This window comes from Hemiscyllium ocellatum, chromosome 33, assembly GCF_020745735.1.
Source record: "Hemiscyllium ocellatum isolate sHemOce1 chromosome 33, sHemOce1.pat.X.cur, whole genome shotgun sequence".
In the NCBI taxonomy this organism is placed as follows: Eukaryota; Metazoa; Chordata; class Chondrichthyes; order Orectolobiformes; family Hemiscylliidae; genus Hemiscyllium; species Hemiscyllium ocellatum.
Genome location: NC_083433.1, coordinates 5,327,412 through 5,570,006, shown reverse-complemented (window position 1 = coordinate 5,570,006; position 242,595 = coordinate 5,327,412). Strand labels below are relative to the sequence as shown.

Genomic DNA, 242,595 nt, shown 5'->3' with positions numbered 1-242,595 from the left:
GTTACAGTCTGACAAATTTATTCGAAATTACAAGCTTTTGAAACTCTGCTCCTTCATCAGGACTTCTGACTTTGTCCATCTCAGTCCAACACTGGTATCTTCACTTTGAGTCATAGAGTCATGGAGATGTACAGCATGGGAACAGACCCTTAGGTCCAACCTGTCCATGTCAACCAGATACCCCAACCCAATCTAGTCCCACCTGCCAGCACCCGGTCCATATCCCTCTAAACCCTTCCTATTCATATACCCATCCAAATGCCTCTTAAATGTTGCAATTGTACCAGCCTCCACCACTTCCTCTGGCAGCTCATTCCATACATGTACCACCCTCTGTGTGAAAAAGTTGCCATGTAGGTCTCTTTTATACCTTTCCCCTCTCACCCTAAACCTATGCCCTCTAGTTCTGGACTCCCTGACCCCAGGGATAAGACTTGGCCTATTTACCCTATCCATGCCCCTGATAGTTTTGTAAACCTCTATAAGATGCTGCCAGACCTGCTGGGGTTTCCCAGCAACTTCTGTTTTTGTTTCTTTATCGTCTGCTGCCCATGTCATTCATAATTAATCATCCTCTAAAAATAATCACATATTTAATCCAAATTATTCCACTTAGTTGTGTCAACATCCCACACAATGTAAACAAGTAGAATTTACAGTAAACTGCAACTAGCAGCCATATTTCCGTTTAAATGTTCTATTTTTTTGTTTGTTCTCTTTTGTGTGTTTCACTCACTCTTTCAATTTAGCAGGGTGTCCCAGTCCTCATGTCTGATTGGTTACCCCAAGCTCAGACTTCCTGCTTTGTTGGGACATAAGAACTGGGAGCGGGAGTAGACCATTTAGCCTGCCAAGCCTGCCCCCCCAGTCAATAAGATCATCATGGCTGATCTTTTTTTGTGGATTCAGCTCCACTTACCCGCTTGCTCACTCTATCTCTTACTTCCTTAACTGTTCAATAATCTATCTTTCTTAGAAACGTTCAACAAGGCTGCCTCAACTGCTTGAGTGGGCAGGGAATTCCACAGATTTACAACCCACAGGGAGATGAAGTTCCTCCTCAACTCAGTCCCAAATCTGCTTCCACTTACTTTGAAGTTATGCCCCTAGTTCTAGTTTCAACATAAAATCGTCATACTTTGATTTGCTACTTCCTGTTTCTATGCCACCTCCATTCCCACATCTCCACCCCCTTTTCCTTTTCTCTCTCCTCTTTTCGGTTTTCCCCACCTACTCCATTCCTTCTCCCTTATTCTTTAGATTAGATTCCCTACAGTGTGGAAACAGGCCCTTTGGCCCAACCAGTCCATGCCAACCCTCTGAAGAGCAACTCACTCAGACCCATCTCCCTCTGACTAATACACCTAACACTACGGGCAATTTATCATGGACAATTCACCCAACTTGCACATCTTTGGACTGTGGGAGGAAACCGGAGCACCCGGAGGAAACCCACGCAGACACGGGGAGAATGTACAAACTCCACACAAACAGTCGCCCGAGGCTGAAATTGGGACCCTGGTGCTGTGAGGCAGCAGTGCTAACCACTGTGCTGTTGATTTGTTGCTATTTCCCTCCTATCTCCTCTTTCATTCACTTTTGTATTCTTCCATCACTCCATTCTTGTCCGATTCCTATATTCCCTGTTGCATCAGTGTTGTTCCCCTCTTCCATTCCTTACTTTGTAATTCTGCCTCTGATTCCCCATTCTACCTCTGTCATCCCCATCAACACAATGGAGGGGGCTAACCATTGACACAAAACTGGACTCAGTATAAAAATACAAGAGCAGGTACTGTAGTGATTGTAACGAGGTCAGGCAAGTAGACCTCATAGAATTCACTGTTTGGGGCTGTTGATCTGGACCAATCAGGGAGCCCTGGCTGACAGATATTAGCATGCGAGTACCCTGGAGTTGTTCAGGGAGAGGTGGGCGCCGCAGGGAGTGGAGTGCATCATTTCCCCCTCCAACTCTATTTTGATTTAGTCCCTGCCCTCCCCATCATTGTTTGTTCACACAGCATTGCCCTTTTTGATGTGAAGGGCACTGCTCGTCACAGGCCACTCGGGTGTTTTCCTACTTTTTCTGGTGGTGGAAATTGAATAAAGATTTGTACACCTTGTCTCTCACTGTGTCTCACAGCTGCACACACACACCATGGGTGCTGGGGATAAAAATAATAAGCACTACCGCAGTTAGGCGGTAGTGTGGGAAAAAAAAATTAGCATGCGTATACCCTGGAGTTGTTCAGGGAGAGGTGGGCGCCGCAGGGAGTGGAGTGCATCATTTCCCCCTCCAACTCTATTTTGATTTAGTCCCTGCCCTCCCCTTCACTGCTTTGATCACACAGCGTTGCTCTTTGATGTGAAGGGCACTGCTTGTCACTGGCCACTCGGGTGTTTTCCTATTTTACTGGTGGTGGAAATTGAATAAAGATTTGTGCGCTTTGCGTCTCTCACTGTGTCTCACACCTGCACACACACAACATGGGGGCTGGGGAAAAAATAAGCACTACCGCAGTTAGGGGGTAGTGTGGGGGTTAATAAAAAAAAGAAAAAAGAGAGAAAAAAAGAAAATAAACAGGAGAAAAAAATTAGCATGAATGTACCCTGGAGTTGTTCAGGGAGAGGTGGGTGCCACAGGGAGTGAAGAGCATTATTTCCCCTCCAACTCTATTTTGATTTAATCCCTGCCCTCCCCTTTACTGTTTGATCACACAGCATTGCCCTTTGATCTGAAGGGCACTGCTTATCACTGGGCACTCGGATGTTTCCTTTCTTCCTGGTGGTGGAAACTGAATAAAGATTCGTGCACCTTGTGCCTTTCACTGTGTCTCACACCTGCACACACACACCATGGGAGCTGGGGAAAAATAAGCACTACTGCAGTTAAGCAGTAGTGTGGAGGTTAAAAAAATAAACAGCAGAATCAGTTCACTCTGAGAGCTGGCTCTGAGGAAGCTGGTTCAGTATCAAGTACCCTCCAAATGTAAATAAAGGGTGACTTGGTGACTGGGTACTGGCCTCTTTTTAAAAGAGTTTATAATCACTTAGGCAGTGAATTCCAGGCACCCACCAACCATCACTCTCTGTGTACAAACAATTTCCTCACACGGTGGCACAGTGGTTAGCACTGCTGCCTCACCGCTCCAGAGACCCGGGTTCAATTCCCGCCTCAGGCGACTGACTGTGTGGAGTTTGCACGTTCTCCCCGTGTCTGCATGGGTTTCCTCCGGGTGCTCCGGTTTCCTCCCACAGTCCAAAGATGTGCGGGTTAGGTGAATTGGCCATGGGAAATTGTGTTAGGTGAAGGGTAAATGTAGAGGAATGGGTCTGGGTGGGTTGCTCTTCGGAAGGTCGGTGTGGATTTGTTGGGCCGAAGGGCCTGTTTCCGCGCTGTAAGTAATCTAATCCTCTCAGCTTGAATCTTACACAACAAGATTGCAACAATACACCCTGACCCCCTTCCGCACCCAAAAAGAAGTATGTCCACCATCTACAAGGCACAAGTCAGGAGTGTGAGGGAATACTCCCCACTTGCCTGGATGGGGGCAGCTCTAACAACACTCAAGAAGCTTGACACCATCCAGGACAAAGCAGTGATTGGCACCACACCCACAAACATCCACTCCCTCCCCCAGAAATAATCATGATGTGGAGGTGCCGATGTGGACTGGGGTGGACAAAGTTAAAAAGCACACAACACCAGGTTATAATCCAACAAATTTATTTGGAAGCACTAGCTTTCGGACCGCTGCTCCTTCATCAGGTAGCTGTGGAGCAGGATCATAAGACACAGAATTTACAGCAAAAGATCATGGTGTCATGCAACTGAAATGATATATTGAATAAGCCTAGAATGCTGTTAACTCTTTCATCTTTTAGAATGAGTTGCAGGTTTTGGTTCATAAATATATAAATCACAGGTAATCAGAGATAATCAATAACAGCAGTGTGTACTATCTATAAGAGACACTGCAAGGCTCCATCGACAGCACCTTGCAAACTCATAGATTCATAGAGATGTAAAGCACGGAAACAGATTCTTTGGTCCAACCTGTCCATGCAAACCAGCTATCCCAACCCAACCTAGTCCCACCTGTCTGAAGGAGAATGGTGACACATACAAGTTTCCCTCCAAACCATTTACATGGAAGCCATTCTGACTTAGGCCTACATGGCTGTTCCTTCAGTGTTGCTGGATCACAATTCTGGAACTCCCTCTCTTGGGGTGTCCCTGAATCCTCCAGAGGTTAGTCAGCTCGGTGGGCTGGATGGCTGGTTTGTGTCATAGAGTGATGTCAACATCGTGGATACAATTCCCATACTGGCCGAGGTTACTGCGAAGGTCTCATCTTTTCATCCTCACCCCTAGCTTGAGCCAAACTGATCACCACCCGTGGTCTTTCTCTCTCCTCTGGGTCTACGGTGACTTGACCTTTACCCTGCAGTGGTTCAAGAAGACTCTGATATAGAGTTTACAGAAGCAGGGAGGTAAAGATGAAATTGTATAAGACAGCAGACACTCCACAAGTGGAGTATTCTGTGCAGTTCTGGTCACCGCATTACAGAGAGGATGCAATTACTCTGCAAAAAAATGCAGAGGAGTTTGACTGGAATGTTGCCAGGGTTGGAGAATTGTAGCGATGAGGGGAGATTGGAGAAGTTGCAGTTATATTTCTTGAAACAGAGAAGGCTGAGAGGTGATATGATTGAGGTGTACAAAATTACGTGGGGTGGAGATACAGTGAACAGGAGGAACTAGTTTTCCTTGGCAGAACATTCAAAAACTAGGCATCATAGATTTTGAGGTAAGTGGCAGAAGGATTGGAAGGGATTTGAGGAAAAGCTGTTTTGTGCAGATGGTGGAAGGTGTCTGAAATTCACTGCCTGAACTGGTGGTGGAGGCAGTGACTCTAAACTCTTTTTAAAAGTACACGGATCCGCACCCTTAAGTGCTGCATGCTGCAAGGCTACGGACTGTGTACAGGATGATGAGAGTAGAAAGGGCATTTGGGGGTCTTTGGGTTGACATGGACAAGATGCACTGAATGGACCCTCTTCTGTGCAGTTCTGTCATAGAAACATGGAAGATAAGAGCAGGAGGAGGCCATTTGGCCTTTTGGGCTACTTTGCCATTAATTATGATCATGGGTGATCGTCCAATAGCCTAATCCTGCTTTCTCCCCATAATCTTTGATCCTATTCACCCCGAGTGCTATGTCTGGCTGCCTCTTGAACACATTCAATGTTTTCACATAAACTCCTTGCTGTGGCAATGAATCCCAAAGGCTCACCACGCATTGGGTGAAGAAATGTCTCCTCATCTCTGTCCCAAATGGCCCATCCCGAATCCTCAGACTGTGACTCCTGGTTATGACCATAGGAGCAGAAACTAGGCCACTTGGCCCATTTAATCATGGCTGATAGGCTTTTCAACCCCACTTTCCCAATTTTTCCTTTGATTCTGGATGCACCTAACATGGGGAACATCTTCCCTGGATCTACCCCTGTCCTGATTCCTGATGAAGGGCTCTGGCCCGAAACGTCGAATTTCCTGTTCCTTGGATGCTGCCTGACCTGCTGTGCTTTAACCAGCAACACATTTTCAGCTCTGATCTCCAGCATCTGCAGACCTCACTTTTTACTCTACCCCTGTCCAGTCCAGTTAGAATTTTTAAGTGTCTATGAGATAATGGCTGGCAGGGTGGCTTTGTGGTTAGCACTGCTGCCTCAGAGCACCAGGGCTCGGTTCCAGTCTCGGGCGACTGTCTGTGTGGAGTTTGCACATTCTCCCTGTCTGTGTGGGTTTCCTCTGGGTGCTCCCACAATTCAAAGATGTGCACGTCAGGTGAATTAGCCATGCTAAATTGCCTACAGTGTTCAGGGATGCGTGGGTTAGGTGCATTAGTCAGGGGTAAATATAGGGGAGTGGGTCTAGGTGGGTTACTCTTTGCAGGGTCAGTGTGGACCTTTTGGGCTGAGGGACCTGTTTCCACACTGTTGGGATTCTATGATTTTATGAGATCCCAAACGCTCTGCATCCCCCTCCCTCATCTGAACTCCAGCCAAAACAATCCAAACCTAGTCAGTCAATCCATCCTTGTTGGTCAGTGCTGCTATTCCCAGAACCAGGAGAAAGTGAGGACTGCAGATGCTGAAGGTCAGAGTTGAAAAGTGTGGTGCTGGAAAAGCACAGCAGGTCAGGCAGCATCCGAGGAGCAGGAGAGTTGATATTTCAGGCATAAGCCCTTTGTCAGGAGTGTTCCGAGAACCATAGAATCCCCACAGTGTGGATACAGGCCCAACAAGTCCACACCATCCCTCTGATGAGTAACCCACCCAGACCCATTCCACTACCCTCTTACTCTACATTTCCCCTGATGAATGCACCTAACCTACACATCCCTGAACACTATGGGCAATTTAGCATGCCCAACCCACCTAATCTGCACACCTTTGGATTGTGAGAGGAAACCCACACAGACACGGGGAGAATGTGCAAACTTCACACAGACAATCCCATGGCCCTGGTGTTGTGAGGCAGCAGTGCTAACCACTGAGCTAACATGCTGCCAACCAGCCTGTTGCTGCACTCCCTCATCATATGTCCTGAAGAAGGTTTACACCTGATACAGTGACTTCTCCTGATGCTGCCTGGCTTGCTGTGTTCTTCCAGCCTCCTGCCTGTCTACCTCCCTCATTCCTCTGGCTCTATGGCAGCTCAGCAGCACCTCCTCAAGGTGAAGCCCACATTCCCATTCCCCACCCACGTGTCCCCCATTCCCCACCCACGTGTCCCCCTTTCCCATGGTGGAGGTGAAATTGAGAGGAACGGCACCACCTGCCGCTCGCAACCCCTCACTGCAGCTTTCCTTTGAAGATGACGGACACATGCGCAGTCCGCCCTGGGAAGCCCCGCCCCTCCGCTGCTTTCGGCACATGCGCAGTCCACCGGGGAAATCCCGCCCCTCCTCGGCGTCCAGCACATGCGCAGTACGCCCGTGGAAACCCCGCCCCTCCACTGCGCGCAGCACATGCACAGTCCGCCCGAAGAAACCCCGCCCTTCCCCGGCGTCCAGCACATGCGCAGTCCGCCCGGGGAAGCCCCGCCCCTCCTCGGCGTGCAGCACATGCACAGTCCGCCCGAAGAAACCCCGCCCTTCCCCGGCGTCCAGCACATGCGCAGTCCGCCCGGGGAAACCGCGCCCCTCCTCGGCGTCCAGCACATGCGCAGTCCGCCCGGGGAAACCGCGCCCCTCCTCGGCGTCCAGCACATGCGCATCCGCCACTCCTCGGTGTGCAGCACATGCGCGGTCTGCCCGGGGAAACCCCGCCCCTCCTCGGTGTGCAGCACATGCGCGGTCTGCCCGGGGAAACCCCGCCCCTCCTCGGTGTGCAGCACATGCGCGGTCTGCCCGGGGAAACCCCGCCCCTCCTCGGTGTGCAGCACATGCGCAGTGAGGCGGAGGCTGGGAGAAGGTTCGAGAAGCGGAGATTGTTCCCTCGCGGCCCCTGGAGACGGCGCCATGATCATCCCGGTCCGCTGCTTCACCTGCGGCAAGGTGGTCGGGAACAAGTGGGAGGCCTACCTGGGCCTGCTGCAGGCGGAGTACACCGAGGGGTAAGTGACGCCGGGAGGCCTGAGGCAACAACAACACTGAGCGGCGCCCGCACCGTCCACACGGTGACTGGGGCCTAGTATACAACAACAACACTGAGCAGCGCCTGCACCGTCCACACGGTGACTGGGGCCTAGTATACAACAACAACACTGAGCGGCGCCTGCACCGTCCACACGGTGACTGGGGCCTAGTATACAACAACAACACTGAGCGGCGCCTGCACCGTCCACACGGTGACTGGGGCCTAGTGTACAACAACAACACTGAGCGGCGCCTGCACCGTCCACACGGTGACTGGGGCCTAGTGTACAACAACAACACTGAGCAGCGCCCGCACCGTCCACACGGTGACTGGGGCCTAGTATACAACAACAACACTGAGCGGCGCCCGCACCGTCCACACGGTGACTGGGGCCTAGTGTACAACAACAACACTGAGCAGCGCCCGCACCGTCCACACGGTGACAGGGGCCTAGTGTACAACAACAACACTGAGCAGCGCCCGCACCGTCCACACGGTGACAGGGGCCTAGTATACAACAACAACACTGAGCAGCGCCCGCACCGTCCACACGGTGACAGGGGCCTAGTGTACAACAACAACACTGAGCAGCGCCCGCACCGTCCACACGGTGACAGGGGCCTAGTGTACAACAACAACACTGAGCAGCGCCCGCACCGTCCACACGGTGACTGGTGCCTAGTGTACAACAACAACACTGAGCGGCGCCCGCACCGTCCACACGGTGACTGGGGCCTAGTATACAACAACAACACCGAGCGGCGCCTGCACCGTCCACACGGTGACTGGTGCCTAGTGTACAACAACAACACTGAGCAGCGCCTGCACCGTCCACACGGTGACTGGGGCCTAGTGTACAACAACAACACTGAGCAGCGCCCGCACCGTCCACACGGTGACTGGGGCCTAGTATACAACAACAACACTGAGCAGCGCCCGCACCGTCCACACGGTGACAGGGGCCTAGTGTACAACAACAACACCGAGCGGCGCCTGCACCGTCCACACGGTGACTGGGTCCTAGTGTACAACAACAACACTGAGCAGCGCCCGCACCGTCCACACGGTGACAGGGGCCTAGTGTACAACAACAACACCGAGCGGCGCCTGCACCGTCCACACGGTGACTGGTGCCTAGTGTACAACAACAACACTGAGCAGCGCCTGCACCGTCCACACGGTGACTGGGGCCTAGTGTACAACAACAACACTGAGCAGCGCCCGCACCGTCCACACGGTGACTGGGGCCTAGTATACAACAACAACACTGAGCAGCGCCCGCACCGTCCACACGGTGACAGGGGCCTAGTGTACAACAACAACACCGAGCGGCGCCTGCACCGTCCACACGGTGACTGGGTCCTAGTGTACAACAACAACACTGAGCGGCGCCTGCACCGTCCACACGGTGACTGGTGCCTAGTGTACAACAACAACACTGAGCGGCGCCTGCACCGTCCACACGGTGACTGGGGCCTAGTATACAACAACAACACTGAGCAGCGCCCGCACCGTCCACACGGTGACTGGGTCCTAGTATACAACAACAACACTGAGCGGCGCCTGCACCGTCCACACGGTGACAGGGGCCTAGTGTACAACAACAACACTGAGCAGCGCCTGCACCGTCCACACGGTGACTGGGGCCTAGTGTACAACAACAACACCGAGCAGCGCCCGCACCGTCCACACGGTGACAGGGGCCTAGTGTACAACAACAACACTGAGCGGCGCCTGCACCGTCCACACGGTGACAGGGGCCTAGTGTACAACAACAACACTGAGCGGCGCCTGCACCGTCCACACGGTGACTGGGGCCTAGTGTACAACAACAACACTGAGCGGCGCCTGCACCGTCCACACGGTGACAGGGGCCTAGCGTACATCAACAACACCGAGCGGCGCCTGCACCGTCCACACGGTGACTGGTGCCTAGTGTACAACAACAACACTGAGCAGCGCCTGCACCGTCCACACGGTGACTGGGGCCTAGTATACAACAACAACACTGAGCAGCGCCCGCACCGTCCACACGGTGACTGGGTCCTAGTATACAACAACAACACTGAGCGGCGCCTGCACCGTCCACACGGTGACAGGGGCCTAGTGTACAACAACAACACTGAGCAGCGCCTGCACCGTCCACACGGTGACTGGGGCCTAGTGTACAACAACAACACCGAGCAGCGCCCGCACCGTCCACACGGTGACAGGGGCCTAGTGTACAACAACAACACTGAGCGGCGCCTGCACCGTCCACACGGTGACAGGGGCCTAGTGTACAACAACAACACTGAGCGGCGCCTGCACCGTCCACACGGTGACTGGGGCCTAGTGTACAACAACAACACTGAGCGGCGCCTGCACCGTCCACACGGTGACAGGGGCCTAGTGTACAACAACAACACTGAGCGGCGCCTGCACCGTCCACACGGTGACTGGGGCCTAGTGTACAACAACAACACTGAGCAGCGCCCGCACCGTCCACACGGTGACTGGGGCCTAGTATACAACAACAACACTGAGCAGCGCCTGCACCGTCCACACGGTGACTGGGGCCTAGTGTACAACAACAACAACACCGAGCGGCGCCCGCACCGTCCACACGGTGACTGGGTCCTAGTATACAACAACAACACTGAGCGGCGCCTGCACCGTCCACACGGTGACTGGGTCCTAGTGTACAACAACAACACTGAGCGGCGCCTGCACCGTCCACACGGTGACTGGTGCCTAGTGTACAACAACAACAACAACACTGAGCAGCGCCCGCACCATCCACATGGTGACTGGGGCCTAGTATACAACAACAACACTGAGCGGCGCCCGCACCGTCCACACGGTGACTGGGGCCTAGTATACAACAACAACACTGAGCAGCGCCCGCACCGTCCACACGGTGACAGGGGCCTAGTGTACAACAACAACACCGAGCGGCGCCCGCACCGTCCACACGGTGACTGGGTCCTAGTGTACAACAACAACACTGAGCGGCGCCCGCACCGTCCACACGGTGACTGGGGCCTAGTGTACAACAACAACAACACCGAGCGGCGCCCGCACCGTCCACACGGTGACAGGGTCCTAGTGTACAACAACAACACTGAGCGGCGCCTGCACCGTCCACACGGTGACTGGTGCCTAGTGTACAACAACAACAACACTGAGCGGCGCCCGCACCGTCCACACGGTGACTGGGTCCTAGTGTACAACAACAACACTGAGCGGCGCCTGCACCGTCCACACGGTGACTGGTGCCTAGTGTACAACAACAACAACACTGAGCAGCGCCCGCACCGTCCACACGGTGACTGGGGCCTAGTGTACAACAACAACAACACTGAGCAGCGCCCGCACCGTCCACACGGTGACTGGGGCCTAGTATACAACAACAACACTGAGCAGCGCCCGCACCGTCCACACGGTGACTGGGGCCTAGTATACAACAACAACACTGAGCAGCGCCCGCACCGTCCACACGGTGACAGGGGCCTAGTGTACAACAACAACACCGAGCGGCGCCTGCACCGTCCACACGGTGACTGGTGCCTAGTGTACAACAACAACACTGAGCAGCGCCTGCACCGTCCACACGGTGACTGGGGCCTAGTGTACAACAACAACACTGAGCAGCGCCCGCACCGTCCACACGGTGACTGGGGCCTAGTGTACAACAACAACACTGAGCAGCGCCCGCACCGTCCACACGGTGACTGGGGCCTAGTATACAACAACAACACTGAGCAGCACCCGCACCGTCCACACGGTGACAGGGGCCTAGTGTACAACAACAACACCGAGCGGCGCCTGCACCGTCCACACGGTGACTGGTGCCTAGTGTACAACAACAACACTGAGCGGCGCCTGCACCGTCCACACGGTGACTGGTGCCTAGTGTACAACAACAACACTGAGCAGCGCCTGCACCGTCCACACGGTGACTGGGGCCTAGTATACAACAACAACACTGAGCAGCGCCCGCACCGTCCACACGGTGACTGGGTCCTAGTATACAACAACAACACTGAGCGGCGCCTGCACCGTCCACACGGTGACAGGGGCCTAGTGTACAACAACAACACTGAGCAGCGCCTGCACCGTCCACACGGTGACTGGGGCCTAGTGTACAACAACAACACCGAGCAGCGCCCGCACCGTCCACACGGTGACAGGGGCCTAGTGTACAACAACAACACTGAGCGGCGCCTGCACCGTCCACACGGTGACAGGGGCCTAGTGTACAACAACAACACTGAGCGGCGCCTGCACCGTCCACACGGTGACTGGGGCCTAGTGTACAACAACAACACTGAGCGGCGCCTGCACCGTCCACACGGTGACAGGGGCCTAGTGTACAACAACAACACTGAGCGGCGCCTGCACCGTCCACACGGTGACTGGGGCCTAGTGTACAACAACAACACTGAGCAGCGCCCGCACCGTCCACACGGTGACTGGGGCCTAGTATACAACAACAACACTGAGCAGCGCCTGCACCGTCCACACGGTGACTGGGGCCTAGTGTACAACAACAACACTGAGCGGCGCCTGCACCGTCCACACGGTGACTGGTGCCTAGTGTACAACAACAACACTGAGCAGCGCCCGCACCATCCACATGGTGACTGGGGCCTAGTATACAACAACAACACTGAGCGGCGCCCGCACCGTCCACACGGTGACTGGGGCCTAGTATACAACAACAACACTGAGCAGCGCCCGCACCGTCCACACGGTGACAGGGGCCTAGTGTACAACAACAACACTGAGCAGCGCCCGCACCGTCCACACGGTGACTGGGGCCTAGTGTACAACAACAACACCGAGCGGCGCCCGCACCGTCCACACGGTGACAGGGGCCTAGTGTACAACAACAACACTGAGCAGCGCCCGCACCGTCCACACGGTGACTGGTGCCTAGTGTACAACAACAACACTGAGCGGCGCCCGCACCGTCCACACGGTGACTGGGTCCTAGTGTACAACAACAACACTGAGCGGCGCCCGCACCGTCCACACGGTGACTGGGGCCTAGTGTACAACAACAACAACACCGAGCGGCGCCCGCACCGTCCACACGGTGACAGGGTCCTAGTGTACAACAACAACACTGAGCGGCGCCCGCACCGTCCACACGGTGACTGGGTCCTAGTGTACAACAACAACACTGAGCGGCGCCTGCACTGTCCACACGGTGACTGGTGCCTAGTGTACAACAACAACAACACTGAGCAGCGCCCGCACCGTCCACACGGTGACTGGGGCCTAGTGTACAACAACAACAACACTGAGCAGCGCCCGCACCGTCCACACGGTGACTGGGGCCTAGTATACAACAACAACACTGAGCGGCGCCCGCACCGTCCACACGGTGACTGGGGCCTAGTATACAACAACAACAACACTGAGCGGCGCCCGCACCGTCCACACGGTGACTGGTGCCTAGTGTACAACAACAACAACACTGAGCAGCGCCCGCACCGTCCACACGGTGACTGGGGCCTAGTGTACAACAACAACACCGAGCAGCGCCCGCACCGTCCACACGGTGACTGGTGCCTAGTATACAACAACAACACTGAGCGGCGCCTGCACCGTCCACACGGTGACTGGGGCCTAGTGTACAACAACAACACCCCTCCCCCAAGTCCCTACCTTTTATCTCAGCCTGCCTGGCACACCCTCCTCATTCCTGATGAAGGGCTCATGCCCGAAGTGTCGACTCCCCTGCTCCCTGGACCCTGCCTGACCTGCTGCGCTTTTCCAGCCACACATTTCCAGCTCTGAGCTCCAGCATCTGCAGTCCTCACTTCTTTCGCGTTGATTTTCTTGAGAAGAGGTTGAGTGTGCTCAGTGAGTGCAGGGAGGTGTGCCAGGCGCAGCACCAGCTGTACCTAAACTGACCTGCCAACCTAGTGAAGCTACAAAACAGGACCACTTGAAAGGCCAAAAGATGTGAGCAGCAAATGATAGAGCTGATAAACTAATGGCTCTGATCTAAGCTCTATAGTCCTGCCATATCTAGTCATGAATGCTGGCGGATAATTGAAGTAGTCCCCAGCAAAGGAAACTCCACCATTATCTTCAACATCAGTGCAGAAGGCGAGGCTGAAGCATTCGCAAGAATCTTCAGTCAGAAGTGCTGAGTGGATGATACTGGTCCTCAGCATCACAGATACCAGTCTTCAGCCAATTTGATTCACTGCAAATGATATCACGAAAGAACGTTACAGCACAGAACATGACCTATCATGTGCACACCAGCGATCGATCACCAATCCACACCCATCCTACCTTCCTGACCTCAGTACAGTATCTCACACACCATGGCGTCTCAAGTGATCATCTAACCACCACCTAAAACATTCTAACAGTTGCTGCTCTCATACACATACATCCTCCAGGCAGTGTCATGAATCAGTCACGATCGAGGAGCTAAATGACAGTGTCCTGTAACTTTGGGGTTGTTGTACTTGTGAACTTGCTCCATCTAAGCTTTATCGAACACCTTTTCATTGAATCTGAAATGACTGCGTTAGATCATTCCTTAATCCCTCTATTGAAAGTAGAAACCTAGCCTCTAACCTTTTGTCCTAATTTTAGTTCTTTAGAGCAATGTATAAAGCTAGCCTTGTGACACTAATCTGTGACTAAAGTGGGTTATTTGTTTCCAGTGATGCGCTAGATGCATTGGGCCTGAAGCGTTACTGCTGCAGACGGATGTTGCTGTCCCATGTAGACCTGATTGAAAAGCTCTTGAACTACGCACCTCTGGAGAAATGATGTGCCCTTGGGTGTTTGGATTGTGGCGAGCAAACGTATTACTCAAACCCTGTCTGTTTTAATGGCAGGATTCTATACACCTGTGGATCTGGATAGTTTACTACTTCAACCTACGTTTTTGGGCCTGGGAGAAGAGAAGAATTTTCATTTTGTCTATCTTGTAAATAAAATGAGGATTTAACTCGAGCCTTTTTTTTATACAGTGGACTGGAAATTTCTATCCTTCGTGAAGGGTTACTCTGATTTGGATTGTTGAGAGAGTGAATGCTCTTTAAATTTAGAAGAATTCTGCTGGGAACATTTTTTTAAAACTGTTACTGTTGTTTATCTTGAGCTGTGTTCTCTAATCTATGTTTATTTGTAATAAATAATTTGACTACTTTCATGAGCTGTTCATGAGCAATGCATGGGATCTCTTAAATCAGGGCTTCACAAAATGGGATTTAGAACCCGGAGCAGAATTACAAGCTCAGAGGCAACAATGGCCACTGTGGAGTTCTGAGCTATGCTGTTGCTTGCTCTCTGAGCTCTCCACTCTTGCAACTCTGAGGGGTCATAAGTTTTCAGGTCTCATATACAGGATCCTTGTGGGAGGAAACAGAGCAGTATTTCCCAAACTAAGTTGAATTGTTAATGGAGTCCTCAATCCACTGTCTCTTGGAAAGTGATTGTGTGGAAGGAACTTTAGACACCTGTTTGTTATGAATTGTTTGGAGGTGTTTCCAGTTGTCCAATCTTCCTTCCCAGGCACTACCAAAGTAATGCAGTTATCTTGAAGATCCTCCATACAGAACAATTGCTGTTTGGCATTAAACTTGTTTAGCTGTTAATGACTTTTACAATTAAAAGCATATGGGCCAACTGTTCCCTGGTGAATTTCCCACAAGCAATTCCTTGACAAATCATTGATTCCTGAGGTTTGCTATTGTTTGTCCTGGTGAGTACAAGACAAAAAGCTTTGATAATCTAGCTCTTTCCTCTCAGCAGTATTATACCCTCCAGAATATTGGTGGGTTAGATTTGTGGATAAGGTTGGGGGAGGGGGGAGGAAGAGGAGATGAGGGAAGTGATGAAACCAACATTGTGTTGTTGGAGGGTACCTAAGTAGAAGTAGTATTCTTCCTTCAGTCAAAAAGGGTGGCTAGGACTGTTTCACAATGATTTTTCTACACATTTACCTGATTTAGTAATGAATATATTTTTTGTCTCCTACAAACAAGGAACTACAGTAGGCTACTTAATTCTTCAGGTCATCTGCACTTCAAGATCTTGGCTGATCTGATTTTGACCTCAACTCTACATTCCTGCATTGAGAATACTTTATTGCTTTGATCAGTAGCATCCTCTGGAATTCCCTTCCTCAAAAGGGAGTGAATACAAAGACTCAACCATAAGAATATTGTCCCCACTCTCCATCTGACTTCAGGTTGACTCATTTTTAAAACTACAATCCCTTGTTCTAGATTCTTCCACAAAGGGAAATAAATTTCCACATCCATCTTTAATTAAGTCACCTCAGACTAAATGCAAGAGGATCCTCTGAACTACTTCCAAAGCATCCAAAGTATATGATTAGTATAATAGAGTACTCTAGATGCTCACCAATGCCCTTTATCACTGAAAAATAACCCCCCTACTCTTGCATTTGATTCTCCTTGCTGTGTCTACATATTAAATCATGCATTAGAATATATTCCTCATCTAGAATACCTTTCTATCCTGGCTTCCTGAATTAAGGTCATCCTTCTCTAAATGTGTTTAATCTTTGACAGGAGCACTTCCACACTTTATCCAGCATTGGTGGTATTGACCCACAAACCAGAGCTCATGTATCCCTCAAACACATCCACTTCTCTAACCTTATTTACTCTATGCCAATTTAGATGTAGATCAGCTTATTTTGAAGTTAAGGTATTACAACAAATTAAGAAAAAAGTGTAAGGTTAGGATCTAAACCAACTCCTGAATAGTTGAGGGGGTATTGGTTTGGTCCATAGCACTAGCTCCTCATATGAGCTACACTTAACCTCTTTGCCCATTCTATACTCTCCCCATGTTGATCCAAGTTTCTGAAGACTAAATTGCATAGCGAGCAGTCTTTATTCAGCATTGGCTGAGTAGGAAGGGTAATTAGCACTTCGCTGCATGCAAAGGTTAAATTGAACCAGATTGTTTGGAGCAGTGAGAACCACACACTAGGGTTGGCCAAACTGTGGGGTCAGGATCCTTTCAGCAGAGACTCTGGAGGCAGATAAAACAGCATTGGATTCCATCCTCAAGGACCTGTGTACAGACTGAACTACCACAGTCAGACCAGGTGTGTTGGTTGTGTATTCTACTGCCAGCATAGATTTAGCAATGGGAGAGCTCGTCTCCTTGCCCATCACAGTCCTTCACTGTTTCCTGAACAATAACTGCTGGAACACTCTGCATAGATGTTACCCGACCAAAAAATGTTTCCTCTAAGATAGGCATGGCAAGTCTGATAAAAAGCTACTCCGTTCACAGCTTCTCAGAGAAAAAAAAACAATTGTCCATTTTATAGTTGTGTATCTTTTGTCAAAATATTTTGATAAAAGGGTCAGTCCTAAAATATTCACTGTTCAACTCATTTCCAGGTCCTGTGTTTATATCACTTATGTAGCTTTATGCATTACGATCTCAGAATGGGGGAACCCTGAGCTGTTCACCTCAAAAGTAGCAACTAAAGTGACCAAGAGCAATTAAAGTGACTTGCACACAACAACATAAAGACAAACTTTTATTCTCAATGAATGTCACCATATATAAAAAAACAAAGCATAATTTACTACACAGTCACAAATGTTCGCCAGTCAGTACTAGGGGTTTAGAAGACCAACATGGCAGTTTCAATGTACACTAATACTCTTCTTAAAAAGATCAATTTTAGGTATAAGTCAGGGCTGTAACAAAGCTTCTGAAATATAACTGTCCCTTTAAAAATAAGGGGGCACAAAAAAAAATCAAGCTTTCTCCTCTAAAGCACATCAGCAAAACATTGCACATGCAGTCTGTGAACAACATGCTCATGGACATCACTGGTGCAATGGCTCTGCTGCTGAACAGCATTCAGGAGAGGGGATGATCCTCATCTCAGAAGGAACTGCAGGTGGGACAGCGATTACAGCAACCAACCAGGCCTCGGTCTTGGCTCAGTAAGAGAAAAAATGCCAGTCAGCAAATGTCAGCAGCTGCAGGCCAACACATCCCCGATTCAGGATTCAGTTAGGGTGAGATGTGGACATGTTAAAACTCGAGGAAAAAGCACACGCACAAGAAAAGTTAAAACAATTCTGTCAGAGCAGAAATGCTGTTCAGTCAAATCAAAGCTTAGCCACAGCCCTTGAATATTCTATTGTTCTCAACTGAAACACCATCTCCACATGTCAAAAAAAGCTGGTATGGCAAGGCAGCACTCAGATTCCAAGGAGAGTCTTGTCTTTAGTTTTTTGACTTGATAAGCAACTCTAACCAAACAGGCTGGACAGACAATGAAGAATGTAGCCGGTCAGGTCCAAATAACTACTATCCCTCCCACAGCTGTACACAACTTCATGAACACTTTCACAATGCAGATATACACCATGCTGCCACCAATATCTATCCCCAACATATTAGGTGGCATTTTGTAATTGGCAGTCTTTCAGTGGGTACTTGTTCTAAGCACCAACTGACTGAACACTGAGCAACATTGGTGTGGAACTCAATGAGGAGCTTCCATGTCAATTAGCTACACAACTTGCTGAGGTTAGATGGGGGTACACAGAGAGAGAAAGACTGGACAGCAAAACAAATTGGGCATCAGCAATGTTTGTTACCCTGTCAAACACTCCCTACACCCTGAGGAAGGTAACATATGTCTGGGTGTGCGCTTTAGGTGCATGGACAGGCAATGGATAATCTAGCATCACAACAGCGCAAGCCGATCAAAGGACTGAAATAAAAAGATTAGTGTTTTCAGCCATAAGATGGTCACATGCAGTAAAAGACGTACAAATTAGTACTCCTTTTTGAACCTGAATGTTGCCCCACTGAAAAGGTCAGAGTTTGCTCAAACAACAACCGTTTAAGATAGTGTTTTTGAAGCAATGATTCTCATCACACCAGCCTGCAGCCGTGCTAATGTCTATTCAAATTCCCATCTGGTGCAAAACCATTACCTGCCAAACAGAAGGTGCTGTTGAGATTGGCTGGGGGAGAAAGTGAGAGAAGGTTACCACCCTCAGCTACTTTTCTTCTTCAGTCAGGAGAACACAAACACTTCTGCTTAAGTTTTAAAGAAACAAATTCAGATAGTGGCAATGGCAAACCAGGCACAATGGGTATCACTAGTCAGTGATGTTTACATGCAGCCTCTCAGAGCAAAATTCCACAAGTTTCAGAACAACCTCCTCAAATTTCTTACCGCACAGCACATTCACAATTACAGAGTGTCTTGAGCAAGGTAGTTGTTCAACAGGATCGGCAAGGTTACAGAACTTAAGGACTTGGCTCTGCCAAGTTTCACAGTAACATGGATTCTTGCAGTGTGCAAGACAACCAGGCCGTCACAAACCTTTGACACAGGTGTTCAGACCTGAAGACTCTACATGCACAATGGAAGCATTTACATAGAGCCTCGTGCAGAGGATAAATGAGCAGCAGTTACATAGAGATGAAGCAGCAAACTCAAGCCACTGAGTACTTCCCACTAAAGCTATGGCAACTGCTGAAGGAACAAAAATTAACATAGTAGAGTTGTTTGCAACTCAAGGTGGGAAGGACTGAAACTCCAAAACCGTGTCAATTTAATGGATGGATATATAAATCACAGTAGAAAAATGATTTAACTTTTAGGACAAAAAAGATAAACAGCAGGACACAGAAAATCGATCATGCTGAGATTAAGGACTCAGCAGTGAGCATCCAGGTTCAAACGTCAGACACGATAATCCCAAAGAGTGACCCTCTTTTCAGGGCGTTCAATGTTTACCAAAAAGAAAAAAAAACCCAAAAATGTTTAACTGGAGTCCCAATTCAGTAACCCAGACCATCTGTGTCCAGCAGACTGACCACCACCAGGTGGGGTTTCATCCTGAACAAGGAAGCATGACAGAGACACACTCTTGGTGCTGGGATTTGTCAATGGGATCAAGAAACCTGTAGCCATAGGTTTTGGACAAGTTATAAAATGGGAACAAGACAGATGGTCACTTCACCTTGAACTTCCCACATCATGAACAAGATTTAAAAATAATCTCCAGTCCATCAACCCAAACGTATTCATTTGGTGTACAGTCTGCAATCTATATGCTTACTCTTGAACCCGTTTTTTTCCTGAAGGGTTATACTGTAACAGCAGGTTTTAAGTATCTTCACCACAGAAATGCATCCCACTTACAACAAAAGAATTCTCCAGTCAAGAACAAGGTCCCCAAAAAAAATTTAAAAACGCAGAAGATGCACTTAAAGTCAGGTGAGAATTACATTGCTGACTGTAGGATGATCTGCCAAATTAGGGAACGAGCATAAATGTAAAGTACCATTCTTTAAAAAAAATACACAAAACAAATTTGCTCAGATCTTAAATCTTCCCTGCCAAGATAGATATAGATAAACAGGGATTTACATTAGAATATCTCTGCTTTTGTCCGAACAAAACAAATCAATACAGCAGCTTAAGAATGGTTCCATAATAGCACATGTGGCAACTGTTATAAGTAGAATTATTCTAGATGCCTTCCTCCCTCCTCCCAGCTCATATGCCATGCTAATGGACTTCAACTGATCAAGGAGAGGAGCAGTCAGTCGCACAACCAATGAACTTTTTTTAAATTCTGAAAACAAAGTTAACTATATATAGCACACTACAGAGGTCACGCTGGTGACTGAATGGAGGGGTGAGGACGGTGCGCACAGTGGGAGGAGGGGGTGAAAGCTGATCCTAGCGCATCTTGTAGTCAATGGAGCCAGACATCTCACACAGTTGCCCCTTGAATTCAATGTCAACGGTGAAATCGAGGTCCCGCTAAGAGAGAGAGAGAGAGACAAAAGTTACATTTAATTCATCCATTTCCTTTCATTACAGATTTCTAAGGTGCTTGACAAGAAAGGTATTCCAAATCAACAATATTCCAGTTTTAGATTCCTCAAGAGCAAGTGGTCGCTTTTGCTACCAGCCTCGCTGACATTGTTTTTTCTCCACTACTCCTCCTCCTCCCTTTAGTTCATCCATTTCCCTCTTATAGGAGGCTAGAATCATGCAGGGTTCAAAAACTAGTACAACTGCAACCTCAGCCACATGTTTCTAAGGGTAAGTGCAGACAGTCTCCAAACTTACAGTGTTCTTGGTGTTGGGTTTCATGCTGACTGTTCCAAAGATCTCCTCGCCTCGCTTGACTGTCAAGTAGTCCTCCATGTAGAAAACAGTTTGCTTCCAGTGTGTGTAAGGAGCATCGGGTGCTGGAAATTGAAGAATGGAGGTGAGTCATGCTATTGGCACCAGTATAATGTGGGTGGGGATGGAAGGAAAGAAAGAAAAGCGAGGGTGAGAGCATGACATGCCACGCTGAAAACATGGTCGCCAATGCTAAAGACTAGAGACGTACAACACACCAGAATGGGAGAACAGTGTAGGAGGATGTCAAGGAGCTAGGAAGGGGGATGCCATAAAGAGATTGGTACAAAGGCAGATTAATTTGAAAACTAAGGTCAACAGTGTGGGATGCAAGACTAGGTTTTCAGCATCAGATCAAGTTCTCAACCTTCATGGTTGATGAGCCACATCAATGACAAGACTAGCAGCTTGCAATCCCTGTCCAGACTCTACCTGTGGAGAATCCTGTTCTCTTGTGGCATCGGGTGAACTCAATGTTGAAGTATGCTACCAATGCGTGGATATAGTCGTTGCGAATAACTTGGAGGCAGAAAGGGGATGTGAATGACAGATCGTCAACTTTCACTGTGTAAATGTCCACCTCCTGAAAAGGTACAGTAATTGAATTATGTTACACATAGTCTGACCATCATTTTTTAGATCAAACAAATCTTACAGATAAAACGCCTGCTAGGCTAGTGTCATCGTTCACTCTGGTAGGATTTTACAAAGTAGGTCCTGCCCTGCCCCTCAAACGGCTTGCCCTTGCACTGTAGCATAGCAGAGGGATAGTTTCAAGTTTAATTGTATCCAATCTCTCCACACTGCCCCAACTGAAAGGGGGAAGTGCTGACAGTAATGGAAATCACATACTAACCTTGATGAGGCAGGCATTGGTCACCAGCTGTTTGGGATCCACCACATCCACCAGTGGCTCTTTGATGGCCACATCCTTTATACAGGACATATCAAAACCATAGACGTTCTCCCACCCTGTGGATGAAAGAAAGACAGAGAGAGACCGGCTTATTAAGTTGCAAAGTAGTTACAGCAGCAGCAAGCTCCCAACCATCTTTGTCCCTCCCACCTAATGGCAGAATCATTTCCACACAATGTCATTCGCTTAGTGCGCATACTCCAGCAGGTGCTCAATAAGATACTCTCTTGACACACTGATTGTGAGCACAAGAACCAGCTCTGGGCGAGCTACAGACAAGGCAAACCAGCCTGAAGACACAGGCAGGTAACTGAGATGGTGCTGTGCGTGGATGCACAAGCAAAGCCAGGCTGGTGCAAAAACAACTACTACCCAAAACTTCAATCCATGCCATCACTCCTCTGAAGCCACACAGGCTTTCCATACTGGAATTAAATCATGCCCCCCACTCCCCCCAACCTCAACTTAATTTTCATGTCTTTGCTTCAAATCCCTTTGTAAGCAAAAAACATACCAATATCACACTGGATGTTTCTAGTGACTAGTTGCGAGTTCCACATTAGCATGGCTGGGTAAACTAAAGTACAACCCCGTTTCACTCTTAAATAACATACTTCTAATGGTAAACCCATGCTTCATTATTCCCATTTTCCCTTCAGCAGTAACAAATTTTCTGCAGCTAACCAAAAGGCATCCATTAATCATCGTTGCCATTAGATCAACCCACCTTTTAAATAACAATTTAATTCATGTAACACCTTCACATGTAATAAAATGTCTCAAGGTGTTTAACAGAAGCATTCTGAAACAAAAGGAGTCTGAACCACTTAGAGATCATAGAATGGATGACTGAATTATACATTACAATAGAGTCATAGAACTGTGGAGCACAGAAACAGATCCTTCAGTTCAACTCGCCCATGCTGACCACACATCCTAAGTTAATCTAGTCCCATTTGCCAGCATTTGGCCCATATCCCTCTAAACATTTCCTATACATGTACCCGTCCAGATGCCTTTTAAATATTGCAATTGTACTAGCTCCACCACTTCCTTTGGCAGTATGTTCCATACACCAACTGTGTGGAAAAAGTTGCCCCTGAGGTCCCTTTTAACCCCTTCCCCTCTTACCTTTAACCTATGCCCTCTAGGTTTGGGCTCCCCTATCCTGGGGAAAAGGCCTTGTCCATTTACCCTATCCACACCTCTCATGATTTTCTAAACCTAAGATTACCTCTCAGCCTTAGACACTCCAGAGAAAATAATCTCAGCCTACTTAGCCTCTCCCTAGATCACAAATCCTCCAACCCTGGCAACAACCTTGTAAACCTTATCTGAACCAAGAGAAAACATGTAAACTCACAGTGTATCTTGTAGTCCTTGTATTGCCGGTCTTCAATGGCTGTGACATAGAGAGCAGCTCGATCTGGGAAAATGAGGCCATCTGGTTGCTGTAAAAAAGGTATCAATACATCAGTAAAAGAATAAATGCAACAATATTGACTAAATACAACTTTAACCAAACTGGTACAGGAGGACACATACTACCGTACTCATTCTTTAAACGTGGGAGAATATCCAAGTTCAGGACAAAGCCAGAGCCACACCCTATGTAACGTGTATAACTGAATCAACTTTAACACAGGACACATGGCATATCAAACAAAGGATAAATTTACACGCACACAGAATGTTTTATTGTTCCCAAAGGTGGACCACAAATAATGAAGATGTGCCTCTAACCAAAGGAAATTTAAAATTAATTAATAAATGGGAAATATAATAATATAGTTTTACAATCACCAATCAGGCTTCTGTGAAAATCCTACCTGGTTCACTCATTTATCCTTCTAGGAAGACAATCTGCCAACCTTACTCCCTTCAAGCCTACACTTAACTCTAAAGGCTGATTCTCAAGTAGCTTCTGAAATAGCTGAGCAAATTGTTCAGTTCAAGGACAACTTGGGGTAGGCAAAAGGTGTGGCTTTGCCAGTAAAGCCCATACCCAGAAAACTAAAAGAAAGAATTAATGAAATCGGATCCCTAAACCATTAAATCAAACAGAAGCACAATCATGACTTCAAAAGCTACAGACATCCACTTGTTATTTATACTGAGGCTACACTGGAACATTGACTAGACAGATCAGAGTTGAGAGCATGGTGCTGGAAAAGCACAGCAGGTCAGGCAGCATCCGAGGAGCAGGACAGTTGATCATTCCCAATCCAGGGCTCATGTTGGAGACATCGATTCTCATGCAGATTGACCCGACAGAATAGACTGCAGTAAACAAGCAAGCAACTTAACCCAATTACACTCATCACATACCAGCCATTTGTCCCTTGCGTAGATAACCGTGTTCAGCATCGATTCGTAAAACAGGCAGTAGCCCATCCATTCACTGATGATTATGTCCACCTTCTCCATGGGAAGTTCCACCTCCTCTACCTTGCCCTTGATGATGGTGATAACTGCGATAGAAATGATACTTTCTTAACTTAAGCCTTTTTTTGGTGTAAATTTCTGTAATTACAAGGCACTGGTTTTGTGGTGGCTTGTGCACATTTATTATATTTTCACAAATTCAAGTAACAACAATTTTCTATAATTTTGGATTGAAAGAGTTATTCATAGGGGTGTAGTGGAAAGCTGCCTACACTTTATCCAATATTTTAGGTTCTGGATGAGCACCATTTGGCAGTTCCACAGTTTAGATGGTACAAGTGCAGAGAGGGGCTCCACAGGCAGGATGCTAACCCTAGTTAGTGTAAAGTGGTAAATAGCTGATGGGAAGGCCTTACTATTAACATTTTGATTATTCATAATCGTCCAGCAAGTCTTAGACTAGTGCCCTTCTTCTATTTAGGGCTGGCTACAAAAAAAAAAAGCACAATCGCAATGCTATTTGGAAACAGATCAAGTAGAAATCAAAATCCATCAAAAGCAAGCTCAGAAAAGTCAGAGTTGCCCTGGTTTCAGTTTCACTATCACTAAACAGACCAGGAACATGCCAGTCAGGGGATCATTCAACTGCATGTTTCAGTGTCAACTAGAACATTATTTCAGACACTCATGACCCAGGGTCACAAAGTAAAGCCTATTTACACATTTGCATTAATTGGCACATCTCATTCCAACATTTGGCACCTCCATGATTTAGCCGAGCCCCATCCAAATCAGGACGACGTAAGGGGCAGCAGTTTCACTTGTAAGATATTATAACACTTGGATGATATTGGAGCTCAGCACAGGCTGCAGCCTGCACTGTTGCAGAGCGACACAACCCCTTTGAGCCACCTAACCCCAGACTCTTAATGCTTGACCCTCCCCCCACCCAGCATCAATACAATCAGCTTTCCGTTTCTTCACGGATGGCAACCTTGCCACCCCTTTATTCCAACTTCTCCCAAACTCACCCAAGTTTTAAAAACACCCCTTCTTTCACAGGCATCCTAAAAACAAAAACAAAATGGTGCCTCTTCAACTCTTTCCAATCCACCCCCCACTCAGTCCACTTGGGATTCAATCTTATTCTTCGAAGGCGGTCAAGATACGAGATAGCATATCAGAAGTCACTTAATGCAACAACTGTTTAAACTCAAAGCAGAAAGGGATAATTGTCTTTGCCCCCAATAGTTTATACCAATACTCTGCCAACAGACAGCTTGTATTGGTAGCATTTAAGAATGATACACTTAAGTCATGATGCAACAGTTTGATCAATCCTCATACGCTCTACTACCAGCTACTCATTCACAACTATATACTAAGCTGCTTGCCTGCAAAACCAGACATTACAAATCAGCACTTCCAAACAAACAGAGAGAAGAAAACTATTTCTATTGTAACATGACCGCACAGGTTGCCCAACACAAAGCACAACATTCAGGATCCTTACCATGGTCTAGATTATTGGCTTTAATGATCTTTTCAGCATATTCGGAGATGTTGGAACACTCAATCTAGTTTACAAAAGAGAAAAAAAAATTAGTTCAACATTTTATACCATAAAAACCGAACTCTTCTTTCACATTTTAAGCTTTCACCAAAACTGGGAAATGGTTAAGAGAAATAATTGTGCATTATATCTTCACTTGCTTTTCACTTAAGCAAGGTGGCAAAAAAGGAATTCCTATTTCTGACCAATAAAGTATAGATTCATGCTGGGATGGGTAGACCTGTGCAATCAAGTAAAACAAGGCTCAGAATTTGATCAATAATTCATCACAACGAGACACGAAGACGACAACTCGAACACATTGGGCTGAATCTAGACCGGGTGGAGGAGGGTTGTTTTTCAGACTAGAGGCCTGTGACTATTGGAGTGCCACAAGGATTGGCGATAGGTCCACTACCTTTCATAATTTACATAAGTGATTTGGATATGAACATTGGAAGGTATAGTTAGTAAGTTTGCTGCTGACACCAAAATTGGAGGTGTAGTGGACAGCGAAGAAGGTTACCTCCGATTACAACTGGATCTTGATCAGATGGGCCAATGGGCTGAAAAGTGGCAGATGGAGTTTAATTTAGATAAATGTGAGATGTTGCATTTTGGGAAAGCAAATCTTACCATTAGTGTACAAATTCTGCTAAGGTCCTAGGAAGTGCTGCTGAACAAAGAGACCCTGGAGTGCAGGTTCATAACTCCTTGAAAGCGGAGTCACAAGTTGAGGATAGTGAAGGCAGCGTTTAGTATGCTTTCCTTCATTGGTCAGAATATTGAGTACAGGAGTTGGGAGGCCATATTGTGGCAGTGCAGGGCATTGGTACGGCCACTATTGGAATATTGCGTGCAATTCTGGTCTCCTTCCTATCGGAAAGGTGTTGTGAAACTTGAAAGGGTTCAGAAGACATTTACAAGGATGTTGCCAGGGTTGGAGGATTTGAGCTACAGGGAAAGGTTGAATAGGCTAGGGCTGTTTTCCCTGGAGCGGAGGTGGAGGGGTGACCTGATAGAGGTTTATAAAATCAGGAGGAGCATCGATAGGATAAATAGACAGTCTTTTCCCTGGGGTCGGGGAGTCCAGAACTAGATCTAGGGTGAGAAGGGAAAGATACAAGGAGACCTAAGGGGCAACTTTTTACTTAGAGGATGGTACATGTATGGAATGAGCCGACAGAGGAAGTGGTGGTGGAGGCTCGTACAATAGCAACATTTAAAAGGCATCGAGATGGGTATATGAATAGGAAGGGTTTAGAGGGATATGGAACTGGGTGCTGGCAGGTGGGACTACATTGGGTTGGGATATCTGGTCGGCATGGATGAGTTGGACCAAAGGCCTGTGTCCGTGCTGTACATCTCTATGACGCTATGGTGGCATTGCAATCCAGCCCAATTCTATTCCTGCCTGGTGCCCAGTGCCAGTTAGATACAAACTGACATTTCCCTTCCATAATTCAAACTGTTTTAGTCAAGAACCAGCCAATTATTAGATACCACCTATTACTGGGCATTACTGGCAATCCATTGGCATGGCATCTGGTATACTGTAAATCTAACCTTTTCAGCTAACCAGGTTCAACTTCATAATGATAAAATTATATCAACATAGTATCTGGTGTCTCAATCAATCCCAAGCATCAAATTGCACTAGGCAGCAAAACTACTGGGAAAGGAAGGTGAACAAAGTAACAGAAGTAGCAATGAGATAAGTCGTCAATTATATCACACGTGGAAAAAACAGACCACTTCAGAACCACAGTCCAAAGGCGAGGAACACCATCAACTGAGCCTCGCTGACAATACACGCAGTGCCTTGATGCTCACCCCAATAACTTTCTTGGCACCTGCTTTGGCTGCAAACATACAAAGGATTCCAGTTCCACTTCCCACGTCTAGGACGATCTTGTCCTTGAAGAGATGCTTGTTGTGGTACATGGAGTTTCTATAGGTCAAAGTGCGAACTTCATCCTTCAACATTTCCTGTGGGAATAGAGGAAAGGGAAGTCAATGTAGTCTCCAATGCCAAACCCAGCTGGCACAGATGTGTACTGTTGCAGACCAAGTGCTGTACCCTGCTGCTCAGCACCAGGTTGAGGACTACAACCAAGAACCCAAGTCCCTTGGTGGGCACTGAATACATTGCTGCAAAATGAGTTTCTGCCTTAACAAGCAAGACAGTGCGTGAAATCTTAATACACCTCAGTGAAACCGAGCAAGTGCAATGAAATTTCATTACCAAGACCTGAACTGCTTTGCATTGCCTCTTACTCACCTCGTGAATTCCGAAGTGTGCGTAGGAGTCAAAGTAATAGTCCTTGGAGGTCATGTCCTCTGCACCAGCCTTGATTGGCGCACTGCCATCCGGACCACCAGGGAGTGAAGACACCTGGAGGTCAAATTAGACAACGTTACAGGTCAGAAAACAGGCAGACTTACCACAGTCGTACTTAGAGGCAAGTTTCGTGACACTGGATGGGAAAATTTCAATAACTCCCAATCCCAACGATAAACCTGAATGACATATGGGACCAAAGAGAAACATAAACTGATTTCACCTAAACCAGGAGAGGAGAAATCTCAAGGTAGTTGCGGGGAGGAGGGCGGTTCTGTTGGGCCACTCAAATAAAAGTAATAAATCAAAAAGCCAGCAATCAATCAGAACGTTTGCCATTCACAGCTCCCGGCTTTACCTTGCACTTATTTAGCATGTTCCCAAAAACACAATGGAAGCCAAAGGAGAACGCAAGACCATGTACTTGAAAGAGGTAGGGATGGAGAAGAGAGCGTGGAAGGTGATGATCTCAGAACACAGGGCACAGCTATCGGACATTGTTCTGTCAGCTATCTGGTCAAAGGTCAATGAAGCACGAGAGTGAAAAAACATGATTCTAAACAATAGCGTGCAATAATGGAGGTTACCGACATAAGCGATGGGGAAGCTTTTTCCACATAGAAAAACACGGTGCACGCACGGAACATGTTGCCAGAGGAAGTGGTGGAGGTTGGTACAATTACAACATTTAAAAGGCATCTGATTGGGTATATAAACAGGAAGGGATGAAGAACCCCTCCTACGGGCCAAATGCTGGCAAATGGGACGAGGTCAGGTTGGAACGTCTGCTCAGCATGGACGATTTAGACCAAAGGGCCTGTTTCTGTGCTGTATGACTCTGAGGAGAATGGGGACATGGAAGAGCCCCAAAAATCAGAATGAGAATACTTGAAGAGTTGAGAGACAAGGAGCTGATTTAGATCAAAGACATGGGATGGCACCAAACTGATTAGATTAGATTAAACAGTGTGGAAACAGGCCCTTCGGCCCAACAAGTCAACACCGACCATCCGAAGAGCAACCCACCCAGACCCACTCCCCTACATTTACCCTTCACCTAACCTGCACATTTTTTGGAATGTGGGAATTGAATCACCTCTTCAAAATGTTCAGTGAACTATTAATCAAGTAGCAGATGACGGATGTAAAATATCTACTCCACTACCCTCAGATACTCCCCTTATAATTCAGACATATTTTAATAATTTAACAAACAATTTAACAAACTAACAGCTCCTAAAGATCTAAATTGAGCTATGGTCAGAAACAATTCTGAAAATTAAAAAAGTGACCAGTTCATTGCTGGCGAGATTAACATAAATTCAGGACACTGTATTAATCCTCTGTAAACTTTACTGATAAAGTTATGAACGTAATACCTAGATATTAAAAATCGGTGAGATTAATATAAATTCAGGACACATTATTAAGAGCCTTTGCAAATTTTACCAAGAAAAATTGCAATTAGCAAGTTTTGAGAAGATTTGTAGTTCAAGTTGAGGTTCTGGATTAATAATAATAAACTTGAGGTTTCTGTGTCAACCAAACCTCAAACAATTCTGACATGGAGGATGAAACTAAACAGTTTCTGATGTAAGGTCCTATAAGTCAACTTAAAAACACAGATGCAGTCAGAAGGTAAATTTAAAAGTCCCCAGCGCTACAAACCACCAAAGTGGAGACAAGATGACAGAACTTCGAGGAGATAAAGCTGACACATCACCCAAGGCCAGAGCTTTCAAAGCCAACCTGGGCCAATGCTGCCTTACATGTGACGGGTTGATGGAGGGCCAGGGTGGGGGGTAAAGAGAAGAGAGAAAACAGAACTTTCAGGGTTGGCTCCAAGTTATAGGTGGGAGCTTCAGTCTGAGAATTCTTCTGATGGGAAACAAAGGGATTCTCTCCACCCCCTCAGCCAACTACAGTACCTCACTTGCCCTGAAACTGAAAGGCAAGCCGGACTGGTTTCAATTAGAAACATGGGGGGGGGGGGGGGGGGGGGAAAGAGGCAAATGGAAGGACTGAAATTTGTGAAACATTGAAGAAATAATGGAGATGGTGAATGTGTTGCTGCTGTGTCGGGGGGGGGGGGGTTCTATATGTACAATGAATAGCAGAGCTTGTGGGGGGGGGGGGTGTGTGGAAATGAAGCATTGTGGGGGATGGGGTGAGGGGGTAATAAACTCTACCACCCCCTCATCCCCTGGGTTCAATCCCCACCCCCTCCACAGAAGGGGGGGGGGGATAACGAATTCCACCCCATACCCCCCCCACCCCCATATCCTCTGGCTAACAAACACCCCCCTCAGGTTGGTGAGGGGGGGGGGTCAATAAGTCGAGGCCTAGTTGCCCCCCTCCCTCACAAGATCCCACCCCCATCCCACACCCCCCCTCCTCCCACACACGGAGAATTAATGGAAACCCTAAGCTCCCTCACATAAATATTGATTAACTGATGGAAACCGCCGATTCGGGCTTTTATGGCCAGGCCCCTCCACATACTCACACACATTCCCGCCCTCCGAGCACCTACCTCCATGCACTCGGCCATCTTGTGAAAGAAGGGCCGTCATGTTCGTCGCCGCTTTTATACCTGGAGCGCCCCTCCTCGTCCCCGCCCACCGCCTGCCTCCCATTGGCCCTGAACCCCACCCCCCCACGCCCCGCCTCTGCCCCTTCCACTGGCTACTCTGCCCGCCCATCAGGACCGCGCCGCTCGGTTCCAAGCGTCGATTGGTCTCTTTACACGTCCGTCAAGATGACGCGCCCTTACGCCCCTCCATTGGACGGCGCGGTCAATGGGCGGGACAAGATGCCAAAGGCGGCCTCTAGTTGGAGACGTTGCACGCCTGTCAGTGCGTGGAGGCGGGCCATCACTTGGCCCGCCCCTATACTAACTCCCGATTGGTCAAGGATTTCCATCAGGAACTACTGAAGGTTACAGCTGCACGCACGTGGACTCAGTCATTGCCTTTAGAGCATCCTCTCTCATGGAGCTTAGTTTAAGTACATACAGCATAGTTTACTAGGAGCGATTTGCTCTGAATCCCACAACCATGGAAAAGTAAACATCTATGTATTATATATATCTTTCCTTTAGTCCATACTACTCATTTAAAAGGTATCTAGATGGGTATATGAATAGGGGTTTAGATTAGATTCCCTACAGTGTAGAAACAGGCCCTTTGGCCCAACCAGTCCACACTGACCCTCTGAAGAGTAACCCAGCCAGATCCACTTCCATCTGCCGAATGCACCTAACACTATGGGCAATCTAAATTACCCGTAGTGTTAGGTGCAGAGGTAAATGTAGGGGAATGGGTCTGGATGGGTGCGCTTCGGCGGGTCGGTGTGGACTTGTTGGGCCGAAGGGCCTGTTTCAACACTGTAAGTAATCTAATCTAGCACGACCAATTCACCTGACCTGCACATCTTTGGACTGTGGGAGGAAATCCACGCAGAGACGGGGAGAATGTGCAAACTCCACACAGACAGTCATCTGAGGTGGGAATTGAACCTGGGACCCTGGTGCTGAGGCAACAGTGCTAACTGTTGAGCCTCCGTACCAAAGGATATGGGCCACGCTGGCAAATAGGACTAGATTAGGTTAGGATATCGGGCCAGCTTGGACGAGTTGGAACGAAGGGTCTGTTCATGTGTTGTACATCTCCATGACATAGTGAACATTGTCGTTTACACATCTGACGTTTGATTTTTTTCTTCCCTCCCCCTCCACTTTTAAACTTAATGAGAACATAAAAATTAGGAGTCGAAGGCAGTCGCTCAACACCTTTAGCTGGCTCCACCAACGATTGGATTTGATAATAGAAACAGTTCTCCACTGTGCTATTACTAAACTAGGAGGCCAGGATTCAAGTCCCACCTGCTTCAGAGTGCGTAGAGTCATTGAGGGCTACATAACAGAAAAAGGACTTTCTGCCCATTGAGTGTGTTGGTAATAAACAACCACCTCACTATGCTAAATCCATTTTAATAAAGGGTCTTGTGGCACAGTGCTTTTGCTCCTACCTCTGAATAAGAAAACTTGGGTTCAAGTGCCACGTGCTCTAGAGATGTGTAATAATATCTCCGAACAGGTTGATTGGAAAATATAAACCCAAAAGAAATCAAAAACAAGCAGAAACTGCTGGAAAAACTCAGCAGGTCTGGGATGGCAGAAACAGAGTTAACATTTCAAGTCCAGTATCTCTCCTCTTCAAAATATGCAAACTATGATCCTCACCAATGGATGTACTGCAGACCCAATACTTGTGCAAGCTGAGGCCAAGCAAAGCCATGTAATCGTAGCAATACTCTTCTCCATCTTCCCTGCTGAAATACTCCTTAAGACCACAAGGTACATGAACAGAATTAGACCATTTGGCCCATCAAAATCTGTTCTGCCATTCATCCATAGCTGATAGGTTTCTCAACACCATTCTCCCTCTGTAACTCTTGATCCTCGAAGTAATCAAGAACCTATGTATCTCTGCCCTAGATACACTCAACGACTTGGCCTCCACAGCCCTCTGCGACAATGAATTCCATGGATTCACTCGACTCTGACTGCAGAAACTCCATTCAGCTCAAAAGGGTCATCCCTCCACCCTATATCCATAAAGCTTCCAGCCAGAGTGCAGCTTCTTTACACGATCAGGAAACTGTTTGCCCTGCACTGTCCCCAGCCCAGGAACAAGACTACCCCCAACCTCTGCCATCAAGATATTGCCTGCAGATAATGCTTGCAGGTATGCACATTCAGAGGCTGAGCTGCTGACCATACATTCATGGAAGTGTGAAAGTCAGGATTTGGCTAAACATCAAAACAAGAAGGTATCTACTAACCTGATAAAATGCAAAAGAACTGTAGATACTTTAAAATCAGAAACAAAAATAAAGATTGCTGGAAAAGCTCAGCGGGTCTGGTAGCAACTGTGGAGAGAAATCAGAGTTAGCATTTCAGGTCGAGTGACCCTTCCATAAAACAGGTTCTGAGGAAGGTCACTCGATCTGAAACGTTAACTCCGATTTCTCTCCACAGATGCTGCCAGACCCGCTGAGCTTTTCCAGAAATCTCTATTTTTGTACCTACTAACCTGATCCTGTGGCACAACACTTCCCTGACTATCATAGATCAATGGCAAATCACTATACAGCATGGATTGGAGCTCGTAACTTGGCAGCCTCTTTTCAACAAGTGAACAATGAAATTCTCCTGGGTGCCAACTACGTTTTCTACATTACAAAAATGGCTACACTTGAAAACTACACTATTGGCTATAAGACATTATAGGATGCCCTGAAGTCAAGATCAAGGTGAAATGGAGATAGAAGCTCATTGTTTCTTAACCGCTGAAGTTTCATTTCAATGAGCAGGAACACTGGCTAACTTTTACAAAACAGAGAGGGTGGTGCAGGCAGCAATCTAACCAGGAAAACATCACTCACCTTCTCCACATCCAACCATCAGTCTCCAGAATTCGATGCCTGTTCTTGGTCGCAAATATCCTTGGTGATCCATTTACTTACTCTGATTTTAAGATATGCAATAAGCCAAATACTAACCTAAATTCTAAATGAACTAAGTGACTTAAGAAATTTCACAAGCACATTATTAGAAATTTACAGTGGTTAGCACTGCTACCTCACAGCATCAAGGACCTGGGTTCGATTTCAGCCTTGGGTGACTGTCTGTGTGGAGTTTGTACATTCTTCCTGTATCAGCGAGGGTTTCCTCCGGGTGCTCCAGTTTCCTCCCAGAGTTCAAAGATGTGCAGGTTAGATGGAGTGGCTGTGCTAAGTTTCCCATAGTGTCTAAGGATGTGCTGGTTAGGTAGAATAGGGTTACAGGGATAGAGTTGGGGGGAATTGGGGAGGGGGGGGGCGGGTTAGGTCTGGGTGGGATGCCCTTCAGAAGATCAGTGTGGGTTCGATGGGTTGAATGGCCTGCTTCCATATTGTAGAGATTCTATTTGAACCAAAAAGCAGATGAAGCTATGAGGACAGGCCACCAAATCCTTGCAGTGTCTTGAAGAAGGATCAAGAGAAAGGATAATTAGTGAAGGAATTTGAGAGCTTAGGCTCCAGGCAACTGAACGTATGGCTGCAACAATGGAATGCGTAATGGGAGACAAAAGTTGGAACCATACATGTTATACAATGTTATTAAACTGGAAAGGGTGCTCAATAGATTTACAAGAATATTACTGAGACTGGAAGGTTTGAATTATAAGGGAGGAGTACATTTAAGGAGGAAATCAGGAGGGCAAAAATGGAACATGAGGTAGCTTTGGCAAATAGAGTGAAGGAGAATCCAAAGGGCTTTTACAAATACATTAAGGACAAAAGAGTAACTAGGGAGAGAATAGGACCCCTCAAAGATCAGCAACTTAGAGGTTTATAAAATTATGAGGGACATGGATAGGATAAATAGACAAAGTCTCTTCCCTGGGTGTGGGAGTCCAGAACTAGAGGACATAGGTTTAGGGTGAGAGGGGAAAGATATAAGAGAGACCTAAGGGGCAACCTTTTTCATGCAGAGGGTGGTACATGTATGGAATGAGCTGGCAGAGGAAGAGGTGGAGGCGAGTAAAATTGCAACATTTAAAAAGGAATCTGGATGGGTATTTGAATAGGAAGGGTTTGGAGGGATATGGGCCGGGTGCTGGCAGGTGGGACTAGATTGGGTTGGGATATCTGGTCGGCATGGATGGGTTGGACAGAAGGGCCTGTTTCCGTGCCGTACCTCTCTAAGACTTTAGATAAGGACATAGATAAGGTGAATAGACAAGTTATTTTCCTCAGAGTAGGGAGTCCAAAACTAGAAGGGCATAGGTTTAAGATGCGAGGAGAAAGATTTAAAAGAGACTGGAAGGAGAACTTTTTCACACAGAGGGTGTTGCGTATATTGAACAAGCTCTCAGAAGAAATGGTAGAGGTGGCTACAATTACAACAGTTTAAGATATTTAAACAGGTACCTGAATACGAAAGGTTTAAAGGACATAGGTCAAATATAGGCAAATGGGACTAGTTTGGTTTAGGAAACATGGTCAGCATGGATGAGTTGGGCCGAAGGGCCTGTGTACCTTTATGACATAACATGGATGTCTGATTCTGGTTAAGACAAAAGCAATAGTCTTATCACACCTCATTTGAAAGACATTTATTTGTAAAACAGACGATATTAAAAATTTCTTACAAATTAAAGTTGAGCTTCAAACATTTGAATTCGTACAAACCACACCCAGCAAAAATATTACACATGTCTTATATATCAATAAACTGACCAAATGCTTTTCTTCAATGTTGTAACCATTCTAAACACATTTATTAGTTCCTGGATGGTGATAAGGAAGCACAGGCAGATAATTCACCTCCCCCTAGTTACACAAAGACATTCTGCTGTCCCTTGTCAATATTGTCTTTGTATTTCAGTCAGATTAATGCTGGGGTTGGCTTCTGTCTGTGCAGATAGACCTTTGCAAGTGTCAGGAATCAATGGCCTAATCTTATTGTCACTAGACTATTAATCCAGAAACCTAGGTGATGTTCTGGGGATCCAGGTTCAAAACTTGACCATGTAGGTGATCTGAATAAAAATCTGGAATTAAGAGTCCAGTGACAATGAAACTGTTACCAATTGTTGGGGAAAAAAAACTGATCGGGTTTCCTTATGCCCTTTAGGGAAGGAAAGTGCCAACCTTACCCAGTCTGGCCTACACGTGACTCCAGAGCCAGAGTGATGTGATTGACTCTTAACTGCTCGATGGGCAATTGGAGATGCTGGTCTAGCCAGTGACAGACTCAGCTTGTGTGAATAAATAAAAATAAAATGATCATTCTACAGAAGCACAGGAATCAACCCCTCAAGCATTTTCCACTATTCCATGAGATTGTGATTGATCTGAAAATTCATTTCTTTTACCTGCAAAACACAGGTAAATGGGACTGATTCAGTTCAAGAAATCTGGTCAGTTTGGGCTGAGAGGTATGTTTCTGTGATTCTGTAATTGATCCATAAACCCTTGATATCCTTATTCAGACAGATAGATTACTTAGTTTTGGATGGCCATGTGTTGGCTGACCATTCAACAACAGGAAACTTCACACCCTCTCACTGATGAGCATATCAGTTTAGCTTTCCAGTTCTGATGAAGGCATAGGAAATCCAGCTAGATTCTCCTTCACCTCCTCTCTTGCTCTAACCCTAGGAGGAGATGTTATTTGCAGTGTTACAAGACAATCTCACCCAGGCGCAGCTAACCCAGTACACCCCGGGAGACTGAACATGAGATCTTCTGAATCATGCTTTAGCTGGACTCTATGTCAGCAAGATGCTTGACAGAGGTTAAAAAGAGTAATGTTATGGACGAATACTTTATTAGAGAACTAATGGTTATGCACCATTCACAAATATTGCGAGGCTGTGTGAAGGTGCAATTAAGCAGGATGATTTGGCCACTGGATCTTGTAAACATTTTGAATAAGACTGGCTCACAACACTACAAAACAGATCACAGGATGTTCAGGATGAGAGTCATCAACACTCTCTAGCCTCACAGCTTAAAAGTCCAAGACCTCAACAAATAATATGAATCATTTAAAAACCATTAACAATTTCACATTTTACAAAACAAATATTAAATGCACAAAAACATCTTATATACCAATCTGTTTACATTAAAAGCAAATATACAGAACATACCCCGGTGCATAAGTCACTGCTCTACAAATTAAAACTTGCATTTACTAATAAGGCAGCTTTATAAGAGAGAGCAACTTGCACACTAGGTTTTATAGTAGTGGTCAAAATTATTTAGGAGTCTGGTTCTTAGGCCCTTTTTAAAAACATGTGCCAATTCATATTGTAGTATGGATCCATCAGCAGATCCAGACTATCTGCACCCCACCCCCCAACCTGTCCAAACTCATACCACATCAAGAGCAAACTGCAGCAAGCTGGTCAACTGCAGCGGGCATTGTTGCCTAGTCTGATTGTCCAATGTTTGGCACATACGCAGAAAGGTGACGGGAGCACTTAATACTGACCAAAAAAGGGCAGATTCCCCAACTCAGTAGAGTGAGGCGCCAGTTATACCACCCCTCCTATCGCCACCAAGCCATTTTTAGTTGACAGTACAGACCACAGAGAGGTCAATCTAAGAGGAGACGTCGTTCCTAGAGGTCCTCTGAAAACACTTGGGAGGGGTACTTCTGAAAAGACTTTTTGTCGTGACTTCCCTCAAGTCCTGGACAAAGGATGTAGCAAAAAAACAGGCAAGAGCCATTTCCACACAACCATTCCACATGTCATGGGGATGGATGATGGTTGGATCACAGTTTGCTTTAAAGTGTCTTATAAGTCAAACCGTGATCCCCGACTCCGCCCCAATAGTGTAAATATCTAATGACTTATCATAGATGTGGAGGTGTTCGCTATGGTTAAGACAACAAGCAGCAGCAACTATACCATGGGCTGGCAAGTGGGGGAGTGGGCTTTGTAGTCAAAGCAGGAATTTGGAGTTCGTTATGGAGACAGGGCAGGGCAGGGGCCTTGCTAGTTGACGGCCATCCATATGGCTGGCAGGAATTGGAGTGCAAAGGTTATGAGGAATGTGGCTGCATCGCAACATTTGGAACACCCTTTTAATTGGTGCGTAATATCGGATACTCCAGCCATTGCCCATAAAATATTTGTTCACGGGGCATGGGTATAGCTGGCTCATGCCAGCATTTGTTACCCATTCCCTAATGGCCCTGAGAAAGCTCACATTGAGTTGTCGTATTGATCCTTGGGTGTCCACAAAGACTGCAAGTGCTGGGCTTACATCAAAATGTTCTTTTAAAATCTGAACTTTTGTGTTCATTTAACTTTGGTTGATTGATGTTAACTGTCCAACTGACACCTACTGAAACTTGCGATGTGTTTGCTCACTGGCTCTTTGACTTCTGCAATTAAGTAAAAGATAGGTCTAAAAACAATTTTAAAAGATTTTTAAAATGAAGGTAAACTTTTAAAGTTGCCAAGGGACTATATTGTTCTCAGTGAAAGTTGATGCTTGGCTCTTAAAAATAAAATTGGTGAACCGTAACATGATAGGGTGACGAGTGAGGCGTGTTTGGCATGGTGGCTCCCTAAAGCCTCCTCTCACTGGGAGTTTCTCCCCCACCTCATACCTGGCTCTGTTATAGACTCAAAGATCAAAATCAATCACTGGGATTGATTAACATTGATCGTTCATATCATGATGTGGAGTTGCTGGTGTTGGACTGGGGCGGACAATGTTAAAAATCACACAACACCAGGTTATAGTCCAACAGGTTTAATTGGAAGTATTAGCTTTCGGAGTGCTGCTCCTTCATCATAGCAAGTGGAGTAGCAATCTACACCCAACACTATTCTGCAGTAGATGGAGTAGAACAGAATTTATTATATCAGTTGTATAAATTTTTGCTATAAATTCTGTGTCTCAAGATCCTCCTCCACTAGCTACCTGCCAAAGGAGCAGTATTACAAAAGCTTGTACTTCCAAATAAACCTGTTGGATTATAGCCCAGCGTTATGTCATTGATATCATGTAATTAACCAGGAAAGTAGAAAGTGCATTGTTAGATGAGATTTGATCTTTAGCAACTAACCCAAACCCATTTACTTCCAGGTTTGAGCTGAGCTCAGAACAAGTTAAAAATTTCAAGGTAGAAGTTTGTAGAGGTGCTTCCTAAACTTTACTTAATACAGCAAACTTTGTTTTAACCAGCACCCTCAATAAACTGGCACAATATGTACCTCCAATGCTGCAATACCTGCATATTATACTGTAAGTAAAGCATAATAGATGTATAAACTGCCTGAATTACATTTCTATTAGTTACTGTGTGTTTTTACATTGATCTTAGAAGGGGTGTAGATGTTTCTGAGTTTTGTTTGGTCAGGGTTTATGCGTACCTCCTGGAATACTTGGTCAACTGGCACACACCTAGTCCCCATTGGAGCCGGTTAATAAAAAGTTTGCTGTAATTCGAAAGTCAAAGAGGCTGTACCACAGCACTCTGAAAGAATAGGAGGGCACCAAACCTTCAACACCCTCGCTCTTGTCACCATTAAGCGGATAACAGATTATAGTCAGTTCAATAAAAGTTGGAGTATCACAGATGTTATAAAACTACAAGTGTGCAATTCATTATCCCAATATTGACATTCAGGACTCCCTCTCAATACTGCTAAATATCATTGAGGGGCAATGACTCCACCAATCACTTTGGCAAAAAATTCATTTGGCATTTGATAGGCTTGCCCACCTTTAGCTGGTACCATCTCATCAATAACAGTCCAATACATCAGGGCACTCCTTCACGGACATTCTTAGTGGTGCACAGCAGCTTACAATTCTCTGCATCGTGGTAGATGCACGGAATTCAGCACACAATACAAATGTAGAACACACCATGGGGAAATTACAGGTAACAACTGTTGAAAACTCTAGAGACAGTTGCTGTTCTAGTAACATCTAGAATATTGCCGAATGAAAGGAGGTATTCGCTGGTCAGTCATTGTCCAGTCTTCAAGGAAGATTAGTAATCTGCACCCAACATTATTCTGCAGTAAGTATAGATAATCGGCCTTGGAGAATTGTTAGTATCATAATTAGTTCATTGCTCCCCTGATCGAGGGAAATCTCAAAGTTCCTGCTGAGGGATGGGACTGAACAAGAAAATGCCCAACCCTGCAGTTTGGGTTGCAATGTGGAAAAAGAAACGAGAAGTTAGCTTCCTTGACGACTTCCCCATGGGGAATGCAACATACACTTGTCAGTCCCACTCCAAATCTATCACAATTATACACAGTAGGGGAAAGATCATGGGAAATATGTATCATTTTAAGTAAATGGGTCTAGTTACTTTGGAAAAGATTGGAGATGTTCACCTGCAATGTCAGTTCCCACTTTGTACTGAATCAGTACTCAACTTGATAACGTCTCCCCACTTCTCTTTTCCTCTCTTCCATATTAGTCCTGAACAGTATCACATTGATAAATAGTGCCCAAATGATGATGCAGCCTATGTATCCAGTTTTCAGAACTTTAGAGGTTTGACTGACACAAGTTATGGATTGTCTTCACTTATTGGTCAGATCGGTTAGATATTGCTACATGCAATTCCAAATCAAAAACCTTTAAACAAGATACTGATGAGAGAATGAGGTAGATCTCTGAGCACTGCATTTTGACAAGTAAATTTCTCGCCAGCTCTAATCCTCTCAAGATGTTCCAACCCCGATCTTGGCTCCTCTGTATGGAATGCACTGCCTGGAAATATGACAGAGACAGGGGGCATTGAAATGGACATTGGAGGGTTATTGGGATAAAAATATGGGCGGGAAAGCAGGAGACAGGCATTAGGTAATGATGCTCATTTAATGAGCCTGTGGAGCCATGAGGGGCCAAATGGCCTCCTGCTATGCCACAACACTTCTGTAACTGATATATCATCCACTGCATATGGTCTCAAGGGCTGTCTCCCTTTGTAAAGAAACACAAAGTGCTGGAAAACCACAGGACTACAAGACCAAGGGCTGGAACATGGGATTAGGCTGGATAGTCTTTATCAGCCATTGCAGACACTAGGGGCTGAACGGCCTCTTTCCCCGCTGAAAATGTTTCTGTCTTCCTGTAATCAACCGACGTTATAACTTGGGGAAACTGGTAACAGCGGAGAAGTAATTCAGCAACCTCCAAGACAGACTTGGGATGTGCTAGACAGTGTAAGGTGACTTACATCAAATCAGAAATTAGAAAGTTATATGTAATTAGGATAATAGCTTGCTGCAAGAGACTTTTTGAAAAATATCAAGTTGTTTCTTCCAATGAGAAATGTTGACTCGTGCACACACAGTGGTATAGAGTGCATCACCAACTCACTGGCTTAAAGTTCAACCGTTGCATAGCAACTCAGCAAACATAAAAAAACAGCAGAATTTACCAAGTCTTTCATATCTGGAGACAGAAACATTTTTGGCTGGTCATCAGGTTCTCTTCGGCATTCACCTGCCAGTGCAACACCTGTTGAATACTTTGAATGGATTTCCAAGTTAAGAAGTTGTTCAGATTTCTTCCTTTGAGAGCAAATTGAAAAGCCAGTTCTCCCCCATCCTCAGAGGGCTCGAGTCCCATTTCTCTGGCAGATGTCAGTCAATTTGATATTCAGATTCGTTGTCCATAGGCAACACCTTTGTCTGTTGGAGGACAGGAAATAGGTATTAATAAATAAATTCAAGTCAAACCCAGATCACCGGTAGTCACACATTCTTGCGAGTGCACAGAACTTTCCATACTCAAATGATCAAGAGCCCAATTAGAGTCATAGAGATGTACAGCATGCAAAAACAAAACCCTCTGGTCCAACTCGTCCATACCAACCAGATATCCTAAACTAATCTAGTCCACTTGTCAGTATTTGGCCCATATCCCTCTAAACCCTTCCTATTCATGTACCCATCCAAATCCTTTTTAATGTTGTAATTGTACCAGCCTCCACCACTTCCTCTGGCAGCTCATTCCATACACGCACCACCCTCTGCATGAAAAAAATTGTCCCTTAGGTCCCCTTTAAATCTTTTCCCTCACCTTAAACCTGTAGCCTCTGGTTCTGGCCTCCCCCACATCAGGGAAAAGACCTTGCGTACTTACCCTATCCATGCCCCTCATGATTCTACAAGGTCACCCCCTCAACCTCCAACACTCCAGGGAAAACAGCCCCAGTCTATTCAGCCTCTTCCTGTAGCTCAAACTCTCCAGCCATGGCAACATCCTTGTAAAAGTTATTTTTGAACCATTTCAAGTTTCACATTGTACACTTAGCATGGCTGCTAATGGCTGCGATCACATGGTAAACGGTTTCACAACAGTGAAGGAATGCTGCTTTGTCAGCTGGTCTCAACTGGATACGGAGATAGGTCTAAAAGGTCCACTGACGCGATTGTTTGGAGTTCTCCTGGCCTCCTTGCCAACATTTCTCCCTCCCTCATCAGCTGTTTCATCAATGACTTTCCCTCCATCAGAAGGGAGGATGTTCACTGACGATCGCACAACGTTCGGCACCATTTGCAATTCTTCAGATGGGGGAGTGGTCCATGCCCAAATATAACAAGATCTGGACAATATCCAGACTTGGGCTGATAAGTGGCACATGGGCAGGCAGTGGCCTAGTGACATTATCGCTAGACTATTAACCCAGAAACTCAGCTAATGTTCTGGGGACCCAGGTTCGAATCCCACTATGGGGAGACTTTATTCAATTTAAAGAGTCTAATGATGACCATGAATGTGTTGTTGATTGTCGGAAGAAAACCTCTATTTCGCTAATGTCCTTTAGGGAAGCAAACTTTGTGGCTACATGTGACTCCAGACCCACAGCAATATGGTCAACTCTTAATTGCTGGCTGGGTAATTAGGCATGGGCAGCAATAAATGTTGGCCTGGCGAGAGATGCCCACAAGTAAATAAAAACTAAAATCATCTGCATCAGGCAATGACAATCTACAACAACAGGAATCTAACCTTTGCCCTTTGATATTCAGTGGCGTTACCATCGCTGAATCCCCATCATCAACATCCAGGGGTTCACCTCAAGTGGAAACTAAACTGGTCTACCATTATAAACATTGTGAATACAAGAGTAGGTCAAAGGCCTTTAGCGAGTAACTCCTGTCTCACCCAAAGCCTGACTACCATCTCCAACGTGCAAGTCAGGAATGTGAAAGAGCACTCCCCACTTGCCTGGATGGGTACAGCTCTGAAAACACAAAAACAAAACTCAACACCATCCAAGACAAAGCAACGTTTGAGATGATAGAATTTGGAAGCAACTGGAGATTGAGGGAAGACATCTCAATCCAGAGACCCAGGAAATGCTCTGGGGACCTGGGTTCAAATCCTGCCACAGCAGATAGTGGAATGTGAATTCAATACAAAAATCTGGATTTAAGGACCTAATGAGGACCACGAATCCATTGTCAATTGTGAGAAAAACCCATCTGGTTTACTAATGTCCCTGAGGGAAGGGAATCTGTCATCCTTACTTGATCTGACCTACATGTGACTCCAGACCCACAGTAACGGGTCTCTTAACTGTCCTCTGGGCAATTAGGGATGGACAATAAATGCCAAAGAGCCAGGGATGCCCTGATCCTGTGAATGAATACAGATTGAAAGAAAAAGGTTTGATAACAGTCGGCACATGGTGTTGCCCGATGTACTGGGAGATATCACAGGGGTTTACCACCTTTAGAAAAGGACGGAGGTGCTTGCTTGTACTCCCCCGTCGGGTGTGAGGATCCGAATGAAGCTGATGTTACGGGGAGGGGGCAGAGGCCAGTGCACTCACCCATCCGCCATTCTCCTGCAGCCACGGCACGAACATGTCCATGTACTGCATGCTGTAGCCCATCAGCTGCTGCACGGGATGGCTGCTGATGCCAGCGACCCTGCGGGTGAGCTCCATGGTCAGCGCGATCTTGGTCAGCTCGGGACTGGCAGCGGGACCCCCGTGCTGCTCTTCGACGTTGGCCGTGAAGACGTCCACCAAATGGGAGAAGCTCCGGAAGGACATGCGGCTCATGGTCCGTTGGAGAACCGGGTCTTCCTTTATCTACGGGGACAGAGAGTTTAATGTGAAACAGGTTTCAGCTTCAACACACACTGTGGGCGGCACGGTGGCACAGTGGTTAGCACTGCTGTCTCACAGCACCTGAGACTCGGGTTCAATTCCCGACTCAGGCGACTGACTGTGTGGAGTTTGCACATTCTAACCGTGTCTGCGTGGGTTTCCTCCGGGTGCTCCGGTTTCCTCCCACAGTCCAAAGATGTGCGGGTCAGGTGAATTGGCCATGCTAAATTGCCCGTAGTGTTAGGTTAGGGGTAAATGTAGGGGTATGGGTGGGTTGCGCTTCGGCGGGTCGGTGTGGACTTGTTGGGCCGAAAGGCCTGTTTCCACACTAAGTAAATCTAATTTAATAACACAGGTTTCCAGAAATAGTCTTGCGTCTACGTTTACTTTTCATACCGTACCTCCGACTATTTTACCACGAGGTTTTGGGAAGGGGTTTTATTTTGTTTGCTGTGTTTACAAGGCTGAACCCAGACAAGGGATGTGACAGCTCACCACCCCCTCTAAACCCAGTGGGAAAGTCAGCAGGGAGAGGAGAACAGCAGCATGTGCTGGATCAGCCCCTAAATTTGAAACCTGAGATGGGTAAATTTTGTTCAGCAAAGGAATATGGACCAAAGACCAGGTGTATGGAGTTAGATCAACAATGATCTTGTTAAAATGGCAGAACAGGCTTGAGGGGTTGAAAGGCCTACTCTTGTTCCCATCAATAACAGGAATTGCAAGACTGGGTAATTAAATTCCATGAAGGCTTAATCCATTTCGCCAAGGTGTATTCCCCACCCCCTGTCCCAACACACACTTGTTTGTTAAGACTGTAACTCGATGTTTAGCAGAATTCCCTCCCTCAGGGTCAACCCACAGCACATGGACTGCAGCAGTTCAAGAAGGCAGCTTCCCACCCCACCTACTCAAGGGGCAGCTGGGGCCGGGCAATAAATGCTGGCTCAGCCAGTGATGCCCACGAGTGAATGTGTCTCATACTCGCTGGGGGCGAGCTCAGTAATGAACCCACCAGCAGCACTCCCCTCTTCCTCCAGCTCAACCTGTACCCATTACCCATTCCACCTGCTTCACCCGCTAGTCCCAGAGAGAAATTACAGTTTCAAGATAAGCCAATACAAACTGCACTTTTGTGATCCAGAACGCTCGACCTGAAAAAGGGAGTGGACACTGATTCAATATTAAATTCTTAATAAAAAGGGACATTTGGTCATTAGCAACTTCCAGAAATGGGGACTAAGCACAACAGTTTTCTCACAGGGACAGAACAGGTATGATGGGCAGAATATCCTCCCATGTGCCCCTCTTATACTCGAATATTGGAAGCAGTTCTAAAGGCAGTGAGAACTGGGATAGGGTCACTGTGGGTTCTGTCAGATCAGATCTCCATGGCAACTGCACCCCCGCCTTAGGGCCGCCCTCACCTTCTCATTGATTCCATCTCCTTGTTGCTGTAACAACAGCACGATCGTCTCGATCATCTTCTCCTTCCCCGTCACCGTATTCTGCGGATCATTATTGTTCACTGGACAAATCGAACGAGAGCAGACGTCAGTTGGTGGCACCATAATGACACGGAGTGAATTTGGAGTCACACTAATTCACTCAGCCTCTGTGCAAAACTGCAGTGAGAGATATGGGCCACATGCAGGCAAAACAGGGTTAGTTTAGTCTGGGATACCAACTCAGCATGGACAAGTTGGACCAAAGGATCTGTTTCCATGCTGAATGACTATAGCTCGTTATCCTTACTAGGACTGCTATCCAACTCTCATCTCTCCACAGACTCTAGGAAGGAGGGAAGGTTTGGATGAAAGGCAGAGATGGGAAGGGACATTTATCCTTTAGGAACCTTGCCTATCAGAAAAATTGTAAGTTCAAAGTTCTCCTGCAACTTTTCAGAGTATGTTAAAAAGGAGCGTTTCCTTGTGTTGCCCCCCCCACCACCCAAACATTCATATCACCTAGTGAGCCACATTTCACCCTCTCTTGTTCCTCAAGTGTCAGAGCGCTGTCCCTAGCCATCTCCACCACCCATGAACCCTTCAAAGCTGCCTTTTCCCTCAGCAGCCATCTCTCTGGCTCCCATAGCCCCTTCCTCCAGCCCCGGGGTGGGCTCAGAAACCTCCTCCCCTCTTAGCTGTGTACTCTCAGGGACTCAAAGCTTCTGCCTCTCTCTTCCCTCCCACCGCGCCTTGGCCTGGAGGTCTCCAATCCTTCAACCCTTCCCCTCTCACACACCTCAAACCCCGTTTGGACCTTCAGACAGCACTTACCTGTTTCTGGCACGTGAATCTCGATGCTTGGGCTCAGTCGGTCAACATCTGACTGCGCGCAGTATTGCTGAGCTAATTTATCTAGCTTCTTGGCCACTTTCGAATAGAATTCCACCTTCTCACTTTGGACGAACCCTGGAAACAGTCGAACAAAATTCGAGGTGAACAGGCAGGATGGCTACAAAACGGAAAAAAAATTCCCTCACGAGAGGTTCAGATGTGAGTCAGTGTTGGTCATGGCCCAGCCCTGAAATCCCACACCGCACAGTCGGACACAAAATGCCAAGTGCAGACCTGAGGGAGTGCTACACCACCGGAGGCATCACCTTTGGGGTGAAATTTAAATTGAGGCCTTGCCCACCTGTCACTATTTAAATGATCAAAAGGCAAGACCAGCGCCAATAAGTATCTCTGAAATTCACATTGACATCGACAAGAAACAGATCATCTGCATGGATGTAGATAAGATGCTTCCTGTGGTGGTGGTGATGGTGGGGGGGTGGGGGGGGGGGGGGAAGGGTCTAGAACCAGGGTCCAGAGTCTCAGAATAAGGGGTAGGCCATTTGATGCAGGTGCTGGTGTTGGACTGGGTTGGATGCAGTCAGAAGTCACACAACGTCAGGATAGAATCCAACCGGTTTTGTTTGCAATCACAAGCTTTCACAGCGCTGCCTCTTCGACGGGTGAAGTGATTACCTCACCTGACGAAGGAGCAGCGCTCCGAAAGCTTGCGGTTTCAAATAAACCCATTGGACTATAACCTGGTGTCATGAGACTTCTGACTTAGGCCATTTGGGACCGGGAAGAGTAGCATTTTCTTCACTCATAGGATGGTGAGACTCCCCCTTTGAGGAAACTCAAACATTGGACATGTTCAAGACAGCATCTGACAGACTTCCACAGATTAATGGCAAACAGGGAAACGGGAACAGTGCGGGGAAATGGTGCTGACTGGCCACAGTCTGGTTGAATGGTGAAGCAGACTCGATGGGCCAAATGGCTTGCTCCTGCTCTTATTTCTTCCATTTTACATGTGGTTGATGTTGCTGGGTATGGAAGGGTTGAGTTATAAAGAGAGGATAGGCTGGGACAATTTTTACTGAAATGTAGGAGGTTGAGAGGCGACCTGATAGAAGTTTATAACATAATGAGGGGTACAGATAAGGTGAATGGGAGGTGTTGTTTCCCTGGGATGGGGGATTTTAAGATTATGGGGGAAGATTTAAGGTGAGAGGAGAGAGATTTAAAAAAAAGACATGAGGGACAATTTTATTTAAAACACAAAGGTGGTTCCTATGTGGAATGAAGTTCCTGAGGAAGTGATGGATGCAGGCACAATTATCTCAGTGTCCTTTGAACATTGTAAGTGCATGAATAGGAAAGGTTTGATGGGATATGGGCCAGGAGCAGGCAGATGGGACTAGTTTAGTTTGGGAACATGGTCAGCGTGGACTGGTTGGACCGAAGGGTCTGTTTCCATTCTGCATGACGAAGGTCAGTGTGACACTGGGCCACATCAGAACACGTGTCATTAAGGGTGGTACGGTGGCTCACAACATCAGGGACCCGGGTTTGATTCCTTGGGCGACTGTCTGTGTGGAGTTTGCACATTCTCCCTGTGTCTGTATGGGGTTTTCTCTGGGTGCTCCAGTTTCCTCCCACAATCTAAAGACGTGGGCGTTAGGTGAATTGGCCATGCTAAATTGGCCATAGTGTTCAGGGATGTATAGGTTAGGTGCATGCGTCAAGGGTAAATGTAGGAGAATAGGTCTGGGCAGGATACTCTTCGAAGGGTTGGTATGGGCTTGTTGGGCTGAAGGGCCTGTTTCCACATAGTAAGGATTCTAATAACTAGCTTTCTAATCTTCCTGTGCCACTCAATAGCTTGACGCAAAAGATGTGATGACCATTTGGCGTGACGCAAGTTCCCACAAACATCTTGCTGCTGCCATGGTTGGATTTGAACCCACGACCCCAGAATTAGCAGTTACTGGTCCAATAATATTACCACTACATCACTGCCTTCCCTGCACATAAGCCTCTGCTCTTCCATCCTCAGCAACTCAATCAACATATCCTTCTCTCCCTCCCTGTCTCACAGGCTGGTCTTGGCTAGCTGACTCAATTCCTCCGTGCGATAGCAAGTTCCACATACTCAGCACTCTCTGGGTATCAACAAGGAGCAAGTGGAGGCCACTCAGACCCTCAAGACTACTCTAGCTTTCATAAGATCATGGTTGATCAGATTTTAACCTCAACTCTGCATCCGCCCCCTATAATCCTTCATCTGCTTGGCCATCCCCATGGGGCGGCACGGTGGCTCAGTGGTTAGCACTGCTGCCTGTGCTGCCACGGGTTCAATTCCACACTTGGACTGTCTGCATGGAGTTTGCCTTTTCTCTGTGTGGGTTTCCTCCGGGTGCTCCGGTTTCCCCCCCACAGTCCAAAGATGTGCAGGTTGGGTGGATTGGCCATGGGAAGTTGTCCAGGGATGTGCTGGCTCGGTGAATTAGCCATAGGAAATGCAGGGTTACAGGGATAGGATAGATCTGGGTGCGACGCCCCTCGAAGGATCAGAGTGGACTCAATGAGCTGAATGGCCTGCTTCCACACAGCAAAGATTCTAAAGCTTCATCAAAAATCTCTCTCTGCCTTAATTTAAAAAAAGATTTGACATTGATGCCTTTTGAGGAAGGGAATTCCAAAGACTCTCAATCCTCACAAAAAAACTGTTTCCTCATCTGTCTTAAATGGGTGACCTCTTATCGATAAACAATGACTCCCGAGTTCTACCCCAAGAGGAAACATTCTTTCCACATCCACCTGTTCTAATCTCCTCAGGATCTTATATGCTTCAATTAAATCACCTCTGATTCTTCTAAACTCCAGGGGAAACAAATCCCAGCCTTCCTAGGCTTTCCTCATCAGGCAGTCCACTCAGTCCAGGGATTAATCTGGTAAACCTTCTCTGAACTGCTTCCAATGCATTAACATCTTCCTCTAAGTACAGTGACCAATATAGTACACAATACTAACAACGAAGTCTCACCAATGCCCTGTGTAACTAAAACTGAAAGAAGATTAAAGAAATTTGCCCTGAACTCCTGATTGGATTTAATGGTGAGTATTGTTATGATCCCAGATCTTCCAACAATTGGATAAGTCAGATCCCAGAATTTAAAATAACATGGTGTTTAAATCCAAAGATGTGCAGGTGAAGTGATTTGGCCATGCTAAAATGCCCATACCGTTTCAGGGACATGTAGGTTAGGTGCATTGGTCAAGGTAAATTTTGGAAAATAGGATAAGGGAACGGGTCTGGGTGGGTGACTCTTCGAAACATTGGTGTGGACTTGTTGGGCCGAAGGACCTGTTGAAAATGTGTTGCTGGAAAAGCGCAGGTCAGGCAGCATCCAAGGAACAGGAAATTCGACGTTTCGGGCATAAGCCCTTCTTCAGGAATCCATACTCCAGTACAGGAATCCTGAAGAAGGGCTTATGCCCGAAACGTTGAATCTCCTGTTCCTTGGATGCTGCCTGACCTGCTGCGCATTTCCAGCAACACATTTTCAGCTCTGATCTCCAGCATCTGCAGACCTCATTTTCTCCCCGAAGGACCTGTTCCCAATCTTCTGATTCCAAAAAAACTCTCTCCAACTTATTTTTTCTATGTACAGACCTCCAAGGTCCACACACAATGTCTATTTCCATACCAGAAATTAAACTGATGGGCATGCTCAGAATAGTATTTACTTAAACTTTATCACGAGGCTACAGAGTTTCCTTAACAACAGAACAGAAGTCTCAATACGGAACACAGTTTCAAAAGAGATTTTAAAACACACAGCAATATCAAGTTTCATCTATTCCTCAACACCATCACTTTACTCTCCATCAAATCTTTAAATTCAGTGTTGTTCATTTCTGTTCTGTGATTTCCAAGTCATCTGATATGAACACTCAAAAATCTCAGAGCTTAGACTTTCTTGATGGAGCTGCCCTGCCTTCCAATTCCATCCCTGTGAAAAGGAGTCTCTTCAAAAAGGGAGCCAATAAACATTGCGGGAGGAAATGCTCACCTCTGTCCATGTAATTCACGTGGTCGGTCATTAGGTGCAATGTATTGGGCCGTGGCGAGGAAGGCCTGGGCTCCTGATGGTTCTCCAGCACAGCGGGAGCTTCTCCAACTTTCCCCTGCGAATGTTTTCGAAACAGATTGAAAAGTTTCTTGGTGCCACTCTTCTTGGAGCTATGTTTACTGGTCTCCTCTGCAGACTCTTCCCTCACATTGCAGGTGTCTACCTCTACTGGACTGTGTGTGCCAGAGATCAAATGGTTCACATTCTTTTGCCTTTTCATCGAATTACTCTTTGAATCACCTCTACTGCCATGCTTCCCAGATCCATCATCGTCGAGTAAATCCAAAGAATCCTTGGACTTTTTGACAGATTTATCACTGCTGGTTTTCTTCCTCTGCCGCCTGATCAGCTTCTTGATCGTCGTCCTGAAGCCGTGTTTTTTCTCTTCGGCCTTGGCAATTTCCTCATCCTCGGTATCCCAACCGTCATTGCCCTCGGCTCCTTCCACTCGCTTCAGGCTCCTCTTCTTCTCCTCCTCAGTTTCCCACTCCAAACTCCCTTTGCGATTCGACTTTCGCCGGAAGTGAGATTTCATGGCCGAGTTAGAATCTGAACTCTTTGGACTCCTTTTAAAAAAAAAGGAAATTTTAAATATGCACATTAACAAATATATATAGGATTCATTTAGGAGGTGTGGACATTTGTGGATCATCCCTAATTGCCCAGAGGGCAGTTAAGAGTCAACCACATTGCTGTGGGTCTGGAGTCACGTGTAGGCCAGAGATGACCTTCCCTGAAGGGCATTAGTGAACCAGAGCAGGAGCCAATGAGGGTCAGGAATTACAGGGGAAAACAGGATTTGCTGCCAGGTCATGCTGAGTTTTGGGCGGCACGGTGGCACAGTGGTTAGCACTGCTGCCTGAGACCCGGGTTCAATTCCCGACTCAGGCGACTGACTGTGTGGAGTTTGCACGTTCTCCCCGTGTCTGCGTGGGTTTCCTCCGGGTGCTCCGGTTTCCTCCCACAGTCCAAAGATGTGCGGGTCAGGTGAATTGGTCAGCTAAATTGGCCATGTTAGGTAAGGGGTAAATGCAGGGGTATGGGTGGGTTGCGCTTCGGTGGGTCGGTGTGGACTTGTTGGGCCGAAGGGTCTGTTTCCACACTGTAAGTAATCTAATCTAATCAGGTTTTAGAGTCATTGAGGCATATAGCATAGAAAGATACCCTTTGGTCCAACTCATCCACACCGACCTGATATCCTAAATTAATCTAGTCCCATTTGCCAGAATTTGATCCATATCCTTCTTAACACTTCCTATTCATATACCCATCTAGATGCCTTTTTGACTGGTTTAAAATCAGGTGCACTGTTTTGTGAAACTTAACAGCTTTGCTAAAAATTATTGTTCTTACATTTATAGTTGAACCAGATGGTCATCATTGAACTTTTAACTCGAGATTTTATTGAATTCAAGTTCCATCACCTTCCATGGTAGGATTCAAACTGGAGTCCCCAGGGTCTTAGGGAACTAGTCTAGAGATAATACCACTAAGTCACAGCCTTCCCCATTACCAGAAAGGGGGCTGTCACAGACTGTGATCATTGGTGGATCTGGGTAGGAACAGGTGATATTTTTTATTCATTCACAGGATGGATGCATCACTGGCTAGGCCAGAATTGATTGGCCATCCCTAATTGCCTAGAGGGCAGTTAAGAGTCACCCAGATAGCTGTGGGTCTGGAGTCACATGTAGGCCAGACCAGGTACGGACGGCAGTTTACATTTTCTAAAGAACATTGGTTAAAGAACAGATGCGGTTATTCCCTGACAAGCGACAATAGATTCATCATTAGACTCTTAATTCAGATTTTTATTGAATTCTGCTGTGGCGGGATTCGAACCTGGGACCCCAGAACCTTACCCGGGTCAATGGACGAATGGTCCAGTGATAATATCACAAGATCATCACCTCATCAGTAGCAGATTGGCACAATGCAGTATCAGTGTGGAGTGGAGGGGTGCGGAGGCTTTGGAGGAAATTTCTGGGAAGTGGTCAGGAAAGGAGGGATTGAAGAAACGCCAAGACTCCTGCCTTCTTTCATCCCAAGCTCGGAGATCTGTTATGCTTGCGTTTGGCAGTTGATGCATTAGTTACGTAATTGACCCACCCCCAAAAGGCCTCAATCCAAACAATCTTTACCCCATCCCTCAACCTCCTCGCTGTCCTTGTGGGAAAAACTTCAGAGACTTGTATGGAATTTCCAAGCTGGAATTGTTTTTTTTCAATCATCGAGAGGATGAGGGGATTGCTGCTGAGGTCAGAATTTATTGCCCATCCCTAATTGCCCACAGGACAGTTAAGAGTCAACCACATTTTAGGTCAGAAGTCACATGTAGTCCAGATGGCAGTTTCCTTCCCTAAAGGACTTCATGAACCAGGTGGGTTTTTCTGACAATCAACAATGGATTCATCATTAGACTCTTAATTCCAGATTTTTCTTGAATTTAACTTCTACCATCTGCCGTGGTGGGATTTGAACCTGGGTCCCCAGAACATTCACTGGGGCTGTGGCTTAAGAGTCCAGTGGTAGGCTACCTCCCCTAATATTGTACAATCTGAATATTACACACCCTCCCCCCCCCCATTCCCTGTAGCCCAAGAAATGTTGCCCCCTCAGCGACCTCGAAAAGGACAATAATCTCTGACAAGAAATCACGAGACTTACATTGAAATGAATTTCCTGCTGTCATGGTAATATCGACCGACATGGCCGACATTTGCGCCCTCCTCTAACATCACCGTTCTCTGGAGGAAGGCCTCCATCACCAGTTTGGTTTCATTCTTTAGGATGATGAGGCTGTGCCTCTCCTCGCTGTACTGCTTATTCACCACCATCCCGCGATCCTGAGAGTCTGTTCCCATCACGGAGCTAAAGGAGGCAACAGAAACAGAAACCATCATGTACTGTTCATGGAATCCTGAGTGTGGAAACAGGCCCTTTGGCCCAACAAGGCCACACCGACCCACAAAAGAGGAGCCCACCCAGACCCATTCCCCTACAGTATTATCCCATATTACCCCTGACTAATGCACCTAACCTATACATCCCTGGACACCATGGGCAATTTATCATGGCCACTTCACCTAACCAGCGCATCTTTGGACTGTGGGAGGAAATCCATGCAGACACAGGGAGAATGTACAAATTCCACACAGGCAGTCGCCCGAGGCTGGAATTGAACCGGGGTCCCTGGTGCTGTGAGGCAGCTGTACTAACCACCGAGCCACCTTTCGAGATCATCAAAGTTCCAAGTGCAACAGCAAGGAATCACAATTCAGAAAAGACCCAATGAAGTATTTTGCGACTGGAATACATTATGGGAAGGAACAGCTTGTTGATTGTCAAAGAATTGGGCACAATCACAACAACTTCATTGACTGCACACCTGAGCTGTCTCCTCTCACTTGCCGTCATTGCTCAGACCCTTTGAGTATAGGAGTTGGGACTTTACATTGAGGTTATACAGGACATGGGGGAGGCCTCTTCTGGAGTACTGTGTCTAGTTTTGGTCGCTCTGAAATAGGAAGGATATCAGTAAGCTAGAGGGGGGGGTGCAGAGAGTATTTACCGGGATGTGGTAGGATATGGAAAGTTTGAGCTTTAAAGAAAGGTTGGATAGGCTGGGACGTTTTCACTGGAGCATAGGACCTTGAGGGTTGACCTTATTAAGGTTTATGAAATCATGAGGGGTACAGATAAGGTTAATGGTGGGTGTCCTTTCTCTAGGATAGGGGATTTCAAGAGTAGGGGGCATATTTTTAAGCTGAGAGGAGAGAGATTCATAAAAGACAAGGGGGCAAATATTTTTACACAGTGGTTCACGTGTGGAATGAATTTTCTGAGGAAGTGGAGGATGCAGGCACAAGTTACAACATTTAAAAGACATTTGGATAAGTACATGAATTGGAAAGATTTGGAGGGATATGGGCCAGGAGCAGGCAGGTGGGACCAGTTTAGTTTGGAATTATGGACTGGTTGGACCGATGGGTCTGTTTCTGCGCTGTATGACTCGATATATAGGTCGTTCTGTAATAATGCAGGTTTCATCAATGAGAATTCACTGTAACGCGATTTTACAAATTGGGGACACTGTTTCTAAAGCACAAACTTTTAAAACATGTGTTGGCTGTAACACAATTACAGCACCAACGCTAAGTGCTGTTTATAAAGTGTGATTTTTCTATAACGAAGGGTTTCACAAGAACGCAACCATCACGTTATAGAAAATTTAATACAATTTGGCATGATCATCCCACAGTGCTTCACAAAATTACCTAGAAACAAAGTACATCGATATGGAGTCACGCTGGGGGATGTCAGGTGGGCAGACTGCAGGTTTGGGCAGAGGTTGGTGTCAAGCAGTGTCTTGAAAAGGAGAAACATGAGGTCAAGGGTCAGGGAGAAAGTTTCAGAGACTGGAGGCCCATCCACCAATGGTGGAGTAATATAATCAGGGCCCCACAGAGAAGAATATTTCAAGGGGTCACAGGGTTAGAGGAGATTTCAAGGTTTAGGCAGTGGACACAAAGATTTGAAAATAAGGGCGAGACTTTTAAAGTCAAGATGTTACTTGTTACAGCACAGTGGCTCAGTGTGAGGATGTGTATAGGGTATAAGCAGATAGGGAAAAAGTTAAGTTCCGAGTATTGTAAAACAAGAGGTTCAGCTGAGCATGACTCAGATCAGTTAACAATGGGGTGCTGGAGGCAAAGTTAATGGTTTAACATGAAAAAGCAGTCATTATGTAGAGCCATTTAACAATATGAAGTAGCATTCACTGAGGTCAGTTTAACAAGGTGAAAATTATTCATAATGTGAAGCCAATTATTCTTTGTGTAACAGCAGATGGCTTAATTTTTACTATTGACAATCATTGATTATAATGGTCACCCACTCAATATGTATGTTGCCTTATCTGGATGCTCCTCCCTGTAAAATGACTATATAGTTCATTGAGAAACTGCTGTTCCAGAGAAAACAGTGAACTCATGTCTCCGTGCACATGGGCGATCGTTCTCTCTCCCTCCAGGGCCCGGAATAAAGATGGAGGAAATAAAACTACGGTGTCTCTGAACAATTTGTCCCAACTGAGGGGGGTGGGAGGGGAAAACAGGACAACAAGTGGTCAGCACTGCTGTCTCACATCACCAGAGTCCTGGGTTCAATTCCAACCTCAGGTGACTGTCTGTGTGGAGTTTGCACATTCTCCCTGTGTCCGTGTGGATATTCCAGTTTCCTTACACAGTTCAAAACTGCGCAGGTTAGGCGGATTGACCATGCTAATTTATCACCGTAGTATCCAGGGATGTGTAGTCTAGGTGGATTAGCCATGGGAAATGTAGCGTTACAGGATTAGGGCACTGGGGAGGGTCTGGGCGGGATGTTCTTTGGAGGGTCAGTGTGGACTTGATGGGCCGAATGGCTTGCTTCCACACTGTAGGGATTCTATGATTCAACTTGACCAAGAGCCAATCTGGGTCAGTGAATACAGAGGTGCGAAAGAAAAAATAATTTGCCAGAAGAATTTTAGGTGACAACAGGTTCTGAACAAATTAAAACTGTGAGCAGTGTCTTGTGAAACGTACACCTTGATTAACTGTCAAAATCTGTTTTTCTAATACACTTATAATTTAATCGTCACCTGCAAATAAACTAAACAAAGAGGATGTACATATGATTTATGGGATTTAATAGATGTGTTGCCCCTGGAGGCCCACTGAAGATGTTACCAAGTAGGGTGACGAAACGTCTGGAAATGAACCTTTCAGCTCAGCGAGCTAACCTACATCCACAATAGACGTGTTTCTAGTCTCACTTCTGACCTTAAAAATAATTCATAAAAACTATATAAAAACCACTGATTTCTTTTTTAACCCCCCCTTCATAGAGTGTTCTCCACTGGGGACCTCCATTGCCAGAGGCCAAACCGTCTCGCCAGGGAATGTCCGCGTGGTGGCTGAAGGTGGGGACGTGGACAGTGTGCAGCATTGGCCCATACAGGGAGGATTACCCCAGAGACGGTGGAGATTTGGAGGGTGGGTTGGATCCACGGTGCGGGGCTGGTGCAGAGTTCCGGACGGGCAGGGTTTCGGTTTGTTTGGAAGCTTGCCATGCACCGAAACAGTCGCAATCCTGTGGGGAGTGCCGGGGCCAAGCTCAGGCTGTGGATGGCTTGGGTCACGAACTGGACGTTGGCTGACGCCCTCTTGGCCAGCGTCATCTAGCCCGCTCCTACGCCAACCAGCATGTGCCCGACCTGGTCAGCCCTGGGTTGTTCCCTTCCTTCAGCCAGCAGAGACCGTGCTGATGAAGGACCCTTTGCTCCTGAGCAGCAGCTACCTGATGACAGCCATCGTTCCTGCAGGGGTGGGGCAGGGAGCTGTGGCGTGAACCAATTGTGTCCCAGATGTGACCAGGCCTAGGTAAAAAAGGCAAGGCCCAAGTATTGGGCGACTCCATGAACGGGAGCCATGTGTCGTGACACACCTGATGGGAGAGACACGTCGCCAGGGCGCACCACCTTGGAGGAGGCTCAATATAAAAGGTATCTCTGCAGGGTCTGAAGGCGGAAAGCTGCTACCTGGGTGTGAAGGGATGCCAACACCTGACTGCCCTCCTCCAGCTGGAGACTCCCAATCCCAGCAGCCACCCAGGATCGCCTCTTGTCCCACATACATCCGATGGGACTAGAAACACATCTATTGTGGATGTAGGTTAGCTCGCTGAGCTGAAAGGTTTGTTTCCAGACGTTTCGTCACCCTACTTGGTAACATCTTCAGTGGGCCTCCAGGGGCAACACATCTATTAAATCCCATAAATCATATGTACATCCTCTTTGTTTAGTTTATTTGCAGGTGACGATTAAATTATAAGTGTATTAGAAAAACAGATTTTGACAGATAATCAAGGTGTACGTTTCACAAGACACTGCTCACAGTTTTAATTTGTTCAGAACCTGTTGTCACCTAAAATTCTTCTGGCAAATTATTTTTTCTTTCGCACCTCTGTATTCACTGACCCAGACTGGCTCTTGGTCAAGTTGAATCATAGAATCCCTACAGTGTGGAAGCAAGCCATTCGGTGACAAAGCTTTGGGGGGAGGGGGGAGGGGAGGGAAGATAGGAACCGAAGTGACCGGCCGGTACCACAACATGGCGGCCACCAGCTGCTTTATGAGGAGAGACATTGAGAAGGAGGCGCCTTAGGAAGCAATTGCCTCATGGAGTTATCGCTGGGCCATTAATCTAGTAATTCATTTAAATTCCTGGGGACCAGGGTTCAAATCCTGCTCATTGCAATTTGAGGGAGCAGTCCTCTTGGTTTCCAACTTGTGCCAATGTGCCGGCCAGGATTCCTTGGCAGGGCAAAGATGGACTCCCAGGTAGAGGGTGTGAGTGGTACAGGTATTCCCCGCTATCCAGAAAGAAGAGCATTCCTATGAAATCTTTTGTAAGCCAAAATGGCGTAAAGTGAAGAAGCATTAATTTACATGGGAAAAATTTCACTTTTTCTTGTAAAAATGAAGATCCTCTTGGAATTTCTTTCAGTTAGCAAAAAACAGGTGCTAATGTAGGTCTTTCATGAAAGCAAAATAGTGTAAAGTGAACTTTTGAAAACTGGGGTCACTTGTACTCCACATGGAGCACCGAGGTTCCTCCGGGAGGGGGTGGTCTATCAGCCATGGACATCCTGGATGCCATGTTGCGGTTAATCATTGCAGTGGACACCGTGGAGCAGACGTCCCAGTGCTCAGGCATCCTCCGCAAGACAGCTGGGTCTGTGAACACTAGGAGCACAGCATTGGTGTACACCGAACTGATCACCTCCAACTACGGCCCAAGCAGACCAGACCCGACAGCCCCTCATGCAAGAGGCACAGGGATTATTCCTTGCACAGGGAATAGCCAGACTTCTCTCCCAAAGTGTAGGTGCACTGTCAGGTACACATTAACCTTCACTAAGCACTCCGCAGGGGCGTACAGAACTCAGATTAGATTAGATTACTTACAGTGTGGAAACAGGCTCTTCGGCCCAACAAGTCCACACCGACCCGCCGAAGCGCAATCCACCCATACCCCTACATTTACCCCTTTACCTAACACTACGGGCAATTTAGCATGGCCAATTCACCTGACCCGCACATCTTTGGACTGTGGGAGGAAACCGAAGCACCCGGAGGAAACCCACACAGACACGGGGAGAATGTGCAAACTCCACACAGTCAGTCGCCCGAGTCTCTGGCTGACAAAGCATGTATTCCGTGCCCCTATTAACCAAGCTGAGAACTTTAACAGGTTGAATTTCCCCAGGGCAGAGGAATCCAAAGCTACAGGGCTTAGGTTTAAAATGAGATGGGAAATATTTAAAATGGACGTAAGTGGCATCCTTTTCACACAGAGGGTGGTGTGTGTATGGAACGAGCTGCCAGAGGAAGCGGTGGAGGCTGGTACAATGACAACATTTAAAAGGCATCTGGATGAGACATGAATAGGAAGGGTTTGGAGGGATATGGATCAAGTGCTGGCAAATGGGATTTGATTAATTTAGGATATCTGGTTGGCATGGAGGGATTTGACCGAAGGACCTGTTTCTGTGCTGTACAGCTCTACGACTCTATAACTGGACAATATGGACCCATGCTCCCAGGGCAGTATTGAGGGAGTCCTTTCAAATTTGACATTAAACGAGGGCTTGCATTGTCCGTCAGGTACATGTCAAAGGAGGACAGGTTATCAGATTTCCTCATTCCTGCTCAAAACCCCAATGCGCGTTACATACAATATAAAACTTCAGAATGCTGTTACACTTGTTCTTGTACATACCATTGAAGGGAATGATCAAATAGCGCAACAAATTCCTCACTAAGCAAGCAGTAGAACTGAGTTAAGTTATAAAAGTTTAGTGAAAAGTTAAACAGTGACAACAGTTGTATTAAGTTTAGATAGTTCTACACTGGGAACATGGTTCATGGGTCTGGTCTGTATGTTAGAAAAAGGATTTGAGGCACTGGAACACGTGAAAAAAAGATTTATAAATAACTAAACCAGAGCTGAAAAGTTATATCAAAGAAGATGGAGTAGTCAATACTGGTTCTTTTTTTGAGGAAACATTCAGCTTGTAGTTGACCTTATTGAGTTCTTTAAAACAACAAAGGGTTTGGTAGGGTCGATGTCATAATGATTCAACTTGGAGCAGGATACAGATAGCCCAGAACTTAGGGTCAAAATAGGACAGTCGCGAAGAAATGTAAATAGAAGAATTTGGAGAAGTGCCTTTACTGGTGAAATAGGGTATCTGACGATCACAGGGAATGGCTGATATGAATAGTAGCGATACATTGAAGGAAAAGCTAGATAAACATGTGAAAGGGAAAGGAATAGGGAGATGAGTTTATTGTGTTAGATGAAGAGGGATGAGCAGAGACTCGCAATGCAAAGGGGAGGTGGTGGTGTGGTGTGGTGCTAATGTCATTAAAGTGACCCCTGTTTTACCAGACCATCGGGGCTGCTCTTTCATTAGTGTTATAAAGATGTGGATGTACTGCCCCTTTAAGAGTGTTAAAAGCTAGCAAAACTACCTGATAGCGCCAAGTATTCTGAAAAAAATATATAATGTAACATTTGGCTGAACAACTCGATTAGCTGGTTGCCCGGAGACAAAAACAAATTTGAACTTGGCCAATCAATTTAAATTATACCCTAAAATACCCACCTCCAATCAAGTTTGAATTGAGTATACTGAATCTTAAAAACCAATAACACAATCTGATGCTCTGGGGGTATAAATCCTGGGGAAATTGAACAGTTGGGGGGAGAACCGCCAAGCCACCAGCATGTAAAGACTGCCTAAAAAATAGCTCTCATAAAAAGGTACCTTTATCGATCAGTAACCTGTGAAGCAGAATCCCCAAGAAGAAAAGAAGACAGGAATACAGAGGGGAACTGAAATCTGCCTGGTTTTGAGATAAGATGTTTTGTTTTGTAAATCTTACTTGGGAGTTTTATCAGACTAATATTGCGTAAGGGGAAGGTAAAAGATAGGGTAGAGGAAGGAGTTGTAAATAGTTGTTAGTTAATTATTCTCGGTTGTACTTTAAGAAATAAAATTGTTAAATTTTTACTTCAACTAGTTCTTGGCTTATCGAATTTTCACAGATTACTGCACAGGATAAATCTTTTCTGTGTTGCTGGTTTTAAATGAGCAGAGAGGTTCACCCTGCATCAAAACAGTTCATTTGTTTTGGGGTCCAGCTAATCGAGTTGTTCGATCAAATGTTACATTTTATTTTTCAGAACACTTGGTGCTGACAGTTGGTTTTTGCTAGCTTTTAACTCTCATAAAAAGGTCCAGTACACCCACATTTTCATAACATTAGACAAAGACACAATTGGTGGTGGTTTAACCATCCCTCAGGTGAGGAGAGAGATTGAGAAGGAGAGTCCTTGAGAAGCAGTGGCCTAGTGGTGTTACTGCTGAGCCGTTAATCTGGTGAGTTTTTAAATTCCTGGGGACCAGGTTCGAATTCTGCTCTTTGCAATTTGAGAAGGAGTAGAGATACTTGAAGGAAAGCTAGATAAACATGTGAAGGAGAAAGGAATAGGGAGAGGGGTTTATTGTGTTAGATGAAGGGGGATGATCAGAGAGTTCCAATGCAAAGGGGAGGTGGTGGTGTGGTGCTAATGTCATTGGATTGGTCAAGATAAGGTGACCACTGTTTTACCATTAGTCTTATGAAGATGTGCATGTATTGTACCTTTTAAGAGAGTTGAAAGCTAGCAAAAACAACTTGACAGCACCAAGTGCTCAACCAAATTTTTTTTTCAGAGCACTTCGATTGACTGGTTGCCTGGAAACAAAAACAAATTTGAATTCGGCCAATCGTTTCAATTATACCCCAAAATACCCACCTCCAATCAAGTTTGAGTTGAGTATATTGACGATCTTAAAAGCCGATGACACAGTCTGACATTTGAGGGCATAAGATCAGGGAGAATTAAACAGTTGAGATGAGAACTGCCAAGCTACCAGCATGTAAAGACTGCCTGAAAAATAGCTCTCTTCATGGTAACCTAGCACAGTGCAGCACAGGATGTTGTGCCGAACATGATGCCAAATTAAACTAACCCCTTCTGCCAGCCCTTGATCCATATCCCTCCATTCCTTGCATATTCACATGCTTATCTGAAAGGTACTTTAATGCCCCTATTGTATCTGCCTCCACCACGACCCTGGCAGGGTGTTTCAAACTGCAACCACACTGTAAAAAAAAAACTTACCCCTCACATCTCCTTTGAACTTACCCCCTCTCACCTTAAATGCATGCCCCACTGTTGAGTGGAACTTGAGCCCATGCTGGTGGTGTCACACTGCATTGCAAACCAGCTATCCAGCCAACTGAGCAGCTGGTCTCTACTGGACTAGTAATCCAGGACCTCAGGCTCCTACTCTGGAGTCATGAGGTTTTTCTTTTGTTTACTTTTTCACTGGATGTAATAGTACGTGACTGGGTCGACATTTATCGTCCAGCACCAATTGCCTTCAAACTGAGTGGAATGCTTGGTGATTTCAGAGGGCATTTAAGAATCAACCACACAGCTGTGTGGGGTGGAGTCACGTGTAGGCCAGATGGGGGAAGGACAGCAGATCTCCCCCCTCCAACTGGCACTGGTTTTCACAACAATTGACAATGGTTACATGGTCATCATCGAACAACTTCAAATCCAACCATGGGGATGTATAGCAGTGATGCAGTGAAGAGAGGAAACAGGAAGCAGAAAGCAATAGAGGAATACAATGAGATAAAGTTGGAGGTGGGGCAAAGGTCACATGAAGCACAAACAGCAGGAACTGAGCCAAATGGCCTGAACCTCAGAGGGGGCCAGGAATCTTTGCAACTTGTTTGATCCAAAGGCAGTGGAAACAGAATCCCTGAATGTTTTTGTGGGATGGGTTGGGAGAATCTGGATAAGGAAAGTGTTGAGGGTAGGTTGGAGTCAGAGTCATGGAGGTCCACAGCACTGAAAAAGGCCCTTTGGCCTATCAGGCCTGCACCAGTCAAAAACAAGAACCCAACTATACAACGCAAAAAGGAACAGGAATAGGCCATTCGGCCCTTAGAGTCTGGTCCACCATTCATGGCTGATCATCCAACTCAGTCCCCAGTTCGGACTTACGTCCTTTATCCTTTAATGCCTTTGGATCGAAGGACCATTACAACTAATTCCTATCCCATTTTGCAGTCTTTGGCCAGTTAGCTTTGTGTGCCTCAGTATATCTCAACACTTCCTCAATATTGTGAGAGTTTATGTCTCTACTACTGCGGAGGCAGTGTGTTCCAGATGCCCATCACCCTCTGGGTGAGAAAATGTTTCCTCTAAACCTCCTGACCCTTAACTGAAACCGATCAGCCATGACAGTATTAAAGGGCTGAGCGGTCTCTGTATGTGTTACAAAACCTGTGAGTGTAGTGTTCAATCCCTAGCTCTCGATTGGCGGTGACAGAAACTTAAAGACAAAGACAGCTACAATGTTAACTAACAGCTGTCCTTGGGTAAAACAGCGCAGAGTGTGAAGGGTTAATCCCCGTGACTTGTCCAGTGCACATGTGGCCTCGCTGTGGGCTTGCCGGGAAGGAGCAGACCAGAACCACAGACAGGAAGCCAGAGAAATGGGTGACTGCAACATGAAGAGCGAGTGTCTGCAAGGGAGGCTGGAATTCGGTAGGTGGGGAGAGAAATGTCAGGGAGCACGTGGGAATGGAAAGGAATGAGGCAGCAGAACAGCCCAGAAGAGAGGAACGTAAAAGCACATTGACAGGTCTGCACAGGAACAGCTGCATTATATTTTTGTCCAAACCAAAAATAAACAAGCTGGAAAAAACAAAACCATTGCCTGCAAGGGAGTTATAATAGAGAGAATCTCTCTCTCTCTCTCTCTCTAGAATTCACATCCCAGCAGGGCTGTGGAGAATTACTCTACTGAACTCTCTTTAAAAGATGTTCTGCTACAAATCCCTCCACTTTCTCAGGAGGCTAGTGAAATTCGGGATGTTCACAATGACTCTTACCGATTTTCATAGGTGCACGATAGAAAGCAGCCTATCCAGATGAATCACAGCTTTGGGACAGCAACTGCTCTGCCCAAGGCCATGAGAAATTACTGAGTTGTGAACACAGCCCAGTCCATCACATAAACCAATCTTCCATCCATTGACTCAGTCTATACCTCTCACAGCCTCGGGGAAAAAAGCCAACAAAGACCCCTTCCACCCCGGATATACTCTCTTCTATCAGGCAGGAGATACAGAAATTTGAAAGCAAGGACCAACAGATTTAAGAACTGCTTCCTCCCCGCTGTTAACAGACGTATGAATAGACCTCACGTATATTTGAGCTGATCTCTCTCTGCAACTGCAACACTATATTCTGCATTCTGTTGTATTACCCTGATGTCCTTATGTTCGTCCGGTTAGAATGCAAAACAATACTTTTCACTGTATCTCAGCACTCGTGACAATCATAAATCACATCTAACCCATTCCACGTCAGACAGGATTCAAAATGGTGCCAGATCCCTCGATTCTAGACGCTAGAACTGGCATCTTTCCTGGCGATTGAGGAATGTCTCATCAGCCAGGGCAAACTAAACACGTGGAAACAAAGGGTTTAAAGATATGCGCTGATCATTAGATTAGATTACTTAGTGTGGAAACAGGCCCTTCGGCCCAACAAGTCCACACCGACCCGCCGAAGTGCAACCATACCCCTACATTTACCCCTTACCTAACACTACGGGCAATTTAGCATGGCCAATTCACTTAATCCGCACATCTTTGGACTGTGGGAGGAAACCGGAGCACCCGGAGGAAACCCATGCAGACACGGGGAGAATGTGCAAACTCCACACAGTCAGTCGACTGAGGCAGGAATTGAACCCGGGGCTCAATAGTCACCGTGCCGCCCAATAGGGAATGAAGGAGATTGAGGTGATTTCATTCAAAATTAAAGTTCTGACAGGGCCCAACAAATTAGACATGGGAGAGGTTTGTACACCCCCCTCCTGGGTTTGGAAGCAAGGTGCAGAACAAGGAGGGGGTGACACATTCTCAGATTCAGAGCAGGTCAACTTGGACTGAGATAAGGAGGAATGTCTTACTTCAGAAGATAATGGATGTTTAAAGACAACATCCATGTTTTCAGGAGATGTGGAAATCAGGAACAGGAACAAGATTGTCACTGCATTTATTCTGGTGGTTGTCTTAGAAGGGGTCAGGTCTGCTCCAGTACATGAGAAACTGCTGCTGCCTTAAAGGTGCTTATAACTGTGTACAAAAAGTGAGGTTTAATCTTAATCGTAGTATCCTTACAGCATGGAAGCAGGCCATTCAACCCATTGAGTCCACACTGACCCTCTGAACAGCATCCAACCCTGCCCCACTCTATCCCTGCATTTCCCATGACAAACTCACCTAGCCTGCACATTCCTGAACACTACGGGCAATTTAGCTTGGTCAATTCACCTAACCTGCACAACTTTGGATTGTGGGAGGGAACCGGAGCAGCCAGAGGAAACCCAAGCAGACACGGGGAGAATTTGCAAACTCCACACAGTCACCTGAATGGAATTGAACCCAGGTTAATTAGCAGTGCTAACCACTGAGCCACCATGCTGACCCAGGATATTCCAGGTAATAAAAATAAAGCGAATGCCTTGGACCCAGCAGGTGAAGCAGCATGAGTGTGTGAGAGAGAGCAAAATAGAGAGAAAGAGGGAGAGGGGGAAGAGACTCTCAGGTCGATGACCTATCAGATGTAGTAACAGTGAGACAACAGGTTCAGGCCAGTAATGAAGGGAGGGGTACAACCGTGATAAGATGGAGGACATGATTGGTTAAATTACTAAAGGGATGACAGTGCAGGGACAAAGGGAGCAGTTAAAGAAACAAGAGAAACACAAGGTTCAACATTTTGGCGTTCTACCAGGAACCAAACCTGAAAATCCATCTTCCCCCCCCCCACCTTTGAGATACAGATTTCCAGTATTTTCTTTCTAATTTCCTGCTTTAAAAAGTTGCCAATTGAGCAATTGGGTTCATCCAAAAATGATTTGCTTATCTAAATGACGGGCATTTGCACAATTCATCTGATAAATGACATCCAACCCAACAGCCCTAGGCAATTAAATCCTTAGCTGTGTTAATATTGCATGTGAGGATACGTCATTTTCAAAAGAATATTGATAAATCTTTCCATAACGTGTTTCAGTCATACGTGTGGCCTCGTGATCACTGACAGGTAAGCAGTATGCTATGTGGAAGCAAACTGAGTTCACTATTTAGTGGGGAAATGATGGGTTTGCAATAATTCCACTGAATTAATAATTCAAATTCCCAGGTTAATGTTCTGTGGGTTCAAATGCTCCCTTGACATTTGGTGAAATTTTATATTTAACATATCGGAGGTTGTACAGGACACTGGTGACTCCAGGTCACTTCTAGAGTACTGTGTCCAGTTCTGGTCATCCTGTTATAGGAAGGATATTATTAAGCTGGACAGGGTTCAGAAGAGCTTTACCGGGATGTTGCTGGGTATGGAGGACTTGCGTTTTCAGGATAGGCTGGAACGGTTTTCGCCAGAGCGTAGGAGGTTGAGGGGGTGACCTTATAGAGGTTTCTAAAATAATGAAGGGCATACATAAGGATAGGGACAGGTGTCTTGTCCCAAGGGTGCGCAATTTCAAATCTAGGGGGCGTTTTTAAAATGAGAGGAGAAAGCTTAAAAAAAAACATGAGGGGCAATTTTTCTTTTAAAACAGAGTAGTTCATATGTGCAATGAACTTCTGGAGGGAGTGGTCGATGTGGCTACAGTTACAATATTTAAGACATTTTGATAAGTACAGGAATAAGAAATGTTTGGAGGGATATGGGCCAAGCGCATGCAGGTGAGCCTAGTTTAGTTCAGGATCATGGTTGGTGTGGACTGGTTGGACCAAAGGGTCTGTTTCTGTGCTGTATGTCTCTGTGACTCTGGAACAAATCTAGAATACGAAGTTAATCTCAGTAATGGGATTCATAATTATGAAAATTGAAAGAACTGTGGATGTTGGAAATCAAAAACAAAAACAGAAATTGCTGGAAAAGCTCAGCTGGTCTGGCATAACCTGGGGAGAGAAATCAAGAATTAACGTTGTGGGTCCAGAAAGGTTAACTCTTGATTTCTCTCTCCAGGTGCTGCCAGACCTGCTGTGCTTTTCCAGCAATTTCTCTTTTTGCTCATGGTAACTATCACTAATACCAAGCAGAAATCTGCCTTCCTTACCCATTCTGGCCTCCCTGTGACTCCAGACACACAGCAACGTGATTGATTCTCAACTAGCCCTTGGAATGGCCCTAGCTAACCACTCAGTTCAAGAACAATCCAGACAGACAACTATTGCTGGTTCTGTCAGTCACACCCACATCCCAGGAAAGAAGAAATAAAAGACACCAGCCACACCAGAAATAACGGAGCATTTGCAGCACTTTACTCACTGCACGGTTTCAATGCTGCAGCAAAAAGGGAAACAGGCTAGTGTTGTAACATCAGAAATGGGAGCAGGAGTAGGCCATTTGGCCCATCAAGCCTGCTTTGCCTCTCAATAAGATCACAGCTTTTCAGCTCCACTCACCATAACCCTCAATTCCTTTATTGTCCAAAAAAACCATCTTTGCCTTAACAACATTCAACGAGGAAGCCTCAACTGTGTCATTGGGCAATGAATTCCACAGATTCACAACCCTTTGGGTGAAGAATTTTCTCCTTAACTCAGTCCTGAACCTGCTCCCCCTCATTTTGAGGCCGCGCCCCCAGTTCTAGTTTCACCCACCCACCAGTAGAAACAATCTTCCTACTTCTATCTAATCTAATCCCCTCATATTTTTATATGGTTCTATAAGATCCCCCTCCCCGTTCTTCTAAATTCCAATGAATATAGTCCTGGGCTACTCAATCTCTCCTCAGGGGCCACAATAACCACAGCTGCCAAAACTTGACAGAGACAGGCAGAGACAGGCAGAGAGAATTGGGGAAGGGGTTTGTCACTAGGATAAAGTCATTGCAACATTGGAGGCCATTCAGCCCATCACATCCAAGCCCCCACATTGCAGACAAATCAAGTCAGTGCTTAATGCCGCTCTTCAGGCTCCTTTTGAAATCTTGAATGGTCTCCATTTCCACCACCCTCAGGCAGAGGGTTCAACGTCATTAATGCTCATGGAGTACAAAAATGTTTCTCTTCACGTTCCACCACTGGCCTCCTCTTAAGGCTGTGTAAGAGGTTCTTCGTAAAGGTCAGCTTATGGGAGCAGCATCTCTGTCCATTGGACCCAATCCTCTCAATCTTGTGTACTCCAAGGAAAACTTAACACCCTCAGCTCTGCGATCATTTTGGTTAATCTCAGCTGCACTGTCTCAGGAAGCCTCAGGCCCCTCCTTATGTGTGGTCACTGGAGCAGAACACAATACTGTAGCTGTGGCCTAACCAGAGCTTTATACAGGTTCAGTATAACCTCTCTGACCAATCCAACTATGAAGACTAAGATCCCTGAAGCATTCCTAAACATTGTTTCAGTATGTCCTGTCACCTTCAAAAGATTTATCCCTCGCATACTTTAAGACTCTATTACCTCTCTGTATTCCACTTGTTGAAATGCAATCTACATTTCCGTGGTTACCACTGACCAGAAACTGAACGGGACCTGCCATTTACAGACTGTGACGACAAAAGCAGCTCAGAGGTTAGGAATCCTCACCTCCTGACTCCCAAAGCCTGTCCACCATCTACAAGGCACAAGTCAGGAGTGTGATGGGATACTCCCCACTTGCCTGGATGGGGGCAGTTCCAACAACACTCAGGAAGGTCACCATCCAGGACACTTGATTGGCACCACATCCAGAAACATCCACTCCCTCCACCACCAACACTCAGTAGCAGCAGCGTGCACCACCTACAAGATGCACTGCAGAAATTCAAAGATTCTCGAACACCTTCCAAACCCAGGACCACTTCCATCTAGAAGGACAAGGGCAGCAAATGCATGGGAACACCACCCCCCTGCAAGTTCCCCTCCGAGCCACTCACCATCCTGACTGGGAAATAAATCGCCGTTCCTTCAGTGTCACTGGGTCAAAATCCTGGAATTCCCTCCCTAAGGGCATTGTGGGTCTACCCACAGCACATGGACTGCAGCGGTTCAAGAAGGCAGCTCACCCCACCTTCTCAAGGGGCAACTAGGGACAGGGCAATAAATACTGGACCCAGCCAGGGATGTCCACGTCCCCAAAGAGAAGAATTCTCTGCATTAAATTTCCAACCACTGCTTTGCTGCCTGCTCTCCACTTTCCATTGCAATGAAGTCGTAACATCCTTACAGATTTTTGTGACATTGGTACATGGCGGAATTTTACTGATTAAACATCCAAGTTATTTATACAAAATGAATGAAACCGTGGTTATCGCGTACATCCTGTGAGATCAGCCCCATTTCCCACACTCCCAGTCACTGTCAATAACACACTGCTGTGCCTTCAAGGCAATGTTTTTAAATCCAGAGTGACACTGCGTTTCGGGCAAGAGATGGTGAGAGACAGAGGGGGGGGGCGAATAGGGAGAGAGATAGATAGGAGTTGGGGGGGATGGGGTGAAGAATAGGGGGAGGGGGAATGGGGGAGGAAGAACAGGGAGAGGGGGGTGATGATGGGAATAGGGAGGGAGGGAGGAACAGGGAAAAATAGGGGTGGAAGGAAGGAAGGGGGTGAGTAGGAACAGGGAGAGGGGGATAGGGAAAGAGAGAGAGCGCGCGCGCAAGAGGGAAAACGGAGAGGGGGGGAGAGGGGGGAGAGGGGGGGGAGAGGGGGGGGGGAGAGGGGGGGGGGGAGGAGGAGGGGGGGAGGAGGAGGGGGGGAGGAGGAGGAGGGGGGGAGGAGGAGGGGGGGAGGAGGAGGGGGGGGAGAGGAGGGGGGGGGGAGAGGAGGGGGGGGAGAGGAGGGGGGGGGGAGAGGAGGGGGGGGGAGAGGAGGGGGGGAGAGGAGGGGGGAGAGGAGGGGGGGGGGAGGGGGGGGGGGGGGGGGGGGGGAGGGGGAGGGGGGGGGAGGGGGAGGGGGGGGGGAGGGGGAGGGGGGGGGAGGGGGGGGGGGGGGGAGGGGGAGGGGGGGGGGGAGGGGGAGGGGGGGGGGGGGGGGGGGGGGAGGGGGAGAGGGGGGGGGAGGGGGAGAGGGGGGGGGAGGGGGAGAGGGGGGGAGGGGGGGGGAGGGGGAGGGGGGGGAGGGGGGGGGGGAGGGGGAGAGGGGGGGAGGGGGGGAGGGGGGGAGGAGGAGGGGAGGGGGAGAGGGGGGGAGAGGGGGGAGGGGGGGAGAGGGGGGGAGGGGGGGAGAGGGGGGGAGGGGGGGAGAGGGGGGGAGGGGGGGAGAGGGGGGGAGGGGGGGGAGAGGGGGGAAGAGGGGGAGGGGGGGAAGGGGGGAAGAGGGGGGGGAGGGGAGGGGGGGGAGGGGGGAAGAGGGGGGAGGGGGGGAGGGGGGAGGGGGGGGGGGGGGGGGGGGAGGGGGGAGGGGGGAGGGGGGAGGAGGGGGAGGGGGGGAGGGGGTGAAACAAGGAGGGAGAGGGTGAAACAAGGAGGGAGGGAGGGGGGAAACAGGGGGGGGGGGGAAGAGAGAGAGAAAGAATTGGCATAGGCAGCGTTAGAAAATTGGGCAGAGAAAAACAAAAAAAAGACATAAAAATGGGAGACAAAAGGGGGACAGGAAGAGATCAGAGTAAAAAAGGAGCCGACAGGAAAGTGAGAAGCCGAGATTGCCCTGGTTCCTGAGGGAGAGAAGCTGAGCTCAGATTGCGGGTTATTTTTTCCCCCCTTTTACAAACACAAAAGGAATAACCTCCAGGGAACACACCCAGGGAGCAGGACACTCACCAGGGAACACACTGCTCCAAACTTCTGAGAACTGTTTTCTTTCTTCGGAAATAGTTGACAAAGTTTCCCTGAGTTGCTGGAAAGGTCAGGAAAGAGAAGTTTCAAACTTCCGAAGCTCCGTTCCAAACTTCTGAAACTATCAGCAAATTCTCACAATGAAACTGACAGAGAGTGAGGGGAAAAGCAGCCGGCCGGCTTCCGGGTTCTGCTCTTAAAGGGATCTGGAACTGTTTAATGTCGACAGACAATAAACAAATCACATACCCAGGGGCGACAGTACCAAAGTATTTATGCTTCTGGTTGGAGACTGAAGTCCAAATCCCATTGTGGAATTAATAAAGCAAAAATACTGTGGATATTGAAGATCTGAAACAAAATCTGAAATTGCTGGAGAACCTCAGCACCTACCAGTCCAGTGACCCTTCTCCAATCATCGTGGAATTAAAATTGTTCCTTGGAGTATAGGAACAGGAGTAGGCCATTCAGCCCCTCGAGCCTATTCTATTCATTGAGATCCTGGGCTGATCTGTGACCTCACTCCAATTACCGGCCTGAACACGTTTGCTGATTAAAAAAAAGAAATCAATCTCTGATGTAAAATTAACAACTGATCCAACATCCACTGCTGTTTGCGGGAGAGAGTTCCAAACCTCTCCCATCCTTTGTGTGTCGAAATGCTTTCTAACATCTCTCCTGAGCAGTCTGGCCCTAATTCTCAGACTATACCCCTAGTTCCAGAATCTCCAACCCGTAGAAATGGTTTATCTTCATCTAAACCGTCTTTTCCTGTTAATGTCTTGTAGGGTTTGATCAGGTAACCCCCTAACTTTCTAAATTTCCAGAAGAATCAAGCCTAATTTGCAAAATCTCTCCACACAACCTACCCCCTGAAGTCCGTGGATCATTCTTGCAAACTTTCTTTGGATACTCCCTCCAATCTATCCTCCCTGAGCTGGCCAGGTCTGCTCTCAGTGCTCCAGGGGGGGTTGAACCAGCATTCTGTAGCACAGCAGCATCACCTCTGCATCCTTGCAGTCAAGTCCCTTAGAAATAAAGGCCAACATTCCATTAGCGTTCTGCATCTGGTCCTAGTGTTTGAAAGATCAGTGCACCTCAACATTCAACTCTCTTTCAATATCCACTGTATTTAACTTCATACCTCCCCCAGTCCCTACACCCCTCCCTATCTCTGTAACCTCCTTCAGCCCCTAAGCCCCTCCCTACCTCTGTAACCTCCTCCAGCCCCTATGCCCCTCCCTATCTCTGTAACCTCCTCCAGCCCCTATGCCCCTCCCTACCTCTGTAACCTCCTCCAGCCCCTATGCCCCTCCCTACCTCTGTAACCTCCTCCAGCCACTATGACCCTCCCTATCCCTGTAACCTCATCCAGCCCCTACACCCCTCCCTATCTCTGTAACCTCCTCCAGCCCCTATGCCCCTCCCTATCTCTGTAACCTCCTCCAGCCCCTATGCCCCTCCCTACCTCTATAACCTCCTCTAGCCCCAATGCCCCTCCCTACCTCTATAACCTCCTCTAGCCCCTATGCCCCTCCCTATCTTTGTAACTTCCTCCAGCCCCCGACACCCCTTCATTCCTCCATCCTCCATTCCTTCATCGCCTAAAACACTCTTTATCACTGTAACCTCCTCCATCCCTTATAACCCTCTATATTCTGTACTTTCTTCAGTGCCGAAACCCTCTTAATCTCTCTAAGCTCCTCCACCCCCTGTAACCCTCCATAACTTTGTAACCTCCTCATCCCCATAACTCTCTATATTTCTGTAACCTCTTCCAGCCCCTATACCCCAGATATCTCTGTAAGTTCCTTCTGTCCCTACAATTCTTGAGATCTTTGCACTTCACTAACTCTGGCCTCTTCTACATCTCAGGCATATCACTTCCCCATTAGTGATGGTGCCTGTAGTTACCATAAGGTGTGATGGTAGTGTCAGACTGAATTGGGGAAATCCAGAGGCACAGACTGATTTATTTTTATATTTCAAAAATATACTTTATTCATAAAACATTGTCACAAGTGTAGTTTTGTTCTGTATAGATGCAAACACGCAAACATTGGAATTTGACTCTATCCGAATAAACTAAAGACATCTCTTACTTGACCAAGACTATGTTTCCATGTACTTGAGACACCAGGAGGGTCCTGATAAGTCAATTGACCCCAATTCTCCACAGTTAGAAGGATGAGGGGGGGATCTAATTGAAACTTACAGAATACTGAACAGAGTGGATGTTCATTGTAGATCATAATTGAATCCCTACAGTGTGGAAACAGGCCATTTGGCCCAACAAGTCCACACCAACAATCTGATGAGTAACACACCCATCCCCATTCCCCTCCCCTATATTTCCCTGACTAATGCACTTAACCTACACATCCCTGGACACTATGGGCGATTTAGCATGGCTAAGCACCTAACTTGCACATCTTTGGACTGTGGGAGGAAACTGGAGCACCGGAGGAAACCCACGCAGACGCGGGGAGAATGTGCAAACTCCACACAGTCAGTCACCTGTGGCTGGAATCGAACCTGAGTCCCTTGTGAAGATATTTCCATTGGTAGGAGAGATTAGGACCCAAGGGCACAGCCTTAGAGTAAAAAGAAGACCTCTTAGAATGGAGATAAGGAGAAACCTCTTCAGCCAGAGAGTTGTGACCTTGTCCATTGCCACAGAAGGCTGTGGAAGCCAGGTCATTGAGTATATTTAAGATGGAGATAGATAGGTTCTTGATTGTCAATGGGCTCAAGGGTTACAGGGAGAAAGCAGAAGGGGTTGAGAAACTTCTCAGCAGTGACTGAATGGTGGAGCAGACTCGATGGACCGAATGGCCTAATTTCTGCTCCTATGTCTTACGGTCTTATTTAACTTTGGCAGAAAGACTCAGAAGGTGGTCTTTCCCCAATGTGCCTTGACAGCAGCTGCTCCAGGCTTTAGTGCTTCCCTCACCACGTGGTCCTGGATCTTGGAATGTGCCAGTCTGCATCACTCGGTCAGGGTCAACTCCTTGCTCTGAAAGATCAACAAGTTTCAGGCAGACCAAAGAGCATCGTTCATTGAGTCGATGGTCCTCCAAGCGCAGTCAATAGTTGTCTCTGTGCCACAGCCTGAGGACACAGGTTCATAATCCTACCCAGGTAGTTGGTGCAATTTGAGGAGAGTTAATGGATCTCCTTGTAAAAACTAGTCTCAGTAACCGGGAAGCGTTTGTTGCAAAGACCCATGTAACATCCTTCAGGAAAGGAAATCTGCTGTCCTCCCATGGTCTGGCCTCATTTTGACTCTATTCCCCTCGAGTCCCTCATCGTAACTGCCCTCTGAAATGGCCCAGTGGGCCAAGAGGCAGGTGCAACAAATGCTGACCTTGTCAGCACCGCCCACATCCAATGAAACCGTTTCTAAAATCTGAGGCTTTCAAATTCCCTCCCTACCCCTTTCTCTCTCCTCATTTAAAACTCACTGCTTTGAGCAGCGTGCACAGCGCCAGAGACCTGGGTTCGATTCCAGCTTTGGTCTACTGTCTGTGTGGAGTTTGCACATTCTGCGTGGGTTTGCCCTGGTTTCCTCCATCAATCCAAGCGTATGCAGGCCAGATGGAGTGGCCATGCTAAGTTGCCCGTAGTATTAGGTGAAGGAAAGTGGGTCTGGGTGGGTTACTTTTCAGAGGGTCAGTGTGGACTTGTTGGGCTGAAGGGCTTGTTTCCACACTGTAGGGAATCTAATCTCTAATCAACAGTCACCTAACATAACCTAATGCGACTCAATGTTAAATTCTGTTTGGTTATCATCTTGGGACATCTTACTCTGTCAAAGATGCTATGTAAATGCAAGTTGGTGGTTGATGTCGGTCAAAAAAAAAGTCATCAGAGTTGACTTCTCATGAAGTAGCTCCATGTGGTTTTTCCTTTTTTCAATCTTCAATATTTTACATTAAACACAGGAAGCCATTATTGGTTGTTGTGAGCGGTGCAGAGGTACTCCTGGCTTCTCCAATAATGTTGGCAATTCACCGAGGCTCCTCAGACAGCACCTTCCAAAGCCATGGCCACTGCCATCTAGAAGATCAAGGGCAGCAGGTGCACAGGAATGCCAACTCCTGAAAGTTCCAATCCAAGCTGGATTAGCACAATGGCTCAGTGGTTAGCACTGCTGCCTCACAGTGCTAGGGACCTGGGTTCAATTCCAGCCTTGGGGTGACTGCCTGTGTGGAGTATGTACATTCTCCCCGTGTCTGCGTGGGTTTCCTCCCACAGTCCAAAGATGTGCAGATTCTGTGGGCCATGGGTTATGGGATAGGGAGGAATGGCCTCCAGAGGGTTTGTGTGGACTTGATGGGCTGAATGGCCTGCCCCCACATTCCTAATGAAGGGCTTTTGCCCGAAACATCGATTTTCCTGCTCCTCGGATGCTGCCTGACCTGCTGTGCTTTTCCCGCACCACCCTATGAGGACTCTATGAGGAATCACACACCACCCTGACTTGGAAATATATCACCTTTCCTTCAGTGTTGCTGGGTCAGAATCCTGGAATGCTATGGGTCTACCTCCACTCCAAAGGACTGACTCTCAAATCCATCTTCTCAAGGGCCAATTCGGGATGGATGGTAGATGCTGGCCAGTGATACTGATGCTCCAAGAATGAACAAACCTTATGCCATACACGTTTCTGCCACAAGTGGGTGCCCTTGTGCTGGATTCCTGCTTCTGAATCACTACTCAAAGCATTGACATTGACAAGATGGCAACACATATATTCACACTGGGAATTCAGTATTTGTTTATGGTTGTGAATAATCCCATGGGCTATTCTGTCCTTCCCCCAACTGGCAAAAAACAAGCAGCTGGAATGTGATATCCATAATTTTGTCCTTGTCATGAAATCAAAAAGGGCCTCCAGTCATTTGGGTCTGTACTGTCAAAATATACTCCTACTGTTAATAATCCCACCTTCCAGCACTAGGCCCTGGATCTTGAATGTTATGACACTTTAAGTTCTCATCTGATTTTTTTTAAAGGTTGTGAGGTTTCTCACCTCAACACTCTCCCCCCAACCCAGGCAGTGCATTCCAGACCTCCAAACCCCCACACCCACTGAGTGAAAATAATTTTCCTCAAATAGATTACTTACAGTGTGGAAACAGGCCCTTTGGCCCAACAAGTCCACACCGACCCACCGAAGCGCAACCCACCCATACCCCTTATCTAACACTACGGGCAATTTAGCTGACCAATTCACCTGACCTGCACATCTTTGGACTGTGGGAGGAAACCGGAGCACCCGGAGGAAGCCCACGCAGACACAGGGAGAACATGCAAACTCCACACAGTCAGTTGCCTGAGGCGGGAATTGAACCCGGGTCTCTGGCGCTGTGACGCACAGAGGAATACCCTCTATTCCTCCTACCTTTCAGTTTAAAATGATGCCCCCTTATTATTGACCCTTTGACTCAGGGGAGCAGTTGCTTCCTGTCTACCCTACTATCACTAGGGATTGTTTTTAGGGCTTGTTTGTATCTCTGATGGGCAAAAGGGAGGACTGCAGATGCTGAAAATCAGAGTCTAGACTAGGGTGGTGCGGGAAAAGCACAGTAGGTCAGTCAGCATCCGAGGAGCAGGAAAATCAACGTTTCGGGCAAAAGCCCTTCATCAGGAATGAAGGCTGTGAGCCTCTGGGGTGGAGAGATAAGTGCGAGGGGGGTGGTGCTGGGGAGAAGGTAGCAAAGAGAGTGGGCATTATTGTCTGCGCCCTGTCTATACGCTGGTTAATATTTTGCACCCCTAAGAACTGTCTTCATACCTATGGAGTTATTGGATGGTTTGAAGTCTGGAGCATGATGCCAGCTCCAACACTGCCCGTAAATCATCTGCCACACCTATCCTGCACCGGCTGAGGCTATTGTGAGGGACTCTCTTTCTCAACCTCTATGCTAGCCTGAGGCATGACGACCCTTGGGTTAAACCCCCACCAATCACTCACTTCTCTCTCTGTAATAAGAGAGCAACTGCTTGATTTGGTAAGACAATGGCAACTTGACCTTTTGTTAAAGGGAATGGGACAAGATTTTGGAACCAGAAGAGGTTGGACCAGACGTGGGCCATTCAGCCCATCGAGTCTGCTCCTCCACTCAATGAGATCATGTCTGACCTGATAATCCTCAGCTCCACTTTCCTGCCTTTTCCACACAACCCTTGATTCCCATCCTGATTGAAGATCCCTCTATTTCAGCCTTGGGTATACTTAATGGCCCAGTCTAGACAGACCGCTGCAGGAGAGAATTCCACAGATTCACTCCCCTCTGAGAGGGGACATTCCTCCTCATCTCTGCCTCAAATGGGCGACCCTTTGCTCTGAGATGACGCTGTCTGGTGATCGACTCTCCCACAAGGGGAAACAACCTCCCTGCATCTACCCTGTCAAGCCCCAGTGAGAACCTTGTATTTCAATAAAGACATTATGAGTACAGGGCTGAAAATGTGTTGCTGGAAAAGCGCAGCAGGTCAGGCAGCATCCAAGGAACAGGAGATTCGACGTTTCGGGCATAAGCCCTTCTTCAGGAATTTCTGAAGAAGAGTTTATGCCCGAAACGTCGAATCTCCTGTTCCTTGGATGCTGCCTGACCTGCTGCACTTTTCCAGCAACACATTTTCAGCTCTGATCTCCAGCATCTGCAGACCTCACTTTCTCCTCCATTATGAGTACAGGCCAAATCTAACCAATCTCTCTTCGGAAGGTAGTTCCTCCATACCTGGGATTGACTAAGGCTTGGGCAGCTGGAACTCAACTGGTCGCTGCTCATCTGAGACCATGACGAGTCTGAGGTAACCCATGATCTGCTGAAACCTCATTGGTTTTGACAAAGGGAGGGATTTCCTCAAGTGTTTTCTGAAGAGAGGTGAGGGTACAATTTCGGGGGAAGACTCAAAGAGAGAGAGAATTGAGGGACCTTCTGATGGAGGACTTTATACGTACAAGGGATTCGTCAGCACGGTCAGGAAGGGACTCTCTCCCGCTGTGGGCCAAACTGAAATCAAACTAGATACTGTGGCGAAGGAAAGGGATATTACACAAGGTGGTCATAAACCTGGTCAAAAATCATTTGAGGAGTGAAAGGGAGGCATGAAAGACAGCGGTGAATGGGTTTAGGGAGAGATTCTCAATTCCATAATACACTGTCGGGGCTGTCGGTGCTGGACTGAACTTCACTGCAATAACACACTGACCTAACAGTATATTGCAGGGACCACCACAAACAGGCTACAAGTGTTTGAGAAGCCATCCATGCAGTGGGGAGGCAGGAGATGAGGATGCATGGAGGTGGAGGGGTTTGACGCTGAAAGACGCACCACCCCAGAGACCTTATCTGTCTAAATGCAGTGGTATTGAAACCCCCTAACTCCCTCTCAAGGGGACAGTGTGAGTTTGCAGAGTATTTGGATCTTCAGAATCTGCTGCAGTCACTGACAGCAAATCTTCCCCGGGCCCCAGCTCTCTGAGAGGGTGGGGCAAGGTGCTGCAGAATTCCTTGCACATTTTTTTGTCCTATTTTTACCCCTGATCTGAGACACTCCTGTTACCTCCCACACATTGTAATGTCTCAGTGTGGTCAACACACCCATTCATGCTCAAGGGCGTCCCCATTCACACTCTCATGCACACAGTCTCACTGTCTCACACACACTCTCACTCTCTCACACACATTCACTCTCTCACTCACACACACACACTCACTCTCTCACTCACACACACACTCACTCTCACTCTCTCACACACACTCAATCTCTCACTCACACACACTCTCACTCTCTCACACACATTCAATCTCAATCTCTCTCACACACACACTCACTCACACTCTCCCACACACATTCACTCTCACTATCTTTCACACACACATTCACTCTCACTCTCTCACACACACTCACTCACACACTCTCTCTTTCACACACACACTCACTCACTCTCTTTCACACATACTCACTCTCACTCTCTCGCACACATACTCACTCTCACTCACATTTTTTCTCTCACACACTCACTCACACCGTCACTCACATACATAGTCTCACTCATACACACACAAAGTCATTCTCACACACTCACTCTCACACAAATACTCACTCTCACTCACTCACACCCACTCTCACTCACTCACCCTCATTCTCTCACTCACACATTCACGCTCACTCACACACACACTCACTCTCAGTCTCATACACACTTACTCTCATTCTCACACACACTCTCACACACATACTCTCACTCACACAAACACACTCTCTCACACATTCACTCTCACTCATGCACACTCTCTGTCTCTCACTCTCACACACACTCTCTCTCACATACATTCTTACACACACATTCACTCTCACGCTCACACACTCTCACACATGCACACACTCTCACAGATGCATGCTCATAGTGATTCACATTTACACTCACACTCTTGCACACTCACTCACTCACATTCTCACGCTCATGAACTTGCATAGACTCAAACATAAATGCATTCACACCATTTCTCTCTCACACACACACACACACACACACACACACACCGTGTCCCTATTTGAAGAGAGTTAAACATCAACATTTGCTGTGTGTACATTATTAACCAGCTTTGCCAGATTAATGGCAACATGTTAGTGCTGGGAATGGGCTGTGGTTTCACACTGTCAAACAGACACAGCCCTGAAAATACACAGAAAACTAGAGTTCCTTCACCATGTCACCAGTTACCTTCACTGCAAATGCGATACTGCAAATTTCAACTCTTCCTGTTCCTAATCCAACTCACAAAAAGTCCTGTTTATCTATTACCCACTGTACTCACTTACCTATATATCTCTGTATACCCACAATTCCTCTAGCCCCTCTAGCTTCTACATCCCTCCCTATTCTCTGTAATCTTTTCCAGCCCCTACACCTCTCCCTATCTCTGTAACTTCCTCCAGCCCCTACACCTCTCCCTATCTCTGTAACCTCCTCCAGCCCCACACCTCTCCCTATCTCTGTAACCTCCTCCAGCCCCTACACTTCTCCTAATCTCTGTAATCTCCTCCAGTCCCAACACCTCTCCCTATCTCTGTAATCTCCTCCAGTCCCAACACCTCTCCCTATCTCTATAACCTCCTTCAGTCCCTACACCTCTCCCTATCTCTGTAACCTCCTCCAGCCCCTACACCTCTCCCTATCTCTGTAACCTCCTCCAGCCCCTACATCTCTCCCTATCTCTGTAACCTCCTCCAGCCCCTACACCTCTCCCTATCTCTGGAGCCTCCTCCAACTCCTACACCTCTCCCTATCTCTGTAACCTCCTCCAGCCCCTACACCTCTCCCTATCTCTGGAACCTCCTCCAGTCCCTACAGCTCTCCCTATCTCTGGAACCACCTGTAGCCCCTACACCTCTCCCTATCTCTGGAACCACCTGTAGCCCCTCCAATACTCTTTGATCGCTGGCTGTGTTCTTTTCCAAACTAGAGAGTGATACAGATGGTGACCATTCAGCCATTGTGTCTGTACTAGCTGTATTACTGAAGGTACATTTGTCTTCAGGCTTACTCCCCATCACCCTGCAAGGCCTTCCATGTCAAGTACTCACCCAAAGCCCTTTACTAGCTCTCCATGTGTTTCCAGGAAGATGCATTCTCGTTGACCACCCCCCCCCCCCCCCCCCCATAAACAACCTTGTTATATTCTGAAGACAGGTTTGTGATGATAACTTGATGTAAAGTTGTGGGACTCAGTCGTAGATTTGAGGGTCTCTCCTGAAACGGAATTGTGAGTTAGCGTGTCTGTAGACGGGGAGCATGCTCAGCTCAACTGCAGTACTATCCAAATGCAAGCTGTTGTTGTTATCCCTGACTATCACCAGCCTGTGAACCCTGAATGCTCCTGTGTGGTACAGAGAGTCTGAGGGTTGTTGGTGAGCTGTGAAGGGGAGGGATGGGCTGGGTGAAAGTGGTGAGGAGCCCCTCCAGAGGAAGAAAAATGGAGCTGTGCATTTCCATAGTGCATTTCATGACCCAGAACATCCTATCATACATCCCAGCCACTGAAGAACTTTCTGAGGCGTTATCTCTGGAGCCATATCCTTTAGGGAAGGAAGCTGCCATTCCCTTACCTGGTCTGGCCTACATGTGACTCCAGACCCACAGCAACGTGGTTAGCTTTTAGTTGCCCTCTGGGTAATTAGGGATATGCAATAAATGCTGGCCTGACCAGCGGTGCCCTCATCCTGTGGATGAATGTAAACAAATTGTCTGAAACATGGCAACCAATTTGTGCACAGCGAGATCCCAGCTTGATGATCTAACCCTGTGATGGTGATTGAGGGACTAGGACAGTGGAGAGAACGCCCCTCCTCGTCTTTGATTCTTTCGCTTGGAGGATAGAGAAGACTTCAATTCTCCTCTGAAAGACAGCTCCTCTGACATTGCAGCCTTCCTACTGTACGGCACCGGGAATGTGAGATTTATGGTCAGGTTCTGCAGCGTGGAATCTCTTCGCTGTATGATAATGTTTCTGAAATGTTTAATATTTGAGACTACATTAAGCTCTGTTGTCTATCGTGGCTGGAATAGAGTCCTGAAACTAATTCTCCTTTCCAGGCTGACTCTAAAGGTTAATCTAATTAGTAATGATACATGAGTTACCACTTGGGAGTCTTAACAAGGCTTATAGAGGTTTACAAAATTATGAGGGGCATGGATAGGATAAATAGACAAAGTCTTTTCCCTGGGGTCGAGGAGTCCAGAACTAGATTTAGGGTGAGAGGGGAAAGATATAAAAGAGACCTAAGGGACAACTTTTTCACACAGAGGGTGGTGCGTGTATGGAATGAGCTGCCAGAGGAAGTGGTGGAGGCTGGTACAATTGCAACATTTAAGAGGCATTTGGATGGGTATATGAATAGTAAGGGTTTGGGGGGATATGGGCCGGGTGCTGGCAGGTGGGTTTAGATTGGGTTGGGATATCTGGTCGGCATGGACGGGTTGGACCTAAGGGTCTGTTTCCATGCTGTACATCTCTATGACTCTATGTCATTTATGAAATGATTACAGTCGCTACAAGTTACAGTGGCTGCTAGGTCTAATTATGCATAAAGCCTATCAGGAGCCAGACATGACATGTCTGGCTCAATGTAACCAGTAACATTAACCCTTTCCGGACCATTATCTTATACAACAGATTGTATTCAATCTGATAATGTTATGTGAACTTAGGTGACAAAAGTCAGAAAGCTTAATATCTGTAGAGTGTATTTACTATGTTGTTTCATAATGTTAGTGAGAATGTTTATCTCACTCATGAAGTTTGTTCCTAATTGCTAGCTTTGCTTTGAGAGTTCCTACAACCAAGGTGACTTGGTGGATGTCTATAAAAGTATGAGATGCATAGATAGGATTGACTGTTAGGATCTTGTCCCAGCATTAGAATGACTAATACTAGGGGATGCATTTAAGGTGAGCCGGGGGAAAGTTCAAATGCAATGTGAGAGGCGAGGTTATTACACTGAGAGTCTGGGATGTACTGCCAGGGGTGTCAGTGGAGGCAGATACAGTTATTTCTTCTATAGCGCAATAGTTGCGTTTCTGTGTGACCCTGCACTCTACAAGAATCATGCAATACAAATAACACTCAGTGTTGGTGATGCAATTGCACTAGAGCCAGTACATGTTTTAAAAGTTTGTGCTTTAGAAACAGTGTCCCCATTTGTCAGTTGCATTATGCTTTGATGAAATATGTGTTATAGCAGAATGACCTGTACAATGGGAGCATTTAAGGAACCTTTAGATTAGACATAAATATACAAGGAATGGAGGGATATAGAGCAAGGGCAGGCAGAAGGGATGCAGTTAATTTGGTGTCATGTTTGGCACATCATAGTGTGCCAGAGGGCCTGTTACTGTGCTGTACTGTCCTGTGTTCTGTGTCCAATGTTGTGTGTCCTGTGTTGTGTGTTCTGTATTCTGTGTCCTGTGTTGTGTGTCCTGTGTTGTGCGTCCTGTGTTCTGTGTCCTGTGTTCTGTGTCCTGTGTTGTGTGTCCTGTGTTCTGTGTTCTGTGTCCTGTGTTGTGTGTCCTGTGTTGTGTGTCCTGTGTTGTGTGTCCTGTGTTGTGTCCTGTGTTCTGTGTCCTGTGTTGTGTATCCTGTGTCCTGTGTTGTGTCCTGTGTTGTGCGTCCTGTGTTCTTTGTCTTATGTTGTATGTTCTGTGTCCTGTGTCCTGTGTTCTGTGTCCTGTGCTGTGTGTTCTGTGTTCTGCATCCTGTGTTGTGTGTTGTGTGTCCTGTGTTCTGTGTTGTGTGTCCTGTCTCCTGTGTTGTGTGTTCTGTGTTGTGTGTTCTGTGTCCTGTGTTGTGTGTCCTGTGTCTTGTGTTGTGTGTCCTGTGTTGTGTGTCCTGTGTTGTGTGTCTTGTGTTGTGTGTGCTATGTTTTATGTTCTAACAGGCAGGGCCTCTAGACCTAGTTGTGGAAAGAGGATGGTGGCAGCAAAATACCTGATAGCGGTTGGCATGGCAGCACATACGAGGGCTTGAACTCTTAACCTTCTGTTTGTAGGCTTTAAGAAATAAATTGTGCACGAAATGCAGCTCTAACTTTAAAGACAGTTTGCAGATGGAAGGATCACGGCCGTATATTAAAGTTTTAAGGAAGGGTTTGTGCTGTGATTTCTGTTTTCAAGGTCTGTGCTAACTCAGGACGCAAGCCTGAGTTAGGTTTTGCCTTCACGGATTCCAGCAACCATGGGGTCTGGGTGCCTGTCCTTCACTCCTGAGGCTGCCGCAGTTAGTCTGCCCTTACTCTGCTGTGTCTCTGCCTTGACTCTCAGGGATTTCTGTAATTCTGGATTACATACAACTCTGTGGTTTAACTCTTCCATTCCTCTCTTCTTAGTGAACGTTGATGGATAACATCAACTTGTTCCCATTAAGCCACGGATAGCTGGGAGGTAGAAGATGTAATAAAGACCAGCACACACTGACAGTTAAGGGGCATTGGTGTCTGAGAAATATGGAAAAGATTTAGTAAGGAATTCCACAGAACAGATCTACAACAGCTAGCCAGTTGGAGTAGGAAGGAAGCCAATTGAGTAAGAGGGAATTCATGCTTCAATTAAACAGAATATTGAATTAACTGAATTTGGGACAGCACGGTGGCTCAGTGGTTAGCGCTGCTGCCGCACAGTACCAGGGACCCAGGTTCGATTCCTGCCTCGGGCAACTAACAGTGTGGAGTTTGCACATTCTCCCTATGTCTGCTTGCGTTTCCCCCCACAATCCAAAGATATGCAGGTCAGCTGAGTTGGCCACGCTAAATTGCCCATAGTGATAGGTGCATTAGTCAGGGGTAAATATAGGGTAGGGGGAATGGGTCTGGGTGGGTTACTCTTCGAAGGGTCAGTGTGGACCTGTTGGGGCGAAGAGCCTGTTTCCACACTGTAGAGAATCTAATCTAATGAATACCTGGAATCCTGCACCTAATATCCATCTCTTTACATAAGGAAGGATATAGTCGAGTTCATTGGAAGCAGCTCAGCAAAGGTTTATTGGGCTAAAACCTGGAATGAGTGGGTTGTGTTCTGGGAAATGGTTAGACAGACTGGGCATGCTTCCATTTGAATTTAGAGGTTTTTGGGGGTGAATTGAAGGTAAGATAGAAGATCCTGAGGACTCTGGACAGGGTTGATGTGGGGAGGCTCTTTCCTCTTATGGGGGAGTCTAAAAGTGTTTAAAAATTAGGGTTCACCCTTCTGAAACAGAGATAGTTGAACGTATTTTCTTTCAGAGAGTCAGGAGTTTTTGGAATTCTGTTCTTGAGAAAGTGGTGGAAGTAGAGTTAATGAATATTTTGAAGGCAGAGCCGGAGAGATTTCTGCTCAGCAAGGGGTAGGGAGATGAAAAGTAACCAGGGCTTGGTTGGAATGCAGATTGGAGGTTACAATCAGATCAACCATTAACTAACTGAATAGTGGGAGCAGGCTCTAGGGGCTGAATGGCCCTCTCTGCTCCTTTGGTCATCTGTAAGACAGTGATGGTTGAGTTACAATGCTATAAGTTGTGTTAAAGTGGTGTTAAGGTGGGGTTATGATGATCTTAAAGTTGGACTAAGGTGGTGTTAACGTGTGGTTAATTTGGTGTAAATGTAGAGTTATGATGACGTTGAAGTGGTGTTAAGGTGTGGTTATGATGATCTTAAAGTGGGATTAAGATGGTGTTAAGGTGAGGTTAATTTGGCGTTAAGGTGGTGTTACGATGATGTTAAGGTGGTTTATCCTTGGGAGTCATGATTTGGAGATGCCGGTGTTGGACTGGGGTGTACAAAGTTAAAAATCACACAACACCAGGTTATAGTCCAACGGGTTTATATGGAAGCACTCAATGGTGTTGTGTGATTTTTAACTTTGTATACCCTTGGAGGGATTTACAAAACATGGGCAAGATTTTTAAATTCATGTTTTCGACACATTGCTGTCAGAGGAAAGAACTGTAATTTCCAAATCATTTGTTCTACAACTTTTATCTAATATCAACAAAAAGGTGGAGTTTGTTCCTCTGTGTTTATTTGATGTAAAAACCACTATTCCTGAGGCGAGCCAAGAGGTAAATGAAGGCCAAATGTTAAACCTTCTCAATCAATTGGCTTTTCACTCTCCTTTTTGTTGACAAATGCATCTCAGAAGCTCCTGCCCCAGGCTTATTCAGAGTCTTCACCCAGTCAACTCTGAGCTTCAACCTCCAGCCCCATGAGGGGTGACCTTTGACATCAGGACCTGATTATTTCGGTGATTGCCCAATCTTGGATGGGTTAGGGTTATGGGGTTTCCTTTGGGTGCTCTGGTTTCCTCCCACAGTCCAAAAATGTGCATGTTAGGTGAATTGGCCACGCTAAATTACCTGTAGTGTTAGGCGAAGGGGTAAATGTAAGGGAATGGGTGTGGGTGGGTTGTGCTTCGGCGGGTCAGTGTGGACTTGTTGGGCTGAGGACCTGTTTCCACACTGTAAGTAATCTAATGTAATCTAATCTAATGGTGCTGAAAGGGTTAATGTTGAATGCTTTAAGCTCTGCCCACCTGATGATACCACACAGTCCATGGGTTGGGAATGAGGAGTAGAGCACAAGATCCTAGTGGAGACAGAGACATAGTAACTCTCTGTAACTATGACAAACTGGTCAATGTAACTTTTACCAATTGCTGTCATGCCATTAACTACATCTTGATGTTAAGACCAGTGATTCTTCATATTCAGACTTGATTATGGTTTAATTCTCTACTGGGTGGCACGGTGGTTAGCACTGCTGCCTCATGGCACCAGGGACCTGGGTTCGATTCCACCCTCCGGTGACTGTCTGTGTCAAGTTTGCACATTCTCCCTGTGTCTGCGTGGGTTTCCTCCCACACTCCATAGATGTGCAGGCTGGGTGGATTAGCCATGCTAAATTACCTGTAGTGTGCAGCCTACAGGTGAGGACATGTAGGATTACACTGATTGGTTAACGGAGTGGATCTGGATGGGATGCCCTTTGGAGGGTCGGGGTGCAGACTCAGTAGGCTGAATGGCCTCCTTCCACACCATTAATTAGTTAGACACAGCATTGCAAAGGAGGCAGTGTCCCTGGTTCAGATCCTGGTGCCCTCTTTCTAGCTCTTAACCGGAGATGTTCTTAAACCTGTTTACATCAGGCAGCAAGTGCTTCAGACAGAGGGTTTAAGTAGGGCTACTTGTGGTGCAGTGGTAGTGTCCCTACCTCCGAGCCAGGAGAAAGTGAGGGCTGGAGATCAGAGTCAAGAGTGTGGTGCTGGAAAAGCACAGGAGATCAGGCAGCATCTGAAGAGCAGGAGAATCAACATTTCAGGCAAAAGCCCTTCATCAGGAATGAGGCTTGTGGATTGGGGCTGAGAGATAAATGGGGGCGATATCTCTGATCCAGGAGACCCAGGTTCAAATTTGCAGAGAAGGGTTTTCAAAAGCACTGCAGATTCTAATGAAGGGGCACTACTCTTCCCTGGTGTCTTGTCCCTTAGCCTAGAAGCCCATGTCATGCTTGTAGCATCCAAGCATCTCACTGTCTCTGTGGAGGGACGACACTAAAAGACTGGGCTGTCTGGACCGAGACTCAAAACCATCTCCTTCCAACTTAGGTGGGATGCTTCAATGAGTCAAAGCTCACTCTCACCAGGAGAACCCCACATGCCTCCAATTAACCACAGACCCAACATAAATGCAAGGATAAAAAGCGAATAAGGCAACTCTTTATCCAAGCCTTTAGTTATTCATTTGGCAATATATGTCTTGCAGAAGATCAAATGAGCCCCATTTCCAAGGAAAGAAATACAAAACAACACAACAACCTTGGTACTTTTCTTTTAGAACTTTATTAAACATAGAAAGCATTTCTTAGTTTTAAAAAATCTTTACAAAATAGGAGTAAGAAATTTACAATCGTTTAATCCCCTCGCATGATGAAAATAGCAACAGGAACTACTATTACCAGGTCGGGAGATTATCGGTATATGTCCGAAAACTTTGTAGAGGGTTTCCAGTGATCAGGGATAGTATCAATAGATGATCACGATGCTGTTTGAGAAGGCAACTAACACACTCAGGGGAATCATAAATTCAGAGGATTGCTCTCTTGACCAGACCACTCACTGAATTTTGCACATTCTAAGGTCAGCAGAGTTTTATACCATGTCGAATACAGTTCCTGATTTCCTGAGAATTCAAGGAATCCCTATAGTGTGGAAGCAGGCCATTCGACCCATCAAGTCCACACCATCCCGCTAATGAACATCTCGCCTAGACCAACCCCATTCCTGCATTTCCCATGGCTAATCCACCTAACCTGCACACTCTGGGCAATTTAGCATGGCCAGTCCACCTAACCTGCACGTCTTTGGACCATGGGAGTAAATCCACACAGACACGGGGTGAATTTGCAAACTTCACACAGACAGTTGCCTGAGGATAGAATTGAACCTGGGTCCCTGGCACTGTGAGGCAGCAGTGCTAACCACTGAGCCACCATACCGTCCACCTAGGCAATTCCCTCTTTCGAGAACCTTTAGTTGAGGTGACCCCTGCCCCAACCCCCCGAATAGAACTGGGTGCAATACTCTAGTTGGGGACGAATCAGAATTTCAATAGATTAATTTAATGGTTTTGTTGAAATGCAGAGAGCTGCCAACATTTCAAGTTGAGATAAGACTCTGATCTCCAGCATCTGCAGTCCTCATTTTCACCTAGCATTTCACGTTGGCTGACCCTGAAATGCAATCAGCGCAATATAAATGCAACTTCGATCTGGCCTCTCCTCGTGTCACCAGTTCTTTTGTCCCACAAGCTAATCTGAGCCAATGAAAATCTCTCCGTGGGTATCTCAGGATTACCCATCAACATACTTCAGATTCCAGTCCCTCATGGAAAGCCGAGGGGACTGGAATCCTGATTGAGCTGATCTTGGCTGTGGCAGTCAACTGTGCTGCCAGAGTTAACCTCAATGTTTCTTCCACATGGCTGGCCTGAGAGAGTGGATGTGTTTGCGCAGCTCCCAAGTCAGACTGAACTGGTACACCTTGCTACAGGCCATTGACCAATTGAAAAGATGCCCAGTTTTGACAAAACAAAACAAGCTAAGAGTTTAAACAAATAATCCAAAATTATGCAATACACTGAGAGTACGTTAACTCATAAATCCACAAAGGCCACACCTGTAATCTTTAAGGACAGTAGTTTTTATAAAGCTTGTATTCTGATTTACACATCTCTTTCATTGGTCATCCCCTGTTCCCATTGGTCTATAATGCCTTCTGACTTTTTATTTGAAATTTAGATTTGAAATCCTCCTTCTCGTGTCCAAATTTATCCATTTCCACAGCTTTGTCTGACCCACCGCCATCTGCAGAATCCTTTGGGGTCTTTGTTCTCCCACAACACCACCTCCTACACACTCCCTTTATCTCACTGCTGGAGACTGCAATACGGCACTGAGTCTGGAATTCCCTCCCTAAACCTCGCTCTCCTCCTTAAACTCTACATCAGGGACCAAACCTTGGTCCACCAACCTCCTCTACTGCAGCCTCAAATGTTGTTTGATGATCCTGCTATAGAGCACATTGGAATGGTTTTACTACATTGAACGCTCTATATAAATTCCACTCATTGTTTCGATGGGGAAGGGGAACTGAACAATGATCAGCATTTCGTTGGTGAGTCGTAATTTTTGTTACTCACTCGTGGGACATGGGTGTCGTTGCTGGGCAACATTTATTGCCCATTCTTTGTTGCCCCATGAGAAGGTGGTGGTGAGCTGCCTTCTTGAACCGCTGTACTGGAGGTCCACCCACTATTCCCTTAGGGAAGGTATTCCCATTAGTTGTGAAGAGTCGGTTGAGGTTTGGAGTTATATAGTGTGGAAACAGGCCCTTCGGACCAACAACTCCACACAGGCCCTCCAAAGAGTAACCCACCCAGATCCCTATTGATCTATTTTTACCCCTGACTAATGCACTTAACCTAAATTGTGAACACTATGCTCAATTTAGTATGGCCAATCCACCTAACCTGCACATCTTTGGACTGTGGGAGGAAACCCACACAGACACTGAGAGAATGTGCAAACTCCACACAGACAGTCACCCGAGGCTGGAATCAAACCCAGGTCCTTGGCGCTGTGAGGCAGCAGTGCTAACCACTGAGCCACCATGCCACCCCAAAGTTGTTGGAGGTTCCCAAACATCTCCCTCCTGACCCATTTTCCTCACCTAAAGCCTCGTCTATAGAGACTAATCAATGATTCCATACATGTGATGAGCAGGATGGTGGAGAGAGTGGATTAGATGAACTTTGACCTTCTGTTGGCCTTCAATGCTCATGTCTCTTAATCCCATGAGGCAGTAATGTGACAAATCTTAGAGGATTAAGGTAATTATGTTGATACTTCCCCTCAACTCAGAGGGTTGCTCTCTCATTAGAGAGAGAGAGAGAGAGAGAGAGAGGGAGGACTGGTGGAGAGGTTAACTGAGGTGAGGTGGAGAAGGTAGGTTATGACCTCTCTCACTGGAATTGAAACCCTGTTATTGGCATCCCTCCAAGTTGCAAGCCAGCCATCTAGCCAGTTGAGCTAACTGGCCCCAATTTACATTAGTGCTGCCCAAGTCCTAGTGAGGAGCTCTACGCCCAAATACAACATTGGCTCCTGTGCATCTCAGCGTGAACTCAATTAAAATGGTATCATGCGACTCTATCCTTTCCCCAAATTCCTTCTATTCTCCCCCAAAAATACTCACTCAGAGGACCATGTAATGTACCTTTCCTGAATGTGGGATATGGATGTCACAGACCCTACCTTTTGAAGGTGATGGAATGTTACCTAATGGTTGCAACTGAGAGGCATGATGGGGCATTTCAGAATAATGGCATCACTGTGGGTGTGGAGTCACGTATCGGCCAGACCAGTTAAGAATGGCAGATTTCCTCTGCCAGAGGGATTGAAGTAAATCAACTGGGGCTTTTGAGGATAATCCAAGTGGATGCCATTACCAACATCAAAATTTTAATTCCAGATTATATTTAATTTCTTTTTGAGTCATACAGCATGGAAACAGCCATTTAGTCCAACTCGTCCAAGCTGACCAAGTTTCCCAAACTAGGTTAATCCCATTTGCCTGCAGTTGGTCCATATCCCTCTAAACTTTTCCTGTTCCAATATCTATCCAAACATATTTTAAATGTTGTAACTGTATCTGCATCTATCACTCCCTCTGGCAATTCATTCCACACACAGAAATATTGTTTGGTTCAAATCTCCCAGAGGCTGTTACAGAATTTGAACTTCATACCTTTAGATCATTTGTCCAGACCACTGGATTTCTAGACTGGTAACATAAGTACAAGGTGCTGCACCACAAGGAGAACTATGCAATGTAGAGGTGTGGTATACAGAGAGGTGAGTTATAGAGTGGATGAGGTTATATGGGCAGGTATAATTCTCAAGATGTAGTTTATACACAGTTCATACAGAGGGCAGACTGGACATAAGGCTGTCGATGCTTTCAACCCAATCTCCACAGGGATTTATCCAGGGAAGACGTGGGCACAGGGTGTTAAGGCCAAAGCAAAATCTTAGGTCAGATCAGCAGCTCCATGAGCAAAGACTAACTTTGAAAAGTTTTCCTTAGCTAGCTGACCCCAGACTGCAGCCATGGTCCTAGTCATCTGAATTATGGAATAGCTGTTTTGCTAACGTCTAAGTAAACAGAGGTGGCAAAGGTTAAAAGGACAATGATTAGGTTGACACTTCAAGTTGCATTGTCTGATAGCTACTGGATGGCACTATTTCACCACTGGGGAAACACTCGGTGATGGACTGATGATAAATGGAGCTATTGATCTTGACGGACAGAGTTCTGGTCCTACACCGTTTCTGGGCCTTTTTCTGTATTTGGCTTTGGTTATGACCAATTGATTTGATTTATTACTGTCACGTGTACCGAGGGAAAGTGCTTTACAGGCAGATCATGCTATACAAGTGCTTCGAGGGAACAGAACAGGGTGCAGGATGTAATGTTACAGTTGCCGAAAAGATGCAGAGAGAGAGATCAACATTAACATCTAAGAGGTCCTTTCAAAAGTTGGATAACAGCAGGGAAGAAGCTGCACGTGGGTTCAAACTTTTCTCTCAGCCGGGAGAGGTGTTAGCTCCATTTCTCATCCTGCCAACCCCAGACTGCTTTACCGCGACTTTTGTGAATGAAGCCCCTCAGCTTTTAGAATAGACACAGAAATGACAGTCAGCTGAGAAATGAGGCGACTAACGGCGAGGGGGGGCTTGGATCCTGAGTCCTTGCCGCTTCCAGGTTCCTACTCTACACGAGCGAAAACAACTGGCGTGAGGGAGAGGGTCTTGTTTTTGCTGTTCTAGCAGTTGGGGAAATCCTTCAGCCTTTCAGCTCCTCCTAATTCTGCTCTGTTTCCCCCCACATTACTTCTTAAAATAAAAAAAAATTCAGCTAGTCGCGTGGCCAGGTTTCCCTCAAAAGGTCCGAAGTCAACTTCAAGTGTTGGACCCTCCTCGCTCATTTTGAACGGGTCAGGACGTCGAAGGGCTGCCCTGAGGGAGGTGCCAGTACTGTTCTGGACCATACCCGCTGCTGGGACGGGTACCGCCTGTGCCTGGTGCCCTCATCAATGCGCAGCGAGTCTTTGCCCTGTCCCAGCCAATCAGGGATCTCAGTTCTGGGGGGGACAGCGAGGTTGGTGGTGCTCAGGTAGTGCTGCAGGGTTCCTCCAGCCCAGGTGAGGTAGTCCTGATTGCTTCTAACTGACCGCTTCCCCATTGCCTGTTTTAAAGATGAGAAGAAACCACAAAAAAGATTCAAGTCTTACGGAGTTTTATTTTTGAATTGAGAGTCATAAGAACATAAGCAATAGGAGCAGGAGTAGGCCATTTGGTCCATCTAGCCTGCTCTACCAGTTATTAAGATCATGGCTGGTCTTTTCATGGACTCAATCCCACTTACCCGCCCGCTCACTATAACCCTTACTTCCTTTCCTGTTTAAACATCTATCTATCTAAAAAACATTCAACGAGATAGCCTCAACTGCTTCACCGGGCAGAGAATTCCACAGATTCACAACCCTCTGGGTGAAAGAGTTCCTCCCCAACCCAACCCTAAATCCATTACCGGCACCAGAGTTAGAAACATGCTTCAAATATGGGTGATGGCCTAGTGACCTGACTGAGATGTACAAGACCATGAGGGGCATGGACAGAGCGGATAGGAAGCAGCTATTCCTCTTAGTTGAAGTTTCACTAACAAGTGCTCATACAGGGGCTCTTGTGACATGGTGGTAGAGTCCCTATGTCTGGACCAGGAGGTCTGGATTCAAATCTCACCTGCTCCAGAGGCATGTCATAACATGTCTGAACAGATTGATTGGGAAACAAGGGGACATAATTGCTATACTATTAATCCAGAGACCCAGGTAATGTCCTGTGGATCTGGGTTTGAACCCTACCATGGCAGATGGTGGAGTTTGGGTTCATTAATAATCCGGAAACAAGATTCTAATGGTGAGCATGAAATGATTGTCGGGGAAACACCCACATGGTTCCCTTTAGGGAAGGAAATCTTTAATCCTTATGCTGTCTGGCCTACATGTGGTTCCAGACCCACAACAATGGGGTCGATTCTCAACTACCCTCTGGGCTACTAGGAATACACAATAAATGTTGGCCCAGCTAGTGATGGAGGAGAAAGTGAGATCTGCAGATGCTGGCGATCAGAGCTGAAAATGTGTTGCTGGAAAAGCGCAGCAGGTCAGGCAGCATCCAAGGAACCGGAAATTCGACGTTTTGGGCATAAGCCCTTCTTCAGGAATGGCCCCCAGCTGGTGATGCTCACATCCATGAAGGAATTAAAATAAAGCTGAGCCCCTTTGGCTCATTGAGCTGTGCTGACCCTTCTAAAAGTGATCCCACTTTCCCACACCAGACCCATGGCCTTGAACATTATGATAGTCAAGTGCTCATCCACGTACCTACCTCACCTCCTCTCCCCTCCCAGACAGCACATTCTATATCTTCACCACCCAAAGGTGAAAAACATTTTTCCTATAATCCACCAGCCCTTCACTTTAAAATTATACCCCCTCATTCGATATTTTCCGATTGATCTGTTCAGAGATGTTATTACATGCCTCTGGGGCAAGTGAGATTTGAATCCAGGACTCCTGCCCCAGATGTAGGGACACTAGCACCATCTCAGTTGATCTTTTGTGCGGAGGAGTGTGTACCAGTTGTTTTGCTCAGATTTTTGATTGCTGACATACTCCTTTTGTCCTGTGTCAATTTCAATACAGTGGTACCTCGGAGGTTAACATCTTCCATGTGTGTTGTGACTTTAAGTTTAAGGGAGGGTTGATGATTGTTGAAGATATTGATGAATTCTTCTAATTCTGCTTCAGGGTGTTTCCCAAACATCATTTCAACTCAAATACAGAACGTAATATCACTAACTGATGCTATTACCCAATAGTCTAGATTAGAGTGGTGTTGGAAAAGCACAGCAGGTCAGGCAGCATCCGAGGAGCAAGGGAATCAACATTTTGGGCCAGATCCTTCATCAGTAATGAGGCTAGGAGCCTTGGGGGTGGAGAGATAAATGGGAGGGTTGTGGGGCTGGGGAGAAGGTAGCTAAGAGCATCCTGCTCCTTGGATGCTGCATGACCTGCTGTGCTTTTCCAGCAACACTCTCGACTCTGATCTCCAGCACCTGCAGACCTCACTTTCTCCATCTAGCACATATCAGTCACGTCCCACCCTCCTCAACATCTCAGCTCCAAAGAAAATAACCCATGTTTATCCAGCCCCCACTCAACGCTAAACGGCTGCCTCTCAGGGCGTAACTTGATGAATCTCACCCGAACTCAGTGTCCGGCTTTTCCACAGAGCAGCCAGAAACCAAGCAGACACAGAGACACCCACCACCTGACAGTGGGGACCCTCATTTACCTCAGGGTAAGGCAGGGAATGAAGGAATCCCAGCCGGGATCCTGGCTCAAACCATCAAAAAGTGAAGGATGTTCATTCCAGCTAACATTTATCACTCCAGAGGGAGCTGGGAAAAATTGAAATCACTGAAGGATTGAATTTTTGCAGTGGAGCATGGAGGATCCATCTTAAGCAGACAAGCGATTGGGAGCTACAGGATAGAAAGAGGCCCTTCAGCCCTCTGAGTCTGTGCCAACCCTCCATAGATCATCCAGACTCAGCCCCCTACCCTATTTCCGTAACCTTGTATTTACCATGGCCAATCCACCGACTGTGCACCACTGTGGACAATTTAGAAATCAATGAATCCCTTCACTGTGGAAGGAGGCCATTCAACCCATTGCGTCCACACTGACCCTCTGAACATCATCCAACCCAGATCCATCCCTCTACTCTGCCCCTGTATTTTCCATGGTGAACTCACTTAACCTACACACTATGGGCAATTTCCCGTGGCCAATCCACTCTAAACTGCATATCTTTGGACTGTGGGAGGAAACCGGAGTATCCAGATTTAACCCATGCAGACACGGGGAGAATGTGCAAACTCCACTTAGACAAGTCGCCTGAGGCTGGAATCCATCCAGGTCCTTGGCGCTGTGAGGCAGTAATGCTAACCACTGAGCCACCCTGCCACCTAAATACAAACACCTTTGAGCTGGAAGGATGTAGCAGACGCTATTGCAATGAACATTGTCAATTGTTAAGTTTAAATCTGCGATTGAGATCTGAGATGCAGTAAAAATATAGTCTCTGCCTGGTTAAAATATCCTCACTTCATGCATATGTGCAGCAAGCACACTAGCTGAGACCTCATTATTCTGTGGAAGACATTTTTAGGGTGATGATATTTTGTGCGGAGGAGTATGTACCAGTTGTTTTGCTAACATACTCCTTTTGCCCAGTGTCAATTTCAATACAGTGGTACCTAGGAAGTTAACATCTTCCATGTGTGCTTAAGTTTAAGGGAGGGTTGATAATTGTTGAAGATGTTGATGAATTCTTCTAATTCTGCTTCGGGGTTTTTCCCAAACACCATATCAACTCAAATACTGAATGTAATATCACTGACTGATGTAATTACCCAATAGTCTAGATTAGAGTGGTGCTGGAAAAGCACAGCAGGTCAGGCAGCATCGACCGACTAAATCAACATGGAAAGGGAGCCACAGAAAAATTGCGCTCAAAGAAATGCCATGGGCACTATGGTGGCTCAGTGGTTAGCACTGCTGCTTCACAGCGCCAGGGACCCAGGTTCGATTCCTCCCTTGGGTGACTGTCTGTGTGGAGTTTGCATGTTCTCCCAGTGTCTGCGTGGGTTTCCTCCGGGTGCTCCAGTTTCCTCCCACGATCCAAAAGACGTGCAGGTCAGGTGAATTGGTGATGATAAATTGCCCATGGCGTTAGGTGCATTAGTCAGGGGTAAATATAGGGTCTGGATGGGTTACTCTTTGGCGGGTCGGTGTGGACTTGTTGGGCTGAAGGGCCTGTTTCCACACTGTAGGGAATCTAATAAGAAAAAATATATTTTTACCAATGACACTCAAATCGCATGATGGAATTGTAAATTGACTACACCTGAAGATGTACTTTAAAGCATTAAGGATTGCTTTGAGGTTCTGAGAGGTAATGCATTAGCTCTTCCTACTGGGGCTGGATGAGAAAAATGGGACTAAAGTACGAGGAAGGTGTACTGTTATTTCTCAGTGACACTCACCCTATGTAGCATGGTCCTCTGTGGAGCTGTAGAAGGCGTGGATCTGGCTGTTTCGGGTGGTATGGCACAGTACGTCTCCAATATCAGAAGGTCACAGCTACGAAAGCAGCACTGCTCCACAATGCCTCGATTCTGTCTGTTCCGACGACCCACCATTTTGCTGACTAGGAACCAGAAAAGTGCAGCCATTAAAGGTCGGGGAGTCTAATGGTTGATCACTCAGACTAGTTGCTTCAGTCCACCTACCTTGCACTTCACTCGAGTTCTTTGCTTTATCTTCTGCTCCAATAATTTTCATTATTGGTAACAGGAAAATGTTCTCCATGCTGGGCAGTAGGACTCCCCCATCAACTGCTCCCAGGACAAGGACAGCATGGGATTAGATACAGAGTAAAGCTCCCTCTACACTCCCCATCAAACACTCCCAGGACAGGGACAGCATGGGGTGAGATACAGAGTGAAGCTCTCTCTACGCTGTCCCCCATGAAACACTCCCCTGACAGGGACAGCATGTGGTTAGATACAGAGTAAAGCTCCCTCTACACTGTCCCCATCAAACACTCCCAGGACAGGGACAGCACGGGGTTAGATACAGAGTAAAGCTGCCTCTACACTGTCCCCATCAAACACTCCCCCGACAGGGACAGCACGGAGTTAGATACTGAGTAAAGCTCTCTCTACACTGTCCCCCATCAAACATCCCAGGACAGGAGCAGCACAGGGTTAGATACAGAGTAAAGCTCTCTCTACATTGTCCCCATCAAACACTCCCAGCACAGGGACAGCACAGGGTTAGATACAGAGTAAATCTCCCTTTACACTGTCCCCCATCAAACACTCCCAGGACAGGGACAGCACGGGGTTAGATACAGAGTAAGGCTCCCTCTACACTGTCCCCATCAAACACTCCCAGGACAGGGACAGCACGGGGTTAGATACAGAGTAAAACTCCGGCTACGTTTTTAAACTGAAAGTAAAGCTTTCTCTGCAATGACCCATCAAACAGATAGAGGATAAGGTTAGGTGAAGAGTAAAGCTCCTTTTACACGATCCCCATCAAACACTCCCAGGGAAGGTACAGCATAATGTTAGATACAGAGTAAAGCTCTCTCTGGAAGTACAGCTTCCTCTGGATTGTCCCAATCAAACACTCCCAGAACAAGCACAGCACGGGGTTAGATACAGAGTAAATCTCTCTCCACACTGTCCCATTAAATACTCTCAGAAGTACATTAGTATTATAGAATTATTACAAATAGATTTCATCATAATAGATTTTGTTGGAAATATAGAATAATTTCAAAGAGCAGGCCATTCAGTCCATTGTTGTTGTGTCTGCATATTGAAATACATCCTGTCCAACAAAGTACTTAACCAAATCCCATGTTGAAAGATAGTATTGAATCTCCTTCAATCACCATTTCAACCAGTGCACATTATTTAGTATTTGATTAACCCTATCTGCTCACTGATCTTTTTACAGAGGTTGATTGCTTTAGTCTATGGCTGAGTGAATAATTACCTCTTGACTCTGAGAGGAAGTTTGGAAGGTGGGCTGGACATGTGGCTCCCCCTCCCTATGATGGCATGCATCGTGACAGTTCTGTAATGTTCCCACGATGTTTTAAATTAACCAATTTTAGAACTGAGAAATTTACTCTGAGATAAGCAAGATGTACAGTAACTCAATCTAAACATATCACACTAGATTGTAAAAATTCACTTTGTAATTTCCTGAAGGAGTCTCTGATTCTGTTTCCAGCTTTTTAAATTATGTCCCTAGGTCACAGATCCTCCAGCCAGTTACTCTATTTACCAAAGCATGTGTGATGGTGAACACGTCGATCAAATCTATCCTGCTCTGAGATGGACAACCTCAGTTAGTTACATCTCTCCACACAACTGCACCTTCCATCTCTGACTACTGAGATGTTGATGGAGGCAGGTACTCTCGCAACATTTAAGAAACATCCGAACGAGCCTTGACGTAGCAGGCTATGGACCAAGTGCAGATTTTTAAATTCATTCATGAGATGTGGGCATCGCTGGCTGGGCCCAGCATTTATAACCCATCCCTAGTTGCCCCTTGAGTAGGTGGGGGTGAGCTGCCTTCTTGAACCGCAGCAGTCCATGTGCTGTAGGTAGACCCACAACGCCCTTAGGGGAGAGAATTCTAGGATTTTGATCTAGTGACACTGAAGGAACGGTGGTATATTTCCAAGTCAGGATGGTGAGGGACTTGGGGGCATCTTGCGAGGGGTGGTGTTCCCATGTATCTGCTGCTCTTGTTCTTCTAGATGGAAGTGGTTGTTGCTTCAGAAGGTGCTGTCTGAGGATGTTTGGTGAATTTCAGCAGTGCATTTTGTAGGTAGTCCACACTGCTGCTGCTGAGCGTCACTGGTGGAGGAAATGGATACTTCTGGGTGTGGTGCCAATTAAGCGGGCTGCTTTGTCCTGGATGGTGTTGAGCTTCTTGAGTGTTGTTGGGGCTGTACCCCTCCAGGCAAGTGGGGAGTATTCCATCACACTCCTGACTTGTGCCTTGGACAGATTTTGCAGAGTCAGGAGGTCAGTTATTCAGCACAGTATTCCTAGTCTCTGTCTTGGGATCAAAAGCAATGTGTAGTTTGGTCAGCATTGATGTGATGGGATGAATAGCCTATTTCTATGCTGTTTAACTCTGACTCTAAATTTATAATGGTCTCAAAGGCCTTGACACTCTTCGGAATGTATGGTTCCGTGAATTAGTCATATCCTCAACCTTTGTAATGCAGGTATCGCTACTGAATCGAACATTTGTTGTCAAGCCCTAATTACCCCTGAGCTGAGTGGCTTGCTGGACTATTTTAGGGAGTCGTTAGGAGTCAACCACATGGCTGTGCATCTGGAATCACAAACAGGGTCAGGCGAGGTTAGCACAGCAAATCTCCTTCCCAAAAAACATCAGTGAACCAGACCAGGCTGTGTAACAACTGCTGCTAGTCTCTTGGCTGCGTTTAAACTAAATACCAGGTGTGGGGGGGGACACAAACTGGAAGTCTAAGAAGGAAATTGAAGAGAAAGTTAGAATAAAGGAAGTCAAGAAAGACAAAGGTATCAATGAGACAGAAACCTCAAAAAGGGATCATGCCGTAAGGTTGAGTGAAATAGGGGTTGATAGGAAGGGTCAGGGCAGTAACAGATTAAAAATACTATATATGAATGCACGAAGTATTAGAAATAAGATGGATGAGCTTGAGACTCTTTTGGAAATTGGCAGCTATGATGTTGTGGGGATAACTGAGACGTGGCTTCAAGTGGACAGGGCCTGGGAAATGAAAATTCAAGGCTATACGTGCTATCGTAAGGACAGACTGATAGGCAGAGGGGGTGGGGTGGCCCTGTTGGTAAGGGATGATATTCAGTCCCTTGCACGGGGGGACCTAGAATCAGGGAATGTAGAGTCAATATGGATAGAGCTGAGAAATTCTAAGGATAGAAAGACCCTCTAGGGAGTTATCTACAGGCCACCAAACAGTAGTATGGATGTATGGTGTAAGTTGAATAAGGAGCTGAAATTGGCCTGTCGCAAAGATGTTACTACAGTTGCTACGGGGGATTTCAACATGCAGGTAAACTGGGAGAATCAGGATTGTATTGGACCTCAAGAAAGAGAGTTTCTGGAGTGCCTCCGGGATGGATTCTTAGAGCAGCTGGTTCTGGAGCCGACCAGGGAGAAGGCAATTCTGGATCTGGTGTGCAACGAACCAGAATTGATCAGGGACCTTGAAGTGAAGGAGCCATTAGGAGGTAGTGACCATAATACATTAAGCTTCAATCTGCAATTTGAAAGAGAGAGGGTACAATCGGTAGTGACAATATTTCAGTTGAATAAAGGGAACTATGGAGTTATGAGGGAGGAGCTGGCCAAATGGTGCAATACCTTAGCAGGGATGACAGTGGAGGAACATGGCAAATATTTCTGGGTATAATGCAGGAGATGCAGGATCAGTTCATTCCAAAAAGGAAGAAATATCCTATGAGGAGACAGGGGTGGCTGTAGCTGACGAGGAAAGTTAAGAAATATATAAAGTCAAAAGAGAAAAAGTATAACATAGCAAAGATAAGTGGGAAAACGGAGGACTGGGAAGCTTTTAAAGAACAACAGAGGATTACTAAGAATGAAATACGCAGAGAGAAAAAAATGAGGTACGAAGGTAAACTGGCCAAAAATATAAAGGAGGATAGTAAAAGCTTTTTTAGGTATGTGAAAGGGAAAAATGTGGTTAAGACTAAAATTGGGCCCTTGAAGACAGAAACATGGGAATATATTACAGGGAACAAAGAAATGACAGAAGACTTGAATTGGTACTTCAGATCTGTGTTCACTGGGGAAGACACAAGCAATCTCTCTGAGGTAATAGTAGCTGAAGGACCTGAACTGAAGGGAATTTATATTTGCCAGGAATTGGTGTTGGAGAGACTGTTAGGTCTGAAGGTTGATAAGTCCCCGGGGCCTGATGGTCTACATCCCAGGGTACTGAAGGAAGTGGTTCGAGAAATCGTGGATGCGTTGGTGATTATTTTCCAGAGTTCGATAGATTCGGGATCAGTTCCTGCGGATTGGAGGGTGGCTAATGTTGTACCACTTTTTAAGAAAGGAGTGAGAGAGAAAGCAGGAAATTATTGACCAGTTAGTCTGACCTCAGTGGTGGGAAAGATGCTGGATTCAATTATAAAGGATGAAATTACGACACATCTGGATAGCAGTAACAGGATAGGACAGAGTCAGCATGGATTTATGAAGGGGAAATCATGCTTGACTAATCTTCTGGATTGTTTTGAGGGACAAGGGAAATCCAGTGGATGTAGTGTACCTGGACTTTCAGAAAGCCTTTGATAAAGTCCTACATAGGAGGTTTGTGAGCAAAATTAGGGCGCATGGTACTGGGGGCAAAGTATTGACTTGGACTGAAAATTGGTTGGCTGACAGGAAACAAAGATAAATGGCTCCCTTTCGGAATGGCAGGCAGTGACCAGTGGGGTACTGCAGGGATCAGTGCTGGGACCGCAGCTTTTTACAATATATATTAATGATATAGAAGATGGTATTACTAGTAACATTAGCAAATTTGCTGATGATACTAAGCTGGGTGGCAAGGTGAAATGTGAGGAGGATGTTAGGAGAATACAGGGTGACCTGGACAGGTTAGGTGAGTGGCCAGATGCATGGCAGATGCAGTTTAATGTGGATAAATGTGTGGTTATCCACTTTGGTGGCAAGAACAGGAAGGTGGATTACTACCTAAAAGGAGTCGAGTTAGGTAAAGGGGCAGCACAAAGAGATCTGGGTGTTGTTGTACCTCAGTCAATGAAGGTAAGCATGCAGGTACAGCAGGTAGTGAAGAAGGCTAATAGCATGCTGGCCTTCATAACAAGAGGAAGTGAGTATAGAAGCAAAGAGGTTCTTCTGCAGCTGTACAGGGCCCTGGTGAGACCGCACCTGGAATATTGAGTGCAGTTCTGGTCTCAAAATTTGAGGAAAGACATTCTGGCTATTGTGGGAGTGCAGCGTAGGTTCATGAGGGAAATTCCTGCAATGGCGGGACTACCTTACGTTGAAAGATTGGAGCGATTGGGCTTGTATACGCTTGAGTTTAGAAGACTGAGAGAGGATCTGATTGAGACATATAAGATTATTAAAGGATTGGACACTCTGGAGGCAGGAAATGTGTTTCCACTGACAGGTGAGTTACGAACCAGAGGACACAGCTTAAAAATAAGGGGTAGGCTATTTAGGACAGAGATGAGGAGAAACCTCTTCACCCAGAGAGTGGTGGCTGTGTGGAAAGCTCTGTCCCAGAGGGCAGTGGAGGCCCAGTCTCTGGATACATTTAAGAAAGAGTTGGATAGAGCTCTCAAGGATAGTGAAATCAAGGGTTATGAAGATAAGGCAGGAACAGGACACTGATCAGCCATAATCATAATGAATGGTGGTGCAGGCTCGAAGGGCAGAACGGCCTACTCCTGCACCTATTGTCACTGAGACGATTAATATTTTCTAACCAACCTGTTCAGAGAGTCTATTATTCACCTCTGGAGCAGTCGTGACTTGAACCAGGTCCTCCTTACATAGAGGTAGGGACACTTCCAGTAATACAAGAGCCCTATTTGAGACTGTATTATAAATTGAATTCAAACACTGGGATTACTTAGTAAACTAATTAAATTATACTAAAGTAATTCGAGGACTAATTAGTAAAGTGAGATCACATGGGGTTCAGGGTGGGCTTGCCAAGTGGCTGAATGGCAGGAGACAGAGAGTGATGGTGGAGGGTCGCTGGAGACCTGTGATCAATGGTGTTCCACAGGGAGCGGTGCTGGGTCCACTTTTGTTTGTCATTCATATAAATGATTTAGATGAGAGTATGGGAGGTATGGTTAATAAGTTTGTGGATGACACCAAAATTGATGAAGAAGATTACAAAGGGATCTTGATCAATTGGGCCAATGGGTTGAGGAGTGGCAGATGGAGTTTAATTTGGATAAATGCCAGGTATGAAAAATGTGGTGCTGGAAAAACACAGCAGGCCAGGCAGCATCCGAGGAGCAGGAGCATCGACGTTTCAGGCATAAGCCCTTCTTCAGGATTTTCCTGGCCTGCTGTGTTTTTCCAGCACCACATTTTTCAACTCTGGTCTCCAGCATCTGCAGTCCTCACTTTCTCCTATAAATGCCAGGTATTCCATTTTAGTAAAACTAACAAGGACAAGAATTATATAATTAATGTTAGGGGCCTAAGTAGTGTTGTGGAACAGAGAGACACTTGGGATTCAGGTACATAATTTTTTGAAGTTTGTATCATAAGTAGACAGGATGGTTAAGAAGGTATTCAGCACACTTGCCTTCATTGCTCAGACCTTTGAGTATAGGAGTTGGGACTTTATGTTGAGGTTGTACAGGATGTTGGTGTGATCTCTTCTGGAGTACAGTTACAGGAAAGATATTATGAAGGTGGAGAAGATTCAGAAAAGATTTAAAAGGATGCTGCCAGGAATCGAGGGTTTGAGATATAAGGAGAGGCTGGATTGACTGAGACTTTTTCCGTTAGAGCACTTGAGGCTGAGGATGAGCTTATAGAGGTTTATAAAACCAAGAGTGGTATAGATAAGGGGAATGGTAGTTGTCTTTTCCTTAGGGTGGAGGATTTCAAGACTAGAGGCATATTTTTAAGGTGAGAGAAGAGAGATTTTAAAAAGACATGAGGAGAAATTACCAATGACCTTCCTGAGGAAGTGGTAGAAACAGATACAATGTTTAAAAGATACTTAGATAAGTACATGAATAGGAAATGTTTGGAGGGATATGGGCCTGGAGCAGGCAGGTGGGGCTAGTTTAGTTTGGGATTATGGTCGGCATGGACCGAAGGGTCAGTTTCTGTGCTGTCTGACTATTTGAAGCCACATCTTTCATGAAGCAATCAGTTGGCTTTTGAGATTACTAACTCACCATCTTCCCCCACTTTAGCTATCCTTAAGCACTGCTGTGCAAAGTGTCAGTTTCATATTTTATAGTCTTCTTTCGATTACTTACAGTGTGGAAACAAGCCCTTCAGCCCAACAAGTCCACACCGACCCGCCGAAGCGCAACCCATCCAGACCCATTCCTCTACATTTACCCCTTCACCTAACACTGTGGACAATTTAGCATGGCCAGGTCGCCTAACCTGCACTGTGGGAGGAAACCAGAGCACCCAGAGGAAACCCACGCAGACACAGGGAGAATGTGCAAACTCCACACAGTCAGTTGCCTGAGGCAGGAATTGAACCCAGGTCTCTGGTGCTGTGAGGCAGCAGGTGCTAACCACTGTGCCACCGTGCCGTCCATGCCTTGTCTTGATTTTAAATCCTGAGAGGGTGATAAAGTAGATTGATCAAGATAACCATGATCCAATTGAATGGTGGAGCAGGTTTGAGGAACCAAATATATCAGAGATACCCTACAGTGCTGATGCAGGCCATTTGGCCCATCAAGTCCACACTGCCCCTCCAAAGAGCATCCCAGCCGGACCCATCTCTCACCCCCTAACCCTGAATATCTCATAGATAATTCATCTAGCCTGTACATCCCTGGGCAACATAGCACGGCCAATCCACTTTAACCTGCATTTGGACTGTGGGAGGAAACCAGAGCACCCGGAGGAAACCCACGCAGACACGGGGAGAATGTACAATCTCCAAACAAACAGCCACCTGAGGGTAGAATCAAGCCCAGGTCCCAGGCACTGCGAAGCACCCTATATGGTCTAAGCTATTTCAATTTCTAATAAATCTTTATCTAATACAATAGATTTTTCAATTTTCTTCAAGTAAAAGCAAAAATCTGGAGAACGTCGGTGAGATCCTCCATCATGCAAAGCTTTGTGAACTGATAGTGCTTTGATTAAACTGTTCGCTCATTTTCCAAGAAGTTCATTAATCTGCTGAGGTATTGATGCAGCCAAGTAAACATGCCCCATCGATCACTCTGCAGGCTAAATACATCTAGTCAGCACTTCCAGTCCCCACACTGGTGACATGTCATGGACAGTAAATATAACTGAACCTAAGTGCAAATATACCTCAACTTACATGTAAATATACCAACTTAATGCAGAGTTCTGCCAAGTAGCCTGGCCAATATTTATCCTTCACACAGCATCAATGGAGAGGGTGGCATGGCCATTATTGCATTGCTGGTTGTGGAATTGTGCAGCCCTGTGTTGCAGCCCTGACTGACATGCACTGGCTGCAAAATACTTTGGGGCCTCTCAAGGAATTGCTGAGATGCTATACAAAGGAAACCCATCCGTTCTCCAGGAACAGTGGTCAGTCACCAGGAGAATGAATGGGTGGCACCATTGGAGCTGTACACCAATGTACCCCAACCCTGAAGCATCTCAACCCCGAAATACCCCAATACTAAAACATCCCCAACCGAGAACACTTCAATCCTGAAATACCCCAGCCCTGAAACACCCCAATTCTGAAACACCTCAACCCTGAAACACCCCAATACTGAAGTACCCCAACCCTGAAAGACTCCCAATCCTGAAATACCCCAATCCTGAAATGCCCCCACCCTGAAACAGCCCAGCCTCAAAACACTCAACCCCGAAGCACCCAAACCCTAAAATACCAAAACCCAAAAAAACCCCAGCACTGAAATACCCCAACCCTGAAACACCCCAACCCCAAAGCACCCTAGCTCCAAAATATTCCAACTTTGAAATATCCCAATTCTGAAATACTCCAACCCTGAACTGGCACTCAATAACTCCCAGAATTGAAAGCCTGTGGCGAAAGGGCCACCAAGGAGCGTTTACAATAGCCTCCCAGGAAACACGAGGTGAGGAAAGGATCAAGCTTCCTGGCACCTCATAGTGGGTGAATTTCAAGAAATATTGATCCCATCCATGGCTCAGTTATAAATATTGATCCCATCCATGACTGAATTATAAATCGATTGACTTGACTGCAAGCCAACTGGACAAGGGATTCAAACAACATTGGAAAAGATTGGGAAATGTGCATGGGCACACAGGAACAGGAGAAGATAATTCAGCTCCTTGAGTGTATCATTTTCCATCTCCCTCAACTCCATGCTTCCACACTATTCCCATTTCCTTTCATGTAATTATAACTGGACATCCATCAATATTCGCCTCAGGCTTACACCTACTCCCTGTGCAGGGGGTTTCAGCGATTCATCACTCTCTGTCTATCTGTGTTGTATTGGTGCTTTGAGACCGTCATGTATGGTGTGTCCACAGGTTGTGGTGTTTAAAGACACACAAATGGCTGTTCTCACCAAAATAGAAGCCCCTCTCTGCACAGATGAACTGCAGCGCATCCACGAGTTCAGCTCCACATAAAGTCTCCTCGATTCGTGCCTCTGATGTTCCCATGCAAACAGAGAGAGCAAGCAAGAGACACAGTGGTTGCACCGGGCTCCTCGAACCAATTACCTGCGTTAGAGAAAGAGAACTTGCCTCAGTTTGCTTCTGTTTTCTTGCAAAACTCTCAGGATGAGACAACCTCACTCACCCTAAACTTAGGGCACGGCACAGTGGCTCAGTGGTTAGCTCTGCTACCTCACAGCGCCAAGGACCCGAGTTTGATTCCTGCCTCGGGTGACTGTCTGTGTAGAGTTTGCCTATTCTGCCTGTGTCTGCGTGGGTTTCCTCCGGGTGCTCCGGTTTATTCCCACAGTCCAAAGATGTGCAGGTCAGGGTGGATTGGCTGTGCCAAATTGCCCAGGGATGTGCAGGCTAGGTAGGTTAGCCATGGGAAACACAGGGATAGAGGAGGGTTTGGTTGGGATGCGCTTCGGAGTGTCGGTGTGGGCTTGATGGGCCAAATAGCCTCCATCCACACTGGAGGGATTCTATGATTCCCTTCTGTGACCAAACTGAGATAAGGAGTAATTTCTTCAGCTGTAGGATGGTGAATCTGTGGAACTGTTTGCCACAGAGGGCTGTGGAGCCCAAGCTATTGAGTGTATTTAAGACAGAGATAGTTTGGGTTCTTGATTAGTAACGGGGTCAAGGATTGAAGACAGGATAATGGGGTTAAGAAACATTTGTCCATGATCAAATGGTAGAGTAGACTCAACGGGCAGAAAGGCCTAATTCTTATTCTATGTCTTATGGGTAGTCTCGTCTTTTTTAAAAAATTGATCTTGGGTCCACCCAGCTACTTGACTTTCTTGCAAGGAATGAAGTGATACGGGGAGAGTGCGGGTAAGTGGCGTTGAAATGCCCATCAGCCATGATTGATTGGCAGAGTGGACTCGATGGGCTGAATGGCCTTGATGGCCCGAATGGCCTTACTCCCACTCCTATGTCTTATGGTCTTGTGGACTTTCGGATCTTTCAACCTTTGAAGGTGCGTGGTAATGGAAATGGAGTGGTTATCCCGCTGGATTATTAATTTAGATCCTCAGGCTGATGCTCTGGGGATGTGGGTTCGAATCCCACAATGGCAACTGTTTAAAATGTGGATTCATTAACAAATTGCAATGCAAAACCAGCCAAGTGGAAACCAGGTAACCACAGTCAATTGTTGTAGAAGCCCTAACAAAAAGAGAAATTGCTGGAAAAGCTCAGTAGGTCTGGTGGCATCTGTGGAGGGAAAGCAGAGTTAATGTTTCGGGTTGAGTGACCCTTCCTCAGAGCAAATGACCCTTGTGGGAAAATTCTGAGGAAGGTTCACCGGACCTGAAAGGTTAACTCTGATTTCTCTCCACAGATGCTGCCAGACTTGCTGAGCTTTTCCAGCAATTCCTGTTTTTTTTTCTGATTTACAGCATCTGTAAGTTGTGTTATAGAAACTCGTTAAGTTCACCAGTGCCCTTTAGGGAACGAAATCTGCCATCCTTACCTCGTCTGGGCCTACATGAGACTCCAGATTTGGTCGACTCTGAACTGCCCTCGGGACAATTAGGGAGGGGCAATAAATATTGGCCCAGCCAGTTCTCTCATAAGATGTAGCAGCAAATGTAGGCCATTTGGTTCATCATGTCAGCTCTACCATTCAGTGAGATCATGGTTGATGCTCAACACCACCTTCCTGCCTTTTCCCTAAAAACCATGATTCTCTTCCTGATTAAAAATTGTCTATCTCAGTCTTGAATATACAACAACTCAGGTTCCATTGTCCTCTGTGGCAAAGCATTCCACAGACTTGCTAGACTCTGAGAGAAAACATTCCTCCTCATCTCTGTCTTAGCCTCTTATTCTGAGATGATACCTCCACCATTGTTGGAATATTGCGTGCAATTCTGGTCTCCTTCCTATTGGAAGGATGTTGTGAAACTTGAAAGGGTTCAGAAAAGATTTACAAGGGTGTTGCCAGGGTTAGAGTGTTTGAGCTTTAGGGAGAGGCTGAATAGGCTGGGACTGTTTTCCCTGGAGTGTCGGAGGCGGAGGAGTGACCTTATAGAGGTTTACAAAATCATGAGGGGCATGGGTAGGATAAATAGACAAAGTCTTTTCCCTGGGGTGGGAGAGTCCAAAACGAGAGGGCATAGGTTTAGGATGAGAGGGAAAAGATATAAAAGGGTCTTAAGGGACAACTTTTTCAAACAGAGAGTGCTACATGTAAGGAATGAGCTGCCAGAGGAAGTGGTGGAGGCTGGTACAATTACAACATTTAAAAGGCATCTGGATGGGTCTGTGAATAGGAAGGGTTTAGAGGGATATGGGTCAAGTGCTAGCAAAAGGTTAGGATATCTGGTCGGCATGGACTGAAGGGTCTGGTTCTGTGATGTACATCTCTATGTCTCTATGTCTCTGTTACTCTATGACCCTAAGACTCTATGACTCTTTGACTCTATGATTCTATGACTCTATGACTCTATGTCTCTGTTGCTCTATGACTCTATGATTCTATGAGTCTATGGCTCTGTGACTCTATGACTCTATAATTCTATGACTCTATGACTCTATGACTCTACGACTCTATGGCTCTATGGCTCTGTGACTCTACGACTCTATGACTCTATGACACTATGACTCCATGAATCTATGACTCTACGACTCTATGAGTCTATGGCTCTATGACTCTATGGCTCTATAGCTCTATGCCTTTGTGACTATGACTATGACACTAAGAATCTATGACTCTATGGCTCAATTGATCTATGACTCTATGACTCTATGCTCTAAGACACTGTGGTTCTATGGCTCTATGACTCTATGGATCTATGAAATCTATGACTCTAAGACTCTATCACTCTATCACTCTATGGCTCTACGGTTGTATGACTCTATGACTCTATGATACCTCTAGTCCTAGTCTCTCCCACATAAAGGGAAACAACATCTCCGCATCTACCCTGTTGAAACGCCTAAGAATCTCAGACGTTTCAATAAATCCGCCTTGTATTTTTTTAAAGCACTCCGATTAATACAGGACTAACCTAGTCAGCTTCTCCGTATATAATAATCCCTTTTGAGCTGAAAATGTGTTGCTGGAAAAGCGCAGCAGGTCAGGCAGCATCCAAGGAGCAGGAGAATCGATGTTTCAGGCATAAGCCCTTGTTCAGGTCAAATCCCTTTTGACCCAGGATTGAAGAGAGAGTGAACAGTTTAGGCCGACACTCTCTGGAATTTAGAAGAATGAGGGGAGATGAAATTGAGGCGTCCATAATGATAAAAGGTGTGGATAAACTGAGCAGCTGCTTCCCTTGTGGGGCATTCTGGGACGAGAGGTCATGGTCTTAGGATAAGGGGGAGCAAATTTAAAACAGAGGTGATGAGAAACGACTTCTCCCAAAGGGTTGTTAATCTGTGGAATTCACTACCCCTTAGTGCTGTGGATGCTGAGACAGTGAAGAAGTTTGAGGAGGAGTTAGACAGATTTTTAATTGGTAATGTGTTGAAGAGTTATGGAGAGAGGGCATGAAAATGGGGGTAAGGAGCATATCAGCCATGATTGAATGGCAGAGCAGAATTGTTGGGTTGAATGGCCTAATTCTGCTGCTAGATCTTATGAACTTGTGAGGATCAGCCTGGTGGACTTTCTCTGGACTGCTTCCAAAGCGAGTATACCTTTCTTCAGTGAAAGGGAACAGAACTGTCCATAGTGAACCCACAAATGAAAAAAAAATCCTTAACCCTTAACCCTAGGATTGCCAAGAGTTAATTCACTTGTGGGATGCGTGGGTCAGCATTTATTGCCTGTCCCTAGTTGTCCTTTGAAGAGTTGGAGGTGAGCGGCTGATTACTTCCCAGATCCCGCTGTGAGAAAAGCCATGAGAAAAATCATAGCCGTGTAGTTTTTGAACCATCGTCTTTGATTTCTTTTGCTTCTTGGTTAGTAGAAGAATTGGAGATGTGAAAGAGAAAGAGACTTTGACTGTTAGAGCCAATTGGATGGGATCTTCAGGAATGCTTCCTTCCAGAATTGATCACCCGATGTCTAACTTGTGCTAATGTCTCAGAGGAACTGAGATACAGATGGCCCAACCTCTCACATTCTGTCACTTACATAGGCATCAGATTGAAAGGAGCAAGGTCAGCTAAACTAGAACATCAGAACTAGGAGCAGGAAGAGGCCATTCAGCCCCACGAGCCTGCTACCCCATTTAAGACAATCATGGCTGATCTCATCTCGGCCTCAACACCGTTTTCCTGCACCGCTCTCCATAACCCTTTAACCTTCACTAATTTAAAATCTGTTTGTCTCCATCCTTAAATTTACTCAATGTCCCAACATCAACCGCACTCTGGGGGGAGTGAATTCCACAGATTCATGACCCTTTGAGAGAAGTAATTTCTCCTCATCTCTGTTTAAAATCTGCCGCCCCTTATCCTAAAACTGTGACCTCTCGTCCTGGACTAGCCCACGTGAGGAAACATTCTCTTGACCTCTATTTTGTCTATGCCCTTTAGCATCTTCAGGATTTTGATTAGCTCTCCATGGGCAGCATGGTGGTTCCGTGGTTAGCACTGTTGCCTCACAGCGCCAGGGACCCGGGCTTGATTCCAGCCTCGGGTGACTTCTGTGTGGAGTTTGTACATTCCCCCCTTTTCTGTGTGGGTTTCCTCTGGGTGCTCCAGCTTCCTCTCACAGTCCAAAGATGTACAGGTTAGGGTGGACTGGCCATGGGAAGTGCAGGGTGATAAGGTAGGGTTGGGTCTGGGTAGGATGCTCTTTGAAGGGTTGGTGTGGACCCGATGAGCCGAATGGCCTGCTTCCCCACTGTAGGGTTTCTATGGGCCTTCTGAACTCTGGAAAACATAGGCCTAAACTTCTGATTAGACATACCTCTCATCTGTGGAATTAATTTAGTGAATCTTCAATGAATCCATCAAACTTAGGGATCATAACTTGAGACAGATGCTAGTAAAATGAAGAAAAAGAAAGACTTGTGTTTTTAGAGCACCTTTTACAGTTCCAACTTTTACAATTAATGAAGTACTTTTGCAATTGTAAAAATGGTTGTAAATGTAGGAATGGAACAAATGTGTGCACACCAAGCTCCGACAAGCATCAACGTGACAATGACCAGTTAATTAGATTAGATTCCCTACAGTATGCAAACAAGCCTTTCGGCCCAACAAATCCACACTGATCCTCTTAACAGTAACCCACTCAGACCCATTGCCCTACTTTATATTTACCCCTGACTAATGCACCTAACACTATGGGCAATTTAGCATGGCCAATTCACCTGACCTGCACATCTTTGGATTGTGGGAGGAAACCGGAGGAAACCCATACAGACACGGGGAGAACATGCAAACTTCACACAGACAGTTGCCTGAGGGGGGAATTGAACCCAGGTTCCTGGTGTTGTGAGGCAGCAGCGCTAACCACCGTGTCGCCTAATCTAGAACTTTGTGATTTGGTTGAAAGATAAACATTGCTTATTGATATATCTGCTGCAAAGGCTTCTCGTCTTTAATATTTATTTAAAAAGATTGGACAATTCATGCAATTACCAAAATAACAACAAAGCCATCATGAGGAACCCTTTACCTTTAAAAAGTGGAATTCACCATCAGATAAAAATAGTTAATGCAAATAGTTTGGAGAGAAAGGGCCGAATGGTCTCGTTCTGTGCTGACAATGATTAAATGCTTGCCTTTATTGGTCAGAGCATTGAATATAGAGTTGGGAGGTCATGTTGAGCTGTACAGGACTTTGGTTAGGCCACTTTTGGAATATTACGTTCAATTCCATTGTCCCTGTTATAGGAAGGACGTTCTGTAACTTGAAAGGGTTCAAAAAAGATTTACAAGGATGTTGCCAGGATTAGAGGGTTTGAGTTGTAGGGAGTGGCTGAACAGGCTGGGACTGTTTTCCCTGGAGCATCGAAGGCTGAGGGGTGACCTTATAGAGGTTTATAAAATCATGAGGGACATGGATAGGGTAAATAGACAAGGTCTTTTCCCCAGAGTTGGATAGTCCAGAACTAGAGGGCATAGGTTTAGGGTGAAAGGGGAAAGGTTTAAAAGGGACCTAAGGGGGAACGTTTTCACATAGAGGATGGTGCGTGTAAGGAATGAGCTGCCAGAAGAAGTGGTGGAGGCTGGTACAAATACAGCATTTAAGAGGCATTTGGATGGGTTTATGAATAGGAAGGGTTTAGAGGGATATGGGCCAAATGTTAATTTAGGATATCTGGTTGGCATGGAAAAGTTGGACTGACGGTCTGCTTCCATGTTGTATAGCTCTATGACTCTAAGATTCTCTGGCTCTATGGCTCTATGACTCTCTGGCTCTATGGCTCTATGGCTCTATGACTCTATGACTCTGTGACTCTCTGGCTCTATGGCTCTATGATTCTATGACTCTATGGCTCTATGACTCTGTGGCTCTATGACTCTATGACTCTATGGCTCTATGGCTCTATGACTCTGTGGCTCTATGACTCTATGGCTCTATGACTCTATGGCTCTATGACTCTATGATTCTATGACTTTATGGCTCTATGACTCTATGACTCTATGGCTCTATGACTCTGGCTCTATGACTCTATGGCTCTATGACTCGATGACTTTGTGGCTCTATGGCTCTATGGCTCTCTGGCTCTATGGCTCTATGGTCTGTGCCTCTATGGTTCTATGACTCTATGACTTTATGACTCTATGACTCTATGACTCTATGGCTCTATGACTCTATGGCTCTATGGCTCTATGACTCTATGGCTCTATGACTCTATGACTTTGTAGCTCTATGACTCTATGGCTCTATGACTCTATGTCTCTATGGCTCTATGGCTCTATGACTCTATGACTTTGTGGCTCTATGGGTCTATGGCTCTATGACTCTATGTCTCTATGGCTCTATGACTCTATGACTCTATGGCTCTATGGCTCTATGACTCTATGACTCTTTGATTCTTTGACTCCATGGGTCTATGACTCTATGGTCTATGCCTCTATGGCTCTATGACTCTATGACTTTATGACTCTATGACTCTATGGCTCTATGACTCTATGGCTCTATGACTCTATGACTCTATGGCTCTATGACTCTATGACTCTATGACTCTTTGACTCTTTGACTCCATGGGTCTATGACTCTAAATAGAATTTAAAGGGAATCTGGTTAAATGCATGCGCAAGAACGAGATGGAGTACAATATGCAAAATGAATGAAACTAGTGGGAATCTAATCAGCCTCCCTTGCCTTTCAGTTACATTACCATCACGGAATAGCTGACCACCAACATCCTCTCATCGTTAATCATAACAAAACTGGAACCTTTGGAAAAATTCCGTGGCTTCCAGATGTATGGGATTTTGCCGTGTGTGACACACCTCCTGAGTCCATTAACGCTTTCCACTCGGCTGGATGGGTGCAGCTCCAACAACGTTCAAGAAGCTTCTCCAGAACAACGTGGCACACTTGATTGGCACCACATCCACCCCATTTTGTACCCTCTGCAAGGTGTTTACAGTAACATATCAAGCCTCCTTTGACACCACCTGACATGTCTGCAACCTCTACCATCTAAGACAGTGGCTGTCTTTGATTTGAAATCTCTATAGCTAGTTACAGACCACCCTGATCTGGAACTATATCATTGTCCCTTCAATGTCACTGGGTCAAAATTCTGGGGCTTCCTCCATATGAGCCTCTTTGCCACGCAGACTGTATTGGTTCAAGAATGTGGCTAGCCACCATCTTTCAAAAATCAAAAGATGGACAATTAATGTTTGGCCTTGCCATTGATGTCCATGAATTAATTTGGAATAAGTAGCAATTAAAAACTGGTGGTTCTGTAGCTAGATTAGGGAATTCTCCCCAGTGTTCAATCTAATTACCTCCATCAATCAATGCCATACTAATTGGTTGCTGCATTTCATTGCTATTAATGGGATCCTGCTATGCAGTAGGTGCTGCTGCATATGCAATTTTGACAAGAACGAGATGAGGGAAATTTCTGGCTGTCCAGGAATGCTCTGCTTGAAAGGACAGGAGAAGAGATTCAATAACAACCTTCAAAGAGGATTAGGTTTTTAAAATGCCCAGTAAAGTTCAGGGCTCCATGCAACGTTCTGGTGGGGAGTTCCTTTGAGAAGTCAGTACCAAGACAATGAATTAAACAGCCTCCATCTGTGCTGGGAGATCCTGGGAATGTATTCTGTATGAAATACTGTGAGAACCATGTGGTGAAGTTTTCAGTTTGTAAAGACTTGAAAGAGAAATCTCTGCAGTGAAATGCTAAAGTACTAAAATTCTTTCTAAGTTACCTTAAAGGGGTACGTTCCTGTGGAAGGAGGAACCTGGCAGATCCCAGTGAAACTGAGGACACAAAGTTTTCCCATCGTCGAGCTGCTTGCTTTTCCACACACGAGCCAAGGAAATCCTCACAGTGGGATTGAGAGCCAAAGTGACCCACAGCTAGGAGCTGCAGCAATCGTTATCAAATTCTGTCAGAAGGACTTTGCTCTGGCAAGTTTACTGGCCAACTCTGTGTTTGTATGTTTAAGTCTATGTATGCATGGAGTGTTTGCGTGTGTTTCTCATGTATGTGGATGCATTGTGTGTGTGCGTGTATCTGTTTCTTGTGTGAATATGTGCTGCTGATGTGTCTGCACGAGTATGTGTGTGCATGTGCATGTGTGTGTCTGTGTGTGTATGTCTATCCGTGTATGTCTGTGTGTGTATCTGTGTGTCTGTGTTTGCACATATTTATGTATTTGCATACACATGTATGCATATCTATGTGTGCATGTCTGTATCTATGTTTGTCTGTGTTTGCATATGTGTGTCTGTGGATGCTTGCCTGTATCTGTGTGTGTCTATGTTTCTTTGTATGTGTCTGTGTGTGTTCGGTTGTGTGTGTGCCTGTTTGTGTGTCTGTGTTTCCATGTGTATGTTTCCATGTGTGTTTCTGTGTGTTTGTCCATGTGCATGTGTGTGTCAGAGAGTGTGTGTGTGTCTGTGTGTGGGAGTGTGTGCGTATGTGTGTGTTTCAGTGTGTGTATGTATGTACGTGAGAGTGTGCCTGCGTGTGTAGGGGATAGAAGGCATGGTATGTATGAACTAGGAGCAGAATAGACCTTCAGGCCCTCGAACCTGCTCATTGCTGACTTGATTTTGCCTCAGCTCCCACTTTTCTGCCTGTCCCCTTGACTCCCTTGTTGGGCACCAGGACCTTACAAATATTTAATAGCCCGGCTTCTACCCATCACATTAATGGATTATTACACACACGATAACTCGATCCAATGTGACCCCAGTGCAGTTGGTGACAGAAACACTGAGAATGCAGAGAGAAGCTATTTGTCCTGTCTGGTCCACACAAGCGCTGTCACTTTCCCTCTACATTTAACCTTTTTGGCATTCCAATCCTTTCTCCCTAATGTCTCCCTTTCTCCCGCTATCCTTTTCTAGTTTCTGCTCATATATGTCTCTCCTCAATTATTCTCTGTGGGAGCAAGGTCTGCATTCTAACCACTCCCTCCTTCTCCCTCAGAAGTGAAAACCATGCAGACCCCATCCAAATTCACTCGAGTTTTTCCTCGTGACTCCTTTAATCTTCCAACAATTTGTGCAACTCCCACTCCCACCCCGTGCCAACGCTACGGGAGTCAGGTCTTCAGTCCATGCCCCAAATTATGTTGTACACATTAATTACTTCACCTCTCAGCCCCCAGATAATCCAACCTTTCCTCATGCCTTCAATTTTCAACCCCTGGCTAACATTCTCGTAAATCTCCTCTGTATTCTCATCAATGACCTTCCCAACTTCATCAGAAGGACCTTCCTCGGACCCCTCCCGAGCAGTCATTCCATTCCTGAACCAGATGGTGAAGATCTGGTGTAGACCAGTTCTGAGATGTTCCTCCATGTGTCGGCCTGAGCCATCTTTCACCTGGGTCAATGGAAAGATTCTTGGTCATGTGGATGTGCAGAGGGATTAGATTAGATTACTTAAAGTGTGGAAACAGGCCCTTCGGCCCAACAAGTCCACACCGACCCTCCGAAGCGCAACCCACCCAGACCCATTCCACAACATTTATCCCTTCACCTAACACTACGGGCAATTTAGCATGGCCAATTCACCTAACCTGCATATTTCTTTTGGACTGTGGGAGGAAACCAGAGCACCCGGAGGAAACCCACACAGACAACGTGCAAACTCCACACAGTCAGTTGCCTGAGGCGGAAATTGAACCCGGGTCTCTGGCGCTGTGAGGCAGCAGGTGCTAACCACAGTGCCACCGTGCCACCCAGTTGGAGTCCATGTACATAAATCCCTGAAAGTTGCCACCCAGGTGGATAGTGCTGTTAAGAAGGCATTCGGTGTGTTAGGTTTTATTGGTAGAGGAATTGAGTTGAGGAGCTGTAATGTCATGCTGCAACTATACAAGATGCTAGGACAGCCTCACTTGAAATATTGTGTACAGTTCTGGTCGCCCCCATTACAGGAAGGATGTGGAAGCATTGGAAAAGGTGCAGAGGAGATTTACCAGGATGTTGCCTGGTCTGGAGGGAAAGTCTTATGAGGAAGGGCTGAGAGACTTGGGTCTGTGATCAGAGGATAAAGATAGGGTAGACCGTGAAAGTCTTTTTCCTAGGATGATAATATTGGCTTGTACGAGGGGCATAACTACAAATTGAGGGGTGGTCGATTTAAGACAGATGTCAGAGGCAGGTTCTTTACTCAGAGAGTGGTAAGGGTGTGGAATGCCTTACCTGCTAATGTAGTTAACTCAGCCACATTAGGGGCATTTAAACAATCCTTAGATAAGCACATGGATGATGATGGGATAGTGTAGGGGGATGTGCCTAAATTAGTTCACAGGTCGGCGCAACATCGAGGGCCAAAAGGCCTGTCCTGTGTTGTGTTGTTCTACATTCTATGTGGCAGTGCAGACAGCAATGAAATAGCAGTAACTTGCATTTCCATAGCACCTCTGGGAAGATACCAATGTGCATCACAGAATTTGGTTTGATTTATTATTGTCCCATGTACCTAGGAACAGTGAAAAGTTTTGTTTAACCTGCAGTACAGACAGATCATACCATACAAAGTGCATCGGGGTAAAAGAACAGAGCGAGGAATAGAATGTTACGGCTGCAGAGAAGGTACACGAGAAGTGAGGTCAACATTAGATTGAAAATTAGAGAGATCCATTCAGCATTGAAAGGTGTGGCCCCGGGAAAGCACAGCAGGTCAGGTTGATTCTCCTGCTCCTCGGATGCTGCCTGACCTGCTGTGCTTTGCCAGCACCACACCTTTCGATTCTGACTCTCCAGCATCTGCAGTCCTCACTTTCTCTCAGGTCCACTCAACATCTGATAACAGCGGGGAAGAAGCTGTTCTTGAATCTTTTGGGACTTGTGAGCGTCATTAAGCAAAATCTGATAATCCCACCACCCTATGGTGATGTGGGACTGGAGAGCTAAAGCTTGGTCAATGAGTGCTTTAAGAGAGGAGGGAGGGATTTAGGAAGGAAATTCCAAAGCTCAGGACCCAGGAAGCTAAAAGCAACAGCCTTTAAGAATGAAAACCGGGGATGTGTGATAGTGGTGTCTGGAAGTGACACTGATCAATGCTCATGGGCCACTTCGAGCGGTTGTGTGATTACACAGCTTAGAGGGACATTGATCAAGGTCTGGATCTGTTCAAGAAGGTGACTCAGCCCATCTTTCCTGATTAGGGATGGGCATTAAATACTGCCCCAACCAAAGACCCCCAGATCCCATGAATGGATAGAGGAGATGTAGGCAATAGATTAGACATGATTCACAAGCCTTGAATAAGCAAGCATGTACTACGTAGCCTGTCAGAACTCAACAATTTTCCATCACTCAATCATTCAAATGAACCACTTTGAATTTTATGGTCAGTAAATTCACATCCTGCTTACTTGATTTCAACCTGGAATGGGACAATTTAAAGATCAGAAATGTGAATCATCTTTTTTCAGATTAACGCAATCTCAGGAGGAGCTCGCTGCCAAATTAGCGTATCCTTTTAAACTCTCTCGATAGCAATATTCTGTTTGGTTTGGCTAATTAATTATACACAGTTCTGAGAACTAGGTTTAAAGTCATTTAAATTAAGGCAGATGTATTGTTGTGTCTGATTAATTCCCTCCCTAAGGGCATTGTGGGTCTACCTACAGCACATGGACTGCAGCGGTTCAAGAGGGCAGCTCACCCCCATCTTCTCAAGGGGCAACTAGGGATGGCAATAAATGCTGGGCCCAGCCAGAGACACCCACATCCCACAAATGAATAGTTAAAAAAAGTGAATATTGGTGAATTTCTGCAGTGCATCTCATAGATAGTGCACACTGCTGCTACTGAGTGTGGGTGATGGAAGGAGTGGATGCTTGTGGATGTGATGCTAATCAGGCAGCTGCTTTGTACTGGATGGTGTCAAGCTTCTTGGAGCTGCACTCATCCAGGTAAGTGGGCAATATTCCATCACACTCCTGACTTGTGCCTTGTAGATGGTGAACAGGCTTTGAGAAGTCAGGAGGGGAGTTATTTGCCACAGGATTCCCAGCCTCTGACCTGCTTTTGTAACCACTGTATATATTTGGCTGGTTTATTGCGATTCTGATCAATGGTAATCCTCTCCCTGTGATGTTAAAGGAGAGGAATTTAGTGATGGTGATGTCTGGAGGCAAGTGATTAGATTTTCACTTGTTAGAGATCGTGGGGAATTTTCCACCTGTACCTACAACCATAATGAGCTGTTATAGATAAAGATACAGGCATCCCCTGCTTTTCAAAAGTTCACTTTACGCCTGTTTGCTTTCATGATAGACTGACGTTAGTACCTGTTTTCACTAACTGAAAGAAATCTGAAGAGGATTTTCACTTTTATGAGATAAGGCGAAAATTTTCTGTATGTAAATTCTTCGCTCTACGCCATTTCGGCTTATGAAACGTTTCATAGGAGCGCTCTCGGATAGCGGGGGGACGTCTGAATAGAGAGCATTGACACCGTGAGAGTTAAAACCAAGTACGTGACTGCAGGCAGGATATTTCTGGTGAAGGGTTCAGACAGAGTGAGAGAGTGAAAGCTGAATGGGATGGGCAGGCTAGGACTGGCTCAGTGGGAGGGTGTGGATCCAGGTTGAAAAACCAGCTCCCTGCCTCTCACTGCCTCTCACTCCAGGAAGGGTTCTGCTCTGCTCAGGCAGCACCCTCCGGAGCGGCTGCTCCCCGGAATGCCAATTGGCACAGAGCTGGAGCCAGGGGCGCGAGCCTTGGCAGGACGGAAGGGGAGGGTGAGCCTGGCCGTTCTCTCGCGGGGACCTCGGCGTGCTGCTGACGCTGGTGACCGACGCAACGCGCGGGAGAGGGACCGGGTGCGGCTGGTCAACCTGGGCTTTGCCAACCTGCAGCGGCACGTGCCCCAGAACCAGGCAGGCAAGAGGATGAGCAAGGTGGACACCCTGAGGTCAGCCAGCGACTACATCCGGGCGCTGGAGCTGCTGCTGAAGGAACCAGGCACCAGAGACTCCCCACGGTCTACCATCTCAGCGGCGGTCAGCGGGTCCCCCTCCGACTCATCCCTCTCTGACTCACCTCCCTCTGACTCCCCCCTCTCCTCTTATTCCTCGGGGGATACCTCCCAGGACTCCAGCTGCTCTGAGCGGGACCTGGTGGCCTACAAGGAATGGCTGAGGATTGAGTGACCAGGGTAAGTCTTGACCTCCCGAGGTGAGGCCATTTGCGATCGTATTGAATGGCGGAGCAGGCTGGAGGGGCTGACTGGCCTCCTCCTGCCCCTCGTTGTTGGGAGGGTGGTGTTCATGGTGCTCTGGGTTGGGGGATGGTGGCGGGTGGGGGATGTTGGTTTCCCCTGGCGGCCCAGAGAAACTGCCATGTATGAGGAAATGGTGGTCCACTTACAATCCTGGGAGTCTCCGGGCAGGGATTGCCTCTACATAGCGCCTGTCATATCTTGCCCAAGTCCTTCTGGAAATGCTTTCTGAGATGCAGCATGCTGCCCCAATTTGAGCTCGGCCAACGCCCACAAGTACCAACGTGGGAATGAGCGCCCGGTGTGTTTGACAGAATGTTGACTGGGACACTGCACTGAAATAGCGCTGTGTGATCTTTAACATCCACCTGAGAAGACAGCCAGGGTCTGAGTAAAGGTGCTCCTGGGAGAGTCAGCTGGGAATCTGAGATCCAGCCTCTGGACGACTGAGTGAGAGCTGAGAATGTTACCCACTGTTCAAGCAAGAGTCTGTAGTGACCATCACAGGGAGGCTGTGCGCGACTGCTCTGAGATCCTTTGTAACGAAGTTGGAACGGGTGACATTAGGTGTGATTGGTTGCCTCCAACTGTTCCTAAATATGAAATAGGATAGTGATTCAAAGTTAAAAATCACACAGCACCAGGTTATAGTCCAACAGGTTTAATTGGAAGCATTAACTTTCGAAGGTCTGAGGAATGAAGTCAAACATGCTAAATGTCTTCTTCACCTCTCTGTCTACCTGCGACACACATTTCAAAGCATTATATACTTAAACCGCTAAGTGACTCTGTTCCATAACACTAAGTAGGACCTTACAATTAATTGCACAAGTCTGTCATTAACTATTTTGAAATAGATGTCATTTTCAATCATCTTTTCTGCTAAATTCCTTTCAGTCCACACCAGCCAACTATGCCATCATTGCTTTTTCATTACCCTTCTAGAGGTGGCTGTGTTTAGAATGACCATGTTGGTTTCAGTTCTTTCATATGTAAATCACAAGCGTTTTGAAAAAATGTTACATTCTCAAGTGAACTTTAACAATATCTGGGCCAACTTGACACCCATTGTTAAAATTCACTTGAGAATGTAACTTTTAAAAAATGTTTTGCAATTTACATATGAAAGAACTGAAACCAACATGCCCATTCTAAAAGATGAGAGACTTAACAAACAATCCAGGTCTTTTTCAATATATCATTTCAGTTACATCATACTGTAAACTTTTGCTATAAATTCTGTGTCTTACAATCTAATTCTCCACAACCATCACATGAAGGAGCAGTGCTTTGAAAGTTAGTGCTTCCATATAAACCTGTTGGACTATAACCTGGTGTTGTGTGATTTTTAACTTTGTACACCCCAGTCCAATACTGGCATCTCCAGTGATAGTGATAATAAGCAGCAGTTCCCATAGGTCAGTTTTCTGTCCTTCCTCCCTGATTGAGGTTTGGGAATAAATTATTGCTCCCAATGAAAGGAGGCTGCACACAAAGAATCATAGAAGCCCTACAGTAGGGAAAGAGAACATTTGACCCACCGAGACTGCATCGACCCGCTAGAAGAGCATTTCACCCAGCCCAAGCTCCCCCCCCTCCAATCCCTGTAACCTCACATTTCCCATGGCTAACCCACCTAGCCACACTATGGGACATTTAGAGTCAAAGTCATAGAGATGTACAGCACAGAAACAGACCCTTCGGTCAAATCCGTCCAGATATCGCAACTCAATTTAGTCCCACCTGCTAGCACCTGGCCCACATCCAAACCCTTCCTATTCATGTACCCATCCAGATGGATTTTAAATGTTGCAGTTGTACTAATTTAGCATGGCCAGTCCATCTAACCTGCACATCTTTGTGACACAGAACATCTTTGGACACAGACATGGGAGAATGTGCAAACCCCACACAGACGGTCACCTAGGGCTGGTATTGAACCCGGGTCCCTGGCGTTGTGAGGCAGCAGTGCTAACCACTGAGCCACCGTGCCTCCCCAGAGAGGGAAGACTAAGGGAAGAGCTGATGGTTTTCAGAATCATGAGGGCCTGGACAGAGTAAATGGGGGGAAACTATTCCCGCTCATAAAGGGATTGAGAACAAGAGGATGCAGATTTAATTTAATTTACAAAAGAAGCAAATGCCATAAGGGGCCATACTTTTTTTTAAGAAATGGAAGTATGACTGCTATATAAATTAGATTAGATTCCCTACAGTATGGAAACAGGCCCTTCAGCCCACCAACCCTCTGAAGAGTAACCCACCTAGACCCATTTTCCTCTGTCTAATGTACCTAACACTATGGGTAATTTGCCATGGCCAATTCACCTGACCCACACATCTTTGGACTGTGGGAGGAAACCCACACAGACACTGGGAGAATGTGCAAACTCCACACAGACAGTCAGCCGAGGCTGGAATCAAACCTGGGACCCTGGTGCTGTGAGGCAGCAGTGCTAACCACTGAGCTACCGTGTGAGAGTTTCACAGCCTGGGGAAAGAAAAAGTCATTTTTAGCTGTGCAAGACAATCTCAAAGCAGTGAGGGAGATATTTGAGACAGAGTAGCTCCAATTGATGTAAAAAACTGCTTAGCAACTGTCATCGATTGGAATGAGCTGCAATTTGTGACAAATGGCAGGGCAGCCATCGACTTGTGAGACAGAGAACATCTCTCTCTGCTCCTTTGGCGGAAGGGAGAGAAAACCAAGAATGTTTAAAAGCGAACTCAACTTAAAAGGACGTATTTTGAATTTTAAAAAAGCAGCCCCAGCACCACTGGGTCAATTGTTAAAATGAAGAATGGCCACACTTCAGATAACGATGTGCTCAAAACTGCAAGGAGCTGTGAGGGACAACTTAACCCATTCTTGTGATCTAGACTTTTGATCTTCTGAACTTTATTCCCCATCTACAGATTTTTCCATTCATAATATCTCTGTCGAGCTACCTGTCTGAAATGTAAATGAGTGGGTGGGTATTTGAGGGTTTCCAAGGGGTATACTTCGAGTTGCACAGTAGTAGATTCATAATCCTTTCTTTGCAAAAGTTAAAGAGTGTTACCACTGAGCTATTTTCTGTTCACCACAAACCCTGCTGCTGCCAGACAGGCAAATGGGTCAGAGAGTCACAGAGGGCTACAGTACAGAAAGAAAAAGGCCCTCCAGCCCATCAAAGCCAACTAAAGAGACCTTGGAATGCAGGTTCATAGTTCCTTGAATGTGGAGTCACTGGTAGACAGGTTGGTGAAGAAGGCTTTTAGTCTGTTTGCCTTTATTGGTCAGTGCATTGAGTGCAGGAGTTGGAACATCATGTTGTGGTTGCACAAGACACTGGTTAGGCCACTTTTGGAATTTTGTGTGCTATAGCACTCCCTGCTATAGGAAAAATGTTGTGAAACTTGAAAAGATTTACAAGGATTTTGTGTGTAGGTTTGCTTGCTGAGCTGGAAGGTTCACCTACATCCAAAACCTCAACCTGAGTTACAAATCTTTTCAAAAATTTACGAGGATGTTGCCAGGGTTGGAGATTTTGAGCTACAGGGAGAGGCTGAATAGGCTGGGGCTGTTTTCCCTGAGTGTCGGAGGCTGAGGGGTGACCTTACAGAGGTTTATAAAATCATGAGGGGCACAGATAGGCTAAATAGACAAGGTCTTTTCTCTAGGTTGGGGGAATCCAGAACTAGAGGGCATAGTTTTAAGGTGAGGGGAAAGATTTAAGAGGTACAAGGGACAACCTTTTCAAGCAGAGGGTGGTGTGTGTATGGAATGAGTTGCCAGAGGAAGTGGTACAATCACAGCATTTAAAAGGCATCTGGATGGGTATATGAATAGGAAGGGTTAGAGGAATATGGGCCAAATGCTGGCAAATGGGACCAGATTAATTTAGGATATCTGGTCAGCATGGATGAGTTGAAACAAAGGGTCTGTTTCTGTGCTGTACATCTCTATGACTCTGAAAATGTGTTGCTGGAAAAGCGCAGCAGGTTAGGCAGCATCCAAGGAGCAGGAGAATCGGCATTTCGGGCATGAGCCCTTCTTCAGGAATGAGGAAACTTTCCTCATTCCTGAAGAAGGGCTCATGCCCGAAACGTTGACTCTCCTGCTCCTTGGATGCTGCCTGACCTGCTGCGCTTTTCCAACAACATATTTTCAGCTCTGATCTCCAGCATCTGCAGTCCTCACTTTCTCCTATCTCTATGACTCTATCAAGTCTGCACTGGTCTGAAAAACACATTCTGATTGCAAAATTGTCACTTTGATGATCTAATTGTAATTTTATACATTTTGTGATGCTTTATGGAATATTGGGGCACAGTTTACTGACGCGGTAGATGATTCCTACTTAGGGCATGGCACTGCAATGTGAGAAAATACCGTTTCTCTCAGAGGGTAGTTCAGGTCTGGAGTGAGCTTCTTGAAAAGGTACAGAGACAATTTCACTAGAGGCATTGAAGGAGGTTTTGGATGATGATGCGAAGAGAAATCAGGTACAGAGTTGCAGGGATTAAGGCAGGGGAATGAAATGAAGCAAAACAGAAATTGCTGGAAAAGCTCAGCAGGTCTGGCAGCCGCTGTGGAGAGAAATCAGAATTAACGTCTCAGGACGAGTGAGCCTTTCCTAGTTCTGAGAATTGTTCACTCGGATAGTATTCTGCAGACGTGATGGGCTGGACTGTCTCCTCCTGCACCACAACAATTCTGTGATTCTGGGAATTCATGTACTCCATTGGCCAATGCATGAAGTCAATAGTATATTCAGAGGCTCAGACAGAAGGTGCTGGAGAAACCTTTCAGGTCTGGTAGAACAGTGACAGTTTTGAGTTCAGTGACCCTTCATCAGAACACACATTCAGGACCATGCACAACGCATTCATGGTGTGGGGTTTCCAAAGTCATGAGGAACTAACTTTAGGCTTGTGGTGGAGTATTAAAATACAGAATGTCACTAATCTGGACCAGTCTCAAATCCATTTATTTTAGAATCCAGGATCTCGCCTGCGGCTTTGAATTGGTGCCAAGCCATTAGAATGCATTCCATTCTGTGATTTTGAGAAACCTCTTACAAACTTCTGGAAGCCACGTGCACATATTCTCAACTTTTGCACTCACACAGACCTTTTCATGACTGGGTGGGCGCAGTTGTCATAGCAACAGCCGAGCAGGAAGTTAGAGCTGGAAGTTGCCGGGAGCAAGATTTAGCAACGACAACTTTTGTGCCTTCAGTCAGAGGCACAGTCTTTCCCAGGGAGATGTCAAATCAAGGCCCTGCCTTGAGATATTTGAGAATGATCAAAGGGGAAGGCTCCCTGGTTTTTTGGTCCAATGCTTATCCCTTGATCAGCACAATAAAACCTGATGATTTGTATCGCTGTCACCTTGCTGTTTGTGGGATCTTGCTGTAGTTTATATACCACCGAAGATTACTTAATAATTGTATCTATTGTAACAGTATTTCGATGGAATTTGGAAACACCAAATTAAACCACCGTGATTCCTCCCCCTTCATTTCCTACCTGCTTCGCCTTCAAACCTGCTTTCTGCTGCACTTCCTATTACAACGGTGACCATCTCCTGCAGGTTCCCTTCCACGTCTTTACTGTCCTGATATGGGAATATTCCTTCACTATTGCCAGGTCAAACTCCTGGAACTCAATAAATGTGAGATATTGCATTTTCAAGTCAAAGAGGTTTATAACTTGGAAATAGGCCCTTCAGCCCAACTTATCCATGCTGGCCCACTTTCACAATTAATCTAGTCCCATTTGCCTGCGTTTGGTCCATATCCCTCCATTCCTATCCAATCATTTACCTGTTCAAATATTTCTTCAATAATGAAATGCCAGAGGCGGCACAGTGGTTAGCACTGCTGCCTCACAGCACCCGGGACCCGGGTTCGATTCCAGCCTTGGGTGACTGTCTGTGTGTGGAGTTTGCACATTCTCCCCGTGTCTGCGTGGGTTTCCTCCCACAGTCCAAAGATGTGCAGGTCAGGTGATTGGCCATGCTAAATTGTCCAGAGTGTTAGGTGCATTAGTCAGAGGGAGTTGGGTCTGGGTGGGTAATTCTTTGGAGGGTCTGTATGGACTTGTTGGGCCAAAGGGCATGTTTCCACACTGTAGGGAATCTAATCTAATCGTGAAATTGTACTACCCCTGGCAATCTGTTCCTGACACTCACCACTCCCTGTGCAAAGCAATTGTCTCTTTGGCCCCTTTTGTATCTCTCCACTCTCACCTTAAACCTATGGTCTATTTTGGTAATACAAGTAAGGGCAGAACTTGTACAATAAATGGTAGGGCCCTGGATAGTATTGCAGATCTGAGAGACCTAGGTGTACATAATGCTTTGAAGTTTGCATCTCACGTAGGCAGGGGGGTTAAGAAAGTGTTTAGCACACTTGCCTTCATTGTTCAGACCTTTGAGTATAGGAGTTGTTGAGGTTGTACAGGACGTAGGTGATGCCTCTTCTGGCCTCCCTGTTATAGGAAGGATATTATTAAACTGGAGAGCGAAAAGATATTGCCAGAAATGGAGGGTTTGAGATATAATAATAGACTGGAAAGGCTAGGAATTTTTTCAGTGGAGGGTAGATTGAGAGGTGGTCTTATTGATCATTATAAAATCACGAGGTGTATAGATAAGGTGAATGATAAGAGTATTTTGCCTAGGGTGGAGGATTTCAAAACTAGGGGGCATATTTTTTTAGGTGAGAGGAGAAAGATTTAAAAAGGACATGAAGGGCAACTTTTTTACACAGAGTGGTTCATGTGTGGAATGAATTGCATGTGGAAGTGGTGTATATGTGCACAGTTACAATATTTAAAAGATTATAGTCCAGCAGGTTTATTTGGAAGCACTAGCTTTCGGAGCGCTGCTCCTTCATCAGGTAGTTGTGGAGTATACAATTGTAAGACACAGAATTTATAGCAAAAGTTTACAGTATGATGTAATGAAATTATATATTGAAAAAGACCTGGATTGTTTGTTAAGTCTCTCATCTTTTCGAATGGGCATGTTGGTTTCAGTTATTCCACATGTAAATGGCAAAACATTTTTAAAAGTTAAGTTGTCAAGTGAGCTTTAACAATGGGTGTCATGTCAGCCCAGATAATGCATTTCTGGGCCGACGTGACACAATTGTTAAAGTTTACTTGATGATGTAACTTTTAAAAAACATTTGCAATTTACATATGAAAGAACTGAAACCAACATGGTCATTCTAAAAGATGAGAGACTTAACAAACAATCCAGGTCTTTTTCAATATATAATTTCATTACAATATACTGTAAACTTTTGCTATAAATTCTGTGTCTTATGATCTTATACTCCCCAACCACCTGGTGAAGGAGCAGTGCTCTGAAAGCTAGTGCTTCCAAATAAACCTGTTGGACTATTACCTGGTGTAGTGTGATTTTTAACTTTGTACATCCCAGTCCAACACCGGTATCTCCAAAAGACATTTGGATACATTCTCGAAGAGGAAAGGTTTGGAAGGATATGGGCCAGGAGCAGGCAGGTGGGACTAGTTTAGTTTGGGAACTTGGTCGGCGTGGACTGGTTGGACTGTATGGTCTGTTTCTGTGCTGTATGACTCTATGACTTGATACACCTTCCCTAACAGCTCACCAGCACATTTTTGAGGATAAAGAAACAAAGTTTGGAAAAGGTACTTCATTGGCAATTGAACATGACAAGGCATAGTCATTAATACACAAAAGTCTGACACCGGGCCCAAGAAGGAGATGTTAGGACAAGTGCAGAGAGGTAGGTTATAAGAATTCTCACAAAATGATGAAAAGCATTTCGAGAAAAAAGGTTTAGAGAGGGAATTCCAGAGCTTGCGGCCCAGGCAACTAAAAGCACGGTCATAAATGTTGAAATGGTTTAATTGGTGATACATAAAAGGTCAGAACTGGAGGAGGACAAATATCTCAGAGGGTTGGAGGGCAGTTGCACAGATTGGGAAGGACAAGGTCATGGAGACATTGGAAAACAATTAAGATTGACACAAGGTTTTAATTGACCATGGGGCCAGTGTCAGGGAGTGAACAGAGGGGGAAACGGGACTTGGTGTGAGTTAAGCCAAAGGCAGTTGAGTTTAGGATGAGCTCAGGATTATAGAGGGCAGAATGTGGGAGACCATCCAGGATTGTTGGAGCATTGACACTTGTAGCAACAAAGGCACGGGTGAGGGTTCGAGGAGTAAGTGAGCCGGGTGAAGCAGGGCAAAGTTAGTGAGGTGGAGATTCAGCGATGGCATTCAAAGGAAAGGCCTGATGATATCCCAAAGCTAATGTCAATAGCCAGCACCCCGAGCACAGTCTATCCTTGGCTGCCATCTGAGACCAGGTGCATAAGCCCTTCACCTCGGCGTGTCCCTAGATCACTCTGCCCATCCCTTACACTAAACTCGAAGCTACCTTCCTCAGGTAGATACCCCATCTCCAATCTCTACCCACCCTGCAGCGACGAGTGGGAGTGAAGTGAGGGGGGGGTTGGGGGGGGCCGTTTTGAGATATGAAGGCAGAAGGTCAAAGGAACCTTTGCGTTTGACTCCACAGGAGTCAGGCCCTTTGAGCTCAGAGTGTGGGGAAAAGATTTCAAAGTGGAGAAAAGGTGTTGGGGAGAGGAAAGAGAAATTAACCCCCAAACTAATTTACACTTCTCCTTTATTTACAGGAATGTTGAGTTACCTGGTTGAAGGACTGCTGGAAGGGGAGTGACTGGTCTGTTTTCTTTCATCCCTGTCTCTCTGTTTGCTGACAAAGTTCTCTTCTGCATGGGGACTATGCTCACAAAGGACAGGATTTTGATATCTCCAGCTGTCTCTGTCTGCGAACTATGAGCATCTCCATTATTCTGTCTCCATATCTGTCAGCTTCAACTGGACGTTATTTATGTTGGACATACCATAAATGTACAGGTTTTGTCGCGGTAATTTGGGTGGCTGGTTTTCATCCTCATTTAGCGGGAAGTGGGTACTGAGGGATGCCAAGGGCTGGCAAGGGTCAAAGGGCAAGGACCCGTTCCCAGGGCACATCTGCCACCTCTGCTAAGGGTACCAATAGTGGGGGGACACTGAGGAACATTCCTGTTTGAAAGTCTCGATGGGAGCACTGTGCTTGCATCATGTTGCCTGCAATCTCTTGTAAACCGCTGAGGAGGTGGCATTCCCGCGGTATGGACTAAGACTGCACATGTCTGTGAGACCGTCGACTCAGGAAACTGCTCAGTCCGAGACTGTTGTCTACCAGCAGCTGACTGTTTCATAACGGCCCAGGTGTGGAAGAGACACCAGTCCAGGAGGAAAGTCTTTGCTGTTAGTTGACACATTTCTGTGTTACAGTGAAATAATCCACCTTTGTGAACACTCAGCTCCCTGTTCAGGATCATCTCTGAGGTCTTCCATTGTCCCTTCGTACGACCTCACTGCCTGTTGGCCAGATGGTACCTTCCACTGGCTCAAAGAGTAACAAAGTCCAAATGTTCCTCAAACTCGCACGGGAAATGCAGGTCAGCATTCGCTCGATAATCCTGAGGGAGCACTGCACTGTCAGAGGGTCAGTGCTGAGGGAGTGCCGCACTGTCAGAGGTTCAGTGCTGAGTGAGTGCCACACTTTCAGAGGTTCAGTGCTGAGGGAGTGCCACACTGTCAGAGGGTCAGTGCTGAGGGAGTGCCGCACTGTCGGAGGGTCAGTGCTGAGGGAGTGCCGCATTGTCGGAGGGTCAGCGCTGAGGGAGTGCCGCACTGTCGGAGGGTCAATGCTGAGGGAGTGCTGCACTGTCGGAGGGTCAGCACTGAGGGAGTGCCGCACTGTCGGAGGATCAGTGCTGAGCGAGTGCTGCACTGTCAGAGGGTCAGTGCTGAGGGAGCGCCGCACAGTCAGAGGGTCAGTGTTGATGTGCCACACTATCAGAGGATCAGTGTCGAGGGAGTGCCGCACTGTCAGAGGGTCAGCGCTGAGGGAGTGCTGCACTGTCGAAGGGTCAATGCTGAGGGAGTGCTGCACTGTCGGAGAGTCAGTGGTGAGGGAGTGCCACACTATCGGAGGGTCAGTGCTGAGGGAGTGCTGTCCTGTCAGAGGGTCAGTGCTGAGGGAACGCGCATTGTCAGAGGGTTCGTGCTGAGGAGAATAAGTGCTGAGGGAGTGCCGCACTGTTGGAGGATAAGTGCTGAGGGAGTGCCGCACTGTCGGAATATCAGTACTGAGGGAGTGCTGCATTGTCTGGGGGTCAGTACTGAGGAAGTACCGCACTGTCGGAGGGTCAGTACTGAGGGAGTGCCGCACTGTTGGAGGATCAGTGCTGACGGAGTGCTGCACTGTCGGAGGGTCAGTGCTGACGGAGTGCTGCACTGTCGCAGGGTCAGTGCTGAGGGAGTGCTGCACTGTCGGAGGGTCAGTACTGAGGGAGTGCTGCACTGACAGAGGGCCAGTGCTGAGGGAGTCCTGCACTGTCAGAGGGTCAGGAGTGAGGGAATATCGCACTGTCAGACGGTCTGTGCTGAGGGAGCAGATAATGTCGGAGTGTTAGTGCTGAGGAAGTCTCACCGTGTAAGAGTTGTTCTCTGCCTGGCTTCTCTTGATTGTGAAAGATTGAAGAAGAGTTCCATTTTATTTCTTGTCCAATATTTATCACTCAACTGAAACAACAAAAGTGGGTGATCTCGTCACCATCACTCTGGCTTTTATGGGAGTTTGCCTTGTACATATTTTCCACTGCTTTGCCCCCAACAGGGACCACCTCTCGCAAATTCACCTCCAATTTGGATCCAGGTCCTGGAACCCATTCCCTGACAGCTCAGTGGGTGTCCCGATACCACCTGGACTACAGCGGCTCAGGAAGGGGTCCACAGCACCCTCAGCAGGAGCAATTAGGGATGGGTGAAACATCTCACCAAATGTAGGAGAAGAATCTTCAAAAAGGTCCTTTGTTTCTGTGAAGAGACCTTGAGATGTCTTGAGACACAATTAATGAAAGGCAAGATCTTTCTTTATAAACCACAGGTGGTTCCTCAGTGAGACTGCACTCAACTGAGAAGGAACTGTTACATTTTGGGTATCTTATTCTAACCTTTCACTTAGACAGGGCCTCAGAATGACCAGGGCAGTTTGCAAAGTGAGTTTGGACCTGGGCCTAGCAGGTTTTAGATTACTCTGACCTGAGGAAGTACATGTTCAGATTGGAACGGGGTCAGCTAGGTGGACCTTATAGAGTATGAGTTCCCTGATTGGAGCTGTTAATCTGGGTCGAAGAGGGTGGTGCTGGGAAAATACAGCTGGTCTGGCACCATCGGTGGAGCAGTAAGCCCTTCATCAGGAATGTCATCAGGATTGGATCAGATTAACCAGCTGTTAATCTGGTCCAATCAGGGAGCCCTGGCTGACAGATACACACTGGAGTGTCAGGAGTTTTATTCACTCTGACTCTGTGCTAGCAGGGTCAGTGTCACATACTATCCATGTGTGAATAAAGGGTGGCTTGGTGGTAGGATATTTCTGTCGGGTAAAAGGTTATGCCAAGGCCTGGGTTGGGAGTTAGGGAGAACCCCCTCTTCCACTTGCCCCTGAGGGTCTTCCCATGATGCAGATTTGGGGACAGAGTCACATGACATCTGAGGATTTGCCCCAAGAGAGCTTTGGGTGTTCGTTGTTCAGTGGAGCTGTGATATAAGGAGGAGTGTAGCTGAGGACGACCAGACCAGAATCAGTTGTCAATCCTGGGACAGGATGGGTTACCTTATGAGGAACCATTGGACTGATTGGGCCTGTAGCCTTCAGAGTTTAGGAGAATGAGAGATGATCTTGTTGTAAGATCTACATTTCTGAGAGACCTTGACAAGATGGATGCTGAGAGAGAAGCAGAGAGTGCTGGAGGAACTCAGCAGGTCTGGCAGCATCTGTTGAGAGAAAAAGATGTGGAGGTGCCGGTGTTGGACTGGACTGGACAAAGTCAGAAATCACTCGACACCAGATTAGAGTCCAACAAGTTTATTTGAAATCAAAAGCTTTCAGAGCGCTGTTCCTACATCAGGTAAAGTCACTTTACCTGACCAAAGAGCAGCCCTCTGAAAGCTTGTGATTTCAGCAAAACCTGTTGGACTATAACCCGGTGTTGTGTGACTTCTAACTTTGAGAGAAACAGAAAGTTAATGTTTCAAAACAAGCACCTAACTATTCTAATCCCATTTTCCAACACTTGTTCTATATTTGATTGTGCTCTGTTTCCTGTTCAGCATTTAGCTGTAAAATTAAACTGTAAAAATTATACCAAACAAATAAGACCTCACATCTCACGTGTTAGTGTTTGTGTGTTAGTGTTCAGTCTGTGTCAGTTATTGTGTGACTGTGTGTGCTATTATGCATGTATCTCTGTCTGTGTCAGTTTGTATGTTAGTGTGCCTATGTGTGACTGTGTGTGAATCCTAGTGTGTACAGTTGTGTGAGTATATATGCATATGAGTATATTTGTGTGTATAAATTTGTGAGTGTTAGTGTGTACACATGTGGTGAGTGTGTACAGTGTGTATCCATTTGTGTGAGTGTGTACGTGTGTGTGTGTTAGTGTGTGAACATTTGTGTGTGTGGTAGTGTATTTGTGTGTGTTAGTGTGTACATGTGTGTGTGTTGGTGTAGATGTGTGTGTTAGTGTATACATGTTTGTATGTGCGTTAGTGTGTACGTGTATGTTATTGTGTATATGTTTGGGTGAGTGTGTTCATTTGTACATGTGTGCAAGTCAGTATTTTAGTGAATGTGTGTTAGTGGTGGTTTCTGTGTGTACCTATATGGGAGTGTGCATGATGTTGCTTTACTGTGATTTTGATGAATTCGGAACTCATCTGTGTGAATACTCCCAGTTTAATCACTTTCGCACATAATCTCTAGCTCTCCTGAAGCAAATCTAGTATTAATGGAACTTAGGTGGAGATGTGAAACTCGATGCCTATCCCTCTCAGGTGGATATAAAAGACCTCACACTGTTTGAAGGAGAACAGGGGAGTTCTGACCAATATTAATCTCCCATTCGATATCACAGAAACAGTAACAGGACTAACCTGTCTGTGGGAGTTTCTGTGCTAATGGTGAAGCCTTTGTATTATTACAGCAGTATCTACACCTCAAACGTAAGTGGAAGCTTTGGGGCTTTTTTAAAAAAATCATTTGCAGAATGAGGGCGTTGCTGGCTAGTCCAGCATTTATCGCCCATCCCTAATTGCCTAGATGGTAGTTAAGAATCAACCCCATTGCTGTGGGTCTGGAGTCACATGTACACCAGGCCAGGTAAGGATTGCAAACTTACTTCCCTGAAGGACATTAGTGAACTAGATAGGTTATTCCTGACAACTGATCTCAGATTCATTGGTTTGGGGCAGCACGGTCGCTCAGTGGTTAGCACTGTTGCCACACAGCACCAGCGACCTAGGTTCGATTCCCACCTTGGGAATCGAACCTAGAACAAGGACAAAGAACAAAGAAAATTGACAGCTCAGGAACAGACTCTTCGGTCTTCCAAGCCTGAGCCGATCCAAATCTACTGTCTAAACCTGTCGCCCGATTCCTAAGCGTCTGTATCCCTCTGCTCCCCACCTACGCATGCATCTAACCAGACACATCATTAAATGAATCTACCATGCCTGTCTCTTGTACGTTCTGCTGGTAACGTGTTCCAGATGCCCACCACTCTCTGTGCAAAGTATTGCACAGCTGTCTGTGTGCAGTTTGCATATTCTACCCATGTCTGTGTGAGTTTGCTCTGGTTTTCTCCCACAATCCAAAGATGTGCAGGTTAGGTAAATTGGCCATGCTAAATTGCCCATACTGTTCAGGGATGTGTAGGTTAGGTGTATTAGTCTGGGGTAGATGTAGGGGAATGGGTCTGGGTGGGTTGCTCTTTGGAGGGTCGGTGTGGACTTGTTGGGCCGAAGGGCCTGTTTCCATACCATAAGGGTTCTATATCTATATCAATAATTCTGCATACCTATATCAATTCCTCAAGAAACTCTTGATCCCATGACAAGATCAATACTAGGGTCTCTGCATTAATAGTCTAGTGGAGTTACCACAAGGCATTCGTCTCCCCTTAACATCGTAAATGGTTCTTTGTATTCTTGACTTGACTGACATGGGCGTACAGTACAAGAGCAGGAAGGTTATGGTGAATTTGTATAAGATGTTGGTTAGGCCTCAGTTAGAGTATTGTGTACACTTTAGGAAGTTTGTAAATGCATTGGAGAGAGGGCAGAAGAGAATGTGATGTGAAACATCATTGTTGGGGATAGGCTGGAGAATGTGGGACTGTTTTACTCCGAGGGGAGGAGGTTGTGGGGTTGAAAATCATGATGTGATCTGTACAGTGTAAATAGGGAGGAACTGGTCCCACTTGTAAAAGAATAGAGAACCAAAGGACACAGTTGTCAAAAAAATGTGAAGCAAGTAAATTCTTTTTCACCCAATGAGTGGCCGAGGTTTGGAATACATTGCCTGGAAGTGGGGTGGAGGCAGGTTCAACTGAGGCCTTTGGATAAATAGTTAAATAGGAATAATGCAGATATGTGGCAATTGGTACTCGGTTGGAATACTCAGATATGATGGGCCAAATGGCCTCCTTCTGCACTCTAACGAACCTGTGTCATATTCCTTTTCTGATAGTTTGCGCTTTGAGACACTCAAACTGATATGAGGAGGGATCATATTTAGGAGAAAGTGAGGATTGCAGATGCTGGAGATCAGAGCTGAAAATGTGTTGCTGGAAAAGCGCAGCAGGTCAGGCAGCATCCAAGGAGCAGGAGAGTCGACGTTTCGGGCATGAGCCCATTCCTGAAGAAGGGCTCATGCCCGAAACGTCGACTCTCCTGTTCCTTGGATGCTGCCTGACCTGCTGCGCTTTTCCAGCAACACATTTTCAGCAGGGACGATATTTACTCAGGGCTTTGTGTTTCTGGTTTATTTGCAAATGGGAGTGGGAACAATACAACGTGCCAAACAAACAGGACATGGTGAATCATTCTTCTAGACCTCTGCTGTCTGACATCCTGAATGAAGTCATTATCATTCCAGGAAATGGCTCAGATATGACAGAGCAGAGAATTAATTTTCTATTGCTTTCTGAAACACAGTGTAGTGGCACGGGAAGAAATGGAGATTTCACCTGGAAGTTGCAAAGGGGTACTGATCAGTTAAATCACAGAAATCAGTTAAATCATTCTCAGGATGAGGGCATTGCTGGCTAGGCCAGCATCTATTACTCATCCTTATTTGTCCAGAGGGCAGTTTAAGAGACAAACATAATACTATGGGGGTCTGGGGTCACACATAGGCCAGACCAGGTATAGATGGCAGTTTCCTTTCTCAAAGGGGAACGAGGTGGGTTTTTCCCCTAACAATAATTTCATGGTCATTATTAGACTCAATTTGAAGGTCCCGGCGTTGGACTGGGATGTACAATGTTAAAAATCACACAACACCAGGTTATAGTCCAACAGGTTTATTTGGAAGCATTAGCTTTCGGAGCGCCGCTCCTTCATCAGGTGGTTGTGGAGTGTAAGATTGTGAGAAGCAGAATTTATTTTTCTATAAATTCTGAGTCTAACGATCTTATACTCCACAGCCACCTGATGAAGGAGCAGCGCTCCAAAAGCTAGTGCTTCCAAATAAACCTGTTGGACTATAACCTGGTGTTGTGTGATTTTTAACATTATTAGACTCTTAATTCTAGATTGCTATCGGATTCATATTCCACCATCTGCTGTGGCAGGATTCAAACCTAGGTCCCCAAAACATTACCTGGGTCTCTGGGTTAACAGTCCATCGATAATGCCACTAGACCATCATCACCTCCCTTGGAGCATTTGGTGGGTCATTCACTTCAAACTAAGAAAGATAATGCAATCTACATTTTGAATTGTACAGTGCTAGGAAGAGGAAGAAATGTCTAAACACTGGCGGATAAGTACAAAAAAGCTTTTAAAAAGCTAATAGAATGTTAATATCTAACTCTGTTTCTATGTTTTTATGTTGACAATTGTGCTTGACAAATCTACATGAATTCTTTGAGTCTATAACTAATATATATGATCCGGGGTGGGGTGGGGGGAGTGCAGTAGATGTGGTTTATTTGAACTTTCAAAAGGTTTTAACAAAGTCTCATGTAAGAGATTAGTGTGTAAAGTTAAAGTGCATGGGTTGGAGGTGGATAGGACCCCAGATATTCACAATGTATATTAATGATTTAGGTGAGGGAACTAAATACAATATCTCCAAATATGCAGATGACACAAAGCTGGGTAGAAGGGTGAGCTGTGAGGATGATGCAGAGATGTCACAGTCTTATTTGGACAAGCTGACTGAGTGGGCTAATGCATGGCAGATGCAGAATAATGTGGATAAGTATTAAGTTATCCACTTCGATAGCGAAAACATGAAGGCAGATTATGATCTAACTGATCGTACATTGAGAGGGGTTGGTGGGGTGGGGAGGGGGGGGATGTTCAGTGAGACCTGGGTGTCCTTGTGCAGCATTTGCTGTAAATAAACATTGCAAGTGCAGTAAACAGTAAAGACATCAAACTGGATAGTGGTCTTCATTGTGAGAGGATTTGAATCCAGGAACAGGGTTGTTTTGTTGCAATTATACAGGACCATGGTGAGGCCATACCTGGAACACTGTGTGCAGTTTTGGTCTCCTTATCTGAGGAAGGATATTCTTACTTTAAAGGGAAACAGCAAAGGTTTCCCACATTGATTCATGGGATGGAAGGGTTAGCGTCTGAGATGAGATTGATTTAGCTAGGTTTGTATTCACTGGAGTTAAGAGAAATGAGGGGTTTTTCATAGAAACCTATAAAATTCTAACAGGAGTAGATTCAGGTTCGATGTTCCCAATGGTGGGGCAGCTCAGAACAAGGGGTCATATGTTAAGGATAAGGTGTGAACCTTTTAGGACTGAGATGAGGAGAAATGTCCTCACTCAGAAAGTGGGGAATCTGAGGAATTCTCTGCCTCAGGAAGTGGCTGAGGCCAGAATGTTATGTGCTTTCAAGAAGGAGGTAGATATAGCCCTTGTGACAAAAAGGATCAAAGGATTTGGGGGCAGAGATTATGATATTAGCTCAATCAGCCATGATCATATTGAATGATGGACCACGCCTAAAGAGTTAAATGACCTTCTCCTGCTCCAGTCTTCAATGGTATGTTTCTAGGATGCAGTGCAGAGCTGAGGGTGTGCTGCATTGTCAGAGACACTGTTTTTCAGATGAGACACTGAACTGTGTCTCTGTCTGACCTCTCACATGGCTGTGAGAATGCCTCTAGTCCATGAGTGCATGACAAGTAAAAGAGCGAATGACCAGCGGTCAGTGTTGTGGTGGGAGTAGACTGCAGCCAAAATGTTCATGAAGGAATTGGACATGGTTCTTTGGATCAAAAGGTACAGGAAGAAAACAAAATGGGTTGGATGGTCAGCCATGATCACACTGAATAGCGGAGTGGGCTCAGCTGGCTCACTCCTATTTGTCTTGGTTCAATGCTTCTTCCTAGTGTTCTGGCCAACATTAACATGTCTACCATCAACCCCCACCCCCTCCTCCATACCCCTCACTCCAAAACCAATCTCCCCAACATGGCGAATTAGACCCTGGGCTGACTCTTCAGAAAATGTAGACCTCCCAGAATTGATCATGCATCAAACCCATCAAGTCTGCACGATTTTGAGTTGAAAGGTCAGACCACACACACACACACACACACACACACACACCCCTCCAGGCTTCCATCTTCGGGATGTGATGTCCCCCAGCCCTGCTCAGTTCCGTACAGTGTGTGCAGCCTTCCAACGAAGTGCAGATGCTGCAAACAAACTTCAAACGGAGAAAGATTGTAACGGTCAGGGGTAAAATCCTGGGGATGTTGGAAATCTGAAGCATAAACGCAAAACATTGGAGAAACTCAGCAGGTCTGCCAGCATCCGTGGAGAGAGAAACAGAGTTAACGCTTCGAGTTAACATCTGCAAACTGTTGTGGTAATGGATCAAGCAATTTGCAGGTAGACTCAGGTCGTCACTGTGGGATCTTGCTGTGTGAGAATTGGTGGACATGTTTGCCTCCAGAGTGATAAGCAAAGTTCATTCAGACCTTCTAAGAATGTGCAAAGTACTTTCCGAATGCAAGTTTCTGACTGTTCCACTCTGAGTGAGATCTGTGCAGGTTGAGTTCAGTCAGTGCAAGGTTAAAGTGTATTTAATTGTTAATGTGAGGCAGCTCCAGGGCACTTTATGCAGAATGCAGAGATATTTTTATGAACAGATCATCCCTCGATGAATAGGTAAGTGCCTCACCCAGTTAACACCCACATTGCCCCTTAGAAATGTTCACTACTATTGGCTAAACATGCGTCACAACCCAAGTGGACAAATAAATTTCTCAGTTCATCTTAAAGTCATTTATGTACTGGGCCCTGCAAGCTATGAATGTGATTTGTGATGATGCCAGTAATAATCAGCACCTATGCCAGCTAGTTAATAGGTCATGTCCAAAATGAGCCGTCGGAGGGTCAGTGCTGAGGGAGCGCTGCACTGTTGGAGGGTCAGTGCTGAGGGAGTGCTGCACTGTCAGATGGTCAGTGCTGGGGGAGTGCCGCATTGTTGGAGGGTCAGTACTGAGGGAGTGCCGCATTGTTGGAGGGTCAATACTGAGGGAGAGCTGCACTGTCAGAGGATCAGTGCTGAGGGAGAGCTGCACTGTCAGAGGATCAGTGCTGAGGGAGTGCCGCACTGTTGAAGGGCCAGTACTGAGGGAGTGCTGCACTGTCGGAAGGTCAATGCTGAGGGAGTGTCACACTGTCAGAGGGTCAGTGCTGAGGGAGTGCCGCACTGTCAGAGGGTCAGTGCTGAGGGAGTGCCGCACTGTCAGAGGGTCACTGCTAAGGGAGCGGCACTGACGGAGGGTAGGTGTTGAGACAGCATTGCATTGTCGGAGGGTCAGTGCTGGGGTGTACCGCACTATTGGAGGGTCAGTGCTGGAGGAGTGCCGCACTGTCAGAGGGTCAGTGCTGGGGGAGTGCCGCACTGTCAGAGGGTCAGTGCTGGGGGAATGCCGCACTGTCAGAGGGTCAGTGCTGGGGGAGTGCCGCACTGTCAAAGGGTCAGTGCTGGGGGAGTGCTGCACTGTCAAAAGGTCAGTGCTGGGGGAGTGTCGCACTGTCAGAGGGTCAGTACTGAGGGGGTGCTGCATTATCAGAGGATCAGTGCTGAGGGAGTGCCGCATTGTTAAAGGGTCAGTACTGAGGGAGTGTCGCATTGTTGGAGGGTCAGTACTGAGGGAGAGCTGCACTGTCAGAAGATCAGTGCTGAGGGAGAGCTGCACTGTCAGCGGATCAGTGCTGAGGGAGTGCCGCACTGTCGAAGGGCCAGTACTGAGGGAGTTCTGCACTGTTGGAAGGTCAATGCTGAGGGAGTGTCGCACTGTCAGAGGGTCAGTGCTGAGGGAGTGCCGCACTGTCAGAGGGTCAGTGCTGGGGGAGTGCCGCACTGTCAGATGGTCAGTGCTGGGGGAGTGCCGCACTGTCAGAGGGTCAGTGCTGGGGGAGTGCCGCACTGTCAGAGGGTCAGTGCTGGGGGAGTGCCGCACTGTCAAAGGGTCAGTGCTGGGGGAGTGCCGCACTGTCAGAGGGTCAGTGCTGGGGGAGTGCCGCACTGTCAGAGGGTCAGTGCTGGGGGAGTGCCGCACTGTCAAAGGGTCAGTGCTGGGGGAGTGCCGCACTGTCAGAGGGTCAGTACTAGGGGAGTGTCGCACTGTCAGAGGGTCAGTACTGGGGGAGTGCTGCACTGTCAGAGGGTCAGTACTGAGGGAGTGCTGCACTGTCAGAGGATCAGTGCTGAGGGAGTGCCGCATTGTTGGAGGGTCAGTACTGAGGGAGTGCCGCACTGTCAGAGGATCAGTGCTGAGGGAGAGCTGCACTGTCAGAGGATCAGTGCTGAGGGAGAGCTGCATTGTCAGAAGATCAGTGCTGAGGGAATGCCGCATTGTTGAAGGGTCAGTACTGAGGGAGTGTCGCATTGTTGGAGGGTCAGTACTGAGGGAGAGCTGCACTGTCAGAAGATCAGTGCTGAGGGAGTGCCGCACTGTCGAAGGGCCAGTACTGAGGGAGTGCTGCACTGTCGGAAGGTCAATGCTGAGGGAGTGTCGCACTGTCAGAGGGTCAGTGCTGAGGGAGTGCCGCATTGTCAGAGGGTCACTGCTAAGGGAGCGGCACTGACGGAGGGTAGGTGTTGAGAGAGCACCGCATTGTCGGAAGGTCAGTGCTGAGGGAGTGGCCACACTGTTGGAGGGTCAGTGCTGGGGTGTACCGCACTATTGGAGGGTCAGTGCTGGGGGAGTGCCGCACTGTCAGAGGGTCAGTGCTGGGGGAGTGCCGCACTGTCAGAGGGTCAGTGCTGGGGGAGTGCCGCACTGTCAGAGGGTCAGTGCTGGGGGAGTGCCGCACTGTCAGAGGGTCAGTGCTGGGGGAGTGTCGCACTGTCAGAGGGTCAGTGCTGGGGGAGTGTCGCACTGTCAGAGGGTCAGTGCTGGGAGAGTGTCGCACTGTCGAAGGGTTAGTGTTTAGAGAGTGCTGCACTGTCCTATTTGCTATGCTTTCACTTACATTGGATCAAGGAGGAGAAGACATAGATTTAAAACAATTAGTGAAAAATGCAATATAATATAAGATCAACCGTTGCACGTTGCAAGTAGTCGAGTTGTGGTATACGCAGCTTGAAAGAGGCAGGTTGAATCAAAAGTTCGAAAGGGAATTGGAAAGTTATTTGAGAAGAGATGATGTCAAGGTTCTGCAGTAGACTGACGCTGAGTGAAATCCTTGCTGGGAAGGTCTGAATGGCCCAACTCTACAATGCAGCAATTCTGAAGATTTTCTGAAGAGCTCTTTTTGGTAATTATTTGGCCCACTTCATTCATTCAGAATCAGACTTTGCTTTCTGGAACATAGGGTGTGAATTATAAACTGAGGGGAAGCCAATCCTTGCTGAAAATGTGTTGCTGGTTAAAGCACAGCGGGTTAGGCAGCATCCAAGGAACAGGAGATTCGACGTTTCGGGCCAGAGCCCTTCATCAGGGAAGCCAATCCTTGTTTATCATGGTGTTGTGAAACCAATTGTACAAGAACCAACCTGCCACATTGTGGAAAAGGCCAACGTGATCATTCCATCGGACAATACCACTGGAGTGACTTACATCATTGAGTGGGAGTTAACTGCTCTGATGCCAAGTATCAAGCATCCCTCAAAGTTTAAACCTTTTTAAAATTTTACATATTTCTATGTCTCTTTTCAATGTTTTTCTTTACATCAATTTTTTAAATTAATTAGTTTTTGCAATCAAACTAATTTTCAGCTAAGTCAATTGTTACAGGCTCCAGTTTTGGGATACTCTGACAATTAACACTATAAGATATAGCAACATAATTAGGCCATTCAGTTTCCCAAGTCTGTTCCACCATTTAATATGTTTCTCGACCCCATTCTACTGCCTCCTCCACATAACCCTAAACCCCTTACTAATCAAGTATTTAGTATGCTTGCCTTTAATGTTCAGTGCATTAAGTATTTGTGGGCGGCACGGTGGCACAGTGGTTAGCACTGCTGCCTCACAGCGCCAGAGACCAGGGTTCAATTCCCGCCTCAGGCGACTGACTGTGTGGAGTTTGCACGTACTCCCCGTGTCTGCGTGGGTTTCCTCCGGGTGCTCCGGTTTCCTCCCACAGTCCAAAGATGTGCGGGTCAGGTGAATTGGCCATACTAAATTGTCTGTAGTGTTAGGTAAGGGGTATATGTAGGGTTGTGGGTGGGTGGCAGGTTGGTGTGGACTTGTTGGGCCGAAGGGCCTGTTTCCACACTGTAAGTAATCTAATCTATATGAGTTGGGAGGTCATGTTGCCATATTGGTTAGGCCACTTTTGGAATACTGCATGTAATTCTGGCCTCCTTCCTATTGGAATTCGTTGTGAAACTTAAAAGATTTATGGGGATGTTGCCAGGGTTGGAGAGTTTGAGCCACAGGGAGAGGCTGAATAGGTTGGAGCTGTTTTCCCTGGAGTGTCAGAGGCTGAGGGGGGACCTGATGGAGGTTTATAAAAGTATGAGGGGCACGGATAGGATAAATAGCCAAGGTCTTTTCCCTGGGGTAGGAGAGGCCAAAACTAGAGTGCATAAGTTAAGGGTGAGAGGGAAAAAATTTAAAAGGGACATAAGGGGCACCTCTTTCAAACAAAGGTTGGTGTGTGTATGGAATGAGCTGCCAGAGGAAGTGGTGGAGGCTGGTACAATTACAGCATTTAAAAGGTATTGGGATGGGTATGTGAATAGAAAATGTTTTTAGGGATATGGGCCAAATACTAGCAAATGGGACTGGATTAAATTAGTCAGCGTGGACTTGTTGGACCAAATGGTCTGTTTCCATTTTGTATATCTCTATGACTCTATCTCTGTCTTAAATATAATCCCTTCACTCTGAGACAGTGCCCTCTGGTCCCAGTCTCTCCTACTAGTGGAGACATGTTCTCCATGTCCACTCTACCCAGACCTCTCAGTATTCTGTAAGTTTAAACCAGATCCCCCCCTCATCCTTCTAAACTCCATTTAGTACAAACCCAGATTTCCCAACCGCTCCTCATATGACAAGCCTCTTACCTCCAATCTCATTCTTGTAATCCTCATCTGGACACGCTCCCACAGCAGCACATCCTTCCTTAGATACAGGGCCCAAAACTGCTCACAATATTCCAAACATGGTCTGACCAGAGCCTTACACAGCCTCAGCAGTACATCCCTGCTCATGTATTCTAGCCCTGTTGAAATGAATGCTATAATTGCATTTGCTTTCCTAACTGTCAACTGAACCTGCACGTTAACCTGAAGAGGATCCTGAACTAGGATTCCCAAGTCTCCTTGTGCTTCTGATTTCTAAAGCCTTTCCCTGTTTAGAAAATAGTTTATGCCTCTATTCTTCCTGCCAAAGTGCATAACCTCACACCTTCCCACATTGTATTCCATCTGTCACTTCAATCAGCCCATCTGCCTGTCCTTTTGCGAGGATGTGTATCCTTGGATAATTAGTTCCCCTTTGCAGTCACATTTATGTGAAACCCACAACATTGTACCCGCCAAATTAAATCTGTGCTACAAACTCATTTCCCTTGTGTCACAAACTGCGTGTCTTTAAATACAACACCTTCAGTACTGCATTGACTGACCCCCCCCTCCTCATCGTTAAAACGTGTGGTGCTGGAAAAGCACAGCCAGTCAGGCAGCATCCGAGGAGCAGGAGAGTCAACCTTTCGAGCATAAGCCCTTCATCACATTCCTGATGAAGCGCTTACGCTCGAAACATAGACTCTCCTGCTCCTTGGATGCTGCCTGACCAGCTGTGCTTTTCCAGTACCACACGTTTTGACTCTGATCTCCAGTATCTGCAGTCCTCACTTTCCCCTTCTCATAGTTGTCCCCTTACCTGCTGTGCCTGAAGTTAGATTCTGAACCCTTTCCCATACTCTCTATCCTATTCCTTGTTCTAGAAACTTCCATAACCTCTGCTGAGCCCATCCCCTCCTTTAACTTTTTCCCATAGTTTTCCAATGCCATTGACACCTTCCACCACCAATATTTATTTAAACCCTTATCCACGGCCCTAGTTTATGCAATTTGCTGGCACTGGGGTCCCAACAAGATTCAGCTGAAGCCCTTCCCTATGGAACAGTTCTCACCTTCCCCAGTGCCGGTGCCAATGTCCCGTGAATTTTTTCCCTCGGCTGGTGATGGCTAGCACGAGGGAACATCGGTATAAATTGACGGGTGATAGATATAGGACAGATGTCAGAGGTAGTTTCTTTACTCAGAGAAACTAAGCAGGGGCATACTGCCTGTAACAGTAGTGGACTTGTCAACTTTAAGGGCATTTAAATGGTGATTAGATAAACATATGGATGAAAATGGAAGAACGTAGCATAGATAGGCTTCAGATTGGTTCCACAGCTCTGCGCAACATCGAAGGCCAAAGGGCCTGTACTGTGTTGTAATATTCTATGTTTTAATTCAGACCTATTTCTCCAACATCAATCTTTGAGCTTATCTCTTTAATCTTGTTGACCCTGTGCCAATTAGCTTGTGGCTCAGGTAGCAATCAAGCATTTATTGCCTTTTTGGTTTTGCTTTCTCATTTTTCGTTATTTAACCCCTAATTGCTCAGTTTCCCCGAGAAGAATCTCTTTCCTCTTTCTCCCGATATCGCTGGTACCTATATGGGCCACATTGACTGGACTTTTCCCCTCCAACTCCAATGTCCCTGCTTAGATATTCAGAACCCAGGTACCAGATGGGCAATGCAACCTTCAGGACTCTTGATCCTGGCCACAGACAACAGAGTCTATTCCCCTGGCTGTACTATCCCAAGTTACAACTGTGTTTCTCTTTTCTCTCCTTTATTAAAGGGCTCGCTGTACCACAGTGCTGTGGACAGTTTGCTCGTCCTTTCTACAGTCCCCACTCTTATCCACACAGGGGACAAGAATGTCAAACCTGCTCGTCAAGCCCAGGGCTGAGGCTGCTTCAGCAATATCTCCTGGATCCCTCTATGTGCCTCGCATGTCGTCACAATCTCCTGTCCCTGCCCACTGACCGGATTCAATGCTGTTAATCTAAGCGGTGTGACTGCCTCCTGAAACACAGTGTCCAGGTAACTCTCCCCCTCCCTGATGTGTCGCAATGTTTGAAGCTCAGACTCCAGCTCGTCAACTCTGAGCCAGGGTTCCTCAAGGAACTGATAGTTGCTACAGATGTGGTCACTATCACCCACCATGGTGTCTACCAGCTCCTACAGCATGCAGTTACAACACATCACCTGGTCCAGCAGCTCAGTTTTATTTATTTAGTTCTAAATTTGATTTTTAAGAAATTACTACTGGTCTTTTAGTTTGTGGTCTGTGAATATTTCCCTATTTATCCTCAATCTGCAAATTAGTAGCTATTACCAACCAATGAGTTTATAGTTTTCCTGCACTGGGGCCTTGATTCTGGCCTCCAGTTTATCTTGTAAAAAGACTTTACAAACTATGAACCAAAAACGTAAGCAAAAAGCACCTCATACCCTTGGCACCGAATTCCCACACTGCCTCCAAATTCCCAGAACATTACAGTAGTCCCCTCCGTACCCCGCCTGGGGAATATGTTCCAGGACCTACTGCAGAAGCTCGAAACTGCAGATAGGATTCATTCAAATGGGAAGCATACCATCCCGGCAGCCTCCTGGTCCCTAGTTCTGGAATGTTCCTGACAATATGTTCCAGCAGCAGTAAACTGCAGGTAACTGAAACCGCGGAAACCGGACCCACAGATCAGGGGTTCGCCCTGTATACTCACTCAGGCTGTGTCTCACTCTGGATGGACCTCTCTCCTTCCTGTCCATGTGAACCTTACTGCTCACATTCAATCAACGGGCTCTCTATTAAGGCAAATACTGCTTGCTGCTTTCACCATGTCCTTAAGTCACTGCAGACCAGGTGCTTTATGTTGACCCACAATGGCCTGAGGGAAGGAATTCCAGGATTTTGACTCAGTGTCAGTGGAGGAACAGTGATATATTCCCAAGTCAGGATGGTGAGTGGTCTGGAGGGAACTTGCAAGGGGAGGTGTTCCCATGTGTCTGCTGCTCTTGTCCTTCTGGATGGAAATGGTTGCAAACTTGGAAGGTGTTGTCTAAGGAGCTGTTGTGAATTTCTGCAGTGCATCTTGTGGATGGTACACACTGCTGCTATTGAGCATCAGTGTTGGAGACAGTGGATGTTTGTGGATGTGGTGCCAATGAAGTGGATTGTGGTCAAGGGACTATGGTCAGATTCTATTGTTGGACATGGCATTGCCTGGCATTTATGTGGTGTGGATGTTACTTGTCAAGCCTGGATATTGTTCAGAACTTGCTGCATTTGGACACAGACTGCTTCAGTATCTGAGCAGTAGCAAATGGTGCTGAACATTGTGTGATCATCAGTGAACATCCCCAATTCTGACCTTATGATGGAGGGAAGGTCATTGATGAAGCAGCTGAAGATTGTTGGGCCTAGGATACTACCCTGAGGGACTCCTGCAGAGGTGTGGTGGAGCTGAGATGACTGACCTCCAACAGCCACAACCATCTTCCTATGCGACAGGTATGACTCTAACCACCGGAGAGTTTGCCCCTGATACCCAATGATTCCAGTTTTTCCAGGGCTCCTTAATGCTGCACTCAGTCACATTCAGCTGTGGAATGGCAGCTGCCGGGAACAAAGATGTAAATAATGAATGGTGGCAGTCCCAGTATTGTTCCCTTTGGAGTACCACTTGGCACCATCTTCCAGTGTGAGCAGACCCTCTGAAAGTCCTCTGAGGGCAAAGGATGGCAAGTACTTGCAATCTCTTGTGCTTTGTCACCTGTCCCCATGATTTGTCCTACCTGCCTATTGTCCTTTCTACCTATCCACTCCACCCTCCTCTCTGACCTATCACCTTCATCCCCACCCCCATTCACCCATTGTACTCTTTGCTACCCTCCCCCACCCTCCTCTCTGACCTATCACCTTCATTCCCACCCTCATTCACCCATTGTACTCTTTGCTACCCTCCCCCACCCTCTTCTCTGACAAATCACCTTCATCCCCACCCTCATTCACCTACTGTACTCTTTGCTACCCTCCCCCACCCCCCTCTCTGACCTATCACCTTCATCCCCTCCCCCATTCGCCTACTGTACTCTTTGCTACTTTCTCCCCACCCCCACCCGCCTCTCATTTTTCTCTCCATCCTGCAGGCACTCTGCCTGTATTCCTGATGAAGGGCTTTTGCTCGAAATGTCAATTTTCCTGCTCCTTGGATGCTGCCTGAACTGCTGTGCTTTTCCAGCACCACTCTGACCCAGAATCTAGTTTCCAGCATCTGTGGTCACTATTTTTACCTAGTGCTTTGTCCCAGTTTGACACTGAATCCTGTTCTGTCTGACCCACAAGCTGACCCACATGCAGACCCCTCGTGTTCATTGGGAAGCCTGGCTCTCCAGTCAACTCAACATACTTCTGGTGTCAGCCCATCCCTCTGCCTGGCCATATACTCACCCATTGTGGTTCTGACTGCCCACTACCAGTGACCCTTCCTCAGAACTCATTTAACCGAAACGTTAACGCTGCTTTCTCTCCACAGACGCTGTCAGACTTGCTGAGCTTTTACAGCAATTTCTGTTTTTGTTTCTGATTTCCAGTGTCCGCAGCTCTTCCAGTTTCAATTTTTATTTGGTTGGGTTTGAGCCTCTATCCCCATCCTGGGTCTTTGAAGGAGCAGTGCCAGAGGCATGGACTCTACCATCCCCATTCAGAAACGGAAGTTTGGTTTTGCCAAGTGACGATTGTAAAAGCCTTTCCCACTGGTTGGAGCTGTGTGTGTCTTGTTACAAACAGTTGGGTTACATCTGTGGCTTTGCCCTCAAGATCGTGTCTGAAATGCCAACCTGTTCTTTGGCGCCTGACCCTTGTCTCATGTCCCAGAACCTGGCAGGTTAACACCCACAGTGTGTTTTACCCATCAATCCTCTCCACCGTTACCCACCTGCCTGTGTTTATGCCGCTCCCATAAGGTCAATTATCACACTTCCCCTAATGTCCGTTCCTGTTGATTACACACTTTCAAAGAATCCCCACGGTGTGGAAAGAGACCATCATTTCAGCACTAACCCTCCGAACAGCATTCCAACCAGACCCACCCAATCCCTGCATTTCCTACGGCTACCCAGCTAGCCTACAGATCCTTGCACAGCCAATCCACCCTAACCTGCACATCCCTAGACACTATGGGCAATTTCCCAAGGCAAATCCATCCTAACCTGCACATCCTTAGACACTATGGGCAATTTCCCAGGGCCAATCCACCCTAATCTGCACATCCCTAGACACTATGGGCAATTTCCCAAGGCCAATCCACCCTAACCTGCACATCCCTAGACACTATGGGCAATTTCCCAAGGCCAATCCACCCCAACCTGCACATCCCTAGACACTATGGGCAATTTCCCAAGGCCAATCCACCCTAACCTGCACATCCCTAGACACTATGGGCAATTTCCCAAGGCAAATCCATCCTAACCTGCACATCCTTAGACACTATGGGCAATTTCCCAGGGCCAATCCACCCTAATCTGCACATCCCTAGACACTATGGGCAATTTCCCAAGGCCAATCCACCCTAACCTGCACATCCCTAGACATGATGGGCCATTTCCCAAGGCCAATCCACCCTAACCTGCACATCCCTAGACACGATGGGCAATTTCCCATGGTGAATTCACCCTAACCTGCACACCTTTGGACTGTGGGAGGAAACCGGAGCACCTCAAGGAAACCCACGCAGACATGGGGAGAATGTGCAAACCCCACACAGACAGTCGCTTGGGGGTAGGATCAAGCCTGGGTCCCAGGCACTGTGAGGCAGCAGTGCTAACCACCGAGGTACCATCCATCCGTTTTGCTGAAATCCTTTTCTGGGCTGTTTCGAGTATCTCATGTACCCAAGACTGTGGAACATGGAAGAATGTGGAGGGGCTCTGAAAGTCAAACTACAACAGTATGATTGACCCCATTTTTAAAAATACAGCATTACCCAAAAAGCCAAAACCCCAGTGGCCACATAAAAAACATACAAAAAAGGAGCTGAAAGGGGCCACTCAGCCCCTTGAGCCTGCTCCGTCATTTGATGCCATCATGGTTGATCTGCCTGTGTTTCAAATTCTACGTTCCACAGGCCGAGGGTCAAGCCCCATGAAGCAGGATCACACCCTGCTCAATTCCTGAGCCTTTCAGTCATCCTGTTGAGCATTGAAGTTGACATCCCTCTGGCCACGGCGGGGAAAATTTGTTGGCAACGTCCCAGGGAGAAGAGTTCATCTTGCTGACTTGCTTTAAAATATTTGCAAATGTTTGTTTGCCACTCCCAGTTTAATGTTGACATGGCAAAAACCATTTAATCAAATATTACAGACATCAGTAAAAATGGATATGGTATCAGACAGAGGACGATATCATTGGATAGTATAGGACATGCCAGGCTTTGGAGGACATTAATGGGCAAAGTAGGGTAGTTACTGAGCCAGTGTAGGACTGATTCAGTCAGTATAGGACAGTATTGGGCAATGGAGAACACTATTGGTCATTGTAAGACAGAAGCAGGCAGTATAAGACACTATCGGACATTGTGAGCCGTTCTTGGGTAGCTTGGAACACTATCCGGCAGTGTGGCACTTTTTTGGGCAGTGCAGAACACTATTCAGCAGTGGAGGACATTTTTGGGTGGTGTGGGACACTATTAGACAGTGAAGGACATTTTTGGGCAATAGAAAATATAGGTGGACAATACACTACGTTGTCAGTCAACACAGGGCAATTCAGAACACAGTCAAATTGAGCAGATTGCTTTGATCCAGTTCTCTGCATCGATGAAAATAAACACCCAACGATAACAAGCAGCCTGTCCCAGAAAAACAATGCATTAAAATAGCATGGAGAAACAAGGCGAGCGAGAATTGCAGGTTCTTGCATCAAAAACCTTGGCAGAGAAGGGGATTGTGTACTGCTGTGTAAATCATACTGGGATTGATTTTACTGCAAGCATTGTCAATGCCCCAAGATGGAAATTCTCCCAAGTGATGGACTGAGTTTAAGCTATTCGCGAGGATTTATTTTTACCTTTTTATTGCAAAAATATCCTTTATTCAGCAGAAGATCTTTATCAACAATAACAGGCACTGAAGCAGTTCTGTGCTGCCTCTGTGTATCAAGGAAAACAAACATTGGAATCTGCCATTCCCTGCAATTGTAAAAGCCTAAGGTATTTTTACTGATGCAGGACACTATTTGCATACATTGAGGCATTGAGGTGATACCTGAATGGACCCCCATTGTACTTCAGCAGGAAGACCTCAGACAGTGGTCTTTCCTCACTGTGCTTTGACAGCAGCTGCCCCAGGCTTTAGTGCTTTGCTTAGCATGTAGTCCTGGACCTCAGGATGTGCCAGTCTGCATCACTCAGTCAGGGCCAACTCCTTGCTCTGGAAGACCAACAAGGTTCATGCAGACTAAAGAGCGTCTGTCACTGAGTTGATGGTCCCCCAGGCTTAGTCAATGTTTGTCTTCATGTGTGTCCCAGGGAATGAACCGTAGAGCACGGAGCTGCTTGGGACGAACCACAGCCTCTCCCTCCAGAGTTCCTTTACGAAGGCACATTCCAGCAGGAAATGTGTGTCGGTCTCAAACCCCCTTCAAGGGCAGTGTGTGGTGACACAGAGACTCGGGGCATGCATGAAGGTATTGCCCTTCTCACCACCAGCCAAATGATGTCTTGGGGCTTGTGAGAAAGTTCTGGCGATGAGGTGTTCTACCAAATGACTTTGACAGTCTGCTCAGGGAACCACACGACAGTATCCACCCCCTCTTTTTCCTGCAGGGTCTCAAGGACGCTACGTGCTGACCACTTCCTGATGGATGTGTGGTCAAAGGATATTTTCTTTAAAGGTTTTTCCATGAGGGACAGGTGATATGCAACATTCCAATGATTTGGTGACACCAAGCCCAGGCCCATCCTTCGCAACAATAGGGACAGGTAGAACCTCAGTACATAGTGGCACTTGGTGTTTGTGCACCAAGGATTTACGCACAGCTTGATGCAGCCACATAGAAAGGTGGCCATCAGGATGAGGGCAGTGTTGGGCATGTTCTCCCTCCTCTTATCCAGAGCTTTGTACATGGTGTCCCTGTAGACACAGTCCATCTTAGAGCTCCAGATGTAGTAGACAATGGCTGCAGTTTTGGGAATGGGCCAGATCTGTGCCATGTACAACAGAAAGACTTCCCTGCAATGGAGAGGGAAAGGTGCTCCTGAAAGACCAGTTCCTGCCTCATCTTGGCAATGCGCTCCTCAGTAATCTGTCCAAAGAAGATGGCCTCCCTCTTGCCTAGATTTCCCTTGGCTCCAGAGGCCAGATGGAACTCTTCACACATGTTGGACAGTATGAGCACTGACAGCGGATCCCAGCAGAAAACAGTGACGTTTCCACATACAGGAAAGCTTTGACCTGCTGCTTGGAATAGTCTGCTCTCACAGGCTCACATCCTTCCTAAAGGACTCCGCAAAGGGCTCTATACGACACACAAGCAAGGCAGGAGAGAGTGGGCAGCCCTGCCTGACTCCGGATCAGATCGGGAAGCTTTCTGATTGGTTGAGTCTGCATTAATGATGTTGGTATGGAGCAGTCAGATCCAATTGCAGATTTCTCTCCCCAAAGCCCATTTTAGAGAGCAGGTCCCACATAGATGTATGCAATAGCCTATCAAAGACCTTCTCCTGGACCAGGTCTGTGAGGCAGGCGCCCACTCACCTGTCCTGTACGGAGGTTATTGTATCCTTGAAGAACGGGGGGCTCCCAGAGATCATCCTCCCTGGTACAGCACAGGTTTGGTCAGGGTGGATCACCGATCCAACAGCATTGTTAATCCGGCTAGCGATGACCTGAGACAGGATTTTGTATGCCACATTGAACAGTGAGATTGGTCACTTAATTTTTTGTCCCCTCCCTCTTCTGCTTGTAGATGAGGGTGATGATGCCTTTCCTAATGGAGTCGCTCATGGTACCTGCAGAAGAATACTGACATGCACCTCCAAGAGGTCCTGCCCAATCAAATCCCACAGAGCCAAGTGCAACTTGGTCTATAACCCGTCACCACTGGGGATTTTATTCTTTTCGAAGGACTCGAGGGCTTGGTCAGCTCATCCAGATAACAGCTGGTCCAGCCTTTCCCATGGGCTGTCAACTAAGATCTCCGTGATAGAGATCAGGAATGATCAGGTGGTCATGCTATCTGTGGGCTTCATGTCAATCCACACAGATTAATCAGTATTTGTACATGTTTTGGATGGGCCTGGGATGTTGGGTCATATTGTCCCTGCTGCCTGTCTGTGTCCTCTCTATTTAAGGACGGGCTAACACTCACCCGATAACTCCCTCACTTCCTGGCCAGAGGCTCCTGGCTTTACTAGATCAGGAGCAAAGTAGTTTCATCACTGAACTAGTATTCGAGAGATGGGGTCACATGCTCTGGGAATACGAGGACAAATCCCACCAGGACAGCTCGGCAACTTAAACCTGGTTAATGAAACACTTCCAAAATAACATTTCATGTTAGAAAGTAGCGGATATTTGTAAAATCTTGTCTGTGCAAAGAGAAATGTCGTTAATGTTTTGAGTCCATTATGAATTTTTCTGAATGCTGTTGGAAAATGGTTAGTTTTTAATACATTTAACAGAGGCAGAAAGTTACCAGACAGTGTAGAGGATCAGAGGGACGTGTGTGTGTGTGTGTGTGTGTACATGGGTCTTTAATGTAGATAAAGTGGTTACAAAGGCACAGGGATTGCTTGTCTATATTAGCTGAGGCGTAGAGTTTAAGAGCAGGGAAAATAATTTTGAACTGTGTAAATGTTGGTTTGGCCACATCTAGAGTATTTGGTGCAGTTTTGGAATCCATATTATAGGACTGTGAGAGGATGCAGAAGGAGATTTACAGGATGGTGCCTGGGCTGGAGAATTTCAGTGATGGGCGCCACGGTGGCACAGTGGTTAGCACTGCTGCCTCACAGCGCCTGTAGACCCGGGTTCAATTCCCGACTCAGGCGACTGACTGTGTGGAGTTTGCACGTTCTCCCCATGTCTGCGTGGGTTTCCTCCGGGTGCTCCGGTTTCCTCCCACAGTCCAAAGATGTGCGGGTCAGGTGAATTGGCCATGCTAAATTGCCCGTAGTGTTAGGTAAGGGGTAAATGTAGGGGTATGGGTGGGTTGCGCTTCAGCGGGTCGGTGTGGACTTGTTGGGCCGAAGGGCCTGTTTCCACACTGTAAGTCTAATCTAAAATCTAAAAAAGAGAGATTGGACAGACTGGAGCTGCACTCCTTGGAGCAGAGGTGATTGAAGGGGGACATGATTCAGATGTGTACAATTATGAAAGGCGCAGATAAGGTAGACAGTTTTGGAATCCACATTATAGAAGGATGTGATAGGATTGGGAGATGGTGCAGATTTATACCTTTCATGATTTTAAAAATCTCGATAAGGGGTAGCTTTTTTCACGCAGAGAGTGCTGCATGCCGGGAGTTGCCAAAGGAAGTGGTGGAGGCTGGTGCAATTACAACATTTAAAAAAACATCTAGATGGGTATATGAATAGGGAACGTTTACAAGGGTATGGGCCAAGTGCTGGCAAATGGGACTGAGTCAGATTGGGATGTGTGCCGAAAATGTGTTGCTGGAAAAGCGCAGCAGGTCAGGCAACATCCAAGGAACAGGAGAATCGACGTTTCGGGCATGAGCCCTTCTTCCGGAAGAAGGGCTTATGCCCGAAACGTCGAATTTCCTGCTCCTTGGATGCTGCCTGATCTGCTGTGCTTTTCCAGCAACACATTTTCAGCTCTGATCTCCAGCATCTGCAGACCTTACTTTCTCCTCGAAGATTGGGATGTGTGGTTAGCATGAATGAGTTGGACCGAAGGGTTGTTTCTGTGCTGTATGACTCTATAACTATGAACCATGGAAAAGCTCCTTGTTATTTTCACTCCAGGATGAGCCTATCCACACTTGGAAAGTAACTGACTGCAGAAAGGGCTACAAATGCAATGATTTATTAAGCTCCACAGCAAGGAAATAAACATATTTGACCAGACATCTACATCTTCAACGTATCAACTGCACAGGTCTGAAAGAGTTCAAGGTCAGAATACTGAAACACTGCGACCGAATCTCTGTTGTGGTCTTTCTGTTGGTCAGTCTCCTCACACATTGGGAGCACCATGATGTTGCGATACAACAGTTACCAGGCAACAGGCAAATTCAAACTGTGACAACTGTACAGTAGGAGTCCGTGACTCCAACAGTGCAAAGTCCCAGAGGGTCACGCTGCCCGACGATGGGGGAATGCAGGCGGGCAGGACAAGGTGCCGAGTGTAGCTATGGGCCAGTGAAATGCAACCCAGGTGGGGTTTCGAAGCTAAGCTGGGGTCGTGACTGAGTTGGGGAAGAGTGATCGCTAAACTTCTGAGAGTCGTCATGGGTTACCGTGGCCCAGTGGGGAACACTCCCAGAATCAGACAGTTTCGAGTTTCCCTCCGGAATCCCAGCTGACACTCCGATGCAGGATTGAGAGAGTGCTGCACCATCAGAGATGCAGTCTTTCCAAGATGTTACACCTAGCCCCCAGTTGGAATTACAAATAAAAATGCCACAGCCGCGATTTGATTTATCCTTATTTGTGTGGGCACCACTGACCAGGTCAGCACTTACTGTCCATCCCCTGGATTCGGGTGGGCCACTCAGACATTTCAAAAGGCAGTTGGGAGACAACCACATCGCTGTGGGTCTGGAGTCACATGTAGCCCAGACCGGGTAAGGATGGCAGATTTCCTTACGTAAAGGACATTGGCATTGAACTCAAAACATGTTGGTGATACACTTGTCCCTAAAATATGTGGCTGGGACTCTGCATCGCCTCCTGCCGTCCCAACCAGTAATTATCCTTCAATCAGAATCACGAAAACAGGTTATCCAGTTATTGTAACGTTGCTGCCTGTGGGATCTTGGTGGAAACTGGTTGTGGAATTAAAACAATTACTACACTTCTATAAAATTGTTTTAAAACACTTGGAGAAATCCTGTGGTCACGAATCTGCTATGAATATGTACATCCTTATATTTTAATCCAATTGCCCAAATCACAGTGGCACGTTGGCTCAGTGGTTAGCACTGCTGCCTCACAGCGCCAGGGACCCAAGTTCAATTCTAGCCTCAGGTGATTGTCTATCTGTGTGGAGTTTGCACATTCTTCCTGTGTCTGTCTAGGTTTCCTCCGGGTGCTCCAGTTTCCTCCCACAGTCCAAAGATGTGCAGGTCAGGCGAATTGGCTATGGTAAATTGTCCACAGTGTTAGGTGCATTAGTCAGAGGGAAATGGGTCTGGGTGGGTTACTCTTCAGAGGGTTGGGCTGAAGGGCCTGTTTCCACACTGTAGGGAATCAAGTCTAATCATAAGTGTCCACCAAACACATCCTTGCTAATCTTTGGTCTAAAGTCTGGTTGAAGATTTGTAGCTCGGGTGTCCGTTGTTGTGGTTCTGTTCGCCGAGCTGGAAGTTTTTTTTTCCCAGCTCGGCAAACAAAACCACAACAATCTTTGGTCTTTTCTCATGAACACGTCTGTGATATTGTTTCTTCCCAGATTTTCACTATCATTGGATATTGTTGAGTTGGATGCAAGATGGGTTTCTCTCATCTAGATGTTCCTATGTTCCTTTTTCTACTTATTACATTGAATGTAAAGCTTCCTCGACACTGGAAAAGCACAGCAGGTCAGGCAGCATCCAAGGAACAGGAGAATCAACGTTTCGGGCATAAGCCCTTCTTCAGGAATGCCATTCCTGAAGAAGGGCTTATGCTCGAAACGTCGATTCTCCTGTTCCTTGGATGATGCCTGACCTGCTGTGCTTTTCCAGCAACACATTTTCAGCTCTGATCTCCAGCATCTGCAGACCTCACTTTCTCCTTCCTCGACACTGTCCCCATCAAAGAATCTCACGACAAGGACAGCACAGGGTTAGAACAGAGGAAAGCTCGTCCTACTCTTTTAAAGTGAAAGTAAATCACCCTCTACTCTTTTTTTTAACCAAAAGTAGAGCTCCCTCTACACTGTCCCCATCAAACACTCACAGGGCTGGAACAACATGGAGTTAGACACAGTGTAAAGCTCCCTCTACACTTTTAAACTGAAAGCAATGCCTTCTGTACACCATCCCTGTCAACCGCTTCCAGGAGGGACAGCACTGGGTGAGAAACAATGTAAAACTCTCCCTACCTTTTAAACTGAATGTAATGCTCCCTCAACACTGTTCCCATCAAACACTTTCAGGAGAGGGACAGCTCGGGATGAGATACAAAGCAAAGCCTCCTCTACATCTTCTGAATCAAACACTCCTGGTACAGAGTCAGCATGGGATTAGATACAGAGCAAAGCTCTGTGCAGAGTGGCACAGTAGTTAGCACTGCTGCCTCATAGCGCCAGAGACTCGGGTTCAATTCCCGCCTCAGGCAACTGTCTGTATGGAGTTTGCACATTATCCCCGTGTCTGGTGGATTTCCTCTGGATGCTCCGGTTTCCTCCCACAGTCCAAAAATGTGCAGGTTAGGTGAATTGGCCGTGCTAAATTGCCCGTAGTATTAGGTGCAGGGGTAAATGTAGGGGAATGGGTCTGGGTGGGTGTGCTTTGGCGGGTCGGTGTGGACTTGTTGGGCTGAAGGGCCTTTTTCCACACTGTAAGTAATCTAATCCACATTTTCCACATCAAACACTCCCAGGGGAGGGACAGCACGGGGTTACATACAGAGTAAAGCTCCCTTTGCACTGTCCCCCAGCAAACACTCCCAAGACAAGGAATGCACGTGGTGAGATACAGAGTAAAGCTCCCTTTGCACTGTCCAAGTCAAACTCCCAGGATGGGGCAGCATCAGGTTAGATACAGAGTAAAGCTCCCTTTAGACCTTCAACATCAAATACTCCCAGGACAGGGACAGCACACTGTTAGATCCAAGTAAAGCTCTGTCTACACTGTCCCCCATCTTAACCTTAAATGTTTTCACAAAGAGACAGGAAGTCAAAGCTTTTAGTCCTTTACTCATTAGGATTGGAATCCAAGAAACCAAAGTTCATTATGCCTTTGTCCCTTTTTCAAAGTTTGACTTCTTGCACCCATTCTTGATGAACGCAAGGCCAAAGATGTTGAATTTGTGCCTCTCTTTCTCTAAGGGGAGATGAACATGTATGAGAAGCAACTCGGGAATGACTCACTTGGCTGAGTCCTGGGATGAAGGAAATCTCTCCTGAGGAAAGGTCAAGCAGATTGATCCTGTGTCCAATGGAGTTGAGAAGGATGAAGGCTGATCTAACTGAAACATATTGGATCTTGGCGGAGACCTTGATCAAACACTCCCAGGACAGGGACAGAACAGGGTGACATACAGAGTAGAGCTTCCATTACACTGTCCCCATGAGGAAACATCCTCTCTACGTTTCGTCTGTCAATCCCCTTTAGTTTTGTATGTACAGGATGCCCCCAACTTCAGAACATTTGACTTACGAATGCTCATACTTAGGGACATTTCCCCATACAGTGTTAGATCCAAGTAAGCTCTGTCTACACTGTTCCCCATTTTAACCTTAAATGTTTCCACAAAGAGACAGGAAGACAAAGCTTTTAGTCCTTTACTCATTAGGATTGGAACCCAAGAAAATTCAACATAACAACATTTCCTGTGCTACTTTATATTCCCCTGCATTGTGTTCTGACTTACACACAAATCGGTTTGCAAATGGACTCCAGAACAGAATCCATTCGCAACCCAGGGACTGTCTGTACTTCAATTAGGTCTCCTTTCATTCTTCTAAACTGCAGAGTGCACAGGTCTTAACTACTCAATCTCTCTCCCATAAGACAAACCCCTCATCTGTGGATTCAATCTAGTGACCCTCTGTTGAACGGCCTCCAATACAGATACATCCCTCCCTAAGAAAAGGGACCAAAACTGAACACAATACCCACGGTACGGTCTCAGTAACATCTTGTAACCAAATAGCTTAAGTTAGCCCAGGCACTGGGATGCCTCTGACTGTAAAATATATAATAGATCTGGAACTGTAATAAGCATCTGTTGAACCTTTCAATAACATATTACCCACATTCAGATCTTGTGTTACAGAAGCTAACACAAGCATTGACCTATCAGGTACAAATATATGAATAGGGTTTAGAGGGATATGGATTTAATGCTGGTAAATGGGACTAGATTAACTTAATGTTGGATATCTGGTCAGCATGGACGTGTCAGACCGAACGGTCTGTTTCTGTGTTGACTATGACCTGCGAGAGGTCATAATGCAGTGGCAGATCTCTGAGCTCCCCAGTAGGAGGAAGTGAAATGTTTGGAAATTAATAGCCTCTCCCCAAACCTCCCATAGGAGACGGTATGGGAAATGGGGCAATTAATCATTCGAGAGAGGGGCAAGTGCGTGGAATGTGAGAGTCAACATAGTGCTCTTAACATTCTGAGAGGTCCCATGGGAGTGTTCTCAAATTAAATGTCACAGAAGACATGTTAGGACAAGAAGGCAGAAGGTTGTAGTGTTACACAGTTTTGAGAGGGGTAGACAGAGTGGAGTCATAGAGTCATACAGCACAGAAACAGACCCTTTGGCCCAACCAGTCCATGCTGAACATAATCCCAACTAAACCAGTGCCATCTGCCTGCTCCCGGCCCGTATCCCAGAGGGAAGAGTTATTAAGGTAAGGAGAAGAAGATTTAGAGGGGAAATTTTAGAGGAAAATATTTTTTCACCCCCAGGATGAAAGGGGTGGTAGAGGCAGGAACTTTCATAACATTGGAGAAGAATTTAGACTAACACTTGAAACAGCACTGCATTCAGGACCAAGGGCTAAGTGCCAGGCAATAGAATTGGAATAGATAGAAACCTATTGACCAATGTGGATACACAGGCCCTTTCTCTGTGCTGTTAAAGACCCGATCACTCGAAGTGACTATGAGCCTGGTCAAAGAGGCAGGTATTAAGAAGCATCTCCAAGGAAGGGACAAAAGAATTCAGAAGGGGGCTTCAAATCATCAGCAAGACACACTCACAGTGAATTATGGACACAATTTACAGCAAGTCTAACTTTCCTAGTGAGCGGCTCCACTGCTCTCTATCAACACCAGACCCCACACAAAACCCCGAGGAAACATGAAGCGTTTCAGGTCAAGCTGAGAGAATAGCGCACTTAGAAAGATAAGCTTACTCTTGTTGCTGAACATTGACTACTGATAACAAACTGAAAGCAGGGACCTAAAATTATAACAAAGAGAGCCCACAAAACAGAGATTAGCAAAAGGCCCTAAAGTCTAAAATTGCCTCTCCCTCTGCTAAAGTCTGCATTGAAAGTTTAGCTCCTGTTTTAAATATCTCTGCATGTCTTCGCCCTTTGAAGAATGTTCTTCACAGTTTGTTGATGAATATCCCTGTGCCCCAATCCCAATGAGTTCATTGCTGGCCATTGGAAGGTCACCAGTGTCTATTTCCACGTGTTATTAACATTTCGGTCATATCCTCTCAGTCTAACTCCATATCAGAGTCCGAATGGAATGATATCTGTTCAGCCATTTGTTGCACCGTCTCGTCCAATGGTGTGAGCTTCCCATCACAGCCTACTCCCATTGGCTGGATAATCTGTTCTCTACGATAAGTAGAACAGTGTGTTAAGAAAGTCGGAACTGGGAGATGGGGTAGTGGGGGGAGTCAGAGAGAGACAGCAGGTGGAGATGGAGGGAGAAAGCAAGGGGATGGAGATATGGAGTGGATGGGAGAGGACAGCAAGGTTGGAAGAGACAGAGAGCGGAGAGAGAGAGAGGGTGAGTGGAGGAGGAGAGAGAGTTGAGGGAGGGAGGGAGATAGAAAGGAGCACTTTAGAAATGAGTGCAAGGGGCAGATGAAACAGCATGATGAGTATGGGGGCGGGGGGGGCAGAGAGGGAAAGAGGAGAGAGGAAGGTAAAAGAGGAGGAGACCCTTCAGTCTCTCATGCCTGTTTGGGACGGCATGGTGGCTCAGTGGTTAGTACTGTAGCCTCATAGCTCCAGGGACACAGGTTCGATTCCAGCCTCGGGCAACTGTCTGTGTGGAGTTTCCACATTCTCCCCAAGTCTGGGTGGGTTTCCTCCAGATGCTCTTATTTCCTCCCACAGTCCAAAGATGTGCAGGTCAGGTGAATTGGCCATTCTAAATTGTCCACAGTGTTAGGTGCATCATTGAGAGAGAAATGAGGTCTGGGTGGGTTACTCTTTGGAGGATCAGTGTGGACTTGTTGGGCTGAAGGGCCTGTTTCCACACTGTAGGGAATCTAATCCCCTTAGTTCGATCGTGGATGATTTGGACCTTGGCTTCATCTATTCACTCTGGTTCCATATCCCTCATTCATTTACACAATAAACATTGAACAATCTCTGTCTTTTTATTTTCAGTTCACCTCCCCAGCCTCAACATTTGGTGGCTAACAGTCACTGGGCGAGGCTAAAGCAGATGGGGGTTGGGGAGGGCGATGGGGCCAATGGGATTCCTTGGCACTTTGTGAGATTGCCCTGTCTAGGTCTTCCCTCCACAGGGTTGTGGGGGAGGGGGACCAGGCTCGAGCAAAAAGAGGGAGGGTCAGTAATGATTGGAAAGTATCTGGAATGTGGGGTCCAGAAATAAGGAACAGTGGGTAAAGGGGAAGGGGTGGATTGGGGAAGGTGGAAAGGGTCAGGAAATGAGGAAGGGGTCAGGAAGAGGCAGAGTGGAACGTGGAAGGGCTTAGGAATAATTGGAGGGGGAATGAGGAGTAGAGGTCTGAAATTGAGATAGGGATTGGAAATGGGGATGTGGAAAGAATGGGAATGGGGAAGAAGTTCGGAATATGGGAGAGGGAACGATGGAGGGAACAGTGAAAGGATAAGGATTAGGGGATGAGGTCATGAGTGGGAGTTAGGGGCCAGAAATGGGGAAGGGGTGGGGAATGGCGAAGCGGAATGGGCTGTGTCAGGAATGGGGGAGAAAGGTCAGGAATGGGGGTGGAGGAACATGGAAGAGGTCAGGAATGACTCATAAATGGGAAAGGGGATGGGGAAAGAGTTCAGGATTGAGTGAGGAACAATGGGGAAGGGTTGAGAGTAGGGAGTTGAAAATGTGGGAGGGAGACTAGGAAGCAGATTGGGATTGGGGATTGGGTTTGGTTGTTGGAGAATGGGGAGTGGGATTGCGGAAGTGATTGGGATTGGGGAATGGGGGAACGTGAAGGGGGAAGGGATTGGAATTGGGGAATGGAGAGAATGTGGAGGGGAAAGAGATTGGGATTGGGGTAGGGGAATGGGGAAGTGGAATGGGATTGGGAATGGGGATAATTAGGAATGGGGAATGAGGGAAGCGAAATGGGAAAGGAGGGAGTCGGGAAGGGAGAAATGGGTAAGGGGGAATACGAAAGGGATTGAGAATAGGGAAGGGGAATAACGAATGGGGAGGGGGGAATGGGGGTATGGGAAATTAGGATTGGGGCGGATGCCCTGTGTTAGAGACATGGCTGTGGGGAACGTACCGGGATAGTCTGTCGAACATGCTGACGAGCTTCATTGCCTCATATTCCTTCTGTTCATCCGTCATCCCATCCATGGGGTTCGGCAACTTCTCCTCGACTCGCCCTGTCACTGGGTTTATACTGGAGAGGGGTGGGGGGGTGTGCAGGGGGGGTGGAGGGAAGAAGGTGATGAATGAGTTGTGTTTAAACAGACAGACCCACCTCCATTCTCCAGCCCCTGCCCCCACCCCTGAGCTTGCTTACTTTGGTTTGGCCTCTTTATATTCCTCTGTGTCAGTGTCCTCCTCCTCGGAATATTTTCCATCTCCTTTACCTCCCCCCAGGAGTCCACGAGCGGCCAGCAATCCCGCTGCATTCCCGTATCCCGTGTATTTCACAAAACGGGAAACTGCGGAGGCAAAGGGAACAGAGTGATGGAGAGAGAGAGAGGTAGAAAGGGAGGGAGAGGGAGAAGGAGGGAGAAAGGGAGGGAGAGGGAGGAAGAGGGAGAGGAAGGGAGAGGGAGGGAGAGGGAGAGGGAGAGGGAGAGGGAGAGAGGGAGGGAGAGGGAGGGAGAGAGAGGGAGAGGAAGAGGGAGGGAGAGAGAGGGAGAGGGAGAGGAAGGGAGAGGGAGGGAGAGGAAGAGGGAGGGAGAGGGAAGGGGAGAGGGAGAGAGAGAGGGAGAGGGAGCGAGAGGGAGGGAAAGAGGGAGGGAGGGGGAGAGGGAGGGAGAGGGAGGGAGAGGGAGAGGGAGTGAGAGGGAGGGAAAGAGGGAGGGAGGGGGAGAGGGAGGGAGAGGGAGTGAGAGGGAGAGGGAGGGAGAGGGAGAGGGAGAGGGAGAGGGAAGGACAGGGAAGGGGAGAGGGAGAGAGAGAGAGAGGGAGAGGGAAGGAGAGAGAGAAGGAAAGGGAGGGAGATGGAGAGGGAATGGGGAGAGGAAGGGGGAGGGAGGGAGAGGGAGAGGGAGAGGAAGGGAGAGGGAGAGAGAGTGAAGTGGGAGAGGGAGGGAGAGGGAGGGAGAGTGAGGGGGAGGGAGAGGGAAGGGGAGAGGGAGAGGGAGAGGGAGGGAGAGGGAGACGAAGGGAGAGAGAGGGTAAGAGGGAGGGAGAGGGAGAGGGAGGGAAAGGAGGAGAGGGGAGGGGAGAGGGAGGGAGAGGGGAGAAGAAGATGGTGCGAGGAGAAAGGCAGAAGGAGGGAGGAAGAGGGAGAGGAGGAGGGAGAGAGATGGGGGAGGGAAAGGGATTGGGGTGAACAGGGAGGGCTGGAGGGAGGGGGAGGGGGAGAGAAGAGGGGTGAAGAGTGGGGAGATGGGGGAGAGCAAGCAGGAGAGAGGCAGGGAGAAAGGGAGGGAGGGAGAGGAACGGGTGGAAAGAGAGGGAGAGAGGGAGTGGCAGGGAAGGAGGAAAAGAGGTGGAGAGAGGCAGGGAGAGAGAGGGAGATAGAGAGAGGAGTGAGGGGGATGGGGGGTGGTCAGAGTGGGGAGCAAGCAGGGGAGAGAGGCAGAGAGGGAGAGACAGGTTCCCCCCAAACTCCACCCAGCAGCTTTAACTGCCCCCCTCCCCCCCTCCATGGGCAGTTTCTAAGGTTGGGTCCTTTTTGTTAAGATAACCCTCACCCAACACAAAGATCAAGGGGGGGGGGGGGTGGGGGGGGGGTATTTGGTGAACCATTGAGGCTGCTCCTTGGCTCCTCCTAGTGTCAGGTTAGGGAGTAGCAGGTTGTTCAGGTGCTCATCTGTGAACAGAGAACAGGAGAGCACAGGAACAGGCCCTTCGGCCCACCATGTCTGTGCTGACCATGATGCCATTCTAAATTAATCCAATCTGTCAGCATTATTCTTCCTACGTCCCCTCTAACTTCTCCTATCCCTAAAAGGAACAGAAGTCAATGTGAATGCACTCAGATCAGCGTCCGGATAGGGAATTAGATTAGGAAGTGTTGAATTTATGGAATTCACTGCCACAGAAGACTGTGGAGGCCAGGTCATTGAGTATATTTAGGATTGAGATGGATAGGTTCTTGGGTATCAAGGGGATCAAGGGTTATAGGGAGAAAATGGGAGAATGAGGTTGGGAAACTTATCAGCCACGATTGAATGGCAGGGCGGACTTGATGGGCTGAATGGCCTAATTTCTGCTCCTATGTCTTACAGATAAAGAAAGGGGATCAGATAAGGAAGTGCTAAGGAGGTGGATCACCCAGAGCGGAAAGGAAGAAAGGTCTTGCATTGCTATAGCACCCTCTCACAAAGTCAGGATATCCAAAGTGAGAAGTGTTTGACAGCCAACACAGTATTTTAGGAATGGGATCCCTGTGGCAACGTGCGAAATATGGCAGCCAATTTGTGCACAGCAAGATCCCACAAGCAGCGATGTGGTAATAGGCAGACTACCCAGGTCACTGATGTGCAGCGTGTCAGAGCTCCCCGACTCCTCTTCAAAACTGCAGGATGGTTCACCACCTTCCGAGGATTGCACGCGCTGTCTCCAAGGAGGCAGTGCCTCGGGCAGTGCAGCACCTCCAACCTCCACCCTCCATCCTCCAACCCACTCCTCAAACTCAAGGTCTGGGGTGGGCGGGGAGGGGGGGAGGAGGGCATGGAATCGAACCTGCAACCTACAGGAACGAGCGAGCGACGGACTAAAATCGCCAATCGGGATCTGTCAGGATACATCACACTGCAAATTTTTGCTATAAATTCTGTGTTACGATCGAGCCCTGCACAACCACCTGATGAAGGAGCGTCGCTCCGAAAGCTAGTGCTCCCAATTAAACCTGTTGGACTATAACCTGGTGTTGTGTGATTTTTAACTTTGAGGAGAAAGTGAGGTCTGCAGATGCTGGAGATCAGAGCTGAAAATGTGTTGCTGGAAAAGCGCAGCAGGTCAGGCAGCATCCAAGGAACAGGAAGTTCAACGTTTCGGGCATAAGCCCTTCATCAGGAAGCCTTCATCCTGATGAAGGGCTTATGCCCGAAACGTCGAATTTCCTGTTCCTTGGATGCTTCCTGACCTGCTGCGCTTTTCCAGCAACACATTTTCAGCTCTAACGTTTAACTTTGTACGCCCCAGTCCAACACCAGCATCTCCAAATCATCCGTCAGGGTTGGGAACCTATGTCTATGCTGCTATTTAAAGAGTCAAACCCCTGTGTTGGGTGGGTACGGGTTTGGCGATGGGGAGCGGGGAGTTCTGGGGTGAAACTTAACCCCCCCTCCCCCCACCCCCATCCTTCCATCGCCATGGTTACTCACCATTCTCCTTGCACAGCACAAACAGGAATTCGGCGGCACAGTGCTTCACATCTGTGTTGACGTGTGTCATCAGGCGTACCAGCTTGTTCCGCAAAGCTTCCCCCACTTCTGGGCGATTCGTAACATCCCTGAGAGGGGGCAGCACCTGCAGGCAACGGGGTGGGGGGGAATAGCGGGGAACAGAAACTCAGTCAGGCCCGGGGTTGCTGTGGAAGCCTCCTGCCCCTTACTTTACCCCCTTCAGCTGCCCTGCCTGTGGTACCCACGTCCTACGTTCTAGAAATCACACCTCGATACTCCAACTGCAGGGGTGCACCCAGCTCTCCCTGGACCTTTCTGAAGAATGCCTCCAGCCTAAAACGTCGATTCTCCCACTCCTCAGATGCTGCCTGATCTGCTGCGCTTTTCCAGCAACACACTCTCAACTCCAATCTCCAGCGTCTGCAGATCTCACTGTTTCTCTCTAGGTGTGGTGCTGGAAAAGCACAGCAGGTCAGACAGCATCCAACGACCATGGAGAGTCTACATTTCAGCCTGAAACCTTGCCTTTCCTGCTTCTCGGATGCCATCTGATTTGCTGCGCTTTTCCATCTTCTCATCTCTTGACTCTGCTTCCAGCATCTGCAGTGCTTACTGTCTCCATCTGTCTCTAGGCCCCTCCTCCTCCCACCACAGTCACAATATAACACAGAAATATACCCATAACCGAGATGATGGATTATCTATTTCCGAAAGATTTATCAAGCAGTTTTCGTTATAAACACCATTATTAATATATAGGAGAGAGTGAGGTCTGCAGATGCTGGAGATCAGAGCTGAAAATGTGTTGCTGGAAAAGCGCAGCAGGTCAGGCAGCATCCAAGGAGCAGGAGATTCGACGTTTCGGGCATAAGCCCTTCCTGATTCGGGCATAAGCCTTTCAGGGGACTCCTGAAGAAGGGCTTATGTCCGAAACGTCGAATTCCTGTTCCTTTGATGCTGCCTGACCTGCTGCGCTTTTCCAGCAACACATTTTCAGCATTATTAATATATAGCAAAACAAAACTAAGTAATAGTTAACAGACACAGTTGGCAATTTGGAAACATAAATGTTTATCCTGATGAAAATCCCCAAAACATACACATAAATACACTGTAGGAGAAGAGGGGGAAAGAGAATAAATTCTCTGCTGAGATTGGCTTTCAGAAATATACATACTTTGACCAATGCGTTAATCTTAAGAGGATAAATCACAGAATCCCTACAGTGGAGAAAGAGGATGTTCGGCCCATCATGTCTGCACTGACCCTCCGAAGAGCATCCCACCCAGACCCACTCCCCTACCCTATTCCTATAACCCCACATTTCCCTTGGCTAATCCACCCCCAACCTACACATCTCATGCCAGTCCACCTAACCTGCACACCTTTGGACTGTGAGAGAAAATCAGGGCACTGGGGAGGGGGGGGGAGGGAACCTACACAGACACAGGGAGAATGTGTGAACTCCACACAGATGGTCACCCAAGGGTGAAATCGAATCCAGGTCCATGGTGGTGTGAGGCAGCAGTGCTAACCACTGAGCCACTCATGATAGAATACGCTGGAGCCTGTTGCTTTGATATCCTGAGACGTGCTCAAAATCACTGACCATGCACGGTTGTCTCTGGAGTCTTGCTTCTCCAGGGAATACAATCTTGAGATGTTCTTTCAGTCGCTCTTTTGAAAGAACAAGTTGGTTTCATCCTGAACTGGTGTAGAGAGTTTTCTTTTCAGAATGAGAGGAGTCAGCTGGGCAGCAGGTTCTGAGCAGGCTTTCCTCCAACCTAGCTGGGGGAAACCAGAACCACTCCAACGCAGACCCAGCAGGGATCCACCAAAAGCAAACAGTTATCATTAGCCTTATGATTTCTAGGAATTCTTGTTTTAAAAACCCTCCAACGCCCACAGAGATGTTTCTGTGGCTTGCAGACAATAAGGACTGGAGATGACCTTGAAAGAGACCACTCCAGGTCTGCCCGCGAAACTCAAAATAAATTCCTCTCTTCCACAATTCTTTGAAACCCAAGGCCTCCAAACAATATGGCTCAGTGGTTAGCACTGCTATCTCACAGTGCCAGGGGCCTGAGTTTGATTCCAGCCTCGGGTATTTGCATGGAGTTTGCACATTCTCCCTGCGTCTGCATGGGTTTCCTCCCACAGTTCAAAGATGCGCAGGTTAGGTGGATTGGCCACAGGAAATGTAGGGATAGGGGATGGGATGCTTTTTAGAGGGTTGGTGTGTACCCATTGAGCCGAATGGCCTGCTTCCATACAGTATGAGCATTAAATATAAAGCATCTCCATAGCACTCACGTTCAAATGCCCTCTTTACCTCTGTACCAACTTCAAGCACCATTCCATCACCCCTGAAATCTCTGCATTCCTCCAATTTCACCCGTTAGCATTTCCTCACTGCACCCTTTCTCCTGCTGCTTGGGTCCCATGGCCCAGAATACTTTCCCTAAACCTCTCACTCGCACTCTCCCAACCCTTCAACTGCTCCTTAAATATCGGTTCTTTGACCGAACATACGGTCATCAGGTGTCTGGTGTCAAATGCTGTTCGAAGAGAGCCATTTTTTGTGACGTGAAAGGTGCTACATGAATGCAGGTGCTTGTTGTTGCGAGTCATCCTTACCCTGGCACGCAGGAACTTGCGAGTCTCTCGGTGGTAACGGGAGCTCTCTGTCAGGAGGTTGAGGACAGGAGTCAGAGATTCTCTCAGTTTCAGACCCTAGAGGGACACATCATTTAAATGTGTTAGACTCCAGCAATGGGAGTCACTATGGTCAGTGCTTCAGCAACCAGAGGATGGGAGTGGGGGGGTGTCACCAGTTACTTGTGACAAGAGGGAGCAACACACAAGGGCGAAACGATAATACCAATGGACTAGTAATTCAGCGGTCATAGAGTCATACGGCACGGAAACAGACCCTTCGGCCCAAACCAGTCTATGCTGACCATAATCCCAAACTAAACTAGTCCCATCTGCCTGTTCCTGGCCCATATCCCTCCAAACATTTCCTTTTCATGTACTTATCTAAGTGTCTTTTAAATATTGTAACTGTACCCGCATCCACCACTCCCTCAGGAAGTTCATTCCACACATAAACCACTCTCTGTGTAAAAATATTTGCCCCTCACATCCTTTTTAAATCTTCCTCCTCTCACCTTAAAAATATGCTCCCTAGTTTTGGAATTCCCCCACCCTCAGGAAAATATCCTCGTCATTCACCTTATCTATGTCCTTCATGATTTTATAAACCTCAATAAGATCACCCCTTAAGCTCCAGTGAAAAAGGTCCCAGCCTTTACCATCTATTTTTATATCTCAAACCTTCCATTCCTGGCAATATCCTGGTAATCTTTTCCGAACCCTCTCCAATTCTCCTTCCTGTGACAGGGCAACTAGAACTGGATACAGTACTCCAGAAAAGGCCTCACCAACGTCCTGTACAACCTCAGAGCAATGTCCCAACTCCTGTAATCAAGGGTCTGAGCAGTGAAGGCAAGTGTGCTGACTGCCTTCTGAACCACCCTGTCTATATGTGACACAAACTTCAAAAAATCATGTACCTGAACCCTGAGGTCTCTCTGTTCTACAACACTCCCCAGGGCCCTACCACTATGTGCAGGAGCAGGTGTTGGACTGGGCTGGACAAAGTCAGAAGTCCCACAGCACCAGGTTATTTTCCAACAGGTTTATTTACAGTCACAAGGCTTTGGAGCTCTGCTCCTTCATCAGATGACGTTCCTGCCTTACTATTTATTGTATATATTGTGCCCTTGTTTGTATTACCAAAGTGCAATACCCCACATTTATCCAAATTAAACTCTATCTGCCACCCCTTAGCCCATTGACCCAATTGTTCAAGATCTCTTTGTAATTTTGGGTAACTTTCTTCACTGTCCGCTATACCCCCAATCTGGTATCATCTGCAAACATACCTCGTATACTCTCATCCAAATAATTTATAGAAATGAAAATCAAAAGAGGACCCAGAACCAATCCCTGAGGAACTCCAGTCCGGAAAACAACCTTCACCACTCTCCACCTCCTGCTGTGAAACCAATTTCTGTGTCCACTTGGCAGGTTGACCCTGAATCCCACGTGATCTGCCTTTACTAATTAGTCTACCATGCAGACCTTTGTCAAAGGCTTTACACAAGCCCAAGGAAAAATGTCCACTGCTCTGCCCTCGTGAATCTTCATGGTTACTTCCTCAAAAAAAACTCAGTCAAGTTTGTGAGACATGATTCCCCTCTCTCAAAACCACACTGACTATCCCTAATCATTCTTTGCCTCTCTAAATGCATTTATATCCTACCTTTCAAAATCACTTCTAACAACTTATCTAGCATTCACCAAGTGTCATTAAAAATGTCCAGTTCGCTAATGTCCTTTAGGGGAAGAAATATGCCTTCTTTCACCAGTCTGGCCTATGTGTGACTCCAGACACAAATACAGGCTAAGGGCAATTAGGGATGGGAAACACATGCTGGCCCAGTCAGCAATACCTGCCCCGTGACAGAATTCAGAGGAATAAAGCTGTTACCCTGTCCAATCTCCTGTTCATGAAGTCTAGCAGAGCCTCCACTGTGTCCATGTTCATCCCCATGTATTCCACAGATCCCGGTTCCACCTTTGGCATGAGGAGCACATCCAAACACATCAACGGAAGGTTGACCAAGACATTGACTGTGTGGCTGAGGAGAGACTGGGAGGTCAGGACAAAATCTCAAGACCCAGTGAGACCACCACACACTCCTCTAACAATCTCCAGTTCCAATTGGGAACTGGAGGACTCATCTACCCCCTGAGGAGGATTTAACAAACCCCACAGGACCAATCTGAAGAGTGGACCAGATGAGAGCCCCACCCCTGGTATTTTAAATGAATATTTATCCTTTACTAAGCTCCAGTGCGGAGGAGATGGTGGTGTAGTGGTACCACAAACAATATCTCAAACATGTCACCTTGCTATAGGAAGGATGTTACTAAGCTGGAAAGAGGGCAGAATAAAATTTACAAGGATGTTGCCAGGACTTAAGTTAGCGGGAGAGGTTGGATAAGCTTGGACCTTTATCTTTAGAGCGTAGGAGACTGAGGGGGGACATTATAGAGGTGTATAAGTTCATGAGAGGCATGGATAGGCTGAATGCACTCAGTCATTTTCCCAGGGTTGGGGAATTGAGGACCAGAGGGCATCAGTTAAAGTTAAAGGGGAAAGAATAAAAGGGAAACCTGAGGGGCAACGTTTTCACGCAGAGTGTTGCATGCATATAGAATGAGCTCCCAGCGGAAGTGGTTGAGGCGGGTACATTAACAACATTTAAAAGGCACTTGGGACAAATACATGGATCGGAAAGGTTTAGAAGGATTGGGCCAAGTGCAGGGAAGTGGGGCTAGGTGTGGATGGACATTTTGGTCGGCATGGACCATTTTGGGCTGAAGGGCCTGTCTCCGTGCTGTGGGACTCCATGACTCTATGACTGCATGTACTTGGGGGTGTGGGTTCGAATCCTATCGTGGGCTGATGTGGGAAATCTGATCTGAATTAAAAATCTGAAGCTGGAAAATGAGCCTAACAGTGATTATTGTTCTGAAAGCCCATCTGATTCCCTCCTGTCCTTCAGGGAAGGAAATCTGCTGTTCCTACCCGAACCGGCCTACATGTGACTCCACACCCATAAAACAATATAGTTGGCTCATAACTACCCTCTGGCTAATTAGGGATGGTCCCAGTCAATGACACTTCCATCCCATGAATGAATCAAAAACAAAATTGAGCCAACCAGGTCTTTATCACATTTATATTCATGGGATCTTGCTGTGCACAGAACTCCTGCACTTGCAGTGGTACTTCATTGGTCATAGAGGATTTTGGGATATCCTAAGATTGTAAAGGGTGCTACAGAAATACAAATTCTTTCTGAATTCCACTTGTAGAGTCATAGTCATAGAGTCATACAGCACAGAAACAGACCCTTTGGCCTAACCAGTCCATGCTGAACATAATCCCAAACTAAACTGGTCTCACCTGCCTGCTCCCAGGCCATATCCCTCCAAACTTTTCCTATTCATGTATTTATCCAAATGTCCTTTAAATATTGTAACTGTACCCGCATCCCCATTTCCTCAGGAATTTCCATAGCCATTGGATAGGCATATGGAGGAAAGTGGGCTAGTGTAGGTTAGGTGGGCTTGGATCAGCGCAACATCGCGGGCCAAAGGGCCTGTACTGCCCTGTAATTTTCTATGTTTCTATGTTTCATTCCACATACGGACCACCCTGTGTGTAAAATATTTGCCCCTCATGTCTTTTTAAAATCTCTCTCCTCTCACCTTAAAAATATAACCCCTAACCTTGAAATCCCCCACCCTAGGGAAAAGACAACTATGATTAACCGTATCTATACCCCTCATGATTTCATAATCTTCTATAAGATCATCTCTCAACCTCCAAATCCCAGTCTATCCAGTTTCTCCTGATAACTCAAAGCCTTCATTCCCAGTAACATCCCAGTAAATCTCTTCTGAACTCTCTCCAGTTTAATAATATCCTTCCTATAACAGGACAACCAGAACTGGACTTGTCAGTTTCCAGTCAGTCCCAAATCTAAGTACTCAGTGATAACCAGAACTCACCTGGCTACGGTCCTTCACCCAGCTTGGAAATGAGGTAAAGGTTGCTATCAGTCCCTTTCCATCTATTGCACTCCCAGTAAAATACCCAACCCCTTATTGCAGTGTTGAGGAATAAGAATCAGTGGAAGATAGAAGCAAATTTGCTCAGCTCAATGGCGATGCCCTTCCAGGACAAATAACAAAATGTCAAAACTCCTTCATGAGCTGCATCCAAAAAGCAGTCCTCTCCATGGGAGGGTGAAGATCGAGGGAGCACTGCTTCAAGGTGAAGGGTTAAATCAGTAATGGGGCTTTACATCAGAACATAAGAACAAGGAGCAGGAGTAGGCCGTCTGGCAAATCATGCATGCTCCGCTATTCAATAAGATCAGGGCTGGTCTTTATTGTGGACTCATCTCCACTTACCCACCCTCTCACAGTATCCCTTAATTCCCTTACTGTTCAAAAAAAAAATCCACCTTAACTTGAAAACGGTTTACTGAAGGAGCTTCAACAACTTCCATGGGCAAGGAATTCCACAGATTTATAACCCTCTGGGTGACTCGGGGTAAAGTATTTCCCTTGGGTTATTGGGGGTCAGCCATTTAACTGCTCAAGTGGGTGGTGCAGGCAGAAAGGAAAAGAAAATGTCTGCAGGACCTCCGGGATAAGGTGGCACAACAGGACTGGAGGGAATTAATTGCCCCTTGGAATGGTAGGGGTGAGCTGCCTTCTTGAACCGCTGCAGTCCATGTGCTGTAGGCAAACCCATAATATCCTTAATATTAGATTCCCTACTGTGTGGAAACAGGCCCTTTGGCCCAACAAGTCCACATTGACCCTCCAAAGAGTAACCCACCCAGACCCATTCCTCACCTTATATTTACTCTTGACCACTAATGCGCTAACACTATGGGCAATTTAGCTCGGCCAATGCACCTACCTGAACATCTTTAGACTGTGGGAGGAAACCAGACCGCCCGGACAGACACAGGGAGAATGTGCAAACTCTACACAGACAGTCACCCGAGGCTGGGATTGAACCCAGATCCCTGGTGCTGTGAGATAGTAGTGCTAACCACTGTGCCATCATGCCACCCCGACAGAGGAAGACCCAGGATTATGACCCAGTGACAGCGATATATTTCCAAGTCAGGATGGGGAGTGGCTCGGAGGGGAATTGGTTGTGTTCCCCTGTATCTGCTTGTCATAGAGTCATTCAGCACAGGAACAGACCCTTCGGCCCAACTCGTCCATGTCAACCAACTTTCCCAAACTGAACTAGCCCCATTTGCCTGTGTTTGGCCCACAATCCTCTAACCCTCCATGTACCTATCCAAATGTCTTTTAAATGTTGTAACTGTACCCACACCCATCACTTCCTCTGCTGGTTTATTCCACATACAGTCACCTCCTGTGTGAAAGAAATTGCCTCTCTGGTCCTTTCTAAATCTTTCTCCTCCGACTTTCTCTTGCAGAGTACCAGCATAGGCACTAAGGGCCGAAAGGCCTCCTTCTGGGCTGCGAGAATTCTATGACTGAACAAAATGCAACTCTTTCTTTACATCTGCTTTCACAAACAGGCACCAGTGGAAGGCACTGCTGAGAAACTGGAATCTCTGGGACACAGCCTGAATCCTCTTGAAGTGAGAGAAGGAGAGAAAGACAAACCCATTATAAAGGCATCCTTACAAGAAAATAGAGCACAAGTCAGGAGGAAATACCTGACTATTCTTACCCGTGAAATTCCTGTGTCTGCTCCTTGCTGTCACTGTCAGTCAGCAGGCAGTAGCGCAGAATGGCTGCCAGGTGGCGGTAGAGAGCAGCATCCTCCTGTTGGTGGACAGCAGACATGTCAAAGGCTGGGCCCACCAGCTCTCCCTCACGGTGCCAAGAACACAGACACGTTAAAGAGTGCGACGCAAGTCAAGAAATAAGGAAGGCCATCAGCACCCCACCCCGCCCACCCCACTTCATCAGTCAATGAGGTCATGGCTACTCCTTAACTCTATGGTTTCTGCCCTCCCCCATAATCCTGGACTCCCTGGTCAATGGAAAATCCATCTACTTCCAAAAACGCGACCTGTCCCTATCACTGGGGAAGGGGATTCACCAGACCCTGGGAGGAGAACTTCCTTCCCGGCTCCATCTTAAATGGGGGAGCCCTCATCTTGAATCTGAGCTTCACCTCAACCCCTCCCTCAGTTCCCAGCTCGAGACTATTCAGTGGGGTCCAATGTCCTCCCAGCATCCACCCTGTCAGGTCATGGGTGGTGACACGCTGTTAACGTCCTCGTGTGCCACTGTACTGTCAACTTATATAACAACAGGAGAATTCTCCCTGGTCCCCTGGACAGTATCTAGCTCTTGACCGGACAATGTTAGGGGGATTTATCTAGCCAGTTAATCCATGGCTGCCTGTGGGATCTTGCTGTGTGCAGCCCACCTTACATGGTAACAATGACCCTCCCCAAAGTGCAAACCACCCCCCCCAACTACCACCACCTCCCCCACCTCCGCCATCTGGTCAGGAGTACCTCGCCGACTGGTGAAATGCTTTGGGACCACTTGAAGTTGTGAAAAGGTGCTACATAAATGCAGGCCTCTTGCTTTAATCTGCCTCCCTCCACTCCCCTCCTTTTCTAACTGAGTAATCTTTAATTAGGAGGTGACCAATGTCAATTATCGGAATATACAAACCCATCTGGTTCCCTTTAGTGAAGGAAATCTGTCAACATTACCCGGTCTGGCCTACATGTGACTCCAGACCCACAGCAATGGGGTTGACTCTTAATTACCATCTGGGCAACTTGGGATGGGGAAAAAATACTGGCTCAGTCAGAGACGCCAACAGCCCATCAATGAATTCGAAAAATAAAACTCAGGTTTAATTCCAGCCTTGGGTGACTGTCTGTGTGGAGTTTGCGCGTTCTCCCTGTGTCTGTGTGGGTTTCCTCCGGGTGCTCATGTTTCCTCCCACAGTCCAAGGATGCGCAGGGTAGGGTGAATTGGCCATGCTAAATTGCCCATAGTGCTCGGTGCATCAGTCAGAGGGAAATGGGTCTGGGTGGGTTACTCTTCGGAGGGTCGGTGTGGACTTGTCGGGCCGAAGGGCCTGTTTCCACACTGTAGGGAATCTAATCCAATCTGGTTCACTATTGTCTGTTGAGGGAAGGGAATCTTCAATCCTTACCTGGTCTGGCCTACACATGGTCCACAGCAATGGGGTAGACTCTTAGCTGCACATCGGCAATCAACTTTGCCTGGTGAGCGACACCCCCATGCTGCTTTGCTGTCGCTCCCCCTTCAGGCCCCTTTCCGCACGTCCCCATACCCCACACCCTGCCTTGCGCGATAACGGGATCCTTGCCTCATCCACTTGCTGTTTGCTGGTCTCGAATGTGATGTTGAAGAGGATCTTGAGGATCTCCATGGCTCGCTCGGTCACATCGCGTGGGAGGGGTTCCCCGGAGCGTGAGGCGGCCACCTCGTGCACATCCAGCCACCGCAGGCCCAGGGTGGTCTCCAGGGCGTCCGCCAACAAGGCCACGCCGTGGAACTGGTGGGCCAGCTGCCTGCGGATGTCCAGCCGCAGGGCGGTCAGCAGGAAGGTCAGCCGCAGCTCGTAGAAGCGGGTGATGCCGCGGCGGCCGGTATCTGGTGCCCCACCGTCTGCCTTCAGGCAACGGGCCAAGCCGCCGATCAGCCGCACCTCCTCAGCCGCCATGCCCTGGGCCTCCTCGCTGTTGTAGACCGTGTTGCACAGGCACTTGAGGGCCTCGCAGGCCACCTCGCCGTCGGAAGCTTCCGGAAGGAGGCCGCCGTCCTCCGTGGCCTCCAGTCCGGCCAGCCGGGCCAGCAGGCGCATCGAGTTGGTGCGGGCGAAGGGCGCCAGGCCGTGCTTGTCCCGTGACAGGATGCGAATCGCCTCCAGGATCACCAGCCGGCAGCAGGGCTGAAGGTCCCAGCTCAGCGAATCGATCAGCAGCTCCCCGATTTTCTGAAACAGAACCAAATGCCGGTTAGGACGACAACTGGAAAACGCCACACAGTTACCAAGAAAGTAGGAACAGGAGGAGGCCATTCAGCCCCTCCAGCCTGCTCTACCATTCTCTACAATCATGGCTGATCATCCGACTCAGTCCCCTGTTCCCACTTTCTCCACCATAATCTCTGATCCCTTTAGCCCTAAGAGCTATATCTAACTCCTTCTTGAAAATATTCAATGTTTTGGCCTCAAACGCTTTCTATGACAGAGAATTCCCCAGGCTCCCCACTCTCTGGGGGAAGACCCTTCTCCTCAGCTCAGTCCCAGTGACCAACCCTGTATCCTTTGACTATGTCCACCTTGTTCTGGATCGGGAACATCCATCCTGTCTAATTCTGTTAGAAATTTGAAGGTTTTTATGAGACTCCACCTTTATTCTTCTACACCCCGTGAATAAAGTCCTAACCAATCCAGTCTCTCTTCCTCCAACAGTCCTGCCACCCCAGGATTCAGTCTGGTAAAGCTTGGCTGCTCTCCCTCCAGCACCAGGACATCCTTCCTCAAATAAAGAGACTGAACTGCACACAATACACAATACAAGGCCTGTACAACCACAGCAAGGATTCCCAGCCCCTCTACTCAAGTCCTCCTTTCAGAAAACATTGACAAAAGGTATTCCTTCTTATCCCAGCTGCAGTCGGCCGGTTCCTTGCCGCAGTGTACATGGGAACACACAGCAGGCTGTCCCCTTCCGCAGTAACACATGCAGTTGGTGAGAGCTAGGAGCAGTAGGCCATTCAACCCTGCCAACCTGCTGCCCCATTCTATACAATTGTGGCTGATCTCATCTCTGCCTCAACTCCAGTCTCCTGCCCGCTGTCCGTAACCCTTCAACCTGTAACTAATTAAAAATCTATCCATTTCCTCCTTAAATTCACTCAGTGTCCAATTCCATCAATTCTACAGATTTTGAGAGAAGTGATTTCTCCACATCTCTGGTTTAAATCGGCCACTCCTTTTCCTAAATCTGTGACCATCTGTTCTAGATTTCCCCACGAAGTAACATACTCTCTATGTCTACTCTGTCAATCCCCTTTTGCATCTTACAGATCTCAAATGGATCTCCTCTCATTCTCCTATGCTCAAGAGGTTTAAGGATGTGATTGCATTAGAGAGGGTGTAGAGGAGATTTACCAGGATGTTGCTTGGAGGACCTGAGTTATGAGGAGCGTTTGGATAGGCTGGGGTTTGAAATGACTCCACAGAGGCCGCTATTGTGTGACCAAGTCACCCTTTAGTTACACACGGAGAGTCCTTGACACTGATCCAGCTCCCTCAGAGTCAGCTCTCAGAGTGAGTAGAACCCCTGACACTCCTGTTTGTATCTGTCAGCCAGGGCTCCCTGATTGGACCAGATTAACAGCCCCAATCAGGGAACTCATATTCTATGAGATAAACCTGGTTGACCTCGTTTTAATCACTCCAGGATTATTTTTCTTGGAGCAGGGGAGATTAAGGAGGGATCTGATGGAGGTATATAAGGCTCTGAGGGTGGACAGGAAGGAACATTAGTAGGGGAGTCAACCCCCAGGGGCAAAAATCTAAGGTATGAAGCAGGGGGCCGGCAGGAGAGTTGAGGAGGTTCTTTTCTCATCCAGAATGTGGGTGGAATCTACAATGGCATTGCCTGAAAGGCTGTGGGTTTGAGTCAGAAAATCTCGTAACATTAAAACCGTATTTAGATATTCACCTGCACTGCCACAACGTTTAGGGCTTTGGGTCAAGAGCTGGAAAAAGGGATTAGAATACAGGAGCTGGGAGGTTATGCAGCTCCTGTCCAAAATGGTTAGTCAGACCACAGCTGGAGTACTGTAGGAAGGATGTGCCTGCACTGGAGAGAGTGCAGAGGAGATTTACCAGGATCTGAAACAAAAACAGAGATTGTTGGAGAAACTCAGCAGGTCTGGCAGCATCTGTGGAGAGAGAAACAGAGTCAACATTTCGGGTCCAGTGACCTGTCACAAACCTGGTCCCTCTTTTCTAAAAGCTCTTCCTTTTGTCAAGGAGACTGTATCCTTGGTTTTCCCCAGTGGGGTCGTAAACAACTCCCGGTTCTGATTAGACTGGTTTGGTACAGAGATGAATGGATATGGCGAGGTCTTTTGTTTATATGTAAACAGATGAGATTTCAGGCCCAAGTGGTCATGTTTTAGAAGTGACCTGTATAATGAAAGGGGAGTGGTCAGCTCTCTAGCTGAGCAATTTAGCTCAAAACTAGTTTGGAATCCAATAGTGAGCTGTGGCGAAAGAGGTTGCTAAACTCTTCGTTGTTCTGCCTTTCTAACTTCAACCTGTAAGGACTTATTCCATTTTCTTACTGGTTTTTAAGGAGGTGTGCGTATTCAGACTGTTGTGTATATTCAGAACAGCATAATTAAGTCTAGTTTGGATAGACTTAGTTCTGTAGGGGTGCGTTGTTCTGTTTGTTGTGTTTCATTGCGAAATTTTGTGAACAAATTTCTGTCTGTTTTGAAACCTGGTAGTCAACCTGGCTAAATTACTCCGGGTAATTTTCTACACTTATTGAAACAAATTGCAAAGTTATGGTCTGGGCTGCCTGCTTAAGAATGTTTTGAGTGGTCTGGCCTAGTCTATAACAGAGCTGAAAATGTGTTGCTGGAAAAGCGCAGCAGGTCAGGCAGCATCCAAAGAGCAGGAGAATCGACGTTTCGGGCATGAGCCCTTCTTGCTCTTTGGATGCTGCCTGACCTGCTGCGCTTTTTCAGCAACACATTTTCAGCTCTGATCTCCAGCATCTGCAGACCTCACTTTCTCCTAGTCCATAACAGACCCTACCTCAGAGCAGTTCACCCAGACATTTCCCACGTTACAGTGGCACCTTCTCCCTGCACATCGTAGCCAGGAGCTACAGAATACAGGCCCCAACTCCTTCCCCATCACAGGGGTTTCTCCCACTCTCCCCACCGTCCACTACAGGTATTGGACAGATCGATGAGTTGATATTTAACCTGTTTGGCTAGATTATGAACACACTTGGCTTCAGAGTCCTGGAGTGGACTTGGAAACTTGGAGCTTCTGCCTCAGAGGCAGGGACACTATTCACTGCACCACCAGACGTCTTTGGTATATGCTGCGTATTGTGATGTTCCTCAACTCTTTCAGTCTTCCTCTTGTTGCCAATACTAGCAGTGACAGGCTGCTCCCCACTGATGTATGTGGCTTGCTCTGCTCTGTCTATATTCATTCGTGGGGCATGGGTATCTCTGGCTAGGGCAGCCTTTATTTTGCCCATCCCTAGTTGCCCCTTGAGAAGGTGGGGGTGAGCTGCCTTCTTGAACTTAGTGGGCGGCACGATGGCACAGTGGTTAGCACTGCTGCCTCACAGCGCCTGAGACCCGGGTTCAACTCCCAACTCAGGCGACTGACTGTGTAGAGTTTGCACGTTCTCCCCGTGTCTGCGTGGGTTTCCTCCGTGTGCTCCGGTTTCCTCCCACAGTCCAAAGATGTGCGGGTCAGGTGAATTGGCCATGCTAAATTGCCCATAGTGTTAGGTAAGGGGTAAATGTAGGGGTATGGGTGGGTTGCACTTCGGCAGGTCGGTGTGGACTTGTTGGGCTGAAGGGCCTGTTTCCACACTGTAAGTAATCTAATCTAATCTAAAAAACTGCTGCAGTCCGTGTGCTGTGGGTAGACCCACAATGCCCTTAAGGAGGGAATCCCAGGAGTTTAGAGAAGTGATTTGGATGAGAATACAGAGGCATGGTTAGTAAGTTTGTGGATGACATCAAAGCTGGTGGACAGTGAAGATGATGATCTAAGATTGAACAGAACATTGATCAGCTGGGCCAAGGAATGGCAGATGGAATTTAATGTAGATAAGTACAAGTTGTTGCATTTTTGTCAGCCAAACCAGGCAGGACTTACACAGTCAATGGAAGGGCCCTGGGGAGTGTTGTCAAAAGGAGAGATCTCGGGATGCAGGAACATCGGTCCTTGACAGAGATGTCACGGGATGGTGAAGAAAATGTTTGGCATGCTTGCCTTCGTCAGTCACAGCATTGAATACAGGAATTGGGATGTCACATTACGGTTACACAAGACATTGGTATGGCCACATTTGGAGTACTGTCTACAATTCTGGTCACCACCTCTCGGAACAATGTCATTAAATTGGAGAGGGTGCAAAACAGATTGGCAAGGATGTTAGCGAGGCTGGAGGGTCTGAGTTATAAGGAGAGGCTGGATGGACTGGGACTTTTTTCCCTGGAGTTAGGACCACCCTGAGGGGTGGTCTTACAGAGGCTTATAAAACCATCAGGGGCATGGATCGGGTGAATAGCCAAGGCGTTTTCCCAGGATAGGGGAGTGCAACACTAGAGGGGCATAGATGTAAGGTGACAGGGAAAGATTTTAAAGGGACCTGATGGGCAATTTTTCACGCAGAGGGTGGTTTGTGTGTGGAATGAACTGCCAGAGGACGTGTTGGATGCAGGGGCAGTTACAATGTTTAAAAGACATTTAGACAGGGACTTGGATAGGAATGGTTTAGAGGGATATGGGCCAACTGCAGACAAATGGGATAAGTTCAGTTTGGGAAGCCTGATCAGCGTGGACAGGTTGGGCCAAAGGGCCTGTTTCAGTGTTGCATGACTCTATTTTGACCACCTAGTGCGTAGGTTCAAGTCACACTTACTTCAGAGGTGTGTAACAACATCCCTGGTCAGGTTGATCAGAAAGAAACTATCAACCAGTTCAAGGTGGGATCATGGCTGATCTGTAATGGCTCCACTCACTGAGCTTGGCTCCATAACCCTTTGTATGTACACGAAAGGATAAAGAGCATGGCTTAATAACAGAGCAGAGGATCAGACAGTGCACATTATTGTAAAAGACTTTATGGGAGATAAACTGCCAAAAAGGCTAACCCCAGCCCTGCCTCCGAATGAAGAGTCCTGCCTCTTACCTCTCTCAGCTTCACCTCAGCATCATCTGAATGGTCAGAATCAGAGTCGGAATCCGAGTTGGAAAAGTGCTCTTTGCGTTTCATTTTCCTGAACTATGTCCAGAAAGACACCGGAAGTAGATGACATGATTGATAAAGAAATAGTGGAGCAGACAGAACAAACATACACTACTTCTGAATCTGGCATTCCCTTTGGGGGAGGTGGGGGAGAGGGTGTGTGTGTGTGTGTGTGTGTGTGTGTGTGTGTGTGTGTGTGTGTGTGTGTGTGTGTGTGTGTGTGTGTGTGTGTGTGTGTGTGTGTGTGTGTCAGAATGTGTCTCTGTGAATGAATGTGTGTGAGGGAGCATGTGTGTGTATGTGGGTGTGTGTGAGAATGTGGGTGTCTCTGTAAGTGTGTCCGTGAGAGAATGTGTGTCTCTGTGAGTGCGTGTGCGTGAGAGAGAATGTGTGTGTGTCAGAATGTGTGTGTGTGACAGAGAGAATGTGTGCGTCTGTGAGTGTGTGTGAGAGAGAATGTGTGTGTCAATGTGAGTGTGTGTGAGAGAGTGAGAAAATGTGTGTGTGTGAATGTGTGGGTATGTGTGTGTACGTGTGTGTCTGTGAGAGTGAGAGAATGTGTGTATATGTGTGTGTGAGAGAGACAATATGTGTGCATGTTTGTGTATGTGAGAGAGAGAATGTGTGTGTATGTGTGTGTGTGAGACAGAGAATGTGTGTGTATATGTGTGTGTGAGAGAGAGAATATGTGTGCATGTTTGTGTATGTGAGAGAGAATGTGTGCGCATTTGTGTGTGTGTTTTTGTGTGCATGTTTGCGTGTGTGGCGAGGGGGAGTTGAGGTGGGTGATAGAGTGGGGCTGAGGGGAGGGAGTACAAATTGAAAGAATAATCTAAACATAAAGTGTAACATTTGAAGTAAATATTGGACCCTGTAAAATGATTTCCAGAATCCACAGGACTTGCTTTTTTTAAAAGAGTCTGGAGCTCTGTATTGTCTACGACAGGGAGCACAATGTCTCTCTGAAGCAGGGCTACCCAAAGTAGGAGCAAATAGTTCAAGTGGGGGCCATGAGACAGAATGGACACCGTGGAACTGTAACAAGCACATGCCTCTTTATGAAGAGGAGATTCCCACAGATACAGGAGCCAACTTCCTCTCGCAGGGTTCCCAACCCTACACCCTACCTGGTGGGGTTCCCATCAACATCCAAATCCAAAAACGGGGTGAGAGTGAGAAAAAGCTTGAGAAGTGCTGGGCTATAGTGAGCTAGAATTTGGACCCTAGCCCCCATGTTGGTCCAGTACAGTCAACCACACAGTGGTCAGCAATGTTAAATCAGACTGGTCATTCCCAAAAGTCTTCTTGTGTTGAATTAGCTAATGATTATCAGTGGGTTCTACTCTTGCAGCTGACGAAGAAGATTTTGCAGTTGACATCAACTTCAGAGGCTTAAACCTGAATAGTCCTGTGAGACACACCTGAGCAGTGCTGAGGGTGGAGTGATATTAAACCCAAACTCTCTCCAGCAGTTGTAAAAGACCCCGAGATACCACTCCAAAGGGAAGCAGAGGGTCCATTCCCAGTTTAGGGGTCAATATTCCACCTAAGCGAAAGTGAGGATTGCAGATGCTGGAGAATAGAGTTGAGTGTGTGGTGCTGCAAAAGCACAGCAGGTCAGGCAGCATCCGAGGAGCAGGAGAATGAACGTTTTGGGCAAAAGCCCTTCATCAGGAACACACATTCTCTCTCTCACACACATGCGCGCGAGCGCACACACACACACACACACACACACACGGACACACGCACTCTCATACACATACAGATTCACATTCTCACATACACACACTCACAGAGACACACACACTCATATATATATATATATATATATATATACACACACACACGCGAGCACACACACACACACACACGGACACACGCATTCTCATACACATACAGATTCACATTCTCACATACACACACTCACAGAGACACACACACTCTCATATATATATATATATATATATATGTGTGTGTATGTATATATATATATATATACACACGCACACACACACACATATTCACACAGACACACATGCACGGAGAAATACTCTGCCTATCTTACACACACATACACATTCTCTCTCACACACACATTCTCTTACACACAGATTCGCACACACACAGACACACATTCTCACAGACACACACATGCACACACAGACACACACATTCTCACACACTGACAGAGACACACACATTCTCTCACATACACACACACATTTCTGATGAAGGGTTTTTGCCCGTAACGTTTATTCTCCTGCTCCTCAGATGCTGCCTGACCTGCTGTGCTTTTCCAGCACCACACTCTTGAGTGTTTCACCCTCAGCCGGACTATTATCTGGTCATTATCAGTGTTGGTGGGATCGTGCTGTGTACATTTGGCTATCTAGTTTCCTACATTAGTGGAATGACTACACCTTGGAAAAGTAGTTTGTTGTCTATACAGCACTTTAGGTGCCCTGAGATTGTGAGAAGCCCTTTTCGAATATATTGGAGCCAAACATCAGAATTTTGGCAATGCATTGGATGAAATATAAAGCAACTTACTGGGAGCAAGCTATCTGATCAGCAGAGTCACGACAGCAGAGAGCAACAAGCAAGGAAGACATGGGGAAGGCAATCCCAACGTTGGATGGATTGCTATGAGAAAGGAAGGAGCAATAAAAGGCTACATTTTGCAGTTTGTCATGCTGAAAGAACTGAGGACTAAACTACAGGAGGGATTCCTTTAATAAAAACAAAAAGTGACCAAACTCAGCTCTGAAGAGAGTCGTTTCGGACTCAATGAAATATTAACTCTTTTTTTTTCTCTCCCCACCGATGCTGCCAGACTTGCTGAGTTTCTCCAGCACTTTCTGTTTTTATTTCATAACTTCAGCTATTCGCGGTATTTTGCTTTTATTTGAGATAATTCTTTACCTCTTCCAGTTTCTCACGCTGCCGACGTGACAGTTGGGGGGGGAGGAAAGATGCAAAAGTTAAATTTAAAGACATATCATTGACTCACAGTGAAAACTGTAGTGAAAACTCACACACAGACTGCTGCCCGGCTGGGTGGATGAATGGACAGTTAGACATTTTGAACCTTCTTTCTAATAGCTACCTGGATGTTGTCCTGTCTCACTTGCGACCCCTGGAGGTCTTAGGGAGCAATGGGTAACATCTCTGTCTCTCAGTCATGGAGTCATACAGCACAGATATGACCCTTTGGTCCAACCAGTCTTTGTTGACCATAACCCCAAACTGACCAAGGGGCTGAGCTCCAAAAGCTTGTGATTTCAAATAAACCTGTTGAACTATAACCTGGTCTCGGGTGACATCTGACTTTATACACTAACAGATTTCAAATATAATGCTGAACTGCCAAAACCCGTTGAATTTCACTTACCTTTCTCTCCTCTCTCTCCTCTGCATTGAAAAAGAAGCTCTGAGCATACTAATATATAAAAGAGAAACACAAAGATAAAAATATCATGCAGTGAGAAAATTACATTCATAGAGTCATAGAGATGTACAGCATGGAAACAGACCCTTCGGTCCAACCCGTCCATGCCGACCAGATATTCCAACCCAATCTAGTCCCACCTGCCAGCACCCGGCCCATATCCCTCCAAACCCTTCCTATTCATATACCCATCCAAATGCCTCTTAAATGTTGCAATTGTACCAGCCTCCACCACTTCCTCTGACACCAGCGTGTACTTGTTTTTAATGAGCCATTTTATAGATAGGGGATCTTTTCTAAGGCTCAACCACGTTAGGTGCTGAGAGGAGGGACTATGTGGTCGCTGTGGTAATGCCACAAACCCAGCAGTCAAGTTGTGCACAGCAAGATCCCACAAGCCATGGTGAAATCACAGTTGGATAATTTGCTCTTCGTGAAGGTGCTGAGTGGTTAGCACTGCTGCCTCACAGTGCCAGACACCCTGGGCTCGATTCCATTTTTGGGTGACTGTCTTTGTATAATTGGCATGGTCACCATATGTCTGCAGTTTCCTCCCACAGTTCAAAGATGTGCAGGTTAGGATGGATTGGCCATGGGAAATTGCCCCTTAGTGTCCGCAGTTGTGCAGGCTAGGTGGATTAGCCATGAGCTAGGGAGGGTGATGGGTCTGGTTGGGATGGTCTTTGGAGGGTTGGTACAGACTCGATGGGCCAAATAGCCTGCTTCGACACTGTAAGGATTCTATGACACGGATACATTTTAGCCCAGGATATAAGGGAGAACACATAGAACATAGGAAATACAGCGCATAACAGGCCCTTTGGTCCTCGATGTTGCGTTGACCCAAGCCCACCTAACCTACACTAGCCCACTATCCTCCATATGCCTATCCAATACCCGTTTAAATGCCCATAAAGAGGGAGAGTCCACCACTGCTACTGGCAGGGCATTCCAGTAACTCACGACTCGCTGAATAAAGAATCTACCCCTAATATCTGTCCTATACCTACCACCCCTTAATTTAAAGCTATGCCCCCTCGTAATAGCCAACTCCTGCACCTGCCCTTCTGCGACATAGGATCTTTTCCCAGCTGTGCAGAGAAACAGAGTCCCATCTTCGAGACTATAAGGTGGCGTCCCTTTCAGTACAGCAGGACAATAAGATGGGGCTGAACAGTGGCAAGTGGAATCGATTCTGAGAAGTGCCAGATGATGTATTTTGGGGGGCTAACAAGGTGAGGGCGTACACTGTGAACAGTAGGATCCTAGGAAGTACAGAGGGAATGAATGTCCATAGATCCTTAAAGGCAGCTGGAACAGTTCAATAAGAGGGTTACAAAGGCCTAGGGGGCCTTGCTTTTTGGATATCCAGGCCTTGAATACAAGAGCTGAGAGGTTGTGATGGAGCTATATGTACTGATGATGAAGGGTTCTTTCCTGATGAAGGGCGAAATGTCGACTCTCCTGCTCCTTGGATGCTGCCTGACCTGCTGTGCTTTTCCAGCAACACACTCTCGACTCTGTATGTGATGTTACTGAGGCCACTGCTGGAGCACTGTGTACAGTTCTGGTTACCACTCTATAGGAAGGATGGGATTGTGTCGGAGATGGTTTCAGAATATGGTCCCTGGGCTGGAACGATTCAGCGATGAAGATAAACAGGATAGGCTATGGTTGTTTTCCTGTAAGTAGAGAAGGCTGTGGAGTTGGGGGAGAGGGGTTGTTGATTTATGAAGGGAATGCAGAATAATGAGGCATGGGGTTAGATGAAACATTTCCCCTCAGTTTGGGGAAGCAAAGGGGCACGGTTTTAAAGAGAAACATAAATCACTGGAAAAGCTCAGCAGGTCTGGCAGTATTTGTGGAGAGAGAAACAGAATTAACATTTCAGATTGAGTGACCCTTCCTGTTCTGGGGAAGGGTCACTGGACCCAAAACGTTAACTCTGATTTCTCTCCACAGATACTGTCAGACCTGCTGAGCTTTTCCAGCAATTTCTGTTTCCTGTTTCTGATTTACAGCATCCACAGTTCTTGCGGCACAGTTTTAAGTTGTGGATCAGGAGGTTTAGAGGAAATTTGAAGAAAGAAATCATTGTAAACCAACGAGCTGTGGATACCTGGAACTCACTGCCTGAGAGTGGGAACAGGCAGAAACTGTAATGACATACTGACAGGCAATTGCTGGAGAATGGGATTGTTTATGTTCACACACAGGATGAGGGTATCGCTGGCTAGACAGCATTTATTCCTCATCCCTGATGAAGGGTGTTTGCCCAAAATGTCGATTCATGGTGGCACAGTGGTTAGCACTGCTGCCTCACAGTGCCAGAGGTCCGGGTTCAATTCCTGCCTCAGGCGACTGACTGTGTGGAGTTTGCACGTTCTCCCTGTGTCTGCGTGGGTTTCCTCCGGGTGCTCCGGTTTCCTCCCACAATCCAAAGATGTGCAGTTCAGATGAATTGGCCAAGCTAAATTGCCCGTAGTGTTAGGTGAAGGGGTAAATGTAGGGGAATGGGTCTGGGTGGGTGCACTTCGGTGGGTCGGTGTGGAGTTGTTGGGCCGAAGGGCCTGTTTCCACACTGTAAGTAATCTAATCCTGATCCTCAGATGCTGTGCTTTTCCAGAGTCACACTCTCGACTCTAATCTCCATTCTCACTTTCACCTCGGCAGCATTTATTGCCCAGAGGGTAGTTAAGAGTCAACACCATTGCTGTGGGCATGGAGTCACATATACACCAGACAAGGATGGCAGCTCCCTTCCCTAAAGGGCACTAGTGAAGCAGATGAGCTTTTCCCAACTATCGATTCATGGTTATTATTAGACTCTTCATTCCAGTTTTTCCCCTCTCCACTGAATTCAAATTCCACCATCTGTCAGGACAGGATTCAAACCCCAGTCCCCAGGACATTACCTGAGTCTCTGGATTAACAATCCAATGATAATACCAGTCGGCCATTGCCTCCCTGTCTGAATAGTTTGATGCTTGATGACTAGTGTAGACATGGTGGGCTGAAGGGTCTCTCTTCATGCTGGAAAAACTTTCAGCAGGGCTGGAGTGTCAGTCTAGGACAGCGACTGGAGTATTGTAAGAATGAGTCGAGAGTGTGATGCTGGAAAAGCACAGCATGTCAGGCAGCATCCGAGGAGCAGCAGAATAGACGTTTCGGGTAAAAGCCTTTCATCAGGAAGCCTTATTATAAGAGTCAGTCCAATCCCATTAAAAATCATGACTGGAAAATGTGCTGTAATTATCCTTTCAAATTTCTGAAAAATCTGGATTGGTGGAAGATCGGGAATACCGGGATTTGGGAATGCTAAAATCACAGCCCATTGTGACACACTGTGAGCTACATCCCGCGGTGTGACACTCCATCACCCAGGCAACACAGACTCCCTCACCCAACCTCCTTAACACCTCACCCCCGCCTCCATTAAAATACACCATTACACTCCTCTTCACTACAACACAAGTGGTGTCACTCGATTTAAATATAATTACTATAGCAACAGAGTGCGCTGTCTGGCAGCCAGAAAAGAGCTCAGAGATAATGGCTGAGGGATGATTTTTATTGGTCACTTGCATGGGTTTATAAATCCCTCACCAATTACGCATTTTGACAGAACAAATTCAGTGAAAGCAGAGAAACTGGCCAAGTTCATTTAGCTTCTGAACTTCTGTGCATGCACTTTGCAACAAAAGCCAGCTTTTATACAAAAATATTGAAGGTTGAAAGGCAGAAATACTGGCTGGAATCATTTTGTTCAATCCCCTGCACCCCTACCATTTTGTAACTGATGGCCATTTTATCCCCATCCTGTTTGGAGTCCAGAAAGCTGTAAAATGCCTGGTCTGAAGATGAGATGCTCGCCCCCCCAGTTAGAGCTCTGATTCATTGGGGCACTGCAGCATGCCGAGGGCACACACCATGGGCATGGGGTCAGGACACTGTGTTAAAATGACCGGCTACGGGAAGGCCAGGATTCTGCTTGCACACAGACTGGAGGTGTCCCACAAAGTGGTTGCCCAGTTTGCGCTTGGTTTGTCCAGTGTAGAGGAGGCCACATTGGGTGCAGTGAACACAATACACAGGATTGGAGGAGGTCCAGGTGACATGCTGCTTCACCTGGAAAGACTGTTTGGATGGTGAGCAGGGAGGAGGGGAAGGGGCAGGAGTTGCACCTTCTGCACTTACATAGGAAGGTGCCGTGGAGTTGGGGGCGGTGTGGTTTGGCGTTGGGTGGAAAGGAGTGGTGTCTTCCCGGAGCGAACGATCTCTGTGACAGGGGGAGAGAGGAGAAGATGTACTTGGTGGTGGCATTCTGTTGGAGTTATCCAAAACGGCGGAGAATGATCCTTTGAATGCGGAGGCTGGGTGGGAGAGGAAGTGAGGATAAGGGGTATTCGATCAGGCTGGTGTGAGTGATGGGAAGGGTCAAGGGTGGAAGAATAGGGTGACAGGTCAAATGCAGTTGAGGGCCCTGTCACCCACAGTGGGTGGGACACCATGGTCATGGAAGAAAGGAGCCATGTTAGCAGCGCTGTTTTGGAAGGTTGTATAATCAGAACAGATGTGATGGAGACAAAGGAACTAGGAGAATGGAATAAAAAACACTGCTCTGTCAGACATGGCCTTTTTTTTTAATCAAAGGCCGCTCTGGTTGCTTTGTGTTCCAGCCATCTACCAGGACAGGGGAGGTGGGGGGGGGAGCATTTCCGATAAGGGCCTCTGTGAGTGGTCATCGGCAGTTAGGAGATGGTGGAGGATGGGTTCCTGAGAGTGGCTGCATCAACAGACTGCACACTATCCGACCTAACACTATCCGCTTAACACTAAACAGATTACAATTCAAACAGAAATTAAATCAAATCTAATCGCCTGTGTTCTGGGCTCATGGGATGTGAAGGAGATGTCTGTTACAGAGAACAAGTGATACCGCTGAAGGAAGAGCCATGGAATGGCAGAGGCTATTCTACCCCTCAAATCTGTTCTGCCTCTATTTAATAAGACCATGGCTGGTATGTGACCAAACTCCATAAGCCCTCTTTTTCACATTCCCACGTCTATAGGTGTCACAGTGGTTAGCACTGCTGCCTTACAGCACTAGGGGCCTGGGTTCAATTCCACTCTTGGGCAACTGCTTGGGTGGAATTTGCACATTCTCCCTGTTGATGTGCTCTGTTTTCCTCCCACAATCCAAAGATGTGCAGGTTAGGAAGGATTGGCCATGGTAAAAATTGTCCATAGTGTCCTGGGTTGCACAGGCTGGGTGGGTTAGCCCTGGGAAAGGCAGGGACAGGGTGGGATGCCCTTTGGAGAGTCCGATGGGCCAAATGGCCTCCATTCTATGATTCAAAAAACATCAGGTTTAGAATCAATCAATTAAAAGGAAAAACCTGTCAAGTTTGGAAATGTCACAATTCATCTTGTATCCCTGAAAAGACAAGTCCAGTGTGGATCAGTACATTGTCATTTCTAAACCTGAACGTTTGACTTAAATTGTCATTTGTGGAAGAGAATTCCAAACTTCTAACTGTCTTGTCTGTGTGTAAACAACTTCACTCCTTAAAGTTCTGACTCAAATTTTCAGGCTAATGCGGCCGAGTGCTGGACACCCTGAAGGAGTCTAGATCAGAGTGGTGTTGGAAAAGCACAGCAGGTCAGGCAGCATCCAAGGAGCAGGAAAAAGCTAAGCTTTTGCCCGAAACATCAATTTTCCTCGGATACTGCCTGACCTGCTGTGTTCTTCCAGCACCACTCTGATCTAAACTCTGGTTTTCAGCACCTGCAATCCTTGTTTTTACCCTAAAGAAGTCGCTTCTCTCTATTTGTCCAGTGTGTTCCCTACATACCTGGAAAGTTCTGATTAAATTGTCACTTAAGCTTCTACATTAAGGAATGTTCCACCATGTTCTCAGTATTTAGCATGAAACAAGAAGGAAAAGTAAAGATGAACTCTATTGCTATATTTTTCTGGTTGAATTTTGTGTTTTTTCTGTGATTTAAAATGGCGCCAAAGAGTGGTGATTCTCAACAACACTTTTCACTGTACGTGTAACACACATGACATTAAATATATCTCAATGTAAATCTTGGCTCCCAATATCACTCTGGTAAACATATGCTCTGCTTTTTCTCATCACTCACATTGTGATGTACTGTCAGACGTACACTCGTAACTTGAGTGCAGCTCGGTGGGTGACCCTCCCACCCCCATGTTAGAAGATTGTTGGGTGGGGACTCACTCTGGGATCTGAACGCGGTGATCCAAGCCGGAGACTCTCAGTGCCGGTGCTGAGGGAGCCCCGCACTGTCTCAGGAGCTTTCTTTCACACGGAGCTGCCATACAGAGTCTGCCTTCAGAAAGTGAGCAAGTAACTTGCTGTAAAGTTCCCCCGATCGCCACAAACAATTTACACCCCGCTGTCAACCAACAGCTGGACCCGACTGTGTGGAAGTCACCGTGTTGCTGCTTGTGGGATCCTGCTGTGCACACATTTCCTGCACTGCAACAGTGCCTATACCCCTGGAAATGGGTTGTGAAGTTCTGAAGGCCTTGAAAGGTGATATATAAATGCAAGGTCCTTTTTGACCTTGCAGTTGTCAGGCTGATCTTTGTATAAGGGAGCTCACTGAAACAGATGAAATTCTTACCAGGTTTGACAGGGTCAATGTTAGGAGACTGTCAACTATCCCCAAACCCACTCCAGGCTAGAAGATGGGGTCACAGCCTTAGGATAAGGACTCAGCCATTTAGGACTGAGATGAGGCAAGATTCCTTCACTCAAAGGATTGACAACAAGTCCAAAGATTCACAGCAACAAGTTCTATTTATATAGCAGCCTTGACGCAATGAAACATTCCACAGTGCTTCATATGAGCATTAAGCTAGACACCACGCCACTTAAGAAGGTATTACATCAGATGAGCAAATGCTTGGTCGGGGAGGGAGGTTGTGAAAGGTAAATTCAAGAGGCAAAGCGAGGTTTTGACAGACAGGCATCAAAGAGGGCATGCCAGAGTTTAGGGCCCAGGGAGCTGAAGGCTTGGCTACACCAATAATGGAGGAATTAGAATCAGGAACGCATGGGGCTGGTGGAATTACAGGAGATCAGGTATCACGGAGAGGTTGGATTGGATCACGGAAGGAGGGAGGAGTGAGTTCACAGAAAGATTTGAGAACAATAATGAGGTTGTTAGACCGGACAGCTGCTGATGCTCAGTCACCGAGTATACTCGAGGCTGAGATTGATAATTGACATTCGAAGGGATGGGCTTAGGCAGGAACATGCCACTGATGGAGAGAACCCGCTGTTACTATATTGAATGGGGAACAGCTAAAGGGACCTACTCCCGTCTTATCCTGAAGGTTATTATACTGAAAGAAGCATAGAAAACAGACCATTCGGCCCACCATGTCTGTACTAACCATGATGCCATTCCAAATTAATCCAGCACAGTGGCTAGCACTGCTACCTCACAGGGCCAGGGACCTGGGTTCAATTCCACTCTTGGGTGACTGTCTCTGCAAGTTCTCTCTGTGTCTGCATGGGATTCCAAAGATGTGCAGATTAGGGTGGATTGGCCATGTTAAACTGTCCATAGTGTCCTGGGATGTGCAGGCTAGGTGATTTGGTCATGGGAAATGTAAGGTTACACGGATGTGGTGGGTCTGGACAGGATGTTCTTCGGGACATCTGTATGGACTCGATGGGCTGAATAGCCTACTTACACAGTTCAGGATCCTATGAAAATAATCCCATCTGCCAGCACATGGTAAACATGGATCTTCATTAAGAGGAATTATTTCGAATGCATCCTATTGGACTTAACATCAACCTCAGTGTAAAACGGGATTACTTATGCAGTTGCTTTGCATATTTCACTTCCTCTAAGTACCAACATTTCCGGTTAAAATATTTCACATTGACACTGTATTTCTTAGTCAAGATGCGTGTTTCAGAATTAATCCAACCAGACTGGAATGTGTAAATGGTGAAAATAAATTAGTAATTTCTCTGTGAAATAATTTTCCACAAAATAATTTAAGTTCCTCCCGGCAAACTAGTAGAAAAGTCAGAACTGCATCTGGGATGTTGACAAGGTGTGAAGCATCTCTGGATGTGACCACAGGAAATTGAAGCAGGAGTAGGCCATTCGGCCCCTCACATCTGCTTCACCATTCCATACAATCATGGCTGTCACTGGTTTTCAGCTCCACTTTACTGCACGCTCACATTCAGAAAATACACCACAGCTCAGTCCGGAATGATCAGCCCCTTATCCTGAGGCTGTGTTCCCATATTTTAGATTCCCCTGTCAGAAGGATAATCGTCCAAACCCACGACCACTTCCATCTAGAAGGACAAGGACAGCAGATACATGGGAACACCACCCCCTGCAAGTTCCCCTCCGAGCCACTCACCATCCTGACTTGGAAATATATCATCGTTCCTTTACTGTCACTGGGTCAAAATCCTGGAATTCCCTCCCTAAGGGCAATTTAGGTCTACCTACAGCACATGGACTGCAGCGGTTCAAGAAGGCAGCTCACCCCCACCTTCTCAAGGGGCAACTAGGGACAGGCAATAAATGCTGGACCCAGCCAGAGACATCCACGTTCCATAAAATGAATTTAAAAGGAAGCTTTCAGCACTTGCCCTGTCAGGTCCCTTTAGAATCGTGTCTGTCTCAATGAGATCAACTCTCATTCTTCCAAACACCAGAGAATATCAGCTCCATTTTCTCAGTCTCTCGGTACAGGGACCAGTCTGGTAAAGTTTTAATCTCAACGCCAATCTATCCCTTTGTAAGTGTAGAGACCAAATAGTATAACAGCAACGAGAGCTCATTACGCCTGCACTCCAATCCAACCAGACATCAACCCCCAGATTATTGTCAGCCATTCGTAATGTCACGTCACTCACAGACGTCTCCAAATATCGCTGGGTCAAAATTCTGGAATTCTCTCCCTAAGGACATTGTGGGTCAACCCATAGCACACGGACTGCAACGGTTCAAGAAGGCAGCTCACCCCCACCTTCTCAAGGGGCAACTAGGGACGGGGCAATAAATAATGATCCAACAAGAGACATTCACAGCCTTGCAAATGAATTTTAAAAATGCCCTACCCAGGTTTGATTTGGTTGGAAATCATTTGGAGTTTGGAAAGTTTCTACATAACTTATCAGGAGCATTTTGTAAGGTGTGACCCCAGCGTCACATTAATAGTCTGATTCCCCTGGTCTATTCTCTCATTCTCCTATCGTTAAGGAGTGACCAAACACCTTAAAATACATTACACTTTCCCTTCAATAAGATACATTGGTTTAAAACTGAACTCATACATTAGGTAGATGAATAAATTATCCTAGTTTTTATTTAACTTGCAACCAAAACTGTTAAACCCTCCTGTGACTCCCAGGGTGATAGAGAATCAGTTGGTGTTGCAACCACATCTGTTTAACCACCCCAACTAGAGCGAATTAACATTGCAGGTCAGATATGGATTGAAATAGATCAGAACAATAGTTTTGAGGATTTATATACAGTCTAGGGGAGGGAGGGGAGGGGTGGACTTAAAACTGAAAAAACTGACATTTGGTCAAATGCAGCAGAAACGAAGCCCAGTGGACTGTCCAGCTCAGTAATTCCTACCACCAACTCCCCACCCCACCAAAAAAAAATAGATCATTCCCACCTGGGGATTAAATATCTAAGCTGGGGGGTGGGGGGGAGGAATTTGGTTTGTGTGGCCTGGATTGTTTAACTGCACTAACCAAAAGCACAAGTTAAATTGTCTTATTTATAAAATAAAATGTGTAACACACCACCCCCACTCCCCAAGCCCCCCTCGCAGTTATGTGGTCAGAGTCAGCAGCTGGAAGCCCTGACAGAGGCTGTAGGGCTAGAGGGAAGGAGAGGGAGGGTAACGCAAAGATATATTTGTATGTTATAAACAGTCTGGAAATGTGATTCTCTCTCTCTCTCAGACAGGCATCTCACCTCTCTGTTGAATTCTAGCAGTGCGTTCTGTACCGCATCCTGGTCACCAGTTTGCAAGATGTCAATTAATAAGCTCAGTTCCATCCTCCGCTATAGATATAGGGATTGAGGGCTGGGAACTCTCGCCTCAGAATCCCAGCAGGTTTCTCGATCCGTGGGGTTTGGGAGAAAATTAATGCTAAATCCTCTCTCTCTCTCTCTATCTGTGACAGGCAATGACATCACCAGAATGGGAGGAGGAAAAAGATATGTTCAAAACACTGCCTGTCTAACCATCTCAGTTCCTGCTCTCTCTGTGACATTCAATAGTGATTAACCCATTGAGGTCCACACGGCACACTGCTATTTTTTATGAATGTTTAGGTAAAATTGTCCTTGGTCTTTTTCTGTGAATTATGTATTAATTGTGATTCTTTGGTATTACAATTTTGATCACAGATAAGGAGACCCCTGTTTGAACAGGATGGGAGCATTAGTGAGAAATGGGTTTGGATGTTTAAGGTGAGAGGGGAAAGATTTGAAGGGGACCAATGGGTCAACGTTTTCACGCAGAGGGTGGTGAATGTGTGGAATGAGCTGCTAGAGGAAGTGGTGGAGGTTGGTACAATTACAGCATTTAAAAGGCATTTAGATGGTTAAATGAATATGAAGGGATTAGAAGGATATGGGCCAGGTGCTGGAAAAAGGTACTGGATTAATTTAGGATATCTGGTTGGCATGGATGAGTTGGATTGAAAGGTCTGTTTCTGTGCTTAACCTCTCTATGACTCGATGACTCTACAATAACAAGTAGACCACTCAGCTCCTGCTTTATCAATTAATAAGATTGTAGCTGATCTGGTTTTCACCTCAACTCTATATTGCCACGTGTCTCTGATAATCCATCATATTTTATTAAATCACCCTGCTTGGATACATCTCTAGTGAAGGTCAGAGTTTAACCCCAGCCTTCTGGCTCAGAGGTAGGGACACTATCACCATACCACAAAAACTTGGAGTTCAAAGGGGAGATATTTTGAATAAACGTGTTCAGGTATGCAATGCTAGACTACTGGAGCAAGTAGGACTCGCATCTGGGGTTTCTGGCTCAGAGGCAGGGACACTGCCTCAGCACTACAGGAACTCTGGGTTTGGAGGTGTATGCTTGTAACCTTTGACTCCGCAAGTAAATGTGGGAGTGAGTAAAGATTGGCCTCTGTGCTGACTGTTACTAACTCGCTTTCTGGATTAAGACACGGACACAGATTTTCTGAACAGTACCAGAACCCTCCTCTCTTTATCCAACCCCCATCAGACACAGAATTACACAATTATATTCCATTGACAGATCTGAGAGCCAAGGGCTATTGAGGCCACAGACAGGAAGGTGGAACTGGGGTCACTGCCAGATCAGGGGTGATCCCCTCAGACGGTACAGCAGGTTTGAAAGGCTGAGTGGCCTATACCTCCTTCTGTGTGCTACCCCCTATTTCTGGCCAATTGTCCACTGTCAACTTCTGCAGAATCCAGTCTGGGAACCCCCACAGGCAGCAGTGAAAAGAAACAAATCAGAAGCCAACATTCTCCTTCATTATGGCACAAGTCGCTGTATTGGGATAAATATTTAATAGCACATGGGAATGTTTCAGAATAAACAGTTTTACAGCGGGTTAGTGAGTGGGTTAAGTTACAGATGTATAATTGGGTAAGGGTGGGTGGGTAAGCTGGGTTAGGGTGGGCACGCATGCATACAAACACGTACGTGCACACAAACAAGTATGCACACACAAACACATATGCACATACAAACAAGTATGCACATACACACATACAAACATGCATGCACATACAAACACATATGCACACACACACATACAAACGTGCATGCACATACAAACACATATGCACACACAAACACGTACTCACACATAAACACGTATGCACATACAAATATGCACGCACATACAAATATGTTCATGGACACAAACATTTGTACATACAAACACGTTCGCACACACAAACGTTCGCACATGCAAACACGTTTGCACATACAAAACATGCACACACATACAAACACGTTTGCACTCACAAATGCATACATACACACAAACACACACACACATACAAACATGTTCGCACATAAAAAACACATTCGCACATACAAACATGCATGCACATACAAATACATTTACACATACAAACACATTCACACACACAAACACGTTCGCACATACAAACACGCTCACACATATAAACATGCATGCACATACAAAAACTTTTGCACACACAAGCACGTTTGCACAAAGAAACACATTTGCACATACAAATATGCCCGCATATACAAACAAGTACATTCACACACACAAACACGTTCACACATACAAGCATACATGCACATACAGACACATTAGCACATATAAACACATTCACACATACAAACACATTTGCACATACAAACATGCATGCACATACAAACACATTTGCACATACAAACACATTCACACACACAAACATGTTCACACATACAAGCATACATGCACATACAAACACATTCGCACATACAAACACGTTCACACATACAAACACGTTCACACATATAAACATGCATGCACATACAAACACTTTTGCACACACAAACACGTTTGTACACAGAAACACATTTGCACATACAAATATGCCTGCATATACAAACAAGCACATTCTCACACACAAACACGTTTGTACACACAAACATACATGCACATGCAAACACATCTACAGACACGTACACACATATAAACATATACGCACATACAAACACATATGCACATACAGACACATACACATATACAAATACATACGCACACACAAACACATTTGCACATAAAAACATATATGCACACATAAACACATTCGCACACCAGCATGTTCTCTCACACAAACACGTTTGTACACACAAACATGCACATAAATGCAAACATGTATGCATATACAAACATGTACACACATATAAACATATACGCACATACAAACACATAAGCACATACAGACACGTGCACACATGCAAATACATACGCACACAAACACATTCACACATAAAAGCGTGCATGCACATGTAAACACGTTCGCACATACAAACACGTTTACACACACAAACACATTCACACATACAAGCACATTCACACATATAAACATGCATGCACATACAAACACGTTTGTACACAGAAACATGTTTGCACACAGAAACACATTTGCACATACAAACATATTCACATACAAGCACGTTCTCACACACAAACATGTTTGCACACATAAACATGCCTGCACATGCAAACATGTATGTACATGCAAACATGTTCTGACACAAACACGCTCGCACACAAACATGTTCTCACACACAAACATGTACAAACATGTTTGCACATACAAACACGTTCGCACATACAAACATGTACACACAGACAAATACGTTCACACATACAACCAGTATGCATATATAAACACTTATGCACACACAAACACATAAGCACATTACAAACACATAAGCAAACACAAACATATTCACAGATGCAAACATGTATATACACACAGAAACATGTACATACACACAGAAACATGTACACACACACAAACACATAAGCACATTACAAACACATATGCAAACACAAACACATTCACAGATACAAACATGTACACACACACAAACACATATGCACATACAAACATGTACGCACACACAAACATAATTGCACATACAAACGCAAATACACATATATGCACACAGACAGGAATGCACTGTCACACATGCACACACATTGGTACGAGTATAGTTGTTCATAACCAAATTAATCTCATAATTATGAGCAAAGGCTAAACAGATTGGGTCTCTACTCTCTGGAGTTTAGAAGAATGAGAGTTTTTTTTAGATTACTTACAGTGTGGAAACAGGCCCTTCGGCCCAACAACTCCACACCGACCCACCGAAGCATAACCACCCTGACCCATTCCCCTACGCTTATCTATTCACCTAATACTACGGGCAATTTAGCATGGCCAATTCACCTAACCTGCACATTTTTGGATTCTGGGAGGAAACCAGAGCACCCGGAGGAAACCCACGCTGACAGGGGGATAATGTGCAAACTTCACACAGAGATTCGCCTGAGGCAGGAATTGAACGCGGATCTCTGGCGCTGTGAGGCAGCCGTGCTAACCACTGTGCCACCGTGCCACCCAGGTTATGAGGTTCAATGAGGTTATCTCATTGAAACATAAGGGATTCTGAAGGGATTTGACAGGGTCAATGCTGAGAGGGTGTTTCCCATCAAGGGAGAGGCTCGGAGCAGAGGGCACAGTCTCAGAATAAAGGGGCATCGATTTAAGGCTGAGATGCGGAGGAATTTCTTCTGTCAGAGGGTTGTGAGTCTTTGGAACTCATTGTCACCAAGAGCTGTGGGACAGAGGCCTCGTGTATGTTTATGGCTGAGATCGATTCTCAATCAGGCACGGAATCTAGGGTTACCGGGGAAGGGCAGGAGAATGGACGTGAGGAATGTCGAATCACCCACGATCCTCGAAAAATGTCCCAGCAAGCCACTCAGTTCAAGCCCAATTCACAACAAGTGTTTTCCCAGTCAGCAAGGCCGTGAAAGAATACATTTCAAAATGATTAAGGGATTTGTAGAGCTCTGAGGGGTACAGAAGAAGAATGGGGAGTTCTTATGAAAGCTTGCAGTGTACCAAGAGGCTATTCAGCCCATCTTTCCCATGCAGTGGAAAGACCAATGTCTAAAATTGGAAGGTTAGAGATGAAAATGATTCTGGGGACAGAACATAGCACTGCAAACCCTCAAATCAAGCTGTGACTGGTCAACAGTTAGACAGAGGGAGACACCCAGGAATATCTTGTAGGAGGAAAATGACAGGGAAGACAGGAAATCAGTGTTCAGCCAGGGTTTCCAAAGCCTGTGGCCCATAGCAAATGAAAGAACAGCCATCGGTGGTGAAGGAATTAAAAATTAGTGGGGGGGGGGGGGGGGGGGGGTGTTCTCTAAAGGCCAAAAACTGAGGAGCAAAGAGATCACTGAGGGTTGAGGGAGTGGGAGGAGACTGGGGAGAGGGAAATATTGTGGAGGGATTAGACTAGAAGGATGAGAATTTGTAAATCAGTGTGCTGCTGAAACAAGTGCTAGGGTTATGATAGCCTGACCATCCAGACACTCTGTGTGCTAATGGTCACTGTTCTCCTGAGAGTGGCGGGAAATCACAACAAATCCATCTCTGTTCCTTTTATATAAGATTTTATTTTCATGGTCATTAAAAATCAGCCAACTTCTCATAATACACTACAGAAATACAGAAACATGCAATAAATAAATAAATACCAGTTCTGTTGAGAACATATTACAGAAAGTACAATGGACACCATCAAGACTATCACAAAGCTCACAGTTTACACGGTATAAATATTCTTGTTATAGAATTAACTATGGACGAGAGGGAGAAGGTGAGGGAAATATCTGCCCCAACTTGATTTGTGGATGCAGCTATGAAGAACAAATTCACCATTTCTCTGCTTTTGAGGTTTGAACAGATCAAGTACCAGGGGAGTGGGAGATTGAGAAGATGCCATGTCCACTAGACATGCCAGTCTGGCTGGGCAGCTGAGAGAGACCAGGAAGATGCACACATTCTCAATGCCCAGTCCTACCACACACACTCCACAATGTGGCATCCTAAGGGATACCACAAGCACATCCATGGGACATAGAATCTCTACAGTGTGGAAGCAGGCCATTCAACCCATTGAGTCCAAACTAACTCTCGAAAAAGCATTCTCCCTACCCTATTCTTGGACACCATGGACAATTTACCATGGCCAATCCACCCTAAACTGCACATCTTTGGACTATGGGAGGAAACCGGAGCACCCGGAGGAAACCCATATGGAGAATGTGCAAACTCCACACAGACATCACCCGAGGGTGGAACCGCACCCAGATCCCTGGCACTGTGAGAGAGCAGCGCTAACAACAACAGAGCCATCATACACCCCAACCGAACAGGAGGATCTCCCTGGAAATATAGTGACTGGTGTTGACGTCAGCACCTCTGGAGAGTCGGGGCCTCTCTGGGATCAGTTTGAATTGGAATATTTCAGATGATACATCAGTAGAAAGAATCATGCAGCCTATTGATCTGATGTTAGCTCTTTGAAAGAGGTGTCCAAACAGCTGCACTACCAATGCCTTTTTCCCAACATCCTGCAAATAGTTTCTACTTCAAACATTTATCCAATGTATTTTGAAAGAATAGCCTTCCAGCAGCATCTCAGGCTTTGCATTCTAGATAATGCCCAATTGCTGTTTGAAAGAATAAGTCAGCTTGCTTCCCCTCTGGTTCTCTTAACTTTTTCTAGTTAATGCCCCTCCTGTCCTTGGAAATTGGCTGCTAAAGCCCAGTTCTGTCCCACAAATCCTCATGCAGGTTTTGGATCAATAGTTTCACTCACACTGTGCACGCCTCCTCTACTTCAGTATTTCACCTGCCCCATGACACCTCCCACCCCACCGCCAAAATTGGGCTGGATTTCAGGACAGAGAACCAAAGCAGCCCTTCGCTATTGAGAGGGGTGGGATTCATGACAGTTCAAGTCATCGGGCTAGTGGACTGCACAAGGCATTGCAGTGGAGCCCAAACTTGAGTTCACCACCCTCTCGATGTGTTCCAATGAGGTGATCAGATTGGGAACAGAGCTGTCTTCTGTAACCAAGCGCCCATGACTCTCAGCATCAATTTACTCCCTCAATCTTGGGCACTCATCCAAGTAGAGTCATAGAGGTGTACAGCACGAAACAGACCCTTCAGTCCAACCCATCCATGTTGACCAGATCTGGTCAGTACTGTGGGTGACACAATAGCTCAGTGGTTAGCACTGCTGCCTCACAGCACCAAGGTCCCAGGTTCAATTCCAGCCTTGGGCGACTGCCTGTGTGGAATTTGCACATTCTCCCTATGTCTGTGTGGGTTTCCTCCCACAGTCCAAAGCTGTACAGACCAGGTGAATTGGCCATGTTAAATTGCCCCTAGGGTTAGGTGCATTAGTCAGAGGGGGGTGGGTTACTCCTCGGAGGGTTGGTGTGGACTTGTTGGGCCAAAGGGCCTGTTTCCACAGTGTCGGGAATCTAGTCCCATTTGCCTGTGCTTAGCCCATATACCCATCCAGCCTTTTAAATGTTGTAATTGTACCAGCTTCCACTACTTCCTCTGGCAGCTCATTCCATACACGCACCACCTTCTGCGTGAAAAGGTTGCCCCTTAAGTCTCTTTTAAATCTTTCCCCTCTCATGCTAAACTATGCCCTCTAGTTCTGGATTCCCCCACCCCAGGGAAAAGACTTAGCTATTTAGGAGGCAGTGGGTACTGCAGATGCTGGAGATTAGAGTCAAGATTAGAGTGGGGTGATGGAGAAACGTTGATTTTCCTGCTCCTCGGATGCTGCCTGACCTGCTGTGCTTTTCCAGCACCACTCTAATCTTGACCTTAGCTATTTAGCCTATCCATGCCCCTCATGGTTTTATAAACCTCTATAAGGTCACCCCTCAGCCTCCGATGCTCCAGGGAAAACAGCCCCAGCCTGTTCAGCCTCTCCTGATAGCTCAAGCCCTCCAACTCTGGCAACATCCTTGTATACCTTTTCTGAACCCTTTCAAGTTTACCAACATAAGTATCGGAGATATTTTAATTTGAGAATGCAGGGCCAGTAAGGATGGGGATGTGGAGATGGTAGGAGTGTGTACTTAAAGATTCAACTAATTGAGTCTAGTCAGAATGGAGCACTTGGAACAGTACAGCACAGGAAGGGGCCCTTTAGCACACCATGATGCCATTCAGTTATTTGGGATCACTCAAAATAGGAAGGAAGTGTGGTAGCCAATTATGTTTTAATGTGATTCAGTGAATTGGCTCTTGCAGACTGTGCAGAGAAGCAGAGTTTGAAAACTTCTAAAAATTTAACCAAAATATCCCTTCATTTTCCCCCCTAGGCACAGATTATTTACAGTAGGATCACAAATTCACATGCAGAGTAAACCCAAACGATCCCGCAATATGAAAATCCACTCCTATCACTTGCAAGAATCCTGATTGTCTCACGAAGGTTCTGGACTTTTCTGAGAGAGAGAGAGAGAGAGAGGTGAGAGGAATGAGGGGGAGAAATTTGGGCACTAAGTCGCCCTCCCCATCCCCTCACTCCGGTGAGACCCTGTCGGTGTCTTCCACGAGATGGTGATCAGTCTTTGGTGCCTTCAAACAAAAAAAAAAGAAATGGTCAAACTGAGAGGTTGGTGGAGGCAAATACTCTTGTAACAATTTAGAAGCATCTGGCAGCCCGGTGGCTCAGTGGTTAGCACAGCTGCCTCACAGCGCCAGGGAGCCCAGTTTGGTTCCACCCTTGGGTGACTGTCTATGTGGTGTTTGCATGTTTTCCCAGTGTCTGTATGGATTTCCTCCGGGTGCTCCAGATTCCCCCCACGGTCCAAAGTGGATTGACCATGCAGTATTGCCCATATAGTGTGCAGGTAAAGTAGATGAGCCATGGTAAAAGCCCCATGTGGGAGTATGAGGCTGGGTTTGAGGAGGAGGGGGGTGCGTGGATGCTCTTTGGACAGCCAGTACAGACTTGATGGGCTGAATGACCTCCCCTTGCACTGCAGGGATTCTATGAGCTATTAAAATGCTTAGTAGGCTATGGACCAAGTGCAGGTGAGTATGATTAGTGTAGTTTGATGTTTGTTGGTTGGCATGGATATGGTGGGCCGAAGGGTCTATTTCTATGCTGCATGGCTCTATGAAAACCTGAATAGTAGGAACTGAAGGAGGCCATTCAGTCCCTCACAAGCTTGATATTAACTATTCAGATTATGACACAACTTTATCTCTATCCCATATTTACCTGCCTTTGACCCTACAATACCCAATCAAATATCAATCTCACTCTGGGAGAGTCCAGTTGACCCATAACCTCCACAGCCTTTTATTGGGGGGAGGGGATGTGGGGGGACAGGGGGAGAGTGGGGTGGTCCCGATGTTCATGGGTGAAGCAATGCTTCTTGTGTTCCCGTCTGAAGAATGTGCCTTAGTTTTGAAGTTTACTTTCTCCAAGCTCTGGGTTCACAGAGTACACGCCACAGGGTCTGTATGTCACTGTTATTGGATGGAGAGTTGGAAAGCCAAGATTGCCTTTTCCCATGTCTCCCAGCCATTTGAAGAAATGAATCCAGATATATATCCACAGGCATAGAGTCATACAGCATGGAAACAGACCCTTCGGTCCAACTCATCCATGCTGACCAGGTTTCCTGAACTTTAGCTGTTCTGTGTGAGTTAATAAGACCATACGACATAGGAGCAGAAATTAGGCCATTTAGGGCATTGAGTCTGCTCCACCATTCAATCATGGCTGAAAAGTTTCTCAACCCTATTCTCCCACTTTCTCCCTGTAACCCATGATCGCCTTGACACTCAAGAATCTATCTATCCTCAGTTTAAATATACTCAATGACCCGGCCTCCACAGCCTTCTGTGGCAATGAATTCCACAGATTCCCCACTCTCTGGCTGAAGAGGCTTCTCCTCATCTCCGTTCTAAAGGCTTTACTCTAAGGCTGTGCCTTCGGGTTGTGGTCTCTCCTACCAATGGAAACATCTTCCCAACATTTACCCTGTAGAGTTGATGCCATGTTGGAACAATGTCCAGCTACTGCACCACCCCTCGGGCCCCATCCCCTCTTCAAGTTGACAAGACAGCAACGCAGCATTTATACAATGAATTGTAAACCCCCTGGAATTATCTGTTCATTGCAAGTCCATTACACTCAGTAAGGAATGTATTTGCTGACTGATTACGAGCCAGTGAATGATCTCACATATCTGGTCATCTATTGAAGCTGAGACTGGCCAATGGGAAACAATGAAAATGCTGAAAACAAGACTAAGAGTCAATGTGTCAGCATTGAACTGGAACCAATAACCATGTGCAAGGGTAAAAGTAACATAGGAACTTCAGTGATTTGCCAATCTCTGCCTCAGAAGGTGTTGGAGGAGGGCATTAATGGTTAACTTTAAAATCGAGGTAGGCAGTTGGAATCAAGGGTTAGGGGAATATGGAACTCTCAATGCTAAGAGGTCAGCCATGATCGTACTGAATGGCAGAGAAGATACAAATAGATCTTGCCACCCAATTGTGAAGAATTAATGCTATAAATCTGAGAAGTAACTACATTCAAGAGTTGGCACTGCAAAATAAGTGCACACCCAAGGTGTTGGGAACAGATTCCATCATTAATTTTTTTTGAAGAAACTTATTGGAAATGGATTAACCTGCCCAGGGAGAGGAATTGCCTGGGTGCGTTGTCACACAGGGAGAGTCACGGCCTGAGCCACCTGAAATTTATTTCCAAACATTGGGCCATTTGTTTAGTTTTGCGCAAACGGTAATCTTCAAATGGAATTAACGAAGGAGAGAAAATCAAACTTGGGCCTTTGGAAGTATTTCAGTCCACATTTTAATTTTCGATATTTTGCTTTTTTTTTAAATATCAATGGGATTTGCTTCCATTTCTGGTTAAACTGTAAAGTCTTCAGCAGACAAGCAGTTTTGGTTTGGATTCTTCTACAACACAGTTCAGGAGACAGGTAACAGGAAACAGTACCACCCTAGGTGCCAAGTTATAGATACAGTGTGACATGTTTACATAGGAAATCACCATTAAGTGGCCATGGGAGTTCAAATTTTTAAAAAGCTGGCATCAATCAGCGATAGAAGGTTTTGCAGATAGGGAGTGTACACAAAACAAACCATTTTTATCATTCTAGATTTGTTGACATTACCACGTAGGATGTAATGTAAGATTGAACAATGTGAGGAGGCAATGCCTGTTTAATAATGATTTTCCACTCACCTTCCTTCATTGAGCTGGAGGCTTGATGGTAACTTGAGCCCATTCTGCAGCATGGCCAAAGAATCTTGATGAGTCGAGTCCTGTGTGTCACTGAGGTGCCTCTTCACTTTTGTGCTATTTGATTTTGAGCTAGAACGAAAATGTGGATGAAATCTGAGAAGTAGGTTTCAGGAATTGGTCATTGTCCATCACTGAATAACACTTTGGGTCTTCCTGAGGTGCAGTGTATATGAACCCAGGTGCTCACACACTGAGGGTGAAAGTGCTACACCCCTCTCTGGCCCAAATCCCCCCCCCCGAGACAAGCAGACCCTCCCGGGCTGTTGCAGAGTGTGGTCTCATATCCCACCCCCCACAATCTGGGAGCACATCCTAGCCCCTTACCGTGCCTGTGCTGCCAGAATGGAGTTGATGATGTTTCGAGCCACGGCTGTATTTCTGGCCTTACTGAGCTCGCTGGTGAACAGGCCGTCGGAGTGCCGTTTGTGCCTGTTTGAAAGGAAGAGAGCGCCATTATTGTTAGAATGTCAAGTGACAGGTGAGCCTGGTCCCCAGCTGGGTCACAGTGACTGCATGGCCATGGGATAAGGTAGGCTGGCGTCAAACCAGGCTGGAATCAGGAGGCAAGTGAACGCTGTGCATCAATGCAAGACAGATTCCAACAAGCTCCAAGACAGGTTGAGACAAATGTGACTGATGCCTTTTCAATCACATTAGCTTCACAGTCCCATGGTAACGCAATGGTCGAGTATTGTTAATAAAGGAGGCATGGTATTGAAACAGGTCAATATGTAAACATCTGGACCAATGCAAGTATGCCGACATTTAAAAGGATATTGGCAGCAAAATTTGGAATTCTTGAATTTGTCCTGATGAGTGCAAGAGGAACAGTTTGACATTGTCTCTCTTTGCTAGTCATAATCTATATTCCCCATTACTATCGAACTAGCTTTGTGTACTGACACTACAAACAGATCAGAATATGAGGAAGGAACGCTGTAAACCCGGAAGTAACTATTTGATTTTACAGGAAGCACATTTCGAAACTTTGCCATTCTTATATCAGTTCTGATGAATGAAGGTGAACTGAATCAATATTGTGCCTCCTTTATCAGAAAAACCTAAGAAAAACCAAGTGACTGAACCTAATGGGATTGAAAAGGTCACTCCCCCTTAACCTGTCTTTTTGTGAATTTAAAATGAAAACATTCCCAATGCTTTGGGATGAAGGACTTTGCTGAAAATGGATTAACTTGGCCAGGAGGAGGAATTGTGTGTGTGTGTGTGTGTGTGTGTGTGTGTCTGTGTGTGCGTGTGCGTTTGTTTGTGTGTGTGTGTCTGTGTGTGTCTGTGTGTGTGCGTGTGTGTTTGTGTATGTGTGTGTGTTTGTGTGTGTATGTATGTATGTATGTGTGTGTGTGTTTGTGTGTGCGCGCGTGTGTGTGTATGTTTGTGTGTGTGTGTTTGTGTGTGTGTATGTATGTATGTGTGTGTGTGTATGTATGTATGTGTGTGTGTTTGTGTGTGTGTATGTATGTGTGTGTGTGTGTGTGTATGTGTGTATGTGTGTGTGTGTGTGTGTGTGTATGTGTGTGTGTGTGGAGTGAAGTCCGAAGTCAACTGTAATTTATTTCTATAATTGGGTATTCATTTAGCCTTGAGTGAACTATAGTCTTCAAATGGAATCAGAGGACAAGGGATAATTTGTCTCGGGCTGTTTCAGACCCATTTTAATGTTCTATATTCTGGTCTTATTTTTATGCATTGATTTGACTTCCTAATATTTCTAAATGAATAACAAATCTGACAGCAGAGAAGTCGAGTTGGTTTGAATTCTTCTGTAGCAGCGTTGAGGAGTCAGGAAATAGGAAAGAATGCCACCACTGGCAGAATGTTAGAAATACAGTGTGACATGTTTACATAGGAAGTCACCATTAAGTGGCCATGGGAATTCAAATTCAAAAAGCTGGCATCAATCTGCAATAGAATGATTTGTGGATAGGAAGTGTGCACAAAACAAAACATTTTTATCATTCTAGATTTGCTGACGTTACCACGTGGGATATAATTAAAGATTGAACACTGTGAGGAGGCAATGCCTGTTTAATAATGATTTTCCACTCACCTTCCTTCATTGAGCTGGAGGCTTGATGGTAACTCGAGCCCATTCTGCAGCATGGCCAAAGAATCATGATGAGTTGAATCCTGTGTGTCACTGAGGTGCCTCTTCACTTTTGTGGTTTTTGAGTTTGAGCTAGATCTAAAACGTGAATGAAATCTGAGAATAAGGTTTCAGGAATTGGTCATTGTCCATCACTGAATAACACTTTGGGACTTCCTGAGGTTGTGACAGGTGCAATAAAAATGCAGGGCCCCCTCGGTGAGTATTGTATCTATCAGCTTCCTGTGTCATCCAAGAACTGGAACATTTGCCATGTTAACTCAGAAGCTAACAAAGAACAAACAACATTTGGACTTGTGAGGGGTAAGTCTTACCTTACTAGTCTTATTGAATTCTTTGAGGAGGTGACCAAGCATATGGATGAGGGTAAAGCAGTGGATGTAGTGTATATGGATTTTAGTAACGCATTTGATAAGGTTCCCCATGGTAGGCTTATGCAGAAAGTCAGGAGGCATGGGATAGTGGGAAATTTGGCCAGTTGGATAGAGAACTGGCTAACCAGTTAAAGTCAGAGAGTGGTGGTAGATGGTAAATATTCAGTCTGGAGCCCAGTTACAAGTGGAGTTCCACAGGGAGCAATTCTGGGTCCTCTGCTGTTTGTAATTTTTATTAATGACTTGGAAGAGGGAGTCGAAGGGTGAGTCAGTAAATTTGCTGACGATACGAAGATTGGTGGAGTTGTGAATAGTGAGGAGGGCTGTTGTCAGCTGCAAAGAGATTTAGATATGATGCAGAGCTGGGCTGAGGAGTGGCCAATGGAATTCAACCCTGTCAAGTGTTAGGTTGTCCATTTTGGAAGGACAAATAAGAATGCGGAATACAGGGTTAATGGTAGGGTTCTTAGTAAGGTGGAGGAGCAGAGGGATCTTGGGGTCTATGTTCATAGCTCTTTGAAAGTTGCCACTCAGGTGGATAGAGCTTGTAAGAAGGCCTATGGTGTATTAGTGTTCATTAGCAGAGGGATTGAATTCAAGAGTCGTGAGGTGATGTTGCAGCTGTACAGGACCTTGGTGAGGCCACATTTGGAGTACTGTGTGCAGTTTTGGTTGCCTCACTTTAGGAAAGATGTGGAAGCTTTGGAGAGGGTGCAGAAGAGATTTACCAGGATGTTGCCTGGAATGGAGAATAGGTCGTACGAGGATAGGTTGAGAGTGCTAGGCCTTTTCTCATTGGAACGGCGAAGAATGAGGGGTGACTTGATAGAGGTTTATAAGATGTTCAGGGGAATAGATAGAGTAGACAGTCAGAGACTTTTTCCCCGGGAACAACAGAATGTAACAAGGGGACATAAATTTAAGGTGAAGGGTGGAAGGTATGGGGGGGTGTCAGGGGTAGGTTCTTTACCCAGAGAGTGGTGGGGGCATGAATGCACTGCCTGTGGGAGTGGCAGAGTCAGAATTATTGGTGACTTTTAAGCGGAAATTGGATAGGTGCTGAATCTAGCATAAATGTTCGGCACAACATCGTGGGCCGAAGGGCCTGTTCTGTTCTGTATTGTTCTATGTTCTATGTTCTATTCCATTTTTATCAAGCACCTTCCTACTCCCTGGGAAATCTAGGCACTATTGTCATATGGCAAAACATGTCAATCATTTTCCACAGAGCAAGACCCCCTGGGCAGCAACCTTCCTTTGTCTAACGCTGTCATAGTGTCCCTTCCATTCTCCAGCCTCAGCTCAGTGTCTCGCCTGAACAACCACAGAGTCCGTGTAAAGTTTGAGCTCCATCCTTGGATTGAAAAATGAACTCAGAGACTAAAGTACTGAGGGTGAAAGTGCTACACACCCCCTCTGCCCCAGAATTCCCCCCAACCCCAATTCTGAGACAAGCAGACCCTCCCGGTCTGTTGCAGAGAGTGGTCTCATATCCCACCCCCAACCATCTGGGAGCACATCCTGGACCCTTACCGTGCCTGTGCTGCCAGAATGGAGTTGATGATGTTTCGAGCCACGGCTGTATTTCTGGCCTTACTGAGCTCGCTGGTGAACAGGCCGTCGGAGTGCCGTTTGTGCCTGTTTGAAAGGAAGAGAGCGCCGTTATTGTTAGAATGTCAAGTGACAGGTGAGCCTGGCCCCCAGCTGGGTCACAGTGACTGCACGGCCACGGGATAGGGCAGGCTGGCCTCAAACCAGGCTGGGATCAGGAGGCAAGTGAACGGTGTGCATCAGTGCAAGACAAATTCCAACAAGCTCCGAGACAGGTTGAGACAAATGTGACTGCTGCCTTTTCAATCACATTAGCTTCACAGTCCCATGGTAACACAATGGTCAAGTATTGCTAATAAAGGAGGCATGGTGTTGAAACAGGTCAACCTGCACTCATCTGGACTGATGCAATACTACCAACATTGAAAAGAGTACTTGCTGCAACATGTGGAATTCTCGCATCTGTCCTGATAAGTGCAAGAGGAACAGTTTGACATTGTCTCTTTTTGCTAATCATAATCACTATTCCCCATTACTACTGAACTAGGATTGTATACTGACACTCCAAACAGATCAGAATATGAAGATGGAACACTGTAAACCTGGAAGTGACTATTTGATTTTCCAGGAAGCACGTTTCTAAACTTTGCCATTCTTACATCAGTTCTGATAAATGCAAGTTGAACTGATTCAGTACTGTGCCTCCTTTATCAGAAAAACCTAAGCAAAAACCAAGTGACTGAATCTAATGGGATTCAAAATTTCACTCCCGGTTAACCTCTCTTTGTGCTTTTTGTGAATTTAAAATTAAAACATTCCCAATGTGTTGGGATGAGACTCTTTGCTCAGATATTTGAAGGAATTTACTGAAAATGGATTAACTTGGCCAGGAGGAGGAATTGTGTATTTGTGTGTGTGTGTGTGGAGTGAAGTCCGAAGTCAACTGTAATTTATTTCTATAATTGGGCTATTCATTTAGCTTTGAGTGAACTATAGTCTTCAAATGGAATTAGAGGACAAGGGATAATTTGTCTCGGGCTGTTTCAGACCCATTTTAATGTTCTATATTCTGGTCTTATTTTTATGCATTGATTTGACTTCCTAATATTTCTAAATGAATAACAAATCTGACAGCAGAGAAGTCGAGTTGGTTTGAATTCTTCTGTAGCAGCGTTGAGGAGTCAGGAAATAGGAAAGAATGCCACCACTGGCAGAATGTTAGAAATACAGTGTGACATGTTTACATAGGAAGTCACCATTAAGTGGCCATGGGAATTCAAATTCAAAAAGCTGGCATCAATCTGCAATAGAATGATTTGTGGATAGGAAGTGTGCACAAAACAAAACATTTTTATCATTCTAGATTTGCTGACGTTACCACGTAGGATATAATTAAAGATTGAACACTGTGAGGAGGCAATGCCTGTTTAATAATGATTTTCCACTCACCTTCCTTCATTGAGCTGGAGGCTTGATGGTAACTCGAGCCCATTCTGCAGCATGGCCAAAGAATCATGATGAGTTGAGTCCTGTGTGTCACTGAGGTGCCTCTTCACTTTTGTGGTTTTTGAGTTTGAGCTAGATCTAAAATGTGAATGAAATCTGAGAATAAGGTTTCAGGAATTGGTCATTGTCCATCACTGAATAACACTTTGGGACTTCCTGAGGTTGTGACAGGTGCAATAAAAACGCAGGGGCCCCACTGTGAGTATTGGTTCTTTCAGCTTCCTGCGTTGTCCAATAACCTGTACATTTGACATGTTAACACAGAAGCTATCAAAAAAACAAGGGAGTGTTGCTGAACAAAGAGAACTTGGAGTGCAGGTTCATAGCTCCTTGAAAGTGGAGTCACAGGTAGATAGGATAGTGAAGAAGGCATTTGGTATGCTTTCCTTTATTGGTCAGAGTATTGAGTACAGGAGTTGGGAGGTCATGTTGCGGCTGTACAGGACATTGGTTAGGTCTCTGTTGGAATATTGCGTGCAATTCTGGTCTCCTACCTATCGGAAAGATGTTGTGAAACTTGAAAGGGTTCAGAAAAGATTTACAAGGATGTTGCCAGGGTTGGAGGATTTGAGCTACAGGGAGAGGCTGAACAGGCTGGGGCTCTTTTCCCTGGAGCGTCGGAGGCTGATGGGTGACCTTATAGAGGTTTACAAAATTATGAGGGGCATGGATAGGATAAATAGACAAAGTCTTTTCCCTGGGGTCGGGGAGTCCAGAACTAGAGGGCATAGGTTTAGGGTGAGAGGGGAATTATATAAAAGAGACCTAAAGGGTAACTTTTTCACACAGGGGGTAGTACATGTATGGAATGAGCTGCCAGAGGAAGTGGTGGAGGCTGGTACAATTACAACATTTAAGAGGCATTTGGATGGGTATATGAATAGAAAGGGTTTGGAGGGATATGGGCCAGGTGCTGGCAGGTGAGACTAGATTGGGTTGGGATATCTGGTCGGCATGGATGGGTTGGACCGAAGGGTCTGTTTCTGTGCTGTACATCTCAATGACTCTAACATTCCATTTTTATCAAGCATCTTGCTGCACTATTGTCATGTGACAAAACATGTCAATCATTTTCCACAGAGCAAGATCCCATGAACAGCAACCTTCCTTTGTCCAACGCTGTCATAGTGTCCCTTCCATTCTCAGCCTCAGCTCAGTGTCTCGCCTGAACAACCACAGAGTCCGTGTAAAGTTTGAGCTCCATCCTTGGATTGAAAAATGAACTCAGAGACTAACGTACTGAGGGTGAAAGTGCTACACATCCCCTTGGTCCCAAATCCCCCCAACTCTCATCTCCGACAGAAGCAGACCCTCCCGGTCTCAAATCCCACCCACCACCATCTGGGAGCACATCCTGGACCCTTACCGTGCCTGTGCTGCCAGAATGGAGTTGATGATGTTTCGAGCCACGGCTGTATTTCTGGCCTTACTGAGCTCGCTGGTGAACAGGCCGTCGGAGTGCCGTTTGTGCCTGTTTGAAAGGAAGAGAGCGCCGTTATTGTTAGAAGTGACAGGTGAGCCTGGTCCCCAGCTGGGTCACAGTGACTGCACGGCCACGGGATAGGGCAGGCTGGCCTCAAACCAGGCTGGAATCAGGAGGCAAGTGAACGCTGTGCATCAATGCAAGACAAATTCCAACAAGCTCCAAGACAGGTTAAGACAAATGTGACTGCTGCCTTTTCAATCACATTAGCTTCACAGTCCCATGGTAACACAATGGTCAAGTATTGCTAATAAAGGAGGCATGGTGTTGAAACAGGTCAACCTGCACTCATCTGGACTGATGCAAGAATACCAACATTGAAAAGGATACTTGCTGCTAAATTTGGAATTCTTGCATTTGTCCCGATGAGTGCAAGAGGAACAGTTTGACATTGAGTCTCTCTTTGCTAGTCATAATAACTATTCTCCATTACTATTGGACTAGGATTGTGTACTGACACTACAAACAGATCAAAATGTGAAGAAGGAATGCTGTAAACCTTGAAATAAGTATTCAATTTCACGGGAAGCATGCTTCTAAATTTTTGCCATTCTTGCATCGGTTCTGAACTGATACAATCACGTGCCTCCTTTATCAGAAAAACATAATGGTCGTGTATTGTTAATAAAGGAGGCATGGTATTGAAATTGTCCCAGTTGCATTCACCTGGACTGATGCAAGAATACCAACATTTAAGGATAATTGCGCTCATCAGGATACACGCAAGAATAAAAAATTTCAAAATATGCTACCTTAGAAACTTGCTGTTCTTGTCTGTGTCCTGGTCAGTCCAGGGGGAAATGTTTGATATTGTCTATTTTTCCTTCAGAAATTTGTTGTAGTTAATAGAGTGGCTCAAAATGATGGCAAGACAACAGAAAATGAAGTAACTATCTCCATTAACAAGAGTTTGGAAACGAGAGGTCACTGGGGAGCAGATTTAGGACTGAGTTGTGGAGGAATTTCATCTCCCAGAGGGTTGTGCATCTGTGGAATTCCGTGCCCAGTGAAGAGTTGAGGCTGAATGTTTTTAAAATAGATTGATTTTTGAACAGTAAAGGAATTAAGGAATATGTTGAGTGGGCAGATTACATAGCTGAGGCTATGTAAGGATAAACCATGATCTTATTGAATGGCGGAGTAGGCTCGATGGGTCAAATGGCCTACTCCTGTTCCTAGTTCTTATGATTTAATACAACAGCAAACTTCTGCTGATACTGGACTCTCTAATACAAACACAGAAATTGAAGGACAAACTCAGTAGCTCTGGCAATTGCTATGGAGTCAGAGACAGGGTTAATGTTTCGAATCCGGTATGACACCTTTGGAACTGATTTCAAATAATTGCCAAAAAAATATATCAGAGGGGAATTAATGTTTGTCTTTTGAGCGCCATAAATTTTTATGATCTGGAACATTCTGCCTGAAAGGGCATTGGAAGCAGATTGAATCATAACTTTCAAAAGGGGGTCAATGAAATGGAATGAAATGTCATGGGCTAAGGGCAGGGAGGAATTTCACAAATTGTATCACTCTTTTCAAAAAGCTAGCATCAGTGTTCAGCACCAAATGGCCTTTTTCTGTGCTGTATTAGATACCAGAATTTCCATTCCTCAAAATGGCTTGGCAGTAAACAAGAACTTGAAGTCCTGCCTCATGACTTCCAAAATATTTCTCTCTGTGAACCACGCAACAGGGGAACAAGATTGTTGATAAAAGCAGACACTGCATCTCGAACATCCTCACCTGTTTTGAGGTAATGGTAGTGTCACCTGCAGGAGGAGGGTCACTAGGACGAGAATCTTCGTGCTGTCCATGACACTGTGAAGACAGAATTTATTTTAACCTTGTCTTCATCTCAAGGCTACCATTTTTCTAACTTTCTATCCATTCCCAGACTTTCCCCATAACTCAGCCATCGGGGCAAATAGCGTTGAGTGCATTTAAGCCGAAGCTTAATGCAAATACGAAAGGAAGAAGGATAAAAGGGTTGCAGGGTGGCAGAGGTGATTGGAATGGAGAGAAAGTGTGGGGAAGTAGACTATCAGATCCACAGAATATATTCAACCAAATAAAGGAAAAAGCAATCCAAAAAACATAGGGTGAGATAAAAGAACATGGGAGGATGCTCATGTGGGAATATTTACCTAGCATGGATCAACTGGGCCGAATAGCCTGCTCTGAGTGATAGATTTTATAGACTAAAATCTCTCGAATTAAGGGAAGGTCCACTTTCTCTCATGTTTCCATTACGATACTTTGGACTCTAATTTGCACCCCTTTTCCCAATCCCAACCCATTAGGCGTTAATTATCTGAGTGGATGAATATTCCTTTAAACTTCCAGTGTCACCCTCTAGGAGATGTTTGCTTTTTCTGAATGTATTCATTATTCAGAGGCAATCCCCCACGTTTCCTAAAGCTGTTAGACAGAGACTCCCTCCCACATGATCACTCATGGCCCCACTTTGGCAAATGCTATTGGTTAATGCCACATGGAAATGAGTCAAATTGGCACAAACATTACCCCAGAACCTAATCTCGCTGGAAAATATAGTGAGATGGAAAATGCTGAAAATATTTCGTGCAGATGCAGTTGGGATCTCTCTGTGCCCTACAGTGACTGACCTGGGACTGTTAACATTGCCTAGAATGTGGAAGGTATAAAGCAGGGCATTAGGGGCTCCCAATTCCTCAAAACAACACTGTCTCTGACTACACACTAGGGAGATTGTGTATCTGCTCCACATAAACAGAACTGGCAGAAGATTCACATTAGATTGTTGGTACTTACAGAGACTTTCAGAAGCAGCTATCTGTTTTTCTGTAGCGAACTTCACATACACCAGCATCAACCTTCAATTGTCAAGTTTCAAAAACCAAGCTCTCTTTTATATATCACTCCCAACCTTGAGCTCATGGGCCACGCCCACTCACTCACGTCTTGTTGAGGGCTATTCCCACAACTCAGTCGCTTTATTGATAATCGGAATATTTCTTATCTTGACACTTGAAGGTCAAGCATAGATAATTACTGATGTTATGGGCCTGATTCACCATGTGAAGCCAAGGAAGGGGGTAGTGGGGGAACAAGCAATGGTTCTTGGGTCTCACATCCCAATCCCACCACACAATCAACTTCCAAGAAAAACGCAGCTGAAAGACTTATTGACAGCTAGTATTGGGTCTTGTCTTTAAATCCAATGTCTTTTAGTGGAGAGGGTTCAGAAAAGATTTACCAGAATGTTGCCAAGAGTAGAGAGTTTGAGATATAAAATAGACTGGAAAGGCTGGGACGTCTTTCACTGGAGAGTAGGAGGTTGAGGGCCAACATTATCAAGGTTTATACAATTATGAGGGGCATAGATAAGGTGAATGGCAAAGATCTTTCCCTGCGGTGGGGGAGTTCAAAACTAGGGGGGGACATACTTTGAAGGTGAATGGGGAAAGATTTAAAAAGGACATGATGGGCAATGTTTTTACACAGATAGTGGTTCGTGTGTGGAATGAACTACCAGAGAAAGTGATGGATGTAGGTCAAGTTATAAAAGACATTCGGATAATTACATGAATAGGAAAGGTTTGGAGGGAAATGAGCCAGGACCAGGCAGGTGGGACTAGTTTAGTTTGGGATTATGTTTGGCACGGAATGGGTTGGATCGAAGAGTCTGTTTCTGTGCTCTATGACCCGAAGCCTCTATGAAGCCACATTGGGATGAGGCCATGTTCCCAAGCTAGGTCCAGTCCTTAATTTTCACTCAATCATTATTTTATTGTTATTGATTCCAAATGCAGTCAATGGAGCAGAGTGCTTCAATGGGATTGTCTGGTCTGTTTAAATGAACCAGCACATTGATATTCCAGAGTATCAAGTTTTGGGAGCACCCAGCCAATCCTCAGATACAACACTGAGTTGTACGGAATACAATGGTGGTCTTTGCCTGGCATTTGTCTGACACTAATGCTACTTAACTTGCCAGTTACCAGCCTAAACTTGGATATTGTCAGATCTTGCTACATTTTAACATGGACTGCTTCAGGATCTGAGATGATTAGGGGTTTAGATAGGGTTGACCATGAGAACCTTTTTCCACGTATGGAGTCAGATATTACGAGGGGGCATAGCTTTAAATTAAGGGGTGGTAGGTTTAGGACCGATGTTAGGGGTAGATTCTTTACTCAGCGAGTCGTGAGTTCATGGAATGCCCTGCCAGTAACAGTGGTGGACTCTCCCTCTTTATGGGCATTTAAACAGGCATTGGATAGACATATGGAGGAAAGTGGGCTAATGTAGGTTAGGTGGTCTTGGATCGGTGCAACATTGAGGGCCGAAGGGCCTGTACTGCGCTGTATTTTTCTATGTTTTTCTATGAGTTGCAAATGGTGTTCAACATTGTGTAATCATCAGCGAATATCCCCGGTTCTGAACTTATGAAGGAATGATGAAGCAGCTGAAGATGTTGGCCGTGGGACACTCCCCTGAGGAATTCCTGAAAAGATACCCTGAAGCTGAGATGACTGACCTCCAACATCCCTGACCATCTTCTTATTTAATAGGTATGCCTCCAACCAGCGGAGAGTTCGCCCCTGATACCCATTGATTCTGGTTTTGCGAGGGCTTCTTGATGCCACACTTGATCAAATGCAGCCTGGATGTCCAGGGCTGTCACTCTCCCTTCCCCTCTGGGATCCAGCTCTTCCCTCCATGTTTGAACCAAGGATGTAGTTCGGGAGCTGGTTATTCTTTAGTGAAAGAAGTTTGCAGGAATTACAAAAGGTTAGTGAGTAGGTACTATTGAAGTTAACAGGTTATTTTTATTTATTGAAAACAAAACCAAATACAAAAGCACATCAGCTTCAGTTATAAAAGGCACTGATGAGACCATACTGTGTAGAGTTCTGTTCCCCTTATTTAAGGAAGGGCTTAAGTGTACCTCCAACAGTGCTGCACTCCCTCAGTGCTGCACCAGTATGTCAGCTGACATCTTGGAGTCTAGTGTCAGAGTCGGTCTCGAGCCTGTAATGTTCTGACCATGTTGCTCACCCTATACTTCAGCACACAAACAACAAACTGAAATGATGAGTGTCGCTGCATTCCCCCACACTTCACTTGTGCTCGATATTCATGAAGCAGCGAATTCTATAGTACAAGATGAGCAGATAACTCGAGAAGAAAACCTGTATTGACTAAACAAATGAGAAAAGAGATTGATGGTTAGAATACTCAGCTTGAGACAAAACAAAATGTGTCTGTGATGAGTAAAAACACATGACAGCATTTAGTACAACATCAGCACAACAGAGTCATGTTATAAGGCACACCACTGACCAACAGAGTCATGTTATACAACACACCACTGACCAACAGAGTCATGTTATAAGGCACACCACTGACCAACAGAGTCATGTTATACAACACACCACTGACCAACAGAGTCATGTTATAAGACACACCACTGACCAACAGAGTCACGTTATAAGACACACCACTGACCAACAGAGTCATGTTATAAGGCACACCACTGACCAACAGAGTCACGTTATTTGACACACCGCTGATCGCTGGATGGGGAAAATATTGCTGGTTCACATTTAAAATCTGGTCCAACTGATGTCTTGAAATTCTTCTCTCTCACTACAATGCTTGAGTGAATAAATCTCTTTAACCTTGTAAATCACAGCCATCAGACAATAAGACTTAGGAGCAAAAGTAGACCATTCAGCCCATCGAGGTCACCCCACCCTTCAATGACATTGTGATTGATCAGATAATCTTCAACTCCACTTTCCCACCTTTTCTCTAGAATCTCGATTTCCTTCCTGATTAAAAATCCATCCATCTCAGCTTTGAATATACTTAACAACCCAGCCTCGTAAAGGATTCCACAGATTCACGTCTCTTGGAGAGAGAGAAACATCCTCCTCAAATCTGAGTTAAATGGGTGACTCCTTATCCTGAGATGATGTCCTCTGGTCCTAGACTCTCCCACAAGAGGAAGCAACCTCTCCACATCTACCCTGTCAAGTCCCCTCAGAATCTTGTATGTTTCAATAACATCTCCTTTCATTTATCCAAACTCCAATAAGTCTGGGCCCAAACTTTTCAAACTCTCCTCATGAGAAAACCCCTCCATACCCTGGCTTGAGATGAGTGAACCTTCTCTGAGCTGCCTCCAATGCCAGTATATCTTTCTTTAGATAAGTGGGGGGCCATAATTGTATTCAAGTTGTTATCTGACTACTGCCTTGTATGGTTTCATCAAGATCTCCCTGTTTTCTTCCATTTCCTTTGAAATAACGTTCCATTTCCCTTCCACACTGCCCATTGACCTTGATGCTAGCTTTCTGTGATTTATGTTCCAGGACTCCAGAATCCCTCTGGAGCTTTCCATAGTCTTTCCTCAATTAACTACTGGTCAGCTTCTTCCTGCCAAAGTGCATAATCTCACATTTTCCACACTATATTTCATCTCCAAGTTTGCGATCATTCACTTAACCTGTCCAAACACGCTGCAGAATCTTTGTGTCATCCTCAGTACTTGCCCTTCACCCCAACAGCCGAATACTGACAGCCATTAGGAGCAGAGAAACAGTAACACAGGATTACTGCAGTATCAAAGATCCTCTGTATTAATGGCATCCCCATCGTTAATGTAGAGGAAGCTTTACTTTGTATCTGACCCTGTGTTGTACCAGACCTAAGAGTATTTGATGAGGACAATGTAGAGGGAGCTTCACTCTACATCTAACCCCATGCTTCCCTGTCCTCAGAGATTTTGATGGGGAGAGTGTAGAGGGTGCTTTACTCTGTATCTAACCCCATGCTGTACCTGTCCTGGGAGTGTTCGATGGGGAGAGCGTGGATGAACTTTACTCTACATCCAACCCTGTGCTGTACCTGTCCTGGGAGCTTTTGATGGGGACAGTGTAGAGGGAGCTTTATTCTGTGTCTCACCTTGTTAAAAAGACTGTGTAGTTGAATTCAGTTTTTAATATAACACGTTTGTCTGTTTTAAAGCCTGATAAAACCTTCAATATCTCCCTATTTGCTCTGTCGAACTGTACATATTCCTCATAGTCCCTTATCCTGAATTCTGTATCTTTTCCCTTATTCCAGAGTGAAGACTGAAGAGAAGTATTTATTCAACACCCTTTCAATATCCTGTGACCTCACACACAGGTTGCCCCTTGGTCCCGAATGGGCCCTACTCTTTCCCTGGTTAATCTATTTCCTTTCATGTATTTATAAGATATCTTAGGATCTCCCAAACCCAGTTTGTAAATCCTTCTTCATGCTCCATTTTTGCTTTCTAATTTTTTTTTAAGTTCCTTCCTGTGCTTCCTATATTCCTCATGGGCCACAGCTGAACAGTTCTCTCAGGACTTGCTAAAATCCTTATCTTCTTCCTTATCCAGTCCTGTGTTGTCTTAGACATCCAGAGTTCTCTGAAGTTATTGCTCATCCATTTCCCTAAATGGTACATGTTGGATGTGTATACTCCTCGGCTTCTTTTTGAATGCCCCCCCCCCCCAACTGTTTCGCTTTAGATTTACCCACACGGGTAAGTTCCCAGCCTATCACAAAGAATGAAGAACAAAGGACATTACAGACAGCAACATGCCCTTCTGCCCTCCAAACCTGCGCCTATCTAGCTCCTCTATCTGAACCTGCCACCTATTTTCCTGGGATTTATATCCCTCTTCTCCCTGCCCAGTCAGGTATCTGTCTAGATACATCTTAAGTGACGCTATCGTGCCCACCTCTATTACCTCTGTTGGTAATGCATTACAGGTACCCACCACCCTCTGCATAAAGAACTTTCCACGTATATCTCCCCTAAACTTTTCTCCTCTCACCTTGAACTCGTGACCCCTAGTAATCGAGTCCCTCACTCTGGGGAAAAAGTTTCTTGCTATCCACCCTGTCTCTACCACTCATGATTTTGCAGACCTCAATCAGGTCCTGCCTCAACCTCTGTCTTTGTAATGAAAATAACCCTAACCTATTCAACCTCTGCTGTGGCCAGATTCTGCTGTATTTTGAGAAACTCTACCCTCCACCAATCCTTTTGCAGGCCACCTTTATCCTTGTCCAGAACAAATTTGAACCGTACCATGTTGTGGTCGCTATCGCCTAAACGTTGCCCCATTGCCATGTCAAACACTAGACCAGTTTCTTTCCCCTGAACTAGATCCAGTGTTGCACTATCCCTTGTTGGGCCTTCTACATATTGATACTAACAACTCCCGACATCAGGTTTCGTCAAATAGTTTCCTCAGCCTCAATGCTCTCACATGGATTGCGGTTTTGAAAAAGGTGCAGAAGATGAATTCTACATTGAATTCTAGTTTAAAACCTGCAAGCCATGCAGACAGCTTTACGCCACCATGACAGAACCCCACTGGTCCTCACCTACCACCCCACCAACCTCCATATACATCGTATCACCACCAGGACAGAACCCCATTGGTCCTCATCTACCACACCACCAACCTCCATATATATCATAGAGACCGCAATTTCCCCCCAGACGTGGTCGATGATGCCCTCCACCGCATCTCCTTCACTTCCTGCTCCTCCGCCCTTGAGTCCCGCCCCTCCAATCACCACCAGGACAGAACCCCACTGGTTCTCACCTACCACCCCACCAACCTCCATATACATCGTATCATCCGTCGTCATTTTGCCACCTCCAAACGGACCCCACCACTAGGGATATATTTCCCTCCCCTCCTCTATCAGCGTCCCGAAAAGACCACTCCCTCCGTGACTCCCTCGTCAGGTCCACATCCCCCACCAACCCAACCTCCACTCCCGGCACCTTTCCCTGCAAACACAAGAAATGCAAAACTTGTGCCCACACCTCCCCCTTTACTTCCCTCCAAGGCCCCAAAGGATCCTTCCATATCCGCCACAAATTCACCTGCACCTCCACACACATCATTTACAGCATCTGCTGCACCCGATGTGGCCTCCTCTATATTGGGAGACAGGCCGCCTACTTGCAGAACGTTTCAGAGAACACTTCTGGGACACCTGCACCAACCAACCCAACCACCCTGTGGCTCAACACTTCAACTCCCCCTCCCACTCCACCAAGGACGTGCAGGTCTTTGGACTCCTCCATCGCCAGACCATAGCAACACAACGGCTGGAGGAGGAGCGCCTCGTCTTCCGCCCAGGAACCCTCCAACCACAAGGGATGAACTCAGATTTCTCCAGTTTCCTCATTTCCCCTCCCCCCACCTTGTCTCAGTCCCAACCCTCGAACTCAGCACCACTTTCCTAACCTGCAATCTTCTTCCTGACCTCTCCACCCCCACCCCCACTCCAGCCTATCACCCTCACCTTATCACCCTCACCTTGACCTCCTTCCACCTATCGCATTTCCAACGCATATCGCATCGCCCCTTCCCCAAGTCCCTCCTCCCTACCTTTTATCTCAGCCTGCTTGGCACACTTTCCTCATTCCTGAAGAAGGGCTCATGCCCGAAACGTCGATTCTCCTGCTCCTTGGATGCTGCCTGACCTGCTGCGCTTTTCCAGCAACACATTTTCAAACAGCTTTAAGCCCAAGCCAACAAGCTTCAAAGCAGCATAAACTTGGTGATTTGATTCAAGCTTATTTGAGCTGACGTCATTAATATTTCCAAGGAAGTGAGCTAATGTTATGAATGTGGAAGAGTTCTTAGGTCAGGTTAATGCGATCTTTTCTCAACTAGTTTCAATCACCTAAAGTAGCAAATGGCAAATTTTACAGATTTGCTACCATAATTGGCCTGATTTCCATTTTTTAGAGGTTTATAAAATCTTGAGGGGCTTAGAAAGGATAAATAGACAAGGGCTTTTCCCCGGGGTGGGGGAGTCCAGAACTAGAGGGCATAGGTTTAGAGTGAGAGGGTAAAGATTTAAAAGAGACCTAAGGGGTAACTTTTTTCATGCAGCGGGTGGCTGGAATGAGCTGCCAGAGGAAGTGGTGGAGGCTGGTACAATTGCAACATTTAAGAGGCATTTGGATGGGTATATGAATAGGAAGGGTTTGGAGGGATATGGGCCGGGTGCTGGCAGGTGGGACTAGATTGGGTTGGGATATCTGGTCGGCATGGACGGAAAGGTCTGTTTCCATGCTGTACATTTTTATGATTCTATAACTGCCTTGGATACATTACAAGAAGTCTGTCCCCTCTAAACCCTTAACACTATGACTATCCCAATTGATGTTGGGAAGGTTCAAACCCCTAATATAATTGCCCGATTGTTACTCTTACGCACCTCTGTGAACTGGCTACATACCTGCTCCTCTGTTTTGCACTGACTCTTTAGGGCCCTGTTATAAACTCCCAGGAAAGTAGCCACAAAGTCTCATTTGAGAATCTTTCCAAGACATCATCGCTCCCTGTTGCAGTAATTGACTTCTTAATTAATAGTGCAACACCACTACCCTTTTTATACCCTCCCCGACTCTCTTAAAGATCCTATACCTCGGAATGTAGAGTTGCCAATCCAGCCCTTCCCTCAACGATGTGTTGGCAACAATATCATATGTGCTTCCATGTGTCAATCCACACCATTAACTCATCAGTCTTACTCCTTGCATTAAAGTAAGGAGTGGGCAGCAAGGTGGCACAGTGGTTAGCACTACTGCCTCACAGCGCCTGAGACCTGGGTTCAATTCCCGACTCAGGCGACTGACTGTGTGGAGTTTGCACGTTCTCCCCGTGTCTGCGTGGGTTTCCTCCGGGTGCTCTGGTTTCCTCCCACAGTCCAAAGATGTGCGGGTCAGGTGAATTGGCCATGCTAAATTGCCCGTAGTGTTAGGTAAGGGGTAAATGTAGGGGTATGGGTGGGTTGCGCTTCGGTGGGTTGGTGTGGACTTGTTGGGCCGAAGGGCCTGTTTCCACACTGTAAGTAATCTAATCTAATCTAATCTAAAAGAAAAGTAATGACCACCCAGCCTTTCCTTACTCTCTTGGCACTCAACATTGCTGAACTCACTGAGGCTTGCTTCCTTGCTGATAAAGGATAGGGATAAAATCCCAGGGGACTCCAGCTCCTGACTGCTGTCTGGTCATTCACACAGAGAGAGTGCGTTGATCGACTGTAGTGACATCAACCCAGGGTTGTCAATCTATTGGTGAGTTCATACAGTTGAAAAAAAACAAGCAAAATCAAAACATTGGGTTCAGTGGCCTTGGGCCTGCTAATCAGAAATGAAAAATGGTGCAGTTTCCAAGGTCAGGTAATTGCTGTATCAGTAATAACCATAGAGTACGGAATGTAGCTAAACTATGCAAGCTGGGGCGTGTAACATGATTAAGGGCACAGAAAGATCTGACTTTCTAAGATTTACTTGGCTCAGGCCCAGTGCTCCTGATTATCACTTGTATTCTCGGCAACTAATCAAGGACCAGCTTTTGGTATTTTCTTGACCATCGCTGTTGAGACTGACTCTGGTATACAAACCTCTGACCATTAAACTCCCACTGGTCAGGGATGCAAAGAATCTGAGGATTTGTCTTGAGATTTTTCTTGCGGAAATATGGCTTGACTACTTCTGTGGACATGTGTGTTGGACGGACAAGCTGGTAACTAGAATCCTGACAATGTAGAAGCAGGCCATTCGGCCCACACCATCCCTCCAAAGAGCATCCCACCCACACCCACACCACCTCTATAACCTTGCATTTTCCATGGCACATCTTTGGACTGTGGGAGGAGACTGAAAACCCTAAGGAATCCAACTCAGACACGGGGAGAATGTGTAAACTCTACACAGAGAGTCACCCGAGGGTGAATCAAACCTGGGTCCCTGGCACTGTGAGGCAGCAGCGTTAACCACTGAGCCACCATACCACCCCAGTAGTAATATGTTGGACTGCTGTTCAGAGGCTATGAAGACAGTGTCATGTTGAAGGGTCTGGCATTTATTTTGAGTACTCTCCATGATTACGAGCAGAACTTTGACAGGAAGTGGTTGGTCACCATGATGGAGATGCCACAGCTCAGCCCTGAATGTTGAATGCAACTTCAAGTCCCACAACAGAACTACAATCCAATGGTTTCCACAGGTATTCTGCAGGGCTTAGTGCTGGGACCTTTGTTGTTTGTAATACATGTAAATGATCTGGAGGAAAATGTACCTGTCGGTACTTTACAGATGCCATCAAAATTGGCAGAGTTGCAGATAGTGAGGAAGATTGACAAAGGATGCAGCGAGATAAAAAATAGATAACAGATTTGGGCAGAGAAATGGCAGGTGAAGTTTAATCCCGACAAATGCAAGGTGATGTATTTCAGAAGATCAAATTCAGGTGGGAATTATACAATAAATGGCAGAACCCTTAGGAGCATTGACATCCAGATGGATCTGGTCTTACAGGTCCACAGCTCCCTGAAAGTGGCAACACAGATGGATAAGGTGGTAAAGATGGCATACAGCACCCTCACCTCTATTAGTTCCATTTATTTTAGATTCCCTACAGTGCGGAAACAGGCCCTTCGGCTCAACCAGTCCACACCGACCCTCCGAAGAGTAACCCACCCAGACCCATTCCCCTCTGGCTAATGCACCTAACACTATGGGCAATTTAGCATGGTCAATTCACCTGAGTTGTACATCTTTGGACTGTGGGAAGAATCCATAGCACCCAGAGGAAACCCACACAGATACGGGGAGAATACTGTGATACTGTGTGCAAATTCCACACAGTCACCTGAGGCTGGAATTGAACCTGGGACCCTGATGCTGTGAGGCAGCAGTGCTAACCACTGAGCCATTATGCCACCCTAACTAAGTATTAAATATTAACTATTAAATATTAAAGTTGGCAAGTTATATTATAGCTGTATAAAACTTTAGCTAAGCCATAGTTGGAATGTTGTGTGCAGTCCTGGTCACCACACTACCAGAAAGATGTGGATGATTTGGAAAGGATCTACAAAAAGTTACGAGGATGTTTCTGGTCTGATGGGCTTTGGCTATGAGGAGAGGTTGGATAAACCCTGATCGTTTTAACTGAAAAGATGGAGGCTGAGTGGTGACCTGATAGACGCCTACAAAATCATGAGAGGGATAGATAGGATGGATAATCAGAGGCTTTTCCCCAGGGTGGAAAGGTCAACTACAAGAGGACACAGGTTCAAGGTGAGAGAGGGGGAAAGTTTAGGGGAGAGATGCAGGAAAAGGTTTTCACTCAGAGGGTGCGGGGTGCCTGGAATGCACTGCCAGTGGAGGTAGGGAAAGAAACATTAGTAATGTTTAAGGTGTATCTCGATAGACAAATGAACGGGAGGTGAACAGAGGGATAGAAACTGTGCAAGGACAATAATTAATGGGTCTAAATATGGATTAGGAATCAGCGCAGGCTTGGTGGATTAAAGAGCCTTTTGCTGGACTGTATTAGATTAGATTAGACTTACAGTGTGGAAACAGGCCCTTCGGCCCAACAAGTCCACACCGACCCGCCGAAGCGCATCCCACCCATACACCCCTTTTACCCCTTACCTAACACTACGGGCAATTTAGCATGGCCAATTCACCTGACCCGCACATCTTTGTGACTGTGGGAGGAAACCGGAGCACCCGGAGGAAACCCACGCAGACACGGGGAGAACGTGCAAACTCCGCACAGTCAGTCGCCTGAGTCGGGAATTGAACCCGGGTCTACAGGCGCTGTGAGGCAGCAGTGCTAACCACTGTGCCACCGTGCCGCCACTTGTGGAGAAATGTAATTGCATTATTACATTTTTTATTCACTCATAGGACATGGGTGTCACTGGCTGGGCCTGCAATTTATTGCCCTGTCCCTAGTTGCCCCTTGAGAAGGTGGGGGTGAGCTGTCTTCGTGAACCACTGCAGTCCATCAGCTGTAGGTAGACCCACAATGCCCTTGGGAGGAATTCTAGGATTTTGACCCAGTGACACTAAAGGGAACAGCAATATACTTCCAAGTCAGGTGGAAAAAATGAAAATCTAATTTACATGCAGAAAATATTTGAGAAATGTGCAAATGAGAGGCCCTTATCTCCCAGTCGATGGACAAACATTCAGGGACATTATTCTAATAAATACCAGAGGTATAAATGGTTATCTCATCCATGATAAGTCCAGTACATTGTTGATGTCTGCAGATGTTGTTATTGTTCTGCTTGAATGGATTATTTTGGAAAGTTCAAAGTTTGGCCAAGAGATGAAGACAAGGTCACCAATGGTGGAATGATGGGAATCAGGGGATGTTCAAGAGGGCAGTATTGGAGGTGATTGAGATAGGGAAGAATATAGGGGATTGGAGATTGTTACAGAGATAGGGAGGACTGTAGGGGATTGGAGGAAGTGACAGAGATAGGGAGGGGGTGTAGGGCATTGGAGGAAGTGACAGAGATAGGGAGGGGGTGTAGGGCATTGGAGATGGTTACAGAGATAGGGAGGACTGTGGGGGATTGGAGGAAGTGACAGAGATAGGGAGGGGGTGTAGGGCATTGGAGATGGTGACAGAGATAGGGAGGGTGTAGGGGATTGGAGATGGTTACAGAGATAGGGAGGAGTGTTGGGGATTGATGGCAGTTACAGAAAGAGGGAGGGTTGTAGGGGATTATAAGTGGTTACAGAAATAGGGAAGAGTGAAGGCTGGAGAAGGTTACAAAGATAGGAAGGGGTGAGGGTCTGGAGGGAGTTACAAAGATAGGGTGAGGTATAGGGGCTGGAGGAGGTTACAGAGAGAGGGAGGGATGTAGGGGCTGGAGGAGGTGACAGAGATAGGAAGAGGTGTAGGGGCTGGAGGAGGGGATAGAGATAGGGAGGGGTGAGGGGCTGGAGGGAGTTACAAAGATAGGGTGGGGTATAGGGGCTGGAGGAGGTTACAGAGATAGGGAGGTGTGTATGGGCTGGAGGAGGTTACATGATAGGAAGGGGTGTAGGGGGCTGGAGGAGGGGATAGAGATAGGGAGGGGTGAGGGGCTGGAGAAGGTGATAGAGATAGGGAGGGGTGAGGGGCTGGAGGAGGTGATAGAGATAGGGAGGGGTGTAGGGGCTGGAGGAGGGGATAGAGATAGGGAGGGGTGAGGGGCTGGAGAAGGTGATAGAGATAGGGAGGGGTGAGGGACTGGAGGAGGGGATAGAGATAGGGAGGGGTGAGGGGCTGGAAGAGGTGATAGAGATAGGGAGGGGTGTCCTGGTTCCTCCCATCACTTAATCCAGCCCTAGGGAGAGTGAATTTTCTGTGTACACATTGGGAACCCAGGGACAACTGGATGCCTACTTGTTTATAGGGACTTTTGGTTTCCAAGGTAACTTGTGATAGTGCAGTAGGAGTATAGGGATTAGGAGCGGGAGTAGATAATTCAGCCCTTTGAGCCTGCTCTGCTGTTTAACATGGCAGATCTTATCCTGGTCTCACCTCCACTTTCCTGCAGGTTCCCCATTCCCCTTTACCCTGCTTTTCATTGCAAACATATCGATTTCTCTGTTGATTGATTCTGCCTGCACTGCACTCCGGGGCAGTGAGTCCCACAGATTCCCAACCCTCTGAGAAAAGTAGTTTCTCCTCATCTCAGTTTTGAACCGACCTCCTGTCACTCTCTATCCATGCCTTCTTATTTCAGACTGTCCCTCAAGGGGGAATAAGTGTTCACTACTCACCTTATCACACCCCTTTAGCATTTTATATACCTCATTCAAACCAACCCCCCATCCATTCTTCTGAACTCCAGTGAGTACAAACCCAAGCTGCGGAACCACTCCTCATACGCCAGCCCTTTCATCCCTGGGCTCAACCTGGTGACCCTCCTCTGAACTGCTTCCAGGGGCACCACATCCTTCCTCAAGTAAGGAGACCAGAACTGGGCACAATACTCCAGGTGTGGTCTCACCAATGCCTTATATAATTGTAACAACACTTCATTAGTTTTATAATCCTGTCCTGCTACAATAAATGCCAGGATTGCATTTGCCTTTCTTATAAAATGTTATATCTGTGTACCTGCCTTCTGCGATTCATGCACCAAGACACCCAGATCCCTCTGCATTGGTGCAGTTTGAAACTGATTTCCATTTAATTAATAACTTGTCCTTTTGTTTCTCCAGCCAAACTGGACGACCATGGACTGATCCACGTGAACCTCCACCTGCCAGATTCAGGCCTATTCTCCTAACCTATCGCTATCCACCTGTAAACTCTTGATCTCTGCAGCAATGGCTTGGGATATCTTACTAGATTGAAAGGAGCTTTATAAATGCAGTTCGTTGTTGGACAATAGACAATAGATGCAGGAGTAGGCCATTCGGCCCTTCGAGCCAGCACCACCATTCATTATGATCATGGCTGATCATCCACAACCTGTTCCTGCCTTATCCCCATAACCCTTGATTCCACTATCTCTAAGAGCTCTATCCATCTCTTTCTTGAAAGTATCCAGAGACTGGGCCTCCACAGCCTTCTGGGCAGAGCATTCCATACACCCACCACTCTCTGGGTGAAGAAATTTCTCCTCAACTCTGTTGTAAGTGGTTTACCCCTTATTTTTAAACTGGTTCTGGACTCACCCATCAACGGAAACATGCTTCCTGCCTCTAGAGTGCCCAATCCTTTAATAATCTTATATGTCTCGATCAGATCCCCTCTCATCCTTCTAAACTCAAGTGCATACAATCCCAGTCGCTCCAATCTTTCAACATATGATAGTCCTGCCATCCGGAAATTGACCTCGTGAACCTACGCTGCATTCCCTCAATAGCCAGAATGTTCCTCCTCAAATTTAGAGACCAAAACTGCACACAATATTCCAGTTGCGGTCTCACCAGGGCCCTGTACAGCTGCAGAAGGACCTCTTTGCTCCTATACTCAATCCCCCTTGTTATGAAGGCCAGCACGCCATTAGCTTTCTTCACTACCTGCTGTACCTGCATGCTTGCTTTCATTGACTGGTGTACAAGAACACCCAGATCTCGTTGTACTTCCCCTTTACCTAACTTGATTCCATTTAGATAGTAATCTGCCTTCCTGTTCTTGCCACCAAAGTGGATAACCACACACTTATTCACATTAAACTGCATCTGCCATGCATCTGTCCACTCACCTAGCCTGTCCAAGTCACCCTGTATTCTCCTAACATCCTCCTCACATTTCACCCTGCCACCCAGCTTTGTGTCATCAGCAAATTTGCTAATGTTACTTTTAATACCTTCATCTATATCACTGATGCATATTGTAAACAGCTGCGGTCCCAGCACCGAACCTTGTGGTACCCCACTGGTCACCGCCTGCCATTCTGAAAGGGACCCGTTTATCACTACTCTTTGCTTCCTGTCAGCCAGCTAATTTTCAATCCAAGTCAGTATTTTGCCCCCAATGCCTTGTGCCCTAAGTTTGCTCACTAACCTCCCATGTGGGACTTTATCAAAAGCTTTGTGAAAGTCCAGGTACACTACATCCACTGGCTTTTCCTCATCCATCTTCAGAGTTACATCCTCAAAAAATTCCAGAAGATTAGTCAAGCACGATTTCCCCTTCGTAAATCCATGCTGACTCTGACCTATCCTGTTACTGCTATCCAAATGTGCCGTAATTTCATCTTTTATAATTGACTCCAGCATCTTTCCAACCACTGTTATCAGGCTAACTGGTCTATAATTCCCTGTTTTCTCTCTCCCTCCCTTCTTGAAAAGTGGGACAACATTAGCCACCCTCCAATACTCATGAACTGATCCTGAATTGATAGAACATTGGAAAATGATTACCAATGCATCCACGATTTCTACAGCCACCTCCTTCAGTACCCTGGGATGTAGACCATCGGGTCCCGGGGACTTATCAGCCTTCAGACCTAACCATCTATCCAACATCATTTCCTGCTGAATATAAATTCCCTTCAGTTCAGCCATTACGTTCGACCCTTCAGCCATTATTTACATCTGGGAGATGGCTTGTGTCTTCCCCAGTGAAGGACAGGGCACTGTGCGTGATACATCAGTGTACAGATATCTCCCTGAGAGAGAAAGAAAGGGTGTGGGGACTGAGAGACACCAGTCAATGTACAGACATCTCCCTGAGAGGGAGAACTGAGAGACACCAGTCAGTTACAGCTATCTCCCTGAGAAAGAGAGAGGAAACTGAGACACCAGCCAGTGCAGACATCTCCCTTCGAGAGAGAGGGGACTGAGAGACACTAGTCAGCGTGTACAGATATCTGCTGAAGAGAGATGGACTGGGAGACACCAGTCAGTGTACAGATATCTCCCTGAGAGAGAGGGGACTGAGAGACATCAGTCAGTGTACAGATGTCTCCCTGAGAGAGAGAGGGACTGAGAGACATCAGTCAGTATACAAGTATCTCCCTGAGAGAGAGGGGACTGAGAGACATCAGTCAGTGTACAGATATCTCCCTGAGAGAGAGGGACTGAGAGACATCAGTCAGTGTACAAATATCTCCCTGACAGAGAGGGGACTGAGAGACCTCAGTTAGTGTACATATATCTCCCTGAGAGAGAGAGGGACTGAGAGATACCAGTCAATGTACAGATATTTCCCTGAGAGAGAAGGGACTGAGAGACCTCAGTTAGTGTATAGATATCTCCCTGAGAGAGAGGGGATTGATAGACACCAGTCAGTGTACAGATATCTCCCTGACAGAGGAACAAACAAAAAGACCCATCATGTCAAAATGAGCATGGAGGCCATATGTTCAACAGCAGTGTTATTTGGCAATTTTAAATTTATAAATCGCTCAGCCACATCTTAGATTTGCCTAAAGCAGATTCAGATGTGAATAACGTTTAACATAGATATGACGCTCTCCTAGATTTTCACACAGGCCCAATTCAGCAACTTGTGGCTGTGGTGGGTGTTCGCAGTGATCACTGGGAACAGCGTGTGCTTCGTGGGCGAGTGTAGAGACACAGAAAACCGTCCTGTCTAATTAAAAAATGGAAATGGAACAGACAGAAATGCACACGGAGTTCGCTGAAATTTGCAAATACATTGAGAATAACGATAGTAAGTTAGCCTCCATAAACCCCACCCACAAGCACCTCTGTCTGAGCTCTGGAACGCACAGAACATGACATCTTTTCTCAGAATAGAGTCATATAAACATTGATAAACATGGTTAAATATTCCAAAAGCTCCGCCTGTGGGATAAAGACTGTTCTCTTTTGAGAATGGTTAAACGAGTGCAAAACAGTGCAAAGGTCACAGCTTCCAGGCTTGGGAGGGTCTGGGCATGTTCTGTAAAGTCTGTGCCGGCTAGCAGGAAGGGTTGGAGGTGACCACAGTGCAGTTGTAATGTCACTAGACTAACAGGATTCCCATACTAATGTTCTGGGGAACAGAGATTCAAATTCCCCCACACCATAGCAGATAGTGGAATTTGAATTCAATAAAAATCCACATTAAAACTTGGTCACTTCACAAAAATCTTACGAGGCCATTTGGTCCATGATTCCTGCATTAACTCTTCAAGTAAGCATTATTAACCCAGTGCCAATCTTCTGCCTTTTCCCAATTTCCCTTTGTACTATTTCTATCTAATCACCATGCAGCTGCACCCATATAACCATTGCTTATAAATACTCTTCTGGTTCCCTAATGTCCTTTAGGGAAGGAGATCTGCCATCAGCACCTGGTCTAGCCTATGTGTGACTCCAAACCCACAGCAATGTGATTGACTCTTAATTGCCCTCTGAAATGGCCCGCTCAGTTCAAGTTCAGTTAGGGATTCCTGATGAAGGGCTCTGGCCCGAAACGTCGACTCTCCTGTTCCTTGGATGCTGCCTGACCTGCTGTGCTTTAACCAGCAACACATTTTCAGCACTGATCTCCAGCATCTGCAGACCTCACTTTTTACTCAGTTAGGGATGGGCAATGAATGGAGGCCTTGCCAGCGATGTCCACATCCCGTGAATAAATAAAGACATTGCTGTACCTTTTGGACAAAGCCACTGGTCATTATTTGCTCCACTATTCATGGTCATGTTTTAGCTGCCTGAATCCTCTCTTCCCGTCACTCCTCCTTTCATCCAGCTCGCAGACTGAGCTTTCTGTCACCCCTCTTAACCCTTGCATATGTGACTCGGTGTCAAATAAAGCACTATGGGATGCTTCGCTGTATTGAAGGTGCTCTCTGAATGCAAGTTGTTTAGATTAGATTAGATTACTTACAGTGTGGAAACTGGCCCTTCAGCCCAACAAGTCCACACTGACCCGCCGAAGCGCAACCCACCCATACCCCTACATTTACCCCTTACCTAACACTATGGGCAATTTAGCATGGCCAATTCACCTGACCCGCACATCTTTGGACTGTGGGAGGAAACCGGAGCACCCGGAGGAAACCCATGCAGACACGGAGAGAACGTGGAAACTCCGCACAGTCAGTCACCTGAGGCGGGAATTGAACCCGGGTCTCTGGCACTGTGAGGCAGCAGTGCTAACCACTGTGCTACCGTGCTGTTGTTGTTGTTGTTGTTTGTTGAAGGTGTGGGTGGGGGGCACTACTCGGGTCAGTGATTGGACGAGTTCCTTCAAGAGGGAAAAACCAAACCATCCACATCTCCTCTAAGTATTCCAGATGGTCAGTAGTGTTAACTGATATGTTCCTGTTGTGTTGTAAAATATAACAACCTTCAGTGTAAGTCTTCAACCACCCTCAACGTACAGCTCCAATGTAGCTATTTGTTGAGGGTAGTTGTAACAATGTTATAACCGCCCTCAGTGTATGTCCACCATGTCTTTGTGAGTACTGGGCGCCATGCAGGAAAACAATACTCTACATTTGACCATCGTTGAGTTACTGTCCTCCCAACTGGTTGGAAATATTGAGGGAGAAGAGAGTGCAGTTCCTCTGTCTGTGACCCCTCTGAGTCATTAGCTTCCAGTGTTTGTTCACCTCAGAAAGGGCCATTGTGACAAGGTGGTGGAACCTTTAGGACCTCATCCAGATCAGTCAAATTCTATCCTCCCTTCCCACTCCATTCCTCCAGAGAGGGAAAACCCCTCTCAAACCCCAACCCAATCATTTCATTCCTCAAAATTGTGAATGTTATGCATCTAACAACCTGCAAAGACAGTGAACCTTTGAGTTACTGGATAGGATTCCTGCTTCAGATCAATCTGAGTTAAGCGCAGAGTACAATATGGTCTCTCAATGCAGGCTTGACCACCAGTAATGGTAGACAGGATAGAATCCAGGGGCCCAGGTTAGTGCTGTGTAGAGTGTGGGTTCAAATCCCATCAGGGCAGCTACACAGAATTTAAATTAAACAGGGAAAAGTCTGGAATGAATTCTTGTGATGCAGTGACCTGAGCTAAGAGACACAGGTTCAGGTCTCACCTGCTCTAGACATGTGTACAAATATTGAACAGGTCGATTGGAAAAAAAATTTCTGAAGGTTTGCAGTTGAAAACTAGTCTCCCTATAGTGTGGAAACAGGCCCTTTGGCCCAACGAGTCCACAATGACCCTCTGAAGAGTAACCCACCCAGACCCATTTCCCTCTAACTAATGCACCTCCACTATGGGCAATTTAGCATGGCTAATTCACCTTGAACTGCACATCTTTGGACTATGGGAGGAAACCCACGCAGACACAGGGAGAATGTGCAAACTCCACACAGATAGACACCCAAGGTCTGGAATTGAACCTGGGACCCTGGTGTTGTGAGGCAGCAGTGCTAACTACTGAGCTACCGTGCCGCCCATGATAGCCATGAAACTATTGTTCATTGTTGTAAAACCCATCAGACTCACCAATGCCCTTTCATGAAGGAAACTTGCCCTTCTGTATCCATTCTGCATCATTAGCCCTCTGATGCAGTTTGGCTAATCTCTCAGCTCAACGACAATTAGGACAGCTTCCAGTGACACGACATTCCCATGAACAAATACAAAAACACGCTGGTGGGACACTCCAGTCTGTGTTGTGAGAGAAGACCCTTTAGAATTAGAATTCAGTTTATTGCCATGTGTACTCAAATTACAAGAGAAAAGGAGGACAGTGCAAAGTGTACAATGTCGCCAACACATGGCACCATCTTAGGTATAATGTTTTCTTTGTTCTTTAAGACAGCTTTAGCATGAAAGGGCAAAATGTGTTGGCAAAGGCTTGGAGGGCCGAAGGGCCTGTTCCTGTGCTGTATTGTTCTTTATTCTTTGTGCAAACCTTAGGTATGAAAAATAGAGAAAATAAAGGAAACAAGTTACATTTCTTGACAGATATTCTGTCCAGTTCTTCACCAGTTTCCTCATTTCCCCTTCCCCCCACCTTACCTCCGTTCCAACCTTCCAGCTCAGCACTGTCCTCATGGCCTGTCCTGCCTGCCAATCTCCCTTCCCACCTATCCACTTCACCCTCCCCTCTGACTTATCACCTCCATCCCCACCCCCATTCACCTATTGCACACTTTTCTACCTTCTCCCACCCTCCTCTCTGACCTATAACCTCCATCCTCACCCCCAATCACCTATTGTACTCTTTGTTACCTTCTCCCCAGCCCCACCACCCCCTCCCATTTATCTCTCCACCTTGGAGACTCCCTGCCTCCATTCCTGATGAAGGGTTTTTGCCTGAAACGTCGATTTTCCTGCTCCTTGGATGCTGCCTGACCTGCTGTGCTTTTCCAGCACCACTCTAATCTAAACTCTGGTTTCCAGCATCTGAAGTCCTCATCTTTGCCGACAAGACAGATATACATAGTGTAAGTATATATTTAACAGTATGATATGACCAATGCAGAACCAGCTGAAGTCCTCCTCCTGGTACATGCGGGATTTGAAAGTTGCCTCCAGGCTGCTAGAAATCTGAAATCTTTGAGTCAATGAGCTCTTCTAAATCTATGTGTGTCATCGCTTTCCACTCTCCTGTTTTAATGTGAAGTAATCCTCTGTGCTTACATCATCTGTATCAGTTAGCATTTTATTCACCTTGAGGGGATTTTCATAATCTCTTTGTAGGGCTTAAGCCTTTCCAACGTACTTTCATGGCTCTTCCCAGACTGTGTATAAACTGGGTGCTGTGATTGAGTGCTGAGTATACCCCTACTGCCATTATATTCTTCTAAGAATTAATTTGATCTCTGCTAGTCATACCTGACATATGCTTCCTTCTTAATTTTGACCAAAGCCTCAATTTTCCTAGTCATCCAGCATTCTCTACACCTACCACCCTAACAGGTATATACTATCTCTGGACTCTCGTTATCTCAATTTTGAAGGCTTCCTATTTTCCAACCTTTATCTGTGAACACCTGCCCCCAACCACCTTTTGAAAGTTCTTGCGAAATACCCTCAAAATTGGCCTCCCTCAATTCAGAACTTTAACTTTTAGATCTGGTCTATCCTTTTCCATCACTATTTTAAATCTAATAGAATTATGGTCGCTGGTTCCAAAGTGCTCCCCTACTGACACCTCAGTCACTTGCCCTGCTTATTTCCCAAGCTTAGCTTAAATTTTGCACCTTCTCTAGTAGGTGCATTCACATACTGAATCAGAAAGTTTTCTTGTACATACTTAACAAATTCCTCTCCATTTAAACCCTTAATGCTATGACAATCCCAGTCTATGTTTGGAAAGTTAAAATCCCTTCCCATAACCACCCTGTTATTCTTACAGATAACTGAGATCTCCTTACAAATTTGTTTCTCAATTTCCCACTGACGATTAGCAGGTCTGTAGTACAATCCCAATATGGTGATCATCCCTTTCTTATTTCTCAATTCGACCATATAACAGCCCGGACTATTCCCAGGAATATCCCCTCTAAGTACAGCCATAATTTTATCCCTAATCAAAAAGGCCACTCTCCCTCCTCACTTACCCCCCTTTCAATCCTTCCCATAGCATCAGTACCCTGGAACATTAAGCTGCCAGTTCTGTCCATCCCTGAGCTATGTTTTGAAGAATGAACAATGGTCCAGGCAGTGCCTGGACTGTGAATGGGTTCCATTCTGGGGTCTGTTTCCAAGTTGATTTGTGTGCAAATTGAAAATAGCCGTACGTAGGTTTAGATTAGATTACTTACAGTGTGGAAACAGGCCCTTCGGCCCAACCAGTCCACACCGACCCGCCGAAGCGCAACCCACCCATACCCCTACATTTATCCCTTATCTAACACTACGGGCAATTTAGCATGGCCAATTCACCTTGATCTGCACATCTTTGGATTGTGGGAGGAAACCGGAGCACCCAGAGGAAAACCATGCAGATTTGGGGAGAACGTGCAAACTCCACACAGTCAGTCACCTGAGTTGGGAATTGAACTTGGGTCTCTGGTGCTGTGAGGCAGCAGTGCTAACCACTATGCCACTGTTGGGTCTTTAAAATGATAACCATGTGTGGGATTTTGCTTATAAGTAGAAGCATTCATAAGTCGTACGTTTACAAATTGGGGATCCCTTGTGTAAGGATCTAGAGGCTGTGACAGGATGGATACTGCCGGCCACTTGACCTGGCTAGACACTCTGGAATTGTGAATTACTGTCATTTGAACTGAGATGAGAACTGATTTCTTCAAATAAGACCTTGTCAGCCTTTAGGTTAGAGTCACAGAAACAGACCTTTCGGTCCAACTCATCCGTGCTGACCAGATATCCTAAATTGATCCAGTCCCATTTGCCAGCACTTGGCCCACATCCCTCTGAACCTGTCCTGTTCATAAACCCACCCATTTGCCTTTTAAATGATGTAATTGAACCCACCTCCACCACTTCTTCTGGCTACTCTTTTGTAATATGAACTCTTTTCAAGACATCGTTATTTATTTCCCCCATTTCCCTCGCTTCCATATTCTTCTCCACAGTAAATACTGACTCAAAATATTTGTTTACTATCTCACCCATCTCCTATTACCCATTTTCAATTATTGCATAATTTTCTCCCTCCATCTCTCTTTAAGTCGCTCCTTGGGGAACCTCTCTCCTTTGGTCACCTGGCCTGACATCTCCTTACATGGCTCCTTAAGTGCTCAATGGTGAAGTACATGGGGATATTTGCACTATCTGAACGGGGCTATGGAAATGCAAGGTATTGCAGTATTGCATTGAGAAGGTGGCTTAGAGAGCAGTAGGCAGATGAGACAGACAGACTCCTGGAAGTGAAGAGTGATGATGATGCGGATGCATGCAAGGCGATAGCACTGATGTATGAATCAGCAGTGAGGCCAACTCACATTCCTGCTTCAAGGTAAACGTTTTCTTGATAAGGGCTGTGTGCCGTGGCAGAGACACGGATTGGGTCTGAATACTCAATGTGTCACCAACAGTCAGACAAATTCGAGGAATGTGACTCATGCGTCTGAAACATGAAAAAGTCTGTCTACTGACACCATCACAACATCAAAACAGTTATTGGATAGTAAAAGGAAACTTTTAAATAATAGAAATGTAATGCAGGGGCTATGCACGTTCCTGTTATACTTCATTTACAGCATTAATCACTGAATTCATGACGTAACTTTGGCTGAAGTAAAACTTACCAGCAGAGTTCCTTCGCACTCATGCCCTCAACTGACCACTCGCTCATCACGGTATTCATATCATAAAATCCCTGCAGTGTGGGAGCAGGCCATTCAGCCCTTCAAGTCCACACTGACCCTCTGAACAGCATCCCACCCAGATCACCCCATCCCTGTAACCCTGCATTTCCCATGTCTAATCCACCCTAGTCTGCACATTCCTTGACACTATGGGTAATTTCCCAAGGCCAATCCACCCTAGCCTGCACATCCTTGGACACTATGGGCCAATTCACCCTAGCCTGCACATCCTGGACACTATGGGCCATTTCCCAGGGCCAATCCACCCTAGCCTGCAATTCCTTGGACACTATAGGCCATTTCCCAAGGCCAATCCACCCTAGCCTGCACATCCTTGGACACTATAGGCCAATTCACCCTAGCCTGCACATCCTGGACACTATGGGCCATTTCCCAGGGCCAATCCACCCTAGCCTGCAATTCCTTGGACACTATAGGCCATTTCCCAGGGCCAATCCACCCTAGCCTGCAATTCCTTGGACACTATGGGCCATTTCCCAAGGCCAATCCACCCTAGCCTGCACATCTTTGGACTGTGTGAGAAAAACGGAGCACCCGGAGGAAACCCACGATAATGGTCACCAAGGGTGGAACTGAATTCGGGTCACTGTACTATGAGCAGGAAAATCGATATTTCAGGATGGATCCTGATGACAGCCTTCAGCCCGAAATGTTGATTCTCATGCTCCTTGGATACTGCCTGACCTGCTGTGCTTTTCCAGCAACACGCTCTCGGTTCTGACCTCCAGCATCTGCAGACCTCACTGTCACCCTATACCATGAGGCAGCTGTGCTAACCACTGAGCCTCCAGGGGGAGAAATTGACTTGGAATTGAACCAACCGTTGATATTTTTGTGGCCCTTCGATTGAACAGCAAGTATATTTACACTGAGATAATAAATTAAAATAAAACTGTAATAATTGGACAGAATAATACAGTAAACTTTGTGGTGTTTAAGGTAGATCATTTTTGCTGCTTTATTAAGGATGTTCGTTGATAAAAGTGCTGGCTAAAACACAGTTTGTTGTACTCATTAATCTGTTTTGTTATGTAAAGCACTGCTGATTACTTCCGACTGCACACGCATGTATTTTTAACCGATTTTTTAACAATTTAGATAAAAGTTCTCCTTTGTTTCTATGTCCCAACGTTCCTCCGTTTCATTGTTGGCAGTCCCTCATGTCGAGGGTGGCTTGATTCCCTCAGGGAGAGTTGGTTCTGTGGTGGGTGAACCATCCAATCCCGGAGGAGCAGACTCTGTCCCACAAGGGGGCAGGTGGGGGGTTGGGGGGTAGGGGCATGGGATGTGGGGTGTGAGACTGTCTGGGTACTGGTTCCTGGGGGTTGATTTGTGACTGGGGGGAGGGGAATGTGAGACTGTCTGGGTACTGGTTCCTGGGGGTTGGTTTGTGACTGGGGGGAGGGGAATGTGAGACTGTCTGGGTACTGGTTCCTGGGGGTTGGTTTGTGACTGGGGGGAGGGGAATGTGAGACTGTCTGGGTACTGGTTCCTGGGGGTTGGTTTGTGACTGGGGGTGGGGGTGTGTGAGACTGTCTGGGTACTGGTTCCTGGGGGTTGGTTTGCGGATTGGGGTGGGGGGGGGGGGGGGAATGTGAGACTGTCTGGGTACTGGTTCCTGGGGGTTGGTTTGTGACTGGGGGTGGGGGTGTGTGAGACTGTCTGGGTACTGGTTCCTGGGGGTTGGTTTGCGGATTGGGGTGGGGGGGGGGGGGGAATGTGAGACTGTCTGGGTACTGGTTCCTGGGAGTTGGTTTGTGGATTGGGGGGGGAATGTGAGACTGTCTGGATACTGGTTCCTGGGAGTTGGTTTGTGATTGGGGGTGGGGGTGTGTGAGACTGTCTGGGTACTGGTTCCTGGGGGTTGGTTTGCGGATTGGGGTGGGGGGGGGGAATGTGAGACTGTCTGGGTACTGGTTCCTGGGAGTTGGTTTGTGGATTGGGGGGGAATGTGAGACTGTCTGGATACTGGTTCCTAGGGGTTGGTTTGGAAGAGCGATGTGGGTTGCAGGGTTTGGCTTCCAAGCTCAGTGTCGACCTCACCAGGATTCCCGTGTGGTTCTGCCACGTTTTCCATTGTGGCCCATGTCATGGTTCTGCCTGCTGTCCAGTAAATTTACCACCAACTCTACTGTAACTCCTCCGCATGCTCTTTCGGCTGTTTGCAATCCACTGACACCACGCAGAGTATTTGGTGTCTTTGTGGACACACCCATTTATGCGTTCCATGGTCAAGTGAACCATTGTGTTAGTGGGGGATGCTGCATTTGTTTCAGGGAGATTATGAAGAATGCACTTGTAATGGTATCTGTGCCCTCCTAGTGATCACCTCCCAGCACAGAGTTTGGGGTACAGCTCCTGTTTGCAGAGTCTAGTGCTAGGTGCACAAACAGTACGGCTCACCCATTGTAGCTGCTTACCTGTGCTCACTGCCTCGATCCTGGGAGTATTGGCCTGGTAGAAATCACTCAGCGTTGGTGCACTTATCGCCCCTGGTGGATTTGTGGGAAAAAAATTGCAGGTGGTGACCTGACATAATGTTTAACAAAACTACTATCAATAATTGTTTTTTGTAAATATTTGTAACCGTATTTATAAGAGATAGCGTTCGTAATGTACATGCTCATCCAGCGTCGTGTCATCAAGCGTGGCCCGACTCTGTCATTAGCTCTTTGCTGTGTCTGGGATCTTGCTGTGCTCAAATCGATTCCCGCCTGACAGCATTGCATGTTATTGGTTGCAAAGCATTCTGGGATGCCTGGAGGTCAGGAAGGAAGGATGCTATTCAAATGCAAATATCAGCAAGCTTGGCCAAGACCAAAAATGATTTACATTTGAATAGCATCCTTTGTGGCCTCAGGATGTCCCAGAGTCCTGCACAGCCAATGATATTTTATTATACCTCCCATGGCCCTTTCTGGGCAGGTTCTGTAACAGACCTGGGAGTGTCTGGGCTCAGGCAGTGACTGGATCAACCAGAGACCCCCTCGTGACTCGTGTAAATTGATTACTGAACAGGATGTTAAAAAAGTGGAGCAAAACATCACCAGCTCTCTTTAAGTGTGCACAACAGTGGCTCCTGCTGGCTAGTGGCTGCCTTGCAGGTGCAATCTTACACATTGCATACAGGAAGATGTTGATCGTCTAATTATAATGTCACTGGGTGGATAACCCAGACTTATAGGTAAATGCCCTGGGGACATGGAGGTTCAAACCCCACCTCGGCAAATTTGGATTCAATGGGAAGTCAGCACAGAGAGCTAGTTCCTCTGGCTTGCTAAACTCCTTCAGGAAGGAAATCTGTTATCCTGGGTTTATATATGACTCCAAACCCACAGGAATGTGGCTGACTTTTTTTTGCAGCAGCAGCGGTGGTGTTAGGCCCCAGGCAGCAGCAGTGAAGTTAGGCCCCAGGCAGCAGCGGTGGTGTTAGGCCCCAGGCAGCAGCAGTGAAGTTAGGCCCCAGGCAGCAGCGGTGGGGTTAGGCCCCAGGCAGCAGCGGTGGGTTAGGCCCCAGGCAGCAGCGGTGGGTTAGGCCCCAGGCAGCAGCGGTGAAGTTAGGCCCCAGGCAGCAGCATCAGTCCTTAAGTCAGGGTGAGCTCCAGGCAGCAGCAGTGGAGGCAGGTGGCTGACTCTTTATTTTATTAAACAGTACAAAACACAATTGACAATAAACAGAAAGCAGAGGTTACAAAAAAAATCCCTATATATATGAGAAAGGCAGCAAAGCCAAATCCCACTGTTTAACAAGTTTTCAGAGAGATGAGGACAAACCTCAAATCCCACTTCCATTCATCAAAGATAACAGTAACAAACACAGACAAGACAATGCAATCAAATGAGAAACAGTGCATAGAGCACAGACCCAATGTAGCTATAAAAGACACCTGACACCTATCTGCACAACATACTGATCAGACCACCCTTGGCTAGCCTTCCCGCAGGACAGTAGTCAGCCTTGGCTGACTCTTTATTACTGTCCAGGCAATAATTGCTGCCTCGGTCAGTAGCACCCACACCTCCGAATTAATTTTTTAAACGTCAGGGGTGTACTTAAGAGTAGCAGACTGCAATAGTTCATTCATTGATTTTATAACACTCCAGCTTTCACATACACTGGCAAGTGGCTGTATGACTAACCCTATAGAATCGTACTGCACAGTGGGAGGCCATTTGGCCTATCTTGCCATACTTGCTGTCTGAAGGAGCCAGCCAATCACTTATCCAATTAAAGATGGCAGGTGAGGTATTAATGTTGGACAGCCAATCAGAGACCTTCCAGCTTGAAGGCAGATGCATGGGAATACCAGCCCCTGCAGGTTCCCCTCTGAGCCACTCAACATCCCAACTTGGAAATATATCACTGTTCCTTCACTGTTGCTGGGTCAAAATCCTGGAATTCCCTCCCTAAGGGCATTGTGGATCTATGTACAGCACATGGACTGCAGCGGTTCAAGAAGGCAGCTCACTCCCACCTTCTCAAGGGGCAACTAGGGACAGGCAATAAATGCTGACCCAGCCCATAATACCTATGTCCCATGAATGAATAAAATGTGAAAGTGGAGGGGAGGGGGCACATCTGGAGGCAGTGTCTTCCAATATATGCAAACTACATGGGAGACCAGTATTGGGCTAGGATTTGGGGTGGGGGAAGGAGGGGGTTAGTGGGGGAAGGAGGGGATGGGGGTGAAGGAGGGAATGGTGGAGATGGAGATGGCTGTGGGAATGAGGGAGGCAGTGGGGAATGAGGCAGTGGGTGGGAAGGAGGTGGCGATGGGGGAAGGAGGCAGCGATGGGGGAAGGAGGCGGAGATGGGAGAAGGAGGGGGCAATAGGGGAAGGAGGGGGTGGTGGAGAAAGGGGGGAATGGGGGCAATGGGGAGGAGGGGGGCAATGGAGGTGGGAATGAGAGGCAAAAGGGAGAAGGGCAATAGAAATGGGGTGAAGTTGGAGAAGAGGGTGAAGGAGGAGATGAGGAATGGAGGTGGGAGAAGTGGGTTGGAGGGAGGAAGATGCAGTTGAGGAGGAATGGAGGGGTTAGGAAAGGAATGGAGGGGAATGGGGAGAGGTTGGGAGACGTGGAAGTGCGTAGGAGGGGGTTTGGAAGGGGCAGGAGTGATGTAGGAGGGTGGTGATGGTGGAGCAGATGGAATGGGGGTGGAAGAGGAATGGAGGTTTGGACGAGGGATGGAGGAAGGGGAGGAGAGAGTGGCGTTGGAGTTACGGGGTAGAGGTCTGGAGGAGACCTCTCCAGCCTGACCCTACTGCTGTAGCTGGGCTTGGAAAGCAGCCTGGAGCACTGGCCCCTTGTTTGGATCTGCTCGGCCTGTTTCAGTGTCTGCACTGGGCCATGGGGACTGCCCTGGAGACCCAGCCGTGCTGCTTCACCCACCTGGACGTGGTCATCTATGAACTGAGTGTAGGGGAGCAGCCTCCTTCCCACCTCACCCTAACCCTTGCCAGGAAAATGGCCCAGTGCTGGGATACTGGGGCAACTGCCCCGTGGTAAAAACAATGACTGCAGATGCTGGAAACCAGATTCTGGAGTGGTGGTGCTGGAAGAGCACAGCAGTTCAGGCAGCATCCGAGGCCCTTGTTCCCCAGCCTTACCTGAGGATGCAAAATCCTGGCTCTCCCACATTGTTTTGTGAATTCTAGGGATGTGCCCATCCCAAAACCCTAACTGCAACTTGAGAAGGTGGTGGTGAACTATTTTCTTGGAATACAGTAGACCGAGAAATGTTGGGAAGGAAAGAATACTCAACACGTGATATTGAGTTGGGTTGGCATGTGTGCATCCTGGTATTTGGGAACTGGGGGCGGGGGGATGGGGGGGTGGGAGGGGGTGTTGGGGATGGTTTAATCTGTTTTAACCCCAAATTCCTAGAGATGGTTAAAAATACACACCACCAGGTTATAGTCCAACAGGTCTATTTGGAGGCACTAGCTTTTGGAGCGCCACTCCTTCACCAAGTAGATGTGGAACAGGATCATGAGACACAGAATTTGGGGCGGGGGGATGGGGGGGTGGGAGGGGGTGTTGGGGATGGTTTAATCTGTTTTAACCCCAAATTCCTAGAGATGGTTAAAAATACACACCACCAGGTTATAGTCCAACAGGTCTATTTGGAGGCACTAGCTTTTGGAGCGCCACTCCTTCACCAAGTAGATGTGGAACAGGATCATGAGACACAGAATTTCCCCCAAAAGATTACAGTGTCGTGCAACTGAAATGATCATCTTTTGCTATAAATTCTGTGTCTCATGCTCCTGCTCCACATCTACCTGATGAAGGAGTGGCGCTCCAAAAGCTAGTGCTTCCAAATAAACCCTTGGACTATAACCTGGTGCTGTGT

General features: G+C 46.5%; 6 protein-coding genes across 7 annotated transcripts; 2 read left to right on the top strand and 4 right to left on the bottom strand.

Annotated features, from left to right (window-relative positions):
• The first annotated feature begins 7,440 nt into the window (after window positions 1-7,440).
• polr2l (RNA polymerase II, I and III subunit L) lies at window positions 7,441-14,815 on the top strand. Its single transcript, XM_060849444.1, has 2 exons — window positions 7,441-7,624; window positions 14,322-14,815. The coding sequence occupies exons 1-2, from the start codon at window positions 7,530-7,532 to the stop codon at window positions 14,428-14,430; spliced, it is 204 nt and encodes a 67-aa protein (XP_060705427.1). The 5' UTR covers window positions 7,441-7,529; the 3' UTR covers window positions 14,431-14,815.
• A 2,385-nt stretch (window positions 14,816-17,200) lies between these two features.
• On the bottom strand, window positions 17,201-30,572 carry LOC132831182 (protein arginine N-methyltransferase 1-like). The gene is made up of 10 exons (XM_060849194.1): window positions 30,555-30,572; window positions 27,962-28,075; window positions 27,514-27,669; window positions 25,642-25,705; window positions 24,072-24,214; window positions 23,107-23,194; window positions 21,684-21,799; window positions 21,260-21,410; window positions 20,771-20,892; window positions 17,201-20,458 (listed from the first exon to the last, which is right to left on the bottom strand). The coding sequence occupies exons 1-10, from the start codon at window positions 30,570-30,572 to the stop codon at window positions 20,375-20,377; spliced, it is 1,056 nt and encodes a 351-aa protein (XP_060705177.1). The 3' UTR covers window positions 17,201-20,374.
• A 4,597-nt stretch (window positions 30,573-35,169) lies between these two features.
• Window positions 35,170-70,209, bottom strand: bcl2l12 (BCL2 like 12). Its single transcript, XM_060849544.1, has 7 exons — window positions 70,050-70,209; window positions 52,771-52,974; window positions 50,044-50,669; window positions 45,965-46,099; window positions 45,113-45,213; window positions 43,404-43,667; window positions 35,170-41,253 (listed from the first exon to the last, which is right to left on the bottom strand). Exons 2-7 carry the CDS (start codon window positions 52,965-52,967, stop codon window positions 41,206-41,208), a joined length of 1,371 nt encoding a protein of 456 aa, XP_060705527.1. The 5' UTR covers window positions 52,968-52,974; window positions 70,050-70,209; the 3' UTR covers window positions 35,170-41,205.
• Window positions 57,729-113,644, bottom strand: LOC132831181 (uncharacterized). Its single transcript, XM_060849193.1, has 5 exons — window positions 113,570-113,644; window positions 105,172-105,328; window positions 95,344-95,507; window positions 91,219-91,413; window positions 57,729-57,935 (listed from the first exon to the last, which is right to left on the bottom strand). Exons 1-5 carry the CDS (start codon window positions 113,642-113,644, stop codon window positions 57,729-57,731), a joined length of 798 nt encoding a protein of 265 aa, XP_060705176.1.
• A 4,821-nt stretch (window positions 113,645-118,465) lies between these two features.
• On the top strand, window positions 118,466-162,852 carry LOC132831520 (achaete-scute homolog 1-like). Of its 2 annotated transcripts, none has more exons than XM_060849716.1 (2): window positions 118,466-118,989; window positions 162,447-162,852. In XM_060849716.1, the coding sequence occupies exon 1, from the start codon at window positions 118,514-118,516 to the stop codon at window positions 118,982-118,984; it is 471 nt and encodes a 156-aa protein (XP_060705699.1). In that variant the 5' UTR covers window positions 118,466-118,513; the 3' UTR covers window positions 118,985-118,989; window positions 162,447-162,852. The 2 variants fall into 2 exon arrangements, with proteins under 2 accessions (XP_060705699.1, XP_060705698.1); XM_060849715.1 differs by lacking the exon at window positions 162,447-162,852 and adding an exon at window positions 127,734-131,337.
• On the bottom strand, window positions 156,393-192,869 carry LOC132831519 (synembryn-A-like). The gene is made up of 10 exons (XM_060849714.1): window positions 192,684-192,869; window positions 182,619-182,666; window positions 173,566-174,195; window positions 171,934-172,028; window positions 168,124-168,274; window positions 166,206-166,301; window positions 163,548-163,692; window positions 160,559-160,703; window positions 160,316-160,435; window positions 156,393-158,426 (listed from the first exon to the last, which is right to left on the bottom strand). Exons 1-10 carry the CDS (start codon window positions 192,765-192,767, stop codon window positions 158,303-158,305), a joined length of 1,638 nt encoding a protein of 545 aa, XP_060705697.1. The 5' UTR covers window positions 192,768-192,869; the 3' UTR covers window positions 156,393-158,302.
• Between the last annotated feature and the right edge of the window lie 49,726 nt (window positions 192,870-242,595).

Bases quoted from the DNA above. Each gene is read 5' to 3' on its own strand.
- LOC132831182 (XM_060849194.1), bottom strand. The intron at 23,195-24,071 runs GTATGTGATGAG...CCTTTTTTACAG, and splicing joins ACGCAAGGGACAAATGGCTG to CAACCAGATGGCCTCATTTT. The intron at 21,411-21,683 runs GTTAGTATGTGA...GTACCTTTTCAG, and splicing joins CCAATGCCTGCCTCATCAAG to GAGGTGGACATTTACACAGT.
- LOC132831181 (XM_060849193.1), bottom strand. From the start codon at position 113,644: ATGGGAAAACTTTGTGTCCTCAGTTTCACTGGGATCTGCCAGGTTCCT. The intron at 95,508-105,171 runs GTGAGAACAGCC...TCTGGTTCCTAG, and splicing joins AGAGAGGGGCTTCTATTTTG to TCAGCAAAATGGTGGGTCGT. The intron at 91,414-95,343 runs GTGAGTGTCACT...TCTTTAAAACAG, and splicing joins AGAGGACCATGCTACATAGG to GCAATGGGGAAGCGGTCAGT.
- bcl2l12 (XM_060849544.1), bottom strand. From the start codon at position 52,967: ATGGGAACAGACTCTCAGGATCGCGGGATGGTGGTGAATAAGCAGTAC. The intron at 50,670-52,770 runs GTAAGTCTCGTG...TTTTTTTAAAAG, and splicing joins AGCAGGAAATTCATTTCAAT to GAGTCCAAAGAGTTCAGATT. The intron at 45,214-45,964 runs GTAAGTGCTGTC...CGATTTGTCCAG, and splicing joins GATTCACGTGCCAGAAACAG to TGAACAATAATGATCCGCAG.
- LOC132831519 (XM_060849714.1), bottom strand. From the start codon at position 192,767: ATGGAACTGAGCTTATTAATTGACATCTTGCAAACTGGTGACCAGGAT. The intron at 172,029-173,565 runs GCAAGGATCCCG...GTCCACCAACAG, and splicing joins GCAAACAGCAAGTGGATGAG to GAGGATGCTGCTCTCTACCG. The intron at 166,302-168,123 runs GTAACAGCTTTA...GTGTCCCTCTAG, and splicing joins TGAACAGGAGATTGGACAGG to GGTCTGAAACTGAGAGAATC.
- LOC132831520 (XM_060849716.1), top strand. From the start codon at position 118,514: ATGCCAATTGGCACAGAGCTGGAGCCAGGGGCGCGAGCCTTGGCAGGA.
- polr2l (XM_060849444.1), top strand. From the start codon at position 7,530: ATGATCATCCCGGTCCGCTGCTTCACCTGCGGCAAGGTGGTCGGGAAC. The intron at 7,625-14,321 runs GTAAGTGACGCC...ATTTGTTTCCAG, and splicing joins CAGGCGGAGTACACCGAGGG to TGATGCGCTAGATGCATTGG.